Source organism: Myotis nattereri (assembly GCF_964212035.1).
Source record: "Myotis nattereri genome assembly, chromosome: 2".
NCBI classification, from domain to species: Eukaryota; Metazoa; Chordata; class Mammalia; order Chiroptera; family Vespertilionidae; genus Myotis; species Myotis nattereri.
Genome location: NC_138076.1, coordinates 168477830 through 168766187, shown reverse-complemented (window position 1 = coordinate 168766187; position 288358 = coordinate 168477830). Strand labels below are relative to the sequence as shown.

Below are 288358 nucleotides of genomic sequence, written 5' to 3'. Positions count from 1 at the left end.
CAAACTCCAGGGCAGCCACTCAAAAACAACAACAACAAATAGAATTGATATGCTAAGAAAGGAGACAAAATGGAATCGTGTAAAATGCTCACTTAAAACCACAATGTGCAGCCCAACCAGCATGACTCAGTGGTTGAGCGTCGACCTATGAACCAGAAGGTCACGGTTTCATTCCTAGTCAGGCTGATGCCTGGATCGGCTCAGTTTAGGAAGCAGTCAAACAATGCTTCTCTCTCATCATTGATGTTTCTACCTCTCTCTCCCTCTCCCTTCTTCTCTGAAACTAATAAAAACATTTTTTAAGAACACATACACAATGGACAGAAAAATAGGAATAAAGAACAAAGAAAATGAATAGAAAACAATAACAAATATGGTAGAAATTAATCCAACTATATCAATAGTCACTTTAAACATCAATTATCTAAGAACACTTATTAAAAGACAGAGGTTGTCAAAATAGTTAAGAAAAATAAGACTTACCTATATGTTGTCTACAAGAAACTCATTTTAAGTATATAGATACATATAGAGTAAAAATAAAGGTACGGAGAAGCTATACTATGCTAACATTAATCAAAAGAAAGGGAGTAGCTGTATTTGTTTTAGACAGCAGATTTCAGAGAAGGAATGTTATGAGGGATAAAAAGGGGAATTACATAATAATAGAGGGAGCAATTCTCCAAGAAGACATAAAATCCTTAATGTATATGTACCAAACAACAGAGTGAAAATACATAGGACAAAAACTAATAGAACTGTAAGGAGAAATAAATTATAGCTACAGACTGGGAGAAAATATTTATTAAAGACATATCTGATAAAGAACTGTTATCCACAACTTACAAAGAATTCTAAAAACTCAACAGTAAGAAAACAAACAACTCAACTTTAGAAATGAACTAACTGGAAATAGAGAACTTCCTCAACTTAATAAAGAATATCTACTAAAAAAAATCTACAGTTAATATAATACATATTGTTGAAAAATTAGAACCTTTCCCACTAAGATTAGGAACAAGCCAAGGATATCCCTTCTCACCATTCCTTTTCAAATCATACTGGAAGTCCTAGCTAATGCAAAAAGATAAGAAAATAAAATAAAAGTACACTGATTGGGAAGGGAGAAATACAACTATCTTTGCAGATGACATGTTCATCTATGTAAAAAATTTAACAATTGACAAAAAGAAAACTGGACTTAGCAAGCAATGATAGCAAGGTTGCAGTATAGTCAATTGCTTTCCTATATATCATCAATGACCAAGTGAAATTTGAAATTAAAAACACAATACTATTTACATTAGACTTCCCAAAAATGAAATTCTTAGGCATAAATCTATATATGTACATGATAGATATGAAAAAAACTATAAAATTCTGATTAAATAAACCAAAGACTAAATAAATGGAGAGATACTTTTTATTCATTGATAGGAAGACTTAATATTGTCAATATTTTATTCCTTCCCAACTTGACTATAGAGTCAACACAGTCCCAAACTCTCTTCAAGTTATTTTGTAAATTTTGATAAACTAATTCTAAAGTTTATGTGGAGAGGCAAAAGACCACAATAATCAATACAATATTGAAGAAGAAGAACAAAGTCGGAGAACTAATGCTTCCTGACTTCAAGACTTACCATAAATCTAAGTAATCAAGACAGTGTGGTAATAGACAAATAAATCAATGGAACAGAATAGAGAGCCCAGAAATAGACCTACATAAATATAGTCAATTGATCTTTGACAAAGGAGCAAGGACAATACATTGGACCAAATATAGTCTTTTCAACAAATGGACATCCACATGCAAAAAACAAACCTAGACACAAACCTACATCCTTCACAACAATTAACTCAAATGGATCACAAGCCTAAGTATAAAACACAAGCTATTAAACTCAGAAGATAGCATAGGAGAAAATCTAAATGAAGTAGGTATGGCAGTGACTTTTTCATATAGTGCCAAAGATTCATAAAAGAGAGAATTTATAAGCTGGACTTCATTAAAATTAAAAATTTCTGCTTTGAAAAAGACATTCTAAAGAGAATGAGAAGATTAGCCACAGACTGGGAGAAAATATTTATTAAAGACATGGCTGATAAAAAACTGTTATCCACAATTTACAAAGAACTCTTAAAACTCAACAGTAAGAAAACAAACAACTCAATTTTAGAAATGAGTAAAAGACCTGAACAGACATTTCACCAAAAAAGACATGCAGATGTCTTTCAAATAAGCATTGCATCTGAAAAGATGCTCAACATCATATGCCATTAGGGAACTGCAAATCTATAATAATAAAAGGGTAATATGCTAATTAGACCAGACGTCTTCCAGACATCCTTCCTGACGAAGCTGGGGCTGGAGGGAAGCAGCCCAGGTCCCTGGTGCCAGAGGGAAGCTGGTGCCAGCAGTCGGGGGAAGGAAGGCCTACTCTTGCACGAATTTTCGTGCATTGGGCCTCTAGTTAAACAATAATGAGATACCACTACACACCTATTAGAATGGCCAAAATCCAAAACACTGACAACAGCAAATACTGGTGAGGATGTGGATCAACAGGAACTAACATTCATTACTGGTAGAAATGAAAACGTGTGCAACCACTTTGGGAGATACTTTGGAAAACTAACTTTTGAAAGTTTAGTTTTCTTACAAAACTAAAGATATTCTTACCATGTGACCCATCAGTTGTACTCCTTGCTGTTAACCCAAATGAATTGAAAATGTATATTCACACAGAAATCTGCACTTTAATGTTAATTGCAGCTTTGTTAATAATTGCCAAAATTTAGAAGCAATCAAGATGTGCTTCAGTAAGTGAATAGGGAAATAAACTGTGGTACGTTCAGAAATGTAATATTATTCAGGGCTTTTTTAAAAAAATGAGTAGTCAAGTCATGAAAATATATGAAGGAAACTTAAATGCATATTACCAAGTGAAAGAATCCAATCTGAAAAGTCTGTATTCTGTACAATTTCCAACTATATGACAATCTGGATAAAGCAAAAGTATAAAGACAGTAAAAAGGATTAGTGGTTCCAAAGTTTAGGGGAAAGGAGACTTGAATAGGTAGAGCTCAAGGTATTCAAGGTAGTTTTAGAGCAGTGAGTGCTATAATGGGAGATACATGTCATTATATACTTATCAAAACCCATAAAATACACAACACCAAGAGTAAACCCTATGAATTTCGGGTGACAATGGTGGGTCGATATAAGTTTACCAATTATATAACAAATGTTCCTCTCTGACAAGGGATGCTGTACCTTCAACTCAATTTTTCTGTGAACCTAAAACTGCTCTTTAAAAGAAGTCTGTTTCAAAGAGCTAATTAAAGCTAACTGCAAGACTTTGAGATATAAATTTTAAATAATAAAATAAGAATTTTTCTCTTTTTGACTCCAAGCATTGTCTGCTATTTTCTTTAGACTGTCATAACAAACAGATTAGTCTGGGAGTTTGATGAGCAAGAAAAGCAGTCTGAAAGTAGGCAAGTTTTTCACTTGCATTTCACATGCCTCAGTGAGTGTAGGCAAATTCTCCAACCTGTTTCTTCTCAAAAGGACATTTAGATTTTTTTTTAAAGGTAAGCATCTAGTTGCCTTTTTTCTTTAAAAAGAACAATTTCAGTATTTCTTGTCCTTAAGATGTTACCACTGAACAAATAACAGCATGATCTCTGTGTGTTGAAATATATGTGAAAGTAAATGAGCAAGGTCAGTGCTGACATCTACTGTTAAAACTCGAGTGTGAATTACTTCACCACAAGCCCCTTTTGTAAGGAGCTGGGCGTTGGCAGCAATAGTTGTGGATGTAGGAGTGACTGTAGGACAACAATGCCCAAAGCCCCATTATTCTGAAAAAGGGAGCAAGGGAATCACTTAACACTCCGTCAGCTAAGCATGTTACAGATTCTGGAGGCAGAAGATAAATTAATGTTAAGAGGTGTTTCTTAATCCTCATCCAAGAGTCTTTTTAAGGCTCTGGCATCTTCAACAAACTTCCCACTCTGGTTCTCTTGTAATGTTTCTCTCCCTGGACTTTTAAAGGAAAAGTAGCCGTGGCCCCTGGGTTTCAGAGCAATCTTTAAGGGAGAAGAGAAAACTTCCCTGGCCTTGGTCTTTCTCCTGCCCTGGGGCTTTGCTCCTCTGGATTAAAATTGGCTATCTACCTTTTGTTTTAGTTATCTTTATTTTCCTCTGGGAAATAGCTATTGAATTAGGTCACTATGCCTATTTTAAAAGGTGTGCATCCTGTGAGATCTCACACTCTCATCACCTCACAGTTACTTATGTGTCTCATGAATAGCTGTTACCTAGACTGGTGAGGAAAGACCCAGGATGAATATGCTCCCAGTCAGAGAGAAATACACTTATCCTCACTGTGTGCAAAAGAAACTAGCTGTGTACTGCAATTGTTGGTAGGCAAGGAATTCTGTAAAAACAGAAGCAATGTCAGTGCCCCGTGTCTGTTCATCATTGTTGTCTCCCCAGGGGAAGGTTGGACAGGCATGAGAGGGTGGGCAGGAGGACTCCGGAGCTCCTTAAGGAAGATTATCAACCCCCTCCCAACCGACATCTCATGTTTCTGGGGGGTCTTATGGTCTTGCTCTCACATTCTTGTCCCTTACTATTACTTATCTGATGGATACACCCTCACTAAGAACAATAGGCTTGTTCCTAAGTACCGTGAAGAACTAACTGTGCCCCCACGTGGTGAACATAAATAAATCAGCCATATTTTTGCCCTCTTAGTCACTCGTTTTCTAGACGATGCAAATAGGCTAATTTAACTGCCACTTTTTCCCCTATATTTACTGTTATGTTATTTGAATATTTAAAATGAGATTCATTTTTTTAAAAAATTGCCAACATTCTTCGTGGAAGATCTAAAGAAGCTAAAGGATTTGTGTTCTTTTGGGTAAAATTATAAAAATACTTATTTTACCCATACAGACATACTCAAAGTACTCTGTACAACTGCTCTTACTTGGTTGGTGTTTTGGAACCCACAATCTATAGTAATAAAAGCATAATATGCTAATTAGACTAGACGTCCTTCTGGACGTCCTAATCTAGATGAAACCAGGCTGCAGCCGTGGGATCCAGGCAGCCGCCCCGGCTGCAAGGGAGGGATCCAGGCAGCCACTGCAGCTGCGAATGCTTACTCTTTGCACAAATTTCATGCAACAGGCCTCTAGTATGCTATAACACCCCTGCCTAGGTGATAAAAGAAGTGTGAATGTGGCGAAATGGGGAACGGTCATTATAGCCTCTAGCTGCAGGTATTAATAAGTGTCTGCTGTCCTGCCGACAACTTTTTGGCTTTTGGGGAACAGAACCCCGAAGATCTGGATTCAGGTCAAGCCACATGAATGTTAAACATGTAAACAAAATCTGGAGTCTCTATAGGTTATTAAATTTTAAGCCAATCACTTATACAGAGAACAGTAAATTAAACAAGTACCCTCTTTATCTAAAACAAACACACAAGGAAAAATAACACCAACTCCCCAATGATTTATTTTCTCACTATAGAATTTCAATTTCTGATGTTTTTTGGTACACATGTTGCATGTTCATCTCTACAGGAATTATACGTAAAGGCACACATAGAATTTAAGCTATAAATGGATTACTAGGAGAATAGCTAAAAGTCATTTACAAAATTGGAATGAACCCAAGATGGAGGATGAAAAAGCCCAAGTTTCAATAGATGTTTTCCAGAATTGTTCAAGTTCAGACTCATCTTGTTTGATTCCTAAAGCAGCGATTCCTAGCAGCATCGCATCCCTGAAATCTGCAAAGGAAATGATGCCTCTGCAAATAATCAGAATTAAGCCTGATGGCAGAAGGTAACGTGTGCACGTTCATCTATCTGACAAATGTTTATTGAGCATCTGCTTAATAAATCATGGGGTCCAAACATGACTTCTTAGATGCACCTGTGATGCAAGATTATTCATTCAGTATGAATGAGTTTAGCACATAAGCACTTAGTGTGCAAAGTCCAGTTTGAATGAGCATCAAGGGCAGTGCTGAGAAAATAAAAAAGAAAAAGTTGCAACATACAGTGTGAGGGGTGTGTGTGTGTGTGTGTGTGTGTGTGTGTGTGTGTGTGTGTTACAAAGAGACAAAAACAACCTGAAAAAAAAACATAAAGAAAAAAATAAATAAATGCTATTGAAATGGCATTTTCTCATAAATTTCATAAAAGGAATCATTAGGCCAAAGTGGTTTCATGTGGATTAAACTAGGCTACCTCAACTACCAAGGGTTTAAAAAAGCAAAAGGCAGCTCAAACAAAAGAGGAATGGGTCAAAAAGCAGTAAAGTACTTTATCTGAGGTTTGAAAATAAGCCAGAAGTCAATTCAAGATTCTTAATTTGCAGACGGTATTTTTCACTGCTTCTCTTGCCTCTTGGGTGCTTTGTATTTCACGTCGTTTTAAGAGCAGTCTATCCCGGAGGGTCTGGATGCACAGTCGTTTTGGTCTAGCTGAAACCATGCGTGCACATGTGTTCTCACACATCATCTCTCCGAAAGATTCACTGATGAGGCAGAAGGAGCTGTGCTCAGCACATTCTTCAGATGCTATTTGGACAGTGTTGTAAAAATGATGTGCACTGTTGTTTCACCCATTCTCAGGACTGAGAGTTGCAGAAACTGCTATTTCTGAGGACAACATCTGTTCTCATTAAAGAAAGTAAAGTGTTCTTAAAACCTAGCTAGGTGTTTCATTAAATGTGACCTATGCTGTAAGGTATAAGGTGTATCATTTATTCACCTTGAGAAGTTATTACCAATGTGCATTTGTGTATGTCTACTGGACGTAGTACAGGGCACTAAAACAGGATCCTTGGATTTAAAAGCTATTTTACTATGGATTTGGGGAAACTTACAGTTCTCAGGGAGTGTTTAGCTTCAATGGCTTTCTCTCTTTTTGTTAAATGTGATAGTATGTCTTAAGTACATACGTGTTGGGGATGTTTGTAGATATAATAGGTGCATACTATAAAACTAGATAGGTCTTATGAATACTTGGAGGTCAAGCCACATCAAGACTAAGATGTAAAATTGCCTCTGGCAGTTAAATTTCAAACCAACACATTACCAAGTGCGCAAGGGCGTCTTCCAGGCTGTGGCATGTGGACCACCAGAAGACCTCCAACTGCAGGGGCATAACTGCCCAGGCGTCTGACTTCGTGTCCTGAATCCTTCACCATGTCAGCACCGAGGCCCAGCCTCCCACAGCTGCCCTCAGCCGATGACCGATGACGGAGTGCAGCAGGAATGCTCAGGCAGATCCATTTCTGGGAATTGGGGGACTCCTCTTACAGCCCACTTTCCCTCTGGCCACACCCCCACCTTACCTCTGCCCCCAACCAGCCTTGATGAAACTGTCTTAGATTGGGTGGCCGTCTGGGACACTTCCACTTTCCCTTCTCACTCTTTCTCCTTCACTACAGGTCAGACTTGCATCATGATGCAATGGCTTTCCCAGCCTTCCCTGTCTCCCTCCCCTGTAAAATCGATGCATGTTCAATCCCATCTTGACATCTGCTTCCTAGACTAATACACCAACCACACTGTAACTTGACTGATTAGTATATTAACATGACTAAGGAAAAATGTTACTCTCAACACAAGGTTGGTCAGCTTAGGGAGCTCTACAACGGGTGCTGTTGGGGGCGGGGGGAAGAAATTTTCTTCTCCCCTTCTAGGTTCTTCTGGCTGGGCTAAGAATTAAATTGACATGAGCCAGATTAACAGGAAAAATTACCAAATTTAATTATGTGTGTACAGGGGAGAGTTCCACAAAAATATGAGGCTGGAGGCAAGGTGGGCAGTTGGAGCTTATACGTCAATCTGAGCTAAAGAAAAGGGGGTGGTGGTTTGGGACTTCATAGACGAGGAAAGCAATTTATATGAAGATGGAAAAGCAAATGTTTGGTAACCAAATGTTTGCTGGGCCATGCAAAAACAGTGGACACAGAGTAGACTCTGATCTCTAGGTCGCGCTGAGTCTCCCCTACCACACCAACTTCATGTTACACTGTAGTTATCTACGGTGACAGGTGACAGCTCACTTCCGGAAATAGGCCCTCTGTCTAAATTCTTTTAAGCAGTAAGGGGGACGGGTAAAGGTTCTTCCTGAGTCTTTTGTCCCTTAAAAATAAAATAATCCTAGCCCTGGCTGGTGAGGCTCAGTTGGTTAGAGCATCGTCCAGTACACCAGTGTGTGATGGGTTCAATTTCTGCTCAAGACACATTCCCAGATTGCCAGTTTGATCTCTGGTCGGGGCACATGCAGAAAGTGGCTGATAGATCTTTCTCTCTCCCTCCAGTCCTCTCTCTAAAAAATCAATAAAATAAAAAAATTTAAATTAAAAAAATTTAAAACAAAATCATCCTCATGCCAAAAGACACTTTAGGGTGGCAAATGTTGCTTCTCAGTGCCAACATAAAGCTGAACAACTCAGTTCATGCTCCTCTGGGACAACATTCCCTCCCAAAGACTGTCTTCATTGTGAAGTGAATATGTCTGGGGCCATTAAATTTTCCGTTTATCTGACCAACACATCTTGCTCTGAGTTCATGCTCCCCAACTGAAGTTCAGTTGACTATTTAACTTCCCAGTGGTCTATCTTTAGTGAGTAAATGTGAACATGGACTGGAGCCAACAAGGAAATTCTTGGAGATTTGGAGAAGTGCACACAGGAGACTCTGAACTATGACTGCTGAGTGGACCAGTGGCCAAGGACAGGATCACTGGGCACTTCAGTAGTGGTGAAGGGCAGCCTGGTTTCTATAGAGGTGATCAGGCAGGCTCTGTGGAGGATCCCTGATGGTGTCTGGCATGTATTCAAAAAGAAATAAATGTTAGCAGTCATTCTTGTTATTGAGCAATAGGTGTAATTGTCATCTAGAGAGAGAAACTTTGAGGTTTCTTTCAAATAGTAGTGAATTACCTTCCTAGGGCTGCCATAGCAACGTGGCAAAAACTGGGTGGCTTAATAAAATAAAAAGTTATTGACTCACAGTGCTGCTGAGTCTATAATCAAGGTGTTGGCAAGCCTGGTTCCTTCTGAGGGCTCTAGGGAAAATCTGTTCCATGCCTCGCTCCTCGTTTTTGGTGACAGTCTTGGTATTCCCTGGCTTGTAGGCGCATCCCTCCAATCTCTACTTCTGTCTTCACATGGCATTTGCCTAGTCACGCAGTGGTCGGCAAACTGCCGCTCAGCAAACCACAGCTCTTTGGCCCCTTGAGTGTGGCTTTTCCACAAAATACTGGCTCTTCCACAAAATACCGACTTCTGCGCATGGGCCATGAAGTTTCAATAACACTGTACGTGCGCGCCCGCACGTGGTATTTTGTGGAAGAGCCACACTCAAGGGGCAAAAGAGCCGCAGTTTGCCGACCATGGGCCTAGTGCATCTTTGTGTCTTCTCATGGCCATCTTCATATAAGTGCACCAATCGTATTAGATTAGGGGTCCACCCTACTCCAGTATGACCTCATCTTGACTTATTATAGCTGCTACTGCTCTATTTCCAAATGAGATCACATTCTGAGATCCTAGGGATCAGGAATTCAACATATCTTTTTAGGGGGGACACAGTTCAATCCATAATAATCAGATTTACCAGTAATGATGCTATAAATTTCCTAAGAGTGTAGTTCCATAATGGATAAAAAATATAAATTAGGACATAATATAATTAATAACATTACCAATTTTATCATTGATATTTGTTCAAATTGGCTAAAGGAAAGGGTGGTGTATAGAAAAGAGGAAAAGGGGCAACTTATAGAAATGGAACCCAGAGGAGGAAGGGGGCTCAGAGAGCACATGGCTAATTTCCACACAACAAAGGATTTTCTTTGCTGTCCATGAGCTTCTGACAGATCTGTGCCCTAAGTCATTCTCTCACCCCACATCCCTGCCCAGTTGTACACACGTATTTTATCCAACTCCACTCTCCACACATTTTCTTCTGATCCCTTTGCCTCATTTTCTTTGTCCTTCCAGTTCTTCTGGGAGACTAATGCAAATAAAATATACATACTGTTCTGCAATGTTTGAATGATGAAAAAGCAATTCTAGTCCCCACATTTATATCTGCTTGCAATGTGACATAGCTTACTCTATTTTAGCCTATTAACTATGGGCAAAATTCATTAACTATGTTTTACTTCTCTATTTTGTGACATTAACATATGACTTTCAGATAATCATTTAAATGTGTGCCACTGGAAAATAAGGCTCATAATTACCTCGGTATTTACATTCCTCAGGGTTGAAGCATAGCAATTTGAACGGATGCTGTTTAAGAATTAATAAGGATAGATGAAAATGACAGAGAATTCTAAAAAGGTGGTTTGGAGAGCTATTCTCCAGAAATCCCTGTGTTTGATTAAAAAAATAAGAAAAGAGCTAGGCAGCTGTTGGTCTTAAGCTTCTCTGCATTTGTGGAATTTTCCACTGGGTTATATGTATTCAGGCCACACACACAGTGAGATTTCCTGCAGTGAAGTATAGATAAAAAGGTTGTGCAACTTGGTGATAATTGTGCTCCATTTATGCAACCGTCAACTGGTACATTTTTATATTGTTCAGAAGCACAGAAAACTCTCTGTGTGCCTGTCTTCAATATCAATTTATTAGCCCCAAAGAACAATAGAATGTGTTTTGTATTGTATTTTTAATATTTTTTATTGGTTTTAGAGAGAGGAAGGAAGGGTAGGGAGAGAGAAAGAGAAAAACATCAATGAGAAAAACATGAATGAAAGAGAAATATTGATTGGCTGCCTTCTGCACACCTCCTACTGGGGAGTGAGCCTACAACCTAGGCATGTGCCCTGACAGGAAATCGAACCAGCAACCTCTCTATGCATGGGATGATACTCAACCTACTGAACCACACTAGCCAGGGCTTGAAATGTATTTTAATGAGAAATAAACATCGATGGGACTTCAGAATTCATGTTTCTATATCACCTTAAACCCATTAATCAATTAGTAGTTATTTTCTCAGTCAAATTTAGGAGTACATTTTCTTCCCATTTTCCAGGAGTTGCTTTTCCAAAGCCTGTTAATATATTTTGAATATCCATCATTTCTAACTATTATTATTGGGTTAGAACAGGAGATAATCTCTTTTTTTTTTTTTTTCAGTTTAAGGTATGACCTAGAGCTGTGGTCAGCAAACTGCGGCTCACAAGCCACATGCGGCTCTTTGGCCCCTTGAGTGTGGCTCTTCCACAAAATACCACAAAATACCACGTGCGAGTGCACACGTACAGTGCGATTGAAACTTCGTGGCCCATGCACAGAAGTCGGTATTTTGTGGAAGAGCCACACTCAAGGAGCCAAAGAGCCGCATGTGGCCCACGAGCCACAGTTTGCTGAGCCGCAGTTTGCCAACCACTGATAGAGTCAAGATGAAAGATTATGGACTGTTCATAAAATAGCTGTTCTCACCACTTCTAGGTATTAAGCACCACTGTTATCTAGCTCTTTGTGGCATATCTGTTGGACTTTTAAGTCCTTCTAGAAGATAATCTTCTTGGTGTACAGTACTGTGCTGGTAGCAAGTGTTGGTTTTGACTCACTGCATAGAAGCAAAGCTGCCTTGGGGGCTAACTATTCAAAGATATGGAAACTAGTACAAGTATGCTTGGACTGATGCAGCAAGAAATCAGTCATTGCAAGGAAAGGATGGGCATAACACTGAAGCTATAAAGGGTTTAAGATGTTTCTTGTGGTAAACGAGATAGAAAATGTCTAACAGAATTGGAAATGTCTAACACTAATTTCCAAAGCAATTAGTGATAAGCTAGACAACTCCCTGGAAAGATGCTTTTGCAAATGAAATCATTATTTAAATACTAGAGGCCCAGTGCATGAAATTTGTGCACTGGGGGCGGGCGGGGCCCTCAGCTGAGCCTGCACCCTCTTGCAGTCCAGGACCCTCAGGGGATGTTCGGAACCCCTCCTTCCTTACCGCCCACCTGCTCACTGTTCCTTACCACTGGGCTAGCTGCTCCTTAGTGCTGCTGTGGAGGCGGGAGAGGTTCCTGCCACTGTGCTTACCAGCTGTGAGCCTGGCTTCTGGCTGAGCGGTGCTCTCCCTGTAGGATCACACTGACCACCAGGGGGCAGCTCCTGTGTTGAGTGTCTGCCCCCTGGTGGTTAGTGTGCATCATAGCGACCAGTCTTTCTGGTTGCTTAGGTTTTTATTATATAGACTAGAGGCCTGGTGCACAAAAATTTGTGCACTCAGGGGGCTCCCTCAGTCCGGCCTATGCCCTCAGGCAGTCTGGAACCCCTCAGAGGATGTCCACCTGCTGGCTTAGGCCCACTCCCTGGGGGATTGGGCCTAAGCTGGCAGTCAGACATCCCTCTGGCAGCCCAGAAGCCCTCGGGAGATGTCCACTTGCCAGCGGGGAGCAGGCCTAAGCTGCAGTTGGACATCCTTAGCGCTGCTGAGGAGGCGGAAGAGGCTCCCGCCACCGCCACTGTGCTGGTAGCCATCAGCCTTGCTTGTGGCTGAGCAGAGCTTGCCCTGTGGGAGCACACTGACCACCATGGGGCAGCTCCTGTATTGAGCGTGTGCCCCCTGGTGGTCAGTGTGTGTCATAGTGACCAGTCATTCCCAGTCGTTCTGCTGTTAGGGTCAATTTGCCTATTACCCTTTTATTATATAGGATAGAGGCCTGGTGCACAGGTGGGGGCCGGCTGGTTGGCCCTGAAAGGTGTCCTGGATCAGGGTGGGGGTCCTGCTGGGTGCCTCGCCAGGCTGGGTTAGGGGCTGAGGGCTGTTTTCAGGGTTCCAACACCCCCTTCAGGGTGGAGGTCCCCACTGGGGTGCCTGGCCAGCCTGGGTGAGGGGCTGATGGCCATTTTCAGGCTGGCCACGCCCCTGGCGACCCAAGCTCCCAGCCTCTCCTTTTTTTTATTTTTTTTTTTCAGCCCCTCCTTGAGCGGAGGCCATGGCCAGCTGGAAGCAGGTATCTGGGATTTATTTATCTTCTATAATTGAAACTTTGTAGCCTTGAGCTGAGCCCAGGGCAGGCCAGGGCAGGCAGGAAGCTTGGCTTCCTCCATCACCGGGGGCAACCCAAGCCTCTGGCTCGCTCCAGCTCTGTGGCTGCCATCATCTTAGTTGGGTTAATTTGCATACTCGCTCCTGATTTGCTGGTGGGCGTGGCTTGTGGGTGTAGCAGAGTAGCAGAGTGATGGTTAATTTCCATGTTTCTCTTTTATTAGTGTAGATGATATAGTCCCACACCAGCTCATAAACAGCACCCTTTCTACTGTCACCCCAAAACCTCCCCTGGGATCCTACCATGTGCCTATGATGTAAAACTGAAGGATTGTCTGGCTGGCATGGCTCAGTGGTTGAGCATTGACCTATGAACTAGGAGGTCACAGTTTGATTCCCAGTCAGGGCACATGCCTGGGTTGTGGGCTCAATCCCCACCCAGTGTGGGGCATGCAGGAGGCAGCCAATCAATGATTCTCTCTCCCTCTCCCTTTCTCTCTGAAATCAATAAAAATATATATAGTTTTAAAACGGAAGGATGAATGGCTGGAGCAATATGGGTCTCACAGGACCCTGCTCCAGCCCACAGCTGGAATTCATTCTAATTGTTGGTTTTCTTGCCATAATAGTTATTAACTATTTTGGTTATAAATGCATCCTGCATAGATCCAAATATATGTGCACAATATTCCCATTTATTGTATCTGGGTTGTTTGTTTGGTTCAGTTTAAGTTTAAAGTACAAGCTCAAAGTTGTTAAATTATTTAAGGTATCTATCTACCTTTCAGCAAATGAGTCCAAAAGCCTTGTCCCTCTGAGGAGAAGAAAGGCAGTAAAATGAGGACAAGGTTGCAGCGTTCACATTCTGAATTGCTCTCTATACATCAATAACTATAAGTTCTGAGAACAAATTCATGTTGTCTGAATCACTCTGCATCAATAGCCAGTTTTGCCTTTTAAATGCACTTAGATAATGGGTTGCCTCCCCCCACAAAGGAACTCGAAAGAAGAGTTTAAATTATTATCTTTGACATTTAATACATTTCAAGATCGTGCACATCAATTCTCTTCTGATGACTCATTTTATACTTTCCGAACCAACATTAATTTACCTCTCAAAACACCTGACAACTTTGGGAAAAGAAGTACAGAGTATCTAATAAATTTATTCATGAGGTCCCCATCACTGCTGATTTTAAAAGACATATCCGTTAGCTTATTCAAAGGTTCCCCTCTCCACCCTCCTTTTAAAATTAAAAGTGCGGTTTCTTCTGCAGGACTACACAAGGAACCATTTTTAGATTATATTTCTATCTAAGTTCTCAAGTTCCCAACTGCTTTTCAGAACTTGTACTCTTCCAAATATTGCTTTGGTAAATAATTAGGGTTCCTTCCATTTTTCTGTGTTGACCTGTTCAGCTTCCTGCCAGGTTTTCTCGTGGTAGCAAGATGGCTGCAGAAGCTCTTGGCATCACATCTTCACAAATCAACATGAAGAAACATTTCCCAGAAGTCATCCTAGTAGGCGTATCCTACATCTCATTGTCCAGTATTGGGTCCTTCCTAAGTCAATTATTAAAACAGAAGAAGAGCCCTGGCTGGTTTGGCTCAGTGAATAGTGTCAGCTTGTGGACCGAAGGATCCTGGGTTCAATTCTGGTCAAGGGCATGTACCTCGGTTGCAGGCTTCTCCCCAGCCCAGACCCTGTTGTGGAGGAGGCAACCAATCGATGTGTTTCTCTCACATCAGTATTGCTGTTAGCAAGTAAGACGATATGAATGGCTGTTTGGTAGGCATTGTTATCATGTCCTACACAGAATGGTCCTGTGGGATAATTGAGTAGACTAGAATTTGATGTGATAAGCAAGGTGCCCAAGGACGAGACATAGTCAGTGGTAGAGTTATGATTTAAACAAAAATCTGTCTGGTACTAATGCAGGTGCACCTGATCACTATGCCCTACCATCTCATGGTCATACACTTCGTTCACTAAAGATTTTGGCCTCCAGGTTACAGTCCTCTTCACCATAATTTCCCTCATCATCCTAGAGAATTTCAATATTTGTGTGGGTGACCCATCTAATCCTAGTCACAATATTTCCTGACCAAAACTGCAATGACCTTCACTTCATTGTAGCCTCTTAATCCCTTGGCCTTACCTCCAAAAACTATTCCAATCGTTGAATCTTAAATTCTAATATCTCATGCTCTGAAACAACTCGTTCTTCCAGCCTCTCTTCCCTTCCTTATTACAACTGCACGAGTCCTTTTAGGCTCCTGGGCTCCTCCATCATCCCTTCTACCTGGAATGCCTATTAGAATTGTGAACTTGAAGGTGTCTCAAAGCCCTAGTCAAACCCCTTTTATGGGATTCAGTGACACGCTACCCCAAAATATGGCACCTTGGCATATTGACTATTATATTTTATTTTTATAAATATGTTTTTATTGACTTCAGAGAGAGGAAGGGAGAGGGAGAGATATATTTAAACATCAATGATATGAGAGAATCATCGATGGGCTGCCTCCTGCATGCCCCCTACTAGGGACTGAGCCCACAACACGGGCATGTGCCCTGACTAGGAATTAAACCATGATTTCCTGGTTCATAGGTCGCTGCGCAATCACTGAGCCACACCTGTGGGACCCATACTGATTATTTTAAACTGAAGGAGTGTGAGAAAATAGCAGAAGCAGGAAGGTCACTCTGAAGCAAGTCATCAAACCCTCATGTAAGAAGTGCCTTCCTTACAGCCCAGAAGAAAGGCACTCACCTGGAAGACAAAGGGACCCAGAAAAGAATCCTAACCAATAGGCCTTGCTGACTCCCCCAGGTTCCTACACTTAATTCATACTCCTTAACTTATCACATTCCGTCATGTCTGTCCACTCTTCATCAACTCAGCATAAACATACTCAGGCATGTTTCTTCAGATCTTCCCCTCCTTGTGGAGGTTCCCATGTCATGTGTAACTTATACTGTTCTAAATAAATGTGTATGCTTTTTTCCTGTTAATGGCTCTTTGTCAGCTTAATTTTTAGTCTCAGCCAGGAACCCTAAGAGGGTCAAAGAAAATGTTTCCCTCCCTAGACTCTCATCTAGAAGAGAAAGAAATGGAGGCTCAGATTGCTGACATGAGTTGCCAAAGATCCCACTGCTCATAATTGCAGTGCCCTTACTGGAACACTGGTCATTTCTGGTTCCAAGTCTAGGCCAATATTTTATTTTATTTTGTTTTTCCCACTCCATCCCTTCAGACTGAGTCTTTCCTCCTGGTAAGGAATTAAAAATATACTAGGTTGGGCCCTAGCTGGTTTGGCTCAGTGGATAGAGCATGGGCCTGTGGATTGAAGGGTCCCAGGTTCAACTCCAGTCAAGGGCACATGACCAGGTTGCGAGCTCAATCCTCAGTAGGGGGCATGCAGGAGGCAGCTGATCAATGATTCTCTCTCATCATTGATGTTTCCATCTCTCTCTCCCTCTCCCTTCCTCTCCGAAATCAATAAAAATATATTAAAAATATATATACTAGGTTGGAAAAATATTTTAGGATATTAGCCATTTACACTTTATGTTTATTTATTTTATTTACTTTCAATTACAGTTTACATTCAACATTATTCTGTATTAGTGTCAGGTGTAATTAGTATAATACAGTGGTTATACAATCATATTGCTTTACAGAGTGGTCCCTTTATGTTTCAAGGACCCACCTGGCCTTCTACATAGCAATTACAATATTATTGAGTATATTCCCTATGCTGTAATCTACATTTCTGTGACTATTTTGTAAACTGCTAATTTGTGCTTCTTAATCCCTTTACCTTTTTACCCAGTCCCTCCCCTACCCTGTCAGACTATTCTTTGTATCTATGAGTCTGTTTCTATTTCATTTGTTTGTTTGTTTTGTTCATTAGATTCCACATATAAATGAAATCATATGTATTTGTCTTTCTCTGTCTGACTTATATTTAGCATAATACCCTCTAGGTCCATCCATACTGTCATCAAAGTTACGATTTCATTCTTTTTATGGCCAAATAGTACTCCGTTGTATAAATGTACTACTGCTTTTTTAAAAATAATAATAATAATAATAATACCACAGCTTTTTTTATCCACTCACCTATTGATGGGCATTTGGGTTGCTTCCATATCTTGGCTATTGTAAATAATGCTGCAATGAACATAGGAGTTCCTAAATTATTTCAAATTAGTGTTATGTTTTAAAAGGATTTTACAACTTATTTTGGTAAGGTCAGGAAAAGGATATAGTGATGAGAGACCTCAACAATTTTTTTAAAAAAACTCTTTGCATATTTCCCCACTGACAAGTAGGTAATTGTACAGTCAGAGACAGGCACTTATTCTTGGAGAATCTCAGGAAGGTAGTTGAAAGATAGCTGAAGTTCTCTCAAGTTCTCTGGAAGGCATTGCTTAGATTCCCACATTTAAAAAATTTTTCAAAGAATAAATTGTGATATGAAAACATCCAGTGCTGCTCTTGTTCCTGCAAAACAGGATTTTCTGGGGTGTAACTGTTTAATTTGATTGATCTGAAATTGTAGAGTTAGGTAATCTGGACGTGAGACCTTAGTATTTTCAAACACATGCAAATGTTGCTCTTTCATAATTCACGAGATGGGTCTTCTTATTTATGTTTGCTGCCTCACACAATGATAAACACTTCAACTGAAATTAGCATCAAGAAAACACAAGAGTGTTGATTAACAAGAGTGATAAGGTGTGGAGGGACCCCCCCAAAATTTGCAGCTTTGGTTTAATTTATACTATGACACATCTTCTGGGGCAAATTTTACCTGTGTAATAAGCAGTCTTTTCAGCTTGGTATGAGGTGATATTTAAAGATTTTAGAAGAACTTTTTGTGGGTGGGGGGGGCAGGCTTTAAGAGACTTCATAAGTACCCATTGTAGTTAGCTCATCGTTAGGCTAAGAATAAAGAGAATCCTGAGCATTTGTTTAGATAAAGTATTGTTTTTGTTTGAATTTTATCTGATTATAACGGCCTGGGAACAGATTTCCAACCTAGCTTCAGTTACCCCCACAAACACACACACACACACACACACACACACACACACACACACACACACACTCCACCCCACTAAGGAAAAGGGAAAGGAGAGAAGGAAGGATAGGGGTACAAAAAATTCTGTGTTTAACTGTTTTTGTAAATGCCAGCAAGTGACTCAATATCTGATGGAAGGTTTCACTGTGGATCAAAGGATAGAATGAAGAGAAACTATTTTCACAACTTCCACACCCCTGGAGGATTTCCCTCGTGGGCAGGCCTGCCAAAAGTGGCCATCGGTCTCAGACCAAGGACACGTGTGCTGTCCAGCATGCCGGTCTGTGGCCACTGCAGAGCTCTTCAGGGTCTGGTGCTCTTTCAGTTCTGCCTGTTGACTGTGTGGACGTCACAGACTCATCTCACTGCTGCCGTGTTCCAGAATTGGTCTGTCTTTCCATCAAGTACCTTGCAGACTGTTGTAGGGACTTAGAGCAAGTCATCCCAAGATATGCCTCTGCTGCATGTGGATTATTTTGAGCTGAAGGCTACGGAGACCCTGCAGGCTCTAGAGAAGCTTTTACAACGCCCTTAAAAATTTTAAATTGGGGGCCTTGCCCATAATGAGTTATTACCAGAGAGAAACATTTTATGACCCATCTGTTTGATAAGGCAAACATCTAAATACTAAATATCTGTTTTTATTTTCCTGTGGATTACCCTCCTCCCCTAGGATGCCTCAGATCTCTTACCTCATTCCTTAGGTCAGAATGTCATAGATACCTCATTTTACCTTCCTATCTCTAAACCTCTCCTGTGTAGGGGGTTCCCATATGTATGTATGTAATTAAATTTGGCTATTTTCTCTTATTAATCTGCCTCATGTTGATTTAATTATTAGGCCAGGCAAAAGAAGAAAGAAGGGTAAAGGAAACTTTCTTTCTTCCCAACATAGTCCCTGAGGGAGACAGAGGAATGGACCTCAAAACTCTAGAAATTAGGGGAGTAAGATTGTTTTTTGAGAATTAAACTAAAAATAAGTCCATATCATAATTTGGAGTAAAGAGAGATATATAAATTCCCATTGAAATCATAGACAAATCTGAATTACACATGTCCAGACAATGGCAACAAGTAGATTTATCCAGTCTACCTGACCAATATATTCATTTTATAGAGACATACGTGGCAGGTGGCAGAGTCCCTGTTTTTGCACATTCTGTTCACATAACTAACTCCCTTGGTTCTGTTTCCTTTTTCCCCATAAACTTCTCATGTGTTTTGCACTGATACACTGACTTGAATGTGAGGTCTCCTTGACAGTTAAAATTCTCTTTAACATTTAATAGATTGGCATTCTGTGTTTCTACCTCACAATCAATTTGTTAGCATAAGGTACCTTTCTAAGTTCAAAGAACTCTCGGTTACTGATGAGTTCAGAGCCCACAAGTCTGAGGTCTCTTCCTGGAAAGTGGTGGATTCACTCACGGAGTCTCTTTGTGAGCACCTGTCTTGGCAGCTAGCCAGCCCTCTCCAGGCAGTGCCCCACCTGTCTCCTACCTGCACCTGCTTCATTGCCTCTCAACCAGCCTCAGGGAAGATACATCTCACCATGTTCTTTTCCTCAGGGAGTTCTTTAAACACTTCATTTAGCAGCCATTCCTCTTCCAGTAAGGTCTTGAGGTGCCCAACCCTGTGAGTGGATGATGGCCCCACCCTACAAAAAAGAAGGAGGCATAACTGTATCCAAATCAGAGAGAGAGAAGAAAATAACCACTCAACCTAATAGACAATCTGTCGTTCCTGTGCTGTATAGGAATAAATTATTTAACACTTTTTCCTGGAAATTTTGCATGAATGGGTAATAAGTAGATTCTCCTTCTTCATAAAATGCGTATTTCTAAGAACTTCATAAAATGCTTATTTCTAAGAACTCATCAACCTCAAGATTTCTCATTTAGCCCTCAGGCTTTCTTGGCTAAACCAATGCCATAGCGGTCACAGCAAATTTATCTTTAGAGCTAAGAAATTCAACTATACCTTTTTTCTCAAGAAAAATATTTTGATAGGGGCCTTTGTGAATTTTCTTGATTTCCGAAATTAAATTTTTGTATGTGATCAGAAAATGTTTCAAAATACAGCCATGTACCACATAACAACTTTTCAGTCAACAATAAACCACATACATGAGGTAGTCCCATAAGATGATAATGGAACTGAAAAATTCCTCTTGCCTTCTAACATAGTAGCTGTCAAGACATCATAGCAAAACATATTACATGTTTGTGGCAAGGCTGGTGCAAACAATCCTAGTACTAAGCATAACGATACAATTATTTACAGTATATAATACTTGGTACTGAAAATAAAAGACTATGTTACTGGTTTATGTATTCACTGTACTACACCTTTTATTATTATTTTAGAGTGTGCTCTTTCTGCTTATAAAAAAAGTTTGCTGTGAAACGGTGTGTTGTGTTACAAGGGCAGCAGCCTCATACAGCATCTCTGGATTTCATCATTTCTCTTGAGGTTGATTTAACGTCTTGTTGTTTTTAATAAACTTAGTGTAGCCTAAAGGGTCAGTGTTTATAAAGTCTACTGTAGTGTATGGTAATGTCCCAGACCTTCACATTCATTCACCACTCACTCAGTGACTCCCCCAGAGCAACTTCTAGTCCTGCAAGCTCCATTCATGGTACATGCCCTCTACAGTTGTACGATTTTTTAAGCTTTTATATTATACTAGAGGCCCGATGCCAGAAATTCATGCAAGAGTAGGCTTTCCTTCCCCAGGCCGACGGCACCAGGTTCCCTCTGGCATTCGGGACCCAAGCTTCCCTCCAGCCCCCAGCAGACACCCAAGACCCAGGCTTCCCTCGCAGCCCTGGCTTCATCCAGAAGGTCATCCAGAAGGATGTCCAGTCTAATTAGCATATCATGCTTTTATTAGTATAGATTGTTAATGTACCTTTTCTATATTTAGATACATAGGTACTTACCATTGTGTTATAAATGCCAGCAGTATTCAATACAGTAAAATGCAGTACAGGTTTGTCGCCTAGGAGCAATAGGCTATACCAGATAGCCTAGGTGTGTAGCAGGCTATACCATCTAGGTTTAAGTGAGAACACTCCATGATGCTTGCACAATGGCAAAATGGTGTAACAACGCATTTCGCAGAATGCATCCCTATTGTTAAGTAGTGATGACTATATTAAATGCTCAAATTAGTGTCAAATTTTCAAATGTAAAGTAACAAGTTTCATACCCCTTGGTAATTTGTGTTAATGTTGCCTTAATAATAAGACTTAGAGCAATATGTTTACTTAAGATTAAAAATGTTTTTAAGTAAGGACGCCTGGAGCATAGTTCCTTTGTGGATCACACTCTCTGATTTCAAAATTTCAGGACCTCTCCTGATCTATCAATCATTAACTGTTGTCCTTTTAGCTCCTGAGAACACTGTTATATAACAGATTGTCCCTGACTACTGGAATGATTAATTTGGGGTTGATAAATGGGAAAGATTTTAAAAAGTATAAAATCAACTGAATTCCAATAAAGTTACTTTGTGACATTTCAAGGTTTAGCATCTCACAAACCAACTAAGTCTGTGTAAATTCATTTAATAATCAGAAAAGAGAAGTGGATGGTTACTAAACCGATGGAACTCCAGCCGCAATCGGGTCATCTGCCGCGTGCCCGGCATTATGGGAAATACAGAAAAGCTTCAAGCATTTTACAGAAAAGGGCTCGTAGAAGAGATGGGGCAACTGGGGACACTGCCAGGTCGAAGTGCAGTGGTAACCTGCCTATCACTGTGCTTCTTTTTTGTGTGTGAATGTATGTTTCTTTCCTCTAGAGATGGTGCATGTCCTAGGCAATAGAACTTGAATTCATTTATGTTTCTATCACCCTCAACTCCCCTGAATTTAAGCTTCCACTAGCTGTCAGCACAGTGATTGCTATGAATAAATAGAAAAATAAGAGTTGAAAGGGATGCATAAAGACTTCAAACTATGGTAAACAGTTCTACAAAACAAATGGCAGAAATTAAAGTCTTTTCCAAATTTTTTCCTCAAGAGAGTGACTGAGCAATCAGTGATGTGTGAGCTCTTGGAAGGTACAATTCAGTGGCCTCTCTGTAGCTCATCCTGGCATCCTCTCCTCTCCCCATCTGTGCCTGTGGGTGACCAGGTCCACTTCTGTGACTAGAAGAGCTGATCAATTCAAACAACCCATTGATACCAGTTATAAAAACTAGTCACACTGGGCTTGTCAGCAAAGTCTAGATTTCCCGGAAGCTGAGTAGTGGTCTGAGTCAGCTGCTTGTGAAATCCCAGGGGGCAGATAGGGTGATAATAAAGAAAGAGAGCTGATGGTGACCAAAATGTCCCCAGATGACACATCACCCCACGGAAAAATGGAGACAGACATAAACAAGTGAGCAGAGAAATGTGCCCGTGGATTTTTAAAGAAAACAATTTAAAAATTGCTGATGTGGTATTTTAAAAGATTATTTGACCTGCATTTATTGAAACATACGTAGAACAATGAATTTTATGACTTGTAAATCTGAGAAATAACATGATTATAATAGTATAAGTTGTCCTAAAAAATTCTCAATATTCCAGAATTTAATTTTTAAATAATAAAGCTGCAGGCCTTTGGGAGAGTCTACAGTTGGACCAATATATGAATTCTATTCCAAAGCCAGAAAAAAAACACATTTTTATTTCCTGTCAGGGTTTCTATCTAGCCAGTAGATTCAATCACAATTCACGTGTGATAATTATTAGTTATCTTTCATCTATTTGACACCCATTTGGCTTAAAGACCAAACTATTGTATCTCTAAGAAATTAAAAGAAGCCCTGGCTCATGTATCTCAGTGGTTAAAGCATCCTCCTGTGCACAGAAGGGTCATGGGTTTGATTCCTGGTCAGGGCAACATACCCAGGTCGCAGGTTCAATCCCTGGTGCAGGAGGCAACCAATCGATGTTTCTCTCTCACATCAATGTTTCTCTCTCCCATCCTCTCTCTCTAGAATCAATGAAAAAATATCCTTGGGTGACGATTTTTTAAAAAAGAAATTAAAAGGAGTCAATTTTGTTGAATACTACTGGTTATTTTTTACATAACTTGGGTATGTGTAATCATGCGTACCTGTGGCTAGTGTGTGGTTGCCCAATTTTTCTTATTTGTACTCAACCAAAAAGTATGGGAGGCAGAAGGCTAAAGTTTAAACCAATAGTTGAAAAAAATGGCTCACATAAAAGTGAAATATTCATTACTAATAGTGGTTAAAAATATTTGCACATTTATGCCAAAGGCTCTTCAGACTCACTGACTAGCTTCAGTAAGTAATTGGTCAATGGGTGATGTTAATGCTTTTTAGTGATTTTTTAAAATACTTATAGTGTTAGATACTTGTCATAATAAATACTTTTAAAGTCCAAGAGGAGACCCCACCTCTGCTGTAGAAGTGTGGGCAGCTGCCTCAACTTCTTTACTCTCAGGAATAGAACCCATTGCCCCAAGACATGTTTTCGCAAACGAGTGCTTCAAGGTTCAGAGTACTCATGTGCCTCAACACCCACCCACGATATTTCACAGAGGAGGAGACTGAACCACCGAAATCTGTAGTGCTTCTCCCAGGAGAACATGGCAAGAGATAGAAACTGGGTTTAAATTCAGGTCTTCTCTAGACCCTAAGTCCTTTTCATGGTGCACTTGGACAAGTCTCAAGCAGATAGCACTCATTTATCCACAGAAAGAAGCAAGGCAATGTGCAACCTTGGACCATAAACTAAGTCTTTCTCCGAAAGGTTACCGGCCTCTTAATTGATGAGGCCTCTTAAAATCCAAAAGAATAATGTCTTAAAACTGCCCGTTATTACTCACAGGGCATTAAAAAAACTTTCAGATTTACATGAAAAAAATTAAATTCATCCTAGAATAATTTAAGAAAATTTCTATATACATATATGTATATATTAAATATTCTCAAAGATGCTTTTGGAACAAGAAGGGCATAAGAACGTTAACGAAATAAAGTTTGAAAAGACCAAAGATTTTTGTAATTGCTTTGAAATTACACTTAGGCTAAAACACTGGAAGAGTATGGTGGTGATTGTATCACAGTGCTGTCCAGTCTCCTCACATCTGAGAACATCAGCCAAGGCTTTGCTCTGTGTCAGTGTGACACCGGCTCTTGTTGGAATAGTCTTCTAAATGATTGAAAAAAGATTGTCTTCTTCAGAGAAGAAGAAAGCAAACTAATGCCAGGTTTTCATCTAGAGGGGACTTGCACACACATACCCTCACCCTCCTACTCACAGATCCTATGGGAGTGAATTTGGTAGACCGCCCTTCAGGTCATTCTCTTTAAAAGTCAGGTCCATGGGTATTTTTAAAAGCCTTTTATCTCTAAAGATCCCTGTAATAGTGTTTGGAAGGGTTGTAAACAATATGCATAGCCTATAGTAGATGCTTGTTACATATTTTTTGGCTAAGTGATGCAGGATGGATTGACGAGGGCAGAGAAAGGAGGCAGGGAGGACAGTGAGGTGACTATCTTGATAGTCCACCAAGAGGTGATGAGGATTTATTTGGGGTCAGTGGGAAGAAGAGGGCAGACATGAGGGCCACTATACAGGTAGAGCTGACTTTCTTATTGAATATTCCATAGCTTCCTACTATGGGATACTATTGAAGACTATCTGCCAACTTCCTTTAATTCTCTGACCATACTCATTCACTATGAAAAGGTTTGTTCTCTCCTAATCCCCTGGGAAGTAAGCAAAACTAAAACATGTAAGTAATTAAAATCACTTCTATTCCAATAACATTGGAGGCAAATTGTTATACCCTTCATGATATAATTTACAGATAAAACATTAACATAGTCAGGTCTGTATAAGTTAAAAGCATAGTTAAAAGAGGCATTCATCTTCAGGAAATAAGAAGATTTAAGAAAAAAGAAAATATCAGATTGTCTATCACCTATATGTATTTGCCTATTACATTTTGCTACTTTGAGAACTTAGGGAGAGTGACTCCTAAGAAGGTGAGCCCTTTTGTTGAGAGTGGTTCTTTTTTTTTAAATACATATATTTTATTGATTTTTTACCAAGTGGAAGGGAGAGGGATAGAGAGTTAGAAACATCGATCAGCTGCCTCCTGCACTCCTCCCACTGCGGATGTGCCTGAAACCAAGGTACATGCCCTTGACCGGAATCGAACCTGGGACCCTTCAGTCCGCAGGCCGACGCTCTATCCACTGAGCCAAACCGGTTAGGGCGAGAGTGGTTCTTACATGAACCAAACAGATCTCTCAGAAAGAGAAGCTTCTCCTATAAACAGGTGTCAATTCCTTCAACTGGGGGACACATGTGAAACAGAGTCCTTGGTTTCTACAGACTCACTCCTCTGTACAGGATTCCTGAGTGTCTGCTAGGATTTGTCCTTGGAACTTGGATGGCTTCTTGTGTTGATGATGCCTGTGGACTACTTTGGGGAGAAAGAGGATAAAAGGAAAAGAGGTCCCCTGAAATCTAACACAGACTCTAAAGAGTTCAGAGAGAAATTAAGAAATCAAAACAAATGTTAGTTCAATTCAATGATTTTGTATCAAGTGCCTGCCATGTGTTTACTGCTGGGCCTTACAAAAACTCTTACATTAAATTGTCACAAGATTTTTTAAATTTCTGCTCTGTGCACTGGACTTGCTTTCCTCATTCCTTCTTTTGATGCATCCCAAGTTAATAAGATATGTGTCCTCTATTTTCCTGAGCAGTTAGACAAAGACCTCATATCCTTGTTCCCTGCTATCTCTTATGTGTGTCTTGTTAGCAGCTCATTAGAGATGCTAAGAAAGTGCCTTTCTAGTGATAGGATTTGGTGTCGGGCAGAAGTACCTGGTGAAGAATGAATCACATATGGAGAACTAATCACATATGTGGATTATGGTTTGATGAAAGAAACCAAAGGACAGTTAAGTCTACATGAGGATATTTTAAAATTACGGTGCTTGTGCAGCAGCTATAAAACTATGTTGGTGTTCCTTCTACTCATGTGACCTGATACTTCTATCATTCATTTCAAAATTACAAATGACCTTGTCAGTATTTTGCTTTTATTTTGAGGATTTCAACTTTTTCTTTTCCCATGCCCATATAAATAAGTCATGGCTGTCAGGGTTGGTGAGGGCATGAGGGGGAGATGAACTCACCACATGTGGAAATAAAGCATTTGGAATATGCTCCAACGTAGTACCTGGACAGGTCATGTGGAGTCAAAGATTGCAAACAATTCCTCTTAAGTACACTAAGGACAAGCCAGAGTGACTCCCTGGTGCCTTTGAGGTCCATGTGCATTCCAAGTTCTAGAAATAGAAAAGGTTTCAACAAGTTCTGCCAGATGCCGTGTCCTGGCAGGTTTTCCTCTTATTAATCCCCTTGACTGCCAAGGAGCAACTCCCTCGTTGCCATGTGCAGGTCAGCGGCTGTGCAATCAACAAATCAATCAAATAGGCAGCAATTGGCTATTAGGAACTGGCTCCATGTCCACAGTGAAGGCTCCTGTGGGGATTCAGCTCAGCCAAAGCTGCCAAGGGCACATTGAGAAGGATCTGCACTGGGACATTTTATTGTTTTTAGCTCCCAGGCATTTCTCTATGAATCTTAGGGTTGTTTTTGACAAGGAAATATGAATTTGGGGTATTCAGTGTGAACTCATCATCTCTGCCTTTCTCGAGGTAGAAATGACGAAGGCCCACGTATGGTACCCTTGTTCTGGATTGGGAAGGGATGCAGGGGTGGGCAAACTTTTTGACTCGAGGGCCACAATGGGTTCTTAAACTGGACCGGAGGGCCGGAACAAAAGCATGGATGGAGTGTTTGTGTGAACTAATATAAATTCAAAGTAAACATCATTACATAAAAGGGTACGGTCTTTTTTTTTTAGTTTTATTCATTTCAAACGGGCCTGCGGGCCGTAGTTTGCCCACGGCTGGATTAAAGCAAGGATCGATAACCAGCCTTAATGCCTCTGGTTCCCCATCTGCATCCATGGTGGCCACCACTCATCCATCATAGAGTTCCCCTATGCAGACACAAAGCTTTCTCAATCCAACATTCCAGAAATTCTATTGACATTAGTCTGTGAAATATATTTGCCTAGATTAGGGCACTCCAGTTCAGAGCTGCCCCAGAGGGCTAATAAGAAAGCTGTATTTAGGACAGGATTGCTTAGCTCCATGGTCAGCAAACTGCGGCTCGCGAGCCACATATGGCTCTTTGGCCCCTTGAGTGTGGCTCTTCCTAAGCCTTAGGAGTACCCTAATTAAGTTAATAACAATGTACCTACCTATATAGTTTAAGTTTAAAAAATTTGGCTCTCAAAAGAAATTTCAATCATTGTACTGTTGATATTTGGCTCTGTTGACTAATGAGCTTGCCGACCACTGGCTTAGCTGATCCCTGGCTTGTCCAGGAGAGGAAATTAAACCTCAGAATGATCCAAAAACTTGCCCAGGCTTTCAGGACATGTCAGGATAAGCAATGTTGATAGTCTTGGTCTCATCCAGGTTTGTATTAATCATACATCTGGATTTATTTCCAGAGAAGAAAAATGCCAACCTAGCCTTTATTCAGGTTTCACTGTCTCATGTTAAGCTGTGCTATAATAGAGTCCATAATTTTTATTTTAGTGGAAAAAAAGATTCTTTGTGACTAATAATACTCTTCAGGAATTAGGTGAAAATTGCTTTAGGAGGGTTCCCCCTCTTTTCTGGAAATAATCAGATTTACGTAAGCGGGAGTGATAAAAGGAGATTATGTACATAAAGTATTTCTGTTGAGGTAACAACATTCCCTTAACCAATACTTATTAAGTGCCAGGCATTGTTCTATCTGAAGATCAACAGAGAAGAAGAGCACAAGGGTCCTGCTTTTTAGAGAATGTGGGGTGAATCCTAGCCAATAGTCACACCAGTGTGTTACTCTCGTGCAATATGGACTATACTTGCAATAAGGAAAATATGAACCAGATGCAATGAGAACACAAAGAAGGAAGTGTCTGACACCCAGGAATCTCAGGGAAACTTCTCAGAGGTGGAAGTCATTTACTATACATTATTATTTTACATTAGACATTCTCAGGGGCATGAAAGGAATAGCTCAAAGAACTCAACCTGTGCATAACGAAACTGGTGACTTACAATTTGCACTTGGTGCTGTAAAAGCTTACAGCTGAAGAGCTCAGAGGAGAGTGACAAGGACTCCCCGCCCCACTGTCACATTGTAATCCTGGTTTAATGCTACATTGAACCGTCTTGACAACCTCTGGATCAGGTTTGATTTTTGGTTTTGGCTTTTAATATAAGGAGTGTTCTCCTTCAAGTATCACATACTCAGGTCATGCCATGGCCTGTCCAAGGAGGAGTGCACCCCTGGTTTTGTAAATGGTTGAAGCATTGCTCAGAACCTCTAGGAATAAGTCAGAGAGCTGTCATGGTTGGCCTTTACTCTTAGGATGGCTTGGCCCCTCCTGAAAGCAATCCAGGATAAGCCTTGGCAGTCAAATCTGGAAAGCCTCATGAGCCATTGAGCTGGTCTTTGCAGAGCGCCCACTGGTGCAGCCCAGGGGAGGGTCCTGATTTAGTACTTTCTACTTTGGGTAAAGACACGTGGTCTCGGCCAAGCATCCACTGTGGCAATGCAATGAGTTACGAGTGAAGCGAGTGCTGGCAGGTGCTCACACACAAGTCCAGCTACTGCCCAAGGAATTCCATCAGGCAGTCCAGGCTGCCCCATGGCCAAAGGCAACTGGCAAGATACTATTTTGACGCTTTTCCCAAAGGCAGAATATGAAACACTTATTTTATTTATTTATTTATTTTTGTCTCTCTTAGAACAATGCATATAGTTGGGGGACTTCTCGATTATTACCACAGCCTTAAGGAATTCCTGTTGCCTGGCTCCGTTTATCTGCAGGCTTCCCTTTGCTCAGAATGATGTAGCTCTGCAGGTGGGTTGATTCGATGATTCTTACTTCAGGGTTGAAAGAAGAATAGTATTTGTGTTTTATCCTTTGTCAAGGCCCACCAATGTGGGAGCCACTTAGTAGGCCTGTTTTGTAGTATGTGCTGGTAAAGCTTTGTTCTCTTGCAATCTCCACATAGTTATGGAGATGGGGGGAGGCAGGAAGAGATTAACGAAAGAAATTATATGCATATATGCATAACCCATGGACACAGACAATAGTGGAGTGAAAGTGGCAGGGGAGGATGGGGGGAGAGGCCAACTGGGGGGAGACTTCTGTAATACTACCAACAATAAAGATAAACTTTAAAAATAAAATGAAAGGCAGAGACAAAGGATCCCTGACCTGTGGAAATAGATTAAACTTTATCATTTTTAAGATAGAGAAGAAAAGAAAGTTCTGTTTTCTTAGAAAATTCTGACCTTATTTGTAAAGTCTAATTCTGTCCTCATATATTCTACAAAGATACAAATTTTTCAGTTAAGTCCTATAGAAGGCTGATTCACTTTACTGAGCTTGAAAAATACTAATTTTTTTCATATTTTACCACTAGTAGGTGTTTATAATTGAGGAAATTGGTTTGGAATGAAGTTTCACAAAATTCAAGGAGAATTTATTATTTTATTTTTCTTTAGCTGTGTCCATGTCAAATCATGTGAGGCATAATTCTAAGATGGCCTTCCAGATTCCAAACTCCTAAAATAACCTCCTGTATAATCTCTTCCCCTTTCATGTGTGTGGGATTTATGAGTATGATGAGAATTCATTCCCATGATTAGGTTACATTATGTGGCAAAAGTAAAAGGATTGAACAGATGTGATTAAGTTCTCTAATCAGTTGGATTTGAATTCATAAAAGCATGAAAGCCCAACAATCCAATTAAAAAAATGGGTAAAGAAGCGCAGCTGGTTTGCTCAGTGGTTGAGGGTCGACCTCTGAACAGGAGACCAGGGTTCATTTCCCAGTCAGGGCACATGCCTGGGTTTCAGGCTTGATTCCCTATTGCGGGTGTGCAGAAGGCAGCAAATCAATGATTCTCTCTCATCATTGATGTTTCTATTTCTCTCTCCTTCTCCCTTCCTCTCTGAAAGCAATAAATATATTTGACAAAGGAGGCAAGAGCATACAATAGAGTCAAGACAGTCTCTTCAACAAATGGTGTTGGGAAAATTGGTCAGATATATGCAAAAAAATGAAACTAGACCATCAACTTCACCATACACAAAAATAAACTCAAAATGGATAAGGGACTTAAATATAAAACAGGAAACCATAAAAATCTTAGAAGAATCCATAGACAGCAAAATATCAGACATATGTCATAGCAATATCTTTACTGATACAGCTCCTAGGGCAATTGAAACTAAGGAGAAAATAAACAAATGGAGCTACATAAAAATCAAAAGCTTCTGCACAGCAAAAGAAACCATCAACAAAACAACAAGAAAGCCCACTGCATGGGAGAACATATTTGCCAATGTTATCTCTGTTAAGGGTTTAATCTCCAACATTTACAGGAAACTCATACAACTTAACAAAAGGACAATAAACAATCCAATTAAAGAAATGGGCAAAGGACATAAATAGATACTTTTTGAAAGAGGAAATAGGGAAGGCCAAGAGACATATGAAAACATGCTCAAAGTCACTAATCATCTGAGAGATGCAAATCAAAACAACAATGAGGTACCATCTCACACCTGTCAGAATGGCTGTCATCAACAAATCAACAAATGACAAGTGCTGGCAAGGATGTAGAGAAAAAGGAACCCTGGTGCACTGCTAGTGGGAATGCAGACTGGTGCAACCACTGTGGAGAACCATATGGAGTTTCCTCAAAAAGTTAAAAATGCAACTCCCATTTGACCCAGTAATCCCACTTCTAGGACTATATCCCAAGAAATCAGAAACACCAATCAGAAAGGACATATGCACCCCTATGTTCATAACAGCACAATTTACCATAGCTAAGATTTGGAAACAGCCTAAGTGCCCATCAGTGAATTAGTGGATTAAAAAACTGTGGTACATCTACACAATGGAATACTGCTATAAAAAAGATGGAACTCTTATCATTTGCAGCAGCATGGATCGACCTGGAGAGCATTATGCTAAACTAAATAAGCCAGTCAGAGAAAGATAAAAATCACATGATATCACTCATTTGTGGAATATAATGAACAACATAAACTGATGAACAAAATAGATCCAGACACAGGGGAAACAGACCGTCAAACCTCAGAGCGAAGGCAGGGGAGGGTGGGGGAAAGGAGGTGAGATCAACCAAAGGACTTGTATGCATGCATATTAGCATAACCAATGGACACAGACACTGGGGCTTGTCCTGGTGTATGGGAGTGGCTGGGGAGGGGTCGATGGGGGGGAAAGGAGACATATGTAATACTTTAAAGAATAAAATAAATAAAATAAATTTAAAAATAAATGTGTGTGCTCTGTTGAGGTAGGGAATAGTTCACAGAGCCTTAGCTCCTAATAAAATAGTCCCCCAATTTACAAAGTGACTTCCTACTTACTAACTCAGGTTCCCAGTTACCTCAATATTAATAGGAGGTACCTTGGATAGAAACACAAATAGTCTGGTGATTAGAAATAAAGATCCCTTACTTTTTGTTTTTTACTTTCTCAGAAAAATATCCAACATTCAAAGAGACTGCATATTTGAGATTGATCCTTAGAGGGTCATTATGATGTCTTTGGCCTGAGGTCCAATTATTCTACTCAATTGATCTTTTTTTTTTTTTAGTTTATTTATTAAATTGACTGAGGTGACATTGGTCAACATGAACATATAGGTTTCAGGTGTGGGTTTCTATGTTACAAGATCTGTATGTTGCACGGAATGTCCACCACTGAGAGTTAAATCTTCTCCTGTCACCTTATATTAGGACCCCCTCCTACCCCTTCCCTATTCCCTCTGGCAACCACCATGCTGCTGTTTGGTGGAAAATAATTCTTCAAGCAAATAACACCCACAAAAAAGCAGGTGTAACCATAGTTATATCTGACAAAATACATTTCAAGATAACAAGAGACAAAGATGGATACTTTATAATGATAAAGGGGACACTACATCAAGAAAACATAACACTTCTTAATATATATGCACCCAACCAGGGAACATCGAAATATATTAAACAGCTACTCACAGAACTAAAGAGAGAAACAGATCAAAACACAATCATAGTTGGAGACCTTAATCCTCCATTGACAACTCTAGACAGATCAACCAAACAGAAAATCAATAAAGAAATAACAGCCTTAAATCAAACACTAGACCAAGTGGATCTAATTGACATTTACAGAACATTTCATCCCAGAACATCAGATCACACAGTCTTCTCCAGAGTATGTGGGATATAAAACTGAAACTCATGGCCTTTCTTAACAATAAACAAAAACAAATAACTTAGACAAACTTTCAGGTTAACGTGGCAGCAAATTAGCATTACCTAACAGACTTTCTCTCAATTTCTTGTCAAAATACCCAGGAGAATATGCAAAAGGGGATAAAAACCTGGCCCCAGCATTGTCAACTAAAGATAAGAGAAGTTCTCTCAGAGTTCAGAGGGACTTTCCACTAACTGCATCATTAGTGGGGAGGGATTGAGAAACATTCTTGGATGCACAAACATTACCCTTTGAACCAGAACAGCCACACAACCCCAAGCGAGAAGACTTTGACTCTCCCACCACCTGCCCTGAACTCCAGGACAAGGGCTTGCACTGACCAGAAAAAATGAGAGTTTTCACCGAGCCAGCCAAAGTCATAACCTCTCTTTCTTCCCCATCAGCAATTCTATTTTTATACCCATTCAGAGACTGTATTTCCCAAAGTGCAGCTCAGCCTAAAGGAGGGGAGATGGATAATAGTGTAATGAAGACCAAATAGGGGCGGGGATGGGAATTGTACTCAAAACTGTGTGGTGAGTGTTGGGGGGTGGGAAAGGAGTGCTGCCTTTCATGTACTACACTTTCATAGGACTTCTATTCTGATCACTGCCAGAAATCTCAACTCCTTCCAGAGCTGTGTGCTGTGCCTATAAGGTATCATACACAGGAACCTTGACCCTCTTTGTCTAGATCTGGGAAGGACGAATCTCTAAATCCCTGAGCAGGCAGTGAGGTAAACTAAGACCAACTGAGTCTGTTGGCAAACCAATACTGAGGCCTAAGAAATTATTCAGTAACATCAGAAAAAGGGGATATTTATACTAAAGCGTCCAAGGAGAGCTTATTTTTTAAATGATTGCTACAAAAACAAATAGAATTATTCTTCATTTTAAAACAATTACTTCAGTGTTTTTACTAGCTAAATATTCTCAGCTTTTTTAGTGTTTGGGAGCCATTTCCTGGTTGATTTTGTTCACATGGGTTGTTTTGATCACAGCTTTTTGCAAAAATTATCCAGGATTCTGGATTAGCTGGCATAACTCTATTATTTGTAATGATTCTATCAACTGGAATATAGCAGATGGAATTTGTCAACTCTATTGTTACATGTATTCTTCATTTGAAAATAAAAACCAAATAGAAATCCCTGCAGTGTTCAATAATGCACTAGATGCAGTGCAGACTGTTACCAGAAGGATTTTGTTCTGCTTTCTCTTCAACAGGTCATATTGAAAGAATGACTATAATATTCTAATCTGTTATATTATTGAAATCAAAATGGAGCTGGAAAGTGTTAGAGTCTAGATATTGCCTTATAAAATAACAACTTGAATAAATGAACGGCAATCCAGAACTTGCCACTTGTCACTTTGCCATCAGGGCAGCAGATAGCTATAGTTTAGATCCCTTCTCCGCCTCCCCCCCCCCCACCCCCCCGCTCCAGCCCCAATAGATAATGTAATGTTTTAGGAATATAGTAATGATTAAGAGATTTCCTCTTTTTTTCCCCATACCTTTAGTGCTTTCCCTGTAAGCATCTAGAGGTGACCGCTGCAGCAACAGTAGTCATAGCTCACTGGCATTTGCTGAGCACACTCTTCCTGGGGCCACATGCCACACATTATGCTTAGCCTTTCACAGACATTATCTCATATCATCTTGATAATCATTCTAAGGCATAGGTACATGATTTCTCCCTATTCTGCAAATAAGTGATGCAAATTCCAAACATCTGGAGATATTCTTCAAGAAAGAAAATCTGTAAGGGTGAAACGGTATTGGTTCATAGATTGCTGTGATAAATTTGGTCTGTAACTAAAGAGGATTTCTACATTAATTAATTAAATATTTATTGTGTGCCTACTATGACAATTTTCTAGGCAGTTAGGGATATACAATGAACAAAATAGGCAATATCATCACAATGAATATGGGTTATGGGTAGGCACAGGCCATAAACAGAACAAGTTATAGGTTCTATGAAGAAAAATGACATGGGATTTGACAGTGATGGGAAATGGTCAAGGACATGGAGGATGTGGAGATGGTGGCTACAGATGGTCTTTCTGAGGAGCGAGCGTTTAAGTTGAGAACTCAATGATGTGAGAAAGTGAGACAAGTGAAACCCTGGGCAAGAAGGTTCCAAATAAAACAAAGAGCAGTTGCTAAGACTCTGGGGCAAAACAGACCAGAAGTTCAAGGACCAGAAAGCAGGCCAATGAGCTGGATCAAAATTAGCAGGAGGAAGACTGGAGATACAGCCACGGGCCAGATTTTGTAAGAGCTTTACATCTGGTAAGGACTTTGAATTTGATTCTGTGTGAGGTATTCATCCAAATTTTGCTTCTCTTCCCACTGGGCATATACCCTAACCAAATCTCATAGTATATATTGCGCTTGTGTGGTCATACAAATGAGAAACAGCCAGTGGGATGTGAGTGGAAATGAGGTGCACTGTTTCCAGAATTGGCCAATACAAATCATCCACACATGCATCCCTGGGCCATTTCTCACTTCTTGCTCTCTGGGATGGAAATGTTGTTGATGGCAACCTTCAAATCTGAATGTTGAAGATGACAGAGCCTCCATCACCTCCATTACCCAAATAATCACATTGAGAAATTTTGGCCAACAAACAACTCATTCACCCAAAACTCTTATGTCAGAAAAAAAAGTAGCTTCCTTTTTTTTAGCCATAATATATTTCAATTTATGTCTTACCACAACCTAATCTACCAGAATACCCCAGAATACCCAGTGTCCCTCTTTGCTATTGTGATAGAACCCCTTAGTTCCAGCTCAGCATATGACTATATGGAGTGAAGATAATATTTCTAAGCTTCCCTTGCAGTTAAGTGTGGAACACAACTAATTTCTAGCCAATAGGATATGAGTGAAAGTGATATGCATATTTTCAAGGTTGCATCCTTACAAGAATGGCATGCCCTCCTTTTTTCCACTTCTTACTGGCCTGAAAGCAAATATGGTAGCATTGATCCATCTCGGGCCAACTAGATGAAGGTTGCACACTATAGTGCATAGTAGAGGAATGAGATATGGGTGGCCTGAGTCCCTGACCTATGAAGCCATCGTTAACAGCCCTTCCATCTTCTTAAAGCTGCAGTTATTTGGGGTCTCAATTTCAACAATAATCTATATGCTAAATAAACCAGAGCCATTGCAAGGTTTAAGTAGGATAGATGTAATTAAATATAACCTGGTTTATATTTTAAAACTCTGGTTGCTAGGTAGAGAATAAACTGTGGAGCCAGAGTAGAAGCAGGGAGACCAATTAAAAGGCTATTGCAAATAAATAAATAAATAAATAAATAAATAATAAATAAATAATAAATAAATAAATAAATAAATAAATAAATAAATAAATGGCTGTTGCAATAACCTGGGTAACCGAAGGTGTAGCAGATGGAGGAGGGGAGAAGTGGTGGGATTCAGGATGTTTTAGGAAGATTGAGCTAATGTTATTTGATATAGATGTGAAGTAACATGGTTGCCAGGAAGAGAAAAAAATTGAATGATTCCACAATTTCTGACTAGAGCAATTAGGCAAATGGTGTTGCTACTAATTGAGATAAGGAACACTGAGGGAAAAAATAAGAATTGGGGAGGAAATCAGAAGTTCTTTGTTTGGCTACTCATCCTAGTGGAGAGGCCAAATGAGTTTAGGAGTGTCCAGCCTGGAATTTATGGAAGTTGCTAGAAATATAAATTTGGGGAAATCAAGTTAATAAATGTCTAACACAATGTACTAGTATAATCTCAAGAGGTTCTTTCATAGCCAAGAATCCAGGTAAAAATAGAGGTAATATCATGTTAGATTAGCCCAAAATAATGCTGGAAAGTTTCCTAATTGGCGATAAAATCGGACTTAATACATAGTATTTTTGTTTGTGTAATTGACATATACTAGTAGAACACTAATTGATTGATATTCAGCTCTGAGTCCTTCAAAAGATGACATAATATTTAAAGACATTAGTAGAGGGAAACGAGTTATTGGCCTGATACCCAAGAAGACCATAGTTAATTGTCCTCTACTGGTTGTTTTTAATCCTGTTAACTACAGAATTGTTGCCACACTTCCAGTGTTGTCTGCCAAAGAGTGGGAAAGCCTTCATCGCTGGGAGCTATACTTCCTGAAGAATAATAGGAAATGGCATTTGCACCTCCAGAGGAACAAAGAAAAGAGGTACCTCTCACTGTTTTCCCCGCCCTCTTAATCTCCTGCCCTCTTTGGGATACATATTCTCTGGGTAATTGTCTACTTTTGTTGTTTTATTATATTAACCTCACCACTACCCACCTAGAAAAGCATTAAATTATTGTTATAATTACATTCTAATGCTTTCCTAAGGCTCTAGGACTTATAAAGCCTGTATGCACAATACGTTTAACTACAGACTGGAATGACCTTTCCCAGTTTATGTAAATACAATTTGTAAGAGTCTGTTCAATGGAACTGTGAATGGTGGAACACTAAAATCAAAATAGCCTATTAAATGATGAGCATTCCTGAGTGGCAAAAGATGTCCTATGTTATTTCCAATTATATTCCCTCTCATCCCCCCATTTAATTCTGCCTGAATTACTTTTGCTACTTTATGTCACCTAAAACACGAGGTCCTTGTATTAGTTTCCTGGGGATGCTATAACAAATTACCATGAAGTTATGGCTTAACCAATGGGAATTTATTCTCTCTTAGTTCTAGAGGCCAGAAATCAGGTGTGGAAGGGCTGCCCTCCATCCAAAGGCTCTAAGGGAGGATCCTTCCACCTCTTCCAGCTTCTGGTGGCTCCAGGCAGTCCGTGACTCATAGCTACATAACCTCTGCCTCCACCTTTGCCTGGCCTCCTCTTCTTCTCTGGGTCACTGGGTAAGGACACTTGTCATTGGATTAATGACACTAGTGGGCCTACCTACTAGTAGATGATCCAGGATGATCTCATCTAGAGATCCTTAATTAATTACATTTGCATGGACTTTCCAAATGAAGTCACATTCAGTTTCTGGAGACGAGGCCCATCACTGGAACTGTCTAGGTAACTTTATAAAATACAGATCCCTACACCCCATTCTTAGAGGTTCTGATTCCATGAACCTGGTCTGTGTGCACGTTTGTGTTTTGTGGTCAGAGATGAGAACTATATCTGGGCTTTAAAAAAAACTCTGGGTGATGATTTTGAAGATCTAGGTTTTTGAAAATGTCCTTTTTTATCTGTTACATCATCAATGTAAAGAAATACAATATAACATCAAGAATGGCAAAATGGCACAGGAAAATTTCTGGGTTTGAGAATTATTCTAGCCAGAGTTTGAAATCTGGCTCAATCTTGTACTATTACCTAAATTCTCCAGTTTTAATGGTCTCATCTGTGGAATGGAGACCTTTACATCATAGTGTTATTGTGAAGACTAGTGAGATGACATGTAAAACTGCAGCATATGTCCAGTGACAGAGCAAATGAAAACTTACAGTATAGCAAAAAGTAGGTTGGACAGCCTACTTTATTCCATAAGTGTAACACAGCTATCTGAAAATAACTCATTAACTCTGTGTCATGATTTGCATAATTTTAATATATAGAAAGAATAGTGCTTATCAGTTTTAGGATTATGGGAAAGTTAATCCTAAAATAATGAGATAATGCCACAGAAAATATTACCTTCTTACCTGCCACAATGATGATTTTACAACTTTCACATATTCTTTCAAATCCTGGGTAAATGAAAAATCTCCAGTGCTCAGCTGATTCAATGGCTGCACCTAACCCCCTCTATGAACTGATTGTGTTCCACATCCCACCCCAAAAATTCATATATTGCAGCACTAACCCCCAATGTGACTATATCTAGAGAGCGGGTCTTTAGGAAATAACTAAAGTTAAATGAAGTCATAACAGTGGGGCCCTAATCCAATAGGACTGTGGCTTTATATGAAGAGAAAGATTCTCTTCTCTCTCTCTCTCTCTCTCTCTCTCTCTCTCTCTCTCTCTCTTCCTCCTCCTCCTCCTCATTTTCCTCCTCCTCCTCTCTCTCATACATCAAGAAGGCAGCCACCTACCAGCTAGGAAGAGGTACCTCACCAGACACTGAATTAACTAGCACCTCCACTGGACTTCCCAACCACCAGGACTATAAGAAATTTCTGTTGCTTTAACCCCCCAGTCTGAGGTATTGTTATGGCAGCCAGGACAGGCTAAGACAACCCCCACGGAGCCTATACTCCTTTTTAGCTCTATCCTGAAAAGGTAGGTTCTGAGTTTTGACGAGCACTCCCCAGGCCTGCTATTTCTCCTTATTTCTGATATGTGGCAGGGAACAGGATGTGTTTCCTAGAAATTAGTTTGTAAGAAGCATGGCTTAATCAGCATAAATGAAGTCATTATTATAGTTTCTTTAATTAAGAATATCAAATCCATAGTTTCTCTTAAATCAGAATCCATCTTTCCCTTGGGTAAATTCCTCAATCACTGGATGGGTTTATTGTTCATGCCCCTGCTCAGTGCCTCATTACTTTCAGAATAGACCCGACTGGTCAACTTATGGTCACCTCATCTCCTACTTCCCTTCCCGTGACCTCCTATCAGGTCAGATTGGTACAACTGGTGTCCTGTTGACTGGCTCTGTTTTTCCCACCTCCACACATTTTTGCATCTCATTCCCTCTGCCTCACATGTCTTCTAGCACAGCCACCAGATCCAATCTGAACCGCACATCCTACTTCCCTTCCTGCCTTCCCCTCCTGCCTTCCCAGGCTTGGCTGAGCGCTCCAGACCAGGACTCAGTCTGAGGGACCTGTATTCCTTTTATGCCACACTACTCCCCACCTTGCACAGGGTAGCTGTCAAAAAATACATGTTGGTTTAAATATGTCTGTGAAAAAACACTGCAAGGCCTCTTCTGACTCGAGGTGCCTTGGTTCTATGAACTTTAAAGTCCATCAAAACACACTGCACAGAGACGCCTCAGTGCCGAACAATGATGCTTTTAAAGAAGCTGCTGCATGCCCACATTTCTCCCATTGTCCAGAAGGAGGCCGGATAAGCCCACAAAACCATTTGGAATTCATCCAGGGCTCGTGAGCCCATTGCTTGCAATTTTCTAATTGGCATTTTACAGTTATTGGGCCCAAAGGAGGCAGTCTGAAAACTTGTTGGAAGTGATGGAATTTTCCAGTTGTGGAGAAGAATGCTAATAATTCAAAGGCATGCCACTCCTGGAGATGCCCCTACAAAAAGTTAATGCGAATATAATTGCCTGTCAAAATTTTCCAAGTTACCTTCTTTTGAAGATAGCTGAAAGCAGTTGTATGTAGACTCAATTTAGTGTTCCATTCAGATGATTTTTACCAAAAAATAATGAAGCCCAAAGGAATCTGCTCTCTTGGCTTAAATCGCAATGTCATGCTCCTTTTAGTCTCATTTTCATGTGCTGGTTCAGTGCATGAGAGGTTAACTCTTTCACAGGAGGGTGTGTGTGTGTGTGTGTGTTGGTAGCACCAGGGGCACAAAGGCTAGTGATTTCAGGGACACCAAGATCCCCATCGTTTCCCAATATAACCTCTCTTGTTGTCACTCAGCCAGAAGTTTCTTATTTTTGGAATTGTACTGATGGAAAACACAGTTTTCTACCTGGTCAAAAAGAATACACACATGCACACGTTTACATGTTCCTGTTCAGCCCAGCATCTCTTGTCAGAATTTTAAAAACGACTTTCTCATCTCCCAGCCTCTACTGTCTCTCGGTTTCCATCCAGAGCTAAGCCAGAAACTCTGCTTAGCAACCCCCAGAGCTCTGTGTTTCTGCCGTGGAAAGGCTCTGTTCTTTGAGTGGCCTTAAGGGCCCTAGTGTAGAGCCCTAGCAGGCTCACCCCGCCCTTCTCCCCAGCACACCCTTCGTCTTCCCATTCCCCCAAACAACTTCCAAATGCTTAAGCACTCTGCAAACATATCCAGGCCTTTGCACACGCTCCTGGATGCCCTTCCCCTTCTCTGCCTGCGAAAACACGATAATCCTCCCTGGCCCTGCTCAGCCGCCACACAGATACGATAGACAGAATCAGGCTATAACTGAGACATACATGATGTTAGAGTCCCAAGCTCTTCCTCCAGCCCATGTTACTGTGGCTGGATTATGGAATGCAAGTTGTGACTCTGAGGCAATGGCCCTCAGGTGTCTCCTCAGCCCACCTTGTCCAGCTGAGCACAGCAACCTCAGCCCTAAGGAGCCCCTGCTCATCCTCACTATCTCTGGCATCATCTTTCTAATTTTCTCAAAAGGGCCTGTAGCTGGGAGGTCAGACTCAAACTTAGAATTCCCAGGCCTTTGGAAGTTCCTCACTGGAATTTAAGGAACCACACCCCTTCTCCATCTGTCCAGTATCATGAGAGGTCTCAGCCACAGGCACGGGGATGCAGCAGCATAGATGTCCAAACTCAATGCACACCACTCCGTGCACCCTCCCTTGGACGGTGAGGCTATTTGGGGGAAAATCCCAGTGTCACAGGCACCTGGAATGTGTAAAGGGAGGACATGGGCTACAGGTGATCGTATACCTGTGGTCCCAAGATCCCTTGCGTACGGGAAGGGTATGGCCACCTCCACCTGGAACTCCTGATGAAATCAATGGGTGGGAATGGGGATAGGAACCCAGGACAGGAGCTTCTTGTCCTGACATAAGAGGATGAGGCAATGATGTGTCTCCAAAAAAAAATAATTAAAAACAAGTTCCACTCCGTGATCTGTTTGTTTCTCTAAAACAGTGGGTCTCAGCCTTTGCTGATTTTGCTCCCCATGGGATGCTTAGCAATGTCTGGAGTAGTTTTGGTTGTCACAGTTGGAGGGAGGTGGGAGTTGCTGCTTTATTTAGTTGGTGGAGACCAAAGATGCTGCTAAATATCCTATAGTGCACAGGACAACCCCATCACAATAACAACAAAAAATGCTTCTCTAATAGTTAATCTGAAGGTTGGCTATATATATTATTATTGTTAAATAATTGTTCTTAAAGTAGAGGCTGGTTCCGGTCACTTGACTGCACACAATCCTATATAATAAAAGCCTAATATGCAAATTGTCCCCAGGGGTGGTCTTGGACCGAGAGTTGGACTGGGAGACTGGGAGTTTGACCACTCGCTATGACATGTGCTGACCACCAGGGGGCAGTGCGGAACATGGCGGGCATCGACAATGTGGCACTGGCAGCAGTGGAGGCGCTGCTGGCCCTGATGGGCCCCGTCGAGAGCAGGACCACGACGGGATGGTAGAGCAGGTGAGCGGGCGGTGTCAGGCCAAGGCGGGTGCAAGCGGGGTCCTGATCACCCCATCGATTGCCCCACAGACAGTGACCAGTGGCAGGATGTGGGGCCACTGTCTGGCTCCCAGGTGCTAAGGGAGCTGAGCGGGGGAGTGGGGGGGAGGGGTTTGGGGGCTGGCCCCAACCAATCACACCCTAGGTGGAATGGTGAAGCAGGTGAGGGGGTGGTGCCAGGCCAAGGTGGAGTGCCAGGTGGGACTGCGGGTCTGAGAGGTTTGGGGCACAAGCTGGGGCCCAATCTCCACAGGCCACCCTGAGGGACCCCACCCGTGCACAAATTCATGCACCAGGCCTCTAGTATTTAATAACACTCCTCCCCCTAATTGTCTATAGACCAAAGTCCAAATGTCTTAGCTTGGCATTCAGTATCATTCCTGATCTATCAGTTTAATCATTCTTGATTACCTCCTTATGTAGCCCAAAGCTTGTGTTTACACTACAGCCAGACTTAAACATTTTAGAATGCCATGTGGCCACTTCCCATATTTTCTTCATCAACTTTGGCTGCCTTATCAATCCCATTCCCGTGAATTAAGTCTCCAGCTGGACCTTCTATTGTAAAATGTTCACAAGTCAGAGACTGTCTACACTTAAATAGAGTTACCCAATGTCAAAGCTGTGCCAATAATATCATAATAAGTAGCTCTTGAGTTTGGGAAGATTTAAAAATGATACCATGCATAAATCACTAAGAAGATGTTGCCATTATGATGCCCTTAGTCCTTAGCACATAATAGGTACTCAATAAAGATTATCTGTCTCGCCCTAGCCAGTTTGGCTCAGTGGATAGAGCGTCGGCCTGCGGACTCAAGGGTCCCAGGTTTGATTCCGGTCGAGGGCATGTGCCTTGGTTGCGGGCACATCCCCAGTGGGGAGTGTGCAGGAGGCCGCTGATCGATGTTTCTCTCTCATCGATGTTTCTGACTCTCTATCCCTCTCCCTTCCTCTCTGTAAAAAAAATCAATAGAATATATATATATAAAAAAAAAAAGATTATCTGTCTCACCTTACATTAGAAAAGGCATTAGAGATTGGAAAATAGCTTTTGCAAATTAATTAGTTAAGGCATAGCTACATACTGTTTAAAAAATTAAAATGACTTAGCACAGTAGAAGTTTATTTCTCACTCATTTAAAACCCAAAACAGATGTTCCTGGTTGGAAAGGGAGGAAGTAAGAGTGGAGGAAGGCCCTGCTACCCTACGTTGATGGAGTGTTCACCACCTCCCACCTCACTTTGCTGATATCCACTTGACAGATGGGGAGAGAGCAAGCACAGAGAAGGCACCGCCACTTCTTAGTCATCTTGGCTAAGAGGGGACACATCATTTTTGCTGATATCCCACCGGCAAGAACTGGTCACATAGTCCCACTTGGATGCCAGGGAAGCTAGGGTTTGGGAACGTGGGCCCTGGCTGGTCAGGGCTTCTCAGCAGCAGCCCTAGGCTATGGAAAGGGAGTCACCATCTTTGCCACAGCAAAGCAGAAGGGAGAGGGGAGCTGAGGCTGAAGCAGAACAGAACTCTAGAGTTGCCTGCCTAGGATACCAACTGGAGCTTCGTGGCAGATGAGAATAGTGAGGTGAGGGCAGAGAGCCAGAGAGTAGGGGAACGATGACCCCATCATTATGAATTTTTATTTTGGTTTAAGAGACCTTGAAGAAGAGTTAACTTCATAGACAATGATGAGCTACTTGATAAACAATGATGTTTAAGTCAACTACTGTAGCTTCAGAAAAATGTTTACTTCATTAAAAAAATGAACCTCGTTTTCATTCATAATTTTTAAAAATGAACCATGGCCTCACTAAGGACTCCAGTCACAGAATCCTCGCTTCCCTTCCAACTATCTGTTTCGATCGGTGTGCTTTCCACTTGCTCCAGTTACACCCATGGGCCTGCAGGGTCCGCTGCTGCAAGTGTTCATTTGCTATTCCCCTTAATGGCTGCCTCTGCTGTGCTCGGTTCTCTTCCTTTCTTTGGGCTCAGACTGTTCATTTCCAAAGCTCATCCGTATCCAGTGAATATTAGGAGCCACCTCAGAGAGCCTCAAAGGTATGGGTGGGAATTTTAGCCTCATGTATTTGGTGCAGTTAAAACGTCATTTATTTTTCTAGACTTATATGATGTGTCAAACATGAAATTAATCTTAACTGTGCAGCATTCAAATTTTAATCTCTTTATTAAAGTGTTAAAATAGCATTTTTCTTAAGTATATCAATATAAAAGATGCTGTTTTCCTATATGATAATTTACATCTCCCACATTAACTTTCGTTATCCAGAAACATATCTTTGATTTTATAATAGAAGTCAACAAGAAAAGGAAATTTATTGTGTAGACATTCATATTCATAGTCAACTTTCTTTATGTTCACATCCATCCAATAATATATAATGTTCTCCATATAACCTAGTTATACCCATATCATTTTAACTATAGATTCCAAAAGTGTTATTTTCCCTCTTGATGCTAGTGCCATCACTGCTATTACTGTGCCATCTAGTGGCTCATGTTGTGTTGTTTTCTGTTCTTTGTTGAGGTAGAAGGTGCCTTAAATGCCATACGGAAAAATCCAATGAGATTCTTTATTTGGTAAAAAGGAGGGATAAGACTGTTACATAAAATAGCCAAGGGAAAAATGTTAAGTCATCAAAAAATTTACAGTAGATCATATGTAAATTCTCATTTAGCCAATATAATTAAGAAATGAAGCTTTCAGAGCAATTGAATATATTTGTTAACTTATTGTATCACAATACGTGAACCATATGCACATGGGCGGTTTACCAAAAAAACAGAATGCAACAAAATAAAGTTAACCCTGTCCTTAAATTAGCTTTAATTTCACTCTTGTTATTCATATCCTTTAGGGTCCAATAGGTATATACTTAAATATTTTTAAAAATGTATATTTGAGTTTTTTGGTTGGGTTTAAAGTTAAATGTGATTCTCTATCTATAAAGGACCAAACTTACATGAATCAATGTGAGCAGTGGCAAGTCCACTATTTTAATTGATCTTTTATAGAATTACTAGAGGCCTGGTGCATGAAATTCATGCACGGGGGGAGGTATCCCTCAGCCCAGCCTGCACCTCTCACAATCTGGGATCCCTTGGGGGATGTCCAACTGCTGGTTTAGGCCCGATCCCTGCAGTTGGACATTCCTCTCACAATCTGGGACCGCTGGCTCCTAACCACTGGCCTGACTGCCTGATTGCCCCTAACCGCCTCTGCCTCCCTGCCTGATCGCCCCTAACAACTCGCCTGCCTGCCTAATCACCCCTAACCACTTCTGCTTGCCTGCCTGCCTGGTTTCCCCTAACCACTCGCCTGCCTGTCTGATCGCCCCTAACCACTCGCCTGCCTGTCTGATCGCCCCTAACCATTTGCCTGCCTGCCTGATCATCCCTAACCACTTACCTGCCTGCCTCATCGCCCCTAATAGCTCACCTGCCTACCTCATCATCCCTAATTGCCTCTGCCTCGGCCCCCACTACTGTGGCAGAATGATGTTTGGCTGTCTGGTCTAATTAGCATATTATGCTTTTATTATTATAGATAACTACATGATCTTACATAATGCCTTATTCTTGATGAGTACTAAATAAATATTGAGAGATAATGATCATGGTTTTTATAGTTTAGTTATAGAAATGCCTCCAGTTGCTTTGTTTTCAATGATCTCAAAGTGATAGAAGAGTCCTTTCTTTGCTACATACTTTTCCAAATGTAAATTATGAGAGAACGAGTGTTTTTACTGTTGAAGATAAAAGGACAAAAAGCAAAACCATAGTTTCCAAACAGATACAGATAATACTAGAACAAGGTATAAGAATTAGTTATTACGTGTTGGCCCTTGAAACAGCAGTTATTACAATAAAACACGTATTTTTTATTATTAAGGGGACAGTTGTGATTACAATCTTTCTGAAGGACAGATTTGAATCAGACACAGAAATACAAGAAAAACAACTTCTACTTAAGTTCTTAATATAAAGTAAGCGTTTTCACTTGCTTTGTCTCATTTCATCCAATAGCCTGACCAAGTATCATTGTACAAACAAAGAAACTGAGGCTTGAATCATTAAGTAACTTGTTCCAGGCCAGTAAAGGACCTCATCTGGATAGAACCTAAGTGTGTCGGATTCTGGGCTTTTGCTCATAAATGTGACAAAAAGTATTTTATAACCATGTTATGAAAGGCTGCATGGTCCACACGTCTCAGCAAAGCCAGGCCAAAGGCACAGCAGCCATGCACTCTCCAAGTTGCCATAAGCAAATCAATAGCACAGCAAAGCATAAACAGCATTTAAAGCTCAGATTGGTATATTACTTGGGGCAACATGGTGGCCAACCTGCCATTATTGCAGACACAAGGCTACCAATCGTTTGAGTAACATGATTCTTAAATATCAAGGTAGGTCAGTGCAACATCAGACTTTTTAAAGAATATAAGCATGACCACAGAAGAGTGTACTTTTTTTTCTGACTTCCTCAAAATGACTAGCATTGGTTTTTTATTCAGAAAGATTTATATTATAACATCTGTTATTGTTCCTCATTATGTCTTTCAACTATCTGTTAGACCACAGTGCCAGGTCACACTGGTTTTTGCCTTAAGTCAAGGTTCCCCTTAATCTTCTTTTTGCTTAAAGCACAAAACTTGGTGCTCTAAACAGACCATTGTGCCACAGATAGACCAAAGTACGAAGGCTAAGCTTTCAACAATCAAGTTTAATATTGTGACCATATATGCATGCAAAACTGATTCCTATGTACTGAATAGTTTTTAGAGCTGCATGTTAATTGGACACAATGCTAAGCAACCAGTGTAAAAGATTATATATAACTCATAACACTTTACACAGTTACACCAGCAACGGAAAATCTTGTCAGAGTTGTTAAAAAGCTGAAGATGTCTGACTAACGAGAAGGGAATTGCGATAGATACCATTTGTTATCCTCCCTATATCCACCCTCTCTCTACTTTACCAACCAATAGAACCTCAGGTGGCTCAGGTGGCAGCTGATATCTCTTCCTTTCAGAGAGAACAGACCCCTACCCAGTGCCAGGGATGAATCATAATTGGTCTACACTCTCTTGGTAATCTTATTCTCCTTTGTCTGGGGCGACCATGTGACAGGTTTTGGCCAATGAGATGTAAATGGAAATTTTTGAGCAGGACTTCAGAGAGAACTTCTGTCTTTCTGATTAACATTAATAAATTTGGTGGGCAAAGCTTTCTGTCTTTCTCTGCTCTTCTTCCTGGGTTTCAGGCATGGTGCCTGGAGGCACAGCAGAAATAACCATGAGATGACAAACATGAGCACAAAGATCAACTTCCTAAGGATGGTAGGGCAAAATTTAGAAAGATCCTTGGTCTCTGATAGTATCTTAAATAGCCATAGCCACTTTGGATTTCTCATGTGAGACAAATCTTTAGCTGTTCAAGCCATGGTTTATTGAATTCTCTGTTACCTGCAACCTTGTATGTATATTAGGTTGAACCATATTATGTATATTAGGTTGAGCCATATTAAAGTTGCCATTTTTATAAGTCAAAATTATTAAAGATTAGAAGCTTCCTATGGGTCAAACAATATAATGAATTGATGTGGAATTAAGGACCATTTCACTTCTTCAGTGGTCACCCCCTTCTTTCCTTCTCTCCTGGTACTGATATCACCCAATATAGATCTTTCTTGAGTATTTCTGACATTTAATCTGTGATGTACTGGTAAACAAGCTTGTTGGAGCGGGGGGGAAGCCCTGATTTCTAGCATTTGCTGATGTCGGTGGTGGAAGAACCCCAACATTGCCATTTCAAGCTACTATGTTGAGGTCACTAAACAAGGAGTTGGAAAGAGATGTGCACGATCAGCTCTGTGAGGCAGAAACACAGCCGACTCCAGCTCCACTACCTATGGATGCCCTGGCTGCAGCTCTTTGCTGTGTATGATGGGCTGCACTATCATTGTTAGAAAGTGACTTATTATACCCATCATTATTTCTCATTGTAGGATTGGAACAAAGATAAGAGAAAACTAATAGAATTAAAACTTGGGAAAACTGTGCAATGGAAATGTACATTTTTATCCTTCAGTTCATTTGGACTCTATGAGAAAGAATAAAGGAAATATGTAAGGTAGTAACCACTAGGAAAACAAACAAACAAACAAATAATTAACACTATTTTTTTTTACCAACTAGCACTTCTATTGCCTAAGTCTATTAGTTTTCTCTAAAGAATGGGTAAGAGAGAAAAACATAATATCCCTCATTCTGTTACTCACTTTAAAAAACAAACAAACAACAACAATAGTATTTCTGTGACAGTGAAAGAAGATGAAGCATTTGGCTTCCATTTGGGGCTGTGACCCTTATAAAGTCACAACTAAACTCATTGCCTCTAGCTGTTAAATGCCAAATAATTCTCTAGTTTTTAAACATTGACTTTTTCATTCGTTTTAGGTACCTGAGCCAAGGAATAATTAAATTCTTCCTAGTTTAAGCCTGACCACAGCCTAAGATGCTTGAACACACCACCGGTATCAAATGCAAAGTCTTGTCCTACCTGTCATATGTGTCCTTACCCTAGGCTGAGAGATTACCTCCAGAGCTGCATGCAGAATTATCTGTTACTACAGTCCCTGGAAGCTCACTTCGAGGAGTGGGGGAGCGGAAGCTCTCACCTTGTGCAGGTGCCTGACACCGAACAGTGACACAACAGGTGCCGGTAGCTAACTCCTACTGGCCTAGGAAGAAACCAAAACGCCTTCCAGTCCAGAAAATATTTTTAATATGTTAATTTTCATGTTAAGGCTAAACATATTTCTGTTGTAAATTGCTTTATTTGTTTTCTTTAGAAAAATATCTGATACTCATTGATGTAAGACATACTGATAAAAGGAAAAAGACAATAAATTAGAGGAAAGTAAAATTAACATGGATTAAAGTCAGGGCAGTCTTAGTAAAGAAGCAGGTAGTTAACCAGGGCTTTGAAGAATGGGGAGAGATTTAGAGACTGATGAAACGAAGAGGAGAAAGGAGAAGGGAAAGGGAGAATGGAGAGCTCATGTGTTTCCCCCTCATGGCTTTCTCTGCTTATGAGCATCATCTGTTTCAAGAAAGATACACCACAACTTCTGAAACTCATCCATTTTTTTTTCTATTATTTTAGCCAGGACTTAAGATTCTAATCTCTGAAACAAATTTGTTGTGTTGAAGTTCCCGAGAGTACGGACCACTTAGGTGCGATTGCTTATTCCAGAAATACCATGGGTGGGTGGGCCTGTCAGATGTCTTTCTCCAAGTTGCCTTTAATACAGACGTGGAGCATCTCCTTTTCTTCTGTTTAAATGCTGCTAAAAAACAGAAAGAACCTTCCATTTTCTCTTTCAAGTTGGTGTGTTGTTCAACGTGTAGTAGTGTATTTTTTGTTTCAAAGAGAGTTAACAAAATGATGGTGATATCAAGCCTGTGAATCTCTGACGGAGACTGGAGTTCTGCAGTCATGTCCATTCAGACTGTTCTTTTTTATGGTCCCTTGCAGTTAAGTGGGGATTCGTCCCGCCTAACACTCTGGGGCCCTTAGAGTCTCCAGTCCCAGGAAGGCAGTGGCAACAGCAGAGAGCTAAGTGCCCTTTATGTATCGTTTCGTTAACTCCCCACAATAATACAGTGTGTTAAGTTACTGCCCCTATTTCACAGATGAGGACACTGAGACACAACGAAGTTAAAAACTTTCCCATGTCATGCCACAGTGGCAGAGCTTGTAGGATTTGAACCCAGGGAGTCTGTCTCCAATGTTTTCCATCTTCATGGTCACATTCTACTACGTTGGTAAAATTACAGTAGATTCTCTTGCTTAATTACCTCTCAAACACATTCTTACCTTCCCTGATTTACCGACTGACTTACTACTAGTTAGATCACCATCAGTTCCTGCCTCGATTTACTATCATAACCTCCTTATTGATCTCCCTGTCTCTGGTCTCTTTCCCACTTTCTGGTGCATCCCCTGCCCAGCTGACAGAATGCTTCTTCCAAACTGTCAATCTGAGCAAGCCCCTCCCTGTGTCTTTCAGGAGAAAGCTTAAACGTCACCTCCTAGCAACCCTGGGTCTATGTGCTGTGAACCCAGCCTTCTACCCCCTTTCCCTCCACATCCCAACAGTCCAGGCCGACGAAAGCACCTAAGTCTTCCCAAACAACCAGGCTTTTGCTTTCTGCCTGTAGTGTGTTGACTCCCTCCTTTCCATGTAGTCCATTTCTACTAGTCTTTCCAAGGGGTATCCCTCAGCCCTGTCCTGTATATCACAGTCTCTGGGCACAGCCCACATCACAGCCGTCCTCAAGCAGCTCCTACTCAGCTCAGGAGGTAGACAACTAAACCAAGTAATGGGCAACCCCTGTTTTCAAATCACAGATCTTAAAATCGCATAATGCATAGTCTTATCCACAGATATACAAACAGTCTCATAGTATTCACAAAGAAAAACATCATGATTTGGATTGCTTTTTTTTAAATGTGAAAGAAACTTTGAGTAGTCAAGGAGTCCTGGCCATGATGTGTGTTTCTAGATGCACCTTATGACTCTCCTCATTTTTCAAGTCTACTGGGAAACGAACTGTAAGGTATTTTTACAACAAGCTCATATTTTTAGTTTTATTTTCGTTGGCAGTTCTGGCTTCTGTTTTATTTATTTCTTGGTGTTCTTTCTTTAATTTCCTAAAAAGGCTGAAGATACAAAAATAACAAAAAAAATAAAATATTAAATGACATTTTATTTTTTAAAAAACTAAGCACAACCTATTAATCTATAAATTATTGAGCTTGGACACTTCATGAGTTGGCAGTGCTGGAATAAGATTAATCGACAATGAAATGAGAAGTGAGACAGGGCAACCCAGAGACAATGTGATGGCTCTAGGTCCTCGCGGCAGACTCTTTCCAGTTCACCACGTGGTTAGTTTGTTCGTGGATGGGTCCGGTGGAGGATTGTAGGAAGGCCTGAGTAATTGACTAACATGCAGATGTTCAGTTCTTTGGTATCCATATGATTGGTGAACAGTCTTCAGAAACAACCCACAAAATGTCTCTCTGGTACTAGGGTGCAGACTACACACCTTACGCTGAGGCTCCTGGCATATTAATAAAGCAGATAAAGGACAAAACAATGTTACAAAACTGTGGTATATTTTAAATGTTTACATTTAATAAATTAGTGCCTTTAAAGCATACAATGACTCTACTGACAGCCTCATTTGGCATGGACCTAATGGTCTCTTGCTCCCTGTACCACTGGTCCTGCACCCCAGCAAACTCTTAACACCAACCTAAACTTTGGGGAGGTGGGAGGCACTTAAACCAGAGGCTGACCTTCCTTTGAACAAAGGGAAATGGAGATGGATTCCACATAATCAGAATCCCCACATTCACCCAGTCACTCCAATGTTATCTTCAAATATTCCCATCTTTAACAAGGACCGGCTCCTTGATCTAATGGTAGTTAGGCGCTCTGACTGCTCTTCTTGACTATGACTTAGCCTTGGCCTCCTAAGCCATTTTAACTGTAGGCCTTCCCCTAGTCCAGGATGCCGGAAATACAAACATTAATGAAGAGAATCCCACCATCCTTGATACCTAGTCATGTTCCTTTCCCCCTACTTTGGATATCTATCAAGTCTCTTATTAAATTCCATCCACTACCCTCAACCGACCCGTTGGCTATAAATCCCCATCAGTCCCTGCTGTGCCTGGAGTTGAATTTTCTGTACTGAAGTCTTTCTCCTCTACTTCAGTAGGTCAAATAAAGTCTGTCTTGTCACTTTTAACAAATGTTTGGTGCAATCTTTTTGACATGTTATACCCTTCCTCTCTCAAAAACACAGCTTACTTAAGACTGGAAAAAGCATGGTATCCTCAGAAATGAGGCTGACAGAGTAGCATGAAGTTGTCATATTAGATGTCCAGTGGGAGTCCTGCTAGTTCCAAGAACTCACATGGGTATTTAACATTTCCACATTTGAATGAGTCACTTAAAAACATACGATAGGCCCAGCCGGTGTTGCTCAGTGGTTGAACATCAACCTATAGATCATGGACCAAGGAGGTCATGGTTTGATTCCTGGTCAGGGCACATGCCCGGGTTATGGGCTCGATCTGCAGTGTGGGGCATGCAGGAGGCAGCCGATCAATGATTCTCTCTCATCATTGATGCTTCTATCTCTCTTTCCCTCTCCCTTACTCTCTGAAACCAATAAAAATATATTTTTAAATTTAAAAAATGTAAGATAGGTCTTATAAAGTGTTGTTGCACTAATAGAGCTTGCTAATTCTAAATATAAAAATAACTATTGCCCTAGCCGGTTTGGCTCAGTGGATAGAGCATCGGCCTGCGGACAGAAGGGTCCCAGGTTCGATTCTGGTGAAGGGCACATGCCTGGGTTGCGGGCTCGGTCCAACCTGCAGGAGGCAGCCTATCAATGCTTCCCTCTCATCATTGATGTTTCTACCTTTCTCTTCCTCTCCCTTCCTCTCTGAAATCAATAAAAATATATATTTATAAAAAAGAAAAATAACTATTATGGGAATGCAAATATAGCAACGTATTCATTTTGGAAGATGAGAAAGAATATAGATGAGCTACCACAAGTTTTCTAAAAATCTGTCTTTAAAGCTTCTAAGAGCTGATATGTAGCAAATTTAAAGAGAGAATATGTTTAGGGGTGTTTTCTCTTATTCAGCTTAATGGTGATTTTTAGTATTTCATATTCAAAAAGCCGCTAGAGGGCACTAAAGCCCACATTAAATCCAGAAGATGTTCACTTCAAAGGAAGTGATTGACACACACAGTTCTATATAAATTGGCAAGAAGCAGAAGGAAAAAAATCTAGCCATTTTTTTTCCTGAGTAAAAGTAAAAACAAAACAAAACAAAAACTAAAAACACACAAAAAACAATTCATACAAAGACTTAAGGTCGATGCTGTGTTTATATAACTATTTAAGAGAATCAGGTTTCAGGCCCTGGTATAGATAGTAGCATTTTTCTTTCTGGGAACATACAGGTACCTACCAGTATAACCAGCTTATTTTCAACATGATAGACTTTTTTAGGTACTAATGTATAAATAGTTTGTTCTCCAGTTTTGACCTGATTATTAGAACTTCTAAGCAGGAAGTTTATAGTAAAGAAAATGTAATTTATAAGAAATAGTGAAATTAAGTAAGGCTCCAACTCAGTGGAGTTGATCACCACAAAAAGCAAGAAAGAATGCCACACAGAATCTTTTATAAACATGTGCCTGCGTAGTGTACCCAGAATGCCCCTGGCTCTCATGTCCCATGGTACTCTACCATGTTACTTCCACCCCTCACTGGTATTCCTGCTGGCCTGCCTGCCGCCCTGCAGAGACAGGGACTGCAGCTCTCTTGTTCAGTTATCTCCCCATCACCTACTTTATGGGCCATTAAAGTGTCCCTGGCATGGCAATGCCAGACATAGAATACGTGCTTATACAAATGCACTAAAGAAGTTCTCTGTGTTACTTAGGAAGAAGTCACATTAGGTGATATAATTAGTTGGATTATTCACAACAGAAATACAAATTAAGGAAAGGTCCTGAGTCCCTTGGTTGTGTTGATGCCAAAGCAGAGATGAGAAATTAGCACAAGTATAGAGTGGGAAGCACCAGTGGCTCAGGGGTGGGAAGTAAGAGCAGAGTGACACTGAGTCTCCTGGGAGCCGGGGGAAATCTTGGAGAAGGCAGTAGATGTTCCACCGGGATTGAAGTGGGTATTCAAGCCAATCGGATTAAAATCTTCAAGAGCTGCCCTGGCCAGGTAGCTCAGTTGGTTAGAGCATCATCCCTATGTGCCAGGGCTGCCAGTTTGGTCCCCAGTCAGGGAACATGCAACAGTCAACCAATGAATGCATAAATAAGTGGAACAACAGTAGATGTTTCTCTCTCTCCTCTCTCTCTCTCTCTCTCTCTCTCTCTCTCTCTCTCTCTCTCTCTCTCTTTCTCTCTCTCTCTTCCCCCCTCCCATACACATTTCCCCTCTCTCTCTAAAGTCAATAATTCTTTTTTAAATCTTTAAGAGCCAAAAGACCCCAGAAGAACCAAAGTCGTTACATAAGCATTTTAAAATAGAAGCTCTGCAGAGAACTGGGCAGCTGAAATGCAAGCGACAGAAAGGCTGGGGTGATTTGGTTCAGGAGCCTCATGATGCTGAAGGAAATTAAATCAGCCTGAGGCGAGGAGAAAGCAAATGGGGAAAGACAGAGCCCTGAGAAATAACCTTTTGCAAGCACTTCTGTGTCCCGAGGCAGAGGCTGAGCAGCTGAGCGCTCCCTGAATGAAGCTGATAAGCACAGTGGCCATTTCCTAATCAGTCATGGCGCCAGAGTCTTTAAAACACAGTAGAAGTGTTGGCTGGTAAAACAGAGGTCCTTTTCATGTGTGAGCAGCCACATTCGTAAGGGGAGGAAAATTATTTTGCCCTTTTCTGTTTTGTTGTTCCAATCACTCCTTCTCCCATTAAGGTTAATTCTGTTTCTGCAATGAACATGTTTTCATTAACACTAAAAATATCTGATCTTTTCTATGTATCAGCATACTTTGTTTTGTTGTTGTTGTTATTGTTGTTGTTGTTTGGTCATGGTACACCTAGAAATAAGGGAAACCACAAAAGTTCATTTGCTGGCTCAGAGCTTTCACTTCTCTGGAGATGCCCCTCATTTCTTACAGAAGCTCCACCCTTCCTGGCTGAACCATAGCGCTCCATTCCTGATTTGCAAGCTCCGTAAGCACAATACAGTCAATGAAACAAACTCATTTATCAAACATCTACTGAGTATCTACTGTAAGCTGCAGGTAGAGAAGTAAGTAAAGCCAGTTCTCTACCTTCAAGGAACTCAGGGCTAGTAAGAGAGAAAGAAAACTAGTGATTATAAGATACTAAGGTAAGTATTACCGTTGTGGGTCACCGGGTCTGCAGCTTCGGGCTGCAGGCTATATTTATTAGCTAAGAGTCCATTCAAAGTCAAGAAAACCCAACCAAAAAAAAAAAGAAAAGAAAAGAAAACCCAACCAACACTCATCTGAACCAAAAGGAGTTTCTTTGTCTCTGACAACTACAGGGCAGAGGTGAGCAGCCTGGGCTGGCGCAGGACCTCCGATGCCACCAGGGACCCAGGCTTTACTCTCTTTCCTCCCGCCCTCCTCAGCTTGAAGGCATTTGCTTTCATCCTCATTACTGCGCGGTCACAAAAGGGCTGCTACCCCGCAGACAGCACATCTCCCCATGCTCTGGCATGAAGAAGGCAGGGAACAAAGGGCAAAATGAGACAGGCTAGCCCACTCTGTCTCTTTTTCATCAGGAAAGCAAAAAATTTTCCCAAAGCCCAAGAACATAAATATTCTCTTACATCTCGTTTGTTCGAGCTGTGTCCACCCCTGGCAGAAGGCGGCCGATGGGACGGGGGCTTGGGTTGGAAAGTAGGCTAGCCGGCCCACAGCGCCCCACTCTTCTCTCACCCGCTCTAGCAACCACTGTCCTCCCTCATCTGAGCACAGGCAGGGAAAGGCGGGGGGCTGATCCCGGATATGCCGCTGGTTATTGTTCTTTCAGACCAGGACCCTTGCAGTAAGATGATGAACAAGGAAGTTCATCCTTTTAAGAATTTCTCCCTTTTACATACGGTCTTTCCATGTTGAAATGTAAAGAAGTCACTGTGTTTCCCCAAACAACCTTCTCCTTGGTGGCTCCTGTTTTGCACTGCAGGGAACTCAGTAGCTCCAACTGGATTTCCGGGTGAGGTGGCTGATACTTCACCCTTTCACTGGGGTCCCCACTACCTCTTTCTTTTAAATATATTTTTATTGATTTCAGAGAAAGGGAGAGGGAGAGAGAGATAGGAGCATCAATGATGAGAGAGAATCATTGATTGGCTGCCTCCTGCATGCCCCCTTTTGGGGGTTCCAGCCTGCAACCCGGATATGTGCCCTTGACCGGAATTGAACCCAGGGCCCTTCGGTGCACAGGCCAATGCTCTATACACTGAGCCAGACCGGCCAAGCATTACTACCTCTTTACAAGAGAACTGAATGTTTCCTCCCCAATGGGATCCTCTTCCTTCCTTTCTGGGCATGCCAGGCATGCCAACAATACCCTCACTGACTGTCCATTATGGGAATGGCATTCATTAGGCTCTCACTATGTGCTGGGCACTGTGTTAAGCACCTTTAATCCTTTAGCAACAACCTTCTGAGAGGCGTGAAGGCACACAAAAATTAAGTCTTTTGTCCAAGGTCGCACGGCTACTAAGTGGTGTAGTGAGGATTCACACCCAGGCAGCCTGCCTCTCATTGGGATTAGGCAGGGATTCAGGAAACCACCTCTCTTCACCTCGGGGGAGTTACATGCTCAGGAGCTCTTCAGGCTACAGACAGTGGGCCCTGCCACCAGCTCCAAGTCCCATTAGTGGTTAACACTAATAATTCAGGAATTTAAGATGGCTTAAGATTTTAATTGTTCATTCATTCAATAAATATTTATTGAACTTCTGATATGTGCCAGGAACTACTTCAGGGCCTGGAATTCAACTATGAGCAAGACAGTCCATCCCTAAGAGATTACAGTTTTTAGAGAAGACAAGCAAATAAGTGAAATTTGATAAATGATATGATAGGAAAATTTCAAAGTGCTATAGCGGTACATTTACAAGAGCCTGGTTCCTATATGGGTGTGGAGGTGAAGAGCTTGTCAGGGAGTACTTCCAGGAGGAAGTGACATTAAAGCCGTCCGAGAGGTTGAAATTAGCCAAGAAACTGATGGGAAAGAGTGTTCCAGGTAGAGGGTGTGTGTGTGTGTGTGTGTGTGTGCATGCGAGCCTGCGCGCGTTGGTGTACATATCAAGTCAGGAAAACCTGGGAATAAATTGCAAAAGTTCAAGGAGAAAATGGAGGTGTGGGCAGGATTTAGTTTTTACATTTATATTCACAATGTCACCAATAATGAAATCAGAATGTAGCTCATGTCATTTTGTTCTAAATTACTTTGTTATCTGCATGGTACATTGATCATTTAAAAGTGAGATTTTTGTTTTTCATTAACTTAAATTGATTAGAAATGAATTGCTTAACATTTGAAAATATTTCTTGTGCTTTATGATGGAGGAAACAGGTGAGTGCCTATGTGTTCTCTAACAACACATTTTGGTCTTGCTTCTCTATATTTCATGATTCCTATAAAAGACATAGACAGCTCTTCTAGCTTATTCAGAGGTCACTTTCAAGGGTGAGGTCCACAAAGTAGAGTAGAGTTCTTCCCAGAACGTGGGGTTCAAGACATTATCTTTAGGGTGATACAAAGATTGCTTGCTGCACAGTCTCTCCACTTTATCTCAATAAATAAAATTTTACAAAATAGTTGCAGTAAAAACATTTGGCAAAATTCAATATCCATTCATGATTTTAAAAAACTAATACTACTAGCAAACTTGCACTACAAGTGAACTTTCTTAACCTAATAAAGGATATTTACAAAGCAACCTTTGAATAAAGTCACACTTCACGGTAAAATGTGGAAAGTTTTTTCTTGAGACCTAGGACAAGATAAGGATTTATTACCACTTTAAAGCAACATACATCATTGTAGGATCTGAAGGTCCTAACCAGTGTAGAATGAAAAGAAAATTAAATTGCATAATTATTGAAAATGAAGAAATGAAACATCATTATTCACAAGTGATATGATTATGTAAGTAAAAAATTAAAAAGAACCTATGGCCAAATTTAAAAAACTAATGAGTTTAGCAAAGTTATACTAGAAACTATTTTAAAATCTATTTAAATTTATATCCTATATAATAAAAGGATAATATGCAAATTTTCCCTTCGACTGGGAGTTCGACCGGGAGTTCGACCAGGAGGCGGTGCCAGCCAGCCAACCGCCCATGGCACCCTCCCCCAGCCAGTCAGCCAACCTCCTGAGTCCCCTTTCCCCAACCAGCCTGGCCCAATCGACCCTGATCGGGGTAGGCCAGCCAGACCCCACCAGTGCATGAATTTGTGCACTGGGCCTCTAGTATACTAATAATAAAAAATCAAATGAAAAGATACTATTCACAGTAACTGAAAAAGTATCAAAGAATAAATCTAACAATGGATATGCAAGACTTTAATGCAAAAAGACTATAAAACATTACTAACACAAATAAAGCAATATCTAAATAATTAATGGGAAATATATTCATGGCTTAGAGGAATCAAAATTATAAAGAATATTTCTTAGCCCAGCTGGCATGGCTCAGTGATTGAGAGAATGGCACAAAGAGAAAAACTAAACCAAGAAAATAAAAAGAGAACCAAAATAGACAGCCACACATGGACACTTGATTTATGAGAAAGGTGGCATTATACAATGGGGGGAGAGAAGAGGCTCTCTTTAATAAATAATATTGGAACAATTAAATATCTGTATGGAAATAAAATAAACTTAGTGCCTACCATACATCATACACATATATTAATTCCATATTTTTTTGGAAATAAATGAAAGAACTTCAAGAAGATATAATAGGAGAATATCATTATGAAACATGTTATTATTATTATTATTATTTTGAATCCTCACTGGAGGATATGTTTTTCACTGATTTGAGAGAGAGAGGGAGGGAGGGAGAGAGGGAGAAATATCGATGTGAGAGAAATCAATTGGTTGCCTTCCATATGACCCCCTATGGGGGATGGAAGCAATAACCTAGGTATGTGTCCTGACTGGGGAATCAAACTGGCAACTTTTGATACATGGGACTGCACTTCAACCAACTGCGCCACACCAGCCAGGGCAAGAGTTGGAACAACTTATAAAATAGGACATTAAAAATACTAACCCTAAAAGACCTATAAAAGCACAAATCATTTATTTAATTAAATTGAAATTAATAACTTTCATTCACCAAAAGACATCTTTAAGAATGAAAAGGGAAGCCCAAAATAGAAGACAATATTTACAACACAAATAATAGTTAAAAGGTTATTCCAAACATATAAGTATCATCTATAAATTAATAAGAAAATAGGTAAACAATCACATAGAAAAATGAATAAGAGCAAATCACAGCCCAGTTGGTGTGGCTCAGTGGTTGAGCATTGGCCCATAAACCAAAAAGTCATCATTCAATTCCTGATCAGGGCACATGCCTGGGTTTGGGGATCAATCCCTGATAGGGGATATGCAGGAGGCAGCCAATTGATGATGTTCCCCTATCATCCATGTTTCTATCTCTCTGTCCCACTCCCTTCCTCTTTCTCTAAAAATCAATTTTAAAAAACATATTTTTTTTAAAAAAAAGAGCAAATCACAAAAGAGGTTATTCAAATGGCCAATACATTCTTCTATTATATAAAACTAGAGGCCCGGTGCACGAATTCATGCATGGGTGGGGTCTCTCAGGTGGCCTGCAGAGTTCAGGCCCCAGCTCACACCCCTAGCCTTGCAGCCCCACAACCCTACCTGGCACCCCACCTTGGCCTGGTGCCAGCCCCTCACCTGCTCCACCATCCTGCCTGCAGGATAATAGATCAGGGCCAGGCCACCTGCCTGGCTCCCTCAGCACCTGGGAGCTGGGCGGCAGCCCTACCCTCTGCCACCACCGCTGGTCGCCGTCTGCAGGGTGACCAGTGAGGTAATCAGGCCCCTGCTTGCACCTGCCTTGACCTGGCACCGCCTGCTCACCTGTTCCACCATCCCACCGTGGTCCTGCTCTCGTCAGGGCCAATTGAGGCCTGCCATGTTCCGCACCACCCCCTGGTGGTCAGGGCATGTCATAGCAAGTGGTTGAACTCCCAGTTGAACAACTGCCCAAGGGGCAATTTGCATATTGGGCTTTTATTATATAGGATTTCTCAGGGGGGGGAAAAATACTCCAAAAACAAAAGACAAGACAGAAAAATGGAGGCCTGTGACTAATTGGCAAGCAGGGAGAGTGGACAGAAGGAGGCAGGGCATGCTAGGCCTTGGGCTAACATAATTTGGGAGATAGTCAATAAAATTCCACTATTCTTAACTGGGAGTTTTGGGACTAGCCACTGTCCTTGGAAAATCTGTCCATTTCCTGTGGATCTTAGAATTTTTATTAAATCTTTTCCTATTCCCATCCATCAACTCTGCTTTCTCTCTTGGTGGCTCAGTGTGATCATCCTAAAGGAGGTTAAGGCTGTTCCTTTTCCCATTAAAGCTGCCTTTGGGGGCTGAACAGAGGTCTGCAGTTGATTTGTTAGCAGTGGAAAGGAAGTGTAGAAAATGTAAATTGAAAATTGAACTTTTCTTGGAGAGGCAGCTATTGGCTCACATTTTCAGGTAATCAGTTATGATGCTGTCAAATAAAATTACTCACAGTAGTGGCCATCTCATAACAGCAAATGCAGGTTACCTCGTGCACTCTTTTAACTTCTTAAAAACACTGGCTTGTGGCTTCAGCCAGATCTCCAGTGAGAAAAACTTGCAAGAAGATTTGACCTGAATCAAGGATAAAATCCTCTGCAGCATTTTGAGAGAAACTGTGTAACAACCATCATAGTCATTCACTTAGTCACTTCTCTGAAAGTGAGCTGAATTCTTCATTGCGGGGTACAAGAATCTACTTGAAAATTTTAGTCAGCCATAGAATTTACCCTAAATGGCCCCAGACGCACTATCTTGGTGCAAGAAACTACCACACACATATAAATATTTTAACTCCAACTATAACTTTATTCTATAGAGACTCAATTGATGAAGTAGAAGCATTATGCATATTATATAAATATTATGAAATTCATGCAAGGGGCTCAGCCCTCGTAGCCCCAGCTTCATCCAGAAGGTCGTCCAGACCAGATGGTCATTCTGCTGTTCACCCGTCAGGTCTAATTAGCATATTACGCTTTTTTTATTATAGGTAAGTGAGGCAACCAGTCAGTCTTTGGAAGATTCAAACTAATGTAGTAGAAGCTTCTATACACTTATATATTTCAAAATATATTCTTTAAAGTAGACCAGATTTCTTTAAAAATTTATAAAGACCAATTTTGAATGGTTCAACTGTACGCCATTCTAGAAAATCAATTTTTATGGATTACCAATTATTCACATTAATATATCATACTCTCTATAATTTTGAACACTAATTTATTTATTTTGACAGTAAAAAATAAAGCAACCTAAAATAAAATGTGTTGCCTTAGTGAAATGTTTATTAATATTTCAAGTTGAAAATGAATGCCACAGGAAAATGCCAAACAATAGAAAATGCAGTAAGGGTAATGGAAGAAAATTTAAAGTAACTCTCTAAATGCTCAGAACTGGGCTATGCCCCTGCAACTGACTTTAAGTGGAAACTTTAAATGAAGTATTGAGTTTCAAGTGAGTTTGAGTTAACATAACTGACCAAAATGTAGAAAATTCTTTGTCCTAATTTCAGAGAATATTGAATATAGTTGTGAGTGGAAACACTGACATAAAATATAACTTTTTTCATATTAGTTGACACCTACGAAGTTCAGAGCAATGTATATATGATTCAAAATAGTCCATTACTCAGACCCCGCACTACAGGGAGACGTGGGATTATTCCTTGGTAGGGCTGCCTTTGGACATATGCAGTCACACTGGACACACACTTAGAAGAGCCTCACATCTGTGTAATAGTCTGCTGTCACCATCTTATTTGATTAATAATTTTTAAACAAGAAGTCCTGAGGTTTCATGTTGCAATGGGCCTCACAAATTATGTAACCGATCCTCTTCCTTAGTGTGGAAACTGAACTGTGACTCGGATCACACTTGCTGTGACCCATTCCTAAAATAGTAAGAAAATAGTTTTGGCCTTGGTCAAATGTATACAGAGACCACTGCTTCTTTCACATTTCCCCTTCCTTTCTCCCTCTTCCTCCTTGGATCTTCTCGCCCTAGCATTGACTTCTGTACAGGATGTCGGTCTATTATCACTGGGCCTCTAGTCTGCTCCCTGGGTCTAGCCTTGTGCCATAACACGCTTTAACTGCTACTGCTTTATACTACATCTTGATACTTGATTATACAGGACCCCATCTTCTTCAGAAGTGTCTTGGTTATTCTCGGTTCTTTGCTATTCCATGTACATTTTAAAATCAGCTTGTGTTGTTGGGATTTTAGGAGAATTAAAATCATTTGATTGATTTGATGATTGTAGAGCAGATTAAAATCTGTCAAAGAGAGAAGCACATGGGGCAGAGTCCAGAAGATACCAAGCACAGAGTTGGTGTCCATGGAGTCATGGACATATTGCCTTCCCAGTTTCGATGCGTGACAATCTGCACAAAGTAACAAAGTACTGTTAACCAAGGAACCTCACCAGAATCTGCTGTCCAGAGTTCTTACCAGGACTCCATTGCTTATGCGTGATTGATTGCCCACGTGGCTGGTTTCTGTCCCAGTCTCCAGTTCTTCCAGGCACGACCCAAATTCTCCACCATAAATCATACTGTTGGTCTTTGTAGTGGAGCCAGCCTCCATCCTAAATCATATTGTTAGACTATCCAGTGATCCAAAGCTCCCAGACAAACAAGGACACTCCTATCAGGCACGGCATTCCAAAGATGTAGATTACCATCCATTACAAGGATGAAGGCCAGAACTCTTTTGGGGCAAGGTGAATATCTTTACTACATAGGAGGTGAATAATATACTTGTACCTTCTAACACTAAAGCAGTTTTGTATCCCTGGAATGAGTTCAACCTGATTGTAAGTTATTTCCTTTTTTATACAATTATGAGATTTGGGGTTTTTTATATAAGATTTTATTTAAAAATGTTATGCCTATGCTAAGGAATGAGATTAGACTGTAAATTTTTTCATTTAATATTATTGTAGGGGAGGCAGAACTTTACCTCTACCCTCTTAGAGTCTCTGGCTGAGCCTGAAAACTAAATTGGCATAAGACAGATTAACATGAAAAGAGCATACAGATCTTTACATGTATATGGGCACCCCCTAGGAAAAGAAAGACCCAGAGTGGTGATTAGGCCTAAGTGTTTATATACTAGAGCAAGCAAAGAGGAGCCACTGTGGGAAAGTAACTAAAATATATGGGGAGACTAAAGGAAGAAAAAATATTTTCTAACAGGGTCTGTTTGTACAGATTTTGTGCCACCTTGACTCCCCATCTCTGGCAATAAGAATGTTTCTCCCTCTTGGTACAGGGAGGGCACCTTTCATGTGGACTTTTTAACTCTTGCTTTTAGGAAGAAAAAGGAAGACCAGAGTATCCTTCTTGCCGCTGATATTTTTCAAACGTCTTTAGCTTTGAATAATCCTTAAACTAACGTGGTATACTATGGGGTGGCATGTTCTATCACCTTTCACTGTCCTTGTTCAGTTGAGTATCAAGATTATGCTAACATAGAATGAATTGGGGGATGTTCCCTCTTTTTCTGGAATCTATGTTGACAACTGTCTTTGGGATTATTGGTGGTTTTGTTCTAGTTCATTGAGCTTTAACTTTAGGTCATTCATTTTTTACCTTCTTGTTTCCATTATAGATATGTTTCTGTCTATTAATATCAAAATACTACTTTTTAAACTATATTCCACACATTTGACACCCATTTTTCAGCAACTAGTGAAAATCCCCTGACTCAGAAACATATGTGTGTGTTTGAGTGTCCACAAAGAGGGCAGCTAGACAAGGCAATGGCCTTCGGGAGGAAATGAGTCAAATCATGTGGGGCTTGTAGGCCATGGCAAGGACTTTGACTATTATTCTGATTAATATGGGAAGACATGGAAGAATTCTGAGCAGCAAAAAGACATGATTGGATTCACTTTAACAGGATCACCCTGGATGTATTAATTCTATGTATGACTTTTGCAATAAAAACTAATAAAGACAGGGAAAATTTCGCTCTTTCATTTTGTCAAACAGACCCTTCACGGGATTTTCAAGATCATGTTCTTCCTATATACAATGAGCATCTATTGACAGTATGACTAAGTAGCTTTTCATCCCAATGGGACACTTCTGAAAATGAAAGAAACCACTATTAATAATTATGATAAGAAACAGGTACAGACAAGGACTGTTCCAGGCAAATCTGGATGCATGGTCAGCCTATCTACTTAGCACTGATTGTGATCAACATGTTCCGTCCCTCTGCCAGGACACCGAGCTTCATCTGAGAATAAAAAGGCATCCTCAGGGAAGGTACATGATTTCAGTACAATGTGACCAGTGATATGGAGAATAACAGAGAGAACAAGCTAAGCAGTCCCTTTGTCTTCCAAGGCTATGATGGCGAATACTAATGTTTGTAATTAAGGCAATACTAGCAGCAGCATTTCTTCAGGTCTACTAACATCTTCCAGTCAATCATTTTACTTTTCTCAGTGTATCTTGTTTGATTAGTATACCATTTATTGTTAAACACTTAGGCCTTTTCAGTTCTAAATTGTTGTTATATCTCTGTATTCGTTTCCCAGGACTGCAATAGCATATTGTTACCAATTGTATGGTTTTAAATAACAGAAATTTATTCTCTCGTTGTTTTGGGGGCTAGAAGTCCAAAATCAAGGTGTCAGCGGGGTTGGTTCCTTCTGGAGGCTCTGAGGGAAAAGTCATTTTGTGCTTCTTTCCTATCTCCCGGTGACTGCCGGCAATCCTTGGCATTCCTTTGCTTGTAGACACGTATCTCCAATCCCTGCCTCTATCATCGCATCTCCCTTCGTCCTCTCCTCTTCACAGAAGGACAACAGTCACAGGATTCAGGGCACAGTCTGGATCCAGGATGATGTTGTTGTTGTTATTGTTGTTGTTGTTAATCCTCACCCAAGGATATTTTTTCCATTGATTTTTAGAGAGAAGGGAAGGGAGGGAGGGAAAGGGAGAGAGAGACATTGGTTGGTTGCCTCCTGCACTCATCCCAACTGGGCCGGAGGAATTGAACCTGCAACCTAGGTATGTGCCCTTGACCAGGAATCAAACTTGGGACTCTTTGGTGCACGGGGCAATGCTCTAACCACTTAGCAATACCAGCCAGGGCCAGGATGATTTTATCTTGAGATCCTTAACTAATAACATCTATAAATTCCCAAAAAGTCACATTCTGAGGTTCAGGATGAACTGAGTTTTTAAGGAACACTGTGCAATCCAGCACAATTGCTGAAAAAACTTCCAGTAAACCCTAACATAATTCTAAAAGATTTACCCTTGAACAATACAGGGTTAGGGGTGCTGATACCCATGTAGTCAAAATGCATTTTTAAGTTGGCCTTCTGCATACCTGGATTCCCAACCACAAATCGAATATAGTATGAAAAATTACCTTTCCTAAATGAGACTTTTGAATTTCTTCGTACTTTGTCCTGGATCTGAGGTAATGAAGTATATTTGAGGTGGAATTGCTTTAAAAAGCACTCAGTTGGGAAAAAATAGATGGGTCAGGGTCTCAAGGCCACAGATGAGAGACCATTAACAGCGACAGGTGGTGACTTCTAGGGAGGACAGTCACTTATCAGATCATCTATCAAGCCTGTTAGATAGTTTAATGTTCAAGTGTAAATAAGAATGATAAAGTCTCCATGAGGCATTTAAAAATGCTTCCTCAGTGGTTGAGCATCGACCCATGAGCCAAGAGGTTACTGGATTAATTTCCAATCAGGGAACATACCTGGATTGCAGACTCAATCCCCAGTAAAGATGGGCAGGAGACAGCCAATCAATGATTCTCTCTCATCACATAGATGTTTCTATCTCTCTCTCCCTCTCCTTTCCTCTCTCTGAAATCAATAAAAACATTATATATATATTAAATGCTTCCTCGACATTTAGTCAATCTTGGGATTTTGCTGAAAGAACTAATTTTAATAACTTTGTTAGAGGCATAATAGAAAATGGATTAGCACCAGGAAGCATTTCGCTAAAGTTAGCCTCAAATCCTTTCAGTTGCTAATGATTCTAGAGTGGTTTATTGGCATGGTTTCCCTTAATCAGTGCTTGAGAGTGGCTATATTCTAATATTTAGCAATATATTTTAAAAGATAACTATACAAACCTCCTAGATTGTTGCCTCTTGCTCAGCATGCTTTTCTACAGAACTTCTCTTAGATTCCATGAGAGATTTTTCTAGAAGACGAAGGAGATGAAAGAATGGGTATAGTACAATGTGTGCAAATTACAAAGTGGCAGATAGAGCAGCATTTAAAAACTCCGAATTACAAGAGCTTCCAGCAAAGGAAGCACTGAAGCGAAAAACAGCTGGGTCACCACTGGGGACGTGCTAGGATGGAGACTCGTGGGATCCCTTCCACATCTAAGATTCTACACTGTTCCCGAGCAGAGGCGATGTGAGCACTGCTGAAAAGGCCAGCATGCCCATGTGAAGAGGCCTAAGGCAACTGACTTAGCAACATGGAAGATAATGCTTCAAGACCTGGACATCCGTAACCCAGGCCAAAGGTGGCCCAGGTAACAATAAGGCAGAGTAATGTCTTGGAAATATACCAGCTTCTCGGGCAGGCAGTTCTGAGTCCTGGCTCCTCTGCCTCTAGCTGTGTGTGTCTCTGTTCCTTCATATACCTCAATTAGAATTCAAATGACATAAAGTATGCAAAGTACCTGAGTATTAGGTACATGATAAATGGTCGCTGGTATTATTCATAACTAGGAAAGAGAAAAAGAAATTGTTGCATAAAGGCAAAACTTCTAGTCATGAATTTGAATAATTTATATAGAATGTATAAACTTTTAAACTTATGATGATATATTTTATCATGCAAAATAATTCTATCAACATAAGCAAATGTCATAACATGGGCGCTGTTTACATACACTGAGTGGCCAGATTATCATGACCACCCCATCAGTACTTCGTTGGGCCACCTTTTGCCTTCAATACTGCGGCGATTATTCTTGGCATTGACTCCACAAGATGTTGAAAGGTGATGTGAGGAATCTGACACCATTCCTGATGAATAGCACTGTCCAGTTCTGTGAGATTTGATGGTTGTGGAACCAGCTGCCTGATGGCTTTTTTAACTTCGTCCCACAAATGCTCAATTGGATTGAGACCTGGTGATTGTGGGGGCCACCTAAGCAAGGTAAAGTCTCCCTCATGTTCCTGAAACCACTCCTGCACAATACGAGTACTGTGGCATGGCGCATTGTCTTGTTGGAAGAAGCCATCTCCACTGGGATACGCCATCAACATGATAGGATGAACCTGATCAGCAACGATCTTAGGTATGTTGTGCTATTCAGACGTTTATAATGGTCTGGCCCTCTAGCAACTTCAGCGGGAAATTATAGCTAATTAGCCTACAAACGGCAGGTGGTCATAATAATCTGGCCACTCGGTGTATATCAGCATAGAAACACCGCCTCAGTGGTGTACTTATTATACATGAGGATACATGCTGCTCGTGCCACTGCTGGACAACTGGGTTACCACAGGCCCTCCCTCCTCCGTATCACTGCCCAAACCAGAAAATATTTTATATGCACCGTGTGTTAAATGAAGTATTCTTTCTTTCCTTGGAAGAGGGAAATACTTTGAAAAAAATCTATTTTCATAATTTAAAAAACATCAGAATGATCTTATTTGTATTGAATTATTTTTGCTGGTGTGGGTAAAAATCCGTTTTCTTGCTACAAGGCTTTATTGAAACAATATGAAATTGATGTCTGATATCAAGAATTCAGTTACTTCACGCACTTTTACAATAGCCTAACATTCGGTGACTGGCGTAGGTCCAGTTTTCATAGATGCATGCTGTTGGATGGCAGTTCTCCATGGATCTCAAGGCTGCTCGATAGTCTCAGCAACTCTGCACATCTTGCAAACAGAGGCACATTTCGCCTTTTGTTACAGACTATCTTTTCAAGGATATCTGTCTAGAGAAAAACTTTGACAGATAAGAAGGTGTTTCCCACTGGGGCAGAGAACAGGCATGTCTGCTCTCCAATGTAATGAATATAATGTCTCTCCTTGAAGCAAAAAACAGGTGTGCTTCCTGCCCATTATATAAAATTCAGGTCAGAGCTTCTATCCTGTAATGCAGCAGTTCTCAACCTGTGGGTCGCGACCCCTGAAAATACATCCTGCATATCAGATATTTACATTACGATTCATAACAGTAGCAACATTACAGTTATGATGTAGCAACAAAAATAATTTTATGGTTGGGGGTCACCACCACATGAGGAACTGTATGAAAGGGTCGCGGCATGAGGAAGGTTGAGAACCACTGCATGCAACCCGCTGCATGTGCAGGTGTCCTCTGGCCTTGCCATGTTGCCCTTTGGAGCTGGAATTTAGGAAACTGGTGTACAAATGCTGCTATTCTGGCTACTGCTGTTCCTTTTCATAATAAACTGCCCCTTGTCTCAGACCTGAAAGACTTACCAGTTTCCATGAGGCTGTGGCAGGTGAACTGGTCAGCTTGCAGGTTGGGAAATCTCAGACCCTTTGCTCTTCTTGACACATTGATGGAACTTTTATTTGCTCACTAACCGGAGGCACTAAGGAAAGGCACACAATCTAGTAAAGTGAGTGGGGACCCCAGGAAGTTCTGTGGTTCATTTTGCTAAGTTCAGATTGAAAGATGTCTCAATTATATCTCTCTATATAACATTAAAGGCCCTGGGAGAGGGCAGAGAAGAATGAGAAATGCGTTGTAAAGGGGAAAAGCTTTGTTGAAAAGATTTCTGCACTTCAAACTGGGAATTTCAACTTCTTGGATTCAAATTCTAACACTGCTAGTGGAGACAAGTTACGAGATTCTCGGAAGTTGAGGTCATCTTTAAGGTCATCCCTTTCCAAGTTCTAAAGTTCATGATCCTCTATTCTGAAAGCTGTTATAATTCCTTTAAAATCAGTTTTAGCCACACAGTTTCAGCTTTGTGGAAAGCTACGCCTCTATTAGTTGCAGTTATGGTACCTGAGTTGTTAACCCATATTACCTATCACACTTTGCTACTTACACGATGCCAATTACTAGGAAGTCTTTTGTGATCTAAAAATAACCCATGCTATAGAGTTGGGTACAAAACTTCCCCAGTAATTTAGCTTCAATAATGAGATTTGGGAAAAAAACCTTCATTGCTGACGGATAGTATAGGTCAGTGGTTAAGAATACACATTTTGGCCGAAACTGGTTTGTCTCAGTGGATAGAGTGTCAGCCTGCGGACTGAAGGGTCCCGGGTTCGATTCCGGTCAGGGGCATGTACCTGGGTTGCGGGCACATCCCCAGTGGGAAATGTGCAGGAGGCAGCTGATCGATGTTTCTCTTTCATCGATGTTTCTAACTCTCTATCTCTCTCCCTTCCTCTCTGTAAAAAATCAATAAAATATATATTTAAAAAAGAATACACATTTTGAAGCTAAACCATAGAGATTTCTAACTTGACTCTGGTTGGTCAATGTTGGACAAATTAGCTACCCTCCCAGTGTTTTAGTTTCCTCATATATAAAGTAGAGATAATCATCATGGCTGCCTCACATAAAGCATCAAGTAACTGCTGACTTTGTGTTTGTTATTTTTGTGAGATCATGTCACAGGAGATAATTGGTCGCACAATGTTAAGGGAAATAAAGGCACAAGTCAGTAATGCCATTATGGAAGACTGTTGATCGACTGATTGCTTGCTCAAAAGTTGAGTAGCCTAAAGGGATGAAGAAATCAACATTTCCTGCAGCTTCATCTGCAGCTGGCGGTGTGGGGAGAGGGATGAGACCCAGATGCTACCGAGTCTGACCTCTTCCTTTCCCATTTTTCAGCCACCCTATACTAGTATAAGTAGAGGCAAGGTTCAGTCTGAGGAATCTTACAGGTACTGACAGGAAAAGCCTTTCCTTTCCCACCTGAAATGTTCCCATCAGATGGTTTTCCAGAGCAGCGGAGTGGGGCTGCTGCCCTCTGGTGTTCTGTCCACCATTACGCTTTAGGGCAGTGATGGCGAACCTTTTGAGCTCGGCGTGACAGCATTTTGAAAAACCTTAACTTAACTCTGGTGCTGTGTCACATATAAAAATTTTTTTGATATTTTCAACCATAGTAAAACAAAGACTTATATTTTTGATATTTATTTTATATATTTAAATGCCATTTAACAAAGAAAAATCAACCAAAAAATGAGTTCGTGTGTCACCTCTGACACACGTGTCATAGGTTCGCCATCACTGCAGGATACACAGGATATGGGGCCACCTCCCACACCCACCACAGTGTGACAAAAATACCTAGCATGGCTGGTTTGTAAAGCTCGTTCACATGTTTCACATTTGGGCCTCATGCCCTTACTGTGATGGCATGAGGTAGGAAGAGCACATGATTTGAAGTCAGAATTCACTTGGTTGGTAATTCATCAAAAATGTGCTAAGTACCACCATGTGCTAGGTACTGCCCAGATCTCCCGGTGACCTCGGATCTTTAGCCTTTAGTTAAGCCTCCGCATAAGCAAGTCTGTCTTGTTTCTAATCCTTTTTTGTGGCCAATGTGCTTTGTTTGAGATGGGAATGAGGATTGGGTAGCTCTAAACCTGGGTGGGGCTGGGGGTTTCTACAGGATTCTAATTATGATGCTTTCCTGCTGGACTGCTACATTAGCAGTATGAATGGATAAAGATGCATACTCAGTGATTCACAATCTAGCATGCCTAGGGCAGGCCAGTAAAGAGTACTGTGACCATTTGTAAAGTTGTGTGTGTGTGTGTATGTGTGTGTGTGTGTGTGTGTGTGATCCATTATATGTTTTTAGAAACCAAAGAGGTGCTTATAACACTTCCTAGAACATGGGACTATTTTACTGAAACAAGGTATTAGGTGAAATGACATTTCATATCAACTTGTAAGTTCAAAGAAATCAAACCCATGGTAAATGATTTTTAGACTAGTGATAATCAGAATATTATACCTGAAAGCACATGAGAGACACTAATAGCTATAAGCAAATAACATGGAGAATTGGCTCTAAACTCAGCTCCTAAGTGATAATCACATATAGTATAAATGTATCTTGAAAATAACTGTAATTACCCATAAACTGTACTGATTATACTGATTTAAAAAAACCCCTCAAAGAATGCATTTCATTTCTTTGTCAATGGTTGAGAAAACTTTAAAATCATTCATGTGTTCTTTCCTTGGGTTTCAGAACTCCTGTGGATAGTTTTCTGACCTGACTGCATCCACTGTGTGAGTCATAGGATTGGAACTACTGAGGAATGCCCACTAAAGGGTTTTCAATTAACAAACTTTAAATGTATGCATGACGTGATTTAACTGAATCATTCAGTACTGTCACCATTAAACAAGAGAAGATGAAAAATGAGTCTGCGTATATAATTTAATAAACAGCAACAAAAGAAACTTAAGGAAAGGAGGAACAAGGAAACAATGAGGCTAAAGAGAAATCTAATGAGTTAGAAAACAGAAAATCAAGTGAATTGATAAATCCCAAAGGTGGCTTTTAAAATAATCAAATAAAATGGGGGGGAAAAGCCCTACAACTCACAAATTAACTAGAATGTAAGCTTCATGAAGACACAGTGCCTGGCATATAATGGGCACGTAATAAATATTGTTTAACTTAATAAATGGATTGAGAAAATAAGAGATTAGAAAACAATTTGGCTTTGTGTGATGTGTAATATTGACATGTGCTTAGTCTTTGCACCAATAGGGGAGAGAAAGAAAATGGGAACCAATGGGTTTCTAAGGGCCATGATTGTGGTGGCACACAGTACTTCTGCCCATATTCCAGGGGCCAGAGCCATTACTTGGTTTCTTCTTAGAAGCAGCGGGGGCTGTGAAAGGCAGTCTTCCTGTGCCCAGCAGGAATTTGACCTGGTTTGGTTTCTCTGCAGCAGGCAATGCCTGGAGGTCATCTTCTCTCCCCCTCAACATGGCCTGTCCCTCTATTAGGCCTTCACCGCTTGGTGCTGTGTGCATCTTTTCATGGCTTATCTTTCCCAACCAGGAGAAAGATCCAGGAGAAAAGAAATAATATCTTCAACTTCTTGTCCTAAACAACACCCAGCATGAGGCTCTATGTGGTCAAAAATTCCTCACTCCTACAGAGTACATTTCAATTTACAGATTGTCTTCACAGATTTATTTATTGCTGATTGCTGAATGGAGGACCAGTGTTTCTGACTATGATATACAAATGTTTGGATGAGCTGCGGAAGGTTGAGCAAAGCAAATGTTTCCATTACATCCAGTTTAGCCAGCCCACATAGACATAACCTCTCACTTTCACTCATACAGTAAACTCTACTGGGTCATGCTGTATTTTTATTTTATTGCTGTTGGCATTTTATTTAAATGTTTATATTCATATTCATAAGTGAGATAGTGGGGTCCTTTTATGTGTGCTATCTTTTCTGTTTTGTATCAGGATTATACCAATTGGAAATGAATGACCCCAAATGGTAGAGCCACACTTGGGAGTCCCCATTTCTGAATTTTTTTAAAAAAAAAATGTTGATTTGAGAGAGAGGAAGGGAGACAGAAAGAGGGAGAGAGAGAGAGAGAGAGAGAGAGAGAGAGATTTGTTGTTCCACCGATTTATACACTCATTGGTTGACTCTCCTATGTGCCCTGACTGAACCGCAACCATGGTGTATCAGGAAGGCACTCTAACCAACTGAGCTACCCGACCAGGGCTTGGAGTCCCTATTTCTGAGTCTCTATTGGAGGACAACTACTAGGAGAGCTGCCTGACCCAAACTGGACTGGGACATAAGAGGCAAATAAGCTTTTATTTTGGTAAGCCACTTAAATTTGGGGGTTCTTGTTACAGCAGCAAGCATTGCTTTTCCTGACTCATATAACCATTTCATCTCAGGTCCTGCCATCATCTGAAGTGATATTTTGTCTACATAAGTGACCCTTCAAAGCCTTAGTCTCACAGATCCTCTTAACCCGATTAACCTATATAGCCCCATATCCTTTAGCAGAGGTCCTCAAACTTTTTAAACAGGAGGCCAGTTCACTGTCCCTCAGACACTCCACACATGCGTACTGCGGGCCCGGGACGAGTCGGCTGCTAAGCAGGACAGGCAGCGGCGGCAAAAACACCCGGCGGGTCGGATAAATGTTTTCGGCGGGCCACGTGGCCCGTGGGCCGTAGTTTGAGGACCCCTGCTTTAAAGCTTTTTTAATGTTACTTTTTCTTTTTCAAAGAGAGAGAAAGGGACGGGGGGGGAGGGGAAGGAGAGAGAGAAAGAGAGAGAGAGAGAGAGAGAGAGAGAGAGAGAGAGAGAGAGAGAGAAACATTGATCAGCTGCCTCCTAACTGGGAGTTGAACCAGTGATCTCCCAGTGCATTCTACGATGCTCAACCAACTGAGCCACACAGGCCAGTGCAAGTACCATTTCCTTTACTGCCATTTATTGACAATTTTAGAGCCTATCACTCTCTAGAGCTTCTGTTCCTCAACAATTGCAAATTCCAACAGTCACTCTGTACCACAACTGCCTTTCCCTGCAGCGCACCACTTACTTGTTCTTCAGCCCCCTCAAGGCCTCTCACACACTCTTCTGTTATACCCTTCCGGCCTTCACTTCCTTCCCTCCCCATCTGTATTAGCTCGGGCTGCCCTAACAAAATACCATGGACTCAGTGGCTTCAACAAGGGAAATATTTCAGTTCTGAAGGATAGAAGTCAAATATCAAGGCTTCAGCTGATTCCGTTTCTGGTGAGAGCTCTCTTTCAGGCCTGTGGACAGTCACCTTCTGGCTATGTCCTCACCTGGCCTTTCCTTAGTGCATATGCGTGGAGAGAGGGAGAGCTCTCTTGTGTGCCTTCTTATAAGGACACCAAGCCTATCCGATCAGGCCCCTGCCCTTAAGACCTCATTAAACCTAAGCTGCTCCCTTAGAAGCCCCATCTCCAAATACAGCCAAGCTGGGGGGTATGGCTTCAAATATAATAAATTTTAAGGTGGCACAAACATTCAGTCATAACACCATCTTATTATTGATGACCCATAAGTTCACTCTCAAGTTAACTAGTACCCTGACTCCCTCAACTATTTGTCCTTCCATCACACCAGTTTGGAGAAACTACGCATGGATCAATCCTAGGGCCCACCTTCTCTGCTCCTATACCAATCCTACTGGGTAATACTGGGGAGAAGGGGGCGGGGAGTCACACAAATTTGTAGACATGTTGTTGTTTTCAATTAGACAACCTTTTTTATTTCTCTTGTCTTGTCATCTCTTTCTCTTATTTCCCATGAAGAGCTCCAGGACATGCCACTGTGGCATAAAGGTCATTTTGAGCTGAAAGCATTTGACTCCCCCCTCCCTCTCTCCCTCACTCCCTTTCTTCCTTTGGTCTCAAGCTTTTGCTTTGTTCTTTATGCCTTGTCTTAACTAGATCTTCCTTCTCTCCTTTACTGGCTTTTCTACCCTGCATTTAAACATACCCAAACCTTCCAAATTTTAACAGCTTTCTCTTGATTCTTCATTCTGTCTTCATAGTTCAGACTCTATCTTTTTTTTAAAAAAAATATATTTTATTGATTTTCTACAGAGAGGAAGGGAGAGGGACAGAGAGCCAGAAACATCAACGAGAGAGAAACATCGATCAGCTGCCTCCCACACGCCCCCCACTGGGGATGTGCCCGCAACCAAGGCACATGCCCCCGACCAGAATCAAACCCGGGACCCTTGAGTCCGCAGGCCAATGCTCTATCCACTGAGCCAAACCGGTTCTGGCCAGGCTCTATCTTTTGATATCCTTTACTCACACCCAAACTTCTTGAAAGACATGGCTGAACTTCCTTATTTCTCATGCATTCCTCAACCCACACCTATATGTCTCCCTCCTCCACTTAACTCCTTGTGCCAAGGTTACCTCTTCCTAAATCCAGTGAACACTTGCATTTGGCCTGGATCTAAAGCATTTGGCCCTGCTGGATGCCATCTCCTCTTCCTCCCTTAGCTTCAGTGATTGTATTGTCCTGCTCTGCTTGGACTGTTACCTCTTCGACTCCTTTTCTAGCTCCTACTCTTCCAATTACTTAGAGATGTCCGTCTCCATTATTCCATCCTCTTTGCTTGCTTCATAGTCTCTGATTTGTTTTATCTACTTCCATGGCTTGAAACACTAACTAAACGCTGACTAACCACCAAAATCTCTAGCTCAGTTCTTTCTTCTGAACTCCAGGCATTTTCTCCATCTTTGTACTGGATGTTTCTTCTTTGATGCCCTACAGACTATTCAAACTCAACATGTCCAAAATGAAACTCATTTCCTTCTTCCTCTAACATATTTCCCATCATGGAGAACAGCACCACCCTTTACTAAACCACCTAAATTATAAATCAGAAGGTAAGTCTTGATCTTCTCTTCTACCTTCCTCCATTTACAGGCAGCAATCTTGTCAGTCCCAGCATTTTAATGTCTCCCAGCTCTATCTCCGTCCCCATCTTCATTACCATATCTCAATTCTTGGTCTTCATCATCTCCTCCTTGGATTACTCTTACAGTACCCTAACTAGTCTCCTATTCTCTCCTCACGGTAGTCAGAAGGATCTCTCTAAATTATATAGGGGAAGAAAAACTATTTTGCCTCTGCCCATCTTAGGTTCATTGCCTGGGGCCCTGAGAATTAGAGTAACAAGACAAGTTAACAAGAGAAAAACAAACAAAAGTATATTCACATGTGCAGCGTGCACAAACTGGAGAGCACTCAGTGACTGTCTCAAAGGGGTAGTTAGAATCTGGGCTTGTACAGCATCTTAACAAAAGAACAATAAATTTTTAGACAACTAACAAGATAAAGGAAAAGAACATTGAGTTCCTAGGGTAGTAAATTGTGGGAAGTGAGAACTAATGGGAGATAAGGGCTGGTTAGTAAAGTTTATTACGTGGACTCCTCTGGGCTGTCTCTGGGTTGATAAGGATCCAGAGTAGTCTCTGGTGTTTTAATTCTGTCTTTTCGGGTACAAAGGGAAATGGGGACACATTTACAAATTTATGGCCTGCTTTTAGGCAAATGGGGAACAGCAGAGAGCTTTTCTGCCTTCAGCTCAAAATAACCCTTTATGCCAAAGTAGAATTTTTGAGATGACATACCTGCAACCCTTCACTTACAAAACTGTTTATAGCTCTCCCACTGCTAAAATCATTCATAGGCTGACCTTATAGCTCCCAGAATAAGGTTGAAATGACGTGGGATGGCACAGAGGTCCCTTCATGATTTGACTTTTGCCTACTTTCCAGCTTCTCCTCTGTAGATTTCCCACCTCTACCCACCCTCCACTATAGTCCTGGCAAAACCAGACTACCTGCCATTCGCTGAATGTTCCACATTCTCTCTAGCCTCTCAGCCTTTCCCCATGTTACTCCTTTTGACTGGACTGGAATCCTCTTCCTCCAAGTCCACTTCACCTGAGAAATGCATTCTTCAGGGCTTGTCTTGAGGTATTAAGTCTTTAGGAAAACTTTCCTAAACACTCAGCACCACCACCCTTCTTTGCTCTCCCATAATGCTTTGCACATATTTTTATTATTATCCATACGTAAGTCTGAAATGATTTGTCTGTCTAATTTCAATCAATGAAGTCCTAAAGATTATGCATCTTTAATCTCTTTAACAACCTGTCCTATTGCTATGGCCACTGTAAAGACCTCTATGTGGGTTCCCTGCTTCCATTCTTGTCTTCTCCACACCCAACTCATCTCAACATCACTACCAGAAGGATCTTCTTCAGATGCAAAGTTAATTAATATCCTTTCCCTGCTTCAAGAGGATCTTTTAAGGAGGGCATAAGTGAGAACTGGTTCAGAAAGTGTTGCTTTAATGTGAAGAAATGAATGCGGTCAAAGATGACTTCATAGAAGTGGGATTTTTACCAGGTGTTTTAGGATTGATAAGCTATCAAGCAGTGGAAAATGCTAGGGGTAACATTTGACTACCTCTTTAAGGACTCGGAATAGGCCAGATTGGAATGCATTGTTTAGATAGAACTTTGGTAGTGAACACTGGAAGCATTGTCTGGAGCCAATGGAAAGAGAATTCTGAATGCAGTCTTAAAGAGTTGCACCGCTAAATGTGCTTTATGAAAGACAGAATTGAGTTCTGCATCCAATTCCCCTACTTCAGACTAACATGGCTTCGGAAATTTAAATGTGAAATGAAATGAAAGGAATTATTTTTAATTATAAGTATTAAATGACAGGTCATACACAGAGTCCCAAAAGGCTGAAAACTCAATGTTACAAAGATACTAGAGAAAAGTCAGAAGAGATGTTAGGATGGATAGAACAGAGAGGGCAGACAGAAATAATTTTGAGCTGCCATTTTAATATCCTGTTATAAAAATTACTGAGATATAGACTGACCTAGGAAAATTTTTTGAAAAGAAAACCATTAGTTACATATTTCACTAAAGCCAGTGCTTGTTTAAGTGTTTAATATTTAAATGTATATCAATGCTAATCTTAAATAATCATAGTCTCAAAAATAATTAAACCAATAAGAATTTTAAAAAGTTAGGGTAAAGAGTGCCATGATGTAAAGAGGGGAAAAAATGTGTTACAAAGTATTTTTGTCTTCAGAGGAAATGATAGGTTGTTTAAGAGGATGCTCTGTTGTGTAAAAGCTGGGTTATCAAATCAAATGCTTCAGAGAAAGGCCCTTATTCTGTGTGCCACATAATAAATACTTCTGCCTTAGGAAAAGGTACCCTTTCATAGTATGAATCATCTTCAACTGGCTAATAATTAAACCAGCGATTTTTAATTTTTTTAACTATTAGAAGACTAGAAAAGATTGAATTAATGTAGTTTATGTTATTAGTTTTAAAGGCTTTTTAGAACAATGTACTGAGAATTGGTATAAATTCCCTGACCTACAGATTGAAAAACTTCATGTAGGTGCAGTATGTCAATCAGTCAACAAATGTCTTGCCATTAAAATAAATCTGAATAGTGATGTGCTAATGATCTATGTATTTTGCAAAACTAGTTTAAGGTTACAGAGTTATTTCTCAGGAACATATTAATTATTAGCTATCATGGTTCTGAATGTGAGTTGTGACAATGTTATAGGATATTTTATGAACCTAAAGGAATGTTTAAGTTTAGGAAAAATGGAGGTAGGGTGAATTGAATGTGCTTACCTCCCTCCTCCCATCCGGTGGAATGACATTAACTGAAATGGCAGCAACCTCAGAAGTAGCACAGAAGGTAATCTGTGCTGGTAACACACCACCTAAGAAAGGCTGGTGATAGCAATGACAATGTCAGAAGTTGAGGGAAATGATAAAACAATGTGTCTTCAGACTATAAAATGCCACATATTTGCAGACTCCAAACTATGAGATTCTAAAGTATAATCATCTGGACAATAGTACTAAAGCTTTTCTCAACTAGAACTAAAGTTATAAAACAAGTAGTGATTTAATAATAATAAAAAAGAATTAGAGAGAGACAATGGGAGCAAAAGAAAGGAAAGAAGGGAAAAGATACATGGGAAAGGAAGAGAAAAAAATGAAAAAGAACTGACTTAATACTTTGTGCTAAATTCAGTGGACTTTTTTGCATCAGAACAAAATCAAATATAAGATTATAAACATGAATAATATGTATGAATACAAATTCTGTAATCACTGTCAAAATGATAATGCCACTCCTATTTTAGAAATATTTTAATTGGACACATTCAGTTAATTTTTATTCAGCTGTCAGTAAATACTTTCTGGAAGTTGCTAGAAGGTGATCTGAATGTGAACATTTAAAATAATTAATAAGCCCTGACCAGTGTTGCTTAGTGGTTAGGGTGTCCACCTGCACACAGAGGGTCTCCAGGTCAAGGGCCCATACCTGGGCTGCAGGTACGTTCCCTGGCCAAGTTGGGGTGGGAGGCAACCAATTGATGTCTCTCTTTTTTTCTCTCTCTCTCCTTTTCACTCTCTCTAAAAAGCAACGGGAAAAATATCCTTAGGTGAGGATTAACAAAAAGTAATAACAAAATAATGAATAAATAACCTTAATACATCTGTAAGCATAAAGATGAGTATGTGGGCTAAATAGCTTCAATGTCTACTTTTTGGTACAGGTATCAAGGTGTTACTAGGCCTGGTATGTGTAGGCTATGCTTTCTGTTTTTCCAACAGAAAGGTCAGGTTTATGATGAATATCTTCCATCTTAAAGAGTCTTCCTGGGCTTATAGTAGCATCTGTTCCTGAGATGGCTGGTGGGACCAGAGAACAGTGTGCTGTCTGTGGTGGGTTGGTTCAGACAAGCTCAGGGAGGTATTTGGCCCTTGAGCTCACACACTGAAAGTTCCCCAATGCAATGGCAAGCATTCTTAATTCTTCTATCACAAAGTGTGTGTGTGTGGAGGGGGCGGGGGGAATGGTGTGGCTAAATTGTCTATGTACCTGGCAGCATGTGGCCTTGGCACTGACCACTGAGAGACAGAGGATGGTAGGTCAAGCAGAGGCTTTGGATCCAGGGATGTGAGATCACATCCCATGTGGGTACTTACCAGCTATGTTATGTAACCTCAGGCAATTTTTCCCATCCTCAAAAAGATCTCTTGATGCTTACCTCACAAGGATGACATACTTCTTTGCAGTTACGTAAGCCACACCCTGGCACTGTGCCAAACACAAAGACCACAGTCACCGGGACCCACAGCAATCACTCTTTGCAACTCTAATACATTGCTGCTCAGATTTCCATGATTGGCTAGAATGAAGCTAAAAATTATAAGATCTAGTGATATCTGGATGCCTACTTCCAGAAAAAGTTATGCTAATACCAAGTTTAGAATATTAATAATGAATCAAAAAATATAGAAGCCAATTAAAGCATAGCCAGGGACATTGAAAGCTTATAAACTTGGGTTCTGATCTTAAGATCCTTCTTAATGGCCACATGACCTTGGGTGAGTTACTAATTTCTTTCCATTTTCTCCTATGTACAATGGAGCAACAGTACTTATTCGTGTGTTTTTGTGAAACAGTCTGTATGAATACTGGCTCTGCCATGGACCCGTTGGGCGACCTTGCTCAAAAGTCAAGTGGCTTTCGCAGGAACCCCTAACTCAGAGGCTGTCTTGAGGATTAGCTCATGGAGAGCCCTTACAACAGTGGCTGGCACATGGCAAGTGTTCATTTTTCATTGTCACTTCTTATTCGTCAAGCTGACTGTTAACAGCCAGAAATGAGGTTCATGAGCTAACAATGGCAGAGAGCTGAAAACGTGATTTAACAATAGAGTGTGGTATGGGAAGAGGACCTGCAGAAAGCAGTGTGTTGAGCCTTGTTCTCTTGCGTTTACATGGACTCTCAGTGGGAGAGAAACCGGGGTCCAGGTGGAGGAGAGCAGCAATCGCTGTTCTGGAAAACACTAATGGAGGTGAGAGGGCCACTCAGCAGGTGTGAGCCACCTGTGAGCCACCGAAACTGGCCTAGCTGCCGTTTAGGATGGCCATTCTCATCTTGCTCATCACAGTTCACAAAGCACCTCACATCCCCTGTCACGTACTTGGCTCTCGCCTGGAGCAGGTGGGCATTCTGAGCAGCCAACCCTCCTGTTATGCATCTACCCCCTTCCAGTTCCTTCTTTTGCCTGGTTTTCTGTGTGGTCATGTCATTTTTTTCCTCATACAGGGAACTAAGTCAGAAAATGTCATGGAGGTTGCTGGAAGTTTCCACGTCTTGATGAGGAAAGCTGCTCATTGGCCTGTCAGACCACACGACCTCCACAGGGGGCGTCACGGACTGCACTGGATGGCACTGAGTGAGCACAGCGTCTCTGCTGTTTATCCACCGGAGCAGTCAGACTTCCTCTTGACAGAAGTTGACTCCGAAATAACCTCCTGCAAAGGTAGGAGGCAGCTTATTAAATGTGTGTCAGGCCTGCCGCCTGGTAACCTTTTCAGCCCAGGCTGATTCCTTTCGGGCCCTTGACACGTGCTAATTGGCATGACTCTGTTAGCAGACGCTGAGGGGAGACAGACTCCGGCTGGCTCCCTGCTTCTCAAGTGCTCAGCATGACACTTTTCGTAAATACCAAACAGGAGGCCGTAAACAAGTAAGAACTATATGAGAAATGGGCACGTAGATGTATTTAGACAGTTTATTCCTCACTGAAGATGACCAATCCCTTCTCATGCTCTTCTGAGGGGTAAAGAGCAGCGTTACAGCCCAGCCAGCGTGGCTCAGTGGTTGAGCGTTGATCCATGAACCAGGAGGTCACAGTTTGATTCCCAGTCAGGGCACATGCCCGGGTTGCAGGCTAGATCCCCAGTGTGGGACGTGCCGAAGGCAGCCAGTCAATGATTCTCTCTCATCATTGATGTTTCTCTCTCTCTCCTTCTTCCTTCTTCTCTGAAATCAATAAAAATATATTAAAACAACAACAAAAACAGTGTCACAGACATGGGACAAAGAAGAAAAGATACCATGTGGAAATCACGTGGTGGCCTTTCCTCACCTCCTGCCCATTACAGCGCACAGTCCTCCAGCTCCTTCCCGAGCGTGCTTCGTTCACTGGATAAATGCTTCTGTTCTCAGCACGGAGAACACAACATCAAATAAAACTGATAAGCACCCCTGCCCTCGGGGAACTCCGTAGTAAGTAAAATATATAGGATATCAGATGGCGATGAATGGGATGGAGCAAAATAAAGTGGAAGGGGACAGGGAGGTGGGCTTGGGGTGGGGCTCGGAATGTTTTTGATGCTCCATGTGCGCCTCCAGAGTAGTCAGGAGTTGGGAGATGCAGAGGAAGGCCATGGGCTGGCTTATGAAAAGGGTTAAGAACAAACCTAAGAGGGTCAGGGTGGGAGCAGGGAGACCAGCGAGGCCACTGCGGTAACCCAGCGAGAGATGCCGGTGGCTCGGACGGGGACAGGGTGCAGGTAGTGAGAAGCAATCAGACTCCCAGATAAACCTTAAAGGCAGAGATGAGGGAATTTCCCCAGAGATGGGACATAGGGCGTGGCACCAAGGTTTGGGGCCTGAGCAGTGAGAAAGGGAGAGTTGCCATGTGACTAATGAAAAAGACCATGGGAAGAACCACATTTATGCAACAATTCAGAGGAATTTCTAGGTTAAATGTAAAGTCGCTGCATGGAGATGCTCAGAGATAGTAACATGCTTGGCACCTGGCACTTTCCAGGGTGAGTAATGCCCTAAAGAGAAAGAGTGTGGACCGGAGGGCAAGTCTCCCCCTGAGCATCTTTACGGTCGTTTGCTTGGGAAGTAATAAGCACATGTTCCAGGCATTTTCCAGAAGTAACTAAAGGAAATGAAAACATACCCAGAATAAACTTCCCATAATGCCTCTGCCTCCATCTCCTCTAAAGTTTTAGACTCTGTGGGAAGAGGCTTCATTACCTGGTAGGATCCTGGCAACTGCCCCTAAAATCAGGAGCTGTACACCAGGGAATACTATGCAGCAGTAAAAAAAGAAGGATCTCTTACCCTTTGAGACAGCATGCAGGGACCTGGAGAGTATCACGCTAAGCAAAATAAGCCAATCAGAGAAAGACAAGTATCACATGATCTCACTCATATGTGGGATCTAATGAACAAAATAAACTGATAAATAAAATAGATTCAGAGACATAGAAGCATGGAACAGACTGTTGAATCTCAGAGGGAAGGTGTGGGTGGGTGGGTGGGAAGAAATCAACCAAAGAACTTGTATATACACTGAGTGGCCAGATTATTATGACCACCTGACGTCTGTAGGCAAATTAGCTATAATTTTGTACTGAAGTTGCTAGAGGGCCAGACCATTATAAATAGGGAAGCAGGTTGTTTACCACAACAGTAGAAGTGATTTTTTTTCTGACGATATGGGTAAGCAATGTGATTTAACAGCCTTTGAACGTGTATTTCTATCTGAATGGTAAACAACCTGCTTCCCTATTTATAATGGTCTGGCCCTCTAGCAACTTCAGTGCAAAATTATAGCTAATTTGCCTACAGACATCAGGTGGTCATAATAATCTGGCCACTCAGTGTATATGCGTAACCCATAGACACAGGCAATAGGGTGGTGAAAGCCTCAGGGCGGGGGGCGGGGGGAGCAGGAGGCAGGAAGGGGGGCTAGAAGAGGTCAATGGGGGATAAAAGGGGTATATGCAATACTTTCAACAATAAATATTTATTTTAAAAATTAAAAAATAAAAACAAGAGCTGTATGGGATGTTTGCCACTGGTAGATGACTCTGCCATCTCCCTGAAAGTGCAGTACTTAAAGCAGTTAGGAAATAGCCTGCGTGGCCCAGCCAGTGTGGCTCAGTGGTCGAGTGTCAACCTATGAACCAGGAGGTCACGGTTCGATTCCCAGTCAGGGCACATGTCCAGGTTGTGGGCTCGATCCCCAGTGGGAGGCGTGCAGGAGGCAGCTGATCAATTGTTCTCTCTCATCATTGATGTTTCGATCTTCTCTCCTCCCTTCCTCTCTGAAAATCAATAAAAAATATTTTTTTAAAGGAAAAGAAAATATCTTGAATGGCAAATAGCAGGGGAGTTAATCATTGTTATGAGTATAGAAATCCTTAAAGAGCATTGCCTGAGTCCAGTTCTGTAGGAAAATCTCAGACCTTGTAGGGGGCTCCATATGATTTCATTTCCAAAAGCCAAGTTTCTAAGATGGTTAATGTTGACCAATTAAACAAGAAGAAAAAAAAGTAATTAACATTTTCCATTCAAATCATTACAGATATATCGCTAATGAAAGTCCTTATTACACACTTTAGGTTATAATTAACAATATGATTTTTCAATTGAATCGTTTTTATGAATAAGATTTATTAACACAAATAGTTCCTGACAAATTTGGCGCAGGATCAAGAACTACATTTCCTCTAGGTTTTAAGTAAAAGGCAAAGTTATAAATGGTTGCTTTGGGGAGATATTTTCTATGTTCTCCACTGATTTGAAGTAGGTCAGACTGAGAGCTGAAGGCTTCCCTAAGGTTGTAACTAAGTATGAATATTAGAACAACTTAGAGCAAATAAAAAAATAAACAACTTCTTTTAGGCTTTCACATCACAGGCTTCCCATTATGTTTCCACCTCAGGCAAGATGCTTTTCTTTAAAAAAAAAAAAAAAAAAAAAAAAAAAAAAAAAAAAAAAAGATACTTTTTTAAGTAGATTTAAAAAAAAAAAAACACTGTACAATAACTCTATAAATCTAGACTTTGAGAAAAAATTCACTTAAACATGAATGCTATGAAGAAGTATTTAACCAAGCAGAGTTGGGGCAAAAATACATACAAATGTTCACTAAGCAGCCTGAACTATTGTAATTTAATTCTGCAAGTCACTCTGATGTATTGTTTTTTTCCCCCTTGAAAATCACATCTTTCTGTTTCTTCCCACCCAAATCATTCACTCTTGTAAAATTGGCTTAGCCAAATCAATATCTAGGCTAGCAATATAAATTTAATTACAGGGAGGCTTGGATAAACATGAGCTCCAACACATTTCTTGGTCTATAGAGTGATAACTAAATTAAGTAGGATTATTTCATCATTATGGTATTAAGCGCACGCTATTACCCAAGAGAAGCTAATATTTCTAACTCTTTTAACCTAAAAAGTATGCTACAAGCATTTGCATGAGCCAATCCCATCTGCTTCCCCCTTGAAGAGCTCTGAGCTAAGCCTACATGGCAGCTGTGTTTTCAGTGCAGTGTGGAATGGGAGACGAGGAAGGTTCTTCCTGGACCCTATCCACAGGGTCTAGGGATCAAGCTGCTGAAGAGACTGGCATCCTTGTTTCCTGCCTCTTTCGTTAAACCCCCAGGGGCCAGGGCACAGTCGCTGTCTCACCTTCCATCATGTCTGTGTGTCCCACTGTGGAAAGCAAGCTAAACCTCTCTAAACATAGAGGCCTCCCTGACACCTCCACTCAGGCACTCCTTCCAGGCTTCGTCCCCGGACCTCCCCATCTTTGGGTGTTTCTAGATCAGTACCCTCGCCACATGATAAAGCTCTATGTCTGCCTCCCTTCAAAGCCTGGAGGTCTTTGGTCTCCAGGTCAAGCTCAGGGACTGGCACATATGAGGTATTCCATACTGTGTGTTGAAGAAATGAATGAGTGAATATAATTGAAAAGCTAAGACATACAAACACTTGCTATGTGCTAAGTGCTGGATAAAGAGTAGAAGACATAGTTGAGAATCTGGCCACAAGGATAGGGAATGTGCAGAGAGGCAGAGCAGTAAAAGCCAGCATTGCTGGGTTCAGGGTGAGAGCAGTGAGCTGCAGGGTTAGGGGCAAGGGGGTGTGGGGGGTTGTGGTAGGACAAGGGTATGGAGCAGAATCTTGAAAGCAAAGCAGACCACTGCAGGAAAGCAGCCTAAAACCAGATGCAAGGAGGCAGGAGGACAAAGAGGGCATGATGGGCAAAGCCCTCTTAGGGAGCTGAAAAGAATTACAGTTTAGAGTATTAGCGCATAGATATTAAAAGACTGGGTTCTGATGTATCCAGACCAAACTGGATTCAAATCCTGACTGCTTTACTACATGTTCTTTGGGCAAATCATTTAACATTCCTAAGCCTTGACAAAATATCTCAACCCCTGAGCATGGAGCTTATTATAAAAATGTAATTATTATTATTATTGTTAAGATGGTGATTCTCATTCCTCACGACATGGCTAGGACACATGTAGAAGGCTTCATCCTAACTACAATGGAGGTGAGGTTTGCGGCTCTGAGTGTGGGTAGAGGATCACTGTAAAATGTTAAGGTCTTTCTCCTCTAGATGTGATTGCGGATGATCATAGATCAGCTGTAGACTTTTAAATAGCATCCCTGACATTCATATCACAGTACTATTAACTAGCTTGCACCACCTCCCTTGCTACCAGCTTTCTGAAGGTAAGGATCCCAGCTAATGGTACATTCAGGGTGTCTATGAGATGGCTATCCCGTGTTCAAGCCTGTGCCATTAGCCCAGTTGGTTAAAGCAAGGTCTCTACCATTATCTTCCTCATCTCACTTCCTATTTGCCAGTATAGTCACTGGTGGAGAAAGCAATTCTTACTCTTGAATTGTTTTAGGTTTATCTGTTTCCTCTCCCAGTTGTGCTGTGATGTTCTTTAAGAGAAGAGCGTAGTTATTATCCATCATTTATGGCCTCCACAGTATCTTAGCAAAGCTCAATAAGCTTCTCTTGGTTACCACTGGCTGTTCATTGCCAAGGATTTGATCCTTGATCCCATGATTCTTGACTCTGTGACACTAAGAGCTTATACAATTCCCTGAGTATGATATTTGCTATTCTGTTGAAATGATCTAATAGAGAAATTTAATCAGGCAAGCTAGGGAGGCTACCTTGTGAAATAATTTTAAAATTATTTTGAGAAATCTAATTTTAAAACAAATTAGAACCCCCCCCACACACACACACACATGGTCTGAACCATCCCTACCATTCTTCTAGAAATTTAGAACAAGTTCTTAGATACCCTCTTCAATAGAACTATTTACCCTGTAAATTTGTCATTTTTAGTATAATATATTGAATTTAATCATTTATTCATTTAAATATCTTGAATTTATAGCTTATGCAGATAAAGCAGACATTTGTTTTGTGTTTTAAGCAATTTCATGTTTAAAGCGCAACCAGACTAAGAGCCAGTACAACTGACCAAGGGAGGCCTTCTCAGGATTTCCAGTTTCACTACTTGTGATGCATTGTGTTTTACAAAGGAAAACAAAAATCATTTCCACCTTTATTATGCTTGAATGACTTATGATCCCCTGATCTTCCCTTCCTCTTCTCCCAGATCTGCTGTGAGCATTAATTCATTTGTATTCTGACATTATTTATGACCGACCCATGCTTTACCAAGTCATGCTATTGGTAGAATAGCTAGCATGTAAGAGTATTGTGAGTTATTGTTTTAAAAAATACATTTGTATTGACTTTCGAGAAAGGAAGGGAGAGGGAGAGAGAGATAGAAACATCAATGATGAGAGAGAATCATTGATTGGCTGCCTCCTGCATGCCCCCTACTGAGGATCGAGCCTGCAACCTGGGCATGTGTCTTGATCAGGAATCGAACTGTGACCTCCTGGTTCATAGATCGACCTTCAACCACTTAGCCACACCGGCCAGGTGAGAGTTATTTTTTAAATGATCATCAGGATATAAACAACTTATTAGCTGAGTCACCTGGGAAAATGATTAATCCCTGTTGGGCCTCTTTTTCCAATTTGTAACTGGGGATAATATTTCCTATCTTTCAGGGCTGCTGTAATGAGAAATAATAATAAATACCACCTCGCATAGTGTGTTTGCCACTTAGTAGGTACTTAATAAACTAAAGTCAGTATAAATGTCATCTATGTCACATTTTATAATTTGCAAAGGGCCTATTTTTCTGTACTCCATTGATTCTGTTCTTCACTGTAAACCTCCCCACATGCAACAGTGGTCCTGTGAGTAGTCCTCTCAATTATTCAGGTTATTATAAGAGTTCTTAGTTCTACTTTTTAAAAAAAATATATTTTTATTGATGTCAGAGAGGAAGGGAGAGGGAAAGAGAGACAGAAACATCAATGATGAGAGAGAATCATCGATTGTCTGCCTCCTGCACGCCCCGCACTGGGAATCGAGCCCGCAACCTGGTCATATGTCCTGACCAGGAATCGAACCAGCCACCTCTTGGTTCCTGGGTCGATGCTCAACCGCTGAGCTACACCCGGCTGGGCAAGTTCTACTTTTTATATATTACCACCCAATAATACTTGCAAAGACAAACTAGTCATCACCTTTCCATATTAACTTTCACATTATAAAAAAAAAAAATTTTTAATGGATGCTGGCCCTTGGGCAGAAAAGAGAGAACTATGAAAAGAATCTTAGTACTCTCTTTAAAACAATGCTCTTTTCATATATTTTTTTAAAAAACAAAGGAGCTTGGTTCTTGGTAAGTGAGATCTACACTCAAACATCCTTGGAAAATGCCCTCACTTTGATCTAATCAATTTTGAAAGCTCCAAAGCTGTTGGAGCTGCTTTCAAACCAAAAATAGTTAAAAAAGGGAGGTCTCGAGTCTGCAAACTGCAAAAATAGTTAAAAGAATGAAAGAATCAGAGATCTAGTCATCTCAAAGTAATTATTCCATATTTCATAATTTAGAAAAATATAAATCATAACTTATAGCCAACAATTTACTCAAGTTCATTTAGTGCCAGAAAATCAAACTTGTTTTCTCCACATATTAGAATTTTTTTTAGAGAGCACTAGGATTCTACTTTTTATTAATAAACCCACTAGCCAGTAATAATAAGGTATTTTGACACAGCTCAAATTTTTTATGATCTCATTTTAGGATGTATTTCATCAAAATAGGCAGAATCAAAATTACATGGAATTTTTTTTTTTTTTTGAACATGATAGGCAGGCCTTACCCCAGACTGCCTGAACCAAATCTCTGACTAGGGGATGTGTAGAGGATAACTACTAGAAACCCTGGCTGGTCTAACTTTCCCCTGTGGTTTTATCGAGAAGCCTGGTTTTAGGTCATTTAGTAAACAGATGACACCAAAAAGTGACAGTAAGTAAGCAGCAGTCATGGCAGTGGAAAAACCACGAGGGTAGAGAATGTTTAGACTGTATCCTGATTTTTTTTTTTTTTAATATGTTTTTGTTGACCCTAGAGAGAAAGGGTGAGGGAGAGATAGAAACATCAATCACTGCCTCCTGCACGCCCCCTACTGGGGATCTAGCGGAAGCCCTGGCCTGTCCCCTGACCTGGAATGGAACCTGTGACCTCTTGGTGCATGGGACGACACCCAACCAACTGAGCTACACTGGCCAGGGCTAGGCTGCATCCTGTTTTAACAGTGCTTAACAGGATGACCCAAGTCAGATGTCTTTATAGAATTGGACTGACAGTGTGTCTTATCTCTCTTATTTTCCACCCCCATAAGTTTCACCTCCATCTCTTCTGATTAACATTTTAGAAAAATAAAAAGCCATCCCCCCCCCCGCAGGCAAATAATTCAAGCAATTAAAGCTAAAAATAAATAAACTGTAAGTAAGAAAATGTTTTAGGCCATTCTTTCAGATTATAAATCTCAAAAGTATATTTAAGAAATTGAACTCATGATTAATTATAGAGTATATTGTCATAAACTAGTATCTTCTAATTATGTGAAAAAATACTCTAAACCTAGGAAAAATTCTTGTCTATGATCTTTGCTTAGTTTCTCCAAAAAATATCCACCTCTCACAACTGCAAAATAAAAAATACTAAGCAGTTTACACCCAGCCAGTGTGGCTCACTGGTTGAGCATCAACCTATGAACCAAGAGGTCACAGGTTCGGTTCCCGGTCAGGGCACATGCCTGGGTTGCGGGCTCAACCCCATTAGGGGGGCGTATAGGAGGCAGCCGATCAATGTTTCCCTCTCATCAAAGTTTCTATCTATCTCTCTCCCTTCCTCTTTCTCTAAAAATCATTAAAAACATATTTTTTAAAAGATCCTATTAAAAAAAAATACTAAGCAGCTTAAAAGAATAAACCAGATACATAAACCAGATTACTATTTGGGATGAAAATTATACAGAAGTTTTCAGTGGAACAAATTTAAAAAGCACAAATTCGTTCTGTTCCTATATTTAAAATACATGTGATCAAACTCCTGCCAAAAAAAGATACACCTAAAGAACTTGAAATTCCACATCATAACATTCACTTTTATGTTTTTCTATCACCATGCCTTCTTACTTTTATTCAAAATGCAGCTTTCTTTTCAGTATTCAGGATTTTTGGTTTTCTTTTGTATTGCTTATAAACATGTTATTTTTAATCTGAGTTCAGCCTGTCTTTTACCCAAGGCTTAACCAGGACCAGCCAAGATCAGGCCCTGTAACCCCCCCCACTCACCAGTGTCCATGTTCCCCTGCAAAACACAACAGGTGTTTCCGAAGAGAAGGCTGGAGGTTTGGAGGACTTTAGAAATCCCATCCTGCAAAGGTTCAATTCAGAGACCCTCTCTGCAACCTCCCTGCAAGCAGGTGGGCCCTGCTCTTTGCACTCCCCAAGTCAGGGTCACCATGGCCCCTGGACACAGCCCTCCCCTACTGGAGGGCGTCAGTGGTTCAAGATTTTTCACTTTAGTCCAGACCAGCTGTGTGAAGCTGAACAAATCACAGCATCTCTGAGCCTGAGTTTTTCTAGGAAACTTCCTGGGGGAAGTTCAAAAACTTCTTTTTGAAAGGAGTGATTATTTTAAAGATCATAAAATAACAGAATTCTTCCTACTTACTTACATGGCAGTAACTGGAATAAAACGTTGGCCTTTAACATCTTTGGGTCTGAAGGATCTTATCTACTGGGTGAGACCGGTGTTGGAAAGGCGGAGGCAATGCTATTTTAACACCATGCAATAGAGAATGGGCTCTGCACCCTGTTCCCTAAGGTGCATAGCCTAGCCATTTTCTCCTTAACCCCCTGCTGACCAATAGCTGCCACTGGGAGCCTGGCTTGGCATTTTCTGGGCTGTCACCAAGTGCCCACCATTCTCTCAAAACCACCATTGCCAAAGTCAGTCTTTCCTCCTCATCTACTTCTCTGCAGCATTCATCACTGTTGCCCATTTCCATCTTTGAAAAACTGTCTTATTCTTTGGCTCCTGCTCCATGCCCACTGTTAACAATGGCCATTCTTTAACTGTCTTGTCTTCACCAGGAAGAAGCTTACACCCAAGCTCTCCCAATTCACTGTGTGGCCTTCAGACAACCCACAACCCTCTCTGAGCCTCATCTGTCCCTGAGAAAGGGAAGGAGGTAGACAGGGATCCAAACTGCCCTGTGAGCTCTGCAGTAATATGCTAGTCTATCCTAAGCTCCTTCTTGTTCCCCATCAGGATGTGGTAGTTTCAGAGAGCCAGTGCAAGTCTGTGATGGAGCTAAGACCACCAGGAAATCATCACTTCCAGTGTGGAAGGAAACCTTAAACATCACCCAGGATGAAACTCTCATCTTACAGCTGAGGAAACGTAGGTCCAGAGTGGGCACTCTGTTACCTCATAGCAGATGATGGAGAGAAGGAAGTCTGCTGGGCTCTCACATGTTGCAAAATCAGAGCTCACACGTCTTCCAAACCTGGTTGAAGTGCATAATACTATCAAAGTAACATGATATAGAAGGTATAAATCGAGTCTTTTTTCCCCTTTAAAAAAATAAATTCAATATTATACTGGAGAGGTATTTGCTATAGTGCGTGCTTTACACAAAGCAGAACAATCTGATCACATGAAACATCTTAGATTTATGTTTTTAAATAGCTAACTAAAACAGAACATCAAGTCACACAATACATATACTTACATTAATTCAAATGTCCAATGCACAGTACAGTAGGATCTATATAATAGTTCATATAATTTAAAATTTACATACACACAAGCACATAAACAAATACTAATTGAGTAGAACAAAAGTTTAAGAAGTTACCCAGACATTTTGGTATTGACACCTACATATTTATGGCAACAAATAATGACTTTAAACTTTCCATAGGATCTTTTGTACAAGGATAGGAAATTTACAGACTGGAAAGAAGACAAACAAATGTACCTTGATTGCACTATTTATCTAACATTATACGGGATGTGACAGTACGCAGTAAACTTTATCAGTGAAGTCTCTTTAGCCTGAAATGATGAATTTAGCTGAATTATCCCCAAATCTAACTTTTTGTGCTGTATAAATAATAGCTGTTTGGTTCTTCCAAATGAAATAGGACACTAACACTTTTCTTTAAAATAACTCAACTTTGGTCTGTAATTAGTGAAGTCTCTTTTTAAAGGATACTAATACAGTTTACTTTCTTTTCTTTCAAGAATCCTGATTAAAAGGACAATGTCAGTCAAATCACCTGCAGGTCAGCTTTGACATGATCAGTGGGGCTAAGACTAAGGTATCATTACCTAGAACTAAAGCTTGGAAACAACCCCATCTTTCTCTGGCTCATTGAGGGACCAAAGTGCCTTACCACGTTTCCTATCAACCATTTAAAAAGACCATTTGGTTGTATTTCAAAAACCAAAAATAATTTCAACCCTGCTGTTTATTTTGCACACACAAAGTTAAAGAGGGAGAGATTAAATTACTACATCATAAAATACAGGCACAAAATTAAGTGGACGCCACAAAGGGTGTGTCTGAAAACACTGAATTGACCGAATCTGAGTCGGATTTCACCCTGGAGGACTTTAAGATGCCCTCAGCTATAACAGTTTCACTGGGAAAGAACCTGACCTTCCCATTCTGCCCTGCTGCAGTATCCTTCAGGGGTTCCAAAAACACCACTCTTTTACTGGCACCTGCCTTCCGTCCATCCGCTGGGACATCACCAGCCAGGCCAGGACTGAGAATAGATGAATGGGCATTGCTTTGGTTTAGTGCACTTTTTTGTCTCTTGGCTTTACACCTGCAGGGACACGGCGTCAGATAGAGGTACAAAAGTACCAAAATGATACTGGCCACACAGGCTGCAAGAGTGGTAAAAGCTGTGTTAAATGCCTCATGGGCATGAGATCTGTTTATGGTGAGATTGCTCACGTTTATTGTGACATCCACAGTTTCATTCAACAGGCGTTGCCTGTTCATCGCAATACAAGAATACACTCCAGCATCCTCGAAACGAGGACTTTCTATGACCAGGGTTCCGTTGTGAAACACATGAAAGTTTTCCATCTCTGTGTCCGGCTCTAGCAGGCTGTTATCTGGGCTCACCCATATGAAATCAGTATTGGAACTAGCAGTCTTGCTGTCACAGTGAACAATCAGCCTTTCCCCGACTTGAGCCTCATGAATAAAGCCAAGTGCACGGAAGGAGCCATTGATGATACTGTCGGAGCAATTCAAAAGGCCATCCTGGAGCAGAAGTACCTGGTGGGAGCGCCTAGAGTCGGACCACAGGCGACAGGTATAATCGTTCTTAAAATCCATCACTGAGCTAAAGTGCCTACGATACCAAAAGGTCAGCAATGAGTAAAGGGAACAGTCACAGACGAACGGGTTTCCATGAAGGTGGATGCCTCTCAGCTGCTTTCCCGGCACTAAACTTATATGGTTGGTTGGCAGGACGGGGATCCGGTTATAAGAAACATCCAGAAACGTCAGTTCTGCCAGCTTGAACCTGCCAACGTACAAATCCATGGGAAACTGCGTGAGGAAGTTTCCACTTAAGTAGAGTTTCTGCAGCTGGAAGAGCCCTCCAAACGCTGACGGATCGAGATAGGAAATGTGATTGTTGTAGAGCAGGAGCACTTCCAGAACCTTCAACTCTTGGAACACGGCGCTTTTCACGGCCCTCAGCTTATTGGAGGATAAGTCAAGACACTTCAGATTTGGAGTTGTGGAAAAACTGCCCATGGAGATGTTGGTGATGTTGTTATGACGAATAATTAGGGTGTTCAGCTTTCCAAAGGGTACGGGAATCCACTCAGAATCCAGAAGCCCAATTCTGTTATAGCTCAGATCCAGTCTCTTAATCAATCTGAAAAGGTTCCCAGGCACCTTGGACAGGTTTTTGTTGGTGCAGCTCACGATGTCGGTGGCACAGATGCAGGCGGTGGGGCACACCCCCGTGGCGCCCGGGCTCACGGTCACCGTGATCACCAGCAAACACAGCAGTTCCCTGCAGCAGGGTCTGACAACTCGAGGCGGGGTGGGCAGTGTGTGTAAACGCAAAGACATTCTGGTCGCCTCTCAGTCTCTTCCAGGCGTCCTCGCGGCCAGCTCGACCTCCCACCAGTGAATCTGGTAAGCAATATTTAAAGACGGGTTAAAAAAAAAAAGCAAAGTTAACTCCCACCCATTAACCCGTAACAGCCGCACCTTGCTTTCTTTCTAGTAACTTTGGAAATGGAGGTTTTGTCTCACATGGGGGAGCCTGCGTTGCCTTTTTCCTGTTAAACGCAGTTTTTCCTGGGTTACTCTTGTTTACAGACATGTACAGCCACAATCTACCAATACCACCGTCTCGACATCAGAAATTCAATGTTGTTTTAAGGTGCATCCTGTATTTTTGTTTTAAACTCCCTCCAATAGACTCAAAAATACACAAACGCAAGCTATAAACAATTAAACGGAAATACTTAGCGAGCCACCCGGCCAGAACACAACTCACAGAGCGGAGGAGCCCCGCGGACTCGGGATAGGCTGCCCACGGTGGTGTCTTCTGAAGGTCGGTGCGCCTGTCGGTCTGTCTGTCTGTCACTCGCGCATCTTCGGAATTCCTTTCCCTCCGGCTCCCGGCGGGCGGCAGCCTCTCGCTGGCTCTGAACTTTGGGAGTTTTAAGGAGCCGCGGCGGCAGCAGCCACCCCGGGCGCAGGCACCGTCTCCGCCGGCTCCGGTGAGTTCTCTCGGGCTCTCTTCATGGCTCGGCTGAAGGGACCGTCTCGGTGCTCCGGCCGTCTGGTGCCCGCGCGCCGGCAGCCCAGCTCCCGGAGCCCGGTGCCAGGGGCGGGGGCGCGGGCAGCCGGAGGGACCCGGCCCCGCCTCTCCGCGCTCCGGAGGCTGCCGGACCCCGGGTTCCCGCGCGCGGCCGCCCAGCTTTTATCCCCCAGCGCTCGGGGTCGGGTGCGCGGCGGGGAGACGCGTCCCGCCCCTGCGCGCCCTCCCTCCTGCGGGAACCAGCTCGCAGGCTGAGGGCGGGAGCCGGCTGGGCGCAAGGCGCGGGGCACGCGGCGCGGGAAGGGACGACAGCGCAGCCAATCGGAGCGGCCCCTCCGCCGCCGGCCTTCCTCCTCCGGCTCTTCCCGGTGCCGGGGAGCCGGGGGCGCGCGGCCGGGGCGGGGGGCCCCGGGTCAGGACGCGCTCACCCAGTCCCGCCAATTGCGTCCGTTTGTCCGCTCCAGAACCGGCGGGTGTTGGGGTGTTGGGAGGTTAGGGGGACGTGCCCAGTCCGAGAGGGAAATGTCGCTCCCTTGAAGACCCCACTTAGTCGCGGCCGCTCAGGTCCCCTGAGCCCCCTGACCTCTTGGGTCTTTCCTTGGGGAAGGGCCAAGCGGGCTCCCAGGGCGCCAAAGGCTGCTGGTTTTAAAGGTTTGCAAAATAAACACTGAAGCAGCCTTCCGTCTCCGCCCACGTTTGGGGAGCTGGGGGGGAAGCGGGGTAGGGAAACCAGCATGTTCCCTTTGGACCTGGGGAAGGCTCCGCGGGGACACGACGAGCCGCCCTGGAAAAGTTCTATCCCTTTCCCAACTCGGGAAGTAGCATCAGGGATGGTGCCCAGTGCGCGAAGGAGGAGCGCTGGGAGAGAGGCTGGGAGCCGACCTTCCGCCTGGAATGCAGAGATAAGGGAATTAAGCTTTAAAATGTATCCGGCTCGCCCCGGCCAGGGACTGATCCAGGAGTGGCGGCTCGGAGATTCTTCAACCCTTCCGGACACGCAAGGGAACAGGGGTGCCCGCTCAGGCTTGCTTTGGTCCAGCAGGCAAGGAAAGGTGCAAGCCCGGGTAGACAGACAGACAGACAAACCCGGGTGGGGTGGACAAATATGAGATGGAGGGCGTGGGGCTGATGAGCTTTTAGATTAAAAATCCATTTTTGTTTAATTCCAAGATCAGTTTTAACGATGCGATTTGACTAAGCCAAGTGGCCCGTTTGTCTATTTTATCCCGATTAAAAATAAATAAATTACTGCCCAGACAAGAGATACCAAAGCAGAAGACTTGAAAAGAGAAGCAATTGAGAAAACAGTTGGGGGCAGGGCACGTAACTTGTAATATTATTAAAAAATGAAAATGATGACAAGGACAACCAGCTCTCCCTCTCCTCCCCACGCATTTGAGCAACCTCAGTTTATTGAGAGTCCCTGTGTTGTCCATGAATAGATTCACGTGGTAGCACAGATCTCCAGTGCCATATTTTAAAGAGAATTGTGTGCATTGTGAATTGAGCCTGTTTGTGTAATGAATCTGGAAAAGCACTAGTAAATCAAGATTTTTCAAGTGAGAGCAGCTTGATTCAGATGAGTTTCAGTTTCTTGAAAAGTTGAATTTTGCCTTAAAAAGATTACAGCCTGCAATGTTTCAAGAAAGCATTCCTCTCTGGGAGCTCCCAGGGGGAGAGGCAGAGGTTGAGATTTTTCTAAAGTCAGGCAACACTTCCTGGGATTCTCAGAAAACTTGATCTCCAAGCCTTCATTTTTACAGTGAGAATGGTTAACACAGAGAAGTAGACTTAAAGTTACTTGGAGGAATCATTTTTTTAAATGACTAACAACCAGGTTTTTGCAGTGTTTTACTAAGTAACTATCATCCCATTCAAAGGAAACCATAAAGGTGGAAGAAAGACCTGTATTTAATGCAAAAATCACCTAAAAAGAATGGCTTTCAAAATGGAAACAGAAGGTTATGTTATGATAGCTGCAGGCACATCACAGAAACAGTATGCAAAGATACACAGTATAAATAAACTAAATGCACTCAAAATCTACAGACAAGTTTCTTTCTCTATTTGAACCCCTGATTTGGGGGATCCTGCACATTTGTCAAGGGGAAAGGAGTTCTGGAAAGGATGGGTTCACTTAGGTGGAAAAGAGAAAGCTAAGAGTTGACCTTAATAATGGCATAAGATCTGGCCTTATGTTGTGGAGGATGCCTTTTTATCTTTCTAGCATCCCTTTACCTTCTCCTACCTGGTCCACTCTTTCAACTAGAAGGTAAATTCCACAAGGGCAGACATTTTGTCTTAGTCACTGCTCTTTTCTTAGCTCCTAGAATCCTGGTTGGCATTCACATTTTTTAATGAATGAACTCATAACTTATTCAAAGCTTTCCCCCACCTGAGTCTGCTGGTTGCCATCCTGCTCTCTGTACATCAAAAGCTTGTGTGAAGAGGGATGGGGAAGAGAAGGAAAGAGGAGCCCTGTAAACACTATTTGAGTCCTGGATCCAGTCGTGCCTAAAGGCCACTGCATGTTATACTTCCTTTTAAATTACATTCTCTATTTATTCCCTTTTTGGGGGGTTAAGTTCATTTGAGTGTGTTTGCGTCACTTGTGCTGAGAGAGTCCTAGTATATAATGATGGTAATAGTAAATGTGTATTGGGCCATAATAATGTGCCAGAGACTGAGCTCTGTTTCACATGCATTATTTCCTTTATGGCTCACCACAGCCTATAACATTGTATAATCCTATAGCCCAGATGGTAACTGTGTTCCAAATTATTTGAAAATGGAATGAGACTAATTTAGCTTGAGGGTCCGTGTGATGGATTTCGGTTATACAGAAGAAAGACATTTTTGATAGGGAGGTCCCAGCCTGGAATGGATTGCCAAGACTGATGGTTGAGTTGCCTTCTCAAGAGTTTAAAATAGGACAGATAGGTATTCCTCTGGCCTTTCCCACATGGCTCAATCTGTTGGTATTTTTGACCATGCAATAAGGACTCAACAGATAGTAGAAAGTGGATTGACATTTGACATGATTATGAATCTAGTGTGTTGAGGTGGGTGTGGTCATGGGAGTGTCTGGCTAGGTTTGGAAGTAACGCCTACCTGGGAGGAGGGATTTGAGTAGATGAAGTCTCTGGTGTTCTTCTGGCCCTATAATTTCTAGAATTTCTCAAGTTGCAGTAATTAAGTTAGAGATATGAAACAAGAAACTGTTACAGCACTAGCTTAACAATTCTAGTTATTCTGAGTTATTTTTTACTAATAATGAACACTTTAATAGCACTTTCTATCCTGTGAGGGGCTTTCATATGCCATATCTCACTTGACTATAGTATGCATCCTCTACTGAGGTGTGGTTGGCACACCAGCAGATGTCTAATGTTGTCTCTTTTTTAACCTGGGGGGCACGTTGATGTTCTTCAGAGACAGCGCTCACTGGGCTCTCTAGCTCTGCAGGAGACAACTGTTGCACACGGAGCTCTCTGTTGAGGTGTCCCCACCCTGGGATGGCACTCTTGGTAGAGATTTTACAATGTGACAGGAGTCTTGGCCCATGGGAGACACATCTTTGCCCACTCCGCTCCTGCAGCAGCCTGCTCCAGGTGATTTATTACGATTTATGGTAGAACCATTTTTCACCCAGGGTTTCTCACTGTATGGAGATTTGAGCTCCAGCCCCTATGCTGTTTGAACTCCAGGAGGCATATGGCAACTTGTGGCTTCATTCTCTGGAAGCTTCCTACACAAGAAAGGGAGGATTGGGGCGGGGGGGGGGGGGATTCTTAGGGGAGGTGTGCAAGACCCACATGTCCTCCCCAAGGACTGCATTGATAGGTTCTTTTAAAAAAACTGTAGTTGAGATAAAATTCATCCTTTGATCATTTTAAGGTATATTATTCAGAAATTTTAATATACTCACATTGTGCATCACCACTATCTACTTCTGGAATAATTTCATCACCCCAAAAGAAGCCCTGTACTCATTAAGCAGTTACTCCCATTCCCCACCTCTTCTCAGCCCATGGCAACCACTAACCTACTCTCTGTCACTATGGATTTGCCTATTCTGGATATTTCATATAAGTGGAATCATACAATATGTGGCCTTTATGTCTGGCTTCTTTCACTTAACATGATGTTTTCAGGGTTTTGATTGTGTTCGTTGGCTAAAGGTTGTAGAAGCAGGTGGGATCATTCCTTTGAAAGTCCTGCATAGTTGGTTTAGCTACACTTGAGCTTAGAATGTGGCACATCTGCCCCTATTGTTGTTAGTCTTGGCCCAAGTCCCTTTTACCCAGAGCCTTCAATTATAAGAATATTAAACCCCTATGTGATTACAGAAACCTAGCAGTTGTATGAGCTGAGGGGATCTAAGTTTTAGTCTTGGACAAAAATGCTTTATCTCTTCACAAACCCCAAGAAACAATTAAAGATATAACAATTAATGATTTCTTGAGTTCCTTTCAACTTCAAAAATATTAATTTGGTTTTCTGATAACAATGTATCTGCTGTTGCCCAGGCTCCAGGAACACAAAGTGTTAGAACATAGGCAGTAGCAGTTAGAGCAGGTCTAGGTGTAGTCCCTCATCTGGGTCAGTTATCGCTGCCCTGGGTGTACTTGCTCCTCCCTCTTCTCCCCAGTGAATGGTGTCAGGCCCACTGCTGCTCCAGGAACAGTAACTTAGGGCAAGTTCTCCATAATTGAGATGTCACTTTAATCTATTAAATATTTTATTATAATGGGGTAGCACACATTCACTGCAGCATTATTTCTAACAGAAAAATAGTAATAATAATGGCCCAGCCAATGTGGCGCAGTGGTTGAGGGTTGACCTATGAATCAGAAGGTCACAGTTCCATTCCTGGTCAGGGCACATGCCCGGGTCATGGGCTCGATCCCCAGTGTGGGGATACAAGAGGCAAGTCGATCAGTGATTTTCTCTCATCGTTGATATTTCTCTCCCTCTCCATTCCTCTTTGACACCAATAAAAAAAATATTTTTTTTAAAAAAAGAATATGTATGGTACACCCTTAAGTGCAACAGGGATTTAGGTGAATAAATTAGTGTATATCTATCTGGTGTCATACTATATTGTCATTAAAAATAATGTGTGTCAGAGAAATATCTGGTGACATAAGGAAAAGTTACAAAAAGGTACTATTTCACTTGTTGTAAATATATGTATATGCAGATGCATAGAATATCATCTGAAAGAGTATATACCTATGTCCTAACAGTGGTTTTAAATTTTTTCTTCTCTTTCCTTATCTGTATTTCTATTTCTACAATACTTTTGTGATAAGAAAAAGCACAATGAGAACTATGACTGTTTAAAGTTACCTATGACTGTCATGTGCATCAATGTTTTTGCTTTATGGTGATTCCTACTTAATATTCAGCGATTGTAGTTTCAGAGAGCAAAACCCTCTTCTGACTTCTCAGGCAGGAAGTGACCCCGATTTCCCCTGACTTGAGGTACAGTGATTGCTGTTCCCTCTTAGCAATACAGTCATTTATTTGACAACTATTTGCTGAGTGTTTACTATGTGCTAGGCAGTATTCTTCAGTCTGAGAATCATAGCAACACATAATGCCCTGAAGTGCTACACTAGCCACACACGTCTTACTAGGATGAGGCAGGTATAGTCACTGACATATTTTTGTTGGCCAGTTGTCCACATTCCCAGGCTTGGGACTCAACATCCTTGGTTGGGATCACCTCCAGCAACTGTGAATTCTCTCCCACAACACTTTCTTAGACTAGCCTTGTGAAGGTGGCATGGTCCCCTGCCCCACACCACCATTTTTATTATTTTTCTTTTAATTTTTAAAATATATTTGTATTGATTTCAGAGAGGAAGGGAAAGTGAGAGAAAGATAGAAACGTCAATTATGAGAGAGAATCTTTGATTGGCTGCCTCCTGCAGGCCCCACACTGGGCATGTCCCCTTACCAGGAATCAAACCGTGACCTCCTGGTTCACAGGTCAGCGTTCAACCACTGAGCACGCTGGCCTGGCGCCACCCTATGTTTTTCAATGAGAAATAAAAATAACAAACCGAAGGCCTTTTTTCCTAATCCTAAAAACCCTATGTATTCACTGTAGAAAAATTGGAAGATACAGAAAAAAATGTAAAGAACCAGAGAATGCCATTCATCTTACTGGAAAATTATGTTTCTGCTCAAAGAATAAATCCATTGCAGTGAGGAACCTGAGAAGTTTGCAAGAGGATGATTTTCTCTTTGTCATTATTATGTAATGAGAGAAATAAGCTGACCTTTTTTTTAATACTCTGAAATTCTCAGCAGAGGAAAATTTGCTTTATAAAATTCACTGTGTCAAAGCTATGCATCTAGCATTATAGTTATTTCTTGCGATTTTGGTTAGAAATAGGAGGTGCTCTAATTTTCAGTTTGCTCATGATTAGCCTGAAGGGATCATCTAATTGAATTCCTAAATGCTATTATATCTCTCAACACTGAGGCTAATTTTATCTCTCTAATAAATACAGATAATATTTAACACACCCAGCTTAGAGAACTATATGAGCAGTTGACTCCTATTCTGTGTCCTTTAAAAAAATATGCTTTTCAGCCCTGGCTGGTATGGCTCAGTAGTTGGAGCATCATCCTGTGCACCAAAGTCGAGGGTTTGATCCCCGGTCAGGGCACATACCTAGGTTTCGAGTTCGATCCCAGTCGGGCTGAGTACAGGAGGCAACCAATCAATGTATCTTTCTCACATCAATGTTTCTCTCAATTGCTCTCTCTTCCTCCCTGAAAAAAAAAAAAATCAATAACAAAATGCTTTCCTGTAGCAGTAATTAATTTATCATACCTTTGTAAAAGTAACATCTGATTATTCACAGAAATATCTGATTTGAAACCATCATTAATTACTAGCCAACATTAACACAAAATAAAATAAAATCGAGAAAGAAAATAATAAACTCTCTCTCTTATATGCCAGTACTATTGCAAATACGTATTCAATTATTCTCAGCAAATACAAGGCCCTCTGTAGTAGATGTTCCATGAGTAATTGGCGCTGGAACTCTGACCTTTCTTTCAGTTTGTGACAGTGCAAAGAAACATCACATTCATATAGAGGAAGGCAGAAGGGCCTCTGGAAAGATCCAAGGAAGTGGACTTGATAGTAATAGACCCAGCATTTATTGCATTCTCACTGTGTACCAGGCTTCTCATTTAATTCTTACAAAGGCTCAAAGAGATGGCCATTACCATCCCCGTTTTCTAATGAGGGCAATGGGGCTTGCTTAGTTTCTATAACTCGCCCAAGGTGGGTGGTAGAGCCAGGCCTCTCACCCAAGTCTGCTTCACTCTGATCTCCTGCTGAACCATAGCTCCACTGCTTCCCATTAGGGAGCAGCAGGGTTGGCCATAATTTCAATTCCATTCAGCAAATATTATTAGTCCTGGCCATTCGCCCAGAGCCATGATAGGGCTGCTTTCCTCTAGGAATTTGTAGTCTTATTTGAAATAATTATAGGATATAAGACAGAATATAATTCAATTCCAAATTAGATAGAACCAAAATATTTGCAACAGAAAAAAAATTATATTTGTAACAGAAAATATGTAATTTGGGTATTCAAAAATTCCAGTACAAGCAGAATTTTAGATCTTACTCATTTCTTGTTGACTCAACAAAGTGAATTGTATGCAAATGAAAATATTACCTGGGAGAAACCATTTGAATGGTTAGGGATGAAAATAAGCCTCAGATTTAAGTAATGATAATATGAACCCTATGGCTCATTTTATCTATGGCATTCACAATGAAGAACTCTAAGGTAAGTGACCTGGTCTTTGAGATTATCAGCTTCCTCATTCATCAAATGCAAATGCAGTACCAATATATGCACGGTTTGATTTCACAGTGATAACTGAGACGACACATGTGAAAAGTGCTTTGGGAACGATAAAGCTGTAACAGAGTTTTACAGTGAATCCCCATCACGTGTTATTCATCTTTATTGCCCTGTGCCTTGGACCTGACCTGACACAGCACAGGTGTTTAACAAATGTTTGTTGAACTTCATGGAACTGAAGCTCGGCTTATGTACAGAATAAACAGAGCCGGAGAAGTGTCTCCACGGTGATGTTTGTACTAATTATGTGGCTCTCCCGGGCCCGGTCGTACCAGAGTACAGCAGGCCCTCCGTCCTCACTTGGAGGACCTCCTGTTGGCTCGGCCCTGGCTTGCTCTCCAAGGTGCTCTCTCAGCGGCCGCAGGCTGGAGCGAGACGCCGGTCTGCACGCCTGGGCTTCTCAGAGCCTCTCCTTCAAGCTGGCGTGTCGTGCGGAACATCCTGAGTGGAGACCTTTCGTTAGGAGTGATGATTGGCAATCTCAGTACATACTGCAGAGTCAGTCCCCAGAGGGGTTTTGAACTGCAGGGAAAGGCAAAATAAATAAAATAATAATTGCTCTCTCCAGAGAACAGCTTTGACGTGCTGCTGCTTGCCTCGCGTTGTGATAAAAATGCCTGGTAGGGAACCAAGGACGGTTTCCTTGGAAGCTGGCGCACAGAAGAGGTCAGGTACAAATCTGAACAAGTCGCTAGAGGATGAATCTGCTCTTCGAGCGGGGTGATGGAAAGAGAATGTGCTGTTGTGGCAGCTGTCCACATTTACCTCAAAGTAGAAGTTTTCATTGGCTCGATTATACGTATTAAAACCATTGGACAGCTACATTCCTCTTTTCTAAATTCCCTTTGCTGGGAAGGCACTGAGAATCTTAGTTATATTTTCACAAGCAGAATATGCGTTGGCCCCGTGAGTATCCAATGTGCTTGTTTGTTTGCTTGTTTGTAGGGTATGCCCGGGGTAAAACTGAGTGGTGGGTTCTCCAGACAGGGTCACCTTGATAACATCCATGTAGCCCAGCTAGGCAGGCCCCAAAACTTGATATTTTGGATGTCCCAGAGTCATCCTGATGCATGTGGAATGATTTATAATATAAAAGAAAACCTATTTATCAATTTAAGGCAAAGATAATGTGGATCAGAACTTGATATCAACCTAATCATATTCTCTGCTTATCAGAAAGCTTTGGGAAGTCAAGTTTATAATGATAAATGTTTGGTGAGTGGGAAATACTGGGGAGAGCACGGTTCGTTTGAGTAGTTTAATGTTTAGTGGCATCAAGCTACTATAGCATGACAAATCCATTGCCACAAACGAGGTTTGTCTGCCAATAAGACCACATATTCAGGTTGGTTGAATATGGCACAGTCACTCCTGGGCAGAAGATGCCAATGAAATCTTAAGTGTATAAGAAATACAGAGGCATCATGATTCTGCCCCAGTCAGAAAATTACTCTTTCTATTCAAGACACTCTCTTCCCTCTTCCTTCATCAGTACCATAGCAGAAAATGCAAAGGAAAAACAACATCATACATAAAGTAGAATGGTGATATCAGAAAGTAGAAAGAAATACCAGAAAGCTGCAAAGCCACCTCGAGAGAAAAGCCAGTCCCGAGAAGCAGGCATTTTGTAGAACCTCAATAAAGCATAATGATAAAGATATATATTAAAAGTAAACTGGATAATTTCATAAGCAGAAATGGAGTTGTGTCCAGCCATTCTAATTTAAGAAAATTCCACCAAAGACAGTCATGAGACAAAAATGATGTAACATGCACAGAAGAGGATTAGCACAGTTCGTACACTGAGTATTTCCCACTCATCATTTGGGCAATGTCACCCAAATAAGGACCAGAACATTTGCCAGCATTTCAAAGGTGTCACAGATGAGGGGGACCACTGTAATAAACTGGGACAGTTTTTATGCTTATTGGCCATTGATAGATCCTCTTTTATGAATCTGTTGCTCATTCTGCTGTTGAGCTGTCTTGTTTTTTTTCTTACTGATTTGTAAGACTTCTTTATTCTGAATTTGTTTTTTCATCATGTATATTATGTGTGCATAAATATATATCACTTAGTAAATTATATGTCTAATCACTGAGCTGTACACCTTAAACTAATATAACATTGTATGTCAACTGTAATTGAAAAATAAAAAATAATTTAAAGTAAATATAATATTTTATCCCACCCTGTGATTTGCCTTTTTACTCACTTTTGGTGAACAAAAGTTCTTAGTTTTAATACAGTCAAGTTTATCACTTTTTTATTTTTTTTTATTTTTTATTGATTAAGATATTACATATGTGTACCCTCTACCCCCCCCCCCCCCCGCTCATCCCCTCACCCCCCCGTTGTTCGTGTCCATTGGTTAGGCCTATATGCTTGCATATAAGTCCTTTGGTTGATCCTTCCCCCTTGCCCCCACCCTCCCCTACCTTCCCTCCAAGGCCCGACAGTCCAATCAATGCCTCTCCGTCTCTGGATCAGTCCTTGTTCATCAGTTTATGTTATTCATTATATTCCACAAATGAGTGAGATCCTGTGGTATTTATCCGCTCTCCAGTTCCATCCATGCTGTGGCAAATGGTAAGAGTTCCTTTTTCTTCTTCCTCTTCTTAAAGAATACCTTTCAGCATTTCATATAATGCTGGTTTGGTGGTGATGAACTCCTTTAGCTTTTTCTTATCCGTGAAGCTCTTTATCTGACCTTCCATTCTGAATGATAGCTTTGCTGGATAAAGTAATCTTGGTTGCAGGTTCTTGCTATTCATCTCTTTGAATATTTCTTGCCACTCTCTTCTGGCCTGCATGGTTTCTGTTGAGAAATCAGCTGACAGTCGAATGGGTACTCCCTTGTAGGTAACTGACTGTCTTTCTCTTGCTGCTTTTAAGATTCTCTCTTTGTCTTTTGCTCTTGGCATTTTAATTATGATGTGTCTTGGTGTGGTCCTCTTTGGATTCCTTTTGTTTGGGGTTCTCTGCGCTTCCTGGACTTGTAGGTCCATTTCTTTCACCAGGTGGGGGAAGTTTTCTGTCATTATTTCTTCAAAAAGGTTTTCAATATCTTGCCCTCTCTCTCCTTCTGGCACCCCTATAATTCTGATGTTGGTACGCTTGAAGTTGTCCCAGAGGTTCCTTACACTATCTTCATATTTTTTGAATCTCTTTTCTTTTTTCTTTTTTGGGTGGGTATTTTTTGTTTCTTTGTATTTCAAATCTTTGACTTGATTCTTGGGATCCTCTTGTCTGCTGTTGGATCTCTGTAAAATATTCTTTATTTCAGTCAGTGTATGCTTAATTTCTAGTTGGTCCTTTTTCATGTCCTCCATGGTCTCACTATACTCCTTGAGGGATTCATTAAATTTATCGGCGGTTTCAATAAAATTCTTGAAAAACCTTATAAACGTGGCCTTGAACTCTATATCCAGTCGTTTGCTTTCCTCCGTTTCTGCCATTTGTGACCTGTTTCTTTGTCTCCGCATTTTGGCTGCTTCCCTGTGTTGATAGAGTGGCCCTGCGCACCAGGTGTCCTGTAGGGCCCAGTGGCTCAGCCTCCCCAGTTACCTGGGGTGGACACTCTTGGTGCACTCTTGGTGCCTTGGTTGTTGTAGGATCACTGGGAGGAATTGACCTTCAGGCCAATTGGCTGTGGGAATCAGCTGTGTCTGAAGTGGGAGAATGGTCCCCCTCTGACCACTGGGTACAGTGGCTCCTGGATCTAAGGAGGTGCTAATTCAGCCCCTGCCTGAGGCCACACAGCAGGAGCCACGAAGAGGCTCAGCTGTGAAGCAATGCAAGCCGCTGCGGGGCCTTGGGCCTTCTCTTGGAAGTTCCGGGTCTGCTTGGCTGGGCTGTAGTTAGGTACATTCATATGCAAAAGCCTCTGCCACAGCCTGGGTGGGGCGGGGTCTCAGGGAGTCAAAAGGGCGGAGAAAGAAGCTATGGCTGATTCTCCGCGCCCGGAGTCGCACGTCTCAGTGTCCCAGTAACGGCTGCAAGCACCTCTGCCCTCAAGTTCGCCCGCTGCCGCCTGATAGACCAGCCTCTCCCCGTATGAGTCCTGGGTCCCCAGAGACTTCCCGGAACCGGAGTTCAGAGCAGTCGGGAGCTTGTGATTCAAAAAGACTGCTGCATCCTCAGGTGCCACCCCCTTTCCGCGCGCGCGAGCCGCCGCCGTACCTCTGCACTCAGCCTCCGCAGCTCCTCTGGCTCTCAGCGTACTTTTCTTTTCTTCTAGTTGTAGAAATTACACTCAGCCAGCCTTCCTGTTGTTCTGGACGATGTTTGCTCCGTCCTTTGGGATATTTTTCAATTGTTGTGTGAGGCGACTATTTCCCAGTGTTTATCTATGCCGCTATCTTAGTTTCTCCTCTATCACTTTTTTCTTTTATTTTTTTTTTGTTGTTCTTTTCTTTCTTTTTTTTTTTTTTTTGATGGCATAGCAAAGGTGGAAATTTATTGAAGAAAAAGTACAGATTCCCACGTGGGAAAGGGGAAAGAATCTCACAGCACAGACTGCCACATGGATACGGGGAAAGAGTCCCCTGTTATTTCCTATTTTTAAAAAGCATTGCCTACTCCAAGATCATGCAGATGTTTTCCTGTAAACACTTTATTGTTTTACTTCTTAATTTATATCTCCAATCCATATCTCTGGATATAAATCTCCAATTTATATCTCTGGTCTGAATGTTTGTATCTCCCCTCACCCCCATTCACATATTGAAATACTTACCCCTAAGGTGATAGTATTAGGAGATGGAACATTTGAGAAAGATTCTTTGTCCCCTTCTACCATGTGAGGACTCAGCAGGAAGCAGTCCCTCAACAGACACCAACGTTTATGGTATTTTTGTTATAGCAGCCTGAATGGACTATGACACATTTGGAATTGATTCTTGTGTGTAATGTGAGGTAGATGTCATATGGATATCCAATTTGTTCCACATGGATATCCAGTTGACCCAATACAATTGATTGAAAAGACCACCCTTTTCCTTCCTGCATTGTGTGGTCACTTTTGTCATAAAATCATGTGCTTATATATGTGTGGGTCTATTCATGGCACGTTATCTGTTCTTGCACCAGCGCCACAGTTTTTATTATCAGCTTTATAGCAATAGCTCCTGATAGCTCATGTGTTAGGTCTTCCATATGTGTTCCTCTTCAAGAATACCCTTGCTATTTTTGGCCTTTTGCATTTTCATATGAATTTTAGAATTGACCGTAAATTTTTACTTAAAAAATAATAAAACCCACAGCTTGGATTTTGATTGAGAGTGCATAGAAGTATGTGTTAAATTTTTTTTTCTGCAAAAGGCTTTATTGTTTCCATTTGGTCCAAGGCATGGGAGAGGGCTCCAGGGTGGTTAAAAGGATGCTAGTGGTTTTAGGGAGAGGCTCAGGCAAAAGCCAGACAACAGGGGGTGCAGAGGGGCCCCTTAAAGGCCTCTGGGCTCCAAAAGCTAGTCATTTCAAAGAGATACTTGCCCTGCCCAGCCCAGCCTAGGGGCTGGCCAGCCTGCAGGGGTGAGTCAGGTGTCACCCATCTTCTTGAGACTCATGACCTCCAGAGCCACATGGTCATGGTCGAAACTAGTAGAAGGTCAGACAGAGGTAGGTGTGGGTGGCCTGCAGATGCAGGTTGGCCAGGCGGAAGCCTCCACCTTGGTAAAATAATTCTGACGCTGGAGAGTGGTCGGAGGCTAGATGGAAGGGCAACCATTGTCCCTACGTCTGTTCTGTCTAAACACTGTTGAAGCAAGAGACAGAATGGGGACTGCCGAGGGTACTGTGACAGAAGTGTGTCTTAATTTGAACAGAACTTACATCCTTACAATATTGAGTCATCTGATCCATAATAATATTGTGTACTTTTATTTATTTGGTTCTTTTTCATTTTTTTCCTCAATGATATTTTGTAATTTTTGGTAGATCTTGCAAAATTTTAATTAGACTTATTTCTAGGTGTGTGAGTTTGTGGGTGCTATTAAACATGTTTTATTTTCCATTTGTTTATTGCCAGTATATCCAAATATAGTCAACTAGGGTTGCTATAGCAAAATACCATAAACTGGGTGGCTTATAAACAATAGAAATTTGTATCTCACAGCTCTGGAGTCTGGGAAATCTAAGATCAGGGTTTGGCAGATTTGGTATCTGATGAGTACCCCTTCTTGGTTCACAGACAGAGGCTTTGTAAGAGCAGTAGTCCCATTCATGAGATCTCCACCCTCAAGAACTAATCATCACCCAAATGCTGCCTTTCCTAATACCATCACATTGGGGGGTTGGATTCCAAAATATGAATTTTGGATGGCATATAAACATTCAATCTATGCAAATAATTTTAGCATATAAACTTTATATCCAGTGTCCTTCCTATATTCTCTTATTAGTTCTACAAATTTGCTTATAGATTCTTTGGAAATTTTCGATGTTCACAATCTTATTGTCTAGAAATGGTAGTGGTTTTTTTTTTTTTTTCTTTCTTTCTTTTCAATCTCTATGACCTTTATTTCTTTCTCTTGCCTTTTGCACTGGCTAGAACTCCAGTTACAGTGTTGAATAGAAGTGGTTGCAATATGATGTGGACGTTTTCAATATTCTACCATTGAAGATGATGTTTGCTGTGGGTACTTTGTAGATATTCTTTATCACATTCAGGAAGTTCTATTATTAGTTGCTTAAAAGTTTTCATCACAAATGAATGTTGAATTAATGGAATACTTTTCTGCATTTAAGATGATCATGTGGTTTTATTCTTTCTGTGAATGGGATAAACAGAGTTTATGATTTTTGAATGTTAAACCACACTTGCACACCTATATTAAACTGCAGTCAGTTTACTGTATCACTAGATTTGATTGCCCAAATATTTTGTTAATAACTTTTTAATAAGGTTTATGAGAAAGGTGGGCTTTCTATTTTCTTTCTCAGAATGCTTGTCAGATTTTTAAAATCAAGTTTATGCTGCTTTTATTTTTTGAAATGTCTGGAAAGCTCTGCTTTTTGAAGAATTATACAAGACAGGTGATATTTTTCCTTCAATCTTTGAAAGAATTCACTGTTAAGTTCAGTGGGTCTGGGGTTTTCTTTGGGGACAGATTTTTTTTTTCACTTCCTTAAGTGACCCCCATCCTCTGGCTGAACTGACTTCCAGAAGTGGGGACAAGTTTTTAAATAATATGTTCAAATTTTTAATACATACAGACTTATTAATACTTTCTTTCTTCTTCTGTCAGCTTTGGTAAGTTGTGTTTTTCAAAGAATTTGTTTATTTCATTCAAATTGCAAATTTATCTATAGAACATTATTTTTAGAATACTTTAATTGTACAATCTATGGTGATATTCTCTCCTCCATTGCCTTTGTTGCTAATTTGTGTTTTTTCTACTTTTTATCAGACTCTTTAGGGTTTTATCAATTATGTTAATCTTTTCAAAGACACAACTTTTGGACTTACTGATTTATTTCTTTATATTTGATTGCTGCTCCTTTTCTACCTTCTTGAGATCAACACTTAATTACTGATTTTTTAAAACTTTTTTCTTTTCTAATAAATGCATTTAAGATTATATATTTCAAAAACCGGGACTATATATTACCTTCCAAGCATTATTTTAGTTTTTCCTCATAAGCTTTGAAATGTATTTTTTAATTATTCAGTTTAAAATATGTTCTATTTTTGTTGTTGTTGTTGTTGTTTTCTTTATCCCATGGATTATTTAAATTTTATTGTTTAATTTTTAGGCATTGGGTTTTCTTTCTGTTTTTGTTATTGATCTCTAGCTTAATTCTAGGGTGGTCAGAGAATATATTTGAAAGATTTCAGTATTTTGAAATTGTTGAGACTTTCTGTATTACAATATATTGATTTTAATAAATGTGCACGAAATGAATGTGAGTTGGTCATTAGCAGATGCTATTTTATAAGCATGGAAATTGGATTAGATCTGTTAATTGTACTTTTAATATCTTCTATATCTTTACTGATTAATTTTTAATTTTTGACTTGTTCTACCAGCTATTGAGAAAGATATGCTAATGCTCCCACTGTGATTGCTGATTTGTACATTTTTTCTTTCTGTTCTGTCCATTTTTTGTTTAGTGTATTTTGAAGCAATGCTATTGGCTACATATAGATTTAGGATTATAATATCTTCTTATTGGATTATCCCATTTGTAATTATGAACTTTGTATTTTTATCTCTAATAAAATGTTTGCCTTAAAGTTCACATTGCCTGATATTGGTAGAGTTGCACAAACTTTTTACCTGGCATATTTACTAGTATCTTCCTTTTTATTTACATTAAACATTTCTTTATCATTATAGTTAAAGTATATAGTTGGGTTTGTTTTAATCTAGTCTGACAATCATAGTCTTTTACTTCAAATTTAGTTCACTATGTAATTACTTAATTGAGTTCTAGCTACCATCTTATTTTCTATTAGGCTCTTTTCTTATTTATTTATTTATTTATTAAATCTTTATTGTTCAGATTATTACAGTTGTTCCTCTTTTTTTCCCCCCATAACTCCCCTCCTCCTTGTTCCCGCCCCACCCTCCGCCCTCACTCCCCACCCACTGTCCTCATCCATAGGTGCACGATTTTTGTCCAGTCTCTTCCCACATCTCCCACACCCCTTCCCCCCCGCCCCAAGAATAGTCAGTCCATTCCCTTTCTATGTCCCTGATTCTATTATAATCACCAGTTCATTCTGTTCATCAGATTATTTATTCACTTGATTTTTAGATTCACTTGTTGATAGATGCATATTTGTTGTTCATAATTTGTATCTTTACCTTTTTCTTCTTCTTCCTCTTCTTAAAGGATACCTTTCAGCATTTCATATAATACTGGTTTGGTGGTGATGAACTCCTTTAGCTTTTCCTTATCTGTGAAGCTCTTTATCTGATCTTCAATTCTGAATGATAGCTTTGCTGGATAAAGTAATCTTGGTTGTAGGTTCTTGGCATTCATCACTTTGAATATTTCTTGCCACTCCCTTCGGGCCTGCAAAGTTTCTGTTGAGAAATCCACTGACAGTCATATGGGTATTCCCTTGTAGGTAACTGTGTTTCTTTCTCTTGCTGCTTTTAAGATTCTCTCTTTGTCTTTTGCTCTTGGCATTTTAATTATGATGTGTCTTGGTGTGGTCCTCTTTGGATTCCTTTTGTTTGGGATTCTCTGCGCTTCCTGGATTTGTAAGTCTATTTCTTTCACCAGGTAGGGGAAGTTTTCTGTCATTATTTCTTCAAATAGGTTTTCAATATCTTGCTCTCTCTCATCTTCTGGCACCCCTATAATTCTGATGTTAGTACACTTGAAGCTGTCCCAGAGGCTCCTTACACTATCTTCATATTTTCGGATTCTTTTTTCATTTTGCTTTTCCCGTTGGGTGTTTTTTGCTTCTTCGCATTTCAAATCTTTGACTTGATTCTTGCGCTCCTCTGGTCTGCTGTTGGGAGTCTGTATAATATTCTTTATTTCAGTCAGTGTATGCTTAATTTCTAGTTGGTTCTTTATCACAACATCGAGGGTCTCATTAGATTTCTTGCAGATCTCATTAAGTTTATTGGCAGTTTCTAGAAGATTATTGAAAGACCTTAAAAGTGTGTTTCTGAATTCTATATCCTCCATCGACATTTGTGTCCTGTTTCTTTGTGTCCGCATTTTTTATGCTTTCTTGGTGCGCCCCCTAGTGGTCTTTGTGTGCAGTCTTGTTATAGTTAAGCCTTGATTATTGTACGTAATACTGGGGGTATTACCTCCAGGCAACTGGCTGTGAGAATCAGCTGTGTCTGCAGTGGAAGAACTTTTGTCCTCTAGAGAGGTGCTAATCTAGGCCTTGCCTGAGGCTATCCAGCAAATGGCTCTGTGGAGGGCTTGGGCTGGGCGGGTCGCACGCGATCAAACAGGGCGGGCGGAGGGAGCAGTTATGGCTGCTCTCAGTCCCGTTCCCAGAGGCTCTGCCTCTCAGAGTCCCAGCAACCACTGCAAACCTCGGAGAGAAAGCTGCCCTCGAGTTCCGACCGATGCCAGACAGTCCCACTTCTCCTGTTTGAGTCTGGGTCCCTAGAGACTCGCCCAGAACTGGAGCTCAGAGCCTGAGACTCCCTCCCGATTGAAACAGACAACCGTGCCCTCAGCTGCCAGCCCGCTCCTCGTGCACCTCCGCACCTTTGTATTTTCCTCACTGCGCCTCCTCTGAGTCTCGGTATGCTGTTCTCTTTCCTTCTAGTTGAAGAATTTCCCCTCAGCCAGCCTTCCTGTGGTTCTGGGTGATGTCCGTTCCGTTTTTTAGTTGTATTTTTGAAGTGATTGTGCGATGCAGCAATCTCCGGTGTTTACCTATGCTGCCATCTTGGTTCCTCCTAGGCTCTTTTCTTTTATATTCCTTTTTCCTATGTTCCTTTTCCTTCTTTTTGCCTCTTTTAGATTAGTAAGAATTTTTATTATGTAATGTTTTTATTTAATAACTTGAAAATTATATATTAGTTTCCTATTCTGATAGTAGTTATCCTAGAGATTACAACACATATCCTTGACTTATTACAGAATTGTACAAATTATTGTTTTTACCATTCCTCTTATATTCTTAGACCCTTAAACCTTTTATGCTGTCTAACTCTCATGATTTTTGTGTTCTCTTGCTTTGCATTTTAGTCCTACATAGCTTTTCTACTACAAATGACATTATAATTATTGTTTTTTACAATCAGTAATGATTTGTAAATGCCCATATATTTATTCTTCCCAATGTTTTTTCTTCTCCTTGTATTTTCTTAGGAAATAAACTTGCAATACAGCCACTATATAAGTTATGTGCACTAGTTAAAATATATCTGAGACGAAATTTTGATTCAATAATCACCAAAATAGATTGTAAGTTTGTGTAAAACAACTTCAGTATCTGTAAAACAACTTCAGTATCGAGGTTAGGCAATAATACTGATTTTTCAATAAAGCACTGATTTTATTCAGTCAAATTCAAACACTTCCCATATGGTATTTGTAGTTTTCAAAGAGCATTAACATTCAGCCTTCAGTTGATCCCAATAATAACTTGATGGATAAGCCAAAAAGACAACAAAGTAGGGATAATGGGAGGAAAGAGATTTGTCCACATTTATACACCTTATGTTGAACTCAAGTCCCTCATGCCTAGCTCAGTCCTCTGACTATATGTATCAACTTGTGTTTATAAAGATAAAGGTGCCTATAAACAATGCATCCCTCAAAACACACAGTTTAAGAGTGTCATGCTCTACCAACTGAGCTAGCCGGGCGCCCAAAAACACACAGTTTAATTCCAACTCCTTAAATGACCACCCTCTTCCTGCTTCTTATCACTCCTCATCATTAGATTTTTATTTTATTTTTTATATATTTTCTTTTTCTTTTTTATATATTTCAGAGAGGAAGGGAGAGGGAGGGAGCGAGGGAGGGAGAGAGAGAGAGAGAGAGAGAGAGATCAATGATGAGAGAAAATCATTTATCGGCTGTCTCTTGCACGCCCCACACTGGGGCTCGAGCCCACAACCCAAACATATGCCCCAACTGGGATCAAACGCTGACCGAACGGTGACCTCCTGGTTCATAGGTTGACGCTCAACCACTTAGCCACACTGGATGAGCTATCAGATTTTTAAAAATCAAAACATACATAAACATCTGCCTGTAGCAAACACAGTGAGTTTCCAGTCATTAGGAAACTCACATTAAAGTCAAGGCCGATAAGACACTGTTTATTTTAGTCTTTCTGCTTACTTTTCCTTTCCAGGCACTGGACTGAACTTAGTTTTCAAAGCCAGAAATGATGATTGTTTATATATCTAAATTTATTAATACTCTGCTCATAGAAATTTTTAGGTACAATTGATTCCAAGATTATTTTGGGAATTTCTCACTGGTGAAATCTAGACTATATTCAGGGGAAAGCCAACAAACACATTCTGCAAAGAGCCATCCTATATAATAAAGAGGGAATATGCTAATTGATCCTAATGGTGTCTGAGTCACGACCAGTCAAAGGTGCACGCACACAGGAGCTGGGAGGTGGAGGCGGGGGCGGGGACCCAGCAGAAGCGCACACAGGCCCGCAGCCCCACCTGGCCTTGAGGGGGGCGTTAGGATGGGCCACGGTGGCCCTCCCCATGAACTCCTCCCCCCTCACCCCCCCAGAAGCACGCAGGCCCGCAGCACCACCCAGCCCGGATGGGGGCGTCAGGACAGGGGCGGGCCTTGGCGGAGATCTCTCAGCACTCCTGCACTGGGGTCTGAAGGTGGGGGGAGAGGAAGGGAGAGCACATAGGCAGTTAGGGGGATCAGGCCAGGAGGGGAGAGCAGATAGGCAGTTAGGGGGATCAGACAAGGTGGGGAGAGCAGTTAGGGCCATCAGACTGGCAGGGGAATAGTTAGGGGCATCAGGCAGGCAAGCAGATGAGTGCTTAGGAGCCAGTGGTTCTGGATTGCGAGAGGGATACCAGATTGGAGAGGGTGCAGGCCAGGCTGAGGGACCTTCCCCCCTGCCCTCCCTCCCCCCCACCCCCATATGAATTTCATGCACCGGGCCACTAGTTAATAATATAAACTTTTGGTGTACATAAGACTCTTCTATTCTAAGGCAGAGTAGGTGCTCACTAAGGGTGATTAAATAAATTAAAAGTTCCTCAGTGTCTACCTCTATCTCCTCAGTTTACCCAGAGTACTGACACAATGCAAAATAGGATAGTATTTGGATAAAACTCTAGTTTCTGATTCTCCATCTTCTCCCCCTACTACAAATTTAACAGAAAGTAAACCGCTGCTGCGATGATGTTATAGCAGACAGGGTCCTGCCCCTCTCCAGGTAAGGGGGAGAGAGCATTTGGTTTGGGGTCATAGTTGACATGCTTTGGGACAATTGTGCCACCTCCCCACTTCTTGTCTCTGGAAATCCCTGCTCTTCACAGTCTCTGCTATAAAGGACAGGCTGAAGTGGCCCTGACCTTACCCCGTGTCTTCCTCACCCCATTGTGAACAGACCAGGATCAAACTCAGGGACAATAATCACACTCTCAAGAATTTGAGCCAAATTGCAGAAACCACAATCAGTGGTTATGGACTACTGCCGAGAGCTCACATCCAGTGGGAGCTGAGGTTGGCGTCAGGGCACACCAAGTCAAGTACAACCAAAGTTACTTGAGGACAAAATTATAAATAATCAGAGGAAGCCAAGTCTCTAGAGAAAAGAAATTAGACATGTTTTAAAAGGCAAGGAGAAGAGTCACAAAATTAAAGAATCAGAGTCCAACCGACTTTCTATTTCCCAGCTCCCGTAGCTCTGAAGTCCATCTGGACTTTGTTTCCTGCTTCCGGACATCTATAAGATTTCTGGCTTTATTTTCACTTAGCTCCTCTTTTTGATTTGAGTTAATTCCAGCAAGATTCCTAGCAACCAACAAACAATTTGTTTAATCTCTTTTTATTTTATTTTTTTAATGTATTGATTTTAGAGAGAGATGAAGGGGGCTAAAGAGAGAGGAACATCTATTTGTTGTTCCACTTATTTATGCATTCTTTGGTCGATCCTTGTATGTGCCCTGACTGGGAATCAAACCTGAAACCTTGGCGTAGTAGGACAATGGTCTAACCAACTGAGCTACACAGCTAGGGCCACAATCTCTTGACTAGTAGATTTCACCTTCTCCCTTAGGCACCCAGTGTGCTTTGGTGCAGCCCTTCCCTCTCTTGTGAGGAAGGAGAGTGATCTGAAAACCTTTCACACTAGCAAATACTTGGTTTTCTGGCTTTTCCAGTAACGTTTCAGAAAACACTGCTGTGAGAAGGCAACATTAGATCCTAAAGAATAATGATTCACGATACTATTTTTAGCATTGGTTGGAATACATTTTAGGAGGAGTCTTCCCAGAGTACCTTCTATGATCTCGTAGCTGACCACCTATTTTGCCTAAAAGGGCTACTTACCATTACAGATAAATTTTTCCCTGTCCCCACACGCCACACAATACCAAATCAACTCTTCCATCAAATTGTAAGTGCCTTGAAAATAGGGCTTATGTTTCTACCACCTTTGCATACTCAGCACCTTAGTACAGTGTCTAACAACTATAACAAATATTCCTTCTCCACCTCTCATGAATATTTTGAGAACATCGGGGCCTGATATTCAGATACCACCTTTTCAGGAACCCTCCTTTTCCCTTTCCCATTCCTTCTGGACTTCCATCTATCCTTGGAGCTCTGCTAGAATTGTTTTAAAGCATGAGGAAAAGAGGAAAGCAGTGTCAGCCTTTACTTAGCCCAGGAAAATAAGACGTAGTGACGGCCCAGCCAACATTCATAAAGTCACCATTAAAGCAGCCAGCATAGGCAGTTGAAAGAGGTTTTCTGAGTCAACTACACAACCTCTCACTCCATCTGGGCCCTCCCGACACCAGCCCGCAAATTCACAAGCTCCCATCCATTACGTGGCAGTCATAAAACTGACTTTCTTGTGAGTACCGCGCGCTAACCGATTGCGCCACTGGAGCTCCCAAACTGACTTCCTGATGAAGACACAGCAGGCGTACAGCACATTTGCATCAGTGCAGGTATCAGTATATAAACCCAGGGGCTCCAAAGGCTCCACTGTGCAATGTTTAACTCTTTCCTTAGAAAAGAGACCATTCCCACAGATTTGATTTAAGGCCAATGAGGGAATATTGATATAAACTCTCCAATATAGGACTAATCATAAATACTGTCTTAGAATAATTATCTTCATGCATAAAGGACTGCTTTTTTCTGAAAGACTACCATTAACATTTTATTTCCCTTTTCTATGTCATTAAAGGCAAGAGTAATATTCAGAACCCTCAAAAGTCATATATGGAAATAAAAGAAAATTATGTTTTGAGCATGTTTGGTTTCTAGCATATTATATATTTATCTTTTCTGGTATAATAGTATCATTTATTTTCTAAACATTTCAGTTCTTACAGAATGAGTCATTGTTAATGTAGAAACCAGCTGAATCATCTGTCCATCAATCAATAGTTGTTTTTCTTTTTCTTGTATGCGCTCATCATTTTACTAAAAAAGATATTAGGAATTTTTTTCATTTGAAGTACTTTTCCCCTTTGGTTGTTTTGTTTGGTTTACAAGTAATATGATAAAGCTGTCATTAACTTTGTGTTTGTTCAGATTCCTATTCATAATATTGGGGCAAAAACGAGTCACAGGCAATCCTCCAGTATCTCAAATGTGATGCCTTCCACATAGGAGATAAACAGAGAGTCTAGAAAGGGTGGGATAGAAAGGAGAATTTTTTCTGATCTTCAAAAGGCCAATTACACTTGAGATTCTGGTGATAAGTCCGTAACAGTTATTTGATTGTTATTTGATCTTCTCTCAATAAATCTGAGAATGTAGTTATCCCATCTTAAATATAACCACCTAGGATATTGAGTTCATTTTAACATATTAACTTGTGGGGGCATATATTTTATTATATGTTCCAGATGGCTCCAAAGAAAAGCAAAATGTAGGTAGATAGAAAGGAACACAATATTACTTGTAACCAAACAGTGATTTTAGCAGGGAGAACACTGGCCTGAGAGTCAAGAGAACTGAATGCTAGTCACTGTGGAATCACCAATGAGTTGAATACCTCTTGTCATTTATTTGGCTTTCTTGTACCTCAGTTTCCCGTGACTGAAGTCTCATTCTAAGACTCATTGACCCTTTTTTTAAAAAATGTATCTTTTGACCCACACTTGTGACACTAAATCTTCCTAATTATTATGCACTTAACAATTCACTGTTCAGTAGCCACCATATAGTAAATGGAATAATTATTAGCGGCTTTAATATTTCCCATTCTAACTATATCAGTGGAAAAAAACTGTGAATTAAAAAGAAGGTTTGGGTTTATGATGCATTCAGAACTCAGAGAAATAATTTGTCATAGATGATAGCTTCTATCTAAAACCACTATGCTATTGACTCCCAGGTAATTCCCAAAAAACTAAATTGCGCTGAGGAATTATCTTCCTAATATATCATATTATCTACTTATAGACTGTGTATCATTAAAACACATGGTCTACCAAAATCACATTTTAACATCATTAGCTTTTAAATATTAGAAACAATTTCAATGTTTGGAAAACTCTGGTGAGCATGATTACATTGGAGATTTTCAGACGCAATGTATCAGGGAATATAAGTGGATTAAAGCGTTTGTGACATGTTTTACCATTTTTTGTGTGTGTTTTCATTGTCTTACAATAATAATGAATGGTGCAAAGATACTAGGTTGTTTTACCTTTTCTCCCCACTGCCTCCCCGGCCCGCTGCATTGTACAATTTCCCAGTCAGCACACTGCCGTCTGCAGGTGGTCTCTGTGATGTCAGGAGAGGATTTGGGTTTCCTTCCAGGGCCAGGGCATTGCAGTGGTTGGTTGGACCATAAAATTGCCATCAACTGTCAGAAAGGATTGCCTACTGGCCGTTGCATGGGGCTCAAGCTAAAGAGCGGTGAGTGTGAATTCCAGCCCCGGGAGTCACTGGCCTGCCTTGGTCTGTGAAATGGGGACAACACCCACTTTGTAGGGTTGATGTAAGGCCTAGCACTGACGTCTAGAAGCACCGTGTCTGGCCATCGTAAATGTTCCACAAACAATTAATAATGCAACATTATTATCCATGTAAGTAATTTAGGGAGTTCCTTATTTTCTCTTCAGCGATTTCTGCATATTTGGCTAAGATGACGGTTGCTACGATTGAGAGATATGGAAAATGTTAGGCCAGCATAATTTTTAAAGCCCAGTAGCTTTAAAGGCCTTCTATTCCTGTCCTGTGTGCTCTGGTATGTCCTAGTAAGGTCACAGATAAAATTTGACACATAGTGGGTAGAATATCTAAGTAGGAAATGTACTGAAGCAAATCAAGAACAGAGTTTAAAAAAAAAAAAAAATCAAAGCACCCAGCAAACATTCTGAACTTTTGGCAGACGCATTGGACTGCCTGAATCCCCAGGCTCTGAGTTATTAATAGTGGCTCATTTTGCCATGTTTTGGGCAGTTATATATTTATCTATCCTACAGTGTGTGTGAGAGAGAGAGACTTTCAAGGCTCGATGGCTTTTTGAAAAATGTGCTCCCCTGGAACAGAGCAGGGCAGCGAGGGTGCCGTTTTGCCATCTGGGTGGCAGGGACCCCACTGCGCTCACGAAATGCTAAGGCAGCGTCGGGGGCTGCAGCGAGGCTCCCATCTGCTCGGCCCGAGCCGCGGTGCAGTCACGAGTTGCACAACAGTAGTAATTCGCAGCTATTTATGACCATTTTAATAGCGAAGCCCTCGATTAGAAGGCTGTGTTTACATGCCGCGCAGCGGAACGGCTCCATGAATCATTCCCACGGTAACCTTTGGTCAAACGGACCAGCCAATTAATGAGAAACCAGCCAGTTGGTCCCGCAGCTGTGATGAACAGGCCTCCGCGTTAGTCTTTCCCTTCCTGACGCTCCTCTGCGGGGGAGACTGAACGGGCTGCCCCTGCACAGCTCCCCTCCCCGTCCTCCCTGCAGCCCCCTCTGCGCCCACACGCAAATCCCATGGACCTGGTAAGTCCAGAGAGTTTGGGAAACACCTGCGGACATAATGAAGCAAGCATGGCTATGTTTAGCGCATGTTTATTTTCTTATTGTCATTGCTCCGTCCTTTGACTTCAGTTAGGGACCCTGACAGCCCATTTGCGTCAAGCCCAGGAAAGCCCTTTCATTTGCCCATTGAAACCGACACGAGGTTTTTGTCAGTTATCGCATCCAGACAGCCTGAAGGTCAGGCTGTTTCCTTCTGTTTCACCGGGCAGTTAATCCCTCATCAAGGGCGATGGAAGATGAATAATTAAACGCGGGCCTTTTTCACATTTCAGATAATGAGAGGCCCTGAGATTCTAGAGGTGCCGCGTGAGAAAACAGGAAAGCGGTGAAGAGCCTACTTCCTGCGAGCGCAGGAGTTCCTCCACTCTGGTCTCAGGGTGAGGAAGGCGGGCTCAGACTCTCCCATGAAATTGATACAAAGCAGCATGAAAATAGGAACGGCTACTGGGCTCCTCTTGGCCACTCCCTGGCTCTGTGACTTGGGGCAAGGCAGCTAACCTTTTGATGTGAGAGGTTTTCTTTCTTTTTTTCTTTTTTTCTTTTTTTTTGCAAAATGGAAACAATCATAACCAGCTGAGAGAATGGTTTGCATTAACTTGACTCACTTTGCGGGTCACTTTGACTCCGCAGGTTAAATTGTGTTAGGCCCTGGAGAAAAAATACCCAGGTGTTTTTAAAGCCGGTAGCTTTAAAGGCCTCATCCTCTGGGGCCTCAGGGAATTCAAGCTACTGGGAAAAGCATTTGTGGGGGATGGAGGCAGTAGAAGGACACAGTGGATGGAAGAGCCCACCGGGTGAGGGCAGATGCCTCCTGGTTCCCCATCTCGCTGGAAGCTGCTCACCCTACCCCTCCCTGTCCTGTTCTACTGAGACTAGCCAGGGGCCTCCTGTGGACTGTGACTCCTCTCTCACCTGTTTTAGGGGGACCTGAAGCTAGTGCTGACCAAAAGTGGACCCAGACCTACTAAAGAAGTCCCCCCCCGCCCGCCACCCCGCCCATTGAGGGAATATTTCCAAGTCTAACCTGGTCCTTTTCTTTGCTGTGTCAGGCAGTGGGCTGTACTGAGTAGAGAGAGTGCCCTGCAAGATGCAGAGTTCAGGAAAACTCTATAGAGGAAGCTGCGGGGGGGGGGGGGGGGGGGGAGCGTGTCTTGTCTGGGTTTTGAAAGACCAGCAGCCTTCAGAGGAGGGAAGACATTCCAAGTCAGTGAGGAGAATGAGCAAAGTGGGAAAGGTCTGGGATGAGCCTCAAACAGGGAATCTTCCCAGGAGCTGGACCACAGATGGGGAAGGGAGTGATGGCAGCTGGGCTGCTGAGGTAGGGTTGGGTCAAGGCCTTAGATCAGCGGTTCTCCACCTGTGGGTCAAGACCCCTTTGGGGGTCGAACGACCCTTTTCACAGGGGTCGCCTAACACCATCGGAAAACACATATATAATTACATACTGTTTTTGTGATTAATCACTATGCTTTAATTATGTTCAATTTGTAACAATGAAAATACATCCTGCATATCAGATATTTACATTACAATTCAAAACAGTAGCAAAATTACAGTTATGAAGTAGCAACGAAAATAATTTTATGGTTGGGTCACCACCACATGAGGAACTGTATTAAAGGAAGGTTGAGAGCCACTGCCTTAGATTTTATCCTGCAGTCAACACTGACATTGGAGGGTGGGGGCAGTATTTTAGGGAGGAAAGTGTGTAGTGTTGTGCATGTGGAATTGGTGGGGATAGACTTGGTAAGAAGGGCCTCTAGCCTGAAGTAATGGAGACCTGGGAATGAAGAACAGGAAAATAAGATGCACTGGGGTGGTTTTATGACTACACACATTGATTATATGCAAAGGGGGTGGAAACCATTGTTCAAAACTGAATGTTAACATTTATTTTGTCAATACTTTTCCCAAAACTGTCATTCGGTAAATCCTAACTGGATTTTTGCGGGGAAAATATGTTCCCCCTTTGGAAAAGGTTCTAGGGAGAAGCAGCTGGAAAACTGCTTCCAAAAAAAATAAGTCACAGGGGACAGTGAGTGGCTGAGAGAGTGACAAAGTGCTGGCGTCTCTCAGAAGAACACACCAGGAGCTGGCGCTTCATGGGCAGGTTCTGTCTCGTCGTGATTTTACTCCCTCGTCAGTATTGGAACGTACTTTCCATGTCTTCCCGGAAAGTGTAGAGAAATAGACTAATGATGGTGCAGTTAGCGAGTTTTATCATTGTTAGTTGAAAAGCTTATGTGAAAGTGAGAAAATTAAACCTGGAAGAGAACTTAAATTCCCTGTCATCCTCTTACGGGAGAGGAAAGAGGACAAGAGCGGGGCAGCCGCGCCAAGCCGCCCAGCGGTGTGTGCGGACCCAGTGCTGGAAGGGAACTGCTTTGGCTCCTAGTCTAGTGCTCTTCTGCTTTGCCCGAGAACCCCCACAGGCCATGTTACTGCTGACATAGAAGAGTTGGTATTTTCCATTTTCTCTTTCTAAAATCAAGAACTGTTTTATCGGGTACAGTTCTCACATTTCTCCTTACAATTCTCACATTTCTCTTTTTCCTGTTTATGGAATTAAATAATGAATGGTGAGGGGATCCTTGTGTTAAAGATATCTTAATCCCGGGGGGGGGGTGACGCATAGAGGGAAGGAAAGTGGGGGCGTATAGGGAAGTACTCTGGCCAGCCCACTCAACTGGGGTTCAAGGTCAGGTGAATTCACAAAGCATCAGGAAACCTCCGGCTCTAACATTCTGTGTGCCCACGTGAACTGTCATTCCACACAGCTGAGGAGAGGCATGGAGGCCCCTGCCAGGGAGTCCCAGGGGCCACGCCCTGCACCTTCCCTCTGTGCGAGTCTCTTTTCCATTCTCGGAGGGGTTCTAGGATGATTCTAGTACCAATTGCAACATGGGGCAGGGTTCTCCACACCACCAACCAGTTCTTCAACACCTGCTGCGTTTCCTACAGTTCAACTCAATTCCTGAGATAGCACCAGATCCCACAGGTTAGGGGCGCAGTCCTACAAGACTGCCCCTCGCCTCCATTTCACTTGCCAATCACAAGTCTGGTTGTCACCTGGGCTTCTGACTCACTGACTATGGATTGGAGGTTGCAACTACCCCCTCCTTGGGTTTGTTTAATTTGCTAATGCAGCTCACAGAGATCAGAGAAACACGTTACTTGTTAGATTATTGGTTTAATGTAAAAGGATATAACCCAGGAGCAGCCAGATGGTAGAGGTGCATAGGGCAAGGCCTGGGGGAAGGGCGAGGAGCTCCCATGCTCTCTCCAGGAGTGCCACTCTTCCCAGGTCTCCAAGTGTTTGCCCACCTGGAAGCTCTTCAACCCCGCCCCCGCCCCGTGCTTTTAGAATTTTGTAGAGGCATTCTCACAGAAGCGTGATCAGTTATTCAATTATTAGCTCCATTTCTAGCTCCTCTCCCCTCCCTGGAGGATGGAGGGTAGGGCTGAAAATTCCAAGTTTCTCATCATGGCTGGGTCTTTCTGGTACCCAGCCCCCATCCAGGAGCCTACCCAGAGTCGCTCATTCAAACACCTGCTCCTCATCCTCTTATTGGGAATTTACAAAGGTTTTAGGAGCCCTGGGTCAGGGACTGGAGATATTTCTTATTATAAATCCCAATATCACAGGCCCCTCCCCTTGACCTTGCAGAAGTTCCCATTTCCTATGGGGCACCCTCAGCTTCAGTTCCTTGTTGTCCACCTTTCCTAGGAAAAGTTTAAAGAAAAAATCAATTCATCCCATCAGAGCATGCTTGTTTTCTTTTTCCTCCCACCTTTTTCATTTCGTGGGCCCCGCCTCTCCTCCAGGTGAAATCGCACTTCACCACAGGCGTTCACACTTCAGGGCTCTGATTCCTCAGCCTCCTCTCCACAGCACCTTCTCCACCTGTTTCTCTCTATTAAGAGCCTTTGCTGGGGGGGAAGGGGTGCCCCAAGAGCCTTCACAGGAAACTGCTGCTGACTGTCTCCCACCGTCTCAGTGACCAGAGGTCAGGCACAGGGAGTCATGGTCAAGGGAAGCTGCAGGGTTAATGAACAGAAACTCAAACGGTTGTATTATATTAAAGTGTACATACAGCAAGAACATGTGCAGTTGAGGTCTTCGAAAGGCCATAATTGTTAGCAGAACCCAGTGAAGTGCTCGAGTACAGCAGGTCCTCTTTTACCACCCGGCCTGTGGTGAAATTGGTCTCATTGTGGGTAGTTCTGCTGCAGTTCCAAGAATCTATCAGTGATGTGACAGGACTTACTGCACCAGTAAGTGTGTTTTCATTAGGATGTTGTTCCATTAAACTTGGGCCAATGAAGGTGCTTTATGATCTTTCCATTTCAAAACTGGGTCAAAAAGATATAGTGATAGGTGGTTAAGTTTAGATCTTTCCTTCACATATTATACCAGTAAAGGTCAACTTTTTCTATAGCAAAGCCCCTTCCAGTTATCAGAGATGGTCGCACGATTCAAAAGAGGACTATTTGAGTCCTTCTGCCGGGTTTTTCTAAGTGGAACTCCTGGGAGGTTTTCCCCTTGTTGGTCGTGGAGTGGGGGGAATGTGACTCTGGGCTGCTATTATCTATACTCATCGCCTCTCCCCGCAAACTCCCCACGTACATCTCTGGTTCCCTTACAGGAGACTTTAAACTATTTCCAGCTCAAGTGAATTTGAGTCCATTTTTGTCACTTGCTCACAATGAGTCCAAGTGAATACAGAAAGCAAGTACTTCATGTTGTGACTGTTTCTTAGGATGGATTCTTCCCTGCAGCTGGGCTGCCTGGGCATATCTTTGTACAAATCCCCTGAAGTTCTGGTGTTCTTGCTTAATCTCCTCAACGCAAATGTTCCTCACACCAAGTACCCTCATTCTCTGTTCTGAGTCAGTGGGGGAGGCAGGTGGCCTCAGTCTTGATAGTCTTCATTATTGATTCATATTCGTGAAAGATTCTCAAAGTTTGGATTGGCGAATGCCTGTGCCAGGTGTCAGTCCCAGGAGTCAGCCTGCTGCCTCCACGGGAGGTTGTTTTCACATGTTTATTGGCCGTTTGCGTTTCCTCTTCTGATTCCTTTACTTGACTTTTACAACAGAGGGGAGTCATCTTTAGAATCAGCTCCGTTACTTTATTTCTGTTTTCTTCTTGTCTTTAAACTTTATGCCTGTGATTGTTTCATTTTAGAACTGTATAACATCTCAGGCCTCACGCAGACTTTGTCTTCCTCTGGCCGACTTCTGGCTGTAGGTAGAATTCTTTCAAATTTGGTTTCATCACGGTTCAGGTGTTGAAATGAAAACTAAAATAAAGCTTTCAGCATGCCTTTAATCTTGATTTAAATCAGTCGAGATTGAATAAAAATGATCTATTTGATAGTACTTTAGTTTTGCACTTTCTAAAGAATAGAATTAGGAGGCAAAAATACTGTAAAAAGCTTCAGGAAGTTTAGAGCACTACACTTGAAATTTCAATCTCTGTTTGCATTTTTTTTTTTTACCATCTCCCATGTCACTTTCAACAAATCATTTCCCTTTTCTCTCTCTAAATGGGAATGGAGATGGGAGGGTTAAGCTATATCAGTGATTCTCAACCCTGGCTGCACATTAGAACTATCTGAAAAACTTTAAACAAAAAATACTGGTGCCCACCCCAGGCCAGTTAAATCGGCGCTCTAGGAATGGGATCTATGTATCAGTATTTTTTTTAAAGAGCCCCGGGTAATTCTGATGTGCAACTAAAAATGGCAGTCACAAACCTGATCTCTCAAAACCCTTGTAGTAAACATCTGTTTGACTCTAACATATTGAGACTTGGGCAGTGTATCCTTTCAGTGATTTTTAAACTAGTGAAATGGAGGTTCTACTTTATTCTTCCACATAATGCAATGGTGTTTAGAACTGGCCAAAAATAGATGGCTTGTAAGATGCTTGCTAGTGGCTGAGGTCATTCATGAGTCCTCTTGCTTTTCCCACTCCTCCTCTGGTGTTCCTCTCTAAATGAAGCATTGTTACGGACTTTTTTGAACTAAAAAGTAAATGAACATACGCTCTTGCTCACAGCAGTATCATTCACAATAGCTAAAACATGGAAGCTACCCGAGTATCCGTTAAAAGATGAATGGGAGAACCAAGATGGCGGCATAAGGTATAAACCTGTACGTGCCTCCTCCCACAACAACATTAAAATTACAACTATAAGACAAAGCAGCTATCATCCAGAATCACGGGAAAGCTGGCCGAGTGGAAGTTCTACAACTAGAAGGAAAGAAAAAAGCGCATTGAGACCGGGTAGGAGGTGCAGAGGCGCCAAGGACAGAGGTACAGAGGCTCGCGCGAACCGGGCTGCACCTGGGTGCGCAGTTTTTTTCAATCAGAAGGGGGTGCAAGCTCCTGAATGCACTGAACTCATTTACGGCGAGACTCTGGGGTCCCAGACTCCTACAGAGAGAAACTGGACTGTCTTGCAGCAGGTCGGAAAGCGAGGGTGGCTTTCTCGCAGAGTTGCTCGCAGGGATCATTGTTGCTGTGGGGGCCCGGGACTCTGGGACGCAGAGGGACTGGGGCACGCAGAGGCACGGAGTTTCGGAGATGCTGCCGAAAGCCATTGCTGTTTGCTCTGCCCTGGTGATTCTCTGAGACCCCGCCCTACTCAATTTACATCCCCATCCAAGCTGTGCTCAGTGGTGCAAAGGAACCACCTGCGCTTTTGCAGCCGAACCCAACAAACTGCAGCTGGGTCAGAGAGTGCCAAAATTTCCAAGCCCCAAACAAAGAGGAGAAATTTGCTGATATCGCTGTAGTTACTGCTGGGTGGACTCACACAGTGGTTGACTTGGAGATCCAGGAGCCAGGGTACCCCTGGCCAGTTACCAGATTTCAACTCCTCACAGCCATAAGGGACACACTCAAGAGGCAGACTCAGTGAGCACCAAAGCCCCACTGAAGCAAGTCCTACCCCATAAGGGTGTCCAGCACAGCAGTTCTTCCACCCTCTGTGTAGACACAGAGGGTCCTCGCAGTCAGCCAAAAATGCGGAGACAAAGAAACATATCACAAATGAAAGAAATGGAGGAAAGCAAACCAATGGAGGACATAGAGTTCAAAACCACAGTTATAAGGCTACTCAAGAACCTTCTATGAACCTCTGAGGAACTTAGTGAGACCTTCAAGGATCTTAATGAGAATGCCAAAAAAATGGAAAAAAGGACCAGTCAGAAATTAAACATACACTGACTGAAATTAAAAATATTATACAGAGATCCAACAGCAGACTAGAGGATCCCAAGAATCAAGTGAAAGATTTGAAATACAAAGAAGCAAAAAACACCCATCCGGAAAAGCAAAAAGAAAAAAGAATCCAAAAATATGAAGATAGTGTAAGGAGCCTCTGGGACACCTTCAAACGTACCAACATCAGAATTATAGGGATGCCAGAAGAAGAGAGAGAGAAAGATACTGAAAGCCTATTAGAAGAAATCATGACAGAAAACTTCCCCTACCTGGTGAAAGAAATAGACTTACAAGTCCAGGAAGTGAAGAGAACCCCAAATAAGAGGAATCCAAAGAGGACCACACCAAGACACATCATAATTAAAATGCCAAGGGCTAAAGACAAAGAGAGAATCTTAAAAGCAGCAATCGAAAGAAAGGCAGTTACCTACAAGGGAGTACCCATTCGACTGTCAGCTGATTTCTCAACAGAAACCATGCAGGCCAGAAGGGAGTGGCAAGAAATATTCAAAGTGATGAATAGCAAGAACCTACAACCAAGATTACTCTATCCAGCAAAACTATCATGTAGAATTGAAGGTCAGATAAAGACCTTCACAGACAAGAAAAAGCTAAAGGAGTTCATCACCACCAAACCAGGATTATATGAAATGCTGAAGGATATTCTTTAAGAAGAGGAAGAAGAAGAAAAAGGGAAAGTTAAAAATTATGAACAACAAAGTGACAACAAATAAATATCCATCAACAAGTGAACCTAAAAATTAAGTCAGAATAAACTGGTGAATATAATAGAAGCAGGGGCACAGAAAGGGAGTGGACTGACAATTCTTGGGGGGAAGGAGGTGTGGGGGTGCGGGAAGAGACTGGACAAAAATCTTACACCTATGGATGAGGACAGTGGCAGGGGGTAAGGGCATGGGGTGGGGTGGGAACCAGGTGGAGGAGAGATATGGGGGAAAGAAAGAGGAACATCTGTAATAATCTGAACAATAAAGATTTATTAATAATAAAAAAAGATGAATGGATGAGCAAAATGTGAGGGAATGTGACTCTTCATGTTGTGAATAGATATAGAGGAATATTATTCAGTCTTAAAAAGGAAGGAAATTCTGACATATACTACAAAATGGATTAACCTTGAGGATGTTATATGTGCAGTCACAAAACAACAACAACACTGTATTATTCCCATATATGAGGTACGTAGAAGAGTCAAAATCATAGAAACCAAAAGTAGAATTGTGGTTGCCAGGGATTGTGGCAGGTGGCCCAGGATAAGGACTTATTGTTTAATGGGAAAGAGTTTCAGTTTTACAAGAAAAGAGTTCTGTGGATGGATGGTTGCACAGTAATATGTGTTTAATGCCTCTCAACGGCACACTAAAAATAGTTGAGATGGAAAGACCACAGATATATATTTCTCCATGTCAAAAAATAAATAGGATTGAGATGGAAAAATTTTATATTTCATGTATTTTACCACAGTAAAAAGAAAATTTCTTTTTAAGTAGATAAACAAAGGGGGGTAAATAAATAAATGGTCAATGTGTCATATAAATCACTAAGCTAGAGGAGAGCCAAATTCACTTTGAGATTAAAATAAATATCATTGGGTTTAGAGTGTCTAACGTGGGTTTTGCAGACATGGTTGCCAATGAAGAGGAAAGTACGGAGCTTAAAATAAAACCCATTTCAATAAAAAATGTTATGTAATCAATAGCCATTCAGTCAACCAGTTCCTTACGACGTACTAGCATATTTCACCCAGGAAGTGTTCAGTAACAGCTTATGGTTGACAAAGACGATGCGTCCAGCACAGGATCCAGCCCAAATTCACTAACAAAATATGCCATCTCTGCTGCACAGGGACTCTATCACTGGGAGGACGACACCTTTAAGGCACACAAAGGTACTCCACGACACTCTTCTTTGTTTCATGCCAGAGACCACAACGGCGAAAGAAACAGTCTTGTCTTGGACCTCACATGGGCAATGTTCCGGGAGCCCTTTGGGAGCACAATCAATGGAAGGCTCTGAGGCTCCCAGAGAAGCTGCTTTGATCACAAAAACATGAGCTTCGTTTTTAGAACAAACTACTGTTTCCTTTCGGGTAATGATTGACCAGGCTCTTCTCTGCTGAGTCAGTAACCAGCCGATACTGACCAGAGGTGAGTCAAGGCTGCAGATGCTGGGGAACGTGAGGTGAGAGCACCAGAGGCCCGAGCTCTTCAGTTCAAAAGCTAGATGCAGCATGAGAGAATGTGCTGCTGTTCTTTGGCGTTTGGCTTATATAACTTCAAATTTCAAAGAGAAAACGCATTTCTCCTCCCACTGAATTCAGTTGCTTTAGAAGCAGCCTGACTTCTTTGACATTAATTTTTGTTAGACCTGAAGAGTATATTTAACATTCAGTTTGTCTTAATAACACAAGCCCAGGGACACTGTGAACCCCTCATATTTTGAGTCTCAAGGACACAGAGATGAAAGACCTTGTCCTAGATAAGCTCACGCTCCAGGGGCGACCAGCAGCTACAGAAAAGGGGAAGACCATTTTCTAAATGCTTCAGAATGCATCTGCTCTCCTGTCATGAGAGGAGGAGCATCTTCCTGGTTTTCACTGACCCTCAGAGGAAATACATGCTGATTAGATTTCTGTTTATATGTTTATTATATATATTTTTAAAATCGTGGCAAAATCCGCATGACATAACATGTACCATCTTAACCATCTTTTTAAGTGTACAGTTCAGTGGCATTAAGTACTCTCACATCATTGTGCCACTACCATCCACCCACAGAACTCTTTTCATCTTACAGAACTGAAACTGTAGCCTTTAAACAATAACTCCCCATCCCCGCTTCCCGAGCCTCTGGCAACCACCTTTCTCCTTTCTGTCTCGGTGAATTTGACTACTCTAAGGACCTCATATAAGTGGAATCATTCGCTGTTTGTTCTTTTGTGACTGACTGCTTTCACTTGGCATGATGTCCTCCAGGTAGAGTTGTTTATTTATTTTAAAAAGAGCTAATACTTTCAAGTGTCTCATAAACAGCCAACTGTGCCCGTTCTACCTGAGATGCCCCAGTTTCTCTACAGGTCTCATTAGCAAGTCACTGCTCTGGGTGGTGAAGGAGTGGATAGGATGTCATTTGGCACGTACTCGAGGGAAATCAGCGTCCTTCGTGAATTGTCTGGACACATCCATAGCTCTGTGAGCTCTCAAAAGCGCCAGCACCGCGCCTGTGACTGTGGAGGCTGTGAAGCAATTCCACAGGAGGGAGAGAAGGCAGCGGCCTGACTCAGCGCTGCCTCGCCAGCCCCCGGCCCACACAGCTCTGCATGGCTCCGCACTTGATTACGGGTGTGTACAGCCATCTGGTCTGTGGGCTTAGCAGTAAGAATGAGAGACTCAGGCTCTCCATGTCACATGTTGCTATTATTTTATTTAACACTTGTTATGTGGTGGCCAACACTGCACCAAGCACAGCATAAACCTGGTATTCTTCAATACGGTCTCTGTCTATTGTACAAGAGACACTTGGGCCAAACTTGCTTCAGGGGACTGGAGCCCATTTCCTAATGCCTTTCAAATACAGAGTCTTGATTGTTGAAACTCTAAAAGTAGTGATATAAAACATTTCTTTTGAAGAAGTGCTATTTCAGGAAGAGTCTCTAGGCAAATTTCACTATACTTCATTCGATTTCTGTCTTGGAGGAAAATCTATGCCTCCATATTCCATGGTGTTTGTGCAGGAAATGAAGTAACCATTTCTATTCAATACACCGTTTGCTGTTTCTATTGAACAAAATAGTGGTTTCAGCTAAAGAGTGGTTTGTGATTTTCATCGCAATCTATGTATCGGACTTTAGTAAACAGAACATTGTGTTTTCTTCATAGGAAAGCCACGTCCAAGGTACATTATTTTACCATAATGCCTTCCAGTGTTGTAATTCTTTAACGAAAGTTTGTGAAGTCACATTATTTGCAAACATTCATAACAGACGTAGTACTTGCCTTTCTCTTATGCTCTTTAAAAGAGTCCCCAGCTCTCCCCTGGGCTCCAGGGCGTATTGAGATATTCAGGTGCTTCTCCCTTCAGTGAGAGACGGAAGTTCCATTTCTACAGTGAAGAGTCTCAGTCTACAGCGAACTTCTTGGTTACACAACAGATAGTCTTTGACTATCTGCCCTGGCACATGCTACTGCCCTTCTGGATGCAAAACCAAATAAAGTTTTCTTTTTCTTTCTCTTTTTCTTTTTAAATCATTTTAAAATTATAGTTGACATCCAAAATTGTGTTAGCTCAGGTATACAACACAGTGATGACACATTCCTATACCTTATGCAGTGATTGTCATGATAAGCCTAGTACCCATCTGCCCTCCTACACAGTTTTATGATATTATTGACTAGATCCTCTTTACTGTCCTTTACATCCCCATGACTTATTTTATAACTGATAGTTTGTACTTTTTAATTCCTTTCACCTTTTTTGCCCATCCCTCCGCTTCCCACCCCTTCGGCTGGTGACCGCCAGTTTGTTCTTTGTATGAGTTTGCTTCTGTTTTGTTTTGTTTGTTAGTTTTGTTCTTTAGACGCCACATGTAAGTGAAGTTATATGGTATTTGTCTTTTTCTGTCTTATTTCACTTAGCATAAAACCCTCTCTAAATCTATCTATGTTGTCTCAAATGGCAAGATTTCATTCCTTTTTATGGCTAATATTCCATTGCCTGTGTGTGTGTGTGTGTGTGTGTGTGTGTGTGTACTACATATTCTTTATACATTCATTTATCAATGGACACTTAGGTTGTTTCCATATATTGACTACACTAATAAAAGCCTAGGTGGTCCTCATGCCCTCTCGCACGACGTCATCACAAGATGGCCGTGCACAGTGGAGGTGGGGCCAGTGGCCGCTCTGCATGGTGAGGCCTGGGGTCCCACGGCTCCGCGCAGTGCAGAGGAGGCTGGTCCCAGTGTCTCTGCTGTCTCACGCGGAGGAGGCGGGTCACGGGAGGGGAGGGCAGTTGTGGGTGATCAGGCTGGCAGGAGAGGGAAGTTGTGGGCAATCAGGCCAGCAGGGGAGGGCAGTTGTGGGCGATAGGGGAGTGGTTAGAGGGTGATCAGGATGGTAGGCAGAAGCAGTTAGGGGCAATCAGGCAGGCAGGTGAGCGGTTAGGACCCAGCGGTCCCGGATTGTGAGAGGGATCCCAGATTGGAGAGGGTGCAGGCTGGGCCGGGCTGAGGGACACACACCCCCACCGCCGTGCACGAATTTTGTGCACCGGGCCTCTAGTTATAAATAATGCTGCAATGAACATAGGGGCACATATATCTTTTCAAGTTACCATTTTCCATTTCTTTGGATAAGTACCCAGAAGTATGTGTATGAGTATTGTATATATGTGTATATCCCTTAATTATTTATTGTAGTTACACATGATCTTATTAATTTTGCTTTTTAACCTTCATATTAGCTGTATAATTGGTTGATCCATTACTTTTACTAAATGTTTGCTTTTATCAGTGAGATTTTTTTTCTTATGTTTCCTTATTTTTAATTTTAGCTTTTTCTTTTCTGCTTAAAGAAGACCCTTTAACATTTCTTGTAGTGTTGTTTACTGGTAATAAGTTCCTTTAGCTTTTGCTTGTCTGGTGAATTCTTTATCTGTCTGTCAATCTCAATGATAACTTTGCTGAATAGAGTAATCTTGGTTATAGGTTTCCCTTTCATCACTGCGAATGTATTGTGCTGTTTCCTTCTGGCCTGCAAAGTTTCTGCTGCAAAATCAGCTGGTAGTCTTATGGGGGATCCCTTGTACTACTAGATGCTTTTCTCTTGCTGCTTTAATTTTTTAAATCATTTTTTATTTTTCAATTACAGTTGACATACAATGTTATATTAGTTTCAGGTGTCCATCATGGTGATCAGACATTTTAAAACTTACTAAGTGACCATCTACAAAAATCTCATACCTATTTGACATCTTACATAGTTATTAGAATACTATTGACTATATTCCCTATGCTGTATTTTACACCCCCTGACCGTATTATAACTACTAATTTGTACTTTTAAATCCCTTTGCCTTTTTTCACCTATCCTCCTACCGCCTCCCATCTCACAATCATAAAAATGTTCTCTGTATATATGAGTCTTTTTCTGTTCTGCCTGTTTGTTTATTGTTATAGTCAATTGTTGAGATATGTATTTATTACCATTGTATTGTTTATATTTTTTATCTTTTTTCTTCTTAAAGAAGACCCTTTAAAGGGGGAGCAAGAAATTGAAAACCTATTTGAAAAAATAATGACAGAAAATTTTCCTTACCTGGTGAAAGAAATAGACATACAAGTCCAGGAAGCACAGAGTCCCAAACAAGAGGAACCCAAAAAGGTCCACATCAAAACACATTATAATTAAAATGCTAAGGGCTAAAGACAAAGAGAGAATCTTAAAAGCAGCAAGAGAAAAGTAGTTGGTCACTTACAAGGGAGCACCCATAAAACTGTCAGCTGATTTCTGAACAGAAACTTTGCAGGCCAGAAGGGAGTGGCAAGAAATATTCAAAGTGATGAATAGCAAGAACCTACAACCAAGATTACTCTACCCAGCAAAGCTATCATTTAGTATTGAAGGTCAGATAAAGAGTTTCACAGACAAGAAAAAGCTAAAGGAGTTCATCACACTAAATCTCTTTACATGAAATGTTAAATGGTCTTGCTGCTTTTAAATTCTTTCTCTGTCTTTAACCTTTGGCATTTTAATAATGATGTTTCTTGGTGTGAGCCTCTTTGGGTTCATCTTGTTTGGGACTCTCTGTGCTTCCTAGACTTGGATTCTGATCCCTAACCAGGTTAGAATAGTTTTCAGCCATTATTTCTTCATATAGGTTTTATGTCTCTTTCTCTCTCTCTCTTCTCCTCCTAAGGTCCTCATGATGCAAAGGTTGGTACACTTAATATTGTTCTATGGGATCCTTAAACTATCCTCATTTTTTAAAATTCTTTTCTTTTCGCTGGTCCATTTGGATGATTTCCATTACCTTAACTTCTGGATTAATGATCCATTCTTCTACATCATCTAATCTGTTGTCAATTCTCTCTAATATTTTTCATTTCATTCTGATAGTTTCTTTTTAAAATGTTTTTATTGATTTTTAGAGAGAGAGAAAGGGAGAGAAATAGAGATAGAAATATTGATGAGAGAAACATCATCAATCAGCTGCCTCCTGTACCCCTCCTACCAGGGATTGAGCCTATAACCCGGGCATGTGCCCCAACCAGGAATCGAACCAGCAACCTCTTGGTTCATGGGTTGACACTCAACCACTGAGCCACATCAGCTGGGTTAATTGGTCATTTTTTAAAATTTTCTGTATCTGTTGAATTTATCACTGAGTTCATCTACTTCTGAATTTGTTGAGCATTGTTTCAAACTTCTTATCTGGTAGACTGTTTATCTGTTATATTTAGTTCTTTCTCTGGGTTTTTTCCTGTTCTTTTGTTTGGAACCTATTCCTCATTTGGCTGTTTCTCTCTGTTTGTTTCTATGTGTTAGGTAGATCCACTGCATCTTCCAGTCTTGATGAAGTGGCCTCATAAAGAAGTTCTCCTGTGGGGTCCAGTGGAACTATCCCCCCTGGTTACCAGAGCCAGGTGCTCCAGGGGTGTCCCCTGTGTGGGCTGTGTGTGCCCTTCTGTTGGAGTTGGGCTCCAGTTGCTGCAGGCCTGCTTGTAAATGGGGTTGACTCTTAGGTGACTGGCTGAGAGGGCCAGCCAAAACTACTTGGATGATCTGGTGTGCAAGGGCTGACCCCACAGGGTGGACATTGCTTTGGAGGGGCTCCAGTGCTGGCCCCAGCTGCCTGTTGGGTTTGTCTGTTGTGGAGCCACTGGGTGGGGCTGTGGTGCTGGCCTAGGCTGGCCACTGCTTGTGCTGCACTTGTGACCACTTGGTGGTTGCTATGATTTGACCTGAGGCTAGTGCTGCTGGTGTGGAAGGTCAGGAGCACACGTGGGGAAGGCTTTGGCCAGGGCTAGAAGGTTAGGTGGGGCAGGATCTCGGGAATGCTGGGGTGGGTAAACAGGGTTAGCTAAGTTAATGGAGAGTGACAGGTTTGGCACCTGCCTGCTCCAGGTCAGCCAGGTGGAAGGAGAGCACAGCAAAAGAAACAAAGGAACAATGGCACTCGCCAGCACTCCCTCTTCAGGGAGAGTTCCCACCAATCCCTGCCACTCCAGCCCTCCCTCTAATGTTAGTCCATCTAATCCCCCCCACAGGACCCAGGCACTTCTGGAACCGCGGCTTCTGCGCTGGAGCTTGGAGCGGGTGAGTGGGAGCATGAGTCCTTTAAGAGCACTGCCTTGGTCTCCCACGGTCCTTTGTCTCTGATATGATCCCTGTTGGTTTTCAAAGCTAGATGTTATGGAGACTCCTCTTCCCAGCACAGATGCCCTAGGCTGGGGATCCTGGTGTAAGGGTGTTATGTTATGTTATCCTTTCCATTTATGCATTGCTACACCTGACCAGGCTGTGTCTCTGCCCCTCCTACCCTCAGTGTGGCTTCTTTTTAATATCTTTAGTTACAGGAGTTCCGTTCAGCCAGTTTTCAGGTGGTTAGGGGTGGTTGTTCTATATTTAGTTGTCATTTTGATGTGTTTGTGAAAGGAGGTGAGTTCAAGATCTACTTGTTCCGCCATCTTGACCTTGCATCTCAAGACTTTCCCTTTCTGTTAACTAATATTTCCCCACTCTTGATAGGTTTGTCTTTATAGTCTACTACCAAAAACTGGCTGGTAGAACTAGCTTTCCTTAATATCACACACAGTCTCTCTCCAATTAAACAAGATGTCTTATTCATCCCACAAGTGAATGCTGGTGCTGGGTTAGGTCTCTGGGATATACTAAAGTGGGTCAGCTGGAGTCCTCGTCCTAAAGGAGTAGGGAGAGGGTTTATACTTCCTTGCTATAACACAAGTCAGGGTATAATATGTATTATAAGAGTAGGCTTTGGGGATTCAAAAGATGAGCAGATCTCTGAATTTAAGATTCACAGATGAGGAGTGAAAAGAACCAACTTTTCTTGAACATTTACTGTGAATCAGGAACTGTGTTAGACAGCTTACATATATTATCTAGTTCGATTCTCACAACCATTAAGCATTTTTACCCTCAGTTTAGAAATGAGGACACCGAGGCCTGTCCAGGTGTGAGTGGTCAGTTTTCCTGCCTTTTACTGTACTATTCCATGCTGGTAGCACTTCCTGCTTCATGTTCTGTCATTGACTCCAATCCCGCCCTTTACCAAAAGAAAAGAAAAGGAGAAAGATTGGAAGGCTTCAGACAATCGACTCTGAACTGCCTTCTAGTTTGCATCAGAAACCTGTGGGACGTGTATGCAGAGAAATATATGCGCAACAAAAAGGGCAGCCAAAAATGTGACTTTTTAAAAAGAAGGTGGTTTTGAGAGTCACATGTTTTGTTTAGAGAAGCGCATTGGTGAAGCCCTTTGTGTGTACACAATTGTTTCTTCTTCCTGTTATTCCTATTAGAAGGGGAAAAAACCAAGTTTGGGACTCTGGATAATTTACTACAGGTTTTCTGGAACTAGGAAGAGATAAAAAGCCATAATAAATGAAGAAGCACACTTATGTAGAGAAAGCAGTGATCAAAATTCTGATTCAGCACCACTATATTAGAGGCTTATCTTTTACTATTTGATTTTCATCGCAAATCTGGCAGCTAGATGCCCCCCCCCACCCCCCACCCCCGCCCCCACACACACACATTGACAAATGAGGAAACCGAGGCCCTAATAGATAGTAAGTGATGGAACTTGGATTCACACTCGGTGCAGTTTATGCCTTAAAAGCAGACATGTTTGAGATCTAGCTCAGAGGCTTTTCAGCTAAATACAATCTGGCCCTGCACAGCTGATAATACAGCCTTCTGCAGGCAAGAGACAGAGAACATTGTCCCTGAGAACAGATCTGTGTGGGGGTCGTAGCTCAAAATTAGGTTGCCCTGGGTTAGCAGAGGCTGCCCCGCTGCTGTTTCTGCTATTGCTTGACCTGGAGGGCTTCCTCAAGAAAACAGTAAGTGTTCCTATCCCAGAAGCCTTCAGGTTGCTGCCACCAAGCCTACAGCTTGAGCAGGAATGGGGGCTCCTGCTCTCGGGGACTGCCACCAAGGGACAGGCCTCAGGGTAAGCTTTCAAGAACTGGGTGATGCCAGCACCTGGCTTTCCATCATGATCATCTTACTCTAAGAACAGCGAGCTTTCTTAAGAGATTCTACTTTCATGTTTCCTGCTGTCCACCAAGCAAGGTTTATTTAACAACATGTGCTGGAGGTACCGGTGGGAAGGTTTGGGAGCTTACACAATGTGCAAATTAAGACTGTGAATTTTGTTTGAATTACTTCAAAGTTAATGTCTTTTTTTTTTTTCAAAAGGAAAAAACACAGCAAATTAAGTCGATTCTAGTTTAATGCACTTTAGTCTGATATAAGGTGATGGTCACAGCCTGCCTCCATGGGCTATCAGTAAATGTTTGTATAAATGAGTAAATGGAGAGTGCTGTCAGGACTTGGCTGTGCTCTCTTTGGAAGCACATACACTAAAATAGGACTTTGTCAAAACCAAGCGTGACGGTGCTGTCTGGATTAGGCCTAATTTGAAATCTCTATAGTAATGGTGGAGGAAATGTCAAGCACAAGAATCAGAGTGCAGTTAAAACCTCTTTGCGTGCTCCTTTACTCTCTGCCAGAACCAATATTAAATGCTCCCGTGGCATATGCAACCCACTCTGGCCTCTGTTGGTGGGGTTTCTTCCCCCCTCACTCCCTGCTCCTCCTGCAGTGCCTGCCACTATCTGCACCTTCCATTTTGCACTTTTCAGGGGTCAAACACAAAAGCTTTGGTCTTAAAGCCATAGCCATGCTCACGAGGTACAGCTGCAAACTGCTTTTTAAAAAGATGGTGCTGTGAATCCTGGGTTACCTCCTCTTGGGCAGAATTCTTTTACCTCATTGGAGGTAGGTTCAATGAGCAGGTCCCTCACTTGGACACCAAGGGAGTTTTCACAGGAATTTTAAAGGCATCACAAGCTTTGTATGTTGCAATAACTGTTCATGTCCTCTGGAAATGTGTTAGTGAGTGTTTAATGCAGTTACAGTGGTCCCGCTTGTTAATACCACTTGTTTTTCACAAGAGGAAAGATAACCACTCGTTGGATCATATGTGTTAGGGGAGTCCAGCCTGTAAAAGGCAATTTGACCAAGAGTCTCCCAGAACAATTGATAAATGAATGGATTAACAGGTGAATGAATTAAGCAGTTAAGTAAGGTATATAGGGATGGCTTTATTCAAGTGGCCTGCAGTCTTCCACTTCCTTTGACACATCTTGACTGGGAATTTTAAAAGGTTTAATATTTTAACGATTTTTTTTCAATGGCTTTTTAGCTCCCAGAGTTTTGATTATTAAGATTCTTCCTTGAATTGTATTAAATCAAGTACATTGTTGTAGTTCCAGAAATATCTTCCTTTTTTTTTTAAGATTAAAATTCTTTTTCTTAGTGTTGATTAAATTTCCTTTAAAATGTTCAATAATTTTGGGGCTCTTTTGTTTCAACCACCCATGAGCTCACATGGTAAATTTAAGTTCTTAGCCTGAGTTTATACATAGCACTGATATTATTGAGTCCACTCTACTATACTGGTAATTTAAATACTGTAACGTACTTTCTAAGTTTTTCAGAGGCAGAGCCATCTGATGCCTACAGACAAATAAGAAAGAAAGTTACTTATTTTCTCCCTTTTTCTTCTTGGTCTCCACCTCCTTCTCCTCCTCCTCTTCTTCCTCTTCCCCTCCTTCTTCTAGAAATATTTCAGTTAGAAAATAATCTGTTTCATTGCTGTTAAAAAAAAAAATGCGGTACGGATTGAATCTCCTTATTCATCTTAGAGATCAAGTTTTATATTTATCCCATTGTAGGGCCATTTATTCTCTAAGTGATGTGATGGTTATCAATAGCAGACTGAAGGCACCCTTTCTGATTTCTACTGCTCACATCTTTTTTTTTTTAAATATATTTTATTGATTTTTTACAGAGAGGAAGGGAGAGGGATAGAGAGTTAGAAACATCGATGAGAGAGAAACATCGATCAGCTGCCTCCTGCACACCCCCTACTGGGGATGTGCCTGCAACCAAGGTACATGCCCTTGACCAGAATCAAACCTGGGACCCTTCAGTCCGCAGGCCGACACTCTATCCACTGAGCCAAACCGGTTAGTGCTACCACTCACATCTTTAGATAATCCTTTTACATGCAACTACAATGAAAGACAATTGAATTGCTCTGCTGTGTTCTGACCTGGAGAAATTGTATACATTGTTAGGGAGGAGAGTTGCATCTGAGAGCATGTATTAGTCAGTTTAGGCTGCCGTAACAAAATACCTGAAACTGGCTGGCTTAAACAACAGAAACCTGTTTCTTATAGTTCTGGAGCATGGAAAGTACACATCTTGTTGCTGGCTGAATCAGTTTCTGGTGAGGAATCTCTTCCTGGCTTGCTAAGGCTGCCTTCTTGCTGTGTCCCCACTTGACAAAATGAGAGCTTTGGTGTTTCTTCTTACAAGGGCACCAGCTCTATTGAATTAGAACTTCACCTTAATGACCTCATTTAACTTTTATCACCTCGTCGTAGACCCCATCTCCAAATACAGTCATAATCGGGGTTAATGCTTCAACCTAAGAATTTGGGGGATACAAAATTCAGTCCATAGCAAAACAATTGGGCTTTTGTTCAACATCAGTAAAGATAATGTACTATTAAGTTAACACACTAGAAATCTATATTTAAAAGATTAATGAAAAAATTTAATATACAAAGTATACAGAAGAAAAAAAATTCCTGAATCAATCACTCCATGATTTTTATTAGTTTATTTCTTTAGTGTTTTATTTCAGAATATAACAATTATTTTCTCAATATGTTTCTATTTTAAAATTACCTCTACTAATAAGATTTTTTGTGGGTCTACATGGTATCAAGTATCTGGAAAGCAAATACAGAATTTTATCATCTAAATATTTGCTGTCACATCCTCTATGTGAGGGTCTTGACTACAAAAAAGATGTTGATAAGCTCCTCTACACCCCAATAATTGTTTGTTCCCTTTAGAGAGGTACACAGTTTATCAAAAAGCCTGAGTTGGTTCTAGTATGCAAATAAATTTAATGGAAGAAATACTTTCAAGGTCACAGTTTGGGAAAAGATGGCATTTTTATTATGAAAAGTGTCGAGGTCTGTTTTATAACCTGCAAAGACAAGACTGAAAACAAATTGGCCTAGATAATGTCTAAGTTTCAGAACTGTAATTTACTTTGAGAATTTTATTTTCAAACAGCAAAGTTAGATAAGAAAATTTGACTTTTGTCATATAAATTTTATCTTAAATATAGTAGATAGCAGGCAACTTTATAATAATTTCATACTGATATAGTATAAGATTTTAATAGGTAGTTGGATACCTTGAGCCAAATTATTTGCCAATCTAAATGCTAGTCAATTATTTATTGAAAATATTGGAGTTGTGAGGCCCTGGACTATGTCAATCATGAATGTTTGTAAAATCTTATTCTTTAAGAAACAACAGTACTGGCACCGGCATAAGGATAGACATAAAGATCAATGGAGTAGAACTTAGAGTTTAGATGTAAACCAATGTGTCTATGATCAGTTTATTTTTGACAAGGGGGTACCAAGATCATTCAAGAAGAAAGAATAATCTTTTTAACAAATGGTCCTGGGACAACTGGATAGCCACATGAAAAAGAATGAAATCGGTCCTCACCTCGTACCATATATAAAAATTAATTCAAAAAAGATCAAAGAGCTAAACTAAAAAGCTAAAACTATAAAACTCTTAGAAGAAAACATAGGATTAAATTTTATGTTCTCCTATTTGACAATAGATTCTTAGATATAGTACTCAAAGCATAAGCAATAAAAGAAAAAAATAAATAAATTGGACTTCATCAAAACTAAAAGCTTTTATGTATCAAAGGACACCATCAAGAAAGCAAAAAGACAATCTACAGAATGGGAGAAATATTTGCAAATCATCTATTTATATAAAAGCCTAAGCGACCAGCCAGTAGCTATGACTCGCAATGACCACCAGGGGGCAGATGCTCAATGCAGGAGCTGCTGAGCAACAGCAACCTTGTAGAGTGCCCTCTCGCACTCCAGGACCCCTCAAAGGATGTCAGCTGCTGGTTTCAACCTGATTCCTGCAGGCCAGGCCGAGGGACCCCACCTGCCAGAGGGATCCCACTCACTCCACAGATGCCCTTCAAGCCCCTGTGCCGCCCCAGATGTGGCCAGCCTGGAGGGACCGTGGGAGGTTGGCTCCAGGGCATGTCCTGCCCGTCTCACCCAGTCCCACCCCACTGGCCACCTTCTAATTAATTTCCTTTCAATGTACACAAATCCATGCACCAGGCCTGTAGTATATCTGATAAGGGACTTGTGTCCATAATACATAAAAACTCTAATGACTCAATAATAAAAAGACAAATAACCCAATTACAGAATAAGCAAAGAATTTGAATAGACATTTCTCCAAGGAAGCTATATAGTGGCTAATAAGCACATGAAAAGATGTTCAACATCAATAGTCATAAGAGAAATGCAAGTCAAAACTATAATGAAGGCCTAGCCTGTGTGGCTCAGTTGGTTGAACATCATCCCATGCACCAGAAGGTCTCCAGTTCAATTCCCAGTCAGGGCACATGCCCAGGTTGGGGGCTCGATCCCCAGCAGGGGGTGTGTAAGAAGCAGCCAATTGATGTTTCTCTCTCATTGATGTTTCTATTTCTCTCTTTCTCCTTTCTTTTCTCTGAAATCAATAAAAACATATCTTTTTCAAAAAAACTATAATAAAGTACTACTTCACACTCACTAGGAGAGCTAGAGTAAAAATGTCACATAATAACAAGTGTTGACAATGTAGAGAAATAGAATGTGGAGAAATAAGAATGCTCTTATACTTATGTTGAGATGTAAAATGGTGCAGCCACTTTGGAGAACAATCTGGCAGCTCCTCAAATGTTTAAGCATAAAGTTGCCATATGACCCAGTAGTTCTACTCCCAGTTATATGCCCACGAAAAACTAAAATATATGTCCACACAAGAGCTTGCATGTGAATGTTTACAGCAGCATTATTTATAACTAGAGGCCCAGTGCACGAATTCGTGCACTGGTGGGGTATGGCTGGCCTGCCCTGATAGGGGCCAATCGGGCTGGGCCAGCCAGGAGGAAGGGCCACGGGCGGTTGGCTAACCAGCCCCGCCCCTTGGTCAAACTCCCAGTCGAGGAGGCATTTTGCATATTAGTCTTTTATTATTTAAGTTAGCCAAAAGGTGCAAACAACCTAAATGTCCATCAACTGATGAATGGTTAAACTAGATGAAGTATATTTATTCAGTGGAATATTAGGTGGCCATAAAAAGGAGTGAAGTAATCCTATCTAATAAAAGAGTAATATGCAAATTTACCATCACTCCAACCCACAAAGATGGCCGCTCCCATGTGGTCAAAGATGGCCACCCCCATGTGGACACAAGATGGCCAGCAGGGGAGGGCAGTTGGGAGGGACCAGGCCTGAAAGGGAGGGCAGTTGCGGATGATCAGGCCTGCAGGGGAGGGCAGTTGGGGGCAACCAGGCCTGCAGGGGAGGACAGTTAGGGTGACCAGGCTGGCAGGGGAGGGCAGTTATGGGCAATCACGCTGGCAGGGGAGCAGTTGGTGTCGATCAGGCTGGCAAGGGAGTGGTTAGGGGGTGATCAGGCTGGCAGGCAGAAGCAGTTAGGGGCAATCAGGCAGGCAGGCGAGCGGTTGGGAGCCAGCAGTCCTGGATTGTGAGAGGGATGTCTGACTGCAGTCGGACATCCTTCGAGGGGTCCCAGATTGGAGAGGGTGCAGGCTGGGCTGAGGGACACACACACACACGCACGCACACACACACACACACACCCTCCCCTATGCACAAATTTCATGCACTGGGCCTCTAGTCATATATACTACAACATAGATGTACTTTGAAAAATTATGCTGAGTCAGAAAGCCAGTCACAAAGACCACATATTATATGATTCCATGTATATGAAATATCCAGAATAGGCAACTCTATAAAGACAGGAAGTAGATTAGTAGTGGATTAGGGCTGGAAAAAAATGGAGTCACGGAAGGGGAGATTGTTAAAGGGTACAAGATTTCCTTTTTAACCAATGAAAATATTCTAATATTTTCACATATCGTGAATATATTAAAATCCACTAAATTGTACAGTTTCAATAGATAAATTATATGCTATGTGAATTAGATCTAGGAAAAATTAGTTTTAAAACTCTTATTCCTTGCAGCCACTATGGAAGACAATATGGAGCTTCCTCAGAAAACTAAAAATGGAACTCCCATTTGACCCTGTGATCCCACAAGAAACCAGAAACACCAATCAGAAAGGATATATGCACCCATATGTTCATAGCAGCACAATTCACCATAGCTAAGATCTGGAAACAGCCTAAGTGCCCATCAGTAGATGAATGGATTAGAAAACGGTGGTACATCTACACGATGGAATACTATGCTGCTATAAAAAAGATGGAACTCTTACCATATGCAACAGCATGGATGGAACTAGAGAGCATTATGCTAAGTGAAATAAGCCAGTCAATGAAGGAAAAATACCACATGATCTCACTCATTCATGGATAATAAAGACCATTATAAACTTTTGAACAATAATAGATACAGAGGCAGAGCTGCCTCAAACAGACTGTCAAACTGCAGCGGGAAGGCTGGGGAGGGGAGGAGGGCAGAAGGGTGGTAGTAAGAGATCAACTGAAGGACTTGTATGCATGCATATAAGCATAACCAATGGACATAGACACTGGGGGGTAGGGGAGGCCAGGGGATTGTCAAGGGCGGGGGGAAAAAGGAGACATATGTAATACCCTTTGTAATACTTTAAGCAATAAAACTAAAAAAAAAAAACAACTTATTCTTTAAACACTGGAAGGAAACCATCGTGGTGGTACACTGTGGGGGCGGTTTATAGATGAAGCTTTGGCAAAAGGCAGGACTCTAGTTTCCCAAGGTGCTTTTCCTGGCTGCACAGTTATATATTAATGGGTACTTACTGTCCTGTAAGATGGAACCTGCTCTAAAAATCACGGACTCTTTTCAAACTACTTCCAGATCTTATAAAAATTGTAAGTCAGATGAAACCCATAGTAAATTGAGTTTTTAAATTAATTAAAAATAATGGAGTTTTTTGGAAGAAACCTTTCTTTGTCATTTTTCTCAATGTTCAAGAATAAGAATGCATGTTTAGCATGTTCTAATACATTTTCCAATGAATCAAAAATTTAATCTAATTAAACATCCAAAGAGAATTTTTAAGATGTTAAGTTGGCTATCCTGCTGATAGGGGGCAGTAGAGAAATAATTAAGAGATCCATGGATTTAGGTGTCTGTCCTGGCTCTGTCAAAATAAGTTGTAATATGATGTTCTCAACTTTCCTTTCATCTGCAAAATGGGTATAATTATAGTCCAGTTCTCCTGAAGTTAGAAAAACATTCATTGGAATAATAAAATGGATACATTTTGTATATAGTAAGCACTTTAAATGCTTCTCATCATTATTAGTTTTAATTAGGCATTCATCACTTGGCCTAATATACATGCTATTGGAGAAAAATATACAATCTAGTGATTCGCTGTGGCCTTCCTTTTTTTTTTTTTAAACTCCATGGCAGCTTTGCCGCTGACGTAGTGTTTACAATTTGCTTCACTTGTAATTAGAGCTGATGTTTCCTGAAGTTGGGCAGAAAACCAGGCAGCACACTGAGTCTAGAACTTGGTATTTCACTTTGTCAAGATGTGACATACTTAAGTTCTCAAACTGTATTTTGTTAAGTGTAAAAAATGCTTTCACCCTGGCCAGGTTGCTCAGTTGGTTGGAGTGTCGTGCCATACACCAAAAGGTTGTGAGTTCGATTCCTTCCCAGTCAGGACACATACAGTATCTAGGTTGTGGGTTTGATCCCCGGTCAGGGCACATACAGAAGGCAACTGATCGATGTTTTTCTCTCACATCGATGTTTCTCTCTCTCTTCTCTCTCTCTAAAAATCAATAAAACATATCCTCAGGTAAGGATTAAACAAACAAATGCTTTCCTTATGTTCGTATAATAGAAAGTCACTAAATATTTTGCTTAATCTTTTAGTTGAGATATATAGTATACTAGAGGCCTGGTGCATGAAATTCATGCACTCGGCGGGGAGGGGACCCCTCAGCCTGGCCTGTGCCCTCTCACAGTCCAGGAGCCCTCAGGGGATGTCTGACTAACGGCTTTAGTTGGACATCCTTAGCGATGCTGCTGAGGCAAGAGAGGCTCCTGCCACAGCTGCTGCGCTCGCCAGCCATGAGCCAGCTTCTGGCTGAGCGGCGCTCCCCCTGTGGGAGTGCACTGACCACCATGGGGCAGCTCCTGCATTGAGCATCTGACCCCTGGTGGTCAGGACGTATCATAGCAACCGGTTGTTCTGCTATTTGGTCAATTTGCATATTAGCCTTTTATTATATAGGATGCCTGGCCAACATAGCTCAATGGCTGAGCATCAACCTATGAACCAGGAGGTCTTGGTTCGATTCCCAGTCAGGGCACATACCTGGGTTGTGGGCTTCATCCCCAGTGTGGGGTGTGCGGGAGGCAGCCTATCGATAATTCTCTCTCATCATTGAGGTTTCTGTCTCTTCCTTCCTCTCTGAAATCAATAAAAATATATATATATTTTTAAAAGATATATAGTATGGAAGATAGATTGATGGAGCCTCTCTCCTCCTAACCTCTCCTCTCAACAACTATTCTTATTTAGAAAATGAACACTTCTCCAAGGCATTGAAGCAGCTTCTCTGAAGGCTGCAGTTAAGTCCCTCAGATCTGGAAAATGAGAACTTGGAGGCAGGAATGATCCTTGGCGTTTGGATGATGAGTGATTTACAAATTTATCTCACTCCCACTTAGAGAACTTGGCGGTACAATGTAATTCTTATCAAAAATGTGTTCACCGATTAAAGATTTATTAAGAGCTCTGCAATGTCCTGTCCATTTTTGAGAAATCATAAAAGAATTAGTTACTGCCTTCCTGGAGATTATAACTTCCTAAATAAAAACAAGTACCATATGCCCATTTTCTTTCATTATTTTCTCAGAATGGGGAACATCTGGTTTTCAAGCGAAGCATAACATAGTATAGGAAGCAGAAAGCAGAAAATAAAGTTATTAGAATAGAATGAAGAATTTAACATGTGTTGATTAGAAAATCCTGCTTTCAGGATAATTACACAGTTACATCACGCCTAGATTATTTGACCAAATATGGAGCTCATCATTTTTCTGCAAAACAAGGGGCTACCTTTGATAGCAGTCACATCAGACACCTTTATCTTCAATTATAATTAATGGTCAACAAAACTTTCCCACAACTTTTATTAGGTAAAAAAAAAAATAATAATATTTTCATGTTTCTGAATGGTAAAGATATAACAGTATTATTTGAGCTTTAGAATGCCCCTCCTAAATGGTGTGTAAACACAGCCTCATATATATCCAAGTCTGTCCAGGCATAGTTGGATTTTATCCATGTTCTTACTTTTTATGACACCAATTATCTATGGAGAATGGCGGTTGCCAAAACACTGCCTTTTAAGGTCCTATTTGATCTATGGTTAAGCTACATGTATTTTTATTAAAATCAACAAAACAATGCACCGAAGCTCTGTAATAAGTCCATCAGGATATTCTTATAAGGTATAGTCATATTACAGTGAAATTTTAATTTCCGTTCTGTTAAAGATGTTGAACAATGTTTTGTGTGCTTATTTGCCATCTACCTATCATTTTTGGTGGTATGCTTGTCTAACTCTCCCCCACCCCCCTTTTTTATTGCATTGTTTGTTTTCTTATTATTGAATTTTTGATGTTCTTTACTAGTATATATTCTGGATACAGATCCTTTCTTAGATAGATGATTTGCAAATATTTACCCTCAGTCTTTGGTTTGTCTTTTCAGTCAAATATAACAGTACCTTTTTCTTTTCTTTGTTGGTGCTGTTTGTTATGTTCTCAAACCAGTGTATTTTAACTAACAGATATTCCTGATGTCCGTGAAGTCCACGTTTTGTTGTATTGATCACGTTGTTGGTGTTGTCCTTGGAAAACTCACGCTCGCCTCAACCAGCATCCCTGTGTTGTCTTTTGGAAGGTTTATGTTTTAAGGATCACAGGTCAGTGACCCTTTTTTTGTTTTGTTTTGTTTTTGTTTTTTTAACACTGCACAAGGTCTGGAATGAAGTTTTTTGTTGTTATTCTTTTTCGTTGCATGTGGATTACAAACTATTCCAGGACCATTTGTTGAAAGACTATTTTTTCTGTAGTAAATTGCTTTTGTGCCTTTGTAAAAAATCAATGGACCATAGATGTGTCGGTATGGACTTTCTGGACTTGCTCTTCTGTTCCATCGATCTATTTGTCTATCTTGATAACAACTCTATGATGTTTTTTGACTACTGTCGTTTTATAATATCAGGTAGTGTTAGCCCTTCTCATTTGTTTTTTTCTAAATTGTTTGGCTAGGTTCTTCACATTTCCATATGAAATTTACAATCAGCTTGTCAATTTTGACCAAAAAAAAAAAAAAAGCCTGTTTGGATTTTGATTTAGATTGTGTTGACTCTATAGATGAATTTGAGGATAATTGACATCTTACTAATATTTTTTCTGATACATAAACATAGCATATCTATCCATCCATTTAGCTCTTTAATTTTTCTCAGGAGTGTTTTTGTAGTTTTCAGTGTAAAAATCTTACACATCTTGAATCAGATTTATCCCTAAGCAGTTGATATTTTTTGATGCTATTATAAATGAAATTGCACTTTTAATTTTAATTTCTGATTGTTTATGGCTACTATGTAGAAATACCGTTGACTTTTACATTTTGGTCTGGTATCCTACAACTTCGCTAAACTCAGTTATTAGTTTTAGTAGTTTTCTAATAGATTATATAACATTTTCTACATCTGCAAATAAAGACAGTTTTATTTTTTCCTTTCCAATTTTTTCAAAAAATGCCTTTTATTTCTTTTTCTTATGGAATTGTTTGTACCTCCAGTACAATGTTGAGTAGAAGCAGTGAGAAAGGATATGCTTGCTTTGTTTTTAATCTAATAGGGAAAACATTCCATCAGTCTTTCATTATTAGGCATGATGTTAGCTTTTTGGTGTTTTTTTTAAACCTTTTTTTAGGTTATGGTAAGAGATTATTGTTTGCATGACTTAAATCCGGTTAAATTTATTTAAACGTTTAGTGGCTCAGAATATTGTCTATTTTGGTAAATGTTCCGTGTGTACCTGAAAAGAATGTATATTCCACTGATGTTGGGTGAAGTGTTCTGTAAGTTACACTTAGATAAAATAGGTTGATAGTGTTGTTCAAATTTTCTATATACAGCTGACCCTTGGACAACACCAGTTTGAGCTGCCCACATCCATTTATATGCAGCTTTTTTCAATAAATATATGTAGTGTTTTTGACCAGGAGTTGGGAGTCTATAGACAGGGAGGCTCAACTGTATGCATTGATCTATGCCATTTTATATAGGGGACTTGAGCATCCACAAATTTTGGTATTCATGAGAGATGCTGAGACCAACCCCCCCATGTGTACTGAGGAACAACTTAAGTTTTTAGGGAGTCAAAAGTTAGATACAGTTTTTCTACTGCACAGGGGTCAGCGCTCCTAACTCCCACATTGTTCAGGGTCAACTGTACTTATTTTCTGTCTGTTAGATCTATCAATTATTGAGTGTGGATGTTCATTTTTTTTTGCATGTAATACCTTTTTATGCTTCATTAATGCCTAGACAGAGGATGATTCTATGGATGCCATATGGAAGATTTTGGTATCATTCAGATGTGAAGCATATTTCATTAATATAAAAATCCAAAAATAGTTACTTATAAATGTTGTTCTGCAGATTTAAATCTTGAAATAAGAAGTCTAAATAGTTGGCTGATTATGCTGGTTGACAGTTTTAAGTCAGATTCATCTATGAAATATTTCAGTGCTGTGAAAACTCTGACCCAAAGGCTGACAATATAATAGTTTAGTTCTATTTTTTTCTTAGTTGTAGAGACCTTCTCTCAATTAAAATGTTACTAGGAACTTCAATACATGTAGCAGATAAAAATGGAGGTATTTCACATTTATCTGGACTGCAGTTATTCGGCTTCACTCTCCTGTCCACAGAGGCAGTCCTTGATGAGAAATATTGAAAGCCATGGACCTACCCAAATACTGTGCTAACCAAGAACACATACCCTTCAAAATACTAAATTGGAGTGGTAAATAGATTTCAGTGTTTGCATCAACCATATAGATTAGTAAGCTGCCCAGTGAGCTGTTTGACACAATTGCTGCAGTTGATTCCTGTCTCTGCAGTAACATAAAGGTTCAGATTCATGCTGATGTCTGCCAGGCACAGGTATGGGAGCTACAAGAGCACATGCCATGCACTTGATATTTTCGGTCTTGAGATATTGACAAATCCAGTGTCTAAATCTGGTTTCACGTGATTATCTCCTGAGTTGAATTACCAGTATATGTTTGGTAAAGCAGGAAAATTATGCAATGGGGTTAGTTAGGCTTTGCAAACTAACTAGTTAGAGAATGCTTAAGTAGCCTTATAGAATGGAGATTTTTATAAGGACACTAGAGGCCTGGTGCACAAAATTCATGCACGGGGAGGAGGGGGGAAATACCCTCAGCCCAACCTGCACCCTCTCCAATCTGGGACCCCATGGGGGATGTCTGACTGCCGGTTTCAGCCCAATCCCAGGAATCAGGCCGAAACCGGCAGTTGGACAGCCCTCTCACAATCCGGGACCGCTGGCTCCTAACTGCTCACCTGCCTGCCGGCCTGATCGCCCCTAACTGCCTCTGCCTGCCAACCTGATCGCCCCTAACTGCCCCCCTCTGCCAGTCTGGTCACCCCTTAGTGCCCCCCCGCTGGCCTGGTTGCCCCCAACTACCCCCCACCCCCCGCCGACCTGTTCAGTTATTTGGTTGTCCCTAGCTAACCACCCTGCCATCCTGGTCATCCCATGCAGCCTGCTGGTCAGTCGTTTGCTCATCCCTCGCTAACTCCCCTGCCGTCCTGGTCGCCCCACACAGCCTGCTGTTCAGTTGTTACTGTGCGAGCATCGTGAACAATTTGCATACTGCCCTTTTATTAGTATAGATATGGGAAAGTGAGGAAGTGCAGGAGCCATCTCAGTATTTCCTTCAGGGCATGTGAGTGGTCCCAGTGGTTTGGCAGGGGAACTCTGAGACAGGCATTCACCGTTCCCTTCTCTGGGGTTCTGCCATCATTATAACTTAGCTGCCCTCTCCTTTTCTTGAACTGCTCCTGCCGTAACAAACCAACTCTAATTCTCTTTGCCTCAAAGCATTTGCTTTCTGCTTTCTTTTCGTATATCTCCTTGCTACACTTCTCTCAGTGCATCTCAAGTTCAAAATCCCCACAGGGAGTGATAGGTTAAGTGAGTGACCTTCCAGAATGGAGTGCCCCCTTGGGCAGTATTCTCATGCCAGGTTACTTATTAGCTGTCCTTAGATCAGGTGCTGATCCCTAGTCTAATCACCTGTGTCTAAGGTGGAAGAATCACAAGGTACAAAGGATAAAGAAGGGGCCGTGTGTCTGGCTGGAACTCTGAAGAAGCCCAGCCGTGTACCTCCCAGGCATGGAACATGGCCTGCCCCTTACAGCCATCTTCAACAGTAGCGTGTGCACTGATTGGACTTGCTTGATGTCGAATGAAGAACAAATTGCCTTATGATGGACTAAAGCAATGGTTTTCAGACTGTGGCTGGCAGAAAGTCTTAAATTTCCCTCCGGAGGAGAAACTTGGTAGGTAGGGCTCTAAGTTCCCTATGCCCTTTTTTAACCTGAGCAATTTCATATTATTCATTTTTACATGTTGGATTTTCAAATAAAGTTTCACTTGAAGATAGGATTCCACTCTTCACAAATAGTGAACTGAGAGCTGTGAGCTATAGCAGTACAAACACTTTTGTTTGGATAATAGTTTCTAAGTAGTGAGACTTTCATTTTTAAAGAATAAGAGTTGATCAGATATAAATGAAAGATGTCACTTTTTACAGAAAACTTGGGTAATTTTTACCCAGGTTTTCTTTCAAAAGCTTCTGGGAAGGACAAACAGGAAAATAGAATAAGATTATTTCAAAACATTATCTTCACCTTAATTGCTTTTATGTCTTGGATGTTATGAGAAATTGTTTAATTATGGCTGTCAGTATAATTGATAAGTAGGATAAAAATTTTGATACCAATGAACAGATTTGTAATTCAAAATGTTAAGATAACATATTATAGCTGTCTTATTTGATTGTGTTTACAGATACAGAACTGCCACATCGGGGTAAAAGTTTATATTAATTGCTAGTTACATTAGAAGTTAACCATTCATGGTGAATTGTGATACATCACAGCAATCACACACGTAACTTGTATTTTAGATCAATACATGCATTCTATTTTATTGTAACAATCCTATTTGTTATGCTCAGTCTTTCACATGGAATGGTCATCTGCCAAGAACTTTTTTTTTTTATTGAAGGCATCTTGATGGTATTTATAAAGATGAAATACTTTTTTAATTGAAGAGCCATGTCCTTATTCTATGATTTGGGACATCCCAATACCTGTCACTTCCTTAAAAGATGACTCATCCAATAAAAACACCAAGCTACTGCTACTTGTTGACATGATGAGTAAAACTCTGAAACGCTCTTCTGAGTCTTCCACTCTGTGGGCTGAGCAAATCGGTAAAAGGTAGAGAAGACATCCCTTATTAACACTTAAAGCAAACAGAAACTATTCATGTATCTGGTTAGAAAACAGAAAGTTAAAACAGGGCAAGAACCATACAAAATGGAAATTATAAGTCACCTTTCACCTCCTAAATTGACTCCTTCCCATCCAATCTTTCACCTCACAGATAACATCTATTTAAAAGTCTCTTTTGATTCATCCATGACACAAACGAATCATGTATGCATATATGCATGTACATGTTTCATGTGGGTTTTTAAATTTATTTTTCTTTTTAATCTATAGAATAGGGATCATATTATATCACCTATTATATTTTTACTCAATACCAAATGAGTAAAAATATTGAAAATTGTTCCATATACAGATTTACATTTTCCTTTAGGCACTAGTATTTGCATTATGGATTTATCTTTCTTTTATTTCTCCAATTCCATACTGATAGAAATTGGTTGTTTATAGGTTTTTTTTTCCATTATAAATAACGCTGTAATTAATGAAGTGTATTGTCTATAGATCCAGGTGAACTTCTATCAATATATCCATATAGTAGATCCATGTAATTGGATTGCTCCTTCAAAGAATATTTTTGTAGATAATGACAAATTGCTGTCCAGAAGGTTATTCAAACTTATTCTTCCACCAATAGGGTACATGAGCCTGTTTACCTCATACCTTCACCAGGATTGAGTACCATTCAGCTTTTTTCCCAAGTTGATAGGTAGTTTATTGTTTTGCTAGTCATTTGTTTTTATCATAAGCATCTTTCATATATTTATTAGCCATTTATATTTTTATATTGTGATAATATCCTTTGCTCATTTGTCTATTGGTTTGCTCACCTTTGAATTTATTTGAATGAGCTCTTTGTAAACCAAGAAAATTAGCCTGTCCATCTGTGAAAAGTTTCTGATGGTCAGAATAAATCATCTTTCTTCATCATAGCAGGTAGAATTATTAAGCCCTCATAAAAAAATCCAGCCTGATTTCATTTAAAAATGAGATATAGGAGACGACAAAAGCCAAACTATTACTTACCTTGAAGGATAAGTAGGCAGTGAGAAGGCAGCATGACATACCCAAGGAAAATTTGATTCAGCAGAGTTGGGAGAGGAACCAAATATTTATGCCTTTATAATCTACATGAACCTTGCACACGAGAACTTCAACAAACTGACTATTTCATGTAGTCTTTTCCCCCAAGTATTTCTTTATTTATATAAATTTAATTTTAAAAAAATTTTCAATTACAGTTTATATCCTATATTACTTTGTGTTAGTTTCTGGTGTACAGCATAGTGGTTAGGCAATCATACCCTTTACTAATTGTTTCCCTGAGCCCTGGCCGGTTAGCTCACTTGGTTAGAGTGCCATCCTGATACTCCTAGGTTGCAAGTTAGGTCCATGGTCAGGGCACAGTCAATGAATGCATAAATCAGTGGGATGGCAAATCAATGACTCTCTCTCTCTCTCTCTCTCTCTCTCTCTCTCTCTCTCTCTCATTTCTTCTCTCTCTTAAATAAATAAATATTAAAATTAAAGTGTTCTCTCTGATATTCCCAGGAGCCACCTGGCACCATACATCATTATTACATTACTAGGGGCCCGGTGCACGAAATTCGTGCACTGGGTGTGGGGGGGGGGGGGGAGAGTGTCCCTCAGCCCAGCCTGCCCCCTCTCACATACTGGGAGCCCTCAGGCGTTGACCCCCATCACCCTCCGATCGCCTGATAGGCCCCTTGCCCAGGCCTGACGCCTCCGCCAGAGGTGTCAGGCTTGGACAGGGAACCCCCATCTCCCCCCGATCACTGGCTCTGGCCCCCGCCCAGGCCTGAGGCTTCTGGCCCAGGAATCATGCCTGGGCAGGGGACTCCCATCTCCCTCTGATCGCTTGCTCCACCCCCCGCCCAAGCCTGACACCTCTGACCCAGGCTTCAGGCCTGGGCAAGGGGACCATCATATCCCCCCAATCCCCGGCTCCGCCCCCCACCCAGGCCTGATGCCTCAGCCAGAGGAGTTGACCCTCATCACCCTCCGATCACCAATCACCGGATCGGCCCCTTGACCAGGCCTGAGGCCTCCGGCAGAGGTGTCAGGCCTGGGCAGGGGACCCCCAGCTCCCCGCGGTTGCAGGCTCCGCCCCTGCCCAGGCCTGACGCCTCTGGCCTAGGCGTCCGGCCCGGGCAGTGGGGACCTGCAGTGGCAGTGGGGGGCGCCGCGATAGTGGGCTTCGCTTTAGGCCGAGGCAAGGGACCCCTAGCTCCTGGGACTGCCAGCTTCGACCGTGCCCAGCTCCCATCGCTGGCTCCACCCCTACTTCCTGCTATCACTGGCCAGGGCGGCAAAGGCGCCTGATTCTCCGATCATGGCTGGGGGGGCAGGGCAAAGGCGGCCCCAGGGCCCCCTTTGCCCTGCCCCCCAGCTCTTAGCTCCCCCCTGGGTTTCCAATCATTGTCAGTGGCAGGGGGCTTCTTCCTGCTTTCCCTTTCGCCTCCCTGCATTGTGCCTATATATGCAAATTAGCCGCCATCTTGTTGGCAGTTAACTGCCAATCTTAGTTGGCAGTTAACTGCCAATCTTAGTTGGCAGTTAATTTGCATATAGCCCTGATTAGCCAATGAAAAAGGTATCGCCGTACGCCAATTACCATTTTTCTCTTTTATTAGTGTAGATTATTGTACTTTATTTCCTAAGCTGTACTTTATCATGTGGCTTTTCAATATCTTTCAGAATCCTGAATGTTCTGAATTGTAAGTGATGCTGCTGACAAATTTTTAGTTTCATTCTGAGCATCTCAGCATCACTACAAATTATATTAAGAAACTTTTTAAGTTAAAACGATATCAACTTATCCTAGAAGATGAGGCATAATAAATACAGCAAGAGAAGCCTGCTGTAGAAACGTCATCATGATTGGGTGGATGGACCTGGATTCTAGACTTGTCTCTGTCACTTTCCTGCCATGGAATCTGGGTAACTCCCTCAGGTCCTCTGTGTCTCCATTTTCTCATTTATAAAATGAAAATGATAACATTTCTTCCTATCAGATAGGTTATTTGTGAATTAAAAGGACTCAAGGTAAAACATAGAGCACTCTCAATTACTTTGATCGTTGGAAAGTAACATATCTGTCTATTATGTTCAGCAAAGTCTCATTGGCTTCCTGGTTGTTCTCTAATTTAAGAGAGATTGTGACACTGCTTACCAGACCTAATATAAAATTTTCCCATGAAGTAGGTAGGTATAAGCACAGCCTTAATTTTATTCATATTTGAACAATGACATATTTTGATTTTATGTATACATTTTAGCTTCTTCTTTTATCCTGGTCAATATATGACTTAAATATAGGAATGATTAGAATTGGAATCATCAACATATCTGAAGTAGTCCTTTGCAAATATAATTTACATGTTATGGGAAATAAAGTATTCAAGTTATAGAAAGTAAGACCTACAAGAATGATATTAGGCCGTAGCCGGTTTGGCTCAGTGGATAGAGCGTCGGCCTGCGGACTGAAGGGTCCCGGGTTCGATTCTGGTCAAGGGCATGTACCTTGGTTGCAGGCACATCCCCAGTGGGGGGTGTGCAGGAGGCGGCTGATCAATGTTTCTAACTCTCTATCCCTCTCCCTTCCTCTCTGTAAAAAATCAATAAAATATATATATATTTTTTTTTTAAAAAAAAGGTTGATATTAAATAGATTTCTATATATGAAGTATTTCTAAAATATTCCTATTCTAATCTGAAAACATTTAGGGAAAGCTTTTTTGGCCTTTCAAAAAGGGAATTTTTTTTTTTAATGCTTAAAATGATAAGGATTGTATAGTCCTTAGAGATTTAAAACTTTGTTCAGAAAGACTTAACCTTGTCGCTGAAGAGAGTCTTATTCTCTACGTGCAAATGGCCTATTTTGTTGAGATGGCCAGTGAACAGCCAGAGAAATAGTCTTATTCTGTAGGCTCACGTAGCAGAAAAACCCAGGCTATCATTCCTAAGGGAATAGTTTTTAAAAGATGAAGAGTTGAGTTAGATGCACCAGATGTGACAGACAGGACATATCATTAAACATGTAGGAGCTACCCCCCAAAATACGTCTATTCTTTCATCTCTTTTACACACACACATGCACATGTAGGCATGTACCCACACACTAAGATGTTTCTACCTCAAGCACCAGGAGATAAAAGGAGTCCCTGAACTCCTGGTAGGTTATTTTCCCAGGAGTTGTTGCTTCTTGGTCTCTTTTTGCAGATCTGGTCTGCCTTTCTTAGCTTTTAAATTACTTGGTCTCATCTCCTGATGGCACCAGCCGGCTTTTGTCTTAGAGGAAGTATAGATTGGGACCTTCCTACGTGAGTTTGGTCTTGCCTTGTGCATGACCACCTCTGACTTCCCGAATTCCAGTAGCCTGACTTCCACTTTTAGAGTGTTGTTTGCTCAGAAGACTCTGTGTGTTCCTGGATTCCAAGTTATCTCTGGCCACTACCAGTAACTGATATTAGCTGAACTCTAAGATGGTTCCTTATGCACAATGTTTTGAATGGTTTCAGTCCAGATTTCACCGTGTATGTTAACTGCAGTTATTGCTGCAGGGAAAGTATACCATCTAAAGTCTTTTTTTTTTTAAATATATTTTATTGAGTTTTCACAGAGAGGAAGGGAGAGAGATAGAGAGAGTTAGAAACATCGATGAGAGAGAAACATCGATCAGCTGCCTCCTGCACATCCCCCACCGGGGATGTGCCGCAACCCAGGTACATGCCCTTGACCGGAATCGAACCCGGGACCTCTCAGTCCGCAGGCTGACGCTCTATCCACTGAGCCAAACCGGTTTTGGCCCATCTAAAGTCTTTTATACTCTTCTTGCCTTGGCCATTGTTCAGAAGCTGGGCCTCCTTTTCAAATCCAAAGAAACCCCTTGGTAAACCTTCTGCATTCACAAGTTAGCCTGCCACCTTGAACAAACAGATGTTTTAACATCTGGATAATTTCCAACAGACTATACCTCCATGTGCCCTTGGGATTATGTGTCTCAACTATTCCTGGCTTTTTCTTACTTCTGGCTCCTTTTTTCTTCCTGCTTTTTTTAAAAAAAAAAACAAAAAAAAACATTCATCACTACCAAGCATTACACTATGTATTTATTTGTTTATCACCTGTCTCCTGAATAGAATGTACCCTTTCCTTACCCTGTCTTTACCCTTCCATTGCCTGGTATCTAGAATAGTGTCTGGCAGAAAGGAGCTGACTAAATATTGGCTGAATGGGTTCCCATTTTGTTGTCTGCAGAATAAGAACATTAGACTTGATTAGCTGATTTCTAAGCACCAGTCACATCTTGTGCTTGGCATTTAGAGTACAGGTAACTCAGTCCAGTCTGGAGAGCGAAGGGGACAGGCAGATAACACAGAGTGCGTGATCTGCATGCTGCCCTGGAGAGAAAGCTGAGTAGGCCATGTGCATATCCAGGGAGAGAACTTCAGCAGAGGGAACTACAGATGCAAAGACAGGAAGGCGTGTGCTCGGCATGTTCAAGAAATGGAAGGAAATAGTAAACAAGGGAGAGAGGGCTGGAAATGAGGTTGGAAGGTAGCCAGTGGCCAGCTTATGTTTGTGGGGAGTGAGGAAGGGAGAGTGTGCTTGGTGTGAGAATGAATATATGTGTGGGATGGTATGTCTGGTGTGTGTGTGTGGTAAAATCTTGTGTTCAGTGTGTGGTGTGATGTGTGTGTTTGATGTGAGAGAGAGCTATATGTGTGTGCGCTGTGGTATGGTGTGTGTATGTAGTATATTTATCTGTGCTTGGTGTATATGAGAGTGTATCTGTGTGGTATAGTGTGTGAGTATATGATATGCTGTGTGGTATGTGTATATGTGTATGATGTGTTTGGTGCACATGTGTTTGGTGGGGGTGAGGCATAAATATGGAGTAGGGGACAGAAATTTCCCCTTTCCCTCCTAGTTTTTCTGACTGTTCTAATCATTAAACTGACATGAGACAGCAGGTTAACAGGAGAAAATAACAAAATTTAATTATGTACATACATGTGTCAGTTCCATAAGAATATGGGCCCCATAGGAAGGCAGTTGAGGTTTATGTGCCACCTTGAGCATGTAAAGGAGAAAGGGAGGTAGTGTTTGTATTTCAAAGGGAAGGAAGGCAATTCGCAGGTAGATGAGAAAGCAAATGCTTGGTGAACACATTCTTGCTGGGCCACCCAGAAACAATGGGACACAGGGGCGTCTAACAGACTTCGCTAGGTTCCTCCCTGCCCGCCGTCATTATTTCATATCATGCTCAGGGGATAAGGCAGCTCCCTGCCTGAAACAGGTTTTTCTGTCTGAATCTTCTTAGGCAGGTAAGGAGGCAGTAAAAGGCTCTTCTTGAGTTTGTTGGGCTTTAACTGTCTTTAGTTCAAAATAATCTGTGTGCCAGGATGGTACATTTTGGGGAGACTCATTCTGAACCTCTGCAGTTTAAGAATAATCAGCTAAAATAATCACTATTCCCCACACACACAAAAAAGGCATATTTTGGGGTGGCAAATGCCCTCAGGTGATGTGTATGTGTGTGTATGTGTGTGTGTTGTACATGTGTATTAAAATTACAACTCTTCTTACAAAAAAAGCTGGTCCAAATTCATCCTGCCAAGGTGTTTGAAAACCTCAGCTTGAAAAGAAAAAAAAATTCCACTTCTGAACAAGCTCACAGGATTAAAAGACCACCTTGCATATGCCAGTGCATACTAATAAGGAATTTTGCTTATCGAAATAATCCAAAATTAAGATAATGCATTGATGTTTTCTGAGAAAGAGCACCGTTTTGCTTCTGCTACATCATCAATGTTAGAGTCACCGAAGGCCAAAGTAATAAAGGATTATAAACTTATCAGGTCACCTGGAGACCAGGTGGTCTGGGCCCCAAAATGGTGCCAGCACCTAGAGGTGGGGAGTCAGAGGTTTTAAAGGACTCTAGGTGGGCTTTTTCTGGAAGGAGAATTCTCTGGGCAGGTCCAGATCTGGGAAAGTCTGGAGGGGAGAGAGAATGGTCTCAGCAAGTGGAGTGTGGTCTAAGCAAAAGAGAATGTTCATTGTGAAATGGCCTAAAGGTCAGTTACCAGGGGAATGGGTTTATCAGTTCAATTATTTGATCAGACCTAACAATCATGACCTTTGAAATCTAATACCTTACAACACTGTAAGTACATAATGCAACAAAACAAATTGATTTCAAAACAAATCCATACTACATTTTAAATAAGTACAGAATTTTAAGATTCATTTGTTTATGATTCTGGTAAAAATACCAGAGGGAAAGGGGGAGGAGGGAGGTAGAAGAAGGTAAAGGGATAAATGGTGATGGAAGGAGACTTGAGGCTGATGAGCGAGGGGAAATTAAATGAGCCAGTACCTGCTGGGGTTCTTGTCCCAGCATCAAGAAGGGTTCAGGAATCTGGAAAAGGCTGTGCGTAGATGACATAGAAATCCAGAGACTAATAAAGAGTCCAAGATGAGATATAATTTTGAAAGGCATTGGGGGCCAGAGGATCTTCAGCTAAAGGAACTGAAGACTCCCTCCTTGTCTAGGACCCTTGCTTTTATTAACACAATTTGTCCTAAGGCAAGGTGGAGATAATACACTTCAGAGGGTAAGGTTTCAAAGGGTACAGAAACATTGTCGGTTTGGGGAATAGCCTACGGCTGTACAGGTGTTTGGCCAGTAGGAGGCAATAACATGTAGATTAAGATGCCTTTTAGCTGTCTGGCAGCCACAATCAGTAATCCCTTTTCAAGTTTGGAGAAATGCCTTTAGCCATTCCCAACAGGTGACTACATGTGTGACTCAACCCTGTTGAGTCCCCAAGTCTCATCAACCTTTTGATGAAACTCTTGAAATTATGACATGCTGGAATTGGTTCCCGGCAAGTACCTGTACAGTAAGTGCATTGGTGAACACACAATACAGCATTTAGATGATGTATTAATAGAATTGTAATTTATATAATTTATATAATTTTATTGGCCAATGTCAGCCCAATAAATTCAATACATAAAATTTAAAAAATAAATAAATAATAAAATTGAAAACAAAACCCCCCAAAAATGTGGGTTTGGAAGCCCAAGTGTTCTTGATCTATATTTTTGAGTGTCTGACGCCCCTGGCATCTCGGGCTGCCAAGAAATGTGTATCAAAGTGTCAAGGGCAATGAAATATGTTGTCACTTTCAACTCTGTTTCAGGCATTAATATCTGTACCCAGAACCTCTCTTCATTTAATCAGTGAAATGAAATGATACACTGTCTCCATCTTGACCCACATAGAACATAGAAAACACAACCCAGAGATCAGTTGTCTCAGAAGATTGTGAAAAATGCTTCACATATTTGACAGATGACATAAGAGATTCTCCCTCCCACCCCCACTAGTCATGATTGTGAGGGTTGAATGCAAGAAGAAAATCTGCCCCCAATACATGGAATAAGCAGGGAGAAGGGGCAAGGGCAGCGAATCCCCCTCCTCTTTATGTTGATGATGGTGTGTCCCTAAGCGTGCCAAGATCTGTTTACCCGCTGAACCTCCTGACCCAAACCTTCTCGGATAGAACTAGTGCATTTCCTAACATGGCCTTGATCTAGGGATAGTTTCTAAGATGTTCTTGGTCCTTTCAGATGACAGACTACACGTCTTGAAGGTGTTTCATACTTAAGGGACTGAGTTGCCGGAGCTGCCTGGACAGATTGAATTGCATTGTACGATGGCTGATGGCCTGATGCTGCAATGAGAAGCCTGTGGCCCGAGTCCTGATGCTGCTCTTTACCAGTTATAGAGCCTTGGGAAGGTTGTTTCATTTCCTTCTCACAAAAATTCCGCATAAGATACAGCATGAGGCCGATGGGAGAGTGGAACTTCAATGAGCTAGTACCTGTAAAGTAACTGGTATAAATTCAGCACCCGGTGTTAGCTCTTACCATTCTACTTTTGTGTCAAGTTTTAAAAGTACAGAATGCCTAATCATTAAAAATCCATACCGTTTTCAAAGTGTTTTCACGTACATTTCCTGATGTGCTTCACATAACCCATTTTCCTCGCGCAGATATTGTCCCACTTGACAGAAGAGGACAGATCAGAGATTTGAGACTGCCCCCAACCCCCACTACTCTCATGTCATGGAACCGCAATGTGAATCCAAATTTTCTGAGTCCCAGTGCTCTTCCCATTGGGCTGACTAACCCAGTATAATATTGAACTGATATGTGACTATAGAAAGAATAAGAGATTCCAACAAAACTTCATTTTCCTGGGTAATGGGAGTGCTGGGGATCCCCTGGATCAGCCTCAGGTTCAATGATTCGCTTTCGTAATTAGCTACTTAATATTAATAAAGGAAAGAAAGCAAAGGGAAGGCAGACTTTGTAAGCGTGGTCACCTGGGAAGCTCCACCAGGAAAATACAGCTTCAAAGGGCACTGTTTCTCCAAGGGAACTAGCACTCCTCCCTCCCCCCACCCAGTGCTGGATTGTTGCAGGGAGGAGAAGGAGAGAGTGAAGTCTGGGTAATGGGTGACTTAGAGAAGGTGCTTGCCTGTCAGTGTAGACTAGGGAAAATTGATTGGCTAGGGCAGTGGTCGGCAAACTGCAGCTCGGCAAATTGCGGCTCGCGAGCCACATGCGGCTCTTTGGCCCCTTGAGTGTGGCTCTTCCATAAAATACTGACTTCTGTGCATGGGCCACAAAGTTTCAATTGCATTATACATGCGTGCCCGCATGTGGTATTTTGTGGAAGAGCCATACTCAAGGGGCCAAAGAGCCGCATGTGGCTCGAGAGCCGCAGTTTGCCGACCACGGGGCTAGGGGGTGGACCCCCTCAGAAGCCTGCAAAATCCTGGAAGGTTGATTGGTTAGCTCCTCGTTAAAATCCCCAAAGAATTCCCTCTCCTTGCTCTTGTTCAGGCTTGTTCTCTCCTGCTTCTCTTGCTCCGTGACCCGCACTCACCTGTTCTCTCTCCATAGCCACGTGGCCTTAAGCAGCCGCGTGGCCCATGGCCGAGCAGACTTCACATGCAATGGACTGCAGCTGGGAACACAAGCAAGGCTAGCCAGGTGCTGGATGGAACTGGACTTTAATATGGAACAGAAGTTCTGGGCAGGGGCCTTCATTCTTGCCCTCCTGAAGACAAGATTAGACTTCTTCCATGGCGAGACAAACAGAGATGAGATATTGGAAGGGGACCTCCTTAATTTTACATCCAAAAAATCCCATCCTCCTATGGGGGTTTAAGATATTCTTATCTCATGCTACCCTAAGAACTCCACAACTGGAAGTATAACTGGACAGTCAATGGGTCCGTGCTGCCTGTACTACTTGAGCCAATTAAGCAAAGACAGGGTCAAATATTATATGAGTGTTTATTCCAATACCGCCAGTGGTATGGGAGAGCAGCAGGTCATCCACGAAAATCTGCTCTGCAGCCCCTCATAAACCAGCTGCTTACATAGGGTAGGACAAGGATTGCATGAGGAAGTAGGGATTACAGGCATGGAGAAGTAGGCTATGCAGGTTGTGGTGGGACTCCATTGTTTGGGCAATAAGGTTGTTAATCTTTCCATGATAATAGGCAAGTCTTGAATGAGAATGGACCGCATTCCAAGGTTGATTTCCAGGTCCTGGAGGTATACAACTTCCAGCCAAGTTAGAATGTCCTTTCTTTAACCAGAACAAGGCAATCATGGTTAATAGAGCATGATTAATATTTCTCATAAACACAGCTAGTCCCCAATATTCTATTTTTGCCCCTAACAGAAGGATTCACAGAACTCAGAAAAGCTGTTATACACGTGGTGATGGCTTATTACAGTGAAAGGATATAAGTTAAAGTCAGTAAAGGCAAAGAGTCGTAGGGCACAAGCTCCCAGTTATCCCCTCCCAGTCTTGTACAGCCTGTGCTTAATTCTTCCAGCAACAATGTGTGATGTGTGATAACTCCTACAAAGAGTTATTGACAAGCAGGGGCTCCCCTGAGCCTTGGTGTCCAGGGTTGTTTTGTCATGTAGGCATGGAACACCCAGTAACTGACCTTAACTATTCAGTCTCCAGGACTCCAGAGATCGAATTGATACAGTGTGTGGCCTAAGGCCCTAGGCAAACAAAACATGTATTCACCATAAATCACATTGTTAGCATAAATTATCTGCCGGTTGCCATATCCCAAGGTCTCAATTATACAAAGACACTCTTATCAGTAAGGAGCCTTGAAGGCCAGGAGCCTTGAAGGCCAGTTCTTCCTTTAGAGTGTATAAGGCTTGAGCATCTCTAGCTTGCTGAGCTACTCCTTTATTGTGCAACAGAGGTATAGTCTGGGCAGTCCGAGGATATCAGAGCTCAGCAAGAGGTCACACAGAGGCAGACCCAGCCCACAGGTGAGCCTAAGAACCAATTTCTAAATTTGATCCACATATCAGTCCTCTGAGCTAATGGGCATTTTCAGCCATTGCAGTGGGTTACTGGAACCTAGAAAGTTTGCCTTTGATTCTAGCTATGATGGGAGCCCCGTGTCTCTACTTTGGACCCTTTAGCATTCTGGGGGTGTCACACACTTTGGGAGACTCCACAGAGTGAAAGGGAGAGAAGCTTTACTATCACCCAATAATCTACTCTGAAGTAAGGATTTTATTGTTAGCACATTCAAAATTTCATTTCAAGAGTGAGAACATGAAATAGGTAGGACTCAGGGAACAGAAATCTCAACTTAAATAGTTAATGAATTTATTATCATGCAAACAAGAAGCCACAAGGTTTGCAGCCCCAGGGTTGTTCATTTAAGCACCTTGACAACATCAAGAACTCATGTTCTTTCTTCCACCCTTCCATCCTGAATGAATTGGTGAGCTTTCCTCAAGGTTAAAAAAATGGCTGCAGCGGGTCCAGGCATCACATCTTCATGCTCCATTATATAGACACAAAAATGGGAGTTTTCCTTGTATGTCTTCCAAAGAGCTAAGAAACCTTTCCCTACCAGCCTCCCGTCATGTTTTGATGGCCAAAACTGCTTCTTCCTAAGCCAATCACTGGCAAAGAATGCATTTTTCTCCGCCAGGTTAGTATAATTAAACTTTCAATACCTGGGACTGGGAATGGGACCAACATTCCCTAAAGCCCATGGTTTCTTGGAAAAGTGTAAATATTAGAACAAGTTCAGGCTCTGTTAGAAGAGAGGGACTAGGGAATTGCTATTGGGTAGGCAGCCGAAGGTATCTGCTGCAGCACGTTCACAGGTAGAAAATGACACATCAGAAGTCATTCTCCACATTTTCTGAAATCTCTAGTCCTCATGTGAGATTTCAAGGATCCTTTGTTGCCTTGGTTTCTTGGAGTTAATTAATTCTTAGCAGAATAAAGCAAAGGCCTGAAGAGCCATGTTTGATGCTCCTATAAGCTTTCTCATCTTTTTATCCAGGTGTCCTCCACTAAAGAAAGCCCTCTAAGAAGGAAACACCCTTTATTTCACAAATGTATGTGTCATTGATTCAGATGTGCCTAGCCCATTGGCCAGATGCTGGAGTCTGCTGACCAGACAGCCCCTTAAATCTCTGACATATCTCTGTTACCAGTGGTACCACAGCTGTTTTCAACATTTGTCACCCTTGAGAGTCTTTCTTTTAACCCATGAGATTTTACCCAATTAGGACTTTCTGTCCTTTTTCTCTTCCCCTCGCCCATTTCATTTTCCATTTCACACACCTTCAGGTTTGGTAACATTCCAATGGAAGATTCTCTTAAGCTAGCAATCTCTTTGGCTCTTCCCAGTCTTTTTAATTTACAGAAATAAATCTGTGCTCTCAACTGGTGGAAACAACTTTCTAGCTATTTGTTCTCAATTTAGAAATCACTCAATTGCTTTCTCAATTTTCTATTTTGTATCTGGCTTTCAAACACTGTAACCTAGAACTGACAATGCATTTCACTTAAATCTTAGGCGTTTCCCCTCCAGCGCTATTCCAACCCCCACCGCCTTCCTTGTGTTTAAATGCAGGAAGAGACATGATAGCCTCACCCCCATTAGAGCTCAACTATTTTTTTTTTCTTCACACTTTTCTCTCCCTTTGTCAAGTTCCCTGAGAACTAGCACAATAGTCGCCTCACACTTTCTGCTTTCTGTGATTTCCTTATTCGGCCTCTCCCTGTTAAATGATTTGGGATAGCTGTCTTTTGATAGCCTGGCTTGCACAATAGTAGATGGTTTCTCTGTAGGTGCAAAAGTGCTTCCTGATCATTTTTTAAAACAAGCTCTAAAAGTTGATTGTTTTTTTTATGTTGGAGCCTGTCAACATAAAAGACTTCTCAGGAGAATGAGACGTGAGGAAGGTACCACAATAATTCTATGAGGAAGACTTATACTTTAACATATGAGCGTGTAATTTTCATAGCTTTAGCTTTTTTTCTGATTATAAAAATAACACATGTTTGTCATAGAGATAAAGGCAGCTATTAGAAGAGATGTGGAGGAGTCTATTGAAGGCAAACATTCTAATGAATAAGACTGAATCCCATACTGCACTTGCAGTTACTGTCATATGCATTCGAGGCAGATACAGATTGTCAGTCCTTATGCTGGCAATTCGTTAGCAAACTGACACTTCTCATTGACATCTAAAACACGGACAATATTTTCTTAAAGAAATAAGAGGCAGGTTCATTCAACAAACATTCAACAACAACATCTACAAGTTTCTACTAAGTTCCAGGTACTAGGTCTAGGTCAGGGAGTATGGCCGTGAAGAGAAAAAAGCCCTGATGGAACTTACCATATGTTCTTCTAACTAAGACAAAAAATTAAATGTAAAAGGCGCCTCTTGAACAGAAGCCTGAGGAAGTGAGGCCCTCACCCATGCTGCTATCTGGGGAAGAGCAAGGGCAGAGGCACGAACGTGGAGCCGTGTGTGGGATGTTGAAGGCACAGCAAGGAGGCCAGGTGACTGGACTGGGGGAAGCACGGGGCTACGTGGCTAGGAGACGAGGTCAGAGAGGCTTACGGAGGCCGGGTGACTAGGGCTTAGCTATGGAAGGACTTCTGATTTGCCTTAGAGTAAGATGGAAAGCCCTGGGTGGATAGATCTATCTATCCATCCATCTATCACCGTGATTCACATTGAATCTCTAATTTTAATCCAACACAGGACAGGGTTCACTGTAGTCCTCCTTTCCTTATCTGTGCCTTCTTTCTCCTTTATTAAAAGAAGGGTCCCAACCACCTACATTAGAGCTCTGGTTTTGTTATCAGTGGGATGTTCTCTGTGTCCCCACCTATTACTGGTGGAAGTAGAGCTCTTGGGTACCATGGGAACAAGAATTTCCTCAGGCCCCCACAGCACGATGAGGTAATGTAAGAGCTTTATTTCTGTGGAATTAAACCCCTGAGCTTCCAAAGTCCCATCTCCCATGGGAAGAGCCCCCTGTTGTCTTCAGCAGAGCCCAAATCACTGCCCCAAACCACTCCGTTCCACTGAAGCACAGTTCCGTCCAGCATCTGGCGAGGTCAGCTTATGTTCCCAACTGCAGTCCATTGTATGTGGGGTCCACATGGCGTGGCCCTGGACCACGTGGCTTCTAGGGCCACATGACTGTGGAGGAGGCACAGGCAAGCACAAGGAAGCAGAAGCAAAGCAAGAGGAACAAGAGAGAGAATTCTTTGTTCTGGGGATTTGTTTTCGCAGATCTTCGTGGGCTTCTATTGGGGTCCACCCTCCTAGCCAATGATCTTTCTCCCAGGCTAGACTGACAGGCAAGCCCCTTTCCTATGCCACCCCAACTTCACTGCACATGTGCCCATGGCCCCCTTTGCTGGAATCCTTCTCCCAGTGACCTTCAGGGAATGGCCCAGTGGTTCCCTGTGGAGTGTGAAACTTCAGCTTCCTGGTGAAGCTGCCCAGATGACCATGCGTATAATGCTTTCTTCCTATTATTAATATTTATAACTCGCTAATTATGACAGTAACAGTTTCAGGGGCATTTAAAGAGCAGAACTCCACAGTATGTGACAGAAGTGTGTGTGCGTGTGTGTGTGTGTGTGTGTGTGTGTGTGTGTACACACGTTTGCATCTTCCTACTTCCTCCCCCAACAGCAAGCCTTGCCACTGTGATCAACATGTTTCTGCAAGCCCAGAGAATTACGTTCATTACATTCATGCCTGGTGTCATTTTAGAAACAGCTTTGAAAATCTCAAACTAAGTCTTTTTTTGTTTTGTGTGGTTTTTAGCAGCAGCCCATGTGGTGGGGTGAGGCCAGCCGAGGAGCTGGGGAAAGCTGGCACCAGCCGATGTGGATCACATAGGAGACTGAGTAGATGGATGCTTCTGATGTTCTTCTCCTGGGGACAGATGTGTTGCCAGGTTGCAATAGCTCAGAAGGATGGGATGCGTGGTTGCCATGAATCTTATCTTTTCTGTCAGAGATTTATTGAGTAAGAGGAGAGTTGGCTTCTTTTTTTTTTTTTTTTAAATACATTTTATTGATTTTTTACAGAGAGGAAGGGAGAGAGATAGAAAGTTAGAAACATCGACGAGAGAGAAACATCGATCAGCCGCCTCCTGCACACCCCCCACTGGGGATGTGCCCGCAACCCAGGCACATGCCCTTGACCAGAATCGAACCTGGGACCCTTCAGTCCGCATGCCGACGCTCTATCCACTGAGCCAAACCAGCTCCGGGGGCTTCTTCTTTTACCTGTTGGCCTGTAACCAAAGTAAAATGTATGGTATGCCGAAAGGGACGACCCTATTTCATCTAACCTAAGATTCCCTCCACTGTGAGATGCTCCATTATTTTATGATCCACAAAGAAAGAAGCACCATTGCCACTGAATGTATTATAGGACACATCCCAATTTCAAACATGTGAAAATGCAAAAATCAGTGCGTCTAGGCATTGATGAAATGTGATACATTACTCAGAGGTTGCAAACATTTTGCCGAGGCCGTTTCACATCTGTTTTATTATCTGACTTATCATTTGAGTGTGTGACCCTGAGGAAGTAATAGTAACGGTTAGTTGTTGAACACGTAGGACACGCCTGCCACACTTACATTCCTTATCTCCAGTCCTTGCAGCTGTGCCGCAAAGATGAGTATAAAGCCCATTTTACAGAGCAGGAAACTGCACTCCTGGGACTTGGGTGAGGCCGGAGGGGAAGCTGCTGAGAGTGGGAGCTGAGGTTTGAATCCAGCCGAGACTCAAGTCTCGTCTCCAAGAGGAGAAGCTTTCAGTTACTCTAGGCATTGTATTGTCTCTTTGAAGAGTGAAGAGTGGCTTTGAGAGCCGAACCACATCTAAATATTTGTGGATTGTTTTAGAAACAAGTCCCCACCCAGCGCCCAGCTGGCGCACAGCACTAATTGTGAGACTCAGCTCCTCTCTTTCAGCTGGAGTTAGTGAAAGGAGGGGTGAGTGGGTGGCTACTCACCTGCACAGAAATCACTACAGACATAATGGGGCCAGTGCTTCTGGAAGCCAGGAGGCGCGGCGTCATTGTTTACCTCTGTCGGGTCTCTCAGCTCAGGAAGCAGAAAGCCCTTCACAACTCGCAGGGTTGACAGGGCTCTTGGCCTTCTCAAGGGCCGGAAACGTAAAGGGCTTCGAATTCTTAAAGCAGATGCATTAAGTACTTCTAGAACGTTATTTAAAATGTACCTCATTTTTGGGGGGTGGGGGCTGATCAGAAGAGGTCTTCACCATAGCCAAGAACAGAATTTTAACGGATGGCAGAAACATAAAGCCTTGAGGTAATATTTTATCACTGTTTATTATTGTATCCCAAGAAGAGGCCTTGACAAGTGTTGGCTGCTGCTGGGTTACCATGGCAGTGATCAGTCAAACAGCAATAGGATATTTAAAGCCTGCTTAACCCTTTTTCTTACCCAGCAGAGCAAAACTGAAAGAAGAGTTCTCGTTTTGTGCCGTTTCGTTGGATGTGAGGGGTATGTCCCTTTGTAATGAGGTCCCAGCCTTGCTCCCTGGGTCATCAAGCCCCCTCCCACCCTTGTTCCAGCCACAGGGAGCCACATGCTTGCCTACGTGTTCCCATGTCCCTCAGGACTCTGAGCACAGGTACCTGTCCTAGCCCCCCCCCCCCCTCAGGTTCTGTGCTGTGAAGATGGCAGCCCCTCCAGAAAGCCTTCCCATCCTCTCCTCCACTCCCTGTGGGTCAGAAACAAGTCCCGGTGCCCCAGTGACACTCTTTACTGCCATCTTAGCACATATCCTCTGGATTATAGGGCTTTCCGTGGTCTTGAAGGAAGTCTAGAGCCGATCTGCTGGGATTGGGCGCTCTCCTTCACTGCCGAGTAGCTGTGATCTTGGGCAAATCACTCGGCCTCTCTGAGCCTCAGGTTCTTGCTATGTGAAAGGAGGATAACAGCATCTACTTCGCGGAATAATTGTGGGGATTAAATGAGATAATATCAGTAAAATGCTTAGAACCATAGATTAAAAATGTGCCTTCTGATAGAGCAGCGGTTCTCAACCTTCCTAATGCCGCAACCCTTTAATACAGTTCCTCATGTTGTGGTGACTCCCAATTTCATTGTTACGAATTGAACATAATTAAAGCATAGTGATTAATCACAAAAACAATATGTAATTATATATGTGTTTTCCGATGGTCTTAGGCGACCCCTGTGACAGGGTCGTTCGACCTCCAAAAGGGTCGCGACCCACAGGTTGAGAACCGCTGTGATGGAGTATAAGCTCCAAGAGGGCAGGGACCTGTTAAGGGCTGTTAGTAAACGCTGGCTTAATTACATCAGCTGGGACTCAGAGCGAGGGCAGAGCCACGCCCTGAGGGCGGGACCAGTCAAAAGATTGGATGCCACTCAGTCTGACTCCCCGCCCAGTGTTAAGGGGATGGATCTCATGATGTCCAGCTAAAGGCCCACCCAGATGTGATGTAACTTCCTGTAATTCGAGTATATAATAAACAGCTTTCATTGCTGGCGCCTCCTAACTTGTATGAACCGGTTCAAGTCTCTCACTCCGTAAGGGACGCAGAGAAGGGAGACCCCAGCCCCAGCACCCGGCATAGGGACCAGGTCTTTACTGTGAATATTCAGGACCCAGCACACATCAGGCACGTGGCGGGCATTTCCTAACAGTCCAACACAGGATGGTCAAGGAATGGGCTCCTCTCCACAAGTGACTTTTGCAGATAACCAAAGCGCACCCCAGGACACACACAGAAAACCCCCTCTTGTTTCTGATTATAAAAGTACTTTATGATTGTGGGTGAAAATATGGAAAACACAGAATTATAAGGAGCAAAATAATATACCAGTGCTGCTATCATGCACTGTTAGTATATTAGTGTATCTCCTTTCACACACATTTGTATCCCCTTTTTAGGCACATGCACAGGTTTATGCTATACTGAACTATTCTAAGTTAACTTTTGAAAGTATTTGTTGGGGCGCTCTCCCTCCAGGGAGCATGCCCCTGCCTTTCCCTTTCCCTTTCCACTCCCCGTCCCCCAGGCACTGGCACCGTTAGCTTCCTCCCTCCCAAGCTCCAAGGGCCCTTTCTTTACCTCTGTCACTTGTTCCCTAAGCCCATTTCTTCTAGGAATTACTTTTTCTACCTCTGTAATTTACCCAATAAATGCTCTCTTACAAAAAATGAATAAATAAAAATAAAAGTATTTGTTGAACAATATTGAGGTGTTAGTACTGCAATGAACATCCGTGTGTCAGACGTCTTTGCAAAGCCTCTTGCGTTGTTCTTAAAAGTTTTTTTCTAGGACTGTACCCACCATCCAACTGTTTAGAAGATTCCCATGCTACCATGCCCTTCTCGGCACTGGATTTACTTTAACACAGCATCTTTACCAATTTGATAGATGAAAATATCTCACTTCCCGCCTTCGGTTAACTGATCACACAGCTCCTCATTCATACCAAGTGACTCGGCGTGGTCATTCTGAGCATCAAGTCCCCCGTCCCTCTGAACCTCCTTGCAGCTTCCTGGGGCTCATGGGGTGTGCGCAGCTTTGTCCCCACACCAAGCGGCTCTAGGTGGCTCGGCTTTCTCATGTGTCGGTGCTTCCATCTTAGTTCTCTTTCTGCACTGTCACCTGCCATATGCGACTTCGAGCTGCTTCCAACAAGACGTCAACTCTTCTAATTCTGTTTGTGATTCATTGTGTTTAATGAGCATTTATTGTATGCCTACAGTGTGTAAGTTTTTTGGAATGATTTTGAAGGAAAGAGGAATACAGATATTAATTGGACATAGGGAGTACCTACTCTGAAAGAGAAAATAGCTCTATAAACAATTATACAAGAGAGGCATCTGGGGAGAGAGGAAGTCCTGAAATAGGACTGAGGATAAAGCTAAACAGGTTTCAAAGTAGGATCTAATATTTCGTAAAGCATGGTTGCTTTAAATTTTTACCCAGGAAATTAACATTGTGTAAAAACCTTCTAACTTGTTGGCATAGAAACCAGATAAACAAAATTATTTAAGTCCTGTGCTAAATTAGGTTATATAAGCTTTGATTTGGGGCTCAGGGTGTCTCTTTTATGATTAGGGCTCCAAACCTGCTGGCGCTGACTCCTGGAGCCTCAGTTGGGTTTTCAGAAGCATCCTGGCTTCTTTCTTTGGTCTCAGCTATGTTTCTCAGAGGGGAGATGGGTGCTGCGAGTATCCAATTACATTAAACACTCCTTTGTAACCCTGAGAAAGGATGAGGTTGACAGCATAGCTTCTTTGTAACTAAACATTGTGGTTTCTTTCCTCTTATCATCTCTTTTAAAGAGATGCTTATAAGGTTGTGATCCAACTGGTTGAAATGTAAATATTGCTCAATATCTTAGATATTTTAGTTACATGTGGCCAACACACACATTTTGAAAATTCCACTTAACATGTATTTCCTGAATGTCTACTGTGTGCCAGGCACTAAATATTTGACCATGGGTCTGCAAATTCCTAAGTTTAATTGTTTTCTTTAATTTTCACCAGATCTGCTGGCATCATCTAAACCCAAATGTCATCTGTAGTAACATGACTTTTTTTTTCTTGTTGGACCTTGTTTCTGATGTATTGAAACATTTATTTCATTTGCCTATAGCTTATTATCCCATGTAGTGCTTCTTGTGATTGCAAAGATAAAACAATTTCACAACCAATAATGAATGAATGATGGGCAATTTCTCTACAATTGTTTTTCATTTTTTGTCAGTTTTATGAAGGTTTTCATATTTCACATACATATTTCCAAAGAGTGTATGTATATTGGAAAAACATTCTGATAACTAATTTGGCACATAATCTTTTATAACTCCAGAGAGAACAGATCATTTATTGCTAGTTGTTTCAATAATTTTTCTACAATAAAAGAATGATATAGGCTTTTGTGACTAGTCTTTGATTTTCTATCACCACTTAGAGTTGGTGGGCAAAAGTTGACTCTTTGAGTTATGCACCCACAAAACCATTTTTAAAAAGCTGTTTAGTTGGCTGACTCAGGACCATCCCTTGGATCTGGTTGTGTACATCTTATGCCGTTACTTAGCAGTGTCTGCAGAAGCTACTGAGGCATAATGTGCAATTGGCCCTCGACTCAATTAAAAAGTTCAATATGGCCCTAGTTGGTTTGGCTTCGTGGATAGAGCACTGGCCTGCGGACTGAAGGGTCCCCGGTTCAATTCTGGTCAAGGGCATGTACCTGGGTTGCAGTGGGCTTGATCCCCAGCCCTGGTCGGGGCGTGTGTGGGAGGCAACCAATCGATGTGTCTCCCTCACATTGATGTTTCTCTCTCTCTGTCTCTCCCCCTCCCTTCCACTGTCTTTAAAAATCAATGGAAAAATATCCTCAAGTGAGGATTAAAAAGAATAATAATAATAATAAAAGTTCAATATGTAGTATTAATTTGACTTTCTATTGTAAATGCAGTTATAAATTTAGTGACAAAAAGGAATCATATGGGAACAGCTGTGATGACCGGAACGGTGAGCCGAGGTGTTTTCCCCGGGGTCGTGTCTCACGACGCTGAAGAATGAGCTCCACGACCAGAAGACTTAAGCAAAAGTGTGGAAAATTTATTACAAGCAGATTCAGACTCCCCGCAAGGGAGGGGGGACCCAAAAATGGGCTGTGCGTTAAAGCCAAGTAGCCCAGGGGTATAAATTTGCTACAAGCCTGCTCTATGTCTACCTGTGTCGCCACCTGTTGACTCCCTCAATTGTTTTTGCCCAGCAGCGGACCTGAACTTTCCCTGTTCCTGTGTGTTGTTTCTCTGTTCCTGTGCAGAACTTTCTCTGTTTCTATGTGTTAGTACCTCTTGTTTACTGCAGGCCTCCCTTGGTTTCCCATGCCTCCTGCTTTGCATCCAGAAACATTTTATTGTTTCTGCTTGGTTGGTTTCTGTGGTTAGGCTGCTCAAACTGCCGTGTCTGCCCCTGCCTATGTTCCACCTGCTTTTGTTTTCCACTGGACCCCTGCCCTATCTGCCTGAGTTTCAGGTTAACCCTCTCAGCTGTACATATCAAGGTCATTACTATAGCATGATTTCTTTAGGTTACATATTTGAGAACTGTCCCTTATTCTCATCATTAATATACTTCATCCATTCCCCCGCCCCTCTGCATTAAGATCTTGAACAAACACTGGCATGACTTCTAACAGCTGAAGGCCAAGTCCCTTCCCCTTAACTTTCTGCCTGGGAAAGCTCAAGGCTGACAAGATGAGGCCCTCCTTTCCGGCCTCTGTGGGAGGGTTGAGCCTTACTCCTCTAAGTGCCAATTGACAAACCCAGATGGCCTTACCACACTGGCCAGTGCCCCCTCCCTGCTTTTTGTAGTTCTCCGCTTCCCTGACTTAGCTCAGTCCCCCACTTGGTCTCTGCATCTCTGGATTTTTAGAGTTGAGCTCAGTTCTATACAGAAGCCCTTTCCCCCTACTGCAGTAGTTACCCAACAAAGTCTGTTTTTACCACCTTTAATGTCCAGCTTTGTTTTTCTTTATCATGTCCAGCCCCAAACTCAAACTACACCCATTAAAATATGGATGCATAGAAACTTTTAGCTCACCTCAGAAGCATCTCTGCATTAATTATAGTAGGGCATCTGGCCACAGTCATGACAACAGGTGATATATAATCCATTAGTAAGATAATTCGAAATAAGGCTCTGCTCATCTCAGTCATTTCCACCATAAAATGAAAGAATCCAAGATGGAAGTCTTTTTGCAAACAAGTAACTAATCAAGATGAACTGCAGTAAAAAATAAAGGATCTCTCTTATCAAAAGGGTTCGTTTTTCCATTGGTGCTGACTTTATTGCTGTTGGGCATTCTTGGGCAGATAGTGCTAGATTTCCTAGCTGACCAACCAGGGAGAAGAGGTGGGGACTGAAGTGGACATTGTGTCTGGCTCTCCAGCTGTCACTCCTCAGCTCATTTGGCAAAGCCACGCCCCTTACCTGTGATTGGGCTAAGAGCCGTGAGGCGTGGTTTGCTAGAGTTGTTCCAGGGAAAAGCCAGTGGGTTTTGCATCCTGTACATGGACAAGGCCCGTGTGGACCCAGTGTGCTGGTAGTCCACATTATGAAGTTAGTGGCATAAATGACAGAGTAGAGAAACAGAAAGACACTAGATTCCAGATGATATTGCTGAGACCCTAAATCAACCACCCCTACAATCTGCCTCTATTAAAAGTGACATAACAACTTTACTTATTGTGTATGACATTCTGAGTTGATATTCTGTTACTGGAAGCCAGAGACATCTTGAGACAGAAATCTGCATGGTTTTGCAAGGTTTCCTTCTCCACTAGCAGAAGCCCTGCCCACTGGAGGGAAGCAGTATTCTCCAGGGAGGAAAGAGGGGCCTTCTAGCTCAAGGGTGTCCCCCAGGGACAAAACTGTCAGTGGATCTGAACAGAGGAAGATGGGCCTCCAGCAACTCAGCCTATCAGTTGCCAGAGGACACGGACGTTTAGATGAGGGGAGGTGGTTGGGAAGGAACAAGGAATCATTTTAAAACCAGCAATTCTGTGAAGGCAGCTAACTGTGTATGTATGTCCGGATTGAAGGGTGAGGCAGCTTTGGGTCAGCTAAAGGGAGAGGTGAACATTAAAGCGAGGAAAAATGATGAAGAGGGTAATGGAAGAGTATACTAAAGACTTGTTTTTCTATATTCTGGGAAAGTATGTTGCCTTTAAATCACGTGGTTTATTTGTTTAGATTTAAAGATTAACTAGAGCTTAGCTCTGAATCCATCTGGTCCTGGTGATTTTTTAAACACGAGCTCTTTTAAATCTCTTCCAGTCTCTTCTGTGGCATTTGGTCTTCTATGAACATTCTACAGCATAGTTAAGTTTTGTGTTTCCTCTTGGGTCAATTTTGTCAGTTTATGTTTTGCAAGAAAATCATTTATTTCTTCTAGTTTTTAAAAAAATGTTGTCATTGAAACTAATATTCTGCTATAAAGTTTTAATATTTTATCTGTGATTGTATCTTTCTCACTCCTTAGCTTTATTGTGTTTTCCTTAATCAAACTACTGTTGATCTACCTTATTAGATGTAAATAACCTTTCTACTATTTTATTTATGTCTTTGCTTTTTTTGTTCATTATTTGTTATTTTATTTTTCCTACTTTTGTTTGGTTTTGTTTATTTTTCTTTTCCTAATTTGTAAAAGATGAGCATGATTGTCTTTTACTTTCCAGTCTTTAATCTTTAATGACAAAGGCATTTACTTTATTTTATTTTTTAAAATTTTTTTCCATTTATTTATTTACTTATTTATTTATTACAAACCTTTGTGTTGAGGGCTGACTTTCAATAGATCACAGCAAAGGAGCTGCAATGACAAAAGCATTTAAATCTACAAACATTCTCAAATTTTATGTCTTATTGGTTTGGCATGAATAATGTTCCTTGTAACTGATTTCTAAATAGTTTCTAATTTTAGTTTTTAGATTCTTTTTGACCCAGAATTACTAAGATGGATACCTTTTATTCTTAGGTATTTGGGATTTTTTTGGTCAACTCAGGATTTATTCTCTCAATAACTTTCATATACTAGTATATCATACAGTAGTGTTAACTATCGTCATCATGCTGTACATTACATGCCTAGTACTTACGTGTCTTACAACTAGCAGTTTGCACCTTTTGACCACCTTTATCCATTCTTTGTCTTTTTGACTCAGGGTCACCAAGACACAGCAAGTGGCACAGAATGACCCATCAAGGGTTAAATGGGATGGTTTGAACTATGGCAAAGCATAGAAAGAAGAAGCCAACCATCAAAAGAGGTGTAAAGAGATCTCCCTCCCCCAATGCTCGTTGTAGTCCGTTCCCTTCTCTATACCCCAGCCCTTGGCAGTTTTTTCTCTGTGACCATAATTTTGCCTTTTCCAAAATGTCATATAAATAGGCTCATATATAGTATGTACCCTTTTGGGTCTGGCTTTTTTCACTTAGCATGATATGTTTAAGATTCATCTGAGTCATTGCCTGTATCAGTAGTTCAGTCCTTTTCATTGCTGAGTGGTATTCCACGGTATGGATTATACTATAGCTTGTTTATCCATTTATCCCTAAGGACACCTGGGTTGTTTCTAGCTTCTGGCAATCTTAGATGGGGCTGCTATAAAATTAGGGTACAAGTTTTTGTGTAAATATGATTTTAATTCATCCAAGGTGCCAAACTGTTTTTCAAAGTGCTATGCCATTTTGTATTTCCACCAAGAGTTTTGGCTGTTTTGCAACCTCCATAGGATATGGTAATTATCAATTTTGTTTTATTTCAGCCATTAGAATAGGTGGTATCTCATGGTTTAATTTTCATTTCTCTAATAACAATGTTGAACATCTTTTCATGTGATTATTTGACATCTGTATAACTTCTTTGATGGTCTTCAAATCTTTTGCCCATGTTTTTACTGGGTTGTTTGTTTCCTTACTGCTGAATTTTGAAAGTTCTTTATATATTCTAGCTACAAGTCCTTGATTAGATATGTGTTCTGCAAATATTTTCTCTCAGTCTGTAACTAGTCTTTTTATTTTCTTAACAGTGTCTTTTTAAAAAGAGAACCTGATCATTTTTGTTTTATGGTTTATGCTTTTGTGTCATATCTAAGAGATCTTTGATTAACCCAAGGTCACAAGGTTTTTTTAAGTTATTTTTATATAGGGTTCAAAATATAGTTGAGGGGTGTGTGTGTGTGTGTGTGTGTGTAGGAATAACCAACTGTTCCAGCACCATTTTCCAATTCCCTGACTCCATTTGTTTTATTGGCTCGCTATTAACAGTTTATTTTATCTTTATTATATCTCTCAGGAATTTTACTTCATACGCATTGGCTAAGAACTGAGTTTTGAGCTTTATTAATAAAACACTTGAGTGACTTGGAAAGGAAGGGGACGGGGGGAAGAAATAAAAAGCAAAATAAGCAGAAAGTTAATTGAAAATCTTTGGGCCATTGGTCCTGGCGTGCCTCCTGGCCAAGGGAGCACCAACCTTACCCACAGCCCAGGTTTAAGGAAAGGTCTGAGCCTAGGGTATCGCCAAGGGAAGGCATAGGCAAGGTACTTGCCTAAGGACCAAGGCCTTCCTAGGGAAGAGGGTGTCAAAAGAGAGAGAAGGCTCTGAATGGGGGCTTTAGGCTATGGAAGAATTCTCTCCCACTTCGCCGGCCAGCGTGGCTCAGTGGTTGAGCTTTGACCTATGAAATAAGAAATCACAGTTTGATTCCTAGTCAGGGTATATGACCAGGTTGTGGGTTCAATCCCCAAGTGTGGGATGTGCAGGAGGCAGCTGATCAATGATTCTCTCTCATCATTGATGTTTCTCTCTCTCTCTCTCTCTCTCTCCCTCTCTCTCTCTCTCTCTCTCTCTCTCTCTCTCTCCCCCCCCCCCCATTCCTCTCTGACATCAATAAAAATATACTAAAAAAAATTCTCTCCCTTTTTCAGTTTTATTCAGGCTTGAGTCATTATTTTCCATGTGAAATACCACAAGTCCCCACACCTGAGAAGGTAATCTCTTGTTCTTGCTAAGACTCAGATTAGTATATGTGAACAAGGCCAATGTAAATGTGGCAGTCTAGGGAAACACCAAGAGCAGAACGCGTTCCTCTTCCTGCTCTTCCTCCTCCTTCTATCTGGAAGGCAAGGTAAAGGGACAATTAGTCAACCACCCAAATAATTACTTTAACTTCAGCTGCCAAAAATTGTGTGGGCATGCATGGTGGCTGGCTGCAAGATGTAGAAATGTAGAGATGCTGCATATCTGAATTATTACTGGATTGTAAAGCCATTAGGGAGCCACCTGGCCATGATTACATTCCTCCTTGAAGAAGGAGGCCCCTTTGTTCCTGTTGCTTCCTTGTTATCTTTGCATTCTGGAGGAGACAGCCTATGTTAGTTGACTCTCTTGGGCACTTTCACATTGTTGTTGTCTTACTAGTAAAGTCAAGACCACACTAAGAGATGGTATGATGAGATATTTGTGTATTTCTAGTGTCTTGGTCATGTCCATCAACATTCTTAATGAAATCAAATTCATGTGATACAAAATCCTGTGTCATTCCCTTGGTCCAATTGCTCTAGACCAGGGGCGGGCAAACTTTTTGACTCGAGGGCCACAATGGGCTCTTAAACTGGACCGGAGGCCGGAACAAAAGCATGGATGGAGTGTTTGTGTGAACTAATATAAACTCAAAGTAAACATCATTACATAAAAGGGTACGGTCTTTTTTTTTTTTTTTTTTTTTTTAGTTTTATTCATTTCAAACGGGCCGGATCCGGCCCGCGGGCCGTAGTTTGCCCACGGCTGCTCTAGGCAGTAGAGCAACCACTAGTCCAGTAGCTTTAGGTTAAACTAACACTATACCAACCAATAAGAAATGTAAAAATAGGGAGGTTTAGTGAAGATTACATACATAAGAAACTAAAACTACTAAAGCAATTCCATGAGTTGCTGAATTTCCTATGCTTTCATTGAACTTTACTCATAATGTATCATACTCAGCCATATTCACGCCTATTTCCCCCATGTTCCCTGAGCCCCTTGGGGACTAGTCATGTCTACATCATCCAAACATCATCAATGCATGTCACTGATCCTCACCTTCAGAAGAGTGGCTAACTCAGAATGTGTGCTCAATAAATACTCGTTGGCTTTTTTTAAAAAACAAAACAAAACATTTTTATTGATTTCAGAGAGGAGGGGAGAGAGAGAGAGAGAGAGAGAGAGAGAGAGAGAGAGAGAGAGAGAGAGCCATCAATGATGAGAGAGAATCATTAATTGGCTGTCTCCTGTGGGATCGAGCCTGCAACCCGGGCATGTGCCCTGACTGGGAATCCAACTGTGACCTCCTGGTTCATAGGTCGGCGCTTAACCACTGAGTCACGCCTGCCAGGCACTACTTGTTGGCTTTGATTGAAAGTTGTTTAATTCATTGAAGACATAGGGGGCAATTTATCATACCTGCAGCTATCGCAGAGCCTGAAGCGCTGACATTGTTGAGTGGGTGACATAATCCTCAGGCTGGAATTCAGGCTTAACCTAGCAACTTGAAATGTTGGGCCACTAAACCCACAAAGAAATGAATAGGAATCCAGGCAAAAACCCATGTAAAAGTTATTTTTAATTGGATATCTGGCTTGATAGCTGCCCTTTAAGTAGGAAAGATCTAGCAGTTTTCTGTGGCCACAGCTCAATACAAGTGGGATGTGGCAACTTACAACGCTAATGCAATCTAAACGGTAAGTAATAAAAGCTTAGGGTGCAGTTTAGGGAAGGAGCACGTATTGTACTCCCTGCTGGTCAAGCCACGTGTAGAATGAAACATGCAGTTTTCAGGACCGCATTCGAAGGGGAGAATTGATGATTAAAGCAGGTCCTGTAAGGTGGGAACCGATGAGGGTTAACCCGGGGTGTGTACATGGCTCTGAATAATTTGTGACTCACTGAATTCAACCAGTGAGAGGGGACCCTGTAATTTACAATGCAGCTAGAAAAATGTTTCCTTTGTAGGTTCAGAATGGAACGCCTCTGAAAGCTGATTTTTGCCTTTGGGAGACACATGAACATGATCTATTAAAAGCAGTGAGCATCAGGGGGTTGAAGAAGCAAAATGCCCTAAATGTTATATGTCCTAGGACTTAACCTACCTGGTATCTTGTATCTGCAGCCTTTGCCCAGGATTTTCTTGTGCACAGATGCAGTGGATCCTTCTGCCTCAGCTCAGGGCCTCAAGCTGCTTGTTCCCACTCCAGTGTCAGGAGCGTAGACTGATCCTGCTGGGACTGGCTACTGACAGGGGAACTCTTAGAAAATGTAGATGTGCGAACAGGCACAACCACATCAAACTTTTCTGGTACATGCTTCTGCTCTGGCTACTCCTGGTGCCTCCTGCAACTCCTCTCGCCCCAATCTTCTGTGTGACTGTCTCCTGGTAGCATCCTTCTGCCCTCCTCACCCTCTTGCATCGATTCCTGACTTGCTCAGACTTGGACCTCTGAGTTCTGCTGGCTGCTCATTGGTATACTCCACCCACTGGTCTCAGCACCAGACCCCCTTACTCTTCACTCCTCCATCTTTTCCAGCATTTACTTCTCCAGACGGGTAGCTAATTTGAATGAATGTGACAATTTTATGAGAGGGTAGGAAAATAATTTACATACGCTTATACTCTATACAGTATTATAAAGCAATAATGTGTATACACTTAACCGTTTTTTAAAAGTGACTTTCTGTGCTTTCTGTCTCATAGCATAGGGGTTAAGGGAATAGCCTCTATGGTCAGACATGTGCAGGTTCAAATGCTGGGCCTGCCGCTAACAGACTGTATTAATTTGGGCAAGTTATTTAGTATCATTGAACATTAGATTTTTTTTATCTAATGGGAACTAAATGTTTTCATTTAATGGGCATTAAAACTATCTAATGCATAGATTAAATGAGATAATGCAAATAAAGTTCTGAAAAGGTATCTGGTACACAGTAAGCCTAAATAAATGGTATTTATTATTGTTACTAATAATATTTATGACAATATATCTTCCTATATACCTTGTATATAAAACTATATAATTTTATACATCCAGATACTATAACACTTGTAATTATTTTAAAATATCCATTTAACAATCCTGATCAAATTCCTTCAGTTCTGCATTTTTGCTGTTGAGTAAAGGAGAGTGAATCACAAATTGTAGAAACATTGAATTGCTAGTGGAATAGAATATTTACAGTTAACATATGGCACTGGCTTTGTCTTAGGAATCTGATCTTAGAAATTTAACTTGATTTTTCTCTCTTTTGTTGACATTACATTATCCTAGAAGCAAAGTGTCTAAGTGCCCACAATATCTGGGCAATAAAAGCAAGTTCAGTGTAAACGTATTTATTTACTCTTGAGCTCTCATATTATTTGAGTTGGTAAATCGATATTAACTTGCACAGTACCCTCCTATCCATGAATTAAATTAATTCAAGGCTTTTTTTCCAAAGGAGCCAAACCTCATAATTAATTTTATTTGGTCATTACCCCAGTGATGGCGAACCTTTTGAGCTCAGCGTGTCAGCATTTTGAAAAACCCTAACTTAACTCTGGTGCCGGGTCACATATAGAAATTTTTTGATATTTGCAACCATAGTAAAACAAAGACTTATATTTTTGATATTTATTTTGTATATTTAAATGCCATTTAACAAAGAAAAATCAACCAAAAAAATGAGTTCGCGTGTCACCTCTGACACGCGGGTCATAGGTTCGCCATCACTGATCTAGACTATGATAATGATTTTTAAATGTTGGGTCATAGACACATCTAATATATAGAAACCCCATTTGGGAATTCAGAAACCTATCTGCTTGTTCCTCTTAATATTGGTGTGACTAGCCACTGGCTCTCTAGATAATATTATTACTCAGTACTTTTCCTTTTAAAAAAGTGTCTGGATTTCAGACCAGCTAAAATCAGAAAAACATAAGGAAGAGAAGTCAGGGCTGTCCCCAAAGGGGATCGCAAAAAGATACAGTTAAAGCTGAGTAAAGAAAGAAGCAAAGGAGAGAAAACAAATAAAAGGGCCACCTTTTTGGCACAGTCTGAGATGTAGCATCAGCTGTGAACTCAGAAAAGAATGTCCACAAAAGCCCTTTAGATTCAACAAAGCGATGACTAACCCCGAGCCCTGGAAGGGATGGTGGGCAGCGCCCACCTGAGCGATGCACTGGAGGAAGTTGTATTGTGTGTGGAGCCCGAGTAAGTTTCGTTTCAGCACTGCAGAAGCAGGAGAAAGACATTTCCTTCTTAGGAAGCATTTGACCCACTGGCTGCTCGTGTGCACTTTCACCGCATCGCCTCACTGTGCGCCCATCACACTCATGATAAACCCAAACGTGCCAAGTGATGTCTGCGGAGCCTTCTGCTTCGTGCCGGAGTTTGGCTGGAAAAAGTGCCAAAGGAGAGAGAAGAGATGAGGATTGTGACATCTTTGCCCCAACTGATGCCTTAGCCCAGCCTGGGGGGCAGGCAGGGTAGGCAGGCAACTGGGAACTTAGGGAATGTTTCCAAGAGAACGTAAACATGGAGAGAAAGTTCACAGTGACCTACTCACCAGCAGAAATCAAAACAGGGCCGACAGGCTAAGACAGGAAGAAGTGCGCCAGAAGGCGGATGCCATGTAGGAACTGGCGGGCAGAGTGGTCTGTGGGGATATGTGACTTTGTGAGTCTCCACAATAAATAGGGACCATGGGTGGGTGGGTGCTGAGTTTCTATTTGCTAAGATGAAGCTCGGCCACAGGAAATCCCATGGGCTGGTGAGGCCAGAGAACATCAAGTTGGCACTGTCAAATCCTGGAACAGCAATACTGAGTATCTCATATGGCTCTTGCCACCATCTCAAAAAAAAAGGGAGAGAGAAAAGGTTCCTTAGATGTATCAGTATCAGAAATTTAGTGTTAGACTGACTCTTTATGCTACATGATGGAGCCAAGATAGTCTCTTCAATAAATGGTGTTGGGAAAATTGGACAGATATATGCAAGAAAATGAAACTAGATCACCAACTTACACCATACACAAAAATAAACTCCAAATGGATAAAGGACTTAAATGTATGACGGGAAACCATAAAAATTCTAGAAGAATCCAAAAGCAACAAAATCTCAGACATATGCCGAAGCAATTTCTTCACTAATACAGCTCCTAGGGCACTTGAAACTAAAGAGAAAATGAACAAATGGGACTACATCAAAATAAAAAGCTTCTGCACAGCAAAAGAAACCATCAACAAAACAACAAGAAAACCCACTGCGTGGGAAAACATATTTGCCAATGTCATATCTGATAAGGGCCTAATCTCCAAAATTTATAGGGAACTCATACAACTTAACAAAAGGAAGATAAGCAGTCCAATCAAAAAATGGGCAAAGGACCTAAATAGACACCGTTCAAAAGAGGACATTCAGAAAGCCAAGAGACATATGAAAACATGCTCAAAGTCACTAATCATCCGAGAGATGCAAATCAAAACAACAATGAGGTACCATCTCACACCTGTCAGAATGGCTATCATCAACAAATCAACAAACGACAAGTGCTGGAGAGGATGTGAAGAAAAAGGAACACTCGTGCACTGCTGGTGGGAATGCAGACTGGTGCAGCCACTATGGAGACAGTATGGAGTTTCCTCAAAAAACTGAAAATGAAACTCCCATTTGACCCAGTGATCCCACTTCTAGGAATATATCCCAAGAAACCAGAAACACCAATCAGAAAGGATAGATGCACCCCTATGTTCATAGCAGCACAATTCACCATAGCTAAGATCTGGAAACAGCCTAAGTGCCCATCAGTAGATGAATGGATTAGAAAATGGTGGTACATCTACACGATGGAATACTATGCTGCTGTAAAAAGGAAGGAACTCTTACCATTTGCAACGGCATGGATGGAACTGGAGAGCATTATGCTAAGTGAAATAAGCCAGTCAATGAAGGAAAAATACCACATGATCTCACTCATTCATGGATAATAGAGACCATTATAAACTTTTGAACAATAATAGATACAGAGGCAGAGCTGCCTCAAACAGATTGCCAAACTGCAGCGGGCAGGCTGGGGAGGGTTGGGGGGCAGGAGGGAGGGGGGTAAGAGATCAACTGAAGGACTTGTATGCATGCATATAAGCATAACCAATGGACATAAGACACTGGGGGGTAGGGGAGGCCAGGGGATTGTCATGGGCGGGGAAAAAAAAAGGTCACATATGTAATACCCTTTGTAATACTTTAAGCAATAAAAAAAATAAAAAATAATAAAAAATAAAATAAAATAAAAAACCAAGGCAATTGCCTAGCATTTAAAACTTGCAATTCCTATTATTGTAAAAAGGATTAAGGATATAAATTTTTACCTAGATATGTATATTACAAACAGAAGCATTGACATAAGTTGTTTATGAAGTACCCAATTACCTACCATGCAGTTGCAACCACAATTTAGACCCTAACAACTGATCTCCATGTTTCCTTCTCTGTCTCTGATCTCCGTCTCTGAAAGGCTCATACGGGACCTTCGGTGCCAGTGTTAGTCGCAATTAAATGCAAGAAAATTAATATGGGGTTTAATATGAGGTAGCCTCTTTTCAAAAATGAATTGAGGGACTGAGCATTAGGTTTTTATCAAAGCTCATTAGAACATCTGGGAATGTTAGCTGAGGGAGAGATTTTCATACAGTTCTATTATCAAATGCACAGTTTGCACTAATTATGGTAATTCATAATCTCAGTGCCTACACCTTCATTCTTTAAAAAAAAGAAAAAAGCCTCAATTAATTGGCATTGGGGGACCACTCTGATGACATAATAGTTCTGATTACTTTTTTTAAAGTCAGCACTTTGTCAGCATCTTTTAAATACAAGTCAACTGCTTCCATTCTCGTATGATGGATGTTATGTTAATCCATCATAAGAGACCTTCCAGTGCCTCTGCTTCATAATTCTGACTATCGCTTCCCACTTTCCCAGAACCAAGCATACTGTTCATTCAGTCATCAATCAATTTGACAAGTATTGACTGACTGTCTGCTACATGCAGGGTGCTCTCCTGGGGGCTAAGAGCATAACAGAAAAAGCTCTTCTTCCCTGAAGATAAAATCCTAGCTCAGTGCTGTATGTATAAGGAATAAGAGGTTGGGCTGATTTACCCGAGTAGCTAATTTTTGATTAATCACTGAGGTCGGCTAGCTTGTTGTTATTTGATGTTTTCTCCTGAAATATATATTCCTAATCTATTTAAGTCATGATTCCAGTGAGCTGGGTTCTGGCTGTTAAAGTTATTTTCCACTGTATTTCTGTTGAGTGAGTACAATGAGATAGAAAAGCCTTACTTAGTAGAAAAAAAAAATGTTGGATCTCTACATTCTTTCAAATCTAAAATTTTTTTTTACCCCCTCAGTCTAATTTTTCCCTCTACGGAAAAATAAAATTAAATTAAATTACTCTTGTCATTGCTATACAGAGGACAGAACAGCATTACCAACCATTACAACCCCTCTGCGATCTTAGTCCTGCCCCAAGAAACATCCTGTAATTTCCTCCCTTCAAAATCAGGACTAAGTCCAAGATCAGTGCAGAACTGGATGCCAGTAATAGTTCACTCCCACTGATAACGGGAAAGCTGAAGGCTTCACGAACCTTTTCAAAGAACAGTTGGCTGTAATGTGGAAGTCACAAATGGTTCTGTTTCTCTGAGCAGGCGTTTTTCAGGGGACTGAGCTCAGTTAGAAATCCTAAAAGTGAAGAGAGCCAGTTACACTTGAACATCGTTCAGAAAAGAGCAGCTGAAGTGGCTGAACGCTCGGGAGATCCTCCCCGTGAGGAGCTGCTAGAGCAGTCATTCTCAACTTTCTGGCCCTTTAAGTACAGTTCCTCATGTTGTGACCCAACCATAAAATTATTTTCGTTGCTACTTCATAACTGTAATGTTGCTACTGTTATGAATCGTAATGTAAATATCTGATATGCAGGATGGTCTTAGGCGACCCCTGTGAAAGGGTCATTCTACCACCAAAGGGGTCGCGACCCACAGATTGAGAACCACTGTGCTAGAGGAACTGAATTTTTCTCTCTGAATTGGTAAGAAAGAGAGTGGACTTAGAAGAATTCAAACGTGCATAGCAGGGGGTCACTGTAAGCCATAGACCTACAGTACTGAGAGAGCTAAAATCATAATAATCCTTGACATTGAAGGTTTTATATGTATTATCTTTTTTTAAAATATATATTTTATTGATTTCAGAGAGGAAGGGAGAGGGAGAGAGAGAGAGAGAGAGAGAAACATCAATGATGAGAGAGAACCATTGATCGGCTGCCTCCTGCATGCCCCACACTGAGGATCGAGCCCACAACCTGGGCATGTGCCCTGACCGGGAATTGAACTGTGATCTCCTGATTCACAGGTCGATGCTCAACCACTGAGCCATGCTGGCTGGGTTGTATTATCTTTTTTAAACCTTCCAATAACTCAGATGAAAGATGTTATTATCATTCCCATTGTACAGTTGAAGAAAACTGAGGATTAAGTAACTTGCACAAGACCACACAGCTAGTAATGGAGGAGCTGGGACTTGAACCCAAGGTGGCTCCAGAGCCCCAGCTCTCAGTACCTGCACCATACCACCTTAAGAACAGAAACATCCAACTGTCCATCAGAATGCAAAAAAAAAAATTAAAAAAAATGAGGACATAGGAAGAAACACGATTGCAATACTCATCACTCCAGAAATTGTGGTGTCCTTTTCCCCCTTGAATAAAGGACACCAAACTTGATACTAAATTGTTTTCCTTTTGTCACTTGACACTTAAAATGTGCTCTGTGGAACACTCATTATAGGTGAAGATCTCAAAAATGGATTCCTTGGTCAAAGTAAAGCTTTCCAAGCACTTCCGCATCACAACAAAAGCTCTGAGAAGCTTAGCAGTAAAGAAATAACTTGTTTTAACCATCATTTCCCAAAGGTATTGGCTATCAAACCATTTGATTTTTTTAAACACCTGTAAACCATCTATTGAACTGTGTTTTGCTGAGCAAGTTCAGTGATCGGTTTAAAACTCACACCCAGGTTATTTTCACTGTGTGAAATTACATCATATCTTTGTTACTTTCCTATTCTCACTCTGCCACCTGAGAATGTGCACCACATGAGGATAGGGACTCCTTGTCAACAAACTCCCCTCACTGGTGAATATCCTAATATTATGACAACTTTTGCTCCCCCTAGACATTCTGATGACTATGGAATTTCTGATCGTAACTCCTGGGAAGACCAGGCCCCTGTGCTCACTCTGTGCCGATAGGCAGCCGGGATATTGTGTGAGTAGAACAGATATGGTTCCTGCTGAGGCCGCTGATATGTTAGCGAGGGAAATGCAGCGTCAGATCGTTAGCAAGCAATGAGAGAGAATGTTTCTCATTGTAAAGATGTAGTTAATGAAGTCCATCTCAACCTCATGTGTGTTTTAGTTGGTGTGAGTTGTGCCTCATGTAATATCCCTGGACGCTTGCAAGAGGCAAGGTCAGGGCCGCGGTCTGCAGGAAAACAACCCGCTGGAGGAGGGGGCTGATTTATAGCTTTTGCAGGTTTCCGTGGTGTAAATACTCCCACCACCTCCAATTTCAAGCTACCAAGGTGGTTCCTGGAGATTTAACCATCTGCTCTCATGAGCCAATGCCAGAGACTCCAAAGCACATCACGAATTCTAGGCCTTTAAGGCAAATTCAGCCAGCACTCTTCAGGTCACGGACTCTTGGATTTCACAAGCTTAAACAAAAAAGAGAAGAAAATATTTGAAAATTAGAGAAAGACTCTTTCTAAAATATTTTCCTTCCTTCTTCCCCTCTTCCCTTTCTTTTTTCTTCATTCCTTGCTTTTTTTCCATCCTGTGCCAAGCAAAGACATTGAAAAACAAATGACAATTGACGATCACCATCGTTTCATAAAAGAAAGAATATTTGAATAAAAATATGAGAATGGCATAACTTTGGAATAAAGAACAGCTCTTTAAGTTTAATGAATCTAGATCTATGAAATTTGTATTGCCTTATTTTTCTAATTTTGTTAGGAACTAGGGAAATTTGCTAGGGTGTTTTTGAGTACAAGTGACAGAAAACTTGGCAGTGGCTTAATAGCTCACATTATTTTCTTGTATTTCAAGAGGTCTAGAGGTTGATGTTTGTTAACAGGTATCTACCCTTTCCCTAGCTTTCCTTTTCACCATTTTTAGATTATAGACTGTTCTCCTCATGCTTGTAGCCTCATAGTGTTAGAGTAGGCAGCTAGAAAGATAATGAGCTGAGTAAGGCCGTTGGGGCTTGGAGGGGATATGTGTGAGACATGACAAGCCAAAATTAGGTGATGAAAACAACAGATCCCTATGTGAGGAGAGAAGATTTAGAGCCCGTCCAGGATGTGGTCTAACCAGTGGCATAACACCTGGGCGGAGGAGCCTTGTCGCTTGCCGAGGGGTATACATTCCCTGAGCCTCCAACTGAGCAGGGCACTTGGTTTGGCTTCTGTGGGCTGAGTTGCTGCTCAGGCTCTATCTAGTATATTCCTTTTCTGCAAATAAATTCTCGCCTGCTTTGCTGCTATTTGTTGTCTCTTGCTTGAATTCGTTCCCTCAAGAAGACAAGACCAGAGGACACAGAGGACTATCTCTGGCTAGAGGCTACCTCCGGCCAGAGGCCACCCTGACCACCTATCCTTTGTCCTACCTGCTCCAAGTACAGAGTTTTAATGGGCCATCTGATCTACTTATATCTTCCTGACCTCCACAAACTCTCTGACCCATGGCTGCTTTAGTCCCAGTTTGTCCTGCCTGGGAGCACTTCCCCTTCTTGTCCTTTCTGTTCCACCCTTCCCCCCCATCCTATATATTAATTATAGCAATATAACATTTTGTGGCATTAATTAAATTGCATGTCTGTCTCCCCTTACTAAGAACTTTGAATTAAACGTTGAATGAATAAATTATTAAAGGCTAATCCCCTCAAGTGGAACTCACAGGATCAGTGATGTCCCCCACAAAAGTCTTACAGGGACAAGAATCCAGGAAGGGTATTGGCCATAGATCTTCCTGGCCTATGGAAAAGCAGGGGATATACTGAGAGCCATAAGGCAGAAGTCCTTTGAACTCATCTGATTTACTTCTTCAAAATTCTACGCTTAGGTGATGTGATCTCCATTTTTAATGTGAAAGTTCTGTTTTCCTTAGAAATTGAAAGGAATAGGAGCCATTTCTTAAGGTAGTTTTAAGACCAAACTGCCTCTCTAAGTTAAGGACTTCCTTCTCTTCTGAGTATGTACCAGAAGAGTTAGCAATTAGGGGTAAGAGTGGCAGAACCTTGCAGATATGAACATAATGTGGAAACTTTCATCATCCAAATTGAAATGTGAAACATAAACTGTTGCCTTCAGTTGCGCTGCGGTGCTGGAGTGGGCAGAGGGGAAAGGGAGTCGGGGTGAAAGCGCAGACTTGCTGCTGGTAAAATGGACTTTTTTCCAGCCCTGGTTATACAGTCACTGGGTTTAGGTGCCAGGCTCATGCTGCTTCTTACTGCAAAATGCCTCCGCATTGCCTTTGGCCCTGTTTGGATTTCTGCTGTTGAGCAGGTCACTGTGAACTTTCCCTCCATGTTTACTCACAGTACCAGAAATGTGGGGGGGACCTCCACCTGGCATGGCACCCGCTGCTGTTCCTCATGATTCACCTCATTTTGCTGCTCTATTTCACTTTCTCTACCTTATATTTTGATCATTTTTTGTCTTCATCTCTCCCCACCCCCAACACCACCCCCACCCCCACTTTATTGCTCAGGTCATTGGTTTTCTACTCGAGAGTCTGGAAGTGACCTTCAAGTTATCTAGGCAGAAGAGCATGAATTGTGTTTTCAGACCTTTGAGATGGGCTGCCACTACTCCCTGGGGTGCCTTTGTGTGAAACTGGATAAAGGCATCCCTCCTGGGCAGCTGCTGCCCCACAGCAGGGTGCATGCTTGGTGAGCAGAGAACAGACTGATTTCAGAACCAAGTCTATAGTTCACTCTTCCACCAAGAACAACCTGCCCAACCAGAATGTGCAGTTGAAAGGGAGCAGAATGTGCCACCCCAATATGTGCCACTTTGACATAGTGATTGTTTTGAATTAAAGTTACTTAAGAAACAACCAGTGCAAGGACAGGCTGGCCCCCCTTTGTCCTCCTAAAAGCAGGAAATAAATCTCTCATGTGAAAGGTACCTGCCCTGGCCCCAGAGGGAAGAAGGCATCCTTATCACCAGAGATAGGAAATTTGGGGACAGGAAGGCTGTATAAACAAACCATGTTACTTCTCATTAATTTACTACCCGAGGCCTAAACCCCTTTTTCTTGTTAATTCTTCACAAATGTTTTATTTGTCTAGAAGCCATAAACGCAGCTTGCTTTGGTCACTTCTTTGAGTCTCCCATATGTCTATGGACTCCCTTATGTAAGTTTTTTTAGTTAACCTGTGTTATGTGGATTTAGTTAAAAAGCCTAGAAGAGAAGAAGGGGGAAATTTTCCTCCTCTACTCAGTCCTATTCAGAAAAGAAGAGCCCATAATCTTGCTTAAATACATTGTTACAGCGACTATGATTCTCATGATGAGCATATTCTTCTCTAAAGTCCACTTAATGGATGGGTGACCTGGGATGCATTTATTTCTTCAACTTTCTTCGTTGTAGTTTACAGGGCCTTAAACACCACCCAAGGATACAGAGTGGCTTTCTGCTGCCAGTAACATCAAATCCAAACACCGTGGACTTACTTGCGAGGCCACCGCTCTCGCTCTTTTTTGTTGTTGTTGTTAATCCTCACCTGAGGATATTTTTTCATTGATATTTATTGATTTATTTATTATTTTTTAGAGAGAGTGAAAGGTAGGGGAAGAGACACAGAGAGAGCAATATCGATGTGAAAGAGACACATCGATTGGTTGCCTCTCGCACATGCCCGGACCAGGGCTTGGGATCATGCCTGCAACCGAGGTACGTACCCTTGACCAGAATCAAACCTGGGACCCTTCAGTTCGCAGGCTGATGCTCTATCCACTGAGCCAAACCAGCCAGGGCAACCATCTCTTCTTTTTTGCCTACATCACCATCACACATTTTGTCTTCATTTCACCAAACAGTGAATGAGCCCGAACTGTGAGCCACACTCTTGAATCCTATCTTGTGTTTTTCTCCAACTTGGCATGTTCACTTCAACTAGCCCTGTGACAAAATGGACATCCTTAGAATTTCTAAACAGAAGGCTCCAAGATGTTTGGCAAGCCCTCAGCATAGCTTGCTGCTGCTCAAGGCCTGGGATCCACAGAGGAGACCTCTTGGGTCAGTTCCTCCAGCCCCTCCTAGGGTCTCTCTTGTTGCTTCTTCTATCCGAAGCCCTCCCTTGTTTCGCTGTCCCCAGCTTTAATGAATGTACTTGAAAAATCACCTGGATTCAAGAACCCACACGCTACAGGCCAGCCAAGGCAGACCTGCTCCGCACCTGGTTCCTGTCGGGTAACAGTTTCTCCAACTCCCTTTGTACTGAAACATGGGTCCCCATGTCTATACCAATTTCCAGGGGAAACCTTTTTTATCTGCAGCCACCCAAATCCTGAGTCCGGAATGCGTGATTTGTACATACAGAACTGTCTTCTTTTCAAACAACAGTGATATTAATTCAGCTTGTTACTGTCTATATGACAGATATGACACTCCATTTGCGCCTATAATCCCATTTTATCTTCACAACAAACATGTAAGGTAGCTACAAGAGATGCAATTTACAAATGAAGAAGCTGAGACTGCGTTTAAGCAACATTTACAAGAGCATCCAGCTGACTTCAAAGCCCTGAGCTGTCTGTTTGCAGACTCTCATCACCCCTGTATCTTCTGACAGTTCCATAAGCCGTAAATGCAATGAAGTCCAGCCCCGGAGACTCAATCTTTCCTTAAAATCCCCAAGTGTCTTCCCAATTCCATGCTCCAGTTTCACCTCTGGCAATCCTACTGGGCCTCAGAGGATCGCCACTCCCAAATCCTCACCTTGATCTTCCACAAGCAAACACTAGCATATTCACAGCCCAGTACATCCACTTTACTCTCATCTTAGTTAAACTGGAAGAAGCCACCTTTCCTCTACAGTGGGGGAAATTTTCACCACAAGCCTACGGCTCTTCACACAGACTTGGAAATATTTGTCAGAGGGTCTTTGCCCTAAAGAGGGTCTCAGCCTTGGTTGCAGGTTAGAATCACCTGGGAGCTTTCATAAGGTGTGGTACCTGGGCCCAGAGGAACTGAAGCAGAATCTCTGGGTGTGGATGCAGGGTGTGTTTGGGGTTTGTTTTGTTTGGTTGTTGTTTTAGTACCAGCTGATTCCAAGGAGACCCCTGCCTGACTTTCTCTTTGCCAATCCACATCCACTACCATTTTCTAGAGCTGACTCAGAATCATCCAGATACCGTCTGGAGCACGCAGCACAGCGCCTGCCAAAGAGATCCTTGTTTTCTCTCTCTACATCCTCATTAGCCCCTGTCCAATAGAATACCAAGTTACTGTCTCCTCTGTGTACACAGGTCTATCCTGCATCACCATGGAATAGCAACATTATTCTAGAGTGATTGTTTTCTCATAGCATACATACCTGGCTTACTCAAACAGAAGGCTAACTCTCAGTAATGGAGGCTTTGCTGAATGTTCTTCGCCTCTTCCTAGTGCCAGCAGAGAGTTTTTAAACCATGATTACTGTAAATGGAGGTTGATTACAAGTAGAATGTATTTTTTTTTTTTTGCTTTTATTTTCCTTTGATATGAAAGTCAAATAGGCTACAGAGAACAGGGTGTTTGAAGGGCTGAAATAAGAGAAATATGAAACCGGGGGGGGGGGGGAACACCCCCAGTATGTCTTGTAAGCAAAAGTGAATTTATATCCACATATGGCAGACTGATTACCTGTCAATGTGGGTAATCCTTTTAGATATGAGCTCATCCACACGTTAAATGGTTTCATTCAAAGCTTTCCTTTGGGGAAAATTGCTGGAGTCTCTGTGTTGTACAAAGCCAACACTCTCTTTAGAATCTCCTGTGAAAAAAGTAGAATTGGATGAGTCCAGAGCTCTACTTTCATTTTTTGAGCATAAAGTTGGCAGCCTAGATACCAGCTGTAACCTTGGCATGTCATTGAGTCCATCAGAACTCATTGACTCTGAAAGTTCTCCATAGTAATGATTTTAATAAAGACAGCTAACATTGATGGAGTACTTGCTGTACACTGGGCACTGTGCTGGGCATTTTTCATACCTTATCCCACTTAACCAGCACAATCATTCCTTGAAATGGGTACTATCATTATCCCCAACTGAGGAAGCTGAGGTTCACAGAGATTCATTTATCAAAGATCACAAGGGATAATTTTTGCAGAAACATATTCTTTCGAGGTTAGCTCAAGTGCTCATTCCTCTCTCCCCACATCTTCAAGCAGAGTGCATGGCTCTGACTCCTCTCATAATTCACTCACACTGACACACTGTGATGTCACCAGAAAGGGACTGGGCCAAAGTGGGTCTAGAATTTGTGGGTTCTTGACTTCATGCAGGAAAGATTTCGATATGTGAGTCCTGGTGATTTTGAGAGTACATTTTAGTAAAGCTGGGGACAGTGACACAAAGGAAGGGCTAAAGATGGAACCAGCAAGATCACAGCAACAGGGGTAAGCCCAGGCAGAGCAGCCTCAGCCCTTTGGAAATGTGAGGAAAACTCGAGCCTGGCCCAGCCTGGGTGGCTCAGCTGGTTGAGCATCCTCCCTATGCACCCGGAGGTTGCCGGTTCCATTCCAGGTCAGGGCACCTACCCAGGTTGTGGGTTCAGTCCCCAGTGGGGGGTGTGCAGGAGGCTGCTGATCGATGTTTCTCTTCCATTAAATGTTTCTATCTCTCCCTTTCCCTTCCTCACTGAAATCAATAAAAACATATTTATTATTATTATTATCACCCAAGGATATTTTTCCAAAAACATATTTAAAAAAGAAAAGAAAAAAAGAACCGATCCTAGGCATGCCTTGGTTGGCCCTTTTAGGAATAAAATCACAGAGACAGAAGCTAGCCATGCAGGGGCTGTGTGAACTCAGGAAACAAATTATAGAGGCAAAGGATCTAAGTCCCTTGGAGACAGGTTCAGGGGGTTAGCCAGGACAAGCTAGCCTGCCCATTGCTCCCCTGGTTGCAAGTCTCATGGGACCCTTTAGAGAAAGAAAGCAAGGATGCACTCCTAAGGAAAGAATAGGGGAGAGGGTGTCGGGGGGCTTTGGGAGGCTGGGGCATGCTCAAGGCATCCTTTGTCTTAATGGTTCTTATCTGTTTTCTAAAGGTGGGAGTTTAGGGGAGGGTCTCAAAAGAATATTCAACAGTTTTCCAGGTATGTTTTTTGATATGCTAATGCATCAAAATGAGGGTATAGGGGAGTTTAGGATCACTCTCTGGTCAGCTTCACTTTTATTTTGAATTTGTTTGGCTCTAATTGATTGTTGTTATTTATTCCCCTGACTTCATCCAGTTCTGGGGTTTGGCTTGCGCTAATGGCACCAACTGGGCCTCTATTCTCTATTTCCCTGACCAGGGTGATTTAAGCTACTCACTCTCTGGTTGGGGGAGGAGAGGTGCAAACCATTTGGTCCTAGGTGTCCTTGGTTAGAGAAGATAAGATCTTGCTTAGCTGGTTGTTAATTGCTTGGCTGTCTGTTTAACTGTCTGTCTCAGTTTCCCCCATTCTACTTGTCAAGGAGTTTCCTAGCTTCTTACCTGCCTCAGTGGTGTGTAAATGTTTTGCATCTCTCCTAGCTCACGGAAAGCCCTTTGAATTCAGGGCTTGGTAGTTAGTAGACACTCATTATATGTGCAAAGTTAGTGGTATAAACTCTCAGTCCTCACAACAACTTTGTACATAGAACTATTCTTGCTGGAAGCCGGTCCATCCTTGCTGCTTGACACAGTCGCTGCAGGGAAGAAACATCTGCACAGCATATGTTTCAAGGGACCTGGCGTATATGGCATACTGTTCTTAATATGTTTGCTCCCCCTCTTAGCGCTATGTGTTTTAAACAAGACCACCTCCCTGAGAAAGATTGTTTCCCCAGGTGGGGATTTTTCCCTGGAGTTAGGGATTAACAGGACTAAGGAAGAGAATAAATCAGTGAAACCCCCTAGTGTTACAGAAATACCATGTACTACTTATGAAGAACTTGGACTAAGACTGTTGGCAATAAATTTGGGACTTGTTGGGCCCACGTCCCCAGGGGTCTGCCCACCAGGGAAAGCACCAAAGCCTATACCCCTGAAGACTTACTGACACAGGGCAGTCCCAGGGAAGGCAAGCAGCGAGGCTGGGAGGACATAACCTTTACTGGGTAGGATAATCTCCTTCAGTCACTTCCTTGTAGCTTATCAGTAGAGCAGTGACCTTGGAATAGCCCTTGTAATGGAACACAGAGATTAACCTAGACAGGATTAAGCTCAACAGAACTAGATTAACAAATGCCCTAACCTTTGGAATAGAATTGGTAGGATTAAACTCAACAGAACTAGATTAACAAATGCCCTAACTTTTGGAATAGAATGGATAGGATTAAAATCAACTGGTATAAATACAGATGTAACAGGACAGTAAAGATAGAACCTGGCTAGAACCTGGCTAGGCTGCTGAATGCTGTCTCCGTGTCATTCCTTCTTCGCCAACTCCACCCACACCTTTGGGAACCCCTGGACCTGCTGGGGCTGGACCCCAACATAGTCTTACTTTTCTTGCTTTTATAGATAAAAGCTTAGAGAAGTTAAGTAACTGGCTCAAGTTCACACAGAAAGTAAAAAATGGAGTCAGGTGTAAGCCTGTCTCTACTCTATGCTGGCATCACTGTCCACTTTGTTGTCTAAGCCAATCTAGAAACTAGTGTTAAATTAACTAAACGAGGAGACTATTAGACTGACATGGCTCTAATATTAAGGCATCCTATGTAAGCAAACCAAAATCTAAGCCTGTAAATGTCTCAAGGTTGTGATATCAAAATGCTAAGGACAACCAATCACACACAGCCAACTGGGCTTTAAGCCAATTGGTCATGTCCTTGCTTTGCTTCTTTGTTCTCTATGAATAGTCTCTCCTGGAACCTGTTTGTAGAGTACTCCTTACCACTTCTGGTTTGACACTGCCCTATTCAAATGGATTTTTTGCTCAAATTGAGGAGGCTAAAAGGCTATTTCCAATGTAACCCTGATATTTGGCGGGGGTTGGGGCGGGCGGGGGGGGGGGGGGGGCGGCTAGCAATCTGAATCTATGCCAGCAAGCCCAGTGTACATTCTTGATAACCTATAATTAAGTCACTACCTCTTTCCCAGAAACTGGTCTTGCAGAACCTGTTACAGAGGCCATAAAACTGTGAACAGTGTACTGCCCTGGAGGGAGGGTTATTAACCTGGCGCCAGGTCAGACCATCAGATATGGCCTGGAGACCCCCAACACCTGGGGGCCTTCTTGCAAGGGCCGTGAAAAGACTGGAAGCATAATCCATATTTGTGGGACCAAGACCCCAGAAAGATATAAAAGAAAAGCCCCCTGCATGTTACTTTACTCAGATTTGGGAAGTTATTCCAGTGAGTCCGCTGGTGTATTAAACAGTGTAACTCCTTTTCTCTAAAGGTGTTGCTTGGTTTTTCTTTGGCCTTCTACAACAAAATAAACTCTTAAAAATTTTAATATGCCTCCGTTTATCTTAATACCAGGGAACCATTCTCTGCAATATTTCCCTGCTCGTCATTCTTGCCTACCACCCCACTCCATTCCAGTCATTTTTCAGTCCATCACCTGTCCCCATACCCTCGATCACCACCGTAATTCAGGTAGCCCCATCTTCACTCACCTGGATTACTAAATAAATAGATAAGGTAAAAGATTGGGAATTCTGGCTGACCTCCAAAACAAAAATATTAAAAACTATGAAAGGCCTTTATAAACAGCAAGAATTTTCTATCTCTTCCTTTAGAGACAAAGGTACTTCCACACACTCAGCCCCAAGTAGCTTACATCATGGTTCTCTGGGAAGTTAGAACTGTATTTTCACCTTGGGATACACATTTCCAGATGAGGATCACACACTGTGCTAGTCCCATAATCAAATGAGGCAACTGGCTAGTCTCCAAGATTCTGACCTTGTTTACTGATTGCATTTCACCAGATTATTTCTGAGTCTGCCATTTCGGACCCAAGTTTGATAACTGCATTTGTTTTCCTGAGTCGTTTCTAACCCATTTCATTGCTCAGTTTCTCTAGGGCTGGAGCCTTGGCCTTGCTCTTGCCCTCACTAAGCTGCATTCCTGGATTCCTGCCTACGTACCTTGACATTGAATACATTTCTCATGCTTCTGATGCCTTTTGCTGAGCTCTGCCACCTGTAGGGACACTTGGTCATGTGTATTAGACTCCCTGCAGCACTGGCTGCATGCCCTTTGCTGCCAGCACCCTTCAGATCGCTTCCTCCCATGCTCCTAAGACGTCATCCCACTGCCTGCCTCATCTCAGGGGTGAGTCTCCTTAAAAACACTGGAACCAGTGTAAACCGGAAAGTGTCCCTTTGATATCTACCTCTTGCAAACACAAGAGAAACTGCTTCAGAGCAAAAGAAGCCAATCGTTTTTGGCAGACTGCTCAGACTGTCTCAACAATGACCCTTCTCTGAATATTAAGGCATCTTGCTCTTCTGGGAACCGTGGAACAAAGTACTCTGGTTAATAGTCTCAGATGACCTGCCAAGCAGAAAGGTCACATGGTAGGAGTTCCATGTGCTACTTAAAGACCGGACGTTCCTTAGATGGAAAAGCAGCAGTACACGGCCAGGGTTGTAATGAGGCAGGGAAAGGTACAACATCGCAAAATTAGATAGCAAATGAAACTGTTCTCTTCAAAAAGGACCCTGGCCATTCCGTTTGGTAATTCCATTGAAAGTTACTGTCTTCATTTTGAATATTGTGAATTATTTATTAGCATTACATATTTAATTTGCTGAATGAAAAAAAGTGTTCTTGTATGAGAGAAAAAGAAACCTGTTTTAGTCTTTTGGAATTCGACTTTAGGAATATTTCTGACAGTTGGAGCTAGACTATCTCACAGGAGAAAATGAAATAGTCTCTTTCCATATTCATTATGTTTTAGTTCAATACCATCTAATAATTGATGGCTGCACATTCATTCCTTGTCTTCCTACCCACCCTTCTTCCTCCTCTGATAGTCTTCCCTATTTAGAGGTAGCAACTCCCAAAAACCTACACGATGGTAGCTAGAGGAGGGGTGGCCATCATGTTATGGAAGATGTAGTTCTTGTAACGTGTCGCAGTGAGAACCAGAAGCGAGAAGGTTGCTCCCAGCAGTCCCTGCACCGTTTAATAGCAGATGTTGAGGCCAGTCAGGAAGATCTGAGACAATCATACCCGAGTCCATCGGAGTTGTCTGTTCCCCGTTTTTGCATTCTCCACTTCCTCACCTTCCATTCACTTTTGTGTGAAGTTAAATATTCAGTTTTCCCTGTCTATGCAAATTGTCTTTAAAACTTAATGTTGAGGCACTTATCCTTTTTATTTTTACCATTGGTTTTTCCCTCCTGTTGGTAATAATTGTGTTTTTTTAAAAATTGCTGAGTTTTCTTTGTCTCTATTATAATTCCTCCCACATCCTCCAATATTGTATTAGTCCAATTTTCTACAAGATCAGTCAAACTAGGTAACATATCAATTCCAATTTCAAAATAAATGAATTCTTCTAAGTTTGCAAGGGCATGACATCTGACTCTATGTTCTAAAATTAGAAAATCTCAATATTTTCAAAGTAGTGTTTATGAGCATCCTTGTTTTAAAATATGAGACTCACAAAAAACGTAGGTAAATCATACCATTTTCAAGTGGAAATGCATTGCTAATAGTAGAACTCAGGGGCTAAGCTTCTGGCATTAAAGTACCTACCTTTACTGAAACAAAATTCTCACCGATTTGTGCCTTAGTTTCCTCACACATAAAATGGAGACAATAGTACCTACAACATAGATTGTTTGACGTTTAACTTCGATAATATATGTAGATCACTTTATATATAATGCCTGACATGGTAAATAATCAGTGAATGTTAGGTTTTATTTAGCATAACAGCAACGGAAGAAACAATTTTATTTTAGTTTTTTTAAATATATTTTATTGATTTTTCACAGAGAGGAAGGGAGAGGGATAGAGAGTTAGAAACATCGATGAGAGAGGAACATCGATCAGCTGCCTCCTGCACACCCTCTACTGGGGATGTGCCCGAAACCAAGGTACATGCCCTTGACTGGAATCAAACTTGGGACCCTTTAGTCCGGAGGCTGACGCTCTATCCACTGAGCCAAACCAGCTGGGGTAGAAACAATTTTAAAAATACTTAAAGACTATCCAAAACTTATGTATGGAAAAAATGTACACAAAATTAAAAGGAAAATAATAAGCTGGAATAAAACATTTACAGCATGTATGATAGAGCAAAGTGTTAGCATATTTAATATGTAATGAGCCTTAGATAAAATAGAAAAAAAGCAAAGTACCTAAATGGGCAGTTTAGAAAAGAAATAAAACTGGATAAATGGAAACATATCTGCTCTTGTAATAAAACTTGTGTATTGGCCCAGCCGGGTGGCTCCATTGGTTGGAGCATTATCCTGTACACCAAAAAGATTGTGGGTTCCATTCCCGGTCAGGGCACATACCTAGGTTGTGGGTTTGATCCCCGGTCAGGGTTCGTGCAGGAGGCAACCAATCAATGTTTTTCTCACATTAATGTTTCTCTCTCTCTCTCTCTCTTTCTCTTTCTCTCTCTCTCTCTCTCTCTCTCTCTCTCTCTCTCTCTCTCTCTTTCTCTATCTCTTCAATAAACATTGGGTGAAGATTAAAAAAGAAACAAACTTGTATTTTAAAATAGAATGATATACACATAAAAAAGAGAGAAGACACAAATTACTAATATTAGAAATGAAAGAAGGGCATCACTATGGATCACATAAACATTATAAGAATAATGAATATTATGAACAACTCTATGACCATAAATATGATAACTTAGATAAAATGGACTGTTTCTTTGAAAGATACAGTCTATAAAAACTCATACCAAGGAGAAATAGACAATCTGAATAAGCACATATCTGTTAAAGAAACTGAATCAGTAATTAATAATCTTCCAAAACAGAAAGTACCAGGCCAAGATGGTTCACTGGTGAATGGTACCAGATATTTAAGGAAAAAACGATTCCAATTCTCCACAATTTCTTCTAGAAATAGAAGCTGAGGATATATTTCCAAACTCATTCTGTGAGTCCAGCTTTTCTCTAACAGCAAAATCAGACAAAAATATTAAAGGAAGGAAAACTACAGCCTTGGCCAGTGTGGCTTAGTTAGTTGAGCATCATCCCATGCACTGAAGGGTCATCAGTTCAATTCCCAGTCAGGGCACATGCCTGGGTTTGGGGTTCCATCCCCAGTCAGGGTGGATGGGGGAGGCAATTGATTCTTGTTTCTCGCTCACATCAATGTTTCTGTTTCTCTCTCTCTCTCTCTCTCTCTCTCTCTCTCTCTCTCTCTCTCTTTCTCTCTCCAACAGAAACATTTTAAAAATATAATAAAGGAAAACTACAGAGCAATGTCTCTCATAAACAAATGAAGAGGGAGCCCACTGTATGGGAGAACATATTTGCCAATGATACATCTGAGAAGGGGTTAATATCCAAAATATGTAAGGAACTCATACAACTTAACAAAAGGAAGACAAACAATCCAATTTACAAATGGGCAAAGGACCTAAATAGACAATTCTCCAAAGTGGATGTACAGATGGCCAAGGGACATGAAAAGATGCTCAAAGTCACTGATCATCAGAGATGTGCAAATTAAAATGACAATGAGGTATCACCTCACACCTGTCAGAATAGCTACCATCAACAAATCAACAAATGACAAGTGCTGGTGAGGATGTGGAGAAAAGGAAACCCTAGTACACCGCTGGTGGGAATGCAGACAGGGACAGCCACTATCAAAAACTGTATGGAGTGTCCTCAAAAAATTATATATGGAACTGCCATTTGACCCAGTGACCCCACTTCTAGGAATATATCCTAAGAAACCCGAAATACCAATCAGAAAGAATGTATGCACCCCTATGTTCATAGCAGCACAATTTACAATAGCTAAGATCTGGAAAGAGCCCAAGTGCCCATCAGTAGATGAATGGATAAAAAAGCTATGGTACATTTATACCATGGAATACTATGCAGCAGCAAAAGAGGATTTCTTACCCTTTGAGATAGCATGGAGCGACCTGGAGAGTATTATGCTAAGCAAAATAAGCCAGTCAGAGAAAGACAAGTATCATATGAACTCACTCTAATGAACACAATAAATTGATGAACAAAATAGATCAAAAGACATAGAAGCATGGAACAGACTGTCAAATCTCAGAGGGAAGGCGGAGGTAGGGGGTGGTGGGGGTTGAGGGAAAGACATTAACTTATATGCATAACCCACGAACAGAAACAGTAGGGTGGTGAAGGCCTAGAGCATGGGGAGGAGGGGGCCGTTAGAAGAGGTCAATGAGGAATAAATGGGGACATCTATAATCCTTTCAACAATAAAGGTAGATTTTAAAAAAACACTCAGCAAACCAGGAATAGAGGGGAACTTCTCGGAAGCACACTGTGCCTTTCCTGTCCCCCTCTTCTCCTCCCAGACACGTTATCTTTGCCTTTCCCTTGCCTAAGCTCAAGAGCCCTTCTTTTGCTTCTGTAACTTGTTTCCTCAGCCTAAGCAGCCCAGCTGGTTCACTCACCTACCTCTATAGCTTTCTAAATAAATTTTCTCTTATTTCTGGAAATTTGGAAAAAGAAAAAAAAAGAGAATCTACAAAAATAACTACACCTAACATCATACTTGATGGAAACTTGATTAGGTACAATGCAAGTATGTTCCCTCTCACCACTTTTATTCAATATTGTACTATAAGTTCTAATTCGTGCAATAATATTTTAAAAGGTATACAAACTGGGAGGAAAGAAATAAAACTGTTTGCTCACAAGCATGATTATCTGTGTAGAAAATCCCAAAGAATCAACAAAAAACCTGGAACTAACAAGTAATTAGTTGCATTTACTAGTTGCAAAATACAAGTTAATATATGAAAGTAATTGCTTTCCCATATACCAGCAATGAACGATTGGAATTTGAAATTTAAAACACAACACCATTTACATTAGCACCAAAAAGAAAAACTTAAGTTATAGTGATGTGGTATTGGTGAAAGAATAGACAAATTGATCAATGGCGCAAAATGAAGAGCCCAGAAATAGACCCACAAAATATAATCAACTGATCTTTGACGAGGGAACAAAGGCAATTTAATGGAGAAAGGATAGGCTTTTCAACAAATGGTGCTGGAACAACTGAACATCCAGAGAGAGAGAGAGAGAGAGAGAGAGAGAGAGAGAGAGAGAGAGAGAGAGAGAGCAATCTACCCAGACCTTACACCTTTCACAAAAATCAACTCATGTAAAAATGTAAGATGCAAAACTATAAAACTCTTAGAAGATAAAATAGGAGAAAAGTTAGGTGCCCTATGTTTGGCAATGAATATTTAGATTCAACACCAAAGGTACAACCCATGAAAGAAAAATTGATGAATGGGATTTCTGCAAAAGATTGTGTTAAAAGAATGAAAAGACAGGCCACAGACTAGGAGAAAATACTTACAAACACATATCTGACTAAGAACTTATGTCCAAAATGTACAAAGAACTTTCAAATAATAGAAAACAAACACAATTGAGCAAAAATCTAAACAGATGCCTTACCAAAGAAGGTAATGATGGCAAAAAAGCATTTGAAAAGATGCTCAACATCATGTCACCAGGCAATCACAAACTAAAACAAGAACGGCACACCTATTAGAATGGCCAGCATCCAAAACCATGACAACACCAAATGCTGAGGAGGATGCGGAGCAACAGAAACTCGCATTCATTGCTGTTGGAGGTGCAAAATGATGCAGCCACTTTGGAAGACAGTTTGGCAGTTTCTTACAAAGTTAAACTTAGTCTTACCATACAATCCAGCCATCGTGCTTCTTAGAATTTACCCGAATGAGTTGAAAATTATGATCACACAGAAACCTGTATATGAATGCTCTATTCTTCATTTCCAAAACGTGGAAGCCACAAAGATGGCCTTCAGCTGCATAAACAAACTGTGGTGCATCCACACAATGGAATAGCCTTCAGGGACAACATGAGCTACCGAGTTGTGAGAAGACATGGATGAACATCATACGCATGTTGCTAAATGAAAGTCAGCAGAAAAGGTCACATGTTGTGCGATTCCAACTAGATAGAGGACAGCCTGGAAAAGGCAAACCATAGAGGCAATGAGAAGACCAGTGGTTGCCAAGGTTTCCAGCAGAGGGAAGGATGAGTCGGTAGGTGCAGCGCATGAAACTTTTAGCAAGGTAAAACTATTCTGTATGATACTGTAATAGTGGATATGCGATACAGTGATCCATGATGATACATGACACCATGAAATATAGTGGATACAAACATACATTTTCCCAAACCCATAAAATTTACAACACAGAGTGAACCCTAATGTAAACCAATCATTTTAGTCAAAATAACATATCAATATTTATTTATCAATTGTATCAAATGTACCACACTACTGCAAAATTTAATAAGAGGGTAATCTTTGAGGTAGGGGAGTATGTATGGGAACTCTCTGTACTTTCTGCTTAATTTTTCTGTAAACCTAAAATTGCTTTTAAAAAGCACTCAATTAATGTATATGTTTTATATAATATTATATAGTAGAGGCCCGGTGCCTGAATTTGTGCACAGGTGGGGTCCCTCTGGGTGGCCTGCAGGGATCAGGCCCCAGCTTGAGCCCCCAGACTCACGCCCCAGGCCTCACAGACTCGCAGCCCTGCCTGGCACCCGCTGTGGACTGGCATCGCCCCCTCACCTGTTCCACCATCCTGCCTATGGGGTGATTGGTCAGGGCTGCCCCCCCACCCAGCTCCCTCAGTGCCTAGGAGCTGGGCAGCGGCCCTGCCCCCTGCCACCATGGCTGGTCGCTGTCTGGGAGGTGATCGGGCCCCACTCACACCTGCCTTGGCCTGGCGCTGCCTGCTCACCTGCTCCACCATCCTGCCACAGTCCTGCTCTCATCGGGGCACCCGCAGCCACCTGCTGCCAGCGCCGCATTGCTGACACCTGCCATGTCTGTGTTGCCCCCTGGTGGTCAGCGCACATCATAGTGAGTGGTCGAACAGTTTACATATTAGGCTTTTATTATATAGGATAGTGATATAACATGTTTCACCTATGACATTCTAGAATTATTTTTAATTCCAATATTCACTGTTGGTGCTGAAAGCTACTCTGCACTCAAGGCTACAGTTATATTTTTAAAAATTATATCTATACTTATACATATATATGTATATATTAATGTGTGTGTGTGTGTGTGTGTGTGTATGTGCTTTAAAACCTCTATTTACTTCTGTGACCTATACAGAAAAAATAAAAAGCATATCACTCCTAACTTGTCGAGCCAGAGCAGTGCTTAGTCTATTATAGATATAAGGTAAATATTTGCTATACCAATGTCGAATAACATGTCAAATAGTGAATGTAGATGACCATGAATACACTGAAATGTGCTGTCATCTAGCCCATACATATTTTTCCATCTTATAAGGCTACCAGAGACCCGATGCACAAAATTTGTGCAAGGGCCTTGGCCCTGGCCCCCACCCGCCACCGCGACCAGGGGCCTCTGCCACCTCTGCCTTGGCCCCAGCCCGCTGCAGCTTTGTCCGGAAAGAAGGACATCTGGAAAGGCATCTGGTCTAATTAGCATATTATGCTTTTATTATTATAGATAATCTAGGCCAGGGGTCCTCAAACTACGGCCCGCGGGCCGCATGCAAATACAAATATTGTATTTGTTCCCATTTTGTTTTTTCACTTCAAAATAAGATATGTGCAGTGTGCATAGGAATTTGTTCATAGTTTTTTTTTAAACTATAGTCCGGCCCTCCAACGGTCTGAGGGACAGTGAACTGGGCCCCTGTTTAAAAAGTTTGAGGACCCCTGATCTAGGCATTGCCAAATGCCTTTCTCATACCAGGATACAGTGTGCCGATAGCATTCCCCTGCTACATCAGAACAGTAACTGTAATCCATCTTAGTTCCGCTTGTTAGAGAGTTAGTGGAAAAAATAATGACATGTAACAAGGGCATGAGATGCAGATTAAAAGGCACAGTTGTTCATTTAAATTCTATATCCCCTCTGTTCTTAAAAACAAAATGGAAATTAAGAGTTATTTGGAAGTCTTTTTAAAGTTCTAAATAGTATGATTATTAATACTGCCCTAATGGTATCTTATTATTATTATTCCTTAATAAAGAAAACAAATATTTTTTAAGTTCATCTTTGAGTAAATCTGAGCATCTATCTGAAAACAGGCCATTGAGCTCTGCCATTTGTGAAATATTAAAAACCATCAGATAATATCAGTATACTAGAGGCCCGGTGCACAAAAATTCGTGCACTCAGGACGGGAAGACAGAGTGTCCCTCAGCCCGGCCTGAGCCCTCTCATAGTCTGGGACCCCTCAGGGGATGTCCACCTGCCGGCTTAGGCCCGCTCCCTGGGGGATTGGGCCTAAGCTGGCAATCAGACATCCTTCTGGCAGCCCGGGAGCCCTTGGGGGATGTCTGACTGCTAAGCCATCAGTCAAACATCCTTAGCACTGCCGAGGAGGCAGGAGAGGCTTCTGCCACCACCGCTGCACTCGCAGCCATCAGCCCCGCCTGTGATTGAGGGGCGCTCCCCCTGTAGGAGCACACTGACCACTAGGGGGCAGTTCCTGCATTGAGCGTCTGCCCCCTAGTGGTCAGTGTGCATCATAGCGACTGGTCGTTCCTGGTCATTCTGCCGTTAGGCTCAATTTGCCTATTACCCTTTTATTATATAGGATTGGTGTTACAAATATCCAGTTATCTGTATTCAATGTAAGCACCACAAAATAAAAGCACCAACTAAAAGATACTTATGAAGCATTGAGGCTTTGAGAACCTGATTTCAACGAGCTACAAAGAAATGAAAATTCATTAAGAACTCTGTGCTTAACAGAAGGGTTAAATTCGCCACAATAGGGAATTGCTACTCCATAGGACCATCTCAACTTCCATTCTCGGGTTGGTAAGACTGTGAGAAATTGTGCCAACATTTGCCTATCAAGAAATGATGCTGTTTTGCAGCAGCACGTGTTTTCAGGCTGTGCCAGACTGGACGTTGCCTGGGAAACTGGCTTCTGTTACAGCTAGAAGGGAAAGTGTTCCTGCAGCAAGAGTAGGTCAGAATTCTCTGTGCCTGGCCCTGCTGTAGCTTCTTCTTACCTGTCTTCTACCCATGGCCCCATTTGGACCAGATTCTGTGTGGTTGCTGAGTCCCTGATGTTTGCTTGAATTTGACTCCCTTACTGTTTAGACAGAAGTTAAAAAACAAAACAACAATAACAACAACAAAAAGTAACTGCAAAAAATATTTTGTTTTACCAATATAGTGTTTTTTTAAGCCAATGTTTTAAAAACAGGTTATATCTCATGAAAATCTGTGCATACAACTTTTTCTTTCTGAGAAATGGGAATACTGAAGCCATATTTCCTCATGAAGCAATTTGCTAGAGCAGAATGGCTACTGCTCACTTAAATGGCACGTGATCTCCAGTTTGCCACAATCCCCTCTATTCCCTATTGCTCCAACACTGAAGCTAAGGATTAGTTTTCATTTACACCATACTTTTACTTGTGTGTGTTTTTTCTTGTAACAGAGAGGCATTTCTCTCTTCCTAGGATAAATGAGAAAACAAGAGATATAATAAAAGTGTTAAGAATTTCAAGAAAAAATAAACAATATAATTCTTGGAGTAAACAAAGACTACTTCTACATGTTTAATATACAAAGTGAGCCTACATAACAAAGCACAGACCCTGCTCATTTTTTCTTATATTTATTACCTAACCCCTAGAGGCATTGGAGTTGAGCAATTCCAGGTCTGTGTCTCAGGCATCCAGGTGTTCTTAGAATGTGTATTATGCTCTGGGATTTGTCCCCAGTCATAGCTTGCTGCCTAGTTTCCTTAGCCCAGTGGTTGGCAAACTGCGGCCCCTTGAGTGTGGCTCTTCCATAAAATACCACGTGCGGGCGCGCACGTACAGTGTGATTGAAACTTCGTGGCCACACTCAAGGGGCCGAAGAGCCGCATGTGGCTCGCGAGCCGCAATTTGCCAACCACTGCCTTAGCCCACTGCTGCCTACACAGGAGAGGCAGGTCATACACCTAGAAAGTAAAGGTTTTGGTGGCTCCAATTGGTGTTCCTCGTTTACCTGCCTCATTGTCTGCAAATAAGCTGATTTTTATAGATGGGCCATAATATTTCCTTCTGATTTAGCAATAAATGCTATATCTTCATTGTGGTTGTTTTTTTCAGTATAAAAGAATCTGAATATCCTAGCTAGTTTTCTCCCTAATAATTTCATTTTCCATATAATTGAGGGCATGTGTACATTATGCTATAATCAACTAATTTAGCCAATAGTTATTTTTATTTTTAATGAAAAAGAAGGAAAGGGAGAGGAGGAGGGAGAATAAAGAAAAAGAAACAAAGCCATACTAAAAAAATATTAATATTGTCAATAGTTGGCATGAGGTCTAGGATTTTTTGCTCTACCTTCTCTCTCCTTGGTAATTCCTTATGCCTCCTGGAGACAAGGCAAAAGTTCATTTCAATTTTCTGCACTCTTTCTTTACATGAATTTATTTTAATAATCTTAGAATTTTTAAAGGACCATTTATGTTGGAAAGGAAAGGGAGGAAATAGATCTCAGTGTGGTCCTGGATGCTGCTCTATCTCCACCTTCCACTGTACACCCCCAAAGGCCAGCACCCCCAGGTGACTGGATGGCTTAGCTAGTGTTGGTTCACGCCATAAGCAGATGGGTGTCTGAATGGCGAGGGACTTCGACAGACTCATCCAGAAAAACTGGAGCTGGAGCTGGAGCCAACTTCATTGCAATGGAGTAACATGCTGGAAGGGGCTTTGAATGGGATGTTAGCAAATAATTACCAAAGATCTCATTATGAGAAGGTGCAGATGGTTAACCTGGTGGTTTCTAGCTGAGGGCCTTTAGGGAAAAACCTTTTTGGGTCCTAGGTGGCACCCCCTGGTCAAAGCACCAAGACATAAAAGGCCTTTGGCCTGAAGGTGACGGACTGAGGGCTAAAGTGGTTTAAGTCTTTGCTCAAATATGTAAAATAAACCACCGGTGTCATAGCAGTGTGGGTTTGTATAAGCCTGTTGGATTGGTTGAGATGAAGTGGGGAGCTGGCAGCCTGTATGTAATTAGCTCCTGAAAGAGGAAGCGCTGAGCCACCTCTACAGAGCAGTCTGAGGCCACAGGGGCATGCCCTCCAGCTGGTGAGGCCGCCCCCGCTCCCCCCCCCCCCCCCGCTCCCCCCCCCCCCCCCCCCGCAAACCCCCGGCCGCCCCCGCCTGCTGACGGAAGTGCTGTCTCTATCCCGATAGGACAAGAATGACCCAGCAGATCGGCAAGTGGCCAAGAGGAGCTCCCAACTACCTCTTCCTCCTCTTAGCACGGGTGACAGTGGGGCATTTCCACTGAACTCTCTCCCTTCCTCCTCTGGACTAAGCGATGAAGGGACATGACAATAAGGAAATCCTCGTTGCATAAACACGTAAGTATGCATTCCTCCTCATCAGACACAACCGCAAGGTAAAGAACCTGCATCCGCATATGAGCCGGGTCCCGCATTCATTTTTAAAAATAGGTTTTTATTGATTTTTTTTTTAAAGAGAGAGGAAGGGAGAGAGATAGAAATATCGATGAGTGAGAAATGTCGGCTGCGTCCTGCACACCTCCTACCAGAGATCGAGCCTGCAGCCTAGGCATGTGCCCTGACCGGGAATCGAACCAGTGACCTCTTGGTTCCTGGGTGGACACTCAACCACTGAGCCACACCGGCCAGGTTGGGTCCCCTATTCTTAAGACATCCACTGAGAGAATTTATTCTAACAAAACATTTTGGTTTTTTAGTGTGAGTGTTTTTTTCCCACTTGGAGCTTTTTCATTTAAAGAAATAAATCAGCTCTTTCTCTAGTTTTCTTTAACTAAGTACATGACAGGCAAGGCTTGCAGATTTTTCTTTGCCTACTTCCTCCTGAAATTTAAGTCTGTGGTTAATCAAGCTCTGTGAAAGACAGTTTCTCCTTCAGACTGTGAGCGAGCTCTCTGAAAAATATCTCGCATTTTGCTGTTGGTGTGTTTTTCTCTGAGGAGTGTCAGCAATCAGAATAAAATATCAAGTAAATGAGGCATAAGACATTTCCCCAGGGTCTCGATCCACCAAATGCCAAGGACTCACGAACCTGCAGTCACCAGACGCGTGCCTGCAGCCAAAGCAGTGACAGGGTAGGTGATGGGCTTGGTGTTTCATCTCGGTGCCAGCCTTTGCAGCCCTCCACCCAATAACAAAACAGCCTGCTCGACTTTGCCAGTGCTTCCACTTCCGTTTACATCACCATTCTCTGTGGCACCACTGTGGCACGGAAGTGGCACCTGTCCAGGAGGTGGTGTGGTGCCGGGGGTTGGGGGTGGGCAGAGAGCAGGGGCAGGCTGACCTGCGTGGGCTGGATCTAGGTCTAGCTACTTCATAGCTGACTGGCCGGGGCCAAACCTGACCCTCTGGAAACCCTATCCCTCACTTCATATTCCTCATGGAGACAGTACTACCTACCCTAAGGGTGGTTTAAAAGGTAACAACTAGTGGCCATACGATGTCAGGAACATAACGGAGGCTCCCAATAAAAGAGAGCAATCATGATTAGTGCTAATGTTGTAAAAAGAGTTAATACACTTAAAGTGCTCAGGACAGCATGCTCGGTAAGTGTTTGTTATTTATTAATGTGATCCGAGGGAACCGGGGGCCTTGTCAATTTGGGATCTCCAGGGCTCACTGGGGTGATGCTGTGTATTTGGCTAATATGCCCGATTAAGAAAAGGCAGAAGGTTTGGTATCTCCAGGGGGATTTTGATACGATTTAACAGGTTAAATTCCCCCTATGAAAGGGAAGTGAAATTGGACGATCTGCGTCTGAGAAAGAGCAAGGACTGCGGGTTTGAGCACGGGGTGGAAGAAGGAAAGCACATACATGGGAAGATGCACTAGGAAGCCACAGGGGGATTTCACATCTGCGCGGAAGTAGAGGCTGCAGGAAGAGAAGCGGACTGAGCAGAGAGTGTGGAGGATAGAGGGAAGGGAGGAGCCACAGATGATCTTGCAACCTCTGTCCTGGAGCAATTGGGTGGACAGTGACTTCCCTGACTGAAAGGAGAAGCCAGGAGTAGATTGGATGCTGGCATCGTCACGGGGTTTATTCAATCAGCAGCAAAGAGACATTTCTCTGTGCTTAGCTATTTTGTCACGTATGTTAAAACTACTCCATGATTTAACTAGCGCGCATCACCAAGAATAAGTCTATACATGGAAAATAACAGCCTTTTTCCTGATGCTAATTTATAAGGTGACTGAATCCATAGTTATGCAACTCTTAAAAAATCATGAATAAGAAAATAGAATGCTGACATATGATTCAAAGATGTGCAGTCATAGCTTAATTAAACTGGTAAACATCCGTCAGTGAAAGTAATGTTTATAGTTCTCCTTCATTTAGTTAAATGTATTTCAGAGACTTGACAATGAAATATAATAAGGAAAGGAAGGCAACAAGGAAGTAACCGGTAACATCTTGGTAAATAATTTGAAAAAATATTTTAAAAGCTGGTATTTTACCAGAAGAATTCAATAGTGATGCACAATAGATTTTAAAAATAAATGATGCAATTTGGGTCAATCACTATATTTACAAAGCAAATATCCATCTGATAAAAGTCTGGCCAGAAGCCACATTCACAGTGCTATTTTCAGTAAAATTTTTAAAATCCCTTTTCAGAAATAGAAGTGATTCCCAGCATTGAATTATCATCATCTGCTTCTGTGATTTTCCCTCACTGACTGAGCTCCTAAATGCACAGACCCTGTCTCACTCAACCTCAGGTTCTAGGTGCCAGCACTGTGCCTGGCATGTGGAGGCACTCGGTGAGGTTTTATCTAAGGAAGCAAGGAAGGAAAAGCAGCATGCACCAAACAAATTCAGCAGGTTCTGCCCCCCTGGACAAAGCAACTTCATTTCAGGAATGCAACAATTAAAATTATTTAAAATTTGGGAACTTATTCTTTATACATGTACTATGACCGAGTTACAGATAGCTTTGAATATAAAGAAAATTATTGCATCCATAATTCTACCATGCAAATACATGAAGGGTTGGCATTTTGGCTTTAGCAAAAAGTAATGTTACCACTGTTAGACTTAATTTCTAATGCCACTTACAAGCGTGCTTTTGGGGGGAAATTCATATTTTAAAAACTGACAGTGTTTTGGAAAGTGCTTTCAAATATGACAAGGTGAGAAGAAAACATAAGGCATGTTAAAGAGGAATTTAAAAAATGCAGATCATGAATGTGAAAGGGAAGGGAAGATTCTTTGCCAGACTCTGATTAGGAGAGAGATGATGCTCCTAGAATATTTCTGGTTTAGGATGAAGGGTTTTTTATTTGCATAGTTTATGCTAACTTGGATTGAGGAAAGGAAAATGTGTTGCAATTAATAAATAGCTAAGTCAACTAACTGGGAAAACCAAACATAAATAGACTGTCTGAGAGCTACTGGCCTTCCATTTGGCAAAACTATGCTCTTACTAGGGGCCCGGTGCACGAAATTCGTGCACTGAGTGTGTGTGGGTGGGGGGAGAGTGTCCCTCAGCCCAGCCTGCCCCCTCTCACATACTGGGAGCCCTCAGGCGTTGACCCCCATCACCCTCCGATCGCCTGATCGGCCCCTTGCCCAGGCCTGACGCCTCCGCCAGAGGTGTCAGGCTTGGACAGGGGACCCCATCACCCCCGATCACTGGCTCTGGCCCCCGCCCAGGCCTGAGGCCTCTGGCCCAGGAATCATGCCTGGGCAGGGGACCCCCATCTCCCTCTGATCGCTTGCTCCACCCCCCGCCCAAGCCTGACGCCTCTGACCCAGGCTTCAGGCCTGGGCAAGGGGACCATCATATCCCCCCAATCCCCGGCTCCGCCCCCCACCCAGGCCTGATGCCTCGGCCAGAGGAGTTGACCCTCATCACCCTCCGATCACCAATCACCGGATCGGCCCCTTGACCAGGCCTGAGGCCTCCGGCAGAGGTGTCAGGCCTGGGCAGGGGACCCCCAGCTCCCCGCGGTTGCAGGCTCCGCCCCTGCCCAGGCCTAATGCCTCTGGCCTAGGCGTCCGGCCCGGGCAGCGGGGACCTGCAGTGGCAGCGGGGGGGGGGGGGGGGGGCGCCGCGATCGTGGGCTTCGCTTTAGGCCCAGGCAAGGGACCCCTAGCTCCTGGGACTGCCAGCTTCGACCGTGCCCAGCTCCCATCGCTGGCTCCACCCCTACTTCCTGCTATCACTGGCCAGGGCGGCAAAGGCGCCTGATTCTCCGATCATGGCTGGGGGGCAGGGCAAAGGCGGCCCCAGGGCCGCCTTTGCCCTGCCCCCCAGCTCTTAGCTCCCCCCTGGGTTTCCAATCACTGTCAGTGGCAGGGGGCTTCTTCCTGCTTTCCCTTTCGCCTCCCTGCATTGTGCCTACATATGCAAATTAGCCACCATCTTGTTGGCAGTTAACTGCCAATCTTAGTTGGCAGTTAATTTGCATATAGCCCTGATTAGCCAATGAAAAAGGTATCGCCGTACGCCAATTACCATTTTTGTCTTTTATTAGTGTAGATAAATGGGGTAATTGGGTGAATTTTAGAGAACTGGACAATGAATATTATCCAGTCTTTAAAAAGGAGGAAAGTCTGCCCTAACTGGTTTGGCTCAGCGGATAGAGCGTTGGCCTGTGGACTGAAAAGGTCTCAGGTTCGATTCCGGTCAAGGGCATGTACCTGGGTTGCGGGCACATCTCCAGTAAGGGGTGTACAGGAGGCAGCTGATCGATGTTTCTCTCTCATCGATGTTTTTAACTCTCTATCCCTCTCCCTTCCTCTCTGTAAAAAATCAATAAAATATATTAAAAAAACAAAACAAAAGGATCACCCCCACCCAGGGTGCCCTCAGATAACACCTGGGACTCTACAGACACCCCTGCCAGAGACCTGCTACCTCAGCTGGGGTCCCACGGTCAACAAATCTTCTGTGAGTTCTGAAGTGTGCTCCCCCCTGACCAGCCCAACGCCTTAGTCCAGGGCACTACAACCACGCAAGCAGCAGACACGTGAGCAGTCCACTACAAAAAACCCCAGAGGAAGAATAACCCTAGACATGATAGTAGGAGAAGGTGATTTTATCACGGCTCAGGAGCAAATGAAAAAAAAAAAAAAAAAAAAAAGGAGGAAATTCTGTCACATACTACCACATGGATGAACCTTGAAAACAATATGTTTCCCTGACTGGTTTGGCTCAGTGGATAGAGCGTTGGCCTGTGGACTAAAGGGTCCCACGTTCAATTCCAGTCAATTCGTGTGCCTTGGTTGCGGGCACATCCCCCGTAGGGGGTGTGCAGGAGGCAGCTGATCGATGTTTCTAACTCTCCATCCCTCTCCCTTCCTCTCTATAAAAAATCAATAAAATATATTTTAAAAAAAAGAAAACAATATGTAAAGTGGAATAAGCCAATCACACAAAGGCAAACACTGTATGATTTCCTTCTAGGTATCTAAGATAGGCAATTCATAGAAACAGCAAGTAGAAATAGTGGTTGCCAAGGGCTGGGGAGAGGGACAAAGGAAGAGTCACTGTTTAATGGATAGAGTTTCAGATCTGCAAGATGAAAACGTCCTAGAGATGGTTCAGAACAATGTGAATATACTTAACACTACTAAACATACACTTAAAAATGGTGAAGATGGCAATAAGGGGAGAGAGAGAACTGGAATTCGAAAACTAAGCCAGTGGTTTAGTCTTCTAGTAAAATGTAGTATTATTCAGAGGTGTGGGACATTGTTAAATAATTCAAGGCCAGATTCTCCCAGGGTATTAAATTCTTTGTGAAGGGGCTATAACCCTCCCCACCCCACCCCACCCCTTGAAACGCATGAACTGTGGCTCTGGGACTATGGGACTCGGGAGGCTGGTTTTTAATCCAAGCTCGGTTGTTCGCTTGGCTGTGTGATTTGAGTGGCCAGTTGATATTCCTGGGCCTCAGCTGGCTGAAGGATGATCTGTCACCCCTCCCCCTTTTAGAACCTGTTTCTGCAGGCACAGGAGCAGACCAGTCCCAAGCGGTACCCACCCAACAAGGTACTTCTCAGTGTTTACATTTTATGCAATGGTAACCATTTAAAGCATATTTTTACATTGCTAAATTAGTAATATAATTTAGTAATTATTTTATATTACTAATGCATGGGTGTAAGTATACTAATTCCTAGAAGAAATTGAACCTTTATTAAATGTATCACACTCTGCTTAGTACTTTGCATATTCAGTGTCCACAGCTGGAATTGGACCAGAGAGTATTAAGTAACTTTTCCGGCCACACTGCTCATGGGTTGCAAATTGGGACTCTGAACTCAATTTTCTGCCTGCAAAGGTCATGCTCTGAACCCTAAGCTAAACTGGAGCAGAATATAGGATTTGCATGAAACATAAGAATTCTAAGAAAAGTTTGTAGAAAAGTTTAAGAGGTCTAACAGAATGGGGTCTTTTATAAATTCACTTCTTGAATTCCATCCATCCTGGTGAAATCACCAATTTGGCTCTCTTTTAAAAAAAATAAATATATGCTTATTGATTTCAGAGAGGGAGAGGGAAAGAGAGAGATAGAAACATCAATGATAAGAGAGAATCATTGATCGGCTGCCTCCTGCATGCCCCCTATTGGGGATCGAGCCCACAACTTGGGCATGTGCCCTTAACCGGAATCGAACCCGGGACCCTTCAGTCTGTAGGCCAATGCTCTATCCACTGAGCCAAACCAGCTAGGGAAATTTGGCTCTTCTTAACCCAAAACCTCCCAAGTCACAACACCTCTAGCCTTGCTGCTCAATACCACAAAAGTGTACATGCACTGACTTAGTACAGAATGTAGTTCAGTTACTAAACTGAACTCGATAGAAGTTTTAGTCCCGAGTGTCAAGATTCTTACCATACTATCAGAGAAGTCTCTGTGCTCCAATGGAAACAAATCATTCATATGTGCTTAAGAGTGCTAAAGGCAAATGCTTAGAAGAGAAATTATCAAAAATATGTAAACTGTTTCAAGTCAGACAAGCAAGTAAAACACATGTTGTTTTGTGATTTGCCAAATTTGGTCCTTCGTCTTAAGGTGGCCAGGCATAGAACACAAACACACACCAGGTGGCTGAACTAAGTTTATTTACAAAGTAAATATTTAGTGGTCTGATTTCTGGCCCGCTTGAAGCACTCTGTTCCAAGAACATAAGAAAATTAAGTGTTCCTTGAAATAGAAAATGTGGATAAAATGACAATGGCCCTTTTAAAGATAAGTTTAAATTGATCTGTGACTGGAACTATTAAAGGGTTATTAATATTAAAGGAACATTATTTTTGCCCTTGTGGTTAGAATATTTTTTGCTGTCTAGTTAAAATATTTGGCTTTTCTGAGTTTGGTTTTAAATAAATTATGGCTTAAAATAAATTATAAATTTGTAATGGCTTAGTCACATGCATTAATAGAAACCAAAAGGTAAAACCCCAATCCTGAGTAAATGTAATCTCTGTCTACTCTGGTTTGGCACCCATGTGGCTGAAACAGATTAGAGAAAATCAAACATCCATTAAATAAGGGCTCCCAGCTTTAAGTGGGTCTCCATGCCGCTCAGTAACTACAGCCTCTCCCACCTCCTAGTCGACTATTTCCTATCTTCTTCTTGTTCCTCAACCTCTAACCCCACCTTCCCGAGGTTCTCGCTCAGCTGGTGACCTTGACCTTTTTGCCTATTTCACCGACAAAGACAAAACAGAAAACCCCCCACGAGCTCACACCTCTGCACCTACCCGTACACCGGCATTATGCTCCCGTGCTGTCTCCCCCATTTCCTCTGCTTGAGCTGTCCTGGCTCCCATCCAAGGTGAACCCCACCACTTGGGCACTGGATCCCACTCCTGTCACCAACTCAAGGACACTGCTCCAGCAATTTCCCCCTATTCCTCCTGCACGTCTGTTTCCCCTACTTACTGAATCATTCCCATAAGCATACAAACATGCTATTATTGTTCCCATCCTAAACGAAAATAAAACTTTCCTAACCCCACTGCACCCTCCAGCTGACTTCTCATTCTCTGCTTCTCTTCATAGTAAAACTCTTGGAGGGCATTATTATCTCCAATTCTCCCATCCTTTCTGAACCATTCTGATCAGCCTTTGTCCTCATCACTCCGCAAGGGCACCGAAGTCTCACAGGATGCAATGGTCAAACATCCTTCTTGACCTATCAGCTCTCTCTGACACAGATAATCCCTCCTGTGCATCCTCCCTTGAAACCCCTTTTCCTCTGGCTTCTGGAACTTCACACTCTCCTAGTTTTCTTCCTGTTTCACTGACTCTTCCTTCTCCCTTCTGCCTTTTCTACAGCCCCCTGCTCACCTTCCTGACCTCCACCACCCAGAGGGCCCCGGGGCTCAATTCACGGACCTCCTTTCTGCTCTAGCTTCACCTTCTCCTTTGGTGACAGCATCCAAACCAAATTGATATCTCCAGCTTCTCCCCTCAGCTCCAGGCTTATCTATCCGAATCTCCATTCAACATCTCTATCAGAATGTGCCCAAGGCATCTCACATGCAACAAGCCCCAAACCTAACACTTGACCTCCACTCCCCGAACCTGTTCCTCCCAAATTCCCCCCATCTAAGTAAATGGCAACTTCATCCTTCCTGTTGTTCAGACTCAAAACCCCAGAGCTAGCTAGCCTTGTCTCCTCTCCTTTTCTCACACCCACCTCTTCTCCCAGGCAAAGCCTATCACCTCTACCTTCCACATATATCCAGAATCAGACCACTTTTCATTCTTATGAAGGATGTCACTCTTATGAAGGTAGGAAGAGAGAATAAAATATTTCAGAGAAATTTAGAATATCCGTACAGAATATTTCTGGTAGAGCAGACAAGAAGCCGATGACAGTATTGCTTCTAGAGCAGTGGTTCTCAACCTTCCTAATGCTGCGACCCTTTAATACAGTTCCTCATGTTGTGGTGACCCCCAACCATAAAATTATTTTTGTTGCTACTTTACAACTGTAACTTTGCTACTGTTAAGAATCGCAATGTAAATATCTGATATGCAGGATGTATTTTCATTGTTACAAATTGAACATAATTAAGCATAGGGATTAATCACAAAAACAATAGGTAATTACATATGTGTTTTCCAATGGTCTTAGGCGACCCCTGTGAAAGGGTCGTTCGACCCCCAAAGAGGTCGCGACCCACAGGTTGAGAACCGCTGTTCTAGAGGGGAAAAATGAGGGATTAGGGAACAAGAAAGGGAAGGGGGCGTACTTCTCACTCATACCCCTTGTACCTTTTGAAGTTTTGTGCCATGTGCATTAAAAGCCTTCTAAAAATAAGCAAAATAATTTAAGAATGACGATAATGACAGTAGGCCCTGTCTGGCCTCCCACCGAGAGGGCAGGGAAGATGACACTGGTCAGAAGGGCTCCAAGTCCCTGCACTGCTCCATGAAGCTTTCTGAGAGCCTCAGTTTCACCATCTGCAAAGGAAAGATAACAATTAGAGCTCGCCTCATTTTATGAAGGGGGATCTGCTGTGAGATAGCACATTATAAGTGTAGAACATTATACATACACTAGAGGCCTGGTGCACGGATTCGTGCACATTGAAAGGAAATTAATTAGAAGGTGGCCGGCGGGGCAGGACTGGGTGAGATGGGCTGGACAAGCTCTGGAGCCAAGCTTCTCGGTCCTTCCCCAGCCGGCTGCACCTGGGGTGGCGCCGGGCTCAAAGGGCGTCTGTGGAGTGAGCAGGGTCCCTCCGGCAGGCAGGGTCCCTGGGCCTGGCCTACAGGGATCTGGCCGAAACTGGCTCTCCCATATCCTCCAAGGGGTCCCGGAGTGTGAGAGGGCACTCTGCAAAGTTGTTGTCACTCGGCAGCTCCTGTGTTGAGCATCTGCCCCTGGTGGTCAGTGTGCATCATACCACTGGCCAGTTGGCCAGTCACTTAGCCTTTTATATACATACTAGAGGCCCGGTGCACAAAAATGTGTGCACTCGGGGGGGGAGAGAGAGTCCCTCAGCCCGGCCTGTGCCCTCTCGCAGTCTGGGACCCCTCAGGGGATGACCACCTGCTGGCTTAGGCCCACTCCCCGGGGGATTGGGCCTAAGATGGCAATCAGACATCCTTCTGGCAGCCCGGCAGCCCTAGGCGGATGTCCACTTGCCAGCAGGGAGCAGGCCTAAATTGCAGTCGGACATCCTTAGCGCTGCTGAGGAGGCAGGAGAGGCTCCCACCACCACCGCTGTACTGGCAGCCATCAGCCTGGCTTGTGGCTGAACAGAGCTCCTCCCATGTGAGAGTGCCCTGACCACCAGGGGGCAGCTCCTGCACTGAGCATCTTCCCCCTGGTGGTCACTGTGTGTCATAGTGACCAGTCATTCCCAGTCATTCTGCTGTTAGGGTCAATTTGCATATTACCCTTTTACTATATAGGATAGAGGCCTGGTGCATGGGTGGGGGCCGGCTGGTTTGCCCTGAAGGGTGTCCCGGATCAGGGTGGGGGTCCTGCTTTGGTGCCTGGCCAGCCTGGATGAGGGGCTGATGGCTGTTAGCAGTTGGTCACACCCCCTTCAGGGTGGGGGTCCCCACTGGTGTGCCTGGACAGTCTGGGTGAGGGGCTGAGGGCCATTTTCAGGCTGGCGGGCAACTGAAGCTCCCAGCCTCTCCTTTTTTTCTGTTGTTTTTTTTTCTTTGTTTGTTTTTTTGTTTTTATTCTGGGATTTATTTACCTTCTATAGCTGTCACTGGAGCTGAGAGCCGGCTCCAGCTCTGAGGCCTGGCTCCAGCTCTGAGGTGTGGCTGGCTGAAAGCAGGTATGGGGTTTGTTTAGCTTCTATAATTGAAACATTGTTGCCATCACTGCTGCTCTAAGCTCTGAGGCCGAAGCTGGCTGAAAGCAGATATCTGGAGCTTGTTTAGCTTCTATAATTGCAACATTGTTTCTTAGAGTGCAGCTCAGAGGCCGGCAGCGGCGGGCAGGGAATGTTGGCTTCCTCCGTCACTGGAGCAAGCAAGCCTCCTGTTCACTTCAGCTGCCTGGCTGCCAGCCGCCATCTTGGTTGGCAGTTAATTTGCATATTGCCCTGATTAGCCAATGGAAAGGGTAGCGAAGTTACAGTAAATTACCATGTTTGTCTATTATTAGATAGGATAGATAGATAGATAAGTTTTCACCATCCCTTAGGAAAAAGCCACATTTGGTGGATAAGAAAGAAAGCCAGCACGCTGAGCTATGGAACATATGGAGCCAGAATACCAATAGTAGAACTGTCTGCGTGTAGCGTAAGTTCTTGGAAGTAGGAAAATCAGTAGAAAATCTGGTGCTTGGTCTTAAACAACTTTATTTTAAATTTAGCTTGTGTAATCAAGATGATCATTTGCATTATTCCAGCTCCTGCATTCTCTGGCCTTGTGAATGATTATGCAAATCTTAGTCCTACTCCCCTAGATTGTTCTCTCATTCTCACAATGTACAGACTACTTGGAATCTAAAGGACTGGAAAGATTTGCAATTCACAGAAATGCTAGAATCAAATAATAGCAAAATTTCAAAGTTATGTAATAGAATGCTCTAAATTTTAAAATACTAAAGTTTCAGATGGGTTCTAGGTGAAGCCCTGCCTTGAGACACAATAATGATTGTATTAAAATTCATGAAAAGATGCAAAATAACTTGATTTATGGCTTTTGGCAAGAGGATAAAAACAATGTGTAATGTGTGGAATTCATTTTTAAGCCACACATTGAGCATCAGTGAAGTAAAATAAAATGACATTTCCCAAGAAAAGACAACCATGTATGCTTTATAGGCCGGGATCCCTAAAGAGCATAGTATTAAAAGACAAACGAAGCATGTAGGGCATGCATTTCAGGACTGTTTTGGAATCTGTTACTCTTGTTTGTTAGTTATTGTATGCCATTTCATGTACTAGTAATGGAGAAATGCTGCTTCCTGAAGTGTTTAAAACACCTATAGAAGGTTCACTACTTGCGAAAAACTTTTTTAGGGGTTTATTTCCTCATTTTTTAAAAATACATTTCTTCCTCTTTCATCTTGGTATTTGCAGAGGAGGTGATAATCCCCCTCATCCAAAGCATATCCTTTCAAAGAAAAAAATCCAAAAGTTCCAAGCTGATCTACATCTAATCAATCAGAACACCACTTCCTGCCCCACCTTCACCCTTCCAGTTACCACTTGGTTTCAAATGGAACAGGAGGAGGAATCAGAAAAGTGTTCTGAAGCTTTGGAGTGAGCTATTCTTCTACCCACAAGGCATTGGGAGGAGCACCACACAAAAGTACAGGATTATTACTATTAAAATTTAATTAGAAAAGGGAGTCATCTTCCTATCACTTCCCCATTTCTCTTCTCACTTCCCCTTGCTTTCCCCTCACCATCTTTCCCTCCTTGCCCACTCTAGTCATTTTTTTCAGCTGTGAACACACCACACAAGCTAGGGTAATAAGACCAAAGGGTCTGAGTTGTGAAAAAAAAAAAAAAAAACAAGAAAAAAAACCACAACAACAAAGAATCCATAGAAGCTGCGCCCAAACTACTGAGAAATATGAAATGAAAACAAGTTCAGAGTCAGATTCCAGGAAGAGGCTATATTTTGGGCTTACTCACCAATTTGTGTTTCATATTTACCAGAGTCTAAAACTTCGGTCATTAAGCTTCCGCTTCCTAATGCGAGAGAATAAATGCTGACTCCGGTCATTTGCCCCAGATGCCACCGGAAATGGCATCCTCTCCCCTGAGGCTCACGCACCAACGTAGCAGCACCCAGAGGTGAACTTGTCTGCCTTGTAGCCCAGGCTCGGAGCTCTCTCCAACCCAGTACTCTGATCGACAGCCAAGGAAGGAGTCTCTAGGAAAGAGATCTAGAATCCACTGAGAGGTACTTTTTATCATTGTTGGCCTTCTCATTTCTTGGGTACTTTCTGTAGGAAGGAATCACCATCCGAGCCCCTCCATCCCACCCCCACTTAACTGAACGGCCCTACAGAGACAACTGTTATTTCATAATAAGAAGGATTGATAACAAACTACTAAATCTCTAAAAATGTACAGTGAGAGGAAGCAGCAGGCTGTGAACAGGAAAGGATGTGCAGCGTCTGGTGTACATGCTATCGTGTATGTTGTGGTTGACCACAAAGGCTTGGCATCAGCTTTGACTCCCAGCTCTGCTTTTGAGAAAATGGATGACCTTGGGCAGATGACTCAATCTGCCAAACTTCATTTTCAAGTGTGTAAAATGGAGGCGGGATAAGTACCAGTTTCACAGGATTCTTAAGAGGAATAGATAGGTAAGCGGGTAAAACATGTAACATACTGCTGGAGTGGGTACTAAATAATTACCAAATAACAAGCTAAATGAGTGTTCCTAAGTAATAAGTTAAATACCTCATTTACTGGAAATCTCCCTTAACTACTTAATCCCATCCCCCCAATAGTACTAAAGAGGCTCAGAAAAACCATAATTAACATTTGTAGAGGTGATGGAGCATTTCCTTTGGTTTCCACAGTTCACCCTTCAGTAGGGCAGTGCTGAAGGGAAGAAACAGGACTTAGGAAAAGCCTAGTGTCTGAAGTTAGTTCCCTGCATTATTTCCCCAGCATAGACTCTTGTTCTGTCTGCTTCCGCACCTCCTGGACCTGTCCCTCCTGTTCCCTGTCCCAGGGCTTGAAACTGGGGACATCCTCAGTCACGCTGCTAACACACAGCAGTGGGGACCCACATCTTCCAGATCCTTCTTAGAAACAGTATGCGCAAGGAGCTAGGCAGACAGAGACTGGCGCTTAAAATCCCAATTTTAAACTCAAAAACTTAAAAAAAAAAAAAAAAAAAAGCCCTGGTCGGGTTGCTAAGTTGGTTGGAGTGTTGTCCCATGCACCCAGTGTTGCGGGTTCAATTCCAGGTCAGGGCACATTCCTAGGTTGTGAGTTCAATTCCTGGTTGAGGTGTGTACAGGAGGCCACGGACTGGTATCTCTCTCTCTCTCTTTTTCTCTCTCTTTCTCTTTCTGTGTGTTTCTAAACATATCAGATGAGGCTTAAAAAATAATAATAAAATAAATAAAAGAAAAAATTATTTCCCCATAGAAACACTATTACACTTAGTATTCAGATACTACATTGTTAATAGTAACAACAATAAAAAATCCATTTTAAAAGCTCTTTTGTGTAATCTCCTGAGAGGAGCATAAGGATCATCTCTCCCGTTTAAGGGATGTAAACAGAGGTGACTTGAGCTGCAGAGGTGGCAGGAACCCCAGCCTGCTGACTCAGCCTAATGCTCACTGGTTAAATGGCCTTTGCGGCCATTCCTGGAGACAGAATTTTCAGAATCCAACCTGTGCATCAGCTGAAAGCAACTGAGTCATTATTAGCTCCTGCCCAACATCACCCTTCCTTTTCAACCATGGGACTCTTTATTTAACTGCTGATTAGAATCTATAGTAGTCAGCATAAGTATACAAATATGACTTTAGGGCAGTGACTGAGCTTCCCATTGAAGCATGAATAGAAAGAAATGAGCTGTCAGAGGGATAAAAATGGCCCTCAGCTGACTTCATACCTGCTCTGCTTTCTCAGGGAAAACAGTTAAAGCTGGGCACAAAACATTGCTTTGCTTTGTTTTGTTTTTCAACAGAGAATAAAAAGGAAAACAGCATGCAAATATTTTTTTCTAGATAGGACTATTTCCCCCCCCTCAAAATATCAACAAACATTTATAGCGAAGGTTAAAAGCTCAGGCTCTGGAGCCATATTTCCTCCTAAAGAAACAAAACAAAACCTTAAGCCTACCTACCTAATCAGAAGATTCACAGTCAGTGAAAGACCAGCCCTGCCTTTCACTGGCTGAACAACTTTGGGCTACTAACATAACCTCTCCAGGCCTCGGTTTACTCATCCATAACATGAAGACAGTAATAGCTCCCACCTCATCAGTTTGTGAAAATAAAATAGGCCTGGGTCAGAGTAAATGCTCAATGAATGAATGCTAACTACTCTGCATAAAACACAAGGATGGGTGAAACCCACTTTGGTGACCCAGGACTTGTGACGCGGGTAGAAAGGCAAATGAGCATTTAAAAATAGTACAAAACGGAACCACGGGCTAAACAGAGGCATCTGTCAGAGGACATGAGTTGTTTCTGTCTGGGAAGACAGGGAGGGCTCGCAGACAGAACTGCACTTTAAACTGGGTCTTAAAGAAAGAGCAGAAGTTCAGTCGAGGAGGGGGACAGGGAACATTCAATGCTGAGTGGCAGAGCAGCATGAAGAGATGAGGAAAAAGCCCGACTTATTCTGAAAAACATAAAATAAAAATACAACACTAACCATCACAGGTTCCACACTCCTCTGGCATTCTATGTCATTTGCAAAAGAACTTCATATGCCGAATGGATTATCATAAAAAGTCAGCTTGGTTTATTGAAGAACTTTGCTATACAAGGCAAGCAATAGGTAAGTTATTAAGTTGTAGTCTGATCATACATGTTCACTGACAGTAAAAATTAAGCTGAAAGGCTTGTTAACTTTATGGGAATAAATAAAGTTTGTAATGAAATGTCCTAAAAAAAGAAAAAAAGAAAGAAAAAGAAAAAGCCCTCTGTGTGTACACAGCTCTCTAATTCACCCAGAGGCTTTGGGGCAGTGGTTCTCAACCTTCCTAATGCCGCGACCCTTTAATACAGTTCCTCATGTGGTGGTGACCCCCAACCATAAAATTATTTTCGTTGCTACTTCATAACTGTAATTTTGCTACTGTTATGAATCGTAATGTAAATAGCTGATATGCAGGATATATTTTCATTGTTACAAATTGAACATAATTAAAGCATAGTGGTTAATCACAAAAACAATAGGTAATTATATATGTGTTTTCCGATGGTCTTAGGTGACCCCTGTGAGAGGTGGTTCGACCCCCAAACGGGTCGCGACCCACAGGTTGAGAACCACTGCTTTGGGAAGATGCGCAGAAGGATCATAGTTTAGGTTAAAACACAAAGTTTACACATGCAACCCACTGAAGCTATGCTCGCCTGTCAATGAAAGTGAAGATAGGAAATTTGAAAACACATATAAAATAGAAACTCCATTTTAGAAAGTATTTCAATCAAACTAAGACCCTTTCTTAAGGATTAAGAGTAACTTGCAGAAAGTAAAAAAGTTAATCATAAAATCTAAGAGGTGAAATTGTTCGCTGTGGTCAGCTTCCCCCAAATAGATCACACCATCCTCCTTCCTCAAGTGTATTTTCAAGAATTATGTCTTATTTTTTATTGTCAAGAAATGGTTGCACTGCTCTATATCCAGGCTATCATTCAATATCGTTTTGACGTTTTCGGAATAGTGGAAACAGCCACAGTCGTGAAAAATAAAAATGACTCCATTTAAGCAGTTCAGAAGCAGAATTTATTTCCACTAACTTATAGCCAATGTTTCAAGCATAAATTACACAGCAGCTCTCTGAAAATGCCGAGCAAGAACATGCTGCCACCATTCCCACCGAGGACTGATACTTACCCTTAGGAAGAGCATTCAAAGGTCACAAGAGAAATATCTTAGGAATTTAGCCACAGTTTGTTGGGAGGATAAATGGGCATCTAGAGAATTTAGAAGTGATAAGAGGCCCACACACACTGGCCTACTCCTGCGCCACCCCCCCCCCCCCCCCCGCGCCTCCACCCCCCCCCACCTCCTTGGAACTTTATTGCACTTACCTGGGTATGTCTGGAACTCAGGAGACATGTCCTGGCTAGCTAAATTTATTGAACACTTTAAAACGTGGCAGACCTCATGCTGATGATTTTAGATCTGTTCATTTAACCCTCACCTCTTGAGAAATCCCTAAGGTAGTTCCCATTTTGTGGAGGAGGAATCTGAAGTGCTTAACCCGCCCAGGGGCTCAGAGGCTGGAGACTACTGGCGCGGGATAGAAACCCCGGGGGCTGGCTGCAGGGCCCACCCCCTCAGCCGCACTGCTTTATGGCCTCCAGTCGGAGCCATCTGCATACGAATGGTAATAGATAAGGGGACCACATATTTTGTTTGCATCTAAACTGGGATGTGGGGTGGAGGGGTGGGGGGACGGAATCTATTATGCTGGGAAACCTAGGCTAAACCAGAACCGTTTGGCGCAAACTGGGACGTGTGGCCACCTTATGGATGGGTGCTAGGAAAGTGGGTGAATTTACCGAGGGAAAGAATGCGGATGAAAAGAAGGAAGAAGTGGAACACTGGGCCTTGAGAAAGACCAACGTTTGGGGAATTGCTGGAGAAAGAGAACTCCCAGAGGATCCGGGAAAGTGGGCGAGCAGAGGAGGGTGGCAGACTCTCCAGCAGTTTTCCTGAGGCCAGTGATGGCCGGTGGTCCGGCCCCTGGAGCTGTGAATGCTGCGGATTCGACAAGGACCAAGAAATGGCCATTGAAAGGAGCAACAAGGAAATCAATGGTGACTTACTGACAAACATCTCTTTGGTTTGATGGACTTGGAAGCCAAATTAAAGTAAAAAAAAAAAAAAGAGTGAGTGGGAGGTGAGGACCCAGGAGGCAGCCAGTGCAAACTACTCTTTTAAGTAAGAAGTGACCTTGAAGGGGAGGCCAAAGATAGGACTGTCCTGGAGGTGGAGTCCAAGAAGTTTCCTTTCTTTCTGGAAGAAAGATACTGGGATGTGTCTACTGCGGCCGGCCGGAGCCAGGCGAGGCGCCCGAAGGAGTGGAAAGCGTAGTTACCCCTCTCCGGGGACATCGGGAGCGGTTCCCCAGGAGGTCTGAGGACCGCCGCCTGAGCGAGGATCCCGCTGCGTCCGAGGAGGTACCGCTCTGCCTCTGCGGGAGGGGGCCGGTTTGGGGGAGGCAACCAAGTGAGGTGCTCGCTGTCTGTGGACTCGGGTTTCCTCTCTCGAGTCCCAGCCGGGAGCGGTTCCTGTGGCCGAGGGTTCACGGTGTTGAACGCGCGGCAGGGCCTGCCCTTCGGCCCCTGATAGGCACTGCCGTGACCTCTTTTCATCTTCACTATTTGTCAGTGAGGTTGGTGATAACACTCCTGTGTGATGCCAGCGGAAACTGGCTCAGAATGTAGGGCAGCCGACCAAGGAGCGCACAGCTGCTCGGGGCCAGAGTTCAGGCCTGACTCCAGCGTTTCCTGGAAGCGAAAGCCAGGGCATTGCCTATTCTCTAACATTCATGTTACCGAGTCAGAGGAAGGAAGTTAGCAAATGTAGTTTCCTTACTGGTTTAGACCAGGGGTTCTCAACCTCCCTAATGCCGTGACCCTTTAATACAGTTCCTCATGTTGTGGTCACCCCCCAATTTCATTGTTACAAATTGAACATAATTAAAGCATAGTGATTAATCACAAAAACAATATGTAATTATATATGTGTTTTCCGATGGTCTTAGGGGACCCCTGTGAAAGGGTCGTTCGACCCGCAAAGGGGTCGCGACCCACAGGTTGAGAACCGCTGGTTTAGACCATAATGTGGACGTTTGTCATAAGCAGTACATGACCGATATCCTGTTGTTTATGTGAGTTGATTTGATTTTTTCATTTTAAGGAAGAAATCCTTTTGTTAGAAGTTTTTTTAATGGGGCTATTTTTTTTTAATATATTTTATTGATTTTTTACAGAGAGGAAGGGAGAGAGATAGAGAGCTAGAAACATCAATGAGAGAGAAACATCGATCAGCCGCCTCCCGCACATCTCCTACCGGAGATGTGCCCGCAACCCAGGTACATGCCCTTCACCGGAATCGAACCTGGGACCCTTCAGTCCGCAGGCCGACGCTCTATCCACTGAGCCAAACCGGTTTCGGCTGGGGCTATTTTTTTAAAAAAATATATATTTTATTGATTTTTTACAGAGAGGAAGGGAGAGAGATAGAGAGCCAGAAACATCGATGAGAGAGAAACATCAGCCGCCTCCTGCACATCCCCCACTGGGGTTGTGCCCGCAACCCAGGCACACGCCCTTGACCAGAACTGAACCCGGGACCCTCCAGTCCACAGGCCAACGCTCCATCCACTGAGCCAAACCGGTTTCGGCTTAATGGGGCTATTTGATTCAAGGATGCATAGTTTTATCTTTTGTTTTTATAGGAGAAGTTACTTGCATATGAGGTCTTATGAACCCACTTCATTCATAAAGGATGCCTCCTGCATTTATTTCTATAGTCCATAGGACATTTTTAAAAATTATAGATTGATTTGAGTGAGAGAGAGAGAGAGAGCGACAGTGAGTTTTTGTTTCACTTATTTATGCATTCATTGGTTGATTATTGTATGTGCCGTGACGGCACCAGACCTGCAGCCTTGGTGTATCGGGACGACACACTGAGCTACCTAGTCTAGGCGAAACTTTTGTATTAGACTATTACTGTGGGAACAATATATTGCCTTAAGGATTTTTAGACTCTTAAAGTGTATAAAATTTTTTCGTTGATTTTTTTTACTGCAAAAGCGTTAAAAATTTAAAACTGTAGACTGATAGGGGGATACAAATTGAATGTGTCCATGATTCCTGCCTCTACAAGAAACACTTGTGGTTACATGCAGCCCAGTTTGAAGATCACTGCTGCAGTTTCAATTGTCCATTTATGTCATATATATCTTATATTTTAGGCATATTTTTATTGATTTCAGAGAGGAAGAGAAAGGAAGTGATAGAAACATCAATGATGAGAGAATCATTCATTGGCTGCTTCCTGCATGGCCCCCACTGGGGATCAAGCCCGAAACCCAATGGGGAATCGAACCATGATGACCTCCTGGTTCATAGGTTGAACCTCAACCACTGAGCCACACTGGCAGGGCTATATCTGAGATTTTAGATGTGCTTGAGGACCGACTGATCAGCCAAGATAGAAATATGGGCCCTATGCTGGGGTAGGACTGGGTAACTTAGGGGTGGGATAGAGGAACCATGATAGTTGTTGGAGGTGTGGGTCAGATTTGCAGAATGACAACTGTGGCAACCACAGATAGACACAGGTGTTCTCCAAATTTTTGCTGAATTACTTAATGGGCTGAAGAACTGAAGCCTGTTTTAGAGATGAGGTTATTGAGGGTAGAGGATTGAAATCTGTCTTTCCAATGGCTTTCGGAAAGTTTTTCTGTTGCATTATTTAATATGGTATCTCTCAGTACTTGTATGTATTTTTAAAAATTTGCTCCTAAAACCACTTTTTAAAATAGTAGGCCTGAATTATTTCCCCCATTTTCAGGTTATATAGAGGAGTGAATTTTAGCTGACTTGCCCCAAATCAACCCCCAACCCACAGGCCATTCATTAAGCTTTCCCAAAGAGCAGTTTGAATTGTTCACTACCTTTTTCTTCTGAAAACTTTATATGTGTGTCACTGCATGGGTGTTAATCAAAGTACAAGGTGGGTATCAGTTACACACGCCATCCTCAGGAATATTACGCAGGGTAAGTCTTATCTATGTCACACACACAGGGAGGTGGCTACCTAAGTGGTCAAGTCTCACCCTTAATATGTCACTCTAAGAGTTCACCCTAAAATTACAAACTTATAAGCTAGAAAATGATTACTATTGCAATATGACATGCAATTTAATGTCATAAATTTTACAAGTTTAAATTCCACTTAGAAAGCTGAGCAAATGCCAAGACATAGCTAAGTTGTAGAGTTAAGTTAATGAAAAATAATTATTTTCTTATTTGTGTCTTCTATTCTGTACAATTTAAGGGAATCTTGGAGAGTTCAAAGTATTGATTTCATCACCAAAAATGCAGTTGGAAGGAAATGAACTATTTATATTCCCAGTATAATACTTCATTAAGATGGTTAGTCCTATGGAAGAAACCTCTAAACTAGTTACAAGTACTTCCTACTACTAACCAATTGAAACAACATCCTAATTGTTGGTGATTACTCTTAGGTTTTACGCCACCGCAAGGAAAAACCGTGAGTCCAAACAGAGACCAGATTAAACAGGCTTTATTGGGAGCACACGGGCGGGTTCACCAGCTCAGAGAGGGGAGCCGGAGAAGCCGCGCCCAACCTGGGCAGGGGCAAGGTTTTATATTTTTCTGAGGCAATTGTTGCTGGCTGAAACTGGTGGCAGTCGGAGCTTTCCAGGGTCAGGTGAAACCTGCGGTCTGTCCTGCGGTTTGGCCATTTTCCGGGAGCCGTTTGTCCGGCAGGGATTTTCCACCGGGGTGGGGTGGTTTTCAGACGTCAGTGTGGACAGGTCAGCTTCTCACCGGCCCAAGAGAGGGAGGGGTCCTTTCGCCCCTGGGGCAGGGTGCCAGCGAATACCAGACAATTACCTCTGTGATTTAAGACTTCGCTGCAGGGTCTCTGAAGCTACTGCCCTATTAAATGTCACTCTTCCTGTAATAAAGATCAATAAGAAAAGAAAAAAATTAGCCTAATTTCTACAACACATTGATTAATGGAAAACAAATGCTATGTGTTTGGTTTGTAATAGTTATAAAGCAATAGTCAATAATTTACAAGCCATGGCATATGAAGCAATTAAAAAATTAATTATCCCCAGAAATCTAAGCAAGATACTTGAAAGTAATTTATTACAGTAGCAGCCACTATTTTTTTTAAATATATTTCTTTATTGATTTCAGAGAGGAAGGGAGAAGGAGAGAGAGAGAGATAGAACAACAATGACAAGAGAGAATCATCGATATGCTGCCTACTGCACGCCCCACACTTCGGACCGAGCCCGCCGAGCCCGCAACCCAGGCATGCGCCCTTGGCCAGAACCGAACCCGGGACCCCTCAGTCCGCAGGCTGATGCCCTACCCACTGAGTCAAGCCGGCTAGGGCTAGCAGCCACTATTAATGCATTTTTCTGTTAGAGTCTTATCCAAAAGCCAAATTTTACTTTGAAAAGAGAAAATCATGGCACTGCTTATAATTATGACTTGAGGAATTACCATGAAACTCTTCAAAAACTGGTTTTCATTCAAATTGGAATCCCAGATTGCAATGATCATCGGTATACCTTCCCTCTCCCCCTTGACCTTTCTTACAGGCTTTGGTGCTTCATTTGCGTGCATCAATTTTAGCTACTGGCCCCTTTGACATGTTTACATGTCCAGTTTCACACCACTCCTCTTAAATGAAGAAGCTGCATTTTTATACCTACTCCTTCCACCTAGCCCAATATCTGGTTCTCAGTGATCCTTATTGAGTGAACGAATGCATGTATGAGTCACTCTATAACATAGGTACGGAAACTAATTAGTGAGTTTAGCAAATTTGAAGCAAGAAGCCTGGGCTAAAAGACCATTGATCTGTTTTCAAATCCCCTTTTTGTTTCAGTTTTATAAGTAGAGCTTTGAAAATGGAAGTAACCAACTGTTTTTAAGATGAGAGAGAGGATTTAGGTCTCCAAATTATTCTCTACTTCACCCCTTCCCCTCAGAGAGTCCCCCCTCCTTTTTCTTGATGGGTTTTGTTTTTAATGTTTGGCTTCTTAGCTGAAAGGATTCTTCCCCACAACAGTAGTCCTGCAGGTGTCTGATTTGTTAATCCTGTTCCAGTTGTGACACTCTTTATCAAGAATTTCATGAATTTCCTTTTAGTTTTTGGCTTCTAACTGGAATGCTTCTTCCCAGTCATTTCCCCTCCCCTTCTTTTCTACCGTCCTATCTGCATGTTCCACTGCAGAAGAACAATACATTCTTAGATGGGCATTTCTGCCTGGTTTTTGGCTCTGAGCCCTTGGAGCAGCATCTGGGTGGGTTACGTTCCCTGCTCAGGATACAGAGCAGCCCAGGAGTCTGTAGAATTTTGCTTTGGTTATTCTAAAATCCAGATCTTTTAATTTTTGCATGTCTCTTGTTCGAGATTATAGTATGGAATGAGGAAAATATACATTTAAAAATATATATATTTTTATTGATTCCAGAGAGGAAGGGAGAAGGAGAGAGTGCTAGGAACATCAATGGTGAAAGGAAATTATTGATCAGCTGTCTCCTGCATGCCCCACACTGGAGATCAAACCCACAACCTGGGCATGTGCCCTGACCAGGATTGAACCGTGACCTCCTGGTTCATAGGTCGATGCTCAACCACTGAGCCACTCTGGCCTTATTTACACTCCCTACCCTACTTCCACCCTCACTCCCCTTGCCCTCCCCCAACACACACACAGCTAAGTACACATGGACTATCTCTCCTGAGCTGGCAGAGTAAATGGTTGCCTGCCATGCATGGAGCCACATCAAAAGACCCTTCTCCTATCTCATCTCCCTGATATGAGCCAAGCTTTAGCATTCGGACTGACCTGCAGGGGGTTCTGATCAAAAGGAGGTCTCCTACTGAGACAGATGTGGGAGTCGGTGGTGTTAAGTCTTAGCTCCATCACGTCACATCACATCAATATCCTTCCCTATAAAAGGTGAATACTAAGAATTATCTTATAAATAGGATAACATTTGTAAAGTACTTAACATCCATTAATTTTTTTTTATTCAAAATCTTTTACTTGCATCTTCTCATGTGACCTTTACAGAACCCTGCTAGACATGCAGCAGAAAAACTATAATCCCCTTTTTACAGATGGTTAACCTGGTGTTCTGAAACTTTCTCAGTAATAATAGTAACTCTTATCGATGCTTACTACTTGTCAGGCATTGTTCTAAACACTACGTTTAATCCTCACGTCAGATCTATGAAGTGGGTACTAAAAACTGGGAAAATTAAGGCAGAAAAGGGCTAAGTAACTTGCCTATGGTTAGAGCCAGCAAATAGAAGAGTTGGGATTGAAACCTAGAGAGCTTGGCTTCAGAAACAGTGCTCTTCACCACTATACGATTTCCCGCTGCTTTTTAAAGTAGTGGGTTTGACTCACCTTTGTGAGTCCAAGTCTAAAGCTCTTCACATCCTGAGAAAGAATCCATTAGAGTCTAGCGGTTCTCAACCTGTGGGTCGCGACCCCTTTGGGGGTCAAATGACCCTTTCACAGGGGTCGCCTAAGACCATCGGAAAACACATATATAATTACATATTGTTTTTGTGATTAATCACTATGCTTTAATTATGTTCAATTTGTAACAATGAAAATACATCCTGCATATCAGATATTTACATTACGATTCATAACAGTAGCAAAATTACAGTTATGAAGTAGCAACGAAAATAATTTTATGGTTGGCGGTCACCACCACATGAAGAACTGTATTAAAGGGTCGTGGCATTAGGAAGGTTGAGAACCACTGCATTAGACCATACAAGCAAAATAGCACTGAAGGAGACAGACTAGGTTATCAGATCTGCCAACCTTGGGAAGAGAACTCTAATGGCTGGGGCTGATGTTCCATCCCCTAGGGCAGTGGTCGGCAAACTCATTAGTCAACAGAGCCAAATATCAACAGTACAACGATTGAAATTTCTTTTGAGAGCCAAATTTTTTAAACTTAAACTATATAGGTAGGTACATTGTTATTAACTTAATTAGGGCACTCCTAAGGCTTAGGAAGAGCCACACTCAAGGGGCCAAAGAGCTGCATGTGGCTCGAGAGCCTCAGTTTACCGACCACGGTCTTAGGGCAACTCTTATGTTCTACCCATTTTCGTGGTTTTATTTTTGTACTTGTACCCATTTAAAACTACGAATAGTATAGCTTTTAAAAACCGAATGTGCCATTTAATAATAGCTATCCACCCACACCTATTTAAATGTTTACTGATGCATAAAAGCCTACAAATACCACCTACAGTGGGTTTTAACAGGTTCTGTGTGAGTGGGTGATGCACTGGGTGCCATCTCCCTCCCCACCTGAGAGTTGTTAATAGTATTGATCTGTGTTTCTACCTCTTATTCATTAGTAGATATGGTTGTAAATGCCAGCTTGAAATAAACTTCATCCAAAGTTCTGAAGATGAATTTTACAACTTTTAACATTTTATTCAATGTGCTGGGGAGGAAAAACTTCCTCTGCCTCTGAGGTTGAATTTCCGGGGCCCTGTGATTAAGCTAACAAAAGACAGGTTAGCAGGAGAAAAGGCACACAGTTTTTATTAATAATTATGTGCACCAGAGTTCATAGAAAAGAAGTAAAACTCAAAGAAGCAGTTATATTCAGGGGCTTATAGACCATTTTAACCAAGGAAAAAGGGCTTGGGCTTCAGGGGATGATGACTGTGGGGAAGTGACTAGTGTGAGAAATGGCTCACCTGTCCTAATTTCAAGTGATGGACTAGGAAACAGAAGCATGGCGAAGATGCCATTTTTAATAACACTCAAGAGCAGGTGCCCATTTTACAGGATCACATGTAGGGCTTGGACCATCGCCTATTTATTTGGACCCTCCTCCAGTTCCTCGTTGGCTGAGGACTATTTGATCACCTATTTCCTAATAGGTCGCCTAGGGATTGCCGTCTCCCATTGGGTTATCTTAAAAAAATGGGGCTGGGGCCTTCTCTAGACGCCTCTAGGACGCATGCTATCAGCCATGTGTACAGCTCTCCTCCTCTCTCCCCACCCCCATATCCTGTTTGCTCCGGGGAAATTGAGCAGCAGCCACCTGGCCACATGCTGTTCCTTTTCTATGAAGATAAATCAGAGGCATATTTCTGACACTAGGAAATATATGGAGAAACCACACCTGGCCTTCTTTCTTCGCTCTTCTCTCTGGGTGGGGGAGGGGCACCTTCCTCAAAGGGGAATTTATACACTGCTTTTAGGCAGATAAGGGGAGTGCAGAGAACTCTTGTGTCTGTTGATTCTTGTTGCCTTCAGCTCAAAATCATCCTTATGACATAGTGTCATGTTCGGGAGTGGCATATTCGATCTTCAAATGGAAAGCAAAGAATATTGCAGCGGAAACATTCTTTCCAATGTTATCTCTTTTGTACAAGACCTATTGGCACATGTACTCTTATTTTCTGTTGCATTCCATTGAATTCTTTTTAAGTAACTAAAAGTAATATCCGATTATATAAAGTATGTTTTCAAAAGGGGGAAGGCAATTCCTCTGTAATCCTATTATTTAAAATGTTTTGCATACTTTCTTTCAATGTTATCTATGCGTATCTGTTTCCTACAGTTTCAGTGATGTGGGGCACACGTGGTCTGTAAATTCCTCAACATATCACACACATTCTCCATGTCCTTGCTTACTCACACTCATTATTTAGCCGCTGCGGTTTGCCCATCCATTCTCCAGTTGTCAGACATCTGGGCTGCCTTCCCAGTGGCAGTTTGCACCTCCAGCAGGGGGGAGGGCGGGGCGAGTTGGCCCCTCCTGGCTAGGTGGAACCGGGGCCTTTAAACAGCCACAGGCAGTTCAGAGGTCAAGTCCCAAGCCTCAGCCAGGCCCAGCAGGGCTTCTGGCTCCAGGCTCCCTTCTTGCTCTCTCTCCCCACTCCCAGCCTTAAGGTGGTGGAGTCCCACCCTGTGGGTTTCCCAGGCCAAGACTTCATTCCTGGCCCCAGTCCTACCCACACAGGGGGCCTGCCCAAGGTGGGTTCCTCCCAGCTGCTCTCTCCTTCTGTCCTAGCTCTCTGCAGACCCACCTGCGTGCAAGACAGGAGCTGGGCCACTGGACCTGGGCATCATGGCCCAGCTGCAGTCCTCTGAAGTGCAGCAGCTGCTCCACAACAAGTTCGTCGTCATCCTGGGAGACTCCATCCAGAGGTCCGTGTACAAGGACCTGGTGCTCCTGCTGCAGAAGGACTGCCTGCTCACTTTCGACCAGCTCAAGGTCAAGGGGGAGCTGAGCTTCGAGCAGGACAAGCTGGTGGAAGGAGGCAAGAAGGATATCATGACCAACAGCACCGACTACCGCGAGGTCCGCGAGTTCTGCACCGGCCACCACCTGGTGCGCTTCTACTTCCTCACACGCGTGTACAATGAGTACGTCCGGGCCGTGCTGGAAGAGCTGCGGTCCCACGAGCACACCCCGGACCTGGTCATCATGAACTCCTGTCTCTGGGACATCTCCAGGTACGGGCAGGACTGCTTCAGCAGCTACCGGGCGAACCTGGAGAACCTGTTTCGGCACCTGGGCCAGGTGCTGCCAAAGTCATGCCTCCTGGTGTGGAACACGGCCATGCCCCTGGGCAGGAAGGTCACTGGGGGCTTCCTCCCGAAAGAGCAGCCGGCCATTTCCTCTGCCCGGATTAAAAAGGTGATCGAAGCCAACTTCTACAGCTATGTCGAGGCGAAGAACCACAATTTAGATGTGTTGGACTTGCATTTCCACTTCCGCCACGCGGAGATGCACCGGCACGGAGACGGGGTACATTGGAACCATCACGCGCACCGCCGCCTCTCCCAGCTGCTGCTGGCCCATGTGGCCGACGCTTGGGGTGTGGAGCTGCCTCACCGCCCACCAGTGGGCCAGTGGTTCAAGTGTGACCCTGCAAGGGGCAGAGCTAAACAGAGACTTGAAAGGCAGTCCCAGAGCAGCAGAAACCTAAGGGCGTTACCCCCACCCGCATCGTTGCCTCCTCCCAGGCACAGCCCCCTGCTGCCACTCCCAGCTCCCCGCCCACCCCTGTCCCCACTCCTGCCTTCACCGCCTCTTCCAATTCCCTGTCACCCGGCCATGCACCCCCAGGTCTTGCTCTGTCCCCAAGATACCTATTTTTCCTCAGACCAACCTTTCCAGTCTGGTCAATTCTTCTTCAGCAATTTCCATTCTCCCCAGACAGGATTTGACTTAGGAAATGACTTTGTATTTGATCCCCAGCCACCAAGGGCCCCCTTCCCCACACCCTATTATCAGCAGCCGGCCCCTGTGGTTCATAGGGGTTTTCCCCGGAGTTTACCTCCTGGCCCTTATATGTCCTGGAGACAGGTGCCCAAACTTTACAGGAGGCAAGCCCAAGGCTACCCAGAGCCAAGGCCTCATTAGACTGACTTGTGCCTTTTTCCTCCTCATGGACATGGACTTGACAGATCATCTGACCGTTGCCTAAACTGACCGATCTTGTTAACAGAAGCCGTTGATCCACACTGGACTTCTTTTGGTTCTTTGCTGTTACCTGTTGTTAGCTATGGCCCCTTCCTCCATGCTCTGGGGGTGACCACGTGTTATTCCTGCCTCCCCACCCCCTGTTCTCTTTGTCTTTTTGTAAACAGAAAATTGAAATTAAAAGTTTTTTCACAAAAGTAGTTGTGGGTTTTGTGTGTGTCGATATGTAATGGTGCCTCTTCCTTCCATTAAACAATTAGCTTTGTAAGAGCAAAGGGATATCTGCTGAATGAATGGTCATGGCATCTTAATAAACTGCTCAACGTGAATTTGCCTAAATAATCCTGATTGTTTCCATGAAATGGATTAGGTATAAATGAACTAACTTTTTGTGATCCTATTTTCCAGAGTTCTTAAAGAATCATTGTATTTTAGAACTGGGGAACTAAAGACATAAAATGTAACTACCATTTACAAACAAGGAAACTGAGGCCAGAAAGGTGAGTTAATTGTTCTAGATCACATAGGAAATCACTCCTCTACTGGCCTTTCCTAGTTTATACTGGTTTCCAGTATAAATTATATTAACATTCAAACTACAGGACTGGTTTATATCAAACCAAGAAGGAATGTTTACCAAACATGGTTCGTCTATGAAAATCAAGGTAGAAAACCCCCTATAGCTCTATAATTAGAAGTTTAGTAATTAGATGTACAATGAACTATGTATGTAAACTAGAGTGAATGGCATGTTTGTGACTATGACTTCTTGAATGGTCTTGAATTTTGGACTTGAAAAAATTAGAAAAATGTTGCTATCAATGACATTTTATATTAAATAAAAATATGAGTTGGAAGGGACTGTTAAGTGGACAACTGACAAAAGGCCATGGCATCTCCTGTTTTGTAGGAATGTTAATCACGGAGAGTATTTAAATGGTAGGCCTTTTGTTACACTAGATTAATGAAATGTGAATACCTGATAAGCTAGTCAAAATAGTATTGTCCCAATAATCAGCATACCGATTATTGACTTTGACTGGCTTATAGGTCCTCAATTGAACCATTCCTAAATTTTTTTAAAATATATTTTTATTGATTTCAGAGAGGAAGGAGGAGGAGGAGGAGGAGAGAGAGAGAGAGAGAGAGAGAGAGAGAGAGAGAGAGAGAGAGAGAAAGAGAGAAAGAGAGATCAGTGATGAAAGAGGATCATTGATCAGCTGCCTCCTGCCCAACCCCAACTAGGGATTGAATCCAAAACCTATGCATGTGCCCTTGACTGGAATCGAACCTGGGACCCTTCAGTCTGCAGGCCAATGCTCTGTCCACTGAGCAAAACTGGCTAGGGCAGACCATTCCTAAATTTGACAACAAGGGCCAGGAAGTGTCCTGCAAAAATGAAGTTCATGAAATTACAAGAAATGGATGAGCTCAGCTATCTACAGAAGTACACAGCAGATTTTAATCTACCAAAGAATAAAATTCCCAGAAAGTAAGGCCTTTATCTTATCTCTGTATCTCAAATCCTAGAGCAATGTCCAGCACTTAGTAAGTACTGAATGCTTCTTGAGTGAATCAGTGAATGAATATGAGGTGGTGTATGAATGTGTTGCTGCTAAGACTACAACCCAAGTTTCAAAGGAGACACTAAACAGACATAGAGTCATTGTAGCACATCTGAAGGAATATTGCCAACACAGCATTATGATGACCTTCAAGGACTCTATAAAGGTAGTGATTATAAGTCAGAATGTCCCAACAAAGTGAGCAGAGGGGACCTGTTTGACCAATCTAAATGTGCTAATCCACGCAGGAGATCAGTGCACCAGGCTGCGCAATTTGGTAACATCAGCCTTCAAGATGAGCTCATTGCCTGTGTTCTTTACGTTTCCCAAGCAAGACAAAGCTGCATTTAGCTGTTAATCTGAGTAAACTGATGCATATAGTGTTTATATTTCCATGAACTAACAAACTGGTGGTGTGGTTTAGATCTCTCTTGGGAATTAAGTTAGTATGCATTATTCCTCCTTAATCTGATCACATCTGATGAACGACAGAGAATGAGTTGTTAGATATACAGGCTTAAAGATCAGACACTGAATCAATGATGAATTCACTCTTTTTTTTTAATTGCTTGAAGTATTACAGATGTCTCCCCCGCCTGCCCCCCCTCCTCCGAGTTCACTCTTATTAGAGATTAAATTGCACCGATCACTGAGCAATCCCGTTTCTCACACATGGGTAGGAGAGCAGGTAGACTGAAACAGGGACAATCTTTTCCTCCCCAGGTGAGTTAATATCCTATGGCTGCTATAACAAGTATCACAAACTTAGCTTAAAATGACCCATTGATTCTTTTATAGTTCTGGAGCTCAAAAGTCCAAAACCCATGACCCCAGAGTACAATCTCTATTATGTTCTACTCTGTCCTACATGATCAGGCTCTGCAATGTTATCATCATCTTTTTTCATTTTTCTTTAAAAAAAATTTTTTTTATTGTGGTAAAATACACATAACCATTTTTCTAAGTACACAGTTTAGAGGTATTAAGTACATTGACATTATTGTGCAAACACCATCTTCTGGAAGTCTCTTCATTGCTCTTTATGCTTTCAACCACCCAGAACTTCTTTCTGTTCATAAAACATGCCAAGCTCTTTCATAACTTGGGCCTTTCCACTTGCTATTCCCTTTCCTGAAATGTTCTACATCCCTTACCCACTAATTCTTTCTCCTTCCATCTACATCTCCTAAGAGGCCTTCTATCATTTAATCCAAAAGTACTGTTGCAATCTCTCATAGTATCCTTCACTTCCTTTGTATTGCGTACCCCACTCAGCAGTGGCTTCAGTAGATGCTGTTACTCTCGCCTAGAATATAAGGTCTACAAGTCACTGTTGAATTCCCAGTGGCTGCTAGCACAATGCCTGACAAGATGTTCAAATATTTACTTCAGTTAAATGTTCAAAAATATAATTAATTCATAGTGTGTAATCAAGTAAGAAGGCAATATGTATTAAAATCAAGCTGTATTTGATTACTTTTCTTGAGAAAATGTCTATAGGACTCTCCCATATCTTTACCTAAGTCATCTGGGTAGCTAATGCCTGGACCTTCCCAGCCCCACTGAGGGTAAGAGGCTGATAACAGTTCAGCTTGCATTTCATTTCATACATGTTCTGGCCTTTATCTTCCACCTTAGAGCTTTCTTCTTTGTCCATTTTTGCTATTGTCACCTTGCTTTTTAAATCAAGAAACCTAGCAATGCAATCAAACTATTGCCTGGTAAAAAGAGCCAAAGTTATTCAACATTTATGAGAGAAGTGATTGCTCTATTGTTAAGACTTAAAGTGAGAGTTCATACGGCCTTTTCTCTCTTGACTTTTTCCTCAAAGCTTTTTCTACTTTTGTTTCAAGTTTTCTGGAAAAAGAAAAAAAATAGAGTAATATTACTGATTAAGTTGACATTATCCAAGCAGTATATGTGTCTCACAATATCCTATAAGGTAAACTATGTTATATACCAAAGGCTGAAACTTTAAAGCTGTAACTAAATTTTCCCATAAGTACAAACAAAGCAAAGCTCAGCACTTGAAAATAAATGGAATCTCACTTCCGGCCATGAGAATAGGACCAAGCCCCTTTCCCTGGTCAGCCACTAAACTCTTGCCATCCAGGCCCTAGCATTGTGTGACTCTGAGGCAACATTTACGTTACATTCTGGAGTTGGTACACAGCAGCGGCTCGGTCTCTGGCGGCTCTATGTTCATGAGTTCTGCAAAGGTGAGTTATTTTGAAAACTTAGATCATTAAGGTTCATGTCAGAGAAAGGATTTACTATTGTATGTTTGTATTTAGAAGCTCTAGAAATAATATTTTCATTCCCAGAACTTTAAGAAAGGCCTCTATCACTGCATGCTTGATTTGTAGATATATTTTTTCACAAGACTTGACCCATTAATCTTTAAAGATATATTTTGTAAAACATGTCCCTTAAGCATCATAATCTTTACTCATGCATTCTATGGGCAAGGATGCTTACCCCCAAAAAAGGATTCATTCTTCAATTGCCCCATGTGGGAATTCACAATGAGTTTTAATGGATGACAGACTCTGAGAAGTTCTGCGTAAAATAAATTTGATTAAATGTGTTTAACCTAGTATTTCCCATATTTATTTAACCATAGACCTTTTTCATATGCACCATCTTTTAAAACCATGTTTTGGGAAATGCTGGACGGGGCAAAGTAGCTTTACAGTCATTTGTATGAAAAATAATATAACTTATAATAATAATACAATAATAAACTTTATTTCATACTAGAGGCTCAGTGCACGATATTCATGCACTGAAAAGCGGTGGGGGGGGGGGAGGGTGGTCCCTCAGTCCAGCCTGTGCCCTTTAGCAGTCTGGGAGCCCTTAGGGGGTGTCTGACTGACAGCTTAGGCCTGCTCCCCATAGACATCCTTAGCGCTGCCACAGAGGCGGGAAAGGCTCCCACCACCACCGCTGTGCTCACAGCTGTCAGCCCGGTATGTGGCTGAGCAGCGCTCCGCCTGTGGGAGCGCACTGACCACCAGGGGGCAGCCCCTGCGTTGAGTGTCTTCCCCCGCTTGTCAGTGCATGTCAGCAGCCGGTTGTTCTGCTGTTCGATTGATTTGCATATTACCCTTTTATTATATAGGACAGTCACAACTGTAAACCTACTTTTTCTCCATTCTGTATTGTTCTAGAGAATGCCAGATAAAATAGTTGGGGTAAGTGAAGAGAAAGGTTTGTTAGTAACATTTTATATATAAAGCTTTTTTAAAATGGAGCATTTTATATATTTTTTTTATTTTTTAAACATATTCTTATTGATTTCAGAGAGGAAGGGAGAGGGAGAGAGAGATAGAAACATCAATGATGAGAGAGAATCACTGATGGACTGCCTCCTGCATGTGATTGAGCCCACACACAACCTGGGCATGTGCCCTGACCTGGAATCGAACCGTGACCTCCTGGTTCATAGGTTGAAACTCAACCACTGAGCCATGCCAGTTGGGCTAAAATGGATCATTATAATAGTCTGTGCCCAAATATGAGCTAATATTCAGTAGGTAAGCCTGGGACGAGCCTGAGATTGGCTAGTTAACCGAAATGGGATGAAATGAACCAGGAATGTTTGCCCTCTTCCTCTAAAGTGGGGAAGAACTGGGATGGCCCAGCTTGATAACAAGTCTTGGGGTAGGTCCAGTCCAGCAGCAGAGCATGGTGTGGAGGGGAGGCATTTCACCCCAGCTCTTTGATGCCTGGCAAAGAATATCCCAAGATTCATCCCAGTGGAGCACGGTAATGGGAAGTAGAGAGCAAACAGCATTCTGAAATGGAGAATAGTCATCAACACAGCACCGTCTGTCAACACTTCACAAGGTTGTTAGGAGTGAAACAAACCTCTATGAAAATGTCTGTCTTAGGGAGTAAGAGCACTAGCCAGCAGCAACTGCTGTGGCAGAGCCAGACCCTTCGCTGAAGAGGAAACACAGCCAGGCCTTGTAGTCTGACAGCCAGTCTGGGCTCTGGGCTGGCCCCTCCATCGTGCTCAGTGCTGCCTCTCAGACTTAGCTGGCACCTGGCGCACTGAGCTTGCCCTCTAAACCTCGCTGCTACATAGCATGGACTAATTTTCAATGTTCTATTTCATCTCAGTAATTAAATCACGCTGCCAGATTGATTTTCCCCCCTTACCATCCACTCTTCCCTAACTTCACCGTGTTTACCTAGAGTACATCAGAATATCCTGGTGGGCTTGTTAAAACACCATTGTTGCTTTCTCCCCCCAGGGTTTCTGATTCAGTAGGTCCAGAGTGGGGCCCAAGAAGTTGCATTTCCAGTAAATGTCACACTTTGAAAACCACCAAAGAAATAAAAATGTAGAAAGAATCATGTAATTCTACTCATGTAGCCATAACCTAATTTATACCCATTTTATTTTGCCATATTTTCTTTATCTTTTTTCTAAAGTAAAGCAAATCCGTAGTATTTCCTCCCTAAATATTTCATATGTGGGAAATAAGGACATTTTCCTACATAAGCAAAAGATAAGTATCACAGCTAACAAAACTAACAGCTTGCTGATATCATCTGACAATGACACTCTTATGGACTGAATATTTGTGTCCCATTCCCCCTCTCCCCAAATATGTATGTTGAAACCCTGTCCCATAATGTGATGGCATTCGGAGGTGGGCTTTTGAGAAATAATTAGGGTCAGATGAGGTCGTCAGGGTCATCAGAATATGTCACAGGCAAAGCATTGCGCTATAACAGGAAATATGCAAGCTGGTTTCCCAATATTCTTTGCTAAGATTGATCACCAAGTAAAGGATGACAGTTGCAAGCCTGCATTTTGAAGTTATGTTTTCCCAATTGCAACCTGTAAGTGCCCTGTGGGTAAAGCATTGGTACCATCAGGGTGGGGCCCTCACGAATGGGATGAGAGCCCTTATAAGAGTCACAAGAGAGCCTGCTTCTCTGCTCTCCCCCACGGGAAGGGCGCAATAAGTTAGGAAAAGAGAGTCCTCAGAATTCAACCATGCTAACACCCTGCTCTTGATATCCACCCTCCAGAACTGTGAGAAATAAATTTCTATTGTTTATAAGCTACTCAGTTTATGGGATTTTTGTTATAGCAGCCGAAACTAAGATACTCAGTCCCAAAATCTTTTCTGCAGCTATTCAAATTGGGATCCACTAAAGAATCACACATTGCATTGGTTATTATGTCTGAATCTTTTTTAATTTAGAAGAGAACCCAAAAGACAACCCTCTTTTTTTCATGACATTGACTCATTGTGAAGATTTGTCCTGTGTAATGTTTCATTTTCTGAGTTTGTCTAATGGTTTCATCATGATGCCATTTAACTTGTACTTTATCCCCTGTGTTTCCTATAAAGTGAATGTTAAATCCAAAGGTTTGATTAGGCACAAGTTAAACATTTTTGGTAGAATATGTCACAGGCAAGGCATTGCACCATAACAAGAAGTATGCCAGCTGGTTTCCCAATATTCTTTGCTAAGATTGATCACCAAGTAAAGGGTGACAGTTGCAAGCCTGCATTTCAAAGTTATGTTTTCCCACTTGCAACCTGTGAGTGCCCTGTGGGTAATGCATTGGTACTATGTCAATATTCCAGTTCCTCATTGTGGGAGCCCTCGTTCCTCGAACCCACACATACTTCTGAATCCTGCTCACAGCACCAAGTGTCAGAGCAAGTTCCTCCTCGAACCCTGCTCACTGTACTAACTGTTGGGAACTCAGTTCCTCCTTTATTCTCTACTCGCTGTGTCATTGTTGGAGTGCTTACTCCTTCAACCCCAGGCCCTTCATCCTGTTCGACTACACCAATTATAGGGTCTGAGGCCCTCTGCCAGGGGCTGGGCCTTGTAGGACACTGGGTGGTAGATGGAGAAGCCATGAGAAGTTGTGGGTATATGAGGGAGTCTTTATTATAGGAGCTAGTGGCCATGTAGCCATTGCTAACAAGGAGCCACTAGACAAAACAGTTCTTCAAAGCAAAGTCCCAAACAGCAGGTAGCCACACACTGGCTAGGTAACAATACGTCTTTCCTACAAAGCAGTAGCAGCCTTTGTACCCACAGCAGCAGCCTGCTGGTTAGTAGTACATCTTCCACATAATACAGCCTCATACCAAGCAGTCCAGCCTTGCACAGGAGCAGCCTCACCAAGTACCTGCACGCTGCCAGCTGGTCAATAACAACTTTATACTACTTAGACAAAAGAGTCTTCTTTCCAAATAGTGACATCAATCATTTGGGTTATAGAAGGGCATCCTTCCACTTGTATATAGTATCTTAGCCTTGAACACCCTGATTAAGATTCCCACTGTCAGAGCGGCCTTGAGCATCCAGCGTACTCTAGACAGGGCCCCACACGCATCAATCTTTCACCTAATGGCTTTAGCAACATTGATGATTCTTTCTTGGAATGGTGAAAATTGGTGATTTTTCTGATTTTACCATTCCCTGTAAATTTCTTAGCTGACATTCTTTTGTAAAGAAGAAACTTTTTCCCCCCATCAATGGAAGCTCTTTGGTTACTCAGATATATTTCCTACAGAAAATCCTGAGCACCATGAGATATGACAGTGGGTACAACTGGCATCTGCTCTCAGGCACCTTGCCTCAATCTTCTGGGGCTTACTAGTAAGGAACCAGGCATAGGGAAAAAGATGTGACACTGATAATCTGAAATGTGGTTCAAACCAGGTCTTTGAAACAACCCGAGCCCCAATATTAACACTGGTAAGTAAGCTCAGAGCTAGGTAGGCAGCAAGGATGTAGACCAGGTGGAGATGAACCTGCAGATAGAGGATATGTAGTCTTGGTTTTGCAGATGGGAAGAAGGAAAAGTCCAAGGATTGGGTAAGACACTATAGAACCAACCCAAAAAGCCAGTTAATGAACGGACATTAAAAGTGGAAAACACTCCTTTGCTTGTGAAGTCATCTTCATTTTGGGAATGTATCTTTCCTAATTGGCTGGTAAGATTACACATTAAAGTGAAGGTGTTCATGTATGTATGTCTACTAGCAAATAATATACTAGTCTTGCTAGTTTATTGGCAAATAATATTTATTAACTTAACAAAAAATGTTTATTGGGCAATACATTAAATTCTCATGGCTAGAGATAAAATTTAAATAAACTATATTATATAAGACTAGAGGCCCAGTGCACGAAATTTGTGCACTGGGGAGGGGTGCCTCAGCCTGGCCTGTACACTCATAGTCCAGGACCCCTCGGAGGATATCTGTCTGCCGGCTTAGGCCTGATCCCATAGGATCCCATAGGATCGGGCCTAAGCCAGCAGTCGGACATCCCTCTCACAGTCCAGGACCGCTCGCTCCTTACCATTTGCCTTGCTGCTCCTTAGCGCTGCTGTGGAGGCTGGAGAGGCTCCCGCTACCGCTGCTGCACTCGCCAGCCATGAGCCCAACTTCTGTCTGAGCGGAGCTCCCCCTGTGGGAATGCAATGACCATGAGGGGGCAGCTCCTGCATTGAGCGTCTGCCCCCTCATGGTCAGTGTGCATCAAAGTAACCAGTTGTTCTGGTCGTTCTGCCATAATGATCACTTAGGCTTTTATTATATATATAATTCAAGGAAGTTGCTAAGTGGGTGAATTAATTTAAGAATGCTTTACAAAGTACTTCCTTAATACTATGTTCTCCATTATTTTCCACTGAAAAACTTCTAATGGACACTGAGTCTGTCTCTACAGATCTACAGATTCAGATCTGTAGGAGGTCAGCCTGCAGTAGCCTACCACAAAAATTAAATTTATTTCATACCTCATATTAAAATATTATCTGAAATTCTATGTCCAACTCTATACTGTCTTATTATTTGTTTTAATAAAAAAAAATAATCCTCTCCAAAACATGAAGTAAAATCAGTGCTATAAAATCCAGTGGGGCCCTAACCGGTTTTGCTCAGTGGATAGAGCGTTGGCCTGCGGACTCAAGGGTCCCAGGTTCAATTCCGGTCAAGAGCATGTACCTTGGTTGCGGGCACATACCCAGTGGGGGGTGTGCAGGAGGCAGCTGATCAATGTTTCTCTCTCATCGATGTTTCTAACTCTCTATCCCTCTTCCTTCCTCTCTGTGGAAAATCAATAAAATATTTAAAAAAAAATCCAGTGGGGCTCAGGGTCTTAATCTGTAAAACAGGAGGATGATAGCACATATCTACCTCATAGGATTATCATGGTGGACATCAACTGAGTTGACATTTATAAAGCCCTTACAACTGTGATTAGCACATAGCTAGCACTATAAAAAAAATTTGTTAAATAAGATTACATTTTTTAAAAGATACATTTCAAATTCATTTTATTGTAACTGCCACCATATAATCACTTCCCAGGGTATTAGTAACCCACTTTGAGTGTGATTTTAATACTTAAGATCATAATTATGGTTGGCATTGGAGAAAAAGGAGAATGTGAATGTTTGGACTAAGTTAGGAAAGGAACCAAAGAGCAAAAGGAAATGGGCTTGCAGCCGAGGAGCTGGCTCAAGGCAGTGGAGTGTCCAGGCAGCTTGATGGTGCAGCTGTTTAGCAAACATTTCAGAGCACCAGCCACAAGCCATACATACCCAGCACAGGCAGATTGTGGGAACTACAACCACTTGCTGAGATGATGTGCATTGTTCCTGAGATCACTTCCATCAGAATCACCTTTTGTTGTTGTTAAAAAAAAGCATAGTGTGGCCCAGCGGTTGAGCATCGACCTATGAACCAGGAGCTCATGGTTCAATTCCAGGTCAGGGCACGGGGTTGTGGGCTCAATCTCCAGTGTGGGGCGTGCAGGAGGCAGCTGATCAATGATTCCCTCTCATCATTGATGCTTCTATCTCTCTCTCCCTCTCCCTTCCTCTCTGAAATCAATAAAAATTTACTTTTTAAAAAGGCAGAGTATGTGGCCCCACCCAGGATGCTCACTATCAGAACTGCTGGGGGTGGGCCAATTCCTTATGTAAATAGAATGTGAAAACAAGTGTTGTGGGGAATATTGCTTAAGTTTAATGCCCTTTTCTCCTTGCAAAATTTTTTATTGTTAATTTAACCTGTTCATCATATCAGAATAGCCTGGAATTTTTGGCTGGAAGAAAATTTAGGAACCATTGAGTTTAGTAATTCCTAAATGGTGGAATGTTGTAGTAATCTGGGAAATTTGCCTTTATTTATTTATTTTTTAATACAAGCACACAGGTCCTATTCCAAAACAAATCAGGAATTCTGGGGCAAAAACCTGCGCATACATGTATTTAAAAGCTCTGTAAATTGTTCTTTCCTTTTTATTATTAAAATAGATGTGATAAAAATCTCTCTCTGTGTTTCTGATGTGCATCCAGGATTAAGAATCACTAATCATGCCCAAGTTCCCCACTTTGCAGATGAGAAAATGGAGGACTCAGCAATTAAACTTACCTAAGATGGTAAAGCTCTCTTTCAAAGAGTCGTGTGTAAGATGGACTAGCTATGTACTAATGCCATGCTTTTCAGAATAAAGGTAATGACCCATTAGTGAATTGGAAAACAATTGAGTTCTTCATGACCAGAATTTTAAAAAAATGAAATAAAATAGAATAAGAGATATCAGAGTACACATCAAGTAGTAATGATAATATTTCATGGTGTGTGTGTGTGTGTGTGTGTGTGTGTTCTGCAACCAGATGTTAAACATGATTTTTATTATGGGTTGTTGTCAAAAAATATTGGAAAATTATCTTCTAAGAGTTTCCTTATGATTATAATATCCAAGGTTAGAAGCCACTCTGTGCCCAGAAGAAATGTAGCTGCTCCCACTGCTTGGTAAATAGCCCACAGAGAGGATTGGGATGGCATTGAGGTAAAAAACAACAACATGGACTTAGGGATGTGAACCCTCAGGGTAAACTGAGTCCATTACCCTTACCGGGGATGAGAGCTTGTTCAAGAACCTAAACTCTTTATGACTCATCTACCTAAGCTTTAAAATGAAAACAATTAGGCCTACCTCACAGGATTCCTAGTTTAAATGGCAGAATATCTTTAAAACACTTAGGGTAATACCTGGCCTATAGTAAATACCCTCCTCCTCCACAATACAACCAGTTAAAAACGCATCTGTGATGGTATATCATTTCCTGCCTCAGAGAAAAAGAACTAAAAATGTACCAGAATTAGAATCCTCTTTGGAGGAATGTGTATTCCTGATCCTAATGTTTATTTTAGAAAGACAAAAGCTAAAACACAGTTAAAATAATTGCTGTGGCAGGCAAAATATTAACAACAACAATTTTCTATTTTCACAGAACTGGAAATTATGGTGCCACAAAGATACCAGCTTATCTTGGAGACGAAACATTCCTTTTCTTTTTCTTTGCTTTTTTTAAAGAATGGCCTTGTCTTGCATATATACAGGCCAAGTGTGCCATCAGCCTTGATGCCGTGGTTTGTTTAATTTCACTCTTAGGTTCTTTCTAGAAAGACAGATATTGATCAATGTCTGCATAAAAAAAGTTTTGCATTTTTTCTTGGTGGTTGGATCCCAAATAAAAAGTGGGCTGTTGGCCAAGACCTCCCTACCATGGGCCTCACTTCCTCTCGTAGTTCAGACCTTTGTGTGGACACAGAGGTTATCTCAGGTACAGCTCTCCATTTCTAATACTCACCCCCTCCATCAAGGAATAAACTCCTCCATGCTCATCCACTCTTCATCTCCATTTCGTGAATGGGCAAGTGCTCCGGCTGTTCCGAAATAAAACAGGAGTGCCTGGGATCCTTAACGTTTTTGTGGCAGCTGGTGAACACCCTTGGTTTTCCTTTTTCTCGTAGTCCTGTGAGGGCATATGGAAGTTCTATGATGTCATTTGCATATACTGTACATGCATACACACCTATAAAGGGCCATGATTATATGTTAAGTTTATAAAGCATAAATATATTGGCTAGGCATTGTAGAAGATTTAGAGATTAATCAAGCACTGGCCTTGTCATCAAGGAGCTTAAAATCCAGCAGGGAAGATGTGGCATGTGCACAAATAACTCTATGCCAGGAGAAAATGCAGCAAGCGCCAGGAGAGAGAGACAATGACAGCACTGTAGGCGGTCAAAGCAGGGAGGGATTGCATGCACCTGACAGATGCAGCAGCAGCTGTGGCAGAGGAGGCATCGGAAAGATGGACAGGATTTGCCTCTGAGGTAGCATGACGTCCTAATGAGGGGGAGCATACACGGAGATCCAGAAGTAGGAGGAGGAGCATGCCCAGGCACCTTAGGAGGTCACTTTGGCCAGAACACAGAGCCCGTAGGGACTTAGAGGTCAATAATTTGTAGAAAGAGATAATGTGGAAGTTTTCTTGATTACTGTAACGAATTGCCACAAAGTGGTGGTTTAAGATAACACAACTGCATTATCTTGCAATTCTGGAGACAAGAAATTTGCAATTGTCCTCACTGGTCAAAATCAAGGTGTCAGCAGGGTTGCGTTCTTTTCTGGTGGCTCTAAAGGAGAATCCATTTTCTTGCCTTTTTCAGTCAAAAACTGCTCACATTCCTACATTCCTTGGCTCCTGGGTCCATCCATCTTCAAAGCCAGCAATCGTTTGTTGAATCTTTATCACATCATATCTCATCACTCTGACACTGACAATTCTGTCTCCCACTTCCACATTTAAGGACCCTTCTGATTATATTAGACTAGAGGACTGGTGCATGAAAATTCATGCACTGGAGGGGGCGTCCCTCAGCCTGGCCTGCCCCCCTCACAGTCCGGGAGCGCTCAGAGGTGGGAGGCGACCCAGTGATCAGGGGAGGGCGACGCCCCATCACACCTCTGCTGCTGCCACAGTGCAAGCCTCGGCCAGCCCTGGTTACCTGAGCCTCGGGCAGCCCTGGGCAGCTGGGAAGCCACCATCCAAGGCTTGCTTGTGCCTCAAGCTGGCCCTGGGGGGCTGGGGGGCTGAGGGGACTGGGCGCTGCCATCTTGTGGCTATGGGCACTGCCATCTTTGAGGGTGGGACAGTCAATTAGCATATTCCCTCCTTATTGGCTGTGGGCACCACCATCTTTGTGATGGTTAATTAGCATATTCCCTCTTTAATAGATAGGGAGTCAGATGATTAGCAACCTTAATTCTCCTTTGTCATGAAACCTAACATATTTACAGGTTCTAGGGAACAGACATTTTTGAGGGGCCATTTCAGGTAAAATATTTTATTGCTTTTAGCTGGAATTTAGTATAGTAATCCAGGTTGGTTTATACCAGGTTGGATGTCTCATATTGGATGTTCTGGTTAGCAGTTATAGCTGACATTGATTTATTAAAAAGTTGGGGAATAAATTAAATATTGATAAATGCAGTTTGATGTATTCAGTTTTTCAAAACACCGGGCCCATAGGGACAGGAAATCATCAAAGGGGATCTCAGTATTGAAAATATTTGGAATCACTGCCTTAAAAAATATGGCTTCTGTTGTTCCTAGCAGTGTATGTGGCATTTTTCTCTATTATTGGCATGTCTCTAGCCTAGGAGGATAAAAAGCTTGGAAATTTTTTTTAAAAAACTGATTAAGCAAATGCATTTTATCTTCCAACTTGCTTATGGTTTGATCAATAATTCATCCCTTAGCATCTGTCTCTTAAAGACTGCCTTGTCTGTTGTCTGTACGGATGGTGAATTAGGGTATTGGAAAACAAAATACCTTCCTTTTAAAGTACACAACGTCTCAAATGAAATGCCCCAAATTTATGCTGTGTAGATAACCAAAACAAATGGCTGGAAGCTGTGCAACAGGCAGAGAAAGGAAAAATCTGATAAGGCAGGAAGTACAAATAAGATAACAGAAAGCCCATCTGGACTTGAGCATGGAGCTGTTCAAATGGTATTTATATGCTTAGTTCATTTGAAGTTTCTTCTAAAATATCATTTAAGTTAAGATGTCCTAGTAACTACTGGAGTGTAAGTTTACGTAGCTGTTCATGGCACTGAGTAATGTGGAATATATTTTCCTCAAATTTCTGTTGCTTACCTTTTATTGGAATAAAGAAATGGTGAAAAGGAAGAACATTTATGTGAGAGAGACTCATTGATTCCTTGCTTCTCACACATTCCCCGACTGGGGGCCGGGATCAGACCTGCAACCCAAGTACTGCCCTTGACCAGGAATCAAACCAATGGCTCTCTGATGCGCAGGCCAATGCTTTAACCACTGACCAATGCCTGCCAGGGCCTCTGCCACTCTTTTTAAAATGGTAAATTCAGGCCCTAGCTGGTTTGGCTCAGTGGATAGAGCATCGGCCCGCGGACTGAAGGGTCCCAGGTTTGATTCCTGTCAAGGGCACATGCCCAGGTTGCGGGCTAGATTCCCCAGTGGGGGGCATGCAGGAGGCAGCCAATCAATGATTCTCTGTCATCACTGATGTTTCTATCTTTCTCTCTTTTCCTGTCTGAAATCTATAAAAATATAATTTAAAAAATAGTAAATTGAGGAAGAATCAAGCATTTATCTTGCCTTTGTGTGTATAAACTGTACCTCAGGATAACTCATAGATGAGAGGAAATCTTTAAAGAAAGTCCCTAACATTTATAGATATATTTTGAAATATAGATAGGTCGCCAAACCGGTTTGGCTCAGTGGATGGAGCGTCGGCCTGCGGACTGAAGGGTCCCAGGTTCGATTCCGGTCAGGGGCATGTACCTTGGTTGCGGGCACATCCTCAGTGGGAGGTGTGCAGGCGGCAGCTGGTTGATGTTTCTCTCTCATCGATGTTTCTAGCTCTCTATCCCTCTCCCTTCCTCCCTGTGAAAAATCAATAAAATATATTTTAAAAAAAAGAAATATAGATAGGTGAAATGGAAAATATATATAGCAATAGTTACTATTTTAAATAGCTATTTAAGATGCGCATTTAAAGTCAAACTGACTTGACTCCTGGCTCTATCTAGCACTACTTATTAGCTTCCTCAACTATTTAATTGAAATCATAACTTTCAACATCATCAAAATACCTTGTATATGGCAGGTTTTTTTGTTAGTTCTTTTTTTTTTTTTTTTAATTAATGCCAGTGAAGCAGATTATGTGAGATTAGAGAGCAACCCAAAATCTTTTTCTAGAGCCTCCTGAACAAAACAGTGGTACTCGGAAATAATTGACAAATTCATACACACTTCAGGAACATTACTGACTTCATCTTTTGCTGACTTCTCTATCATATTCTCCAAACGGTTATTCTAAGTCTCATCTACTTTTTTTAAGCCCTCACATCTTCTCTCAAGATATAGAAGAGACAGTGAAGTCAATCCAAAATTTTCATTTTCTCTTCTGGACCCTTCAAAAAGTCTCTGTAACATTTTTACTTATTTTTTCATTCATTTACTCATTCATTCATTCAGAAATGTTTCTTGAACATCTATTTTGTGCCAGGACAAGGTGCTAAGGATACAACAGTGAAAAGACAGAGAAAGCTTCCTTCCTTTGGGCACTTAGAGAGCAACTGAACATTTCTTGGTATGCTTGCCATCCTTTTCTCCTTTTCTCCTCTCTTCCTTTCAAAGACTAATGGCCTCCATACTTTATATAACTTGAAAGATTCAATCTATCCAAGTAAAAATAAAAACCACAGACTTAAGAGTTAAAGTTGGTCTGGGCATAAATCATTGTTGTACCACTTAATAGCTATATAACTTTGAGCAAGTTAAGGACCCTGTATGAGCCTATGTTCTGATATAAAAAATAAGGATGATAACACCTAGTTCATAATGTTGTGAGAAGAGTCTAAAGAGAGAGAAATATAGTACAGAGCTTAGTAAAACACTGGCATTTGGTAGACACTTGATAATAGTAGTTGTCATTATCATCACACCATCAATTTCGCCCACTTTCACATGTATTTTAATTTTTCTTTCTCAGTTGTTTCTTCTCTATCTACAATAAGGATGCAGCCACACCACACAACGCTGCCCAGAAGATCATGGAGACCACAAAGGAACTTTTTCTTCCCAGCTCCCAGGTAACCCCCAGTTACATTGGAAGAAAGGTGTTCCCTTCCTGAACCATCATCAGAACCACACGTATTCTCATCTCTGTTTCTCTCATGGATGTTTATCTGTGTCTCTCGTTCTAAGAATGAGATGCTGATGACAAATGCATACATACAGGACCTCTGGGGTCCCTGGGACCTCAGAGAAAGAAAGCTTACTGCAACAAGCGCTCACTGCACCCAGTTATCACAGCTGGCCCTCCGGTTTCATTGGGAAAAATAATCAGCACATAAAACATAGGGCTCTTAACTTTCAACAAGGTATTGTCAACTGTCCTTTTATCTTCCATTCATGCTTTGCCAGGGGATTCAGAAAACTGTTCTTATTAACCTCACTTAGGGGTAAGAAACTGGAGTCCCAGGTTGGATAAACAACTTGCCCAATGACAGGATGAGAGTAGCTGCTCCACTTTTTCTGGAGTCCGTGCTCCAGAAGAGAATTCCCTCTTCTCCAGTCATAGTACATAACAGGAAGTTTGTTGCCCATAGATAAGAGTCTAAAAAGAGAAATAAGGTAAAATAAGAGGAAAGAAATTTAAAGAGAATGAAAAAAAAGGATTTGAGAAATAAGAGGGGAAAGGCTAAAATAGCATTTTTAAAAAACAAATGGTCTTGTTGCTATACCAGGGTTGGCTGTCTTCTCTACAAGAGCACTATGATCTATCTGGAATAAATAAATGAATCATTCATTCATCATTGATTGCTTACCTACTGCGTGCTCCCTACACTAGTGCTAGGCAAAAGGACACTAGAAGGAAGTGAGAGTCCACACTCCAAATCATTCTCTATGGCTAGAATTTTGTTATAAATGTAAGGAGCTTCACGTTAGCCTGCAGTGATTCTCTGTAGAATTATCACACAAAAGCACTCATTTTATCTCGGATTCCATCACTCTGGGGCCAAAGTACATGCTCTGCAGCAGAGTCCTGATCTGTTTCTCAGTTTAGTTACCTCTTGTCCTGGAATCCTGGCCTCATCATGGAATTCAAACAAAACTATGAAGAAACATGCTCCTTTGTAAGATATTCTTATCTGACTTCATTCCAAGAGCTCAAATTTTCCCCACTACATTCATGTGAATTGATCAAAGGAATGCAGAATGGAAAAACAGCCCGGGGGTATCTAGAAGCAGGACTCTTCACCTTGGGCCCACTTTTTTTTTTTGAAATATACATTGATACAAGGCCATGTCGGAGATCAGATGCATCTGGAGAGTGAAGTTTGGGAATAATCCTCCCTGGTACATATATATTTGAATCTTTATTTACATGGAAGCTAAGAAGCCTCCTAGAAAAAATATTTGAATCATGCACACCCAAGGGGATGAGGGGTGTGTGTGTGTGTGTGTGTGTGTGTGTGTGTGTGTGTTTAAACAATGACAGCGGTTCCTAAGCAGCCAGATTACAGGGAAAATGAATGACAGGGACCACTAAGAAAGAATGCACCATGAGGGAGGAAGGCTCTGGCCCTGGGAGCTCAGGATGACGGTGGTTCTAGAAATGAGGAGCCTTATACTAGAAGTCAGCTTTACTGACACCCAAGTACAGCAGGACTCTACTTCTAACAGCAACAGATGGTGGGATTCCAACTTATGGTCAGACATTAATTTTGACCACATCAACCTAGCATTAGGAAACACATTCCAGCTCAGTGGCACCACTGTAGGCTGTCAGGCGAGAGGAGCTGGGAAGTGAGCCATAAGCAGGGCTGATCCATGGTCATGTGAACTTAACTGGAGAATTCCAGAAATTGCTGAGTGGAACATTGTTTAATCAGCTAAGCCAGATGCCCCTGCCTTTGGCCTTTCTCTGCTATTGTAGCATCTAAAACGCACGCACGCACACACACACACACACACACACAACAACCACTCCATAAATCCATTTCCAAACGAATTGATGAATAATGTTAAGGTATCTGAAGAAGTCTCAATAGACAGACAGCACTCCTCTTTCCCACCTGGATTCTGAACAAGTTGAGGAAATAAAACAAGTGTAGAGTAAATAGAAGTTGTCTTTGTTGCTGCTAGAGACCAGTCTGGAAGACTGGGTTTAGGTCTAGTGGTTAAGTGGGCTGAAATTAGGTGGACCTGCACTTAGGCAGGCACTTGCTAGGCCAGGGTAGGCATGAACAGGCAAGACTTACAATACAGAGAGACATTGTGCTCTCATAGAAGGCCCACTCTGAAAAGAGAGAAGCGGAGCTGATCCAACAGGCCCAGCGATTTTTCCAAACTTACGGTTAAATTACTCACTCCAGAGCCCCAGGGATGGGATGAGTAGAGGGGTAAAAAGAGACAAAGCCTGCATTTAGGGAAATCCTCATTATAGAAGCCGGAGAGAAGAAAAGGTGCCTGTCCTCTGTTCCAATCAAGATTCTTCCAGAAAAGCAAAATCCACATCAGGGTAATTGAATAAAGGGTATTAAACACAGGGAATGAGTTACAAAGGTGTTAGAGGAGCTGCAAGAATAACCTGGGTAGATGAGTCACCCAAAGATTAGCCACTGGGAAGCCATTACCATCCTTAGGACTCAGGACAAATGAAGAAGATGGAGTCCAGGGGTGGGCAAACTTTTTGACTCGAGGGCCACAATCGGTTCTTAAACTGGACCAGAGGCCGGAACAAAAGCATGGATGGAGTGTTTGTGTGAACTAATATAAATTCAAAGTAAACATCATTACATAAAAGGGTACGGTCTTTTTTTTTTTAGTTTTATTCATTTCAAACGGGCCAAATCCGGCCCGTGGGCCGTAGTTTGCCCACAGCTGGCACTATAACCTGAGTCCAGGAGCTGGGAACACTTGGCTGACATTGGCATTATAAGGGGCCTTTTTGGGGCAAGAGCTAGGGCCACACAGGAGTTGCAGCTCTGCCAGATATGCCTCCCAAAGCAGAGGGAAGGGACAAATTACCGTGGCTTCTTTCTCCCAAACTCCAATCTCCACCAATGCTTCTCACTAGCAAGTCTTATCTGGAGCTAGTGGTCAAGAGAGCCTGGGAACCACAGCTCACAACTGTCAGACAGCACAGGCAGGGAGGGGGTCTGCGAGCAAACAGCTAAAGAGCCAGTACAACCTTCCACAAGGAAAAGTTTTATCAATGTTTTTGTAGATAGGTTAAAGAGGAATTCATATCACAAATCCCACACCAAAACCTTTCTGTTAGGGTCACTGAAGGAGGAATGCACAAGGCTAAAGTGGTAAGGGATTATGAATTTATTAGGTCATCTGGAAACCAGATGGGCTGAGCCCCAAAGTGGCGCTAGCAGCCAGGGACCAGGGAGTCAGAGGTTTCGAAGGACTCTAGGTGGGCTTTATTGGCGGGGAATTTTCTGGGCGGTCCAGTTCCTGGGCAAGTCCAAAGGAGAAAGATAATTGTCTTAGCAAGTGGAATGTGGTCTAAGCGAAAGGGAATGTTGGTTGTGAAGTGGTCTAAAGGTCAGTTCCCAGGGAAGGGGGTATCCGTTCAATTATTTGATCAGACCTAACACTTTGAAAATGTCTTTTCATCATTTCTTCATCTCTCTGTCCTGCAGCGGCTGCCATGTCTCTCTCCATCTTTTCTCTCCCTCTCAGTTCTATCTCTACCCTGCTGGCTGTCACGCTCTGTTCCCCCATACCTCTCTCCCAATCCCCTCCACAAAAGCTTTGTCCATAAGCTGGGGACTTGAGTTGACCTCCTCACTTTTTCTATCAAAGACAGCTCTCCTTGGGACAAACGCTTAAGGCTATGTGATTGGGTAAATAGTATTGATGTGACCAATTGGATCATTGCAGTTTAGTCAAGCCTGAGGCAGCCAAGTTATCCAACTAAATAGAGAGACCAGCTCAAAGTAAGGCCATCAGCAGGAGCCTGCTGCTTACCTTTCCTCTTTCAAGTCACCACGATTGACAACTTTGTTAATGCCTAAGTCGAAACTCAGCCCCCACCTGGTCTGCATAGGCCTTTGTAACAGAAAGAACTTAGGCTTCAGTTTCTTTGGAATCACAGAAATTAAGTATCTGTGATTTAGCTTGTGAACTTACTAAGGAAGGGTGGTAATCATTGCTATTTCAATGTAGATCACAAAATTAGAATGGTGCCCAGGACATACTAGGAACTTAAATACTTGTGTTGATAAAATATAAATAGGTTACATGATTGTATTAGTTTACCAGGCTGTTTAAGCAGCCGAGGCAGCTTAAACCACATAAGTTTATTTTCCCACAATTCTGGAGGCTAAAAGTCTGAGATCAGGGCATTGCTGGTTTAGTTTTTTCTGAGGCCTTTCTCCTTGTATGTACTAGTAAATGGTTCTCTTTTCCCTGTGGCTTCTCATATTCTTCTCTCTGTGTAAATCTTTGCTCTAATTTACTCTTTCTATAGGGACACTCGTCAGATTGGATTAGGACCCACCCTAATTATTTCATTTTAACTTAATTACCTCATTAAAGATCCTATCTATATGTATTAAAAAGCCCAGCAACTGGAACAGCAGAAGGACCAGAACAACTGGTGGCCATGACGTGCACTGTAGCAGCCAACCAGCTTGATCCGCCCCCCCTCCCCGATCGTCCCCTAACACCCTGATCGGTGGTGGGGCTAGAAGGCCAACCCCCCGTGGCCCCTCCCCCCTGCCAGTCTGGCAGGCTAGCCAGACCCCACCCATGCACGAATTCTTGCACCAGGCCTCTAGTCTCCAAATAACATCACATTCTGAGGTACTAGGCAGGAAGACTTCAACATATGAATTTAGGGGAGAACACATTTTAGCCCATAATTCAAAGTCAGACTTCATCTCACTCAGCGATCTTATTGTCTGAACTACAGAGAGCAGCATAAATATTTACATGTTAACTTTATTGTTGATAATGGCAGGACCAGGATCCATGGATTTGCTGGCACCCTGATCCATGTCTCTGGCTCTGTTAGACTGTCTTTCCATCATGTTGGGGTCACAGCACAGTTCTTAGGTGATCAGACTCTGGTCATAGAGGCATGGGTCCGAAGCCCAGGTTTGCTATCTATTAGCTACTTGACCTTAGACCAGCGCCTTAGCATCCCTCAGTTTGGTTTCTGCATCTATACTACCTCTATACTACCTTTCTCACTAAGAGGGATGAGGATTCAATGCGATGATGTATTTTGTCAGGGAGGAAAAATTTTCCTCTACCCTCTTCAGTTCAGTGTTTGGGGCCCTGAAAATTAAATTAAGAAAAGACAGATTAAAAGGAGAGAAAAACATATAATTTTGATTAATAGTTACATGCACAGAAGTTCACAGAAAAGGCGTAAAACTCAAAGAAGAGGTTAGACTCGTGGGTTTATATACCATTTTAACAAAAGGAAAGGAGGTTGGGGCTTCAAGGGATGATGAATTGTGGGGAAGGAACTAGGAACTATATGAGGAAACTAGTGGAAGATAAGGTCTGTTTATGCAGACATCTCCGTGTTGACTTTCCATCTCCCGGGATTAGAGTTTTGATTAGAGGCCCCTTCATGAAGGGAAATTTATGATCTGCTTTTGGGCAGACACGGGGAGGGCAGAGAACTCTTCCTGTGTCTGTTGATTCTCCATTGCCTTCAGCTCTAATTCTTATGCCAAAGTGACATATTTTGGGTGGTATATCCTGATCCCCTTTAACAAATGCTTAGTACTAGTTCTAGTCACATTAAGTGCAAGATAATCATTATTCAAGCAGAATTTGTCCCCGAATTGTAGGACGGGAGCAGCCTTAGCGGCATGGAAAAGGGACAAGCATGTTTGTCTTCCCGCCGTGTTTCTGCCTAGGCTTTCTGCAAACAAGGCTTTCCACATTCAAACACATTGCTCCACCCCAAAAGCTCACTCATGTCTATCCTCTCCTCTGCACCCCGTTGCCACAGTTCTAGTTCAGGTTCATATAGCAAGACTGCCTTCTGTCCAGCTCCTGGATCATATGCCAGAGAAAAGGCAGAATCCTTCATGCACCCTTCAGGGTAAAAGTTCAAGTGCCAAGCCCAGCACCATGTGCTCTGCACCTAACTTTTCCATTTATAGCCCCTCTCCCCTCAGCTCACCAGTGAACTAATAGCCATTAGGGGCACAAGCTCCTGCCTCTGGGTCCGTGGGGATATCACTGCATGAAGCTCCTCTCCCCTTTACTCACTCAAACACTGCCTGCTCTTGGTAATATGTCTCAGCTGCCCAGCTGCCACCCGCTCCCCATTCTGTTCATTAGGTGTCCTCTGTGCCCCTCTGTCTTACAGAATTGTAAATGTGCATTTCTTCTGTCTCTGCCTTTAAGTCATGAGTTCTTTGAAGAGGGGACCACATTTAGTTCATCTCAGAACTCCAGTGCCCAGCGCAGGCCTGGCATAGAGTAGGCATTACTTAAGTGCTTTTTAAGGGAATGATGCCACTTCACCTGTCTATGGTGGCCCTGAATACCAACCATCATTTAATTACCTCTCAGCCTGAAGTTCAGGGCTTCTGGTGAAAAATATGTAAAGGGAAGGGGACGTGACTGGTAGTGATCCTGAAAAAAGTATGTGGTTGAAAGAAATGGTTGTAATGTAATGAAGTAGACTTCATATGTTTCCTTGTGGGAGATATATGTTAATTTCCCAAATGTATGAGCATCTGCATATTTTCGTGGGGAGTATTCAGCGCCTTTTCTAACACTGAGATGCTTGAAATGGGGTTATTTCCCTTCCAAATGAAAAAAAAAACCCACCCCAATTGAATAAATTATATTCCCCACCACCACCACCACCCCCGGGTGCTTAGAAAGTGTGGGAGTTGTCACCAAACACTACTAAATGTTCTAATTTAGTCATAAATGGGCTAAAAGAATGTAGCAAATTACTAAGTCCAAAGTAAGTTGTTCTAAATATTTTATCTTGTTCAGCGTATGCTGTTAAAAAAAACACACCCTCAAACTATAATTGTCAACATCATTTCATAAAAAGTAAACAACAGCTGAGTGTAATGAGATGATAAAGAATCTCTCCATAATTCCTGGCATATGGCAAAGAGTATGTCCATGCTGAACACACGTTCATCAACTGAGTTATTCTCTTCCTTTGAATTCTTTCTCTAGGAAAAGCACCTCCAGGAAAGCCAGAGGCTTTTTCCTAAAGCAGACGGGGACCTGAGAGAAGCCGTATGGTGCAGTTAGATCTCAGGCAAGAGTTTAGAACACCATGGTGATTGAAAGGGGTGAAGTTGAAAAAGCCACGTATTTCTGTAAGAGCTGCCATTCTAGAATTCTCATACATGAAATGAACAAGCATATGTGGGAAATGGATGGGTAAATTTCCATGTGTCAGTTTCAGAGTCTGTGAACAAACTCTCATGGACCTGGCTCATGATTTGGATTCATGTTAAGTGCATGGACACTTAAAATGTTAACAGGAAAGACCACTGGGAGGCAGCTTGAAATCTCTCTCTCTCTCTCTCTCTCTCTCTCTCTCTCTCTCTCTCTCTCTCTCTCTCGCATTTTGCCACTCATTCCTTTACAACCATCCCGTGGTCGGCAAACTCATTAGTCAACAGAGCCAAATTTTTTAAGCTTAAACTATATAGGTAGGTACATTGTTATTAACTTAATTAGGGTATTCCTAAGGCTTAGGAAGAGCCACATCCAAGGGGCCAAAGAGCCGCATGTGGCTTTCGAGCCACAGTTTGCCGACCACGGCCCCAGGGTATCTCCCATACGTGCACCTCAAGCCCAAATCCCCCTCCAGCAAATCAGATTCATGTTTCTGACTCTCTGGGTTACTTGCCCCCTAAGGACCTGATAGCTCCCCAAAATTTGCCCCTGCCATCCTGTACCCAGGCTGGGTCCCTTCCTTTCCCCATTCACACTGAGCACACACCTGAGACGTGGGTGTCCCGGTATAAGGCACCTGGGTCCTAGGTTTCAGCTTCCAAGCGCCCAGAAGGAAGCTTTTGCTGGGTGCACCCACTAAGCAGGGTTATTACAGGGCCACAGCACGGGCTCCACGTCATAAAGCAGCTTGTGGTTACAGTGCGGACAGGAGCTGGTCCTGGGCTGTCCTAAGTCCTTCAAAGTCCCCATCACATCAACTTGGATCAAGGCAAGTCTCCCCAGCTCAAGAGCCCCCTTAGGGCTGCAACTCGGAGTGCGGGACACAGCTCCAGGCCTAAATTGCACACCTGGCTGTGTGGCCCAGCAGCTTCTCCACGGTGGCTAAGGAGAGGAGGTTCCTAGAGATGCCAAAGGCCCTGAGCTGGTGGCATGACGGCCTCCACTTGGGAGTCCACCATCCCACAGTAAGTCCTGGAGGGTGGCTGCAACTCCCTCCAGCAGAGCTCGGAGGGGCTCGGGACTAAACTCGGCGAGGCCGAGGCCTCTCAGGTCCAGGTCCTTCAGCTGACTGAGGTTCGGGCGCTGGAACAGATATATGTCAGGTCTGAATCTATAAGCCGGCAATTCGTTATGGAGAAGGTCTCCCAGGGGGTCTGCGGGCACCTGAGCATCGGGTCCAGACGGCCTTTGCGGAAGGAGGGAGGTTCCAGGTAGAGGTCCTAGAGGTGCTGCAGGCTGAGGACCTGAGCGGTGAAATGGGAAACGAGTTGCTCCTGCTCCTCCTCCTCGGAGGCCGGCATGTGGATGTGGGAGAGAGAGTTTCTGCTCGTCTGACCCAGGTGAGAAGCAAACATCCCCAGTGTGGGCGGGTCCAGGTGCAGTTCTCTTCCGCCCCCTGATGCAGCCCAGCTGCACCACAGCCATCGCGACGGGCACCGCAGCAATCTTCAGCTTCTGGGGCACAGGTGCAGCAGTCCTTCTCTGCCTGGCCCACCGGATGATGTGGGTGGAACACTGATCCTGGGTCTGATGGCTGAAGCGAAGGCCTATGAACACCTCCAAGGGGGCCAAGGGCCGTTTCCTGCTGGAGCTGCCGCAGCCGCTGGTCCCGCTGGTGAGCGCACCTGGGCGCTGGCTCCAGACCACATTCTCCACTTCTGACCAGTGTTCCGTCAACCCAGCACCTGCAGTTTCCACCTCCTGGGGCAAACCCATCAAATGCACCCGGCCCACCAGAGGGAGGTGGGCAAAGGGCCAGGCATGCACCATCGCCTTCAGGGACACGTGTCTCCCGAAGAAGAGCCCTATGAACAGCGGTGGGAGGAGCTCTGGGCAGGTGCTCCAGAGCTGCGATAACCAAGGCGTTGTCCCTCGGCAGGCTCTTTCCCGCCAGGCCCAGGAGTCTGGGTAGGGGCTGGATGCACAAAGGAATCCTGCGGAAATGTCTGCTCTGACAGGTTTGGTTGGCGCTCAGATCTCAGACGTGGTGGAGAACCACGGCCGTGACTGCAGAGCTGGAGGATTCTGTCAATATTTCTTTATCAAATGGTTTGTATATGTGGGTTTTAAGCTCAGAGGAGACACAGTCATGTGCCACGTCACGAAGTTTCAGTTCATTGGACAGCATATACAATGGTGCTCTGATAAGATGATGATGAAGCTGAAAAAATCCCATCACCAAGTGACATGGTACTGTCTTCAGGGTCCGGGTGGCACTGGTGTGAACAAACCAATTGTGCTGCCTGTCTGTAAAAGTAGTGCACATACACTTATGTACAGCACGTATCACTTGATAATCAATGACGGATTGGTTTATGTATTTACTATACTGTTTTTTTTATTGTTATTTTAAAGTGTACTCTTTCTATTTATAAAAAAAGTTTGCTATAAAATGGTATGCCGTGCACACTGGCAGCAGCCTCATACATCTCATGTTCACCAAGTGTCTTTTTTTTCCAATTACAGCTGACACTAGATATTATATTGGTTTCAAGTGTATGGCATAGTGATTAGACATTTATATAAATTATGACGTGATCCCCCCATAGGTCTAGTACCCCCCCCCCGACACCACACATAGTTATTACAATATTATTGACTACATTCCCTATGCTCTTCTTTCCATCCATGTGCCTATTCTGTAACTACCAGTTTGTACTTCTGAATCCCTTCACCTTTTTCACCAAGTCTCTTGATTGCATCACTTTCTCTTGTTTTTTTAAATTCACTCTTGTGTTTGTAGAGTAACATACTGTATAGGCTTGTAGCCTAGGGGCACCAGGCTATACCATATAGCCTAGGAATGTAGTAGGCTATTCCATCTAAGTCTGTGTAACTGCATTCTGTGATGTTCATACAATCACAAATCACCCCACAATGCATTTCTCAGAATATATTTTCATCATTAAGCGGCACATGGCTGTACTTATAAACCATTATTTTCAGGTCTTTTTTTTTTAATCCTCATGTGAGGATATGTTTTCCATTGATTTTTAGGGAGAGTAGAAGAGAGAGGGGAAGACAGAGAGAAACATTGATGTGAGAGAAACACATGGATTGGTTGTCTCCTGCACAAGCCCTGACCAGGCTTCAGGCCTAAAGAGGAGCCTGCAAGCAAGGTACGTGCCCTTAACCGGAATTGAACCTGGGACTCTGCTCCACAGACTGATGCTCTATCCACTGAACCAAACTGACTAGGGTTTAAACCAGGCGTGGGCAAACTTTTTGACTCGAGGGCCACAATGGGTTCTTAAACTGGACCGGAGGCCGGAACAAAAGCATGGATGGAGTGTTTGTGTGAGCTAATACATGTTAACACTGCTGCTGGTGAAGGAGCGGAGGGGAAAGCAAGAGAACCCTCCGCTCTTTCGGCTCCGCGGGCCGGATAGAACAGCCGAACGGGCCCGGCCCGCGGGCCGTAGTTTGCCCACGGCTGGTTTAAACCATTATTTTCAGAGTGAAGCCCTAGAGGGGAAGGTGGGCAAGTTCCCCCTGTTTCAACCAGCTACTTCAAAACTGCCCTAGAAGAGAAAGGTGGGGCAATGTCCAACAACACAGACCTGGCATCTCTGCTGAGAGAGAGAAGGAGCAGAGCCCCAGCGCGGGTACAACGGGCTTTGTGAAGAAATGCTGAGGAACAATACCATCCTGTGTTTTCACATAAATGATGACAAATCTACCTGAAATTCTTTTTGGAATGAACAGGGGTTTAGGAGCAAATATTGAATGAATAAATAAATTAACAAATCATTGAACTAATTAGTTAATAACCACACCTAGCCCTAGCCAGGCAGCTCAGTTGGTTAGAACCTCATCCCAATAACACCAAGGTTACAGGTCTGATCCCTGGTCAATCGATGTTTCTTTCTCTCTCTAAAACAAACAAACAAACCAGACCTAGGCAGGAGAAGTGGACAGAGGGTGCACTTAGAACACTCTATGAGGAAAGGGTATGTTCTATGTGAGCTGATGGGGGTTGGGGGGTGGGGAAATCCAGCAATTTGGAGGCAAAGAACAGCTTTCTGAACTTTAGTTTCCAGGAGATAATAATTAGCATTGTGAATATGCTTTGCAACTCTAAAACCCCATAAAGTGTTACTCATTTCATTCTGCTGTCTCCTTGAGGTGCTGTTTTAAAAAATGATAGCATTATAATTAGATTAATCTCATTGAATAAAAATAAAGGCTGCCTTTCACTGAGCTTTTCATCATGCCAGGCAGTGTGTCTGTCCAAGCACAATGATTCTAGAAGCTCCAAGGAGAAGAGAGGTGGGCGCCATAGAGACAGCACAATAATCAGGCACCCACACATTGCTCAATTACTTAAGGCTACTGGGAGGAACATAAAACCAAAGATTTCTAAGAAAACAAAAAGACTTCAAGGAAAAACTCAGGGTCACCTGCCTGAAAAAAATCTGTAAGGTTCACTGTATGGATTCTTGATGGGAACCATGGCATTACCATTGCCTGGGACACACACAAAAAAGGAGTGAAGATTCTGGAAAGAAAATGTGCCTAGTGAGAAAGGTGACCTAAGTGTTTGACTGATTTCACTTCTATGGATGTTTGTCCGTGCTGTCCTGGAAAAGTGGAGAAAAATAGGGCTTGAGTGTAAGAGCCTTATTATGTTAGTAGGCAGACATTTGGCCCATCCTCTTATGAAACACACGGTTATTTCTTTAATGTTTGATGATGGTGATGATGATGATGATGGAAGGATTTTTTGTCTTCTTAAAAATGAAATGAAATAAAAGAAAATGCTGTGTCTTTTTTTAAAAATATATTTTATTGCTTGTTTTACAGAGAGGAGGAGAGAGGGATAGAGAGTTGGAAACATTGATGAGAGAGAAACATCAATCAGATGCCTCTTGCATACCCCCTACTGGGGATGTGCCCACAACCAAGGTACATGCCCTTGACCAGAATTGAACCTGGGACCCTTCAGTCCAATGCTCTATCCGCCGAGCCAAACCGGTTAGGGCGAAAATGCTGTGTCTTAATTCCCATCCCAAATCACTTAATCATGAGAAATAACTGAATTTCATCTAATGTAGCATTGTAATGACACCAGATTCCAGGTATGGATCCTAAAGGCCATATTCTAGTCATTCTCTTCCTTCCTTCCTTCCTTCCTTCCTTCCTTCCTTCCTTCCTTCCTTCCTTCCTTCTTCCCTCCCTCCCTCCCTCCCTCCCTTCCTTCCTTCCTTCCTTCCTTGGAGAGACAGAATCAGAGAGAGAGACAGAAACATTAATGATGAGAGAGAATCATTGATTGGCTGCCTCCCCTGTATGCCCCCTTCTGGGGATTGAGCCCGAAACTTGGGTGTTTGCCCTGACCTGTAATCAAACCATGGCCTCCTGGTTCATGGGTCTATGCTCATCCACTGAGTCACATTGGCTGGGCTAGTCATTCTCTTTCTTGAACAGTTTTGGTAATTTTGATTCTTCCTCCCTTGAAGTTCCTTTCCATCCGTTATCTCGTCCGATAGTACTTACCGAGCAACTAAGTGTCGAATCAGGAGATGATAATTATATGCCATGTCTTATCCTCCTTGTTCAACTTGACCTTTTCTTGATGAGGTGTTTTCCTCCCTTGAGTGCTGGCATTTTGATGCCATCAAGGCAAGGCTATTTTGGGTTGTTCCTTGCTGGGGAACTTCTCATATGAAGGGTTTCAACATGAAAAGTCATTATTTCATTTTTTAAATTAACGTTTTTGCTGCTTTAAACAGGTTTTGCCCAACCATCAAAGGCACAGAACGTATGTTTATATGACATGACAGATGACAAGTGCTCCCAGAGAAATTAAACATCATTTTAGGTTCTAGATTTATCTCCACCGTGTCTGACTTTCCATTACTTAACTGCCAGTCATCGTGACCTTCCTACAGAACACATATTATTCTTTACTCAAGGAGGAATTTATACTGACTTATTTAACATATACTTTGCAGAAACATTTGTGTGTGGCAGGAAGAGTAAATTACTTATTGAGTTTTCTCATTGATTTTTCATAAAACACTTTTCTTATTTCATTGTTCTTAGAGAATTGTTGATGCTGTGGTTTGTATTTTTCCAAGGTAGATCTTTCAGTTGTTGGAATAATTACACTTGCATTTGTCTTATGCCTAAAATATAATTGACACTGCTTATAGAATGTTCATATTTCACATTGCCTAGCTTGATTATTGAAGATGCTCAGTTTTCTGGTCTATATTTTCTTTTTGTTTGTTTTGTTTTGAGAGACGGAGTTCAGCAGGGCCCAGAAAGCCATTTCTCTGAGATTATTAAGAAATAAAGAATTATTGTGAACAGCTCCAGAAAGATTTCTACAGATCCCTTTCCAAAAATTATAGTCTGTAGGCTTATAGGAAAAAAGAGGTCCATGCAGGGGAAATAGGGAGATTAGCTTCTCAAGGAGAAGCCATGTTTAGATGCCTTTTGAATATATGATTTTAGGGTATTTTGGTACCATCATAATTACAATACTACCATATATTTTTCATCATAGTAACACTCCAGTTTAGAGTAAATCTTTAGTAAGACTTACAGGTGTTTGCTGATTCCTGCAGCATCTAGAGCAGCTACTGAGTCACTGGTCCATAAATGTTTAATAAGCCCTGCCTAGGAGCAAAACACTATGGCACTCTTATGCAGGAGACACTCTTAGATTACATCCTAGTTAGTTCTCATTAAGATCTAGTTAAGAGAGCTGAGCCATACCCTTACATGTTGTTCAAATGTCAGCATACATTTGCAAATCCTCAATAAGTGAAACTCAAAATAAACTTACTGTGATTCAATAGCTTTGTACCACAATTTCATCACAAGCAGTGTTGTGTTCCTCCTATCTTGACAGTACCTTTGCACATAATAGCAGCTCAATAAACATTTGTCCATGGAAGGGTGATAGGGTGTAGGTAGAAAAAAAGCAACCCACCTCCCATGCTCTGCACAATTGATTGCATTATATGGGGCTCCTAACCATTTTCTTTGATATCACATGAAATGGGCCTAAACTCTGACCAAAAACTCATGTTTATAGCATTGGCCAGACTGACTTTCACTATCTAAGTATGTGAGCACAAAACAATTAAACAAAACCCAGGGCAACAGGGAGAAGACAATTTTAACCATAGTTGTTGCTACTGAAGGATGACAGGTGGGTTGGGCTTTATTGTGAAAGACAGGAAATATTCAAAGAGAAGAAGAAAGGGATGAACTTGTACTGAGTGCTTACTCTGTGTTAGGCACCACCCAGATGCTTGCATAAACCATTCTTGGATCTCAGCAATCCTAAGCTGGAGGCATCTCGAGGTAGAAAGGACGAGTCTCAGAAGTAAAGTAACTTGCCCAAAGCCTCACAGCTCCCACTGGGCAGGTCCTGGACTGCAGCTCAGACCAGTCTGCTCAGAAGAAATGCCCTTTTCGCTCATTCAGGTGTGTCCATCCCATCTTCTGTGGTGAAGGGTCACCTGCATGGCAAGCTGACGCTTTGAGTTTGGATCTCTTGATTTTAAGAATAAGACTCAGGCCCCACAAGTAATGAAGAATATATATATATTACTGTTGCCATTTTGTGATCTTTCCCTACTGCTGATGACCTGGTATTGACGGGAGATCAATATCTATAATACTAAAAGTGTAATATGCTAATTAGATGGAATGACCTCTCAGACGAAGCAGGGGCTGTGAGGGAAGCCGGAGTCCCAGGTGCCAGAGGGAAGCTGGTGACAGCAGCCGGGGGAAGGAAGGCCTACTCTTGCACAAATTTCATGCATCAGGCCTCTAGTATATATATATATTCCTTTAGTAATGAGGAAGCAATGATGTCAGCCTCACACCAAGTCTCAGAGAACCTAGGAAAAGCAGAATAACCGGGCTTCAGGAAGGGTAGAATGGTATCAGAGCTGGGCTCGGGGAGACTGGAATGAGAGCATCATCGAGATGCCAAGACCATTCCAGGAGCTTAGTGGGGTGGCATTTCTGGGTCTTCTGACAGACACCCACCATGAACATGACTCATTCACTCTGCAGGTTTGCTTCACTAGGCATCTCTGATTCTCTTTCATGATCAATTGGCTTTCCTGTCTTTTACTCACATTCTTTTCTCATAGCACCTGTGTGCCTCTGATTCTGCTGCCTCTCAATTTCAATTTACTCCTGGCTCCTCATGGTCCCACTCTACTTCAAGGCCTCTTCCTTTTACGTGTCCTGAATAACTCTCACTGCAAACTGTCTCGTTCTCCCAGAGTTTCTTAATTCTGACTCTGGGAACCAGACTGCTGACGCCAACTTACCCTTGTTTGAAAGGCTTTTCATGCCAGAATATCTCATGAGCTGTGAACCAGCCTATACATTTTAACTGCCCTTAAGTTAGGGATCCAACCGGGCCAAGTCACCCCGGGAGAGACTTGAGTACACCTAGTTCCTTTAGGAGGGTCTAGGGACTTGGCAAGCAGGTTGACTGACACGTTGGCAGTGACTGACAACAATGAAAATTGATCTCCCATCAATACCAGGTCAGTAGCAGTAGGGAAAGATCACAAAACAGCAATGGCACAAGATGGTCGCTGTATAGATGGGGGTGGGGGGGTGGGGGGGTGGGGGGGAGGCAGAACTAGGAAGAGACAGAGAGGCTTTCAGTAGGGAATGGAGAGTGCTTCGGGGGATGAGCTGCAGACCATGAGTCATCAATAAAACATCTGCTCTGAACAGACAGCTTCCTAGGAGGGAATCACTGCAGGAACACTTTCTTTTGGTTTTGAGTTTCATGAAAATGTGCACAATCTTGTTGAGAGCTGAAGTTTTCCATTTACTTCCTGCCTTGGTATCGAATCTGAAAATATGGCATTTGATATGTATTTTCTCTGTCAACTAAACTTATTTTTCAAAATTATTTAAATTATAGAAATAACATCCAAATGCATTTTCACTGTGAAATTTCAAACAGCACAGATAAAACCAACGTCTGCCTTTGAGCCTGTTCTCCAAATCCTGCTTCTGCCCCAGAGGTCATTCTGGGTAGCCTTTCAGACCTATTTCTATGCATAGAGACAGCTCCATTTTACTGGTTTGTATAAATGAACAGCCATATTCAGGACTTTGCCATCTAGAACCAAAGTAGATGGGTGAGATTTTTAAACTGAAGTAGATGGGTGAGATTTTTCACATTTCAGAAATACCTGCAAACAATTTCCACTCAGATACTGAATGGCAACAAAGGTTACAATTAAGCAGATAATTCAAAGGCCAAAGGAATCATTTGGCCAAAGTGGAAAAAGGCTCACCGGTGATATAGCCCTTTATTCCAGGAGCGGAGACAGTCTGAGGCTCAGCTCCTGCCCCATTTGGTGCTGTGAACTCTACGTATTTGCCTAATAACTAGCAGAATTGAACAGCATAGAGGACAGGGTCACCTGATGAAAACGGAAGTTTCCTCACCACAAACAACAATTAAAAAATCATACACAATTGCCCTGGCCGGTTTTTCCTCAGTAGTTAGAGTGTCATCCCAGAAACCAAAGGGCAAGGGCTTCTATTCCTGGTTAAGGTCACAAACCTTGGTTGCTGGTTCAATCCCCAGTCCTGGTCCAGGCATATGCAGGGGGTAACCAATCAATGTGTCTCTCTCTTGTCGATGTTTCTCTCCCTCTCCCCCTCCTCCCACACTTCCACTGTCTGAAAATCAATGGGAAAAATATCTTCGGATGAGGATTTTAAAAAAAAATCACACACGAGAAAATAGGAAAGGGAGGAACTAACAAATGAAAATTGTATTTGACAGCCCTTCCTCCCCTCACAATTATTTCCAAAGAACCAATCAGGTTAAGGTCAAAAGTGCAGTGGAAGAAACCAAACAAACCTCATCACCTAAATCTCTTCAAGAGAGAGTTGAATGAGGAATTTAACTGCATAGAAACCTCACCAATTTATAATTTAAAACTTTATGAATTTGGAAAACTTAGAAAAGAAAGTCCTGAATTTTAAAATTCTCTCTTCTAAAGTGCACTTTAATGACTAATTACTAGTATACGTAGAAACTTGAAAAAGGATCCTGAGACTTCTGAAATGATTGGCAATCAGGGCATCAATTAGCAGTGGTTATATACGAAGATGTGCTAAAATTTGTAACACCTATTTGCTTAATTCAAAATCGTTCAAGCACTGATTAAACTTGGATTGTAGACCATATGAAGGCCAGGATTGCGTTGTTCTATTCTGACATCTCTCCCTTGCCCTCCAACACATTCTCCCACAGCACTTACCACATCTCATACATGGGCTTGCACCAAATGCATGTTGACTGTTGAAAGCATATATGTGATGAGACCCTGGAGATACAGGGATGAACAAGACAGACAAGATACTTGTCTTTATAGAACTAACGTTGGGGTGGCTTGTGAAGACAGAAAATAATATTAAAATATGTAAAAATTATTTCAGATAGTGATCAATGATGAAGAGAATAAAACTAAAGGCAGAGAAGGACTGAGAGTGGGTGTATGTAAGTTAGGGTGGACTGGGAAGTCCTTTCTTAGGGGCATATTTAAGCCGGGACATGAATGATGAGAAAGAACCAATCAGGTTAAGGTCAAAAGGGCAGTGGGAGAAACCAAACAAACCCATCTGAGGCAATTAGCAAACTATTAGGTTCTACACTAAGGGGTGATGACCATAAAAGCATTAACAGTCAGCCCTAGTCAGTTCAGCTCAATGGATAGAGCATCGGCCCAGTAACTGAAGGATCCTGGGTTCAGTTTCAGTCAAGGGCATGTACCTTGGTAGCAGGCTCTATTCCCCTGCCTAATGCAGGAGGCAACCAATTTATGTGTCTCTCCCCCTCCCTTTCACTCTCTCTAAAAAAGCCAATGGAAAAATATCCTCTGTTGAGGATTAACAACAACAACTTGGGAAAACAACATTAACAGTCAGAGAGGCAGGCGAAAGCTGTCTCTAATGCAGGAGAGGAAAAAGTTTTCCTCGATCCTCTTACGTCCCTGACTGGATCTGAAAATCAAACTTACAAAGACAGATTAACAGGAGAAGAGCATACAAATTTATTTAGTGTAAGTTTTACTCAACATGGGAGCCTTCCTAAGGAAATGAAGACACAAAGAAACAGCCCGGAGTACTTTGATGCTGGGATGATGAGAGTGGACAGTCGTGAGGAACATGGTAGGTCAGAGAGGAGGCGATGCGTGTGGTAAAGTGCAGGTGAGTGTAGGAGACACTCAGCAGGGCCTGTTTGTTAGAATTCTTCTTGGTGACCCTTTGTCTTTGGAGATAAGGATGTTCCTTTCCTCCGGGTATAGGGAGGGCATGACTCACCACGTCTCACATGAGGGTTTTATGACTTTTTTCAGGGAAAAAAGGGGGAGGAAAGTCCTTTGTTCAAACTCCTTCTGCTTAAAATATTTAATATGCCATGGTGACATATTTTGGGGTAGCGTGTCCTGAACCCCACCACTGGTTTCGGTGTGTCTGCATCTGTTTCAGGAGGGATTTGGGATGAGAGAAGAAGGAAGGGCAGATGATTTTTCGGGGGGGGGGGGGGGACCAAATTACTTTATTTGAAGGAATGGTACAAATGAAAGACATGAGTGGATGATTTGGTACAAGTTATAGAAAAGGTAAAGGCAACTCCAACATGCAGTACTGGTTGGGTGACCAGGAAGTCACCCCGAGGCTACGCGAAGCAGCCAAGGCTTAGCTCTCGCCACTGCCTCCCAGCGTGTGCTTGTCAAAGAGATGCTCGGCCGTGCCCGTTTCAGGGGCCCCCAACCTGCGCAAGTTGGTTACGAGGGTCCCCCAGTTCTTCAATGGAGTTCACCTGCTCATTCATCAGTTTCTCTGTATGTCCCCTCTCCTCATGAGATCGATGAAGAAAATATTTGGCAAGGTTCCTCAAAGCCACATCATCGCCGTCAAAGTAGTAAGACATGGACAGGCAGACGCAGGAGGCGGAGAGCTCCAGGTTGATCCTGCGGTGGATGGCGGCCTCCGAGTCCTGATGGTAGTTCCTGGCGCACCTGCGAGGTGGGCGCGGGGGACGCCAGGGCGGGCGGCGGGTGCGCGGCGCCAGAGCGGAGGCGGGGACCTTGGGTGGTCCCGGAGGGGGGTCCCGGAGGGTCCAAGGCCCCGGGGAGGCGGGCGTGGCGGGGCTGCGGAGCAAGCGCCGGGTTCCAGGTTCGGGTTCTGTCCAAGCACTGTTGAAGCAGGAAACCACGGCCGCTCTCCGCGAAGACTCAGAGCAGAGGATTTGCCAGAGCAGGACGGAGGGGAGGCATTGGAGGGAGCCGGGCATGAAATGTTAGGAAGCTCTCCCTGCGAAGGTCGCGGGGCGAGGTGGTTCCTGAGAGGGAGCGCCTCCTTCCATTCTGGGCGCCTCTGGCCTCCCTTGCCTCACCCTAGTCCCAGCTCGGAGGTCGGGCATGAACTGACTTGGTCAGAAGAGCGCAAGAAGACCCTCCTGACCGGAGGGGAAAATCCAGGAGCTGGCCTGGCACCGACAGCTGGGCTTTGGGGTTCTCCTGTTGAAGGAAAACAGGGTCACAGAACATCTACCTCGGACAAGGCCACTCTGTGGTCCTGATGGATCAAGAGAGAAACAGGACCATTCCCTAATCACGTCTGCGCACAGACAAATCATAATCCTTGCCCAAGCCTCATGATCCCCAACGTCTCTCCTAGGGCAAATGAGTGACAGCTGTTCTTTGTCAGTTGCAGCTCTAGTCTCCCTCCAGTCTGTCCTTACAACACCTAACAGGATTTTTTTTACAATACCAAGCATAGAATTAATTACCTGGCTCCCTGACAGCATCCAATCCAGAGCAGCCCTGCTTCCTTGAATGCTCCCCCAAATCAACCCAGACCTGAGTCCTATAAGTGTTTCTAGCACCCTGGTACTGAGATACCCACGGCTCCCCAGGGGGGTGTGCTCCCCCTGCTGGGGGACCTCAACTCGGCCTGTGCAGGGCTTTTCTAGTGGTCTGCGCTGGAGCGCACCACTTCGGTGAGAATGCGTAACACTGGGGTGCGCAGAGAAATGAGGTTGGGTGACAGGACTGGGTCAGTTTATGGGGGTGAGCATGCAGATGGCCCCAGTCTTGAAAGCTAGATGAGGCCATGGAAAGGTAACACCTTGTCAGCCAGTTAGAAGCAAAGCCTGGCCCAAATGGAAATGACGGCTTTGGAAACTTGAGGTGGTCCTTTGCATGGTTAATGTGGGTGTGGGTGGGTGGCCTGGCTAGAGGCTGCTTTTCACAGATGGGACAACTGAGGTGGCAGCTCAGTGACTTCCCACAATTTGCATGTGGACCAAGGCAGGGTTTCTGGGTCTCTTGTTGTCAATACTAAAGCAGTAGCCCCACATGGCCTCACCCCACACTCTCACCCTAACCAGATTTTATGTTACTAGAAAATGAAAACCATGTCTTGGCTTTTAAAAAAAGATAACCTATTATAAATGCTGCCGAAGAATTTAATACATAGAACAATTCACTCTATCCTCGAGCTTAATTTTATCATCCATGAATCCAGAAGAGAGGAAAGCATCTTTGCTAACTGTTCAACGCTTCTTGTTTTTCCAGAAACACGAACTCCTCTGTCTCACATGACTCTCCCAGGTTGCAGCTGTGAGGCAGCTCAGGCGAGAAAGTGCTTCCTTCAAACACTAGTGCTGTTGGCAAGTCTCAGGAGCCTGATGCCACAGGCACTGCTGACCCCCTGGGAGGCCCAGAGGACACGGATGGCGAAGAAAACCTGACCCCTGGTGGCAGTGCATTCCAATGACTAGGATGCATCCATATTGGACTTTCCAGCAAGCATTTCCAAAAAGAGGCCTGATTTCAAAGGGAAATTGATACTCCGGACTAGGTCACAGAGAAAGGCTGCTCAGACGTGGAAAGTCTTGGAAAGTTTCTGCCTGGGCTCGGAGGCAGAGACTTCTCATTTCCTTTCCCTGTGAGTCTGTGCAGTGCCATCTCTTCCTCCGCCCCTGGTTTTGTGTGTTTTCTTTTCCTTCTAGGCTCTCAGATCCCAGAAAGCAGGAGGCACTGCTGGTTCACCTCGCTTCCCCAGTGCTCGCTTCTGCCTGTGGCCAAGTAGGTTCTTGGTCATGGACGGACTAAGCTTGTATCTGAAACGCACGGCAGAAACATTTCAAAAGCAGTTGGCTTCCTCTGATGAGAGTTTTGCTGGCTGGAAAGGTGCTGCGGGGACGCTTCTCAGCAGGGCTTGGTTTTGAGTGCCAGGGAAAGAGCAGAGATTGGAAGAGAGGCGCGTTTCACTAGGATACACTCCGTTATCTTTGTTTTACGTTTAAATGAAACATTTGGGTCTACCTAAAACCTGGAGGACACATTAAGGGCAATTTCCCCAGCGTGATCCAGGTTGCTGATTAGTGAACTGAGGCCTCCTGGAGTACTCTGTTTGTGTTACTGATTGGTTAAGGGCTGTTTCCCAGCGCGGGGTGAGCTCATTTTCCCTGGGAGAACTGGAGAGCGGTGCCTTTCAGGCATAGCCGGAGCCAGCTCACTCTTCAAAGTACAGATTTCCTGAGCTGAAGCTCTTGAGCTCTCTTCCTAACTGCACAGGAAACCACGAAATGTCAGCTGCACAGTGTGGTGCTGAGCTAATCCCCGTCCAAATAAGTCTGACCTTTGTCCTCAGCTTCTGGGAGGTAATCCCTAGGGTCTTTCTTCTCCTGGGGGCAGTGGAGATAGTCTAACAATGTGCCTTAGGCTGGAGGCTGGTCCCACAAAAAAGACCTACAGCATCACACTGTCCTTGTGCTTTGGGGCATCATTAAGTAAAACAAAGGTTACGGGAACACAAGCCCTGGATAGTGTGACAGTCAATCCAATAACCAAGACGGCTCCTAAGTGATGGTGGCTGGGTGGTATATGCAAAAGGATATGCTGGACAAAGGGATGATTCATGTTCCTGGGAGGATGAAGCAGGAAGGCACGAGATTGCGTCTGTCACGCTACTCAGAATGGCGCACAATTTAAAACTTATAAATTGTTTCTTTCTGGACCTTTCCATTTGGTATATTCATACCACAGTTGACAACAGGTAACTGAAACCGTGGAAAGCAGTACTGCTGATAAGGTGAGGCTACTCTGTTCAACACAGCACCAGAGTGATCCTGTCAAACTCTGAATTAGATCATGTGCTTTCCACTGGCTGGTGTTTTTGTCAGAGTAGATGTCAGAGTGCTTACAATGTCACACGAGCTCCAGCTCTCTGCCCACTCTCCCACCTGCCCGCTCTGCTCCAGCGATAGTGGACTCCATGCCGCTCCTTGAGCTCTCCAGGTACCCTCTGGCCTCGGAGCCTTTGCACGTGCTGTCCACGCCTCCTAGAATATCCTCCCAAATATCTGCCTGCCTTGTTCACTCTCCTCTGTTAAGCATCTTCTTCAAATGTCATCTTTTTAAATGCCTTCTTACTCTTGTTTATGATCTCAACAAGCTGCCACCTCTCAGCCCCTGTCCTGGCACCATTGATGTTCATAATCCTGCTCTAGATTCCTCCCACCCAACCATGGCCCTTATTACTGTCCACATATTATCTAATACAGTATAGTTATTCTGTTTTTTGTCTCCTTCCTCTATATGTAAGTTGCATGAGGGCAGGAAATAGTGTCTTTTATTTTCTGATGTATACCTACAACAGTGTTTTGGATATTAGATGCTCAATATTTATTTAGCTCAATACTAAGTAAATAAATAAGATTAATTAGATGAATGAGACATATATGGGGAACAGCTTTCTAGGCATAGAAAAGATGAAAAGGAATCACGAAGAAGAGAATTACACATTTTGCTACATACAAATTTAAAACTTTATCATGTATAACAGAACACAAAAATAGGCTACTATACTGTACTATACTTTAGAAAACCTCAGATCTCATCCAAAGGAAGACTTTTTAGATTTTAGAGTAAATGAATGCCCATAATAACAATTCAAGCTTTAAGTCATATTTCCCATTCTGGGGGGAAAGGAAGTTGAGGTTGTTATGTGCATTTTTGCTGAAGGCTGCCTACATAGCTTCATATTTTCTCCATAGTACTGATATAAACTAGGAGTTCGTTATGAGACTTCTACCCACTCTTAATTCCATATTTGTTTTTCAAAATTTCCACTGGCCCCTTGAATCAAATTTTTATTTTAAGCATTATTTTAAGCAAACAAAACCTAAAAAATTAGAAAGGACATTTTGAGCCATCACTGGAATTTAAAGTAAGTTTTAAAAAAAATTTCAGGTGGAATTATCTTAATGATATTAAATGGTTCTGCTATAAATAATTTTCTAAGAAATTTAGATAAAAAGCTTTTAGGTAATTAAGACCAATTTTTGACATTTGTTTTTCAATCAGAAAGGCTTTGAATTAAAGCTGAGAACAGACCAAGGAGACTGCCGGCTGATGTCCTGTATTCTCCCCTAAGCTGGCCCTGCCCACAGACAGAAGGCACTTTCTAGCCCACCCCTCACTGTGCAGGTGAGAAAACCAAAACTTGGCAGGTAAGCATGTTCCGTTTCTCAGATAATTTTGACATCTGGGCCATCTCAGTTTCAGTGTCTATTTATGACTTTCTTTTCCCATGTGAGTCGAGAATTTCTTGGTTCTTCATATGCTGAGTAATTTTCGATTATATACTAAACATTTTGAATGTTATGCTATGAGACTCTGGGTCTTTTCTAAGTCCTATGGATAATGCTGGTATTTTTCTCTTCGCAGATAATTGACCCAAATGGTTAAGGCTGCAAGTTCTGTTGGTTGTGGTTTCACCATTAGTTCTCCTTTCAAAGGCTTTGCTGTGCTATTCAGATATGCCCTGTGCTGCACCACGTGGTGGCCGGTCTGGGATCTGGATAGAGGTCTGTTCCTTAGCTATGGTGTTCAGGGTTCAATCCATGCTCAGCGGTAAGCCTAGGCGTTCAGAAAGAAATTTTATAGGGTTATGTTCCAAAACGTCTCTCTTCATACCCTCCCTGGTCCTTCAGAGTGCCCTGGGCTCTTCGCTTTCAGTCCTTGGCCAGAAAACTGGGGCTTTCGTTACTGTGTCCTCCGTGCACTTCCTGTGAGGGCATCCGCATTTGGTACAGGTGGGAGGGGAGCTGGAGGAGAGAAAGAAGAAGCAACAGCAGGGGTTTGTGCTCCCCTTCTTGAGATTTCAGCTTCTTCAATCGCAGAAAAAGTTTCCTCTTCCTCAGAGTTTTAGGTCTCCGTCCCGGTCATTGCTGCAAGATTGCTGGGGGATTAGAGAGTAAGAAAATGAAGAGAAAAACAAACAAACAAAAGCACCAAAGAGTTTTCCCACTCTCTCTGAGGATCAGAAACCCCTAAGCATGCTCTTCAAGCAGATCTAGAAGGCTTCTAGAACTCTCTCTGCTTATGTCCTTCCACGGTCAGGCCTGCTTGAGCCCAAGGAGAAACCAGAGTCAAAATAGCAAACTGACTGCGTGTTTGGTGGGACTTTGAATCCTGGTCCTCTTTCCTGATCCTCCTGCCACTGTTTGCTTTTCAGTCATTAACTAGCCACACCATGCATTCTATCCAGACCAGAGTGAAACATTTCAATTTAAAAGGTACAAATTTAGAAAATAGGGTTAATAAAAAAATAGATGAGAAAGAACATTAGAAATTGACCACCCTAATAGAACTACTGTGTACATTTGGCACATGCAACCTTCCAGATATTTTCTGTGTGTATACATTGGTTTAATACATAAAAATGAACTTGGTATAGATAAGTGATAAAAGCATGAATCCTGCCTAGTTTGAATTTCATCTCATAACTTGAGTGATCTTGAACAAACTACTGAATTTATCTTTATAAAATACTCGTAAATAAACATCTGTAAAATGGGACTGTAGTCCTCACAGGTTGTGAGGGTTAAGTTAGTTCATATCTGTAAAGCATTCAGAAAACAGCTTGCCACATACAGAGTACCATATGTGTACAGGCCATTATGTGATCACTCTTTGTCAGCTCAACTAAGACACACTGCATGTCTGCTATGTGGCTGTCTTTAAGAAGCTGTAGGACATTTGGACTGATGACTTACTTTTTTTTTTTTGGTTAATCCTCCCCCAAGGATATTTTTCCATAGATTTTTAGAAAGAGTGGAAGGGAGAGGAAGAGACAGAGAGAAACACATTGTGCGAGAGACACATTGATTGGTTGCCTCCTGCATGCGCACCAACCAGGGTCGGGAATCTCCAACCAATAGTCGGGTTGGAGGGAGCTCAGATATGAGAATGGGGTGCTCTGGAAGTCACACAACATCTTGTAGGTCTGGAACATAGAAGCTGGCACGGAGGTGTGACTGCCCACAGAGGGGCAGGTGTGCCCCTCGCTTTTCTCATGTGTCTTTAAAAAAATCGATTTTTCTCCACTTTGGGCCAGAAGATAAGGATGTTGATGGGGTCCAGGAAATTCTACCCCAAAATGTAGCACTTTGGCGTAGTGAATATTTTAAGCTGCAGGAACTAGAGAAAGGACAGGTTCGTAAAGGGCTCTCTGACCTGCCTCTCCCCTGAAGCAGGCTGTAAGGCCCTCTTGTGGGAGGTGCCCGTCCTGTACCTAGACGCGTCCTCATCTCTGAAGGTGGAGGGAGTCTGAGCGAACATGTCTTGCCCAGTTTCCCCAGTTTACTACCCTGAGCTCTTACCCTTTGTCCTTTCACATATTTTCCACAACTTTCTACTCTTCATTAAAAATAGTATGAAAACGCTCAGGCTTAACCTTTCCTTCAGGTCTTCATTTCCTCATGAAGGCTCCCATGTCACATAAAACTCATATTAAACAGATATGTATGCTTTTCTCCTGTTACTATCTTTGTCAGTTTAATTTTCAGGCCCAGCCAGGGACTGAAGAGGGTCATGGAAAAGGGTTCCTCCTCTAAAATACTAAAAAGGAATGCTAATTGTACTTTTTAAAAAATTCTTTAGTGCAAGGCCATTTGGATTGGTGAGTTTCTATCTAATGAGCTTTAGTGGCTCCCGAGGGCAGTTCCCAGTTCAGCGTTGTGCAGTAATTGATCAATGAAGCAAAGTCAATAAAAAAATACTAAGAATAAGGCAAATTGTCCAATATGGTTAATCTAAAGTGTTATATATATGCATTTTATATACACATTATAATAAACTAGAGGCCTGTTGCACAAAGAGATTCATGCAACAGGCCTTCCCTTCTCCTGGCTGCCAGCACAGGTTTTCCTCCGGCACCCGGGACCCAGGCCTTCGCTCCGGCCGGAGCCGCCTTCAGTCTTCCATCTCTGCTGCTCCAGCCAGAGCTACCTTCCATCTTCCGTCTCCGCTGCTCCGGCCAGAGCCGCCTTTAGTCTTCCATCTTCACTGCTCTGGCTCACCTTCAGTCTTCCCTCTCCTGCTTTGAGCCTATGTATGCAAATTAACCGCCATCTTTGTTGGTGGTTAATTTGCATATCACGCTGATTAGCCAATGGGAGGTGTAGCGAAAGTATGGTCAATTACCATGTTTGTATATTATTAGCTAGGATTTTAGATATAATAACATAAAATACATTTTAAAATATATTTAAAAATTTTGATGTTTAAGGGTTTTATAATTTTAGTTATGTGGTATAAACTCTTAATATACTCATGATTGCAGATAAAGAAGATTCTACTGTATTGAGAATAATTATTTCTATTGGTAATATGAAAAGAAGTATTTGCTCTAAAAATATGAATACTATCATTTAAACTTTATGATGTATGTTTTTCTTAAGTAGTAATTCACATTATCTTGAATCTTAATATATTAAGACTTCTTAAACCAAGGGTATATTGAAATGTTTTATATTGAATAAATTCCTTTTTGGTCTTCATTTAAAGTTTCTTTTTTATTGTTGACATTATTACAGATGACCCCTATTTCACCCCTACTTCCCCCTCCACCCAGCTCCCACCCCAACCCAGGCCTTCACCACATTAGTGTCCCTGTCCTTGGGCTATGCATATCTCTATATATAAAAGCCTAAGTGACCTTTACGACTGGTTGCCATGATGCGCACTGACCACCAGGGGGAAGACACTCAATGCAGGAGCTGCCCCCTGGTGGTCAGTGCTCTCCCACAGCCAACCTCCCCTGGCCAGCCCTGATCAGCCGCAATTGGCCCTGATTGTGGGCCAGGCCGAGGAATCCCACCCATGCACAAATTCTTGCACCGGGCCTCTAGTATGCATATAAGTTCTTTGGTTAATCTCTTCCTGTCCCCCCACCCCACTCCCTTCTGAGATCTGACAGTTTGTTCCATGCATCCACTGTCTTTTTAAATAGTTCACGTAAGCTAAGCATTAGAGCAGATATATTAGATAAATTCTAAGAAACTAAGCATGATTCTTAAAGTTGACTATTTTCCCTCATTTCTATGCTTTTTCCCCTCTGATAGTAATTACCCCCTACTTTAGTCATTTCCCCCAATAATAGTGCAAATGGCTAGCATTTATTGAACACTACCTGTGCCCAGCACTGTGCTGTGCATTACATACGTTTTCTCATTTAATCCTCACCACAGTCCTATGCCGGGGTCCAGCCCCAGCAGGTCCAGGGGTCCCCAAAGGCGTAGACGGAGTCAGCGAAGAAGGAATGACACAGAGACAGCGTTCAGTTGATCAGCAGCCTAGCCAGGATCTCTAGCCAAGTTCTGGTTAGGATCTCCAGCCAGGTTCTGTGTCCATGTTGTCTTGCTAGGTTCTCCAGCCAGGTTCTCCAGCCAGGTTCTGTAGCCAAGTTCCCTCTCTAGGTTCTCCAGCCAGGTTCTGTAGCCATGTTCCCTCGCTAGGTTCTGTTTCTAGGTTCTGTTGCCAGTTTCTGTCCAGGATCTTTTGCCATGTTCTCTCCAGCGAAGTTCTTCTGTCTCTAGGTTCTGTGTCCAGTTTCTGTGTCTAGGTTCTGTGTAGGTTCTGTGCCTAGGTTCTGTCTCTCTTGGTTCTGTCTTCTTCTTTCTGTGTTCTAAGTTCTGTGTTCTTACATCTGTATTTATACCAGTTGATTCCAATCCTATCAATCTCTATTCCAAAGGTTAGGGCGTTTCTTATCTCCATTCCAGGGAGTAAAGATTATGTAGCTTAAGCATGATTGTTCGTAGTTAAAGTGATTAATTACCTGCCTGGCACTTAGTTAAGAGGTTTTATTCCCTCCCTAACTTCAGGGGAAAATCCCTACCTGGGGAAACAACCTTTCTCAGAGACCTTGGTTAAAACACATAGTGCCAAGAAGGTGGGCAAACATATTAAGAACAGTATGCTATATATGCCAGGTCCCTTGAAACAGCAAGCATGGACCGGCTCCTGGCAGTCCTATCTATTGGACTCTTGTTATTTCCTCTTCCTAACTGAGAAGGCAGGAACCTAGAAATCTTAAAAAGCTTTCCCAGGTCTCACAACAAGGTTCCACACCCAGATCTGTTGGAAGCCAAGACCCCCAAGAAATTACTGATGATGATACAGAAATAAATGGCCCATGGAAAAGTAGGGAAGATGTTTTACAATTTCTCCTGAGACAACTTCTTATTCCTACATTTATTCCTTCCATCCTCATCCATCTCTCCTATTTGATTGCTAAAAGGGAGTATTTCTCCAGGCAAAGAACACTTCTGACCTCTGAAAGAGAAAGAGAATGGAAAGACAGCTCATATTTTCCTTCGGGTTGGAAGATATTTTGCAACGACCTTTATCAGTTGTTTCAACAAATGATGTCATGGTAGCCTGGTCTAGTATGTGCGAACACTCAGATATGCCCATGTGACCAGACATTCTCAGAGGACAATGTCTCCATTTCTACTCTCTGAAATGGAGATTTCGAGTGGATGCTGGTACCATGCAAAAGGGAGCTATCTTTGATATTGTCATTTTACAGATGTACTATATTTTCCAGCTGCTAACCTTAGATGTGGAAATAATGATCTTGAGCTTCATTCCACCCTCTGTTAGAGCTGAACCTTGTAATTTTGCTCATCAGATTTGCAAATGAAGGTTATCTTATACTGTTTAGCTTGGGTAAATGTTATCACTGTGGGTGGTTGTACACCTCCTGTCATGCTGATGGGAAGCTTGCCTGCCTGCATTCCCCGGGCCTCCTGCCGAAGGAGAAGCTGTGCAAAAGGCCCTGGAAATCTAGGGATTGAGCAGTTAGGAAGAGGATGGCAGGAACCAGAGCATCCACCTACAGTGTCTCCGCTTCCCTGGTTCTTGAGAACTTAAGCATCAGTTCCCTTACTAGCAACAAGAGGGGCCTTATTACAGTGCTTTCCAGATTACAAAGCACTTTCACAAATATTATCTTAGCTTAGTAAGCACGGTAGCCCTGTGAGATAGGCTTCATTATCCTCATTTTCTATGCTGGGAAACTGAGTTCTATTGAATGGGGAAATCTAATTCCAATGAGGTTTTCCAACTGGAAATCCAATGTAATTTCCCCAGCCTAGAGTTCGCCCAGTGTGAAGGATTGTGATGAAAACAGGTATTACGAGCCTCAGAAATTCCCATGTTCCTTCCCCCCACCCCAGCCTTCTCTGCCCTCAGTTTTATACCCCTCACTCCTTTGCTTAAGTCACTTGCTTTCTTGCGGTTGCTTGAACACTCCAGGCACATTCAGGGCTCAGAACCTGGAATCCTTCTCCCCAGATAGTGGCACAGCTCATCCTCTCACTTCCCTCCGGTCTCTGCTCAAATATGACCTCATCAGAGACCACCGTCCCTGGAAACCCCGTGGCGTAGTGGTCCTCATTACTCCCTGTCTGCTTTACCTCAGTGCACCGAGGATGGGGTGGCGTGTGCCCGGGCACAGGCCAACAATGAGGAGACACGAAAACTCAGTCTGCTTTTTATTATCACTGTGCACCCGGAATTCTAAATGTTGCCGATGAAATACTCTCCTGAGAAAAAGAACAAAAAAAAACTTGGGTTGGTCTAAGTTCTAAACAATTTCTGTGATTACTTTTGAGTTATAGAAATCTATGTGTACACTTTAAATTAGTGCATTTTATTACTTATCCTTTAGCAAACATGGTGTTCCATTTGGAAGTTAACTTAGAGAACTCTAAACAATACAGTTGGCACCATGGCTCTCCGTGTTTGTACGTAAATTTGTAACAGTTCAGAGTCATTCGAGCTTGCTTTGAGAGTAGTTGGAATTCCAACTCCTCCTGTGATATAGGCATATTTCTATGTAAGAATCAATGATGGGCAGCAATAAATGGACAAATCTAGCTACAAGAGTCCCCTGTTATCTGCGGTTTGCTTTCCGAGGTTTTGCATTCTGCGGTTTCAGTTATCCACGGCCAACTGTGGTCCAAAAACTTAAATGGAAAATTCCAGGAATAAACAATTCATAAATTTGAATTGCACGCCGTTTTGAATAATGTGACAAAGCCTTGTGCCATCCCACTCCATCCCACCACCAATGTGAACATCCCTTTTCCGTGTGTCCACACTATAGTAGCTCCCCACCCCTTAGTCACTTGGGAGTCTTCTCTGTTATCTGATCCACTGTCCTTTTATCACAGTGTCTGTGTTCAAGTAACCCTTACTTTACTTAACACAATATTTCCATAACTTGAATTATAATTTATTGTTATAATTGTTCTATTTTATTATTAGTTGTTGTTAATCTCTTACTGTGCCTAATTTATAAATTAAACTTTATCATAGGTATGTATACATAGGAAAACACATAATATACATACATGGGGCTCAGTATAATTCTCAATTTCAGGCATTATCTGGGGGTCTTGGAACATACCCCCAATGGATAACGTGGGACTACTGTATATTCAATTGAATACTCAAAAAAGATCTATTTTGATGAAATCATTGACAAATTTGCAGCAGTTAGGCTTAAAAACAGAAGCCATAAATTTATTCATTTATGTGAGAGATCATTTCCTCTTTTTCTAAAAATATACATTAATATATTTTAAAATTTTAATCTATTTTTCCTTTTTTAGTATTTAATTATCTTTCATTATTTTTTATTAATTTTTTTTTACTGGCATGATTATAAATATAAAGTTCAGCAAAACAAAAATTTCATTTTCTACTTTGCTTTTCTGGACATTATTAACATGTTTTGTATTAGTTATCTATTGCTACATAAAAAATATCATCACAAACAGCAGCCTAAAAGGACACACTTCTACTATCTCACAATGTCTGTAGGTCAGGAGTGAGGCTGTGGCTGGCCTGGGCTCTCTGCTTCAGGGTCTCAGGCTGCCATCAAGTTGTCAGCTGAGGTTAGTCTGGGATGGATCTGAGTTGGCTGTTGGCAAGATTCAGTTCCTCATGGGACATTAAACAGAGGGCCTCTATCTCTTGCTGGATGTTGGCCAGAGGCTGTCCTCAGCTCCTTATCATTGGGCCTTCCCAGTATGCCCCTTGCTTCCTCAAAGCCAACAAGAAAGAGAGCCTCCAAGCAAGATGAGTAACAACCTTATGCAACTTATCACTTCCCATCACCTTGCCTTAATCTGTTGATGAGAAGCAAGTCACAGGTCCTGCCCACTCGCAAGGGGAAGATATTATACAAGGCATGAAGAGCAGAAGGTGGGTTTCACGGGTGCCCTGAATGTCTGTCTGCTACATGTTTCATTTCATGATTATTAAATACTAAAGTAGTGATGGCAAACCTTTTGAGCTCAGCATGTCAGCATTTTGAAAAACCCTAACTTAACTCTGGTGCCGTGTCACGTATAGAAATTTTTTGATATTTGCAACCATAGTAAAACAAAGATTTATATTTTTGATATTTATTTTATATATTTAAATGCCATTTAACAAAGAAAAATCAACCAAAAAAATGAGTTCGCGTGTCACCTCTGACATGCATGTCATACGTTCGCCATCACTGGACTAGAGGCTCAGTGAATGAATTCATGCATGGGTGGGGTCTGGCCAGCCTGATCTGATGGGAGCTGATGGGGCTGGGCTGGTGCGGGGGAGGGGCCGTGGCCAGCCAGGGGGAGGGGCCATGGGAGGTTGGGGGAGCCGATCAGTTGTCCACCACAGTGTGCATCATAGCGACTGGTCCTTCCAGTCATTCTGGTCATTCTGTCATCTGGTTGCTTGGCTTTTATATATATAGGTAACTTTTCACATATTCATTTTGCCACATAAAGGAGAACAAATTAAAAAATAATCTGCTCTGGGTATCAAATACACTAGGTCCACCAGTGCCCTTACCCTACTTGATTTTATTCATAGCACTTATCTAATTTATTGTATATTTTCATTGTTTTATATAACATTTAATTAATTAATTATATTAATATGTAATAAGAAATATATATTTAATTAATATATTTTTATATAATTTTATACAGTACTTATGTGTTTCATATGTTATATATTAATTTATTCATTGCAATCTCCCTTTATATCCTTCCTGAGAGCAGAACTGTATTCAGCACCTAGAGATCTGGCTAGTGCATAGTAGGATCTTTGTAAATATTTGGTGGATAAATATGTGTAATCTTCAGAAGCATTAATTTAGAAAAATAGTAACCTCTCCACATGTTTTTCAATCTCATAGATATTTCAGTTAATTGTTATTATTGTGGTTTATGTGTACTTGGTTTAAAATAAAAATCATAGTACAAGGCTTTCATGGAGAAGAGCAGTCCTCCCTATGCGCCAGCTGCTCCCCAGAACCAACCAACCTCAAGCCTTTTCTTTCTTGTCCCTTATTGCTCCCTCCTCGTTTCTAAATAATTTGTATCTCTAAGCCTGTACTTCATCGATGTGATGCTAAAATAGCTGAATGAAAAGTAAGATTTGGGCCAATGGCCCACAATTTTTTGTTTCAGTAATACTGAATGGCAGTTCATGGTAACAGATCTAGCTTCTGGCTGTGCTGCAGTTTGGAAATCTGTAGCTTCTGGCAAGAATTCTACACCTCTCAGGGAGAGGAGGTAAACTGACTTTCTGAAACTTTCTTTATGGGTAAGAATGGGGGTAAAGAACAAGCCCAGAAGGTGACCAGGAACAATAATTTAAGTGTGTGCATGATCCTCCAGATTCAAAGACAGCACACCCTGCAGGAAGACAGAGTTTAGAGCAAAGAAAGGACTACTGTTTTTGGAGATGGATATTGCTTTACCCATAATTCCAGATAAATAAATAGATAGATAGATGGATAGATAGATAGATAGATAGATAGATAGATAGATAGATAGTTAGATAGATAGATATAAATCCCACAAAATCTGGTTGGCAGCAAAGAGTTAGAGATCTGATTCTGACAAGAGAGAAGGACTTAAATTTTATGAGACCTGAGAGAGAGTCACCCTCTGTAACCCTGGACAAGTGAAAGAGAATCAGAGGCACATTTAAAAATATATATATTTTTATTTATTTCAGAGAAGAAGGGAGAGGGATAGAAAGATAGAAACATCAGTGATGAGAGAGAATCATCAATCGGCTGCCTCCTGCACACCCCACACCGAGGATCGAGCCCACACCTGGGCATGTGCCTCACTGGGAATCGAACCGTGAACCCCTGGTTGGGAGGTCAAAGCTCAACCACTGAGCCATGCCAGCTGGGCCAGAGGCACATTTTAAAAGCCACTATTATCTGGGTTTTCTGTTAAATGGAGCCAAACTTAACTCCTAACTGATAGAGATTCAAAAGCATCTGCTACCTTAGGAGTATATCCAGTCTTAAAATACCAAATGAGTTACATACTGGACTGCACTCACTCTCGCTAATCTCAAAGAAAATTATCCCAGACCATGAGTGTTGCAAAAATACCAGACTATTTGACTTTTCTACCCTTTCCATTGCCATAATGATAGGACCGCTTTCATAGACCTACTGGCTCAGAAATGAATGTTTCACTGCTGGTCCCTTTTCTTAAATAGGCTGTCTTTCCTAAAGTAAACAGCACGCAGCTGTTTCCATCCTGCTAAATGAAAGAAGACTACCATACTCAGAACGGAAATTCCAGGAACTTGCATTTTAATTAACATGGAAATAATTTCCACGGAATAAATATGTATCTGAAGCTTATGCAGTCCCAGGGAACAATGGAGACAAATGCAGCTTGATCTAATCTGGTTGCAGTTCGGAACATGAGTGTGTGCTGGGGAACATGGTGTGGAAAGTTGACATTCAATCCAATTAGGAAGGGCAAAGTAAAAATGATGGAAGCAATTTCCCTCGTCCAGTTAAATTAGTCATCCGAATAACAGGCTAAGCTTTGACCTTCCTGGGAAGGGTCAGACTGGCTTCTAATGGTCATTAAATAAAGAGGCAGCCTATTCTTGCAACTGTTTAATATGCAGGACTTACGGAAATATACTTTAAGTTAAAAATCAGCCAAGGAAAAGTTGGCAAGAATTTCTCTAATGTATTCTTATTGTTTTTATTTATCATCTTTTAATTTGGAGAAACAGAAAGAGTGCATCAGACTAAAGGGAACATGGGGTCTAATAAGCAAAATGCAGAGGTCACTTTCTACTTCTTGCAAATTTGTGTGGCAGATGCTAAAGTAAGGAGGTTTTTAAAAAATAGCTTCTCAGGGTGCTCCTCCAAGGTATCACTTGAAACAGTTGAGATGCATGATTGGAATTTATAAAGATACACAACTCCTAGCCCGGCCAGCGTGGCTCAGTGGTTTAGTGTCGACCTATGAACCAGGAGGTCACAGTTCTATTCCTGGTCAGGGCACATGCCCGGGTTGTGGGATCGATGCCCAGTGTGGGGTGTGCAAGAGGCAGCTGATCAATGATTCTCTTATCATTGATGTTTCTATCTCTCTGTCTCTCTCCCTTCGTTTCTGAAGTCAATTAAAATATATTAAAAATAAAGATGCACAACTCCTTAATCAGACTGATGACTAGAGGT

The 288358-nt window shown here is 42.2% G+C and overlaps 2 protein-coding genes across 2 annotated transcripts; one reads left to right on the top strand and one right to left on the bottom strand.

Moving 5' to 3' along the window:
• Positions 1-91139: 91139 nt before the first annotated feature.
• On the bottom strand, positions 91140-93651 carry AMIGO2 (adhesion molecule with Ig like domain 2). Its single transcript, XM_081082675.1, has one exon. The coding sequence runs from the start codon at positions 93624-93626 to the stop codon at positions 92061-92063; it is 1566 nt and encodes a 521-aa protein (XP_080938801.1). The 5' UTR covers positions 93627-93651; the 3' UTR covers positions 91140-92060.
• Positions 93652-94057: 406 nt separating this feature from the next.
• On the top strand, positions 94058-236783 carry PCED1B (PC-esterase domain containing 1B). The gene is made up of 5 exons (XM_081082674.1): positions 94058-94285; positions 135406-135454; positions 147356-147490; positions 208892-209061; positions 235172-236783. Exons 4-5 carry the CDS (start codon positions 209029-209031, stop codon positions 236528-236530), a joined length of 1392 nt encoding a protein of 463 aa, XP_080938800.1. The 5' UTR covers positions 94058-94285; positions 135406-135454; positions 147356-147490; positions 208892-209028; the 3' UTR covers positions 236531-236783.
• The last annotated feature ends 51575 nt before the right edge of the window (positions 236784-288358 follow it).

Excerpts from the sequence above, each read along its gene's own strand:
- AMIGO2 (XM_081082675.1), bottom strand. The coding sequence starts at position 93,626 with ATGTCTTTGCGTTTACACACACTGCCCACCCCGCCTCGAGTTGTCAGA.
- PCED1B (XM_081082674.1), top strand. The coding sequence starts at position 209,029 with ATGACAATAAGGAAATCCTCGTTGCATAAACAC. Across the intron at positions 209,062-235,171 it reads AATCCTCGTTGCATAAACAC|CTCTCTGCAGACCCACCTGC; the intron begins GTAAGTATGCAT and ends CTTCTGTCCTAG.